We start from the raw sequence: 288,358 nt of genomic DNA on the forward strand, positions 1-288,358 counted from the left end.
AATCAAACTAATTTAATAAAGCTTGTTAATCAACAAGTCGCAAGAAACATGATCTAATCAAAGCTTGAATCAAAAGACATTCCAATGCATCAGCACAAATCATTAGTAAAACCCATTTCAACAAAGCTATGATATCCATAAATTCAGCAAAATAGTCTGTCAACCATCTGTCTCTGTAATTCATTAGTTGTCAGGTGAATAACCTCAACTAACCCAGATTAGCATCAGCATGTGGGGCTTCATGCAAAACAATTTAGAACAGAAATTTGGAAAACATCTACCTAAAGAAAGTATTAAGACAGCGCAGTTGGTACCTGTTAGACCCGACAGCCTTAGGGTGGTCACCCCTAACTTTTTGCCTGCCTCCCTCCACTTTTTGGACACTGTTTTTGCTGGCTTTTAGACTCTGCACACTTTATCACTGCTAACCAGTGCTAAAGTGCATATGCTCTCTCCCTTTAAACATGGTAACCTTGGATCATACCTGATTGGACTATTTAATTTACTTATAAGTCCCTAGTAATGTGCACTATATGTGCCTAGGGCCTGTAGATTAAATGGTACTAGTGGGCCTGCAGCACTGGTTGTGCCACCCACTTAAGTAGCCCCTTTACCTTGTCTCAGGCCTGCCATTGCAAGGCCTGTGTGTGCAGTTTCACTGTCACCTCGACTTGGCATTTAAAAGTACTTGCCAAGCCTAAACATCCCCTTTCTCCACATATAAGTCACCTCTAATGTGGGCCCTGGGTAACCCATAGAGCAGGGTGCTGTGTGGCTGAAAGGCAGGACATGTACCTGTGTAGTTTACATGTCCTGGTAGTGTAAAACTCCTAAATTTGTTTTTGCACTACTGTGAGGCCTGCTCCCTTCATAGGCTAACATTGGGGCTGCCCTCATACAGTATTGAAGTGGTAGCTGCTGATCTGAAAGGAGTAGGAAGGTCATATTTAGTATGGCCAGAATGGTAATACCAAATCCTGCTGACTGGTGAAGTTGGATTTAATATTACTATTCTAGAAATGTCACTTTTAGAAAGTGAGCATTTCTTTGCACTTAAATCTTTCTGTGCCTTACAATCCACGTCTGGCTGGGCTTGGTTGACAGCTCATTGTGCATTCACTCAGACACACCCCAAACACAGGGTACTCAGCCTCACTTGCATACATCTGCATTTTGAATGTGTCTTCCTGGGCTGGGAGGGTGGAGGGCCGACTCTCACACAAAGGACTGCCACACCCCCTACTGGGACCCTGGCAGACAGGATTGAACTGAAAGGGGACCTGGTGCACTTCTTAGCCACTCTTTGAAGTCTCCCCCACTTCAAAGGCACATTTGGGTATAAAACAGGGCCTCTGCCCTACCTCATCAGACACTTGCTGGAGAAGAAACCTGAACCAGAAACTACATCCTGCCAAGAAGAACTGCCTGGCTGCTCAAAGGACTCACCTGTCTGCTTTCTACAAAGGACTGCTGCCTTGCTGTTGGCCTGCTGCCTTGCTGAACTCTTGTCTGGCTGTGAAAGTGCTCTCCAAGGGCTTGGATAGAGCTTGCCTCCTGTTCCCTGAAGTCTCAGGACCAAAAAGACTTCTCTTTTCATTTGGACTTTTCGTGCGCTGAAAATTTTGATGCACAGCTTGCTCCACGGCGAGAAAATTGCCGCACACCGACGCTGATCGACACAACACCTTCGGGGCGACCGGAACTTCGACGCATGGCCTCGCAAGGACAACGCCGCCCGACTTCCAGAGGGGAAATCGACGCAACGCCTGCCGTGAGAACGAGAATTCCACGCACAGCCTCCCGGAATGACACGCAGCCGGAAAACAAGCCAAAGAATCCACGCACAGACCCCGGGACATCTGGTAATCCCGCGACCCACAGAAAGAGACTTCCCCGCGTGAAAAATAACGACGCAAGTCCGTGTGTGCATGGGAGAAATCGACGCACACACCATTTTTCCACGTATCTCTTCTTCTGCGGCCCTTTGCGGAGATTTTCCACTTTAAACCAGGTACTTTGTGCTTGAAAGAGACTTTGTTTGCTTTTTAAAGACGTAAGACACTTTATATCAATTTTCAGTGATATCTCTACAATTTCACATTGCATCTTTATTGGTTTTGACCTACAATTATCCTGATAAATATTATATATTTTTCTAAACACTGTGTGGTGTCTTTTTGTGGTGCTATATTGTGTTATTGTATGATTTATTGCACAAATACTTTACACATTGCCTTCTAAGTTAAGCCTGACTGCTCGTGCCAAGCTACCAGAGGGTGGGCACAGGATAATTTTGGATTGTGTGTGACTTACCCTGACTAGAGTGAGGGTTCTTGCTTGGACAGAGGGTAACCTGACTGCCAACCAAAAACCCTATTTCTAACAGTACCTAGAAAGGAAAGGCATAAAAATGCAATTCAATCATTGTCATATCTACCTATCCACGGGATGGGTCAGCAAGCAGAATCAGTCTTCATCCTCAGGTCACCAATCGATCAGCAAAACATCAGGCTCTCAGTCAGAGAGTATGAGCCCAATGATAGAATCTAAAATCTCCTCTTCTCCCAAATATCGCATCACAAATCAGAATAATGTCTGAAGTCTTTTTCCTCCTTCACATTGTTATATCAAAGTTCCCCCAAATTATCCCCCAATTTCCAAACTGGTCAATTAATCGTACATTATTACTCTGTCCAATAGTGTCCATATACCAAATGAATTCTAATATTTCACAGTTCACATGTCATTGATTGGTCCGCTATACGATGTTCTCATCATCTGGCTCGTCAGGTATCAAATTTGTTGCATCTTCGCCTCCAGTCAGGGTCTTCATTGTTCTTGTCCTAGGAAAGTACATCTCATGCACATTACACACATTTGGATACATTACTAGAGACCTTGTCTCCTGTCCGTCGGTTCCCATAGAAAGCTTCTGCTAAGCATTTTATAAAAACACTGAGCATTTCACAGTTAGTTCACTCTGTCAGCATTTTTCATTAAACGCTAAGAAATACAGCTTCTTCATGAGGCCTGGCACCTAGGGCAAGTCATTCGCTAAGTTAAGGCCTACAATTAATAAGAAAAACATAATTCATAACCCTTAATATGACACATTACTACATTAATCCAATACATCGTTCAATAGTTTAGATGGATCAATCATAAACTAGTACATTTCGTGAACACGGGTGACCATTCCTCGAGATCACATTTTCAAATGTGCACATTAATTTTTTTTGTTATTTATTTTTGTACATAAGTCATTATTCCAAATACATAAGCATTTCATCAAAAGTTTCTAATTAAGACATCTGCTTCAGCAATTTCTATTAACGATGTGATAGAGCGAACCGTAGTAACAATTTACCTGTGTTCGGACGCTCTTTAGGCCGATGAATCTTTTGACTAAGTGGGAACTCTCTGTACTCTTAACCGATCCGTCGCATCAAATCAATAATCAATAACGTACATAAGCAATACCTTGATCAACATAACACTTAATGATTAATCCAGAATACATTTCGGCGAACCCTGACCTTTCAGTCAGGAATAACTACACCAGTTTATTGCAAAGTTAGTGAATTTATTTCCCTATATTAACAAAGCTAGCACGATATAGATGTGTCTCAACACCAAATGATAAACATAAATGAACATTAATAGCTGTCCATAACGTCGAAACAAGTGTAATCTATGTAGCATTTGAATCACAAGGCATTCGATAATGGCAATGCAAAGCACTAATACGATAATCTGTAATGGGCTAATTGCGTACATTTAGTCAGCATAACAAGATCTCAAATTGCATCGTGCAACATGTGGAATCCTCATCTAACCTCAAATTAGAATCGGCATGTGGGACTTCATGCAAAAACAATTTAGCAACATAAGTTTAGAAAACTCCTATCTAGGGATCTTATCAAAAATCAGCAGTTGGTTACCTAAAAGAAACACAATGCAATTTTACAATTTCCTTTCATATTTACCAATTACGATCAGCAATCAAGGAAGTCTTCGTCTCACAGGTACCGTTGCTCGATCAGCATGGGACGGGACAAAGGGGCAGGGGTGGACGGGGCAATTGCCTCACGGCGGCAAGGTAAGACTACTACTTCATGCAAAGGGCATTTCAAAGTTAAAGTCTCTAGGGCAAGAATCATTAAAGTCTCTTTCTCTCGATTAGAGAAAGCATCAAAGTCTCTCAAATGGCGTCGCAGCAAAGTGGGCCATAATAGCTACGAAGTCTACAAAATGGCGTAGTGTCCGGGTAATGGCCTCAATGATCTAATTTCTTCTCGTGCACCTGGGTTTTATAGACAACAGTTCGAATCCAGTAGGGTCTCCATTGGAGGGTTCATAGGTTAGCTTCAAATTGTCCAATCAAAAACGACGATTCTCAAGCTTTTACTTAAGCATACATTATCCTTGGAGATGGGTACGCAAATCGCAACATTGTCTCCCAATTAGCTCACTTTCAGAGCCTCCATTGTCCGCACCTGCAAGTCGACCTTGAATTAAAGAGAAAATATGCCAGGCTGGCACGAAACTTTAAGATAAGCATGTGAACAGTTTCTGTGGAAAAATACAGCTTCAAGCGGAAATACACGTATAATAGCACATTGGAAAAATACGAACATCTAAACCGTGAGACCAGGCCACTAGGCCAAAGCCTCCGCTAAAGTAATGCTAAGCTAACGCATTTCAAACAAGCAAATCGTAGCACACGTTTATGATTATGTCAGATTAGTGCAATTCTAATACACCACGTTATATGAAGCACGCGTATAAATGTTGGCAAACTACTCTAAGGGCACATTTTGTCCCCGTACAATCTTTATTAGTTCGGTTAATGTCGCACATGATTATTTCACACTACGTTTATGCGTTAATAAATCAAAACCTTCATTTTCTGCTTCATCAGATGTAGCCTTAGAATGAGAACTCAGGGAGTATTGTTCAGACAAACCACTAATCTCAGGTATATCACTGTTTCCAGTTGAATACAGTTAACTGTGATATAAGTGCTACACTCAGAAAAGATGGAATAAATGTCTAGGGTGGTATCCGTGACTGCCAGTTTTCATACAGCTGTTCATGGTATAGTGATCGATCTTGAGTGCAATTGACAGGGTGACAATTATCAAACTCATTACTGCACACCTCGGCAGATTGGCCATATTACTTTCACCTCTTTAGGACACAGAGCCATCCAGTATTTATTGCTATCTCCAGCTCACAGTTGTGAACAGTGACTTAGTTCTTATGAAATGCATTAGGCTATGCTGTTCTAATGAGAAGAGGCTAATATGTTTGCCATTGGCATCTTTTTGGCATAAGGTCTATCTAAAACGGCAAAGAGGTTTATTGGCTGAAGGAGGATCCTGCTTGGAAATACCAGCCTACTTAGAATTGCAGTAAACTGCCTGTTGCTCCCTGCAGTTTGGAAACAGAAACTCAGTAGTTGATAGTAGATGATGGCCGCTGCACTTCTTGCTTGCTTGTGATGCACACCATACACAGTAGTAATCTTTGCTTACGGTAAATGTTACCCATTTTGTTGGTGCTTCGAGTTCACAAATTAAGTGCCCTAAATGTTGTTACTTACATTTTGAGGGTCGTGCTCAGTCTTGAGGGTTGATCTTCATCGGATACACAGGGGCCTTTTGGTCACATAAAGTGTTATCACAGTACTCTGACCATGGACCTGGTTGAATAATTAGCACATGACACCTTTCCCCTATACATATCACTGTAAAATAACATTTATGGTAGTTTTGTAAAAAGTCAAGGATCCAGTTTAGTAACAAAGGCGAAACCTAATGCATTTACCAATGCTTGTTACAGTCTTAAGGATCTGCTTTCCACATCCCGGACAAAACATTGGTACTTTGCGCAATCTTAGACGGGAAGTGTGTCAGAGTCCGACATGTTATGTTCACCATCTCCTAAACCAGATTTTTTTGGGGCGAGAGCGTTCACAGTAGCGTAACAAATATCACAGTGAAAGGTTACCTCAGCTGCTGACCAATATTACTTTTAAAAACACTATATTGGAGCGAAAACAGTAGTTCATTATTAGAAATTATTAAAATGTAAAGGAAATAATGAAAGCACACACGTTGATACAGCTATCGGTTATACATCACTTATTAACAAACAATGTAGGAGCTGGAAATATTTTAATGCAACAAATAAACGTTGAGATAAATCGAAAATATAATTCGGAAAACTGTAACGTTCTCAAGAAATTCACTTGAAAAATCAGTCTTGTCCTAGTGTTCGGAATCAGACGCATTTGCATCAGTGTGTTCAACATGGCGGCCCACAGGCATACTGTACGCCTTCTTTATGCACGCCTACTCTTATTTATAGTTTAGGTGCTGGGAATTCTTTGGCAACAGCCAGCTTGGACCTGTCACAGTAGGCAGCCTGTGCTGCTCATCGCCATAACGTACGCCCCGGGCTTCTGCGTTTGTTTATTGATTGCTAGCGGAAGATGGACACTACACTCTTTACCCCTCTGCTGCTGCTTCTGTGTATGGCTTTCAGCGCCTGTGCAACAACGGCCCCGCCGCTTCCGGATACTGACCTCAAGGTACCAGAGAGTGGGACAGAGCAGAGTCAGCGCAGGTGCTGTGAGTGGGGTATTGTGAAGTTGAATCACTGGATCCACCCGGGCGACGGGGGGGCTGCCCACAGCGGCGTAACGTAAAATGCCCCCCCCCCCCCCCCCAAAAAAAACATGATGAGGTCCCGAGTCTCCAGTGGCTCAGATATTCCTTTGGATTTAGGCTGAATGGGGCACCTCTGAAGAATTGGGGCCCATCTGCACCGCAGGGGCCTAAATTACACCCCTGGGGGCTTGTAATTTAGAGGGCGGGGTTTTGTAATTACGGAATAAAGCGCACAAGGAAAAAAAGTGCTTAGCCGATAGCTCCTTCCAAAATTGTAAACACTAAAATGTACTGATCAGGGTATGCTAATCCAAACCGAGGTTTCTGTATGTTGGAGGTTGGTTCACCAGACTGTTGGTAGGGCCCAGCCCACGGCCATTAAAAAGTTAATTGACAATACTAAACACGCCTATTGGGAGTCTATGGCTGGTCCTTTCCTTAATAGATTTTGTTCATGACTAGTGCTAGAACGTTTTTCTGTTCCTCGGCTCACGTGGTCAATACTCCTTTCAACATAGTGCAGGGCGCCAGGCCTAAGAACCATAGTTTATCCCACATTAATCTATTCTTTTTGTGTTATGTCAACCAGTCGGCTAATTACACCCACACTGCCCTCCCTTGAACCTGGAAAGCAACAAACAAGTCCTGAACAAACAAATTGTTTACTGATTGGCTTTGGCAAATATGTAATTTCATCATATCACAAATACATTATGTCATTTTCTGTACTAAAATGCACGAAAAACCATTTTGTTTCCACATTCATAATTCACGCCAGTCTGCAGTGTTTTGCCATTTCGCGTGTGGGTTGGGAACCAACAATTTATTTAGTGAACGTAGCAAAGTTTGTCCAAGCGAAACACATTTTGAAACATTCAGACAAAATTGTGCCGTAGAACGATTTCGTGTTGTGGAAAAATGTTCTGTCTAGCTCTAGTCAGAACCTTGTTTTGCCATGATTTGCAGCAACAATATCAGAGGTACACGCTTTGCAGTATTTAGTGTGTGTGTAAACTGTGATAACTGTATATTTTCATTTATAAATCACGTGCTTGTGCCAATCTACCTGTCACTGCAAAGCAGTGAATGTTTGAGGCAATCCAATAGTCTACATTAAAAAAAATACATGCATCTGTACTCATTTAATCACACCTGCAATGCAGTATGACTAAGTAATACAAATGTTGATTTAACCCCTTCGCTGCCAGGCCTTTTCCCCCTGAGGTGGCAAGCCTATTTTTTGACTCTTTGGGGCAGTTCGCGCTTAGGCCTTCATAACTTTTTGTCCACATAAGCTACCCACGCCACATTTGCATCCTTTTTTCCCAGCATCCTAGGGATTCTAGAGGTACCCAGACTTTGTGGGTTCCATTAAAGGAGACCAAGAAATTAACCAAAATACAGCGAAAATTTCATTTTTTTAAAAACAAAATGGGGAAAAATGGGCTGCAGAAGAAGGCTTGTGTTTTTTCCCCCTGAAAATGGCATCAACAAAGAGTTTGTGGTGCTAAAATCACCATCTTCCCAGCCTTCAGGAATGTTAGAGGGAAATCTGTTAATAAAATAAGACAGATCAATTTGACACAATAATATAGGTTTTCAGCCGGGAACAACAGGCAGTCTCAACATAGAGGCCATGACTGAAGTTCAAAGTTCTGGTTCAAACACCAGTAGCTTTTATACTGTAAAAACCACAAAAAACTGTGGTCAAAAGTTCAGCATTGATGTAAGCAACTACAAGCAGTACAGATAAGATAATGAGGTGCAGCTGGAAAGAAGCACTTGCACTTGTTGGCCTCATGGGTGGGTAAGTTACACTGACGTCATTCACCATATCTATCTTTCTGCACAACAAGAGATTATATGTTGCGTGCTGCTCATGGTTGCCCTGCCTTGCAAATACTTATCTGACCCTTACACAGTTCCCCTTACCACAATATGAATGACTTGTGGTTTTTAGGACCCTTGTGATAAGGCCGGATACACCCTTTTGTTCCACCCTGTTCGTGCTAAGTGAACACTTTGAAAGCAACAGTTGGTGCAGCTTTGAAGAAAAACTCTCATTCTTATGTGGCTTGGGCCTCTTGTGTGTTTCAGCACAGCTAATTTAACAATGCAGCACTTAAGTAATAAGTGTTAGTTTATCCTAAACATGACCTGCCTTTTCTATTGAACCCACAGTCTGTCTTTTTTTAACATGTCATGTATTAAGCCTTTCACTACTTACTTTGGTTTACAACTATCTCAGGCCTAAAATGTTTGTATTGGGATTTGGGAACTTATGTTTGTTTGTATGTGATGTATTCCTATTCTTCCTACATCAGGAACAGGCAGACTTGAATCAGAAAACCCAATTTTTCAACACAAATTGGGCCTTTTTACTGGGATATACCCCATTGTTACTATTTTTTGTGGTTTCAGCCTCCTTCCAGTTAGTGACAGAAATCGGTTTAAAACCAATGCTGGATCCCAGAAAGCTAAACACTTCTGAAAAAGAGACAAAATTGTGAATTCATCAAGGGGTAATTTGTGTAGATCCTACAAGTGTTTCCTACAGAAAATAGCAGCTGAAAAAAAACAAAAAATTTGAGGTAAAAAAACAGCAATTTTTCTCCATGTTTTACTCTGTAACTTGTTCCTGCGATGTCAGATTTTTGGAAGCAATATACCGTTACGTCTGCTGGACTCTTATGGTTGCAGGGATATATAAGGCTCATCAAGAACCCTAGGTACCCAGAGCCAATAAATGAGTTGCACCTTGCAATGGGTTTTCATTTTATACCGGGTATACAGCAATTCATTTGCTGAAATATAAAAAGTGAAAAATTGGTATCAAGAAAACCTTTGTATTTCCAAAATGGGCACAAGATAAGGTGATGAGAAGCAGTGGTTATTTGCACATCTCTGAATTCTGGGGTGCTCATACTAGCATGTGAATTACAGGGCATTTTTCAAATCTTTTTTTACACACTGTCTACCATTTGGAAGGACAAAATGTAGAGAAAGACAATGGGCAATAACACTTGTTTTGCTATTTTGTGTTCCCCCAAGTCTCCCGATAAAAATGGTACCCCACTTGCGTGGGTAGGCCTAATGCTCGCGACAGGAAACACAACATGGACACATCCCATTTTTATATTGAAATCTGAAATGTTTTTTTGCAAAGTGCCTAGCTGTGGAGTTTGGCCTCTAGCTCAGCCGGCACATAGGGAAACCTACCAAACCTGCACATTTTTGAAAACTAGACACCTAGGGGAATCCAAGATGGGGTGACTTGTGGGCCTCTGACCAGGTTCTGTTCCCCAGAATCCTTTGCAAACCTCAGAATTTGGCCCAAAAAACAATTTTTCCTCTCATTTCGGTGACAGAAAGCTCTGGAATCTGAGAGGAGCCACAAATTTCCTTCCACCCAGCATTCCCCCAAGTCTCCCAATAAAAATGGTACCTCACTTGTGTGGTTAGGCCTAGTGCTCGCGAAAGGAAATACCCCCAAAACACTATCTGGACACATCAAATTGATCAAATACAAAACTACCTGTTTTTGCAGGGGTACACCTGCGTTTTTGGTCCTGGGCTCAGCAGCCATCTGGGGAAACCTACCAAACCAAGACATTTCTGAACACTAGACACCCGAGGGAGTCCAGGGAGGTGTGACTTGCGTGGATCCCCCAATGTTTTCTTACACAGAATCCTCAGCAAACCTCAAATTTAGCTAGAAAAAATAATTTTTTCCCCACATTTCTGTGTGGGATCACAAATTTCCTACCACCTAGCGTTCCCCTCTTATTTTGAAAAAAAAATCTTCCCTGGTCTCTGGTGGCATTTCTGCCCCCCTTGGGGGCAGATGGGCCTTCCAAAAATAGGCTGATCTGCCCCCAAGTGGGTCAGATATGGCCAACATTAATGTGCCCCCATGGGGAGCGACCCTTGCCCAAGGGACTGCCCCTCCAAAAAAAAAAAACACACACATACACACCAATCTCTGGTGTCTAGTGGTTTCCTAAAAAAAAATAGGTTGATCTGCCCTCGGGGGGGCAGAAATGGCCTAAAAATAATTTGGCCCCCATGGGAGCGGCCCTTGCCCAGGGGGCTGCTCCCCTTATGTGTCAGTATAATAATTAAAAAAAAAAACCTCCCTGGTGTCTAGTGGTTTCTCCCCCCACCCCCTGGGGCAGATCAGCCTAATTATATTACTCCGATCTGCCCCCGAGGGGGGCAGAAATGGCCTAAAAACAATTTGCCCCCCCAGATAGCGAATCTTGCCTAAGCGGTCGCTCCCTACACATAAACATTTTTTTTTTTATTCCTGGTGTCTAGGGGTTTTTGATCGGCCTAATTATATCAGGCTGAGCTGCCCCCGGGGGCGGGCATAAATGGCCTAAAAATAATTTGGCCCGCCAGGGAGCAGCCCTTGCCCAAGGGGCCGCTCCCCTTATGTGTCATATAGTAAAAAAAAAAAAAAAACTGATGTCAAGTGGTTTCTGCTCCCCCCTGCGGGGCAGAAATGGCCTAAAAACAATTTGGCTCCCCAGGGAGCGACCCTTCTTGCCCAAGGGGTCGCTCCCCTCATGTCCATTTAAAAAAAAAAATAAAATAATCCCTGGTGTCTAGTGGGCATTTCTGCGGCCGGATCGCATCGCGATCGGGCAGCAGAAATGCTTGCAGAGACATGAAAGGAAAGGAAAGGCCTTTCCATTCCTTTCATGTCTCTGCTGGCCCTCTCCTCCCGAGCGGAAGAGAAATGCTTTTTGCATTTCTCTTCCGCATCGCACTGAAAGCATGCTTCCAGCACAATCGGAGGTGACCTCTGATGAGGTCAGCATACGATTGCGTGCTGACGTTATCAGATGTCACTGGGGGGGGGTCGGGTGGAATGGGAAGCCCTGACATGGGTGGGTGGTGAGGCGGCGTAATGGTTACGTCCGTGGCGCCTGAGAGGCGCAGCCATGGACGTAACCATTACGCCCATGGCCCTCAAAGGGTTAAGAACCAATGAACATTTGTGATCTCCTATATATCGAAGTCTTCAAGTTAAGATCAGTGATGGCATATTATGTCAATACACTATACATGATATGTCACAAAAAGTAGCCATTGGATACGAGTGTAGTTTTACCCGCAGGGATCTCAGAGGTTTGAGGTCATGTTATGTTTAGTGTCTGGCAACATACGTCTTTAGCTGTCTTTCCAAGCGAACATGTCATTCATCACCATTCCGGGCACTGTCGGATCGCTCAGGGTCACGCACTATGGCGTTGACTTAACATATGGCTTTCTTGGAGACATAAAGTAGTGCTTACAATTTATCATTCATGTAGTAATGCCGCACCATGTAGCCTTCTGAATGTATTATAAGCATGCACTTGTAATTAAATCCATGTGCATTTTATTTGTTAATTAATGCTTGATTTATTAGCGATCTGATGTGACCTCCATATTATATGAGCTCTATATGAAAAGAAAGATAGATATATAGGGAAACGTGCAAAGAACAGTTAAAAGTTACTTCACCTGTTATTAATCATGTGCACCATTTCCACTTAATATGGGGTAACAAAAGGAACGTTACTTTGTTTGATGCAATAAAAGGTTAGCTGTATAAGTATTAAATAATTATCCTGTATCTAAAAGGCAAAGGATCTCACAAAAGTAAGATGGTTTGCAGTTGCAGTTTCATGTTTGTCTGACTACACCCAGCAGCCTTTTTACAGATCGCCCCAACATCTGGTCTTTCGTATTCCCAGTCTTGTGGATTAATTTGGCAATCTGACACAATCGGTGAGTGGCAATCTTGATTTACTCTCATTGACACAGTTCAAGTGACACACATGATAACAATTTGCAACAGAAACAGCTCAGGATTGAAATTCTGGTTTATTGATGGCATGGTGGGAGGTGGCTACACTATATACATGTTTATGCAAGTATGTAGAGTATATACTATGTATGAAAGAAATAGAGAGGAATTATGTTATGTTTATTGGTAATGGAATGTACCCATGGTATGTGTGCATATATGTTTGAAGATGAGACCACCTACAGTGTGCACGGGAGAGGTTTTCATGGCTTGTGCAAGGGAGGATAGTGAGTTCCTGTGGTATGTATGACGAAAGGTGAGAATGGTGAATGTATGTAGGGAAACAGGGAAAAGTGTTCACAGTTTATTTGGCAAGTGGGGCAAGTACTCATGGTGTGTGTGAAGAAAGGAGCCATCGCCCATGGAGTTTGTACAGGAAGGGGAGAGTGTTCACTCTTTTGGGGAATAGTGAATTCTAACGGTATGACTATCTGGATTGTGGTCTGAGGGTGGTATTTAGAAGCAGCAAGTGCCCAAGCAAAGCATTCACTCACATTATAGCAGCCTCCACGCATCATTCGGGCTGTCAGAAATGATCATTCACCATCCCTTCTCTATTATACATTATAAACTGCAAGTCTAGCAGGTTTTTAATAGCTGCCTATTCATATGTTCACTCGTTAATTTGCAGTCAATCAATCAGTCCATTTGTTGAGGGCGCTCTGTCACCCCTGAGGGTCTATGGGTGATTTGGTGCCTTGTCTCTGTTGAAAAGCCAGGTCTTGAGTTTTTTCCGGAACACTGTAGGGGAGGGTGGTGTTTAGAGGTGTATCAGTAGGGAGTTCCAGGTCTTGCCGGCGGTGTGGGAGAACGAGTGGCCTCTGGTGCAGCTGCGGTGGATGAGGGTGTGTGTGCGAGGGAGAGGGAGGCGGAGTGCCGGTGTCTTCCGGCTGGTGGAAGTTCAGACATGGTTGACATAAGATGGCCATTGATTGTATAGTGCTTTGCAGGTGTGTGTGAGGATCTTGAACTGACATCTCTCCTCGACGGGGAGGCAGTAGAGATGTTTGAGGTGTGGGTTGATGTGAGTCAGTTTGGTTAGGCCCAGGATGAGTCTGGCTGCGTTGTTCTGTATGGTCTGGAGTCTTCCGAGTAGTTGGGTGGGCAGTCCGGTTTAAAGGGCACTGCAGTAGTCAAGGCGCTAAAGACAAGGGACTATGTGACGTTTTTTCTGGTGTTGATGGGGATCCATCTGAAGATCTTGAGGAGCATGCAGAACGTGTAGAAGCATGAAGAGGCAACTGTGTTGCTTTGTTGTTTCATTGTCAGTTGGCTGTCGAGGACGATGCAGAGGTTGGGTGCCTGGGTTGTTGGTGTGGGCGTGGGTCTGAGTTCTGCTGGCCACCAGTTGTGGTCCCATATGGAGGAGTTCTTACTGAAAATCAATTCTTATGTCTTCTGCAAACACATGCACATTCTCACAATTCACTTTGACCAAAGCACAGGCAATTAAAGGATACAGTACACTCCTCTCTTGTAGTAAATAATCAAAAATAAATTTAAAACCACTACACCATATTCAGCTAGCTACAGATGCTTGTCTGGAACCGGAGCTGAATGTTAATCAACTATACATTTTCTATATTTGGAAGCCTTTGTAAAGCAAGGTTTTTTTTTTGCTTTCCTGTTGTTCAAAAAATCATGTTCATGATGCAAGGCTTCTGGATCCATGTGCTGCCTTTAATTTGTGATGTAATGTTAGATCTGGCATCCTTGGTGTGGTTTCATCTGTCTTTTTGCCTCTGCTTCCTGTGTTTTTGACTGTGTGCTGGGCTCTGTTTTGCTGGTTTTTGGTACTCTGGGCACTTTACAACTGCTGACCAGTGCTGAAGTGTAAGTGCTCCCTGTGTAAATTGTGATTATGATTGGTTACCCCTTATTGGCATATTTGATTTACTAATAAGTCCCTAGTAAAGTCCATTAGTGGTGCCCAGGTCCTGTAAATCAAATGCTACCAGTGGGCCTGCAGCACTGATTGTGTTTTGATGTTTGCAGATGCATTTTTGAGACCGATAGTCCAGAACACGGACACCTACCTTAAGGATACAAAGGACGTATTATTTCTGATAAAAGACATGCCCTTTGACCCAAAGACAGAGATAATAGTAAGATTTGACGTTGAAAGCTTATACACCAGTCTCCCTCACACAGCTACATTCCGAATAATTGAGGGGGTCCTTTTTGAAGGAGACTGGGAGTATCAAACAACACAGAATGTGGTAATGGAATATTGCTATTGGGCCTTTGCAAGGAATTTCTTTGAATTTGAGGGAACTCTCTACCTTCAAAAACACTGGACCAGCATGGGAAGCACTTTCGCACCGAGCCTAACTGACCTTTATGTACACCATCTTGAAACACACAAGAGCCCGAGTCCTCTTAATCTGTAAAAACAGAGTATACAATTGTGGAAAAGATACATAGATGACATACTAGTCAAATGGAAAGCGGGTGCAGTTTTGATAGGTAGCTTCCTCGAATGGTTGAATAGACCGAATGAGTACCTGAGATTTACTCACTCATTGAGCAATGAAGAAATATCTTTCTTGGATTTGAATCTAATAGCCACACAATGGACTTTAAAGACAACCACACATGAACAACCCACAGCTAATAACTGTTTACTCCTATGTGACAGCTTTCACCCCCATCACTTTAGGGAGATCCTTACTTTTGGAAAGTTCCTAAGACTAAGAAGGAATTGCCCAGAGATAGATGATTACAAGGAACAAGCGAACAGGCTAGCATCCAAGCTGGAGGCAAGGAAATACCCACCCAGGATAATCAATCAAGCCATGAAACAAGCTTGCAACAACAATAGAGATGCTTTACAGGATATCCCTACTCAAAAAGAAAAGGAAGAGAGACCAATAGACATCCTGACATTCAGTATAGCTTCCAACCTAATGACCATGATTGTCAACAAACATTGGCGTATCATTAATAGTGATTCCCTGAACATTCCTAAGCCTCTATTTTCACATAGACAGGGAAAAAGTCTGAGGGACATGCTGGTGCACACCCGTTCCCGACAAACACTTAATAAAAAGACAGACAGGATTAACTATTTACTCCTGCCAACAGGACATTACCCATGTGGCAGATGCAGTCTATGCCATCTTACCAAAGTTCATAAGTTCATCACTTTTAATGACAACATGACAGGAGATATCAGGGATTTCACCAACTGTAACAATCAACAAGTAGTGTATCTGGTATCTTACCCCAGTAATTTACATTATGTTGGTATGACAACCCGCAAAGTGGGAACCAGAATTTGTGAATGTCTCAGCAACTTGAGATTTGGACGCGTCATTACAAAGATGTCCACCCACTATAAAGAAAAAGCCCACGCAATAGAGGACTACCAGTGGGTTATTCTGGAGCATCTAAAAGACACAAACAACTGTGAATCCAGACTTTTTGAAAGAGAGCAACGGCGAGTTTTCAAGTTGCACACGCATTTTGAATGGGTTAAATGAGTACATTACATGGAGCCAGCTGACAAAATTGTAAAATCATGATTGCACCCGTGTGGGGTATCACAAAATCATAATAATTTGAAGCTTAGCATCTTAAATCAATAAGATATGATCAATTGAGTGTGTCCACTCAATATTCAGTATTTTTCTTTTAAACATATGGACAATTTTGTGACTTGTATTATTATTTTGACAATATATGTTGTTCTGTTTTTTCCTCCCTATTTTTACCCATTTATGCAGCCTCTTTTCCCAAACCGCACCATAGTTTTCTTGCATCTAAGCCCTACTCAACAGATTCTTTTTTCAGGCAGCCTAATGGACACCTGTCTCACCCAAAGAGGTCCTCGCTTAAACCATGGAGGGCCGACGAGGACCATCATTTTGTTCAGGTTAGCAGTCTAGGCAAATTGTGCCACAACATATTCTACATCGGAGCACATTGCCTAAGCGTATAGAAGCCGACTCGCTTTAAGAGTTTAAGAACTCTGTCCTTTTAGAAACCGGTAACATTCAGACCCCGGAGAGGTGAGAAGGAGCTAAAGAAGCGGGAGTGTCGCTTTGAGGAAGTAAGAGCAAGCCTTGATTGCTCCTCATAACGTTTTTACACTGGCCAGCAGAGGAGTTTATTTTAATGCCTTATCACATTTTAACATCTTTAGAGTGTGACTATAAGCACCCCTGCCCATCAGGCGGATCCATGACATCAGAGCCAGTAAACTTACAATGTATGCTGTGCATGAACCTTGTTTATTATTCTGTATGTGCTTTACATGTTCCATGTTAACTTTGTCTTGTAGTGTCCACAGACATCGCAATACAATTCTGATAATTTATCAGCTCCCTTCACTTGAATGTTGAAATTCACAAGTGTTTTTATAGTTTTGGGTGTTGTTTGCTCAGTTTTGGCGCCTCACCCAGAAGCCGATTAAATTAATTTATGCCCAGCATTGCACTGAGGCAGGTTAATTGTGTCTCTTACTCCACCATAGGGAATATTCTGATGTCACCACGAGATAGGTGTAGTATTCTCTATCCTTAGCAAGCAAAGTATGTACTTGTATATTTAATCTCTCTGTGAGGAGTAGAACCAGGGAGTCATCCTTGGTCCTGATTATAAGCCTATGGGTAGGGTTTGAAACATGTAGACCAGTAAGGCAGGTACCTTACATACCCTACTTCCACGTACCCCCTGTTTTAATCACACCATCACTTAAGCATTCATTAAAGCATTTCAACCGCTAGGAGGCAGGTCTTTTTAACCTCGTTAAGACCCCCACTTTTATCTTTCCCTTCACCCGAGTCACATTGATGGAATAATCTGTAAAAGTGCTCTCACATATTTCGTAGGACTTAGCACCTCCCATTCCGCAGCGGAACGGGAGGAACCCAGCGAGGAAGCATGCCACCAGGGGTAACCCTGATGGGTGAGGGTTTTCAAAGGAAGATCTTCTTTTTTCCTTGTTTTTCTGGTGGAGACTCACGCCTGCTGGGTTTTGATGTGACTGTTGGGAGTAAGCAGGATAGTGGGTCAGGTTATTACATTATTGCCACTAGGTTATTTTTATAATCCAAATCGATTCCCTAGGCCTTCCCATGATCTGCCAAAACAGAGCAAATTTTTTCCACCGGTAGTAGCACCAGTGGTTGGCGATCAGTCCTGTAATCATGTAACTTTCACTGTCCCTGTTTATAACCGGTTTGGTGCCTTAGAAGAAGTTGACTGACTAAGTGACCACCCTTATAGTTAAGGTGTTTGGAGTGATGGGCGAAGACGTTCTCTTGGCTTTGCCACATGGCCAGCTATGAGATACGATTAGGAGCTCCTCTCATGCCACATGACCAACTAGGCATACCCATGGGGGAGACTTGGCAAACCTTTAATGCTAAACGCAGTGGAGATATTGATTTCTCCCTTATGGCTGATGACATATTAGGGTCCCTGGGGGGCTGTAGCACCTGACATAATGGAAATGGAAGGGAGAATCTGGAACAGGGGTTAATTCCAGAGCCTAACTAGCTTGTAGACGTGAGGGTGGGACCTTTGGAAAGGAAGCCTGAGCTTTCAGGTAACTGCAGACTCATCCTCCCATTAAAGTACTCTCCTGGAATGTTGCAGGGCTGAGCTCCAAACTGGATTGTGCTTATTGCGGCCTTTTCACTGACTCTCATAATATTTGTCTTTTTCAAGAAATAAGGCTAACCACAGATGTTCAGCATGTAGGGTTTGTAATCCATAGTAAGGAAGCAACAAAAAAGGCAAGGGCAGACCTCTAGGGGGCCTAATGACATGGGTTAGCTCTACACTTGGGTGGGCTGTTAAGGAAATAATGATTGCCTCTGATGACATTTAATGCGTAAGCCTAACCTTTTCCCCAAATTTAGTGATATACGTTTATAATGTTTGCTTTAGACCAGTTGTTAATAAACAGGAAGCCCCAGCAGTCAAAATCCTCTTCACACATCTGACATCCCTTCCGAAGAAGGTTTATAAACTTTAGGGAGGGGATTTTAGCTGTCAGTATGAGCCCCTTGATAGTCATGTTCTTGATCTCTCAGTGGAGAAAGAATATGTTGGTCCATTTCCAATCTAACAATTTTTCTTCTTAGGAAATGGTCCATTATGACATTACAATTAAATGCCTTAGCGTTATAGCAGTGCATCTGTGCCTGTAACAGCAGATCCCCTTTGGGTAGGAATGGGAAACACACTTTTAAATGCACAGTACAACTCTTATAGATCATATACTAATTGATCTGCGGGTCTGGTCATGCCTGATTGACATGGTAATTACACCCAGGCATGATGGTGATCCTAATGCCCTAGTACTTAACATGGATTTTCTAGACCATGAGGGGTCAGAAGCCGCCCTGATCAGCTTGATTGTAAGTTACATCTATCCACCAACAGGCGGCAAGTTAAATTGAGTGCCATGGCCTACTCGTTGGGACAGGTTGGGCCAATTTATAGGCATGTTGAGGGTATCTTGGGTCAACTGCATGGTCTGGACTTTGTCTTAGACCAGAGAACCACTCTCCAGAAAATTGGAGGCCTACATAAGTTAATGCTCGAGGGCCTTAAGAATTATTTTTAGGTAGACTCAAAGCCCACAGCAGCAAAGAGAGGCCCCTTCCCCTGGTTTAATCATACTTGTAGAAAAGCTAAATCAAGTCTAATTAATTCAATCAAACTACAGGATAGAAGAGTGATACAGCTAAGGAGGGTGACCTATAAATTGGCTATCTCTGAGGTCAAAATGGAGTGGAACCAAGGTAGGTGGGAAGGCCTGTTGGCTTCTGTGAGAGCCGGTGATCAACGTGACATTCAGAGCTTAATAGTCACTGGGAGTAAGGAGGTTGTCTGCCCCATAGACAATAACATTTCTGCTGCTACCTGGATCTCGCATTACTCTGGCTTGTATCCTGAGCTGGTTGAAGAGTGCGCTTCCACTTCCGTGGGACCAAGTCCATCTGAGGTTCGATTAATTGGCGAGATAGGGAGTGGAGAGCCCCTCCATTGAGATTCAGGAACTGTGCTATACTATTAGGAAAATAGTTCCTAACTAGGCTCCAGGGTTAGATAAGACCCCTAGGGATTTGTTCCATGCTCAGATGGACGTTTGTGGCCCGTACTTCACTTTACTGTTTAATGGTTTTACGTGTGGGACACCTATTCCACCCCATCCTAGGAAGGGGCAGAAATCATACTCTTATATAAAAAGGGTTCCTCTCTTCCCTTTCCAACTATATCCCATCAGCCTTATAGATAGTACTCAAAAACTTTTTTGTATAATTGTCCTGGACAGGCTACTTGATTGGATGGAGGTCAACAAGATACTCACCCCTCTGCAAGCTGGTTTTCGGGATTGTACCGCTCACTATCAATCAGGCGTTTAGGCTTTAGCTAACTTATTGGAAGACCGTGGCCTTAGTGGGAGGTTGGCTATATGTCACGTTTGTGGACCTACGGTCTGCCTTTGACCTGGTCCCACGGGTTACGCTGTGGCAAGTGCTAGCCAATCTGGGGATCCCTAATTACCTTCTTGGGGTTATTGTAAGATTGGAGGACTCTAACTTTGCTCAGGTTAGATGTGGACGGTTGGGAGAGTGACCGAGCCATTCCATGTTAACCAGGGGATGAGACAGGCTTGTGTCCTTGCCCCTACCCTCTTCACCTTGTACGTTAATGATCTGATTTCCCATCTTAACTTTCGTGAAGGTGCTATCCCAAGGTTAGCTAACAGGAAGGCCCCTGCATTAATGTTCGCAGATGAGACGCTCCTCATGTCTAAATCTCCAATGGGCCTTCAGAAAGTCGTAAATAATTTCAGTAGTTTCTGCAGACTGAGGGGCCTGCAAATCAATGTGGCAGAAAACAAATTCATGGTGTTCATCCCTTGCTTGGCATCAAGACCAAAACTCCGCTTTGTTAAGGACTTCGCTCGAATGGGTGCAAACCATTGATTACCTTGGGATCACCCTCACTGAACACATGGAGTGGGCCACCAACATTGCAAGGCTTGGACTTAAGCTGGAACATAATATAGGAGAACTATTAAAGGTAAACAGGGGTACTTACTCTAGACCTGTCTCCCCGGTTATTCAGATTTATAACCTGCAAGCCCTAGGCACAGCCCTTTGTGGTGCTGAGATTTGGGGGCATAATGGAGCAAACAACCTGTCAATCTCAGAAAACCGCCTCTTGTGACAACTGATTGGTCTCCCAGTTAGTACCCCTCTGCTTTCCCTTAGGCTGGACGTGGGGCTCAGACTCATTGCTGATAAGATTGGTGTTAAATTATTATTACACTGGAGACAAATTTGGGCTACACCAGAGTTACAGTCCTGTTGCCAAGGACTGGAATAAATACTGAGCATCTCAGGGTCAGATGAGCTTGCTTGGCTCCAGTACGTGAGGTAATCCCTGAGGGCAATGGGAAGCGAGAGATTGTAGGGGGACCCAAGAGGGGAGTTTCTTCTTGTTTCTAAAGCAGCACTGAAGTCGAATTATATGCAGCACATCACTACCTCCCAGTTATCTAGCCCTGGGCTCTTTGACTGACGGCCTTATTCTGTTAAAGAATTAATACTCAGCAGAGCAATATCTTGACAAGATTCAGCCCGCTTTCGCCAAGAAACTATTCATCCAATTTAGATTTGGGACCCTCTCTTTGAATTCTTTACTGACAATTGAATTCGCACACAAAGTTCAACAGGGTCGGCTTGCCCATCTTGCAGCTCAGTTCCTAATGGTGGCTCACGCCCTCTTCTTTTGCCTCGCATATAAAAATCTCAAGGTCAAATGGCTTATTCCAATTTGCCGCAACCTTGGAACCAGACAGCATAAGTAAGCTTATTGGATACTGGAAACTGATACCAGTCAACATATAGTTTTTGAAGTGTCTAGGTTCCTACACTCAATGTATTGCGTCAGGTCTTAATATAAAACATCTATTGTCAGCGCTAATGCCACTGAAGCTGATTGAATTATCTGTTTGTTTTTCCCTTTCCCCTGTTACCATTCTTGCACTTTATGATTAATGGGGAAATGTTGGCACTATATTAATTCTTGTACTATCTTTCAGCTAGGAGAACCATCTCCCCCAAACCCCACAGGGTTGGTGGTTTTATGATTATAGCTAATGACAATGTTTTATCCCTATCTGCTTTTAACATCTTTTATTCTCCATGTAATACACATTTGACTTATTAGTACTGCTTTTCCTGCACTATGTATTGCACAATGTATTGTATGTATTGGCATTGCAGTTTTAACTTATTAATGTATTTATTGTATTGTGTTTTTAATCTGTTCTTTTATGGCACAAGCTGAAATAATATTACTATGATATTAACAATTCCATCCTTCTTCACACAACCAAAGCTTCAGGTTCAGTGGATAACAACTCAGGTATCCCACTAACCCCCACTCAAATTAAGTGGCAGGGAGAATAAGATAAACTAAGGTGTGCACGGCTTGGGACAAGAGTGCCCGTTTCTACGAGAGGAGAATTAACCAACATTGTGGTTTTGATGTTTTATACAGTTGCTCATGCAGGGAATGTGGCCATTTTGTCAGTGAGAAATAGAACTCTGGAAGTAACTCATACCTGTAGTCTACTTGAACGGAAATTATAGGATAAGGTTGTGTGGCTGAGGGTTGTTGTATTGGGGAAAATGATGCCCTGTTCTGTTGAGGGGCTAAAAGTCAACTCTCCGATGTGATGGGTGGGAAGATAGGCTATTGCAGCATATTTTCCCCTTTGTAAAATTGTTTCTGGCAGTGGATTTCAACTACACACTATTGAGACAAATTAACTTGTAATATTCAGTAAAGAAAAGTGCCTGCTCCAAACCTTAGAACGCATATTGTGATGTCTCGCACACAGGAAATTACAATCCCTGTCAAAGACTTTCTATTAGGACAATCAAACAGAAGAGTAGCATCATGTGTGTTGTTACTTGTAAAACATCAATAGATCTGTATCTTTGCCAACCCGGCTGTCATGAAATCTTCCCGATCTGTGGGGTTGCCACAAATGCATTAGTTTTTTTAAAACAGATGTTTGTTGCCACTTTACCTATAAAATCTGATCACTTATAAAGAAGGACCCAGAGGTGTGGATCTCAACCTATTTTTTACACTTGACAAAGCCATCACTCTTCCCTTTTTTGCACTTTTTAAAAACAACTAAACCACTATGTGATCAAACAATTAGCAAATGTTTTTTTTATGGTATATCATTGCTTGGAGGGATCTGCCTATCATCAAGATCTTTTGCATTGCTGAGCATTCTTAAAATGAGATCAAGCAAAAGTTAAACCATCTTATAGTTTTGATATTTGAAGAACTGTTTTTCTTAAAATGTGAAGACAGCCCAGTGCTGTTTGGGGAAATGCAAAAAGATCTTGATGATAGGCAGCTCCCTTTACCTTGGACTTGGCACAGGCCCTACTGTTGCACAGGCATTCAAAAACATGTGGCTCTGGTGTGACTTGGATTTCTAATTTTCAAAGTAGATCATTTCAGTAAAGAAGAGTATCATCTTTTAGCTGATGCTGCTTTTGCCTTTTCCACAGACAAAAAACCTGTTCCTACTCAACAGGATCTTGGTCCTAGCACAGATGGACTACTTCCATGTAGTCTTTGCATTTGTACTAATGAAAGTGATCTAAAACATCCACATACTCGCTGCCAGAGTATACCTGAAAGTACATGGAACGACATCAACTTGATCTAGTGATCATATTCTAAAAATATGTGACAAGGAAAAGGACCGGATTTGTGGAAGGTGGTTCCCAAATACTTCGCTCGCCATAACATATTATTTGGCAATGCCAAAGCGATTGATCCAAATTCAACCACAAAACATGCACCTTTAGAAAACCTGACCAACTTAACAGCGTTCAAGAAGCCCTGAAACACATCTCTCCAAGGAGGCAATTGCGATCCCTCCACCCTTGCCACCCACGCTACTTCTTAATGGGGCCCCAAAACTGCAGTAGGAGCCCAGTGAAAACATATTTTCTAAGAACCTATATGCAATAGACCCCTAAGTTGGGTGACTATAAATGTTTCCACTTCAACTGTTGACAATCCATGTGTTGTATACAGAGACATTTAAAAGCTGCATAGTTTATGTGTCCAACAAAAGTACACAATGTATCATGAACAGGTACTCAGTGTAGTTAAATAACAAAATGTCAGTCCTTCAGAACCATGCTCATGATAAGCACCAGCAAAAAAGTGCCCCAATTTACAAGAAGCAGTAATTGCACAACTGGATGTAGAAAACATTTGAAACCCACAATATAACTGCAGAAATGCCATGCAGTCTACATAGAGCTGTGGCCAAGCCTATGATATATATTTTTTCCTACACTTGACAAATCCCAGGATTCCAGGGCTCCGCCGCAATTCTTTTGTTTTTTCGTACTTTTTTTTCTGTGACGTCCATGTTTTTTTTGTCATTATTTCCCAGATACATTTCTCTGAAGTCCTCAGGCCTTTGTTTTTTTTATTACAAATATAAATACACTGTTCCCCAGAGATCAAGAAGGGCACAGGGCAACCATTATGCTAGAAGCAAGTGTCCTTTCATCATCGGGCAAGCTCCTCATCAGACCGGCGCTGCAATGCCTGACGGGCACCCCTGTAAGGGGGCCCTTTGCCAGAGATCTTTTCTCAGTAGCTCTGTGCCATGGTGAAAAAGATACAGAGAGATCAATGCCCACCTACAGGCACTACAGAAAGTAGGAGAGCGAAAAAGGTTAAAATTGTCTCAAAGCCTGAACAGGACACCACAAATTTAATGATCAAGAAGGGGTAGTGGCCAAAGCAATAAAAACACAGAAAGGAGAGTGGGGAATGAGATAATGCTCAGACACTCTCACAATACAAGTGGAGACAGGGGGTAGGAAACTATCTTAAACCCCTGTAGACAGGGTCAACATGTTTTGTGTCTCAAAGGTCCATATGGATCCAGCGGCACTTCGTCAGGACCAAAAAATATATATATATATACATACTCAACACTTCTCCTATTGACTCAATCTCAAGACCTCAATGTGTCATAAACTGTCAATCTCATTAAACTCCAATCACTTACTAAAAATAAACTGCACGTCAGACTAGTCTATCTCAAGGGTCAACCTGTTGAAAGAAAACAAAAAGGCATACATCTAAATTCTACTTTATGTCATAACAATAGGTGCACACACGTAATGAAGGTGGCATTAGGTGAGTATATATATATATTTTTTGGTCTTGATGAAGTGTTGCTGGATCCATATGGACCTTTGAGACACGAAACAAAACATGTTGACCCTGTCTACAGGGGTTTAAGATAGTTTCCTACCCCCCTGTCTACACTTGTATTGTGAGAGTGTCTGTGACGAGGAGCTTGCCCGATTATGAAGCATGACATCCAATTGGATGTGTGAGGGCACTTGCTTCTAGCATAAGGGTTGCCCTGTGCCCTTCTTGTTCTCTGGGGGACAGTGTATTTGTATTTGTAATAAGTAGATTTGGGAGGCCATACACTGGACGATTAATCTCCCTGTCCCTCATTTATTTAAAATATACTTTGTTTTTTTTATCCTGGCCCTGCTCATGATCATTTCTGCTTACAAGAAGAAAACTGTTGAAGGCACTACTTCCTCCTTTCAAGCTGCAAAACTATGGAAATCCCTACCTGCAAAGGTCAGAGGCGCTGACAATCACTTAGTGTTCAGAAGGATGGTTAAGACATGGTTATCCTTAGTGTGATCCAACAAAGAATCTGCACATTTCTTTTTTTGTCCCTACAGACAAATACCCATAGGACCCTCTACGATCAAGGAAGTTTTAAGTTAGCAGAATCACTTTACAGGCCTCACCTAAAACCAGGGAGAACCATATCCCTTTCGAAACGTTTTACCCATCCGTCTATCTCAACAAACACAAAATTGAATTATTGTAGCAAACCTTAGGATTGTCCACTCATCAAAATCTCAGCAGTCAAACCTAAACAACCCACTGTACGCAAATGCCACAAAACTCAGTAGCACATATTAAAAAAACAAGTATGAAGTCGAATAGTTTCAGTAATGGTCAATATCCATGTAAAAAAGGAACAAACTATTAACACCAACAAGAGCCAAAGGCAGCAACATGTCACATGCCTACAAGTAATCAATTTCAATTCTTCTTCCTACTCTCTATATTTCCCAGATTCCATCATATCCCAATATTCCGAAACAAAACCCTGCATGCAAATAAAGCAGATTTGTAGCTATGGCTTATTCTCTCTCCCACCTCTGTGTTTGATTCCCCTTGCACTCCATCCTCTGCCTGCCTTAATGCCTTTGAGTGTAGTCTATTCTTATCACATGCCTGCTATCCTTCTCTCTCTCATAGTTTAGTAACGTAAACATACCTCCTCCTTACAAATCTTAAACTTCTGCGTAACCATTCCTGCAATATCTAATCTTTTCCAATGTATTTGTTCATCCCACTAACATAAATCACAATTTCTCCTTCTGTGTAACCAACCTCTCCTTGCAATCTCACAATATCTAACCTCATCCACCCTATTTATTTATCTCATTTGTTTCCACTTGCATGAACACAATATAATAATTACACCTAACTCCTATTAACTTATTCCACTGCTAAAAACGTGAGGAAAAGCTTCTGTTTCCTCAGAGTGCAAGACTATCCTCATAACTAACAAATTTACAACTAGCTTGCTACCCACCATAAAGTGCTTCAAAATCTCATCAGGGTTAGTAAGTGCTGTATACAATTACAATACAATACAATTGGAAGACATGTCTGAATCTGACACTTGTACATTATCCATGTATTGTCTAGATCTAAATCTTCAGCAGCCCTTCTCCAGATTAAGAACGTTTCTTACTTGTTTCATCATCACACCAGCTTTAGGAAGTGCAAGGGAACTATTCAACCATGACAGATACTTCTGCCCTTCCACACACCACGTGTCTAGCAGCAAATCAAGTTTCAGACTTCCAAAACACTCATGGGAGCCAGTATTGTGGCAAAGGCTTCATGAAAAGTACCACACCAGTCACAATAGGTCCAGTTTTGGGCCCTTCTCTTTTCTGTATGTTGTCTGGCTCCATGCTTGCAAAGTTTCATGCTATGCCACAGCAGTGGTCCTCAGCAACACTCTCTAAAGCAGAACACGCTGTATTGCAGAGGTTACAGCTTCACAAAATGCATTATCTGCCACCTCTTCTACAGACGTAATCATAAAAATGGCCAAAAAGAGGCTAACTAATACTTTGTTTCTGAATAAGAACACTTGATTAAAAGGGCTCCAGTTTCACTCCATATCAACACTGCATGGTGGGTTAGCTTCAGGTGCATTTGACTTTCTTAAACTTTGTACTCCCAGAGATGAAAATAATGGCAAGAAGCTGACCACTTCTGGTCTTCATGGACTCTGAATTGGCCCTTTTTGGCAGACCTGTAAAATACCAGTTGGGTGCTCACATTTCTGGAGGGTGGTTATTTATTCCTCTTAGCCTTGAACTGAATGTCTGGTCCATGAAAAGCAGGACTCTTTTTCATCCGTTGTTAAAAAACCACAAAGGTCTGAACAGGTGAAATCTAACCCCTTTTGGAGATACTATGGCCATAATGGCTTTCCTCCGAAGCTGATCTTCGTGGCTTCGACTATGACTTCTACACAGGTTTCACTAAGAAAGTCTACTCGAATGCACAAGCCTGCTTCTACATACCCTATGTTCTAGAGTACACTGTTGGGTTGGAACAGTGATGAAGAACGTTAGTCATGGTACCATGTGGGCGTTTGTAGGACCAGTGTTCAATGTGGAGCAGTTGCTGCATGGACTCTGGGACTGTCGGTTGTCGATGAATAAACGGCATCTACTACCTTACGTTGTGTCATCCCTTCAATGGGGACGATCTGCCACGGTTCGTGGTCATCCCTGTTGTGGGTGTTGCTGTCTGGGTGATCAAACGCTGCTTTCTGTGGTAGCACGAGTGTTTCAATATTGTATTTTGACCTCTGGTGTTGATACTTCCTTCTGCCCAACCTGCTGTAGGAAATCATCTGGTTACTATAAAACAAGCCCGACCACCTACCAAAAACATGCCATGAAGCAGTGTCGTTTTTGGTAGCCATTTTGGAGCTTTGGGAACAGTATTGCAACATACCCAATCGCCTAAAGACAGTTACGCCTTACCACACCATGTCTGTGTAAACAACAGTGGTTCCAGATAGGAAAAAACAACAAAAAATCAATCAATGAAAAGTGCATGAAAATCAGCACAATATACATTAAATAATAAAGTTTACCCAAAATAATTTACGAAAGCATGGAGAATTATTCTTGCAAACAAATAAAGGAAACGGCAAACTTCAAAGCATAAATATTTGCACACTTAGTGCTGTAATTTATTCCACAACAAAAACAAATGGAATGATATGTAAGGTGTTAAAAACAAGCAAACGAAGGTATTGGGATATTATTAAAAAATACTCTGTAAGTCCAAATCCAATTGAAAATGAGGGTCTAAATCCCTTTCCAAATGCGCCTTACCACACCATGTGACATTTGTGCCAGCCATAGTGCAAATTGTGGGAAAGTTTATTTCTTTCTACCTAATATATCTCTTATACAGTTTGGGCTTGCCAGTTTTGTCAAAACTATTGGTGACAGGCACAACAATCTCTGAGAATTGTGGTGGCATAATTTGGACAGTTGTTTATTGTGTTGTCATTTTAACTTTACCATTGATGAGAGGCACACTTACACTTAAGTGTGTGTGTGTATTTTTACAGAGGTTACGTGTAAGCTCACCATTGCTTTTTTGTGCTGAGTATATTATTGTGTACATAAACACAAGGATTGAACAATGAAGTGACATTGGCCGCAACTACCCACATAGTCACAATGCATTGTTTATTTTACTGTGGAGAACATTATAACACAACGCCCACTACTCGTCTCCACTGGTCACAGTAGCATGAAGCATTTGAATTGTACTTTCAAGCTATTCATGGCGATTTATTCACTTCAATAAAGAAACAAAAACGTTTTGGTTCACCGTTTGGGCTCGGAGGGTAGTAGTTTATTAAAAACTCTTCCTTTACAAGTTGTGAATATACACACTGGTATCGGTGAGGAAGGTGATACCTTAGTGGTTCAGGGTGAGTATGCATCCATTGTAATTACTCTAGATAACAGATTAGAGCCTAGGAATAACACGGTCTTGGAAAGGCACAAGTTTCTTCAGCTGGCACAATTGCCTGTGGAATCCATTGATGATTTTTAGCTGCAAAGAGAACACTCGCTTCTGCTTGAAAGTATTGAGAATTTAAGGATTAAATAATTTGCTATTGTTGGACCTGGCCCTTTTACAGGGTCATTCCCCAAACGTTTTGCCTTTTTCCTCCTTATTTTTCTGACCCTTGTTCGCTGATGTTTTGACTCTCAGCACTTTTTCACTGCTAATCAGTGCTAAAGTGCGTGTGCTTTCCCTTGTAAACTTGGTATGATTGGCTTATACCTAATTGCCATATTTAATTTACCTATAAGTCCCTTATAAAGTGGTATCCCTATACCCAGGGCCTGTAAATTAAATGCTACTAGTGGGCCTGCTGCGCTGATTGCACCACCCACTGAAGTTACCTTTCAAACCTGTCTCAGGCCTGCTAGCACAGGGCCTGTGTGCACAGTTTTCTGCCACATGGACCTGGCATCTAAATTTACTTGCCAGGCCCAGAACTCCCCTTTTACTACATGTAAATCACCCCTAAGGTACATCCTAGCTAGCCCTATGGGCAGGGGGCCATGTATGTAGAAGGCAGGACATGTGCCTAGTAATGTGGCCTGTCCTGGTAGTGACAAACAGCCTATTTGGTTTCTCACTGCTGTGAGTGCTGCCTTCTTATAGGATTGCATTGGAAATGCCCTGCGCTCTGTGTAAGGGTTATTGTCTAATTCATGAGGGGTAACATAGGCATGTTTGGTATGGTTGTAATGGTGGTAAGAAATCCTGCTTACTGGTGTAGGTGGATTTTTATTACTATTACAGAAATTCCACTTCTAGAAAGTGAGCATTTCTCTGTGCTTATGACGTAAGTGTTTTGCAGCTTGACTCCAATTCACGTCTGAGTGACATTTGGGCTTTGTGCATACTTTTCAGACAGCCTGTACACAGGGAGGGTGGAGGTGTCAGAGAGGTGCATCCACATACTGAATAGTCTTCCTGGGCTGAGAAAAGGGAGAGGCGGGTCACACCTGCATTTGTAAAGGCTCTGCCCTGGCCTCACACAATAGGGTTGTTTACCCCCAACTGAGGTTTGGAGCCTGTGCTGCAGGAGAGCAGGAGCACTCCCAGGACCAGTTGTAACTGGCTGGAACCTCCTCTCCCCTCCTGTTGAAAAACATATTGTAAACTGAGGAATGTTCCCCACAATTTAGACATGAACACTTGAGTAGACTTACCTGAAACTGGACACGGGATGCTGCTGAATAGACTCACCAGCTGCTGCTGTGCTGACCTGTGACCTGCCTGGTCACTAGGAGGAACTGCCACCATCTGCATCACTTGTGCTGGCCTGCAGCTGGGCCTGCCAGCCCTGTGCTTCCCCTCTCGCTTGTCTCCAGGGGCAGGGTTTCATGGCCCCTGACCCCTGCAACTATCTCCATCACGAGGAGTGCTTAATTTTCCACCTAAAGTGCCTTTCTAGCGCTTGTAGGGGGACGTTGCGCGCTTTAGAGGAGCATGTTGTGGTGAGGAAGGATCATCGCTGCAACCTGGGCGTAGCGCACTGAAGAGCGCTGCCTGTGTGGCCCCTGAGCGCTCCGTAAAGCGCTTTGCTGATACCACTGCCACGACCGGGGCTCTACAGACTTGTCTCCAGGCGCTGTGGGAAAACGCCTTGCTGTGATCCCTTCACCGTTGCGACCCGGGCTCGCAATTCACCACTGCGACCTGGGTGCTTAGCTATCAATGAGCGCGTTGACTGAGCGCTCTTGTGTGCCCCCAGGGCACCACAACAATGGAGATTGGAGCCGGCGTGCTCCTAGTTGTGCCCCTGGGGATCTGGTCGCCATAAGAAGCACCCCCAGGGCACACGCCGGCTCCTACTGGAAGGGAGCGTCACTGCCACAGCCCGCTGGATGTTCTCAGCTGTCTCCAGGAGGAGCTCTGCTCGTTTGGAGAGGTATCGGCCTCTCTCCCCTTTTTCCTTCCAGCAGCCGCACCATGGACAAGGGTGGCTGCCTTCGGCCTTGCAGGGCACGGGGCGGAAAGGGAGTTCCTTTACCCCCAGCCACTGGACCCAACACCATTTGCCAGTCTTCAGGCCCCCCCCCCCCACCCCAGGAAGGTCAGTCGCGACCCGGCGGAGGGGCCCCCAAAGTTGTCGGCGCCCATGTGGGTGCACCCCCCGACAGCAGGGTATTTCTGACATGTAATGTTTGGTCTAATTATGTTTTGTGCAATACAGTTTATTTTTACATAGCTCAGTGTTGTGGTGTACATATTGCGTCACATGTGTTGTGCGTGTTGTGCCGCATTGCCTCCGGGTTAGGCCTGACTGCTCGTGCCAAGCTACCAAGGGGGTGAGCAGGGGTTATCTGGGACGTGTAACTACCTTGCCCTGACTGGAGTGGGTGGGTTCTGCCTGGCTTAGGTGCATACCCTGGCCAACCAGAAACCCCATTTCTAACGGCGATCAATTGAGTTAGAGAACAAACTGGAAAATTCAAGAACGTTTATTATCAACAGAGGTTCCAGATCTTGAAGCTGCACTAACTTTGGCAAGGAGTCTTGAGCATTCTGAGTTGTGCATGAGGGGAATGAACGCTGGTTCAAGGCCAGGAAAAATAAAGATGAATCCAAAACCTCTGACCAACGTTGTGTGAAATCTGAGAGTGAAAAAATGCAACCTGGGGAGAGGATGCCTTAAGAAGGGAGTATGTTAAAAAAGGTGACTTGACATGTTTCCGTTGCGGGAGCAAGTTCCATTTAAGCAGTGGCAAGTTGTGTGCGGCCCACAACTAAGTATGTTTCAAATGTGGCAGGAAAGGGCATCTCATAAAAGTGTGCAGTTCCTCAGTGGGGCAGTGTGATAGGGCACAGGTAACGGGGCGGACCTAAAGTACCCCTGGGGCTCTCCGCTTAACGCTGGTTCTTATTTACATCCAGCATGGCCTGATAGTAGAGAGGCACTGGGAGGAGACACGCCCAGACCCTGAAGGAGCGAAGCTGGCGAAGGGAGAGCAAGGAGGGGGACGCACGTTCTGGAGGAACGGGACAAGACACAGCGTGGTGCAGTTGGGCCAGAGAAGACGGAAAGGGAGCAGAAGGAGGAAGCAACAGAAGGACGCCGCTACACAGAGCAGAGTGCGTTCGTTTGAGAGGAGGCCAAGAGGGAGAGTTGCAGACGAGGAAGCCAGCCACGTTCCTGGAGGAGCGTGGTTTATCCAGGTACGAGGACAAGCAGAGGAAGGAGGTATAATTATCGGAAGGGAGGGAGAAGGAGACCTGGGAGAGGGTGGGGAACACACTGGGCACTAATGAACTAATGAAAAGGATAAAAGCACAAGGGCACAAGGTGACGGAAGAAAGGTGATACACATGTAAAAAGAAAACAAAGAATAATAAACAATTCACCAAATATTACTAACATAGAGAATATCAAGAAAGTAAAGGAATTAACCAGTGCTCAACTCACCCAAATGCACAAAAAAAGGATAAAAGAAATCCTTTGGAGAAACGACAAGTATAAAGAAAGTAGCAAATAGCCCGGTACTTACCTACTAAAGGCCTCATATTTTCTTTCCTCTCATCCTCTCTTGGTCTGGATAATGTTCCAGAGCCTTGGAACAACAGTACCAGGAAGAAGAACCAAAGGAAGATACGTGGGAACTTACTAGAAGAAAATGAATACCCTAAGGACATATATAAAGACTGGAGAATGTTCTGACCTATAGGGATAAGGAAAGAACGATAAACAATACAGAGAAAGAAATAAAAACGAATACCAAAAGACCCTTAATTAGTATCCTGACTTATTACCTAACTGTCACAGGCAGCATACACAATTTACTTCAATTGTCAAAAGTCTTGTGGACTGTTTTTCCAAGGACAGCAGCAATATTGTGTTAATGTTTCCTCCATCATGTGTGTCAAGGACGGAATATTTGAAATTACTACTGGCAAAGAAAAGCAGGAATCATCCTTAACGCAGTATTTCCATTAATAAAACAAGCATTTGCAATGCAAAGGGCCCAGCATTAGAGCTATTAGCGTTGTAAACTCCTAACCGGACTTTTCTTGCCACACAAATTAAAATGAAAAAAATGAGCGCGATTGCGCAGAAATTGAAAATGAAAAAAACGAGCGCGATTGTGCTATGTAAAGCCCAGTGCGATCGCGTTGCGTGGAAAATAAAAAGATAAAGTAGTCCGGAAACCATGCTGGCCCTGTATGTTTTCAGTAGTTGGCCGGTGTGCCCCAAGAGGGCTAAACACTGCAAAAGGCATGACGTATGCATGCCTTTCACTAATGAAATCAAGCGGATTCTAAAAGACAAGCCCAGAAACCAATGAAATTGACAGGCGTGACATGGGTGTGGTTAAAAGCCCAAAAAGAGATTAAGGCCCTCATTCTGACCTTGGCGGTCTTTTCGCGAGACCGCCGAGTTACCGCCGCGGTGAAGACCGCCGACCGCGGCGGTATGCCGCTGTGCGCATTCCGACCGCTGGGAGCGTTCCGCCGGGAAACCGCCAGCAGCCACACTGGCGGCCGGCGGAAAAGTGGAGACTGGTCAACCTCCACCGCCACGCCAGCAGAACACCGCCCACAGAATTACGACCCACATATCTGTGTGGCGGTCTTCTGTTGGCGGTGTTCTGTTGGCGGTCACCTCCCCATGGCTCCCGTCGCCTCCCGGAGGACCAACGCACAAGGTAAGTTGACCGTCCGTGAGGGGAGGGGGAGGGGGGGTGTTGTGTGATGTGGGCGTGCATGGGGGTGTGCGTGTGAGTGTGTAGAGGGGGTGTGTGAGTGCGTGTATGCGGGCGGGGGGTGCTGCTGTGTCTATGGGTAATGTGTGCTGTTCGGCAGGTGCGCATGTCTGCATGTATGTGTGTGGGTATGTGTCCCCGTTGTGTATGTGTGTGTAGGGGGTGTGTATATGTGCATGTTGGGGGTGTGTGCATGTCGGGGTGCATGTATGTGCATGTCGGGGTGGGGGTGGGGAGGGGGTTCGTACCACCTCTGGGGGGTGGCAGGGGGGTGGAGGGTGTGGGGGGAGGACTCGGGTGGGTAGTGGGGGGTGGGGGAGACCCCTATCAGTGCCAGGGAAGGAATTCCCTGGCCCCGATAGTGCTTACCGCCATGGTTCGCATGGCGGTTCCCGACCGCCAGAAACCGCGGCGGTAGGCAGGGTCATGATACCGTTGGCGGTCTTGGGACGACCGCCGGGCCGGAGTGCGCAAACTCCAGCCCGGCGGTCATGACCGCCGTGGCGGGCGGAGTGGGGAAGCGGCGGTCGATTGCGGCGGTGACCGCCGCGGTCAGAATGCCATTTTTCTGACCGCCGGTCTGTTCGCGGTCCGACCGCCGCCTCTCCGCCGACCGCCAAGGTCAGAATGAGGGCCTATATCCGGGATGGGACGCTTGTGCTCTCGACCCTAACAAGATGTTAGGGTCATGGCTGATTTTGGATCTCTATGTACTTTGATCAATTAATGTGAACTTTCTGATCTGAATGGAGTGCACCTTCATGGCTCAAATATAAAAACCTTTGCATATGGTGGCACAAGAGTGGAAGTTGTGGGAAAAAATCGAAGCAACTTTATAATTTGAATGTAATTATACTACTACACATTAGTATATTGTAAGTAATGGCTCAAACCTATTGGGGTCGAGTGATTAAGGTGATATCAGTATTGTTTTAGATCCTAATCATCATGACAAGGTTTTGTCTAAACAGAGATTTATTTTTATTTTTTTTTCATTATTTTTATTATTTTTTAAAAACATAACACAAGTGAGCACATTACCCCGACAGCGACGTTATCCACATGAATCATTAAGTGTGACATATCTGAAGCATTAATACGTAAGGATGTATACAAATATGCTACATAGCGATGAACATTAGTAGGCTGTTTACTGCCCAACAGAGGGCGGCTTTAGTTAGTCACTCCTATAAGGTCAAGACGGAAGTATGTGTCGATGCGCTGGACACAAGGGAGTGCAAAGCACAAGCTGAAGGATGGCGGCATCCCCGAGTGCCCTGTGGTTCCAAACTCTTGAGTGTAAGCGTATAAGCAAGGAGTGGCTGCCAGCTGTCTCTCGGGCGTGATGTAGGAGGCTGTAGGGAGGCGTAAACCTCACTGGTTGTGTCACAAAATGCGACAAGTCTAAGCCATGCCCGTGTTGTGGGTGGAGCCTTACAGACGCAGAGTAGGGCAATTTTGCATTTATCCAGTAGGAAAGCCATGGCTACGTAGCGCCGCAAGGGTTTAGCAATGGACCCCACGTAGCCCAGTAGAGCCATCAGGGGGTCCGGGGCAACAGGGATCACCAACCAGGGGTGTGGAATTTATTAAAATATCTACTTGTCCAGTGGACAGGTTGCTTCTCAAATCTACTTGTCCTGTAAAAAGATCTACTTGTCCCTTTGGTGCCATGTAGTGTGGCGACAAATTATGGCAGCAATCTCATTATGTAAGTGCTCTGATAATAGCCTCTCTGATTATGCCAGGGCTACTACCATAGTAGGGCTTGAATACTTGCAGTTTCAATCCCTACTGTAGCAATTTCCTTATTTTGCCACCTTTCTGCAGATCTGCATACTGAGGCTGGAGGAAGCAGTAAGCAATAGTTCTAGGGCTGGAATGCCTTTGAGTCTGCAAACCTACTAACCTGCATGTTTTAAAGATTTTTACCAGCTTCTCTCTAATATTTTCCCATAATAAGAAAGGTTGGACATTTACTCCTGACAATGGCAGAATTAGAACTTCTTCCAGGGTTGGGAAGAAAGTGGCTGGAGGGAAAATGAACTTGCAAATGCTCAATAGATTTTTACATGAGCAAATCTACACATCGTATTTACCCATGCTAAAATACAGTTCACAAATATTTTATAGGGTACGACATATACCATGGGTGCACTTTTGTGACTTTCTTTAAGAATTTGGGGCCACATGTAGGTAGGTTCAGATTTGCGACCTGCAAATTGCGAGTCACAAATCCGAATGTAGGATGGTGTCCCTGACACCATCTGTGATTCGCAAGGGCTTCGCAAATGCCCACCTCATGAATAATCATGAGGTGGGTCGCAATTTGCGACCCCCTCGCGAATGGCGGCCCTCACAGGGATGGTGGCCTGCTGGAGACAGCAGACCACCATGTCTGTGACTGCTTTTCAATAAAGCAGTTTTTTTTTTGTAATGCAGCCCGTTTTCCTTAAAGGAAAACGAGATGCATAACAAAAATGAAAAATGAAACGTTTTTGTTTCATTTTTTCAGAGCAGGCAGTGGTCCTCAGGACCACTGCCTGCTCTGAAAAAATGTTTACAGTGACATTCACATTGGGGAAGGGGTCCCATGGGGATCCCTTCCCTTTTGCGAAAGTGTTAGCACCCATTTGAAATGGGTGCAAACTGCGATTGGTTTGCGCCCGCGTTCGCGGTCACAAAACAATCCTACATTGCACTGCGAGTCGCAATTAGGAAGGGAACACCCCTTACTAATTGCGAGTCGCAAACCCGTTTTGCGATTCGGTAACCAGGTTACCGAATCGCAAAACTGGGTTTGTGCATCGCAGTGTGCTTTTTGCATGTCGCAAACAGCGAAAGTCGCTGTTTGCGACATGCAAAAAGCTACCTACATGTGGGTCATGGTCCCTAATTAGGTCTGGTGTTAACAAAGACATTTTGTTTTTATTAAACTTCTATTTCTCTCTCTTTCGGCCGGCTTTACTGTGAGTGATCGCATTCTGCTCTTCCACAAGGAGCATATTGTCACACAAAGTAGTTTTGTTCAGTGTCAGGTACTACAGTGGCAATCAGTGACGTAACTAAACTGGAGGGTGCCCCTTTGTAAAGAACATGGAGGAGCCCCCTCTCCAGACTCACTCAGGGCAGGTGCTGTGCTGAAGGGGCCCCCTGGAGGGCGGCTGCGGGGCCTTTGTTATGCCGCTGGTGTGCTTTTAGAGAGTTCAAAAACTTTTTTTGGGGGGGGGTTTGCCAGTGTTTGTTACAATGTTGAGGGCCTGGTAGCTCCCACAACAATAAAGTGTTACAAAAGCCATGTCAAAACAAGACACGCATTGATGAAACTAAAAAACTTATAAAAATATGTCAGATCAGTTGGCTTTGTCAGTGTTTGTTTATTTTCATGCTTCCCATAATCGTGTTGAAAATGGTTACACTGATTTTCCATTAGAAATATTTTTGGGAAATACTAGCATGCATCAACACATTTTACTAAATGACACTTCATTTGCATATAATCAGAGAGCATTCTGGGAGCATTATACTTAGCCTCATAGCCTAAACTTTTCAAACATGTACATACACGTTTTTTTTTTGGGGGTACTGGAACCAACGTCAGTAGTGAAGTGTGACCTTAAAACATTTATTTACAGCACTCACCCTAATAATGAAGGCTTTCAAATAATGAACCATAAATACAAGTTTGAACAGCATTATCTTTTGGAAACACATTACCTCAACTGCAGAGAGTTCCACTCTCTGTAATCAGGCAGCCAAAGGGTTTGTGCTGCAGGGGGTTGGGCCTACTTGTCCCAAGGACAAAGTAAACATAAAAACTTGTTGCCCTTGACCCCAAACAAGATGTCCCGGGCGTCGGGCGATAGGAATTCCACATCCCTGCCAACATTCCCAAGAGGATAGTGAAAACCTCTCTCCAGTATGTAGACACCCAGTCACATGTCCATGTCTTGTGGATAAAGTTGGCGTTTTTAGCAGCACATTTCAAATAAGTGGAGGGTCACGTGGGATCAAATATAGCCAGGGCACTGGGTGTCATATCAATTCTACAAAGGAATTTATAATGAAGAAGCTTGTGCCTGTGGTTGGGGGAAACTGTACGAGCCTGGGAGCAGCAAGCATACCACACTTTGTTGGATAGTGGATGCGTCCTGAACTGGAAGAAGAGTTGTGTGTAAGTGGGAACCATGGGTTATCCTCCAAGGAGAGGGCTGATGAGTATAGCAAGGGGCACGCCAGCAGGTGTACCAAAACGACACCACGCACAGCAAGCTGTGGCTAGGGGCTGAATGTCCGTGGGGTTGAGGAGAACACCAGACGGGAGTAGAGACTGCAGATGGATGAGAAACACTTGATCTGTCTCTGGGATGGTATTTGGCAGTCACAGATCGGAGTAGTACCATTAGTATGCATAATGGCACTGTAAGGTTAGGTAGTATAATTGAAAATGTGGAACACCAAAACCTCCACGCTTATACAGAAGTGTCAGTATCTCCCAGCGAACGTGTGGGCGTCTACCTGCCCATATCATTCGGATCAAGGAGTTCCGAAGTGTTGTGAAGAAGCAGTTAGTGAGGGGTATCGGAATGTTAACAAACAAATACAGAAAGCGTGGGAGTACTACCATTTTGATCAACACTATGCGGCCTGCCGTAGACAAGGGGAGGCGGATCTAACGTTCTATCTGAGTGTTTAAGTTATCAAGCACAGGGCCATAATTGAGGCAAAATATTTGATCATGGTCTCTGTGGTTATAGATGCCCAAGTACTTGACCCAGTCTTCGCAGTTAAAGGGGGTAGTGAAGTTTGTGAGAGGAAACATTTCAGATTTGCTCCAGTTTATCTTTAGCCCTGAAAACCACCCAAATCGTGATATCTCCTGAAGCACTGGATCCATATTGGCCACATTGTGTCGGAAGAATAAAACAATGTTATCTGCATAGAAGGAGACCAGCAAAGGGCCTGTCTTGAATTGCAATCTCCTATGTGAATGTCTTTGTTGTAAATGGTGGACAAGATGGTCCATTGCAATTATGAAGGGGAGAAAGGGCAGCCCTGTCTCGTCCCCCTAGCAATAGGAAAGTGCGGCGTCAGTGCACCATTAAGGCGAAGCCGCGCAATCAGCGAGGACTATAGCAGCATTATCAGGGAGATGAAGCCGTGGGCATGCCCAGAATATGGATATGGCTTTCAAGAAAGGCCATTCCAGAGAATCTAAGGTGTTCTCTATGTCCGTAAGGGAAGTTGCCGCAGGGGTCTTAGGGGAGAGTTTGTGGAGAGTAGCAAAAACTGTATGAAGATTGATGGATGTAGATTTGTGGGGTACAAACCCCAATTGGGCTGGTGAGATAATCTCATCCGGGAACAGGGACAGTCGGGTAGGAAGGAGTTGTGCCAGGATTTTGTTGTCAACATTTTGAAAGGATAGGGGCCTATATGAGGTACAAAGTGTGGGGTCCTTATCTGTTTTTAGCAGCAGTATGATCATTGCTTCCCAGAGAGTGGGAGGTAGAATCCCAAGCCCCAAGGCTTCCTGGTATGTCGAGTAGGTGGGGGACCAAGAGGTCTTTGTAGGTTTTCTAGGAAATTCCGGTAAGTCCATCTGACCCGGTGTGCTGGAGCCATTCAGTGCGTCAGTGGCGAGCAGGACCTCCTCTACAGTAATCGGTTCACTAAGATATTGTTGCTGTGCAGAGCACAGCCACACCATAGCCACCTCATCGAGGTATTGTGAGGGCTTTGGAGTGCAATGTGGACTCCGGGCGGTATAGAGTTGAGTGTAGTAGTCAAGGAGCTGTGCCTGCACGTCAGAGGCCCCCAAGGCCATGGCACCATTCAGCAGCCACAGTTCTGGAATGTATGAGAGGGATCTAGGGGGGGAGGGTCAGAGGAGACAAGCCAGCGTGCGAACTGGTCTAGCGCCCTTATCATACCTACGTGTTCTGGCGTACTTGCCCAGGAATTTAGTTTCACGTTCTGCAGGTTCCCGGAACTCATCCATAAGGCGGGCTGTGCCTGTAAGGACGTGTGCGCAGCATCCCCCCGGTCCAAGTCTACAAGTGCTGTCTCCACCCACCCGGTGGCCCCACGAATAAAACACAAGATACCGGAGTGTTTAGATTTGACGATCCCTCTTGAGTAAGCTTTGAAGTCTTCCCACAGCACCACCTTAGAGGGCAATGTGGCCACATTAGTGGTGAACTATTCCATGATGGCTGTGCGGTGGTCTGAGCAGAAAGCATTGTTGTGTAGGGCAAAAGCGGGGAAGCTCCAGGGGCGCTCATGTAGTATATACATGGGATATAGAGCTCAAGACAGACAGAGAAATCGTCAGATAGAGTGCGTGGAAAGTGTGTGATGCAACCAATCCATAATAATACCGAGTGGGGCAATAGCCAGACCAGGTGTTGTGTGTGGCAGAATAGAAGGGGTAGGGTAGCGTTTTAGTGGTGAATAAGCACCAGGAGTCGCTCAGTGAGTGCACTTTGCTAATATGTTGGGAGTGTGGTTTGGTATTTGGGTGTGTGGACAGAGTGTCCAGTGTCGTGTCCTGAAGTAGATTAAAGTACCTCCAGTTATCAAGTGGTCAGCTGGTTCTCTGTCAAAGTGGGATTGAATTGTGCGACAGAAGTCAGGGTGTCAACATTAGGAGCATATATGTTAAATAGTGCAACCCAGGAGCCTGCCAAGATGGCCCTCACCAAAAGAGATTTGCCCTCCGGTCCGCAACAGTGTGCTGGTGATGGATGAGAGTACAAACCCCGTGGGAATAAGAGCTGTAGTTTGAGAAGTAGCAGTGGAGTCCCCATTGCTTAGCAAATGTACAATTGGAGATAGGTGGCATGTGGGTCTCTTGTAAGAAGTTGATCTTTGTGCTGTGTCGAGTCAAGTACTGCAGAACATGATTCCACTTACGTGGGTTATTGAGGGTATTGCAAAATAAGATTGCTACATCCAAGGTCGGTCGTGGTGTTGGTCGTGTGTCAAACATGTTGTTGATTAAGGGTAGCATGATAGCGTTGCATGTGTGTGCACATGTTGATATTAAAAAACAAACGAACAATACCAAAACTAGTGGTGTGGAAGCAATTGCACCCCCCCGCCCACACCTGGCAAAAAAGACAGGTGATGCCCAGAAGAAAACTAAACAACATAAACCCAATGTGTCGTATAACAAGGTGTCAACCACAGAGGGGTGACAATGCTACAGTGGATGGATACCATGTCCTATACATGTGTACAAAGCGTGGGTGCAGTAGAGGAGCCCCTGATAGGACAGTCTGATTGCGTGGAGCATCAGTCTCGCATAATGAGCGCCCCCAAATTGAGGAGTGATCTGACGTTGAGTGGTCCAGAGATGATCTGACGTATTTCTTGCAAAAGTCTACCACGTCAGCAGGCTTTATGAAAAAGTGTGCTTTGCCTTGGACATCAATGTGCAGCCTGGCGAGAGACAGCAGTATTTCTCAGATTCCTGAGAGCAGCCTTAGGATCTTGGAATTTCCTCCTCACTTCCTGCACCACCACGGTGTAATCAGGTTAGATGGAGATCGTGGTGTCTTGATATTGCAGGGGGGCCTTTTCAACGGTCAGGCGAAATGCTGTGTCACGGTCTCTGAAATTCAGAAGGCGGGCAATAATTAGACGTGCGGGGGCTGCAGGAACAGGACGCGCCATGGGCAACCAGTGGGCACGTTCAACGACAAATATGGATGTGAAGTTGGATCGGTTAAACAAGCCCGCAAGCAGATGCTCAATGAAAATATCCGAGCGCCCCGTATTCATTGATTCTGGAATCACAAGGATATGGCTATCGTTGCCACAACTTCGCAATTTGAGGTCCGCGTTTTTAATCGCAGCTGTGCACAAACGGGATTCTAAGACCTCCACTTTTCAGGTAATAGCCACAGTGACATCCTCTGTTTTAGATATCCGGTCCTCTGTGTGTTCCATCCGTGCATCTTTTTTGTCAAGGCGCCCGTCCATGCAATCAAGGCGAGCTGCTATGGTGTCAAGTCTAGCGTCTGTCGCTTTAAATCCAGTGCGTTGTTCCATCATGATCGTAGCAACATTATTTGCCGGATCAGTGTCTTCTCCTCCGCGAGCCTCCATCTCGGCCATCCTGGACTCCCCTTATTGCAGTTTTTGCTTTTGCATGTCAAAGGCGAATTTGCGCTGCTTGGGATCACCCTTTCCCATTATTTATTTGTCATTGGCATGGAGTGTACACTGGGTCTGTGTATAGTAGATATAATGAGCCAGGATGTAGGCCACAATTCAGACGCAGCGTGGCTGGGTGTCGAGAGGTGCGTTGCCGATTCCGCCACACCCGCCAGGCACCCAGAAGGCCAGTCAGGTCATTGGAGGAGCATAGTCATGCAGGTTCACGGGGCTCTGCCGAAAAAGAACTCCGATCTGGCAAGAGCTCTAACGCTAAGTGGCCATGGTGGTCTCTGGCATAGCCTTGCCCCCTAAACAGAAAATTATTAGTTCTGTTAGTGGAGGGTGGGAATCCAGGTAATGAGTGTGAATGGGTCAATGAGTTCCCACTTGTGTTCACAGATTAGTTGGGAAAATTAAAAGGATTCCAACTCCACAACATTCTAAAAGAGGGGACCTGATGTACAGTACACAGGGCATGTAAAGTCTTAATGAGTTTAAGAACAGAACGGAAGTCAGAGCTAGACCGCCGGGGCCAGGGTCGGCGGGAGCACCGCCAACAGGCTGGCGGTGCCCCGCAGGGCATTCTGACCGCGGCGGTTTGGCCGCGGTCAGAACAGGAAAACCGGCGGTCTCCCGCCGGTTTTCTGCTGCCCTATGGAATGGGGATTCTGACACCCCATACCGCCATCCTGTTCCTGGCGGTTCGCCCGCCAGGAACAGGATGGCGGTATGGGGTGTCGTGGGGCCCCTGGGGGCCCCTGCAGTGCCCATGCCAATGGCATGGGCACTGCAGGGGCCCCCGTAAGAGGGCCCCACAAAGAATTTCAGTGTCTGCCTAGCAGACACTGAAATTCGCGACGGGTGCAACTGCACCCGTCGCACCTTCCCACTCCGCCGGCTCCATTCGGAGCCGGCTTCCTCGTGGGAAGGGGTTTCCCGCTGGGCTGGCGGGCGGCCTTCTGGCGGTCGCCCGCCAGCCCAGCGGGAAACACAGAATCACCGCAGCGGTCTTTAGACCGCGGAGCGGTGTTCTGTCGGGGGAACTCTGGCGGGCGGCCTCCGCCGCCCGCCAGAGTTAGAATGACCCCCTATGTACTTTGGGTATTAATGAACCAATCAAAGGTTCAGAATAGTTTGTTCGGTAGTCCTGGCCTGAAAATCAGATAAGTCTCTGAGATTTTGTGTTGACTTGCTTGATTCGAATCTAAACATTTGTGTTGATCGCCAGATGTTAACCAACATCAATGAAATGTTGTTTACACTAAAAGAAGCTGAATTTTTCTTAACCAACGTTTCCAATAGTTTTTCTTCCATGTATGCATCAACAGAATGTTTGCGTGCACACCTTTCTAGCTTCTGTGCACAGCTGATTGATCAGATGTCCAACTGGGAAAATTTACTAGCTAGCACTCGAAGGTTGATACCAAGAATTGGCAATGTCTGTAGGTCTGGCTTATAAATGAAAGTGCCTCCTTAGTCTTTGATGGGTTAAGGCACAGAGTAAGCCACCAACACATGCATACTGTTTCGTATCCTTGCACTAATGCATCCATTCATCACTAACTCACTCTTAACTCAGCCATGTACACAGACACAATAAAATGCATGCACAAACCAAGCAGCATGTCCAAGATAAATAAAAAGCATAGAAGTAGAAAAAAAGAAAACATGCTAATGCCTAAGAATGACAGATATGTGCTTGCAAAGATAAAAATAAACAAGCAGCAGGTGGCGATATTGCAATGGTACTGTCTGGTGGCTTAGTGGACTAAGGGCCTGTGTTTGACCTCATAGTCACAGGTTCAAATCCTGGCGGGTCCACTCAGCCTTTCATCCAAAATTCTGAGGTCGATAAAATGAGTACTATTGAGTTGGGTAACAATAAACATCTGTTATTTAGCGCCAGGAGGCCTATGGTGAATGTGCGCTTTACAAATACACGTTATGTTATGTTAAGTTACTGTACATAATATATTGTTTTTTTATTGCTCCATCTGACTGCCACGTTTATAACCAACATGTTGCCATCCTGCAATGTTAAAAACAATTAAACCCTATGGACAGCATTATTCCATGGTGGTCAGGTGGGTGTAGATGCAGTGGCTGTACATGTTGCGGTACACTGCAGTTTCGAGCTGCAAGCAAGCAGTCAGTTAGCACTGTCTTTTGAGGTGTAGCATGCTTTATTCATGAAAATAAAAAGAGAAGAAAATAAATGAAAATGGAAAACTAAATGACTGGCCCACTAGCCTTGACAATGAAGTACACTCATTTTCTGGTAGCTGTGCACATGTGATCAGACAAGAGAGTTAATTGACGGAAGTGGTATATATACCACTGGTTGATATAGCAGTGTTGCAATCAAGCCTGTCAGACCTTCCAAAGAGATTACAGGAAGATGTATTACAGTGCATATCTTCTACCCCTAAGGTTTGTCAAAGGGATAAAAAACACAGAGGGGGTCATTACAACATTGGCGGTAAAAGCCGCTTACCGCCGTGCAGAAGACCGCCAACACACCACCGTGGAATACCGCCACTGCCATTATGACCCACAGCTCGGAATCCTCCAAAATCTAGACACCCACACAAGTCCGCCACACCAAAGGTCAGTGATAAACTGGTGATAACAAAACCGTCACGCCAACAGGAATACGCCCACACTATCACGATGCAAGAATCCACGCAGCGGTCTTTCAACCGCGGTATTCCATTGGCGGTACACACTGCCGCGCTCAAAATACACACACATCTACAAAACACAACCACATTGGACAATTCCAAATACACACACCTGATACACATACACACACCACACCCACACACCCAATACACTATAAAACACACACCCACATCACCCACAAACCCTTACGACAACATTTGCGACAGAAGGCCAGAGAGAGACACCACCAGAAAGAACAATAGCATCCACAGGCACTCAACATCATCACTCACACAACATCCATGCACCTCACACAACACACATCTAAATATCACCCCACACATCACAACACACACCACCCCACACATCACCCACACCACCCCATCTAACCGCAAAGACACCCCAGGTTTTAAGAGGAGAAGCTCAGGGTCATGGTGGAGGAAATCATTCGGGTAGAGCCACAGCTATTCAGATCACAGGTGCAGCACACCACCATAGCTAGGAAGATGGAGCTATGGCGAAGAGTCGTGGCCAGGGTCAACGCAGTGGAATAGCACCCAAGAACTAGTGATGACATCAGGAAGAGGTGGAACGACCTACGGGGGAAGGTGCGTTCTGTGGTCTCAAGACACCAGATTGCGGTTCAGAGGACTGGCGGCAGACCCCCACCTTCTCCCCCAGAACTCACTACATGGGAGGAGCAGGTCTTGGCTATACTGCATCCTGAGGGCCTCGCAGGAGTAGCTCGAGGAATGGACTCTGGTAAGTCAAACCTTTAACTACTTCATCCCCCACCCATCTGCATGCTATCACATACCCTCACCCTCACCCCCATCACTCCAACTCCTCACATATGTCCCAATATCACAAACCACACATCCCAAACCCAAGGCCCTGCATGTAACACCAAAGCATGGACACCCATCACCAAAGCATGTCCACTGCACATACCACTACACCCCCCCTAAACCATTATCACACAAGGTCCCACACAAGAATGGAAGCACTGGGGTACAGGGTCACCCACCTATTGCACACCATTGCACACACAGATGCAATAATCATGGTTTTACACCCCTGCAGGACCCCTACCCAACTTCACCAGACAGGAGGGTCCAGACATGTCCACTCCACCCACAGAAGAGGCCCACAGTGATGACTGCAGCTCTGTCTAACTGGATCTAGATGACCAGCCCGGCCCATCTGGGACCTCGGGACAGTCGGTTCCCCTCACACTGGCACAGGCCACTACAGAGCTTGCCCCCTCTGGAAACACCAGCACAGCACCCACCCAGCGGGCCCATACCTCTGTCCCCAGGACACGTCAAGCAGCAGTGTGTCCACCACTACAGGGAACCCAGGCTAACCCACCACCCCAACACCACCAGGGACCTGGGGGCAGTGGTAGTGGGCACACAGTTCAGGGGACAGAGGCCCAGGGAAACAGGGGAACTGGGAGGGATGCTGTGCGACAGGGGGAGGACAGGCCCAGGGAACCCACTCTCCACGAGGCCCTCTCCAACATCATGGGAGCCTACCACCATTCCCAGGAGACAATGGCAACGGTACTGGCCAAGTTTCAGTAGACCCAGCGGCTGCAGGAGGAACAGTATTTGGGGTTCAGGGAGGAACTCAAATCCATCAATTCCACCCTAGGCACCATTGTAGGGGTGCTGAAGGAATTCGTCAACACCATGAGGGACACTAGCCACTGCCCACCGCCGGCGCTAGTGGACAGGAGGCACCGCCACAGGACCCCGATACCAGCACCCCACCCCCTGCAGATGGAGAACCACCCTGCATGCGGTCCCTGAGATCCAGGACAAAGACAGAGAACAATGCCAAGACCCCCGCCAAGAAATGAGACCACCATGATTGTCATCCTTCTGTCCCACTTTGTCACCCTGTCCACCCATCAACTGCCCCAGCTCCACTTCCTATGCCCCTTTGGACACTGCACCTGTGAGACTAATAGACTGGACTCTGCCATGGACATTCCTCCACCATCTCCCCTGACCATTTTGCAACCCCCTCCACTATTTAGCACTTAAATAAACACCCTTAAATCACAAAACAATCTGGAGTCAGTCTGTGCTTTCGAAAATGTGTATTATCAATAACAGTGGCAAAATGCTATATCCAATGTAATGTCAACATACCTATGTCACACAGCTCTAGTCCATGCGGAAACAAAGCAGAGGTCACACAGTGGGACCCACATCTGTGAAATCGAAAGGGAAAGTGACAACTCAGTGTCCATACACTGGGTGAAAATGACAGACAGATGAGAGGTAGAAGAATTAAATCAGATGTAGCAGGCAGTGTTGTCTTCTTACTTGTGTCTCACTGGAAGTATTGCTGGATCACCGTGTTCCTGTTGTCTATGTCCTCTTCTTCTGCTTCCTCGTCTTCACTGTCCACAGGCTCCACAGCTGGCACAACACCTCCATCTGGACCATCCATCTGCAGAAAAGGCAGCTGTCGTCGCAAAGCAAAGTTGGGAAGCATACAGCAGGCCACGATGATCTGGCACACCTTCTTTAGTAGAATACGGAACCACCTGTCATATGGAGGCACCTGAACCTGGCCTTCAGGAGGCCGAAGGTCTTCTCTATAATCCTCCTAGTCCGGCCATGGTCCTCATTGTAGCGTTCCTCTGCCCTTGTCCTGGGATTCGTCACTGGGGTCAGTAGCCATGACAGGTTGGGGTAACCAGAGTCACCTGCAAATGGCGAGGGACAACTGTTAGACACACACTAACTCTTAGGGGCATCCCCAGACCCAGACACCTAGTCACACTGTATTGGGTCCATGTCCTCACCTAATAGCCACACACAGTACCTCTGGAGTTGCCCCATCACATAAGGGATGCTGCTATTCCGCAGAATGTAGGCGTCATGCACTGAGCCAGGAAATTTGGCATTCACATGGGAGATGTACTGGTCGGCCAAACACACCATCTGCACATTCATAGAATGGTAACTCTTCTGGTTTCGGTACACCTGTTAACTCCTGCGGTGGGGTACCAAGGCTACATGTGTCCCATCAATGGCACCTATGACGTTGGGGATATGTCCCAGGGCATAGAAGTCACCTTTCACTGTAGGCAAATCCTCCACCTGAGGGAAAACGATGTAGCTGCGCATGTGTTTCAGGAGGGCAGACAACATTCTGGACAACACGTTGGAGAGCATAGGCTGGGACATCCCTGATGCTATGGCCACTGTCGTCTTAAAAGACCCACTTGCCAGGAAATGGAGTACTGACAGCACCTGCACTAGAGGGGGGATTCCTGTGGGATGGCAGATAGCTGAAATCAGGTCTGGCTCCAACTGGGCACACAGTTCCAGGATTGTGGTACGAACAAGTCTGTAGGTGATAATTACATGTCGCTCCTCCATTGTCGACAGGTCCACCAGCGGTCTGTACACCGGAGGATGCCGCCATCTCCTCTCATGCCCCAGCGGACGGTGCCTATGGAGGAGAACAGCGAGCAGAGAGTCAACCAACTCTGAGGTACGTAAACACAACTTAATTGGAAAATGTTTTTAAATCGACATATGACTGTATTAGTGTTTAAGCAAGGCCTAGCTATGTGTGACGCAGTCAAAAATAATGCCATGTGGCCCCCTGAAATGGCGGCTGCCTGACCTGTAATGTGGGACAAGGGGATATGAGGTAACTGCGCTGGCATTGTACACCGTTGCGGTAGGCAATCGATGACCGCAGCGCAATCCTGCATTGGTTAACATTGGACCCTATGGGTCCCAGGAGCCAATGACGATGTACGCCGGCGGTGACGTTACTCACCGCCGTGGACGTCACTGCCATTTTCTCTCTGTTCACTCACTTGATACCTGATCTTCGACAGGAGAGGACCTACACTGCAAGTGCTGCTGTGACCTCAATCTGGAAGAGACAATGGCTCGTGTGTCTGGGGAAAGGGCCCCTGCCTTCAGCACAGAGAAGTTGGAGAAACTAGTGGATGGGTTCCTCCCCCAGTACACGCTACTCTACGGTCCTCCAGACAAACAGGTGAGTACACTGTGAGCATGCTGTATGGGCAATGCCTGTTTGGTGTGGTGTGGATGAAAGATAGGGGGGGAGAATGAGGGGTGCATGAAACGACGGTGAGTGCATGTGCGTCATGGCAAGGGTAGGGATGCTGGCCAATGACTGTGACAGTGCGGACGGTTATATCTTCTCCTTTTCCCCTGTACTATTCCTGTAGGTCAGCGCCCACCAGAAGAAGGATATTTGGCGTGCCATCGCCAAGGAAGTTCGGACCCTGAGGGTCTACCACAGTCGAAGCACCCACTGCCGGAAAAGATAGCAGGACATTCGCCACTGGAGCAAGAAGACGGCAGAGGCCCAGCAGGGGATGGCCTCCCAACGTGGGAGGGGTGCCTGTCGCACCATGACCCCCCTGATGTTCCGGATCCTGGCTGTGGCGTACCCGGAGTTGGATGGGCGCTTGAGGGCATCACAGCAGCCACAAGGGGGTGGTGAGTACACTCTCATTCAGCTGATTCAGCGCGCATTGTAGTTGTCTGGGTGGGGGAGGTGGGCTGTGGGTTCCCCTAGGCCAGGGCAAGTTTAGTAGGCAAGGTCCCTTCTTAAGGCAGGCCCTGTGGCACCCCACCCCACTTGTGTACAGAGCCAACTACACCTAGTCAGGCTTCTGTGACTTCCATGTGTGCAGCAAACGGGCATAGCCTTGTAACCCATGTCCCTGTGATTGATTAGGGAACTCCAAGTGCATGGCGTAGTGCAGGGGGCTTCTGTGTCTGTAGTGTCCGCAAACTATAGCGGTATTGGATGCACTCAACATGTCTTTCTTCTGTCTCCCCCCCCCCCCCCCTTTTTGTGGTCTCCCTGTGCTTGTGTGCATTAGTATCATCAGGCGGAGGAGCAGTGGCACCGTAGCAGGAGGGAGCTGCATCCCACATGGCCCTGGAGGGCGACACAAAGGAGTCAGAAGCCACCAGTGGGACGGAGGGCGAGGAGGGCTCCACAGCAGGGACAGGAGCTGAGACCAGCGACACGGACTCCTCCTCTGATGGGAGCTCCCTAGTGGTGGCAGGCCCCTCTGTGCCCCTCGCATCTACAGGTACAGCCGCCACCCCCCCTACCAGCACTGCCCTCCCAGCAGCCCCTCAGCGTTTGCCCTGTGGCCGCTCACACAGGAGGGTGGGCATCTCCTTCGCCCCAGGCACCTCAGGCTCTGCCCCAGTCAGCCCTGCTGCCCTCAGTGAGGAGGCCATTGACCTCCTCAGGTCCCTCACTGTTGGGCAGTCTACCATTTTGAATGCCATCCAGGGTGTAGAGAGGCAGTTGCAACAGACCAATGCATACCTGGAGGGCATTCGTTCTGGTCAGGCAGCCCATCAGCGAGCTTTTCAGACTCTGGCCTCAGCACTGATGGCAGCCATTGTCCCTGTCTCTAGCCTCCCCCCTCCAACTTCCTCTACCCAGACCCAAACCCCTGTACCTCAGCCTATCCCAAGCACCATCAGACCAGCATGCACACATGTCAACACACAAGGGAAGCTCAGCCAAACATAAGCACCACACATCCCACAGGCACTCACGCCGCCATCATCATACACATGCAGACATACCAACAGCCACTGCCTCCACTGTGTCCCCCTCCTCCCTCCCTGTCTCGTCTCCACTCACACCTGCATGCACTACATCGTCACCCACTACCTCCATCACCAGCACACCCACCACCACACCCCGCTCACATGCAGTCACCACCCCCACTACCATTCACACATCCCCTGTGTCCTCTCCCAGTGTGTCTGTGAGACCACAGCCATCCACCTCACGACAGCCTCCAGCCCATGCACCTTCACCCAAAGTCACCAAACGTACACCTCCTACAACTACTACCTCTTCCTCCACTCCCAAACCCCCTCCATCTACCCGTCCCAGTGTGTCCAAAAAACCTTTCCTGTCCAACCTTGACCTCTTCCTCCCACCTCCCCCACCCCTTCAGTCTCCTAGGGCCCGCCTCTCCAGGTCCCAACCCAGCGCCTCAGCCACAACATCTGCTGGAACAGTGGTGTCAGTAGTAACAGGCGTCTGGAGTGCACCAGGCAGCAGGGCAGTCAGTGTGCCAAGGAGCCAGAGCACGGACAGTCCTCCACCTCGAAAGCACAAAAAGTTGGCCAGTGCCCGGCGGGAGAGAGGAAAAAAATCTTCCACCAAAGCCTCTCCCAGGGGTACAGTTGGGAGTGTGGAGACAGCTGCGCCACCATCCAAGGTGGGGAAGGGGCACAGTAAAACAGGCAAGTCTGGGAAAACCTGCACAGTGGACAAGACCGCCACAAGCACCACTGCCAAGACACCGACGAAGCAAGCACCGCTGCCAAGGACACCGCCGCCACAAGCACCGCTGCTAAGGACACCGCCGCCGCCAGCACCGCTGCCAAGGACACTGCCGCCACCAACACTGCTGAACAGGACACCACCGCCACCAGCACAGATGAAGAGGGCACCGCCGCCACCAGCACTGCTGAACAGGACACCACCGCAACAAGCACCGCAGGCCAGTGAGCGTCGAAGATTCTGACCCTACTGAAGCCGCCACAAGCAGGATGAAGCACTCTGGGCACAAAGCCCCCTCCAGAACCAGTGGAGAAAGGCATCCACTACCTCAGTCCTTGGCCGGATGAAGCACTCTGGGCACAAAGCCCCCTCCAGAACCAGTGGAGATTCACATCCACTACCTCAGTCCTTGGCAGGATTAAGCACTCTGGGCACTAAGCCCCCTCCAGAACCAGTGGAGATTCACATCCACTACCTCAGTCCTTGGCAGGATGAAGCACTCTGGGCACAAAGCCCCCTTCAGAACCAGTGGAGATTCACATCCACTACCTCAGTCCTTGGCAGGATGAAGCACTCTGGGCACTAATCCCCCTCCAGAACCAGTGCAGATTCACATCCACTACCTCAATCAATCAAATTGTTTTATAAAGCGTGCTACTCACCCGTGAAGGTCTCAAGGCGCTTGGGAGGGGGTGGGGGGCAGGAGGATCACTGTTCAAACAGCCATGTCTTGAGGTTCTTTCTGAAGAGCAGGAGGTCTTTGGTTTTGCCGAGGTTGGTGGGCAGGGATTTCCAGGTTTTGGGGGCGAGGTAGGAGAAGGACCTGCCTCCTGTGGTGGTGTGTTGGATACGGGGGACTGTGGCTAGGGCGAGGTTGGCTGATCGGAGGTTGCGGGTGGAAGTGTGAAAGTTCACTCTTTCTTTGAGGTATGTAGGGCCGGTGTTGTGGAGGGATTTGTGTGCGTAGATGAGGATCTTGAATGTGATTCTCTTGTTTATGGGGAGCCAGTGAAGGGTTTTGAGGTGTGGTGAGATTCGTTCGTGGCGGGGGAGGCCAAGGACGAGGCGCGCAGCTATGTTATGGATTCTCTGGAGTTTGCGTGTGAGTTTGAGTGTGGTGCCCGCGTAGAGGGCGTTACCGTAGTCTAGTCTGCTGCTGATTAGTGCATGGGTGACTGTCTTCCTGGTCTCTGGGGGAATCCATTTGAAGGATTTTTTTAGAGCGCGGAGTGTGAGGAAGCAGGAGGAGGTAAGAGCATTGATTTGCTGTGTCATGGAGAGGGAGGGGTCCAGGATGATGCCGAGGTTGCGTGTGTGGTTTGCGGGGCTGGGTGCGGGTCCTAGGGCGGTGGGCCACCAGGATTCGTCCCATATGGTTTTGTTGGGGCCGAAGATGATGATCTCGGTTTTGTTGGAGTTAAGCTTGAGGTGGTTAGTTGTCATCCAGTTGGCGGTGTCGAGGAGAGCTGCGTGTAGGTTGGTCATGTAAATGTTGAAGAGTGTGGGGTTGAGAGAGGACCCTTGGGGAACTCCACAGATGATCTTGGTGGTGGTGGCGGGAAAGGTGGGAGGCGGACTATCTGGGTCCGGTCAGTGAGGAGGTGAGCCAGTCTAAGGCTTTGTGGTGAATTCCTATGTTGTGGAGGCGTGTGCGGAGTGTGTGGTGGCAGACAGTGTCAAAGGCTGCGGAGAGGTCCAGGAGGATGAGTGCGACGGTCTCGCCTTTGTCGACTTTGGTCCTAATGTCAGTGCATGAGAGGAGGGCGGTTTCCGTGCTGTGGTTCTTGCGGAACCCGGATTGAGAAGGGTCAAGAGTGTTGTTTTCTTCAAGGTAGTTGGATAGGTGGGTGTTGACTAGTTTCTCGGCGAACTTGGCGGGGAAGGAGAGGAGGGAGATGGGGCGATAGCTGGAGAGGATCTCTGGGTCGGCTTTGTTTTTTTTTAGGAGAGCAGTGATTTCCGCGTGCTTCCAGGGGTCTGGGTAGGTGTCGGAGTCAAAGGAGGAGTTGATTATGTTGCGGAATATGGGGGCGATGGTTGGGCTGGCTTTGTTGTAGATGCGATGTGGGCAGGGATCGGGGGGATCCGGAGCGGATGGAGTTCATGGTTTTTTCGGTTTCTTCGTGTGGGGTGGGGGCCCAGGTGGTGAGTGTGGTGGGGGGATTATGAGTGGGGGTTGAGTTGGGTGAGTGAGGGGTGGGTGTGGTATGAAGCTGTTGTGGATGTCCAGGATTTTGTGGTGGAAGTGGCTGGAGAGTGCGTCACATAGGGGCTGTGTGTGTGAAGGGTCTATGTTGCTGGCTTTGGGTTTGGCTAGTTCATTAATGATGGTGAAGAGTTCTTTGCTGTTTTGAGAGTTGTTGTCAAGGGGTGTCTTGTAGTGGTCTCTTTTGGCGGTGCGTATGAGTTGATGATGGTTGCGAATGGTGGCTTTAAGGGTGGAGAAGTTGGTTGTAGAGGGTTCTTGTCGCCATATTTTCTCCGCTTGGGGGCATTTGTGCTTGGAGTTCGGGTGAACCATGGGGCGTTCTTGATGTTGCGGGTGGCGATGTGTTTTCTGAGGGGGGCTAGTTTGTCTGCGCAGGTGGTGATCCATTTTGAGAGGTTGTGGGCTCCTGTGTTGGGGTCGTTGGTGTGGGGGGGGTTGTGAGTCAGTTGGGAGTTCAGGCATTCTATGGGGCTATTGTCCCACCTGCGGTAGGGTGTGGTGTGTTGATGGTGGTGTGCGGGGGGTTTTGCGAAGGAGAAGTGGATGCAGTGGTGGCCAGTCCAGAGGAGTTCGGTGGTGTGGGTGTAGACTATGTGTTGGCTTGAGGTAAAAATTGCGTCGAGCGTGTGTCCTGCTGAGTGGGTGGGTGCGGTGACCAGTTGTTTGAGTCCGAGGTTGGTGAGGTTGTCTATGAGGGATGAAGAGTTGTGGTCTTCTAGGTTCTCCAAGTGAAAGTTGAAATCACCGGGAAGGATGTAGTCTGTGGAGGTGAGGGTGTGCGAGCTGATGGTGTCAGCGATGGTGTCGCAGAAGGCGGTGCGTGGTCCTGGTGGTCTGTAGATTAGTGTACCTCTGAGGGTGGAGTTGTTGTTAATGTGGATTAGGAAGTGCATGTGTTCTGTGTTGTCAATAGTGTCTTGGGAGCTGGTGGTGACTTTGATGGTGTCCCTTTGTAGGATGGCTATGCCACCCCCTGGCCTGTTGAGGCAGTCTTTGCGTTGGAGTTTGTATCCCTTGGGGATGGCAATGGCTTTGTTGGGTTCTGAGGAGGGGTTGGCCCAGGTTTCCGTGAGGAAGGCAATGTCGGGTGATTGTGATGTGATGAGGTCCCAGAGTTCTATGGCATGTTTGTGAAGGGAGCGGGTTTTGAGGAGCAGGCAGTTGAGGCTGTTGTGGTGGGTGGTGTTGGTGTGGTGCATGAGGGTGTTGTTGCGGGGTGTGTTCTGGTTGTGGTGTTGAAGTAAGCCTCAGCAAAGCTTACTAGTGCAAGGGGTTCACCCTTCTCTGCACAAAGTACTCAGACCATATAGGAAGAAGTTGGCACAGAAACTGAAATAAAAGACAAAGTTTATTAACCTCATGAGGTGGTACTACAGTTCAAAAAGCACCCTTCGGTAATGTTTGAAGTAGCACACTGAACTGAGAGAGCATGGTCCTTTTATACCCTCAGGAATTGGTGGTACAATTATAGAAGCAAGACTTCTATACATATAAGGTCATGTGGAAATGCACAGTCGACAGGTAGGAGGGGCTAACAGTTTTCAAGCACTAACAGCTGCAGACCTTACTGGGCATGTGCGAAAGTGGGAGATGCTAAATATAACTTGTCACTAGGCAGATTTTCAAGAGTAGTTAACAGAAAGGTAGGACAGAGCACATGGTGAGCACATGGCAGCATGTGGCAGAGAAAATGGCTGCCATGAATACAAAATGGATTCCGCGAAATGTTCACAATAGTTACTAAATACAAGATGTCTTCTGCTAATGCTTAATCTAATCGCTGCTAAACTACAACAGTGGGGTGGTGTGCTGCCAGGCTGGTTGGTGGGCGTGGGGACAGAGCAGGTGTGTTTTGAGTTGGGGGTGTTGTGTGAGTTTTCTGTGGGGTCGCTGTGGTTGGTGTGTGGTGTGGGGGAGGAGGAGCAGGAAAAATGACAGGTGTGGCAAGTGAAGGGGGCCATGAGTGTGTGTGGGGCTGGAAAGGGTGCAGGTGGGGCGACGGCCTGGGTTGAGTGAGTGGAGGATGAGGGGGGAGTAGGCTTGTCTGCAAGGGCCAGGGGGACTGGCGCTGGGCGTGGTCTTGGCCCAGATGGGTGCAGATGGGCTTGCCTTTGGCGCGCCACCGGCTCGACTGCGCCATGGCTTCCATAAATGGGGGGGGAGGGAGTGGCAGCTGGGAGGAGGGAGAGTTGGACAAATGGGAAGGCTTGGGGGGGAGGGGCCGCAGGGGCTGGGGAAGCTGAGAGGAACAATGGGAGCGGAACAGTGAGGTGGAGGCGGGAGGGGCCGTAGGGGATGCAGCGTCTGGGGAAGCTGAGAGGAACAAAGGGAACGGAACGGTGAGGTGGAGGGGACGCAGCGGCTGGGGAAGCTGAGAGGAACAAAGGGAACGGAACGGTGAGGTGGAGGGGACGCAGTGGCTGGGGAAGCTAAGAGGAACAAAGGGAACAGAACGGTGAGGTGGAGGGGGGAGGTGGGAGGGGCCGCAGGGGTCGCAGCGGCTTTGGAAGCTGAGAGGAACAAAGGGAACGGAACGGTGAGGTGGAGGGGACGCAGGGGACGCAGCGGCTGGGGGAGCTGAGAGTAACAAAGGGAACGGAACGGTGAGGAGGTGGCGCTGGGTGGTGGAGCGGGGAGTGACCTGCCTGCCAAGGAACTACCTCAGTCCTTGGCAGGATGAAGCACTCTGGGCACTAAGCCCCCTCCAGAACCAGTGGAGAAAGGCATCCACTACCTCTGTCCTTGGCAGGATGAAGCACTCTGGGCACAAAGCCCCCTCCAGAACCAGTGGAGAAAGGCATCCACTACCTCTGTCCTTGGCAGGATGAAGCACTCTGGGCACTAAGCCCCCTCCAGAACCAGTGGAGAAAGGCATCCACTACCTCTGTCCTTGGCAGGATGAAGCACTCTGGGCACTAAGCCCCCTCCAGAACCAGTGGAGAAAGACATCCACTACCTCTGTCTTTGGCAGGATGAAGCACTCTGGGCACAAAGCCCCCTCCAGAACCAGTGGAGAAAGGCATCCACTACCTCTGTCCTTGGCAGGATGAAGCACTCTGGGCACAAAGCCCCCTCCAGAACCAGTGGAGAAAGACATCCACTTGAGAGACTGTGGCATTGCACTCCCCAGGATGCAGTAGTGGGAAAACCACCCACTGGAGAGACTTGAGAGACTGTGGCTTTGCACTCCCCAGGATGCAGCAGTGGGCAAACCACCCACTGGAGAGACTTGAGAGACTGTGGCTTTGCACTCCCCAAGATGCAGCAGTGGGCAAACCACCCACTGGAGAGACTTGAGAGACTGTGGCTTTGCACTCCCCAGGATGCAGCAGTGGGCAAAACACCCACTGGAGATACTTGAGAGACTGTGGCTTTGCACTCCCCAGGATACATCAATGGGCATGGAGCCCCCTCGTGGATCTGGTGTCGTGCACTCATCCGGCTGAGGTGCCCCTCCTTCCCTTCCACCTGAGGTGTTTGTTGTATTTCTATCTGATGCCCCAGCAGTGTTCTCTCCGTTTTGATCGGGTATTGAGTGTGGGCCTCGCCCATGCATTTTGGGCCCAGTGGTCCACGGACTATGATGGTGGAATACCTTGGACGTGTATTCTTGGTGTATATATTTGTTTCTAGTGTAAATATATGTATATGAATGTGTATATTTTTGATTACTGTTTTTAAATAGATTACAAACGTTCGACTCATTTCCTTTTGTCCTTGCATTCTTCCAGGGGGAGTTGGGGGTTGTTAATATAATGTATCAACATGTACTTGTGTGTGTGTTGTAGTGGGTGAGGGTGGGGGTGGGAGTGTTGCGTGTGTCACTCTTTCTTCCCTCCCCCCTCCCCTGTGTGTCGCAGGTGCAGTACTCACCGTGGTCTTTGTCGCCGTCTTTGTTGTTCCTGGTAGAGAAGCAGGAAGATAAAGGCTGGCAGTATCTGGAGCTCCGGTTCCATGGCGTCCTGATTCCTCGTGGGGTGTGTAGAGGTGAGCGTTTTCCCTTCCAAGTCCTGTTTCCGCCGTGTTTTTGTTCGTGGTGAATCTGTCCAGGAACAGGTGGCGGATTGGACTGTTGTAATACAGTGGGCGGAACCTTGTCTTCCGCCTGTCTGTTGGCGGTGACCGCCGCGGTGTTTGTTTGTACCTCCGTGGCAGTCGGAGTGTTAAAGTGGCTGTCTATGTTGGCGGTTTCCGCCACGGTCGTGATTCAATTCTTTTTTACCGCCGGCCTGTTGGCGGTTTTACTGCTGCTTTAACACCGACCGCCAAGGTTGTAATGACCACCAAAATGTCTTGCTTTAAAACATGGATGTAACAAAATACATCTAGAGGCTTTAACAGGGTGTAAAAACAATCCACCCATAAAGGTCTATTGGCTTTAGCAGGTGTATTTCATATAAAATAAAGCATGTCTACTGCCTGTGTCAGAACTTTTCATAAGAGATAGAACAAACCTGTGGCATATGAAATAGGTTTGCCAATGAACCAATCACATCTATAGCTTTTGTCAGTGGCTCAACACTGTAATAGAGGCAGTCCAACTGTATTAAGCATAAGCTTTCCTACAAGGCAACTATTAATTAAACTGCAAATATATACAAAATTACAGTAAACTAAAAAATAAATCCCCCCGCCCCCTCCAAGAAGGCCTAACAAGAATGATCACAGTGCAAATCTGTGTCCCAGTTTGGTCAAGCCAAAACCCTTGTCTACTACGTTAATTAAGGAAATTCTATGTAAGTAAATGCCTGCCTACAGGCTTTGGCACAGTATTATAACCATCCCCAGTTTTAGATCTATTTGTTTTAACAAATGCTTTTCACAATAATCAAGTCAGCCCTACTGCTTTTCTCATAACTTTTTATGTGAAACAGATCAGACGTATAGCATAGGACATAACTTTTCCCACTGAACGAATCAGGCCTATAGTCTTCTCCTTTGGCTTGCCACTAAAACCGGCACAGTGTGCAAAATCTGATAACCAGTGTGTATATAGTTCTAAAATGACAAATGTGATTAAAAACAAGCGTTGATTATCTCTCACAGTTGTCAGCTTCATTGAAAAATGGCAAACCAATGCAAAGGATTTTGGTACCTGCAGGTTTTCTAGGCATTTGCAGACTATTAGCAGGGTCATTGGAGTTACGCGATTTTGCAGTTGCAGCATTTTCTGCATATTCGTGGATTTTCTGCATTTGCCACATAATCCATCATCTGCAACATTATCTGCATACATTAACAAAAAAAATGATAAAGCCTCATTCCGGTTTGGCGGACAGACTGCCATGCTGCCATGTTGGCGGCCGTGAAAAGACCGCCATGCCGACAGTTTTCCAGACCACTCTCTTACGAGTAATACTCGCAGGACCGCTGACCGCCAAGCATAAAAGGCAGACCCCAGCGGCATGGATATAGGCGGTCTGACTTTCAGTGCCGCGGCCAGCTACAGAGCTTATTACAATCACACAGTTACCATGGCGGTTCCCTCGAGGCAGTCACCCAATGGCAGTCAGGACAACGGTGGTTCACTGTCAGCAAAGTAACAGACAAGTGCACATTGGATGAATTCAAAAACAACACAGCTGACACACACTGGCCAAGTAGACACACCTGCAAAGGACTCTCTAAAATACACCCCTTCACAGACCACAATCCTTTGCATTTCCACTGCAATACACAGAAGTCCGAGTGCCTTTTTCCACAGAGTACATAGATTAGGCACCCCTTTTTTTCACCATCCCATAAAACACCCTGTTTTTTCCATTCACACCCTATTGCACGTCCCCTGTCAAGTAAGTCCCTGTTGCCCATAATTATTTTTCCACCATGTCAGGTTAGAAAAAAACCAGTTTTCCTGAAGATGAATTAAGAGTCATGGTAGATGAAATCATAAGAGTAAAGCCACAGTTGTTTGGAGCACAAGACCAGCACACTCGTCTTAGTAGGAAAATGTAAATGTAGGACAGGATTGTCAACAGAGTGAATGCTGTAGGCACTACCCTGCACACAAAGGAGTACATTAGGAAGAGGTGGAATGACCTCAGGGGCACGGTCTGTTCCCTGGTTTCTAGCTGCAGGCCAAGAAGACTGGCAATGGCCCTCCCAGTGCCCCATTAATACTCTTTCCTTGGGGGGAGAAGATATCCTGCATCCTGAGGGCTTGACAGGAATATGTGGAGGAGTGGAGTCTGGTAAGTTACAACACAAAAATTGTCACAAAAATACAATGTCATGCATGCCCAGAGCTCAGCTCTTGCCACTATCCTGTTCATGTACCCCACCAATATTCAGTACCCAGAGTTTCTTAGTGTTAACACTGTCAATGTGTATTGTTGGACCCAACATCACAGCTACCGAGGCCCATCACATGCCATATGTCCAAATGGTGCATATAAGGCTTTCAGTATACTCATGTTATGTTTCAACATGTAAATGTATGCTAAAACCTAAATGCAGTCTGCATACAGATATGTAATACCCAAAATTTGTATAGTGCGTGCAGTAGGGAGAGTAACCTGACTGCAAATCCCAGGAGGGCACTGTTTCAGAAACACCAACCTCCAGCCCATTGTTCTCTAGTCCAAAGAGCCCTGCTTGTTAACTGTCAATGAAAGTGGACTCACCTGAGAGTATAACATTTGCATAGTGTGTACAGTACAGTGACTGACTTGACTGCAACTCCCAGGAGGCACTGTATCAGTAACTCCAACCACAAGCACAGTGTTTACGTGTCCAAAGCCCCCTATTTGTCAACTCACAAATGAAGTGTAGTCACCTGGGAGTCATCAAGCACAGATCAGGCTCAAATCAGAGACATGCCTGTCTATATAGTTCCATAATGACTTGCTAACCCGAGATGAAACTATTGAGGACCGGAACAACAAGTATTCCTAAATCCTCAAGCTGCATCAACAGATTGGTATTGGCAGCAGACACATTGACACAGCACTGTGCACCTGATTACTCCAGTCACATATACAACAAAGTCCTGTGTCGGCCAACATCACACTCAACCAGGTCTCAAAATGGGTAAAGCTGTATCTTGCCCAGCACGGTGTTGGCTACACTGGTGGCAAGATGTAGTTTTCAGGCCTTCCTCCCAAGTGCAACTGATCTCCACATCTCAGCAGCTTCTTTAGTCAAAGTAAGTTAGCATGCTTCACACATGTCATGTCAGTACACCCTGTACCATGGTTACTTGCCACAATTGGATCAACTGCACCTTAACTTTGTACAAGGTCTCTGCTTACTGTAACTCTAAACCGTTGGAGGTAGATGTCACAAATACAACCGGTAACATTGTACGTTTTACATCAACAGGTGATCTTCTGCTGGGCACACAAAGGCCACGGAACATACTGCCACTACCACCCTGGATGAAGCCATCGGTGATGACACTCCTGGATGTCTGGATATGGTGCACTGTTCTGACCTATCAGGGCAAGCTGGTGAGATGGCAACAGGGACACTCACTTATTCCCACAACGTCTCCTCCCAGCCCTGTTGCCTCAACATCCCAGGCAACCATTTGCCCCCAACCTGTATCCCTAGCACAGCGTCTATGATCTTGTGCCAACCAGTCCTAGATCCTGAGTTGCAGCGCAACACTTCGGACAGTGAGGGTCCAGAAACAAGTTGGAGAGGGCACCCTGTGGCAAGGGCACAGGCAAGTGGGGTGAGGCCAATGTAACAACTCTGAAATGCCCACAAGAAGATGGCATGGTGAAGGTACCTGTACAAAGAACAAAACAAGGGGTATAGGCTTGAAACCATACCTATGACACAAGACATATAGCAAGCATCTGGAAAACAAATTAGATTGCAAGAAACTGACACAAACAAAGCAACATCATCAAGGTGGGGATGTGTCAAAAGCTATCTTATCAAGCAGCCCTTGGCTGAATATTGCTGAGTATCAAGCTCCCTAGGTGTTTCGAAAACACTCAACTCCACGCATTCTCAGAACTTCAGCTCATTGAACAGTCACAGTCATGACATTACATGACATCCTTACCCTCATGAGAAGTAGCTGTGGGTGAGATCTTCTCACAAGTCAGCTCCTTCCTTTTCACCACTGTCATCCTCACTTGGCATTTCAGGATTCTCACCTGGTGGCACTGCAGGCTCAGCCCCCTCTGGGATGTACAGGATATTCCTTCGCAGGGCAATGTTGTGGAGCATGCAGCATGCCAGAGTGAGCGGATACACTTTCCCGGGTGAGTACAGGAGGGCTGCACCAGTCTTGTCCTGACAGCGGACTCTGGCTTTCAGGAGCCCAAAAGCCTGCTCCACTGGCCATTGTATGCCTCCATGGGCTTCATTGAAGCAGACTTTCCCTGGAATAGTTAGATTCCTCAGCAGGGTAAAAAAACATGGACGGTTTGGACATGCTGAGTCTCCTGTTAAGAAATGAGACATAAGTGCAACAAGTCGCTCACTAAATAATTGTAGCACCTGACATTGCTTACACACAATCAGGCCAGATGTGACTTACCAATCAGCCAGGCCCTCTCTGGGTGCAGTTGTGACACTAGCTGGGGTATGGAGCTTTTCCGCATTATGAAGGAATGACGGGCTCATCCAGAATAACAGGCACACACATTTGAGATGTGGAGATCCGCCAAACAGACAACTTACTCATTGATTGAATGGAAGTTCTTTCAGTTGTGAGAGACTTGTTCAGTGGCCTGCAGTGGGACCAAGCCAACATGTGTGCTATCAGTGGCCCCCACCTCATGTGGGAAGCGGGCAAAACCATAAGTCAGCCTTCACATTGGCTAAATCCTCACGTCAGGGGAACCTGGTATAGCTGTCAATGTGTTTCACCATTGCAGAGAGGAATATCCTTAAAACCCAGACTGAACATAGGTTGGGACATACCACCAGATAGGTCCACTGTATTATGGAAGGGTCCTATGCCCAGGAAATGCTATACTGGCATGACTTGTACAGTGGGTGGCATGCAGGTTAGATTACTGTTAGCCTATGTCAGATCTGGCACCAACTGACAGCATAGAACTACTATTGTTTGCCTATTCAGGCGGTATAACTGTATGATGTGGTGTTCTATTATCTGAAGGTCTGGCAGTGGACTGTAGACAGGAGGTTGTCCCATCCTCCCTCTCCCAGGGCACTTATGTGTGACAAGACATGATTTGTAACATTAGTCAATGTGTCCACAGCAACATACATGATGCATGTCAACAACATAATGTGACAAAGCTTTTCTGACTGGATAGACATGACACATAATACACATCCCAGTTGGCAAGTACACAAGGGTCACATGTGACCCCCAAGGTTGCCAACACGTGTCCACAACATGGATTCAGGTGATACCAAACTATCTACTACACAATTGCCCCTTGAAATGTGACTGCATTTTCCAACCACCAAAAACTACTGTCGGCAGTGGTGGTCTGTGCACCGCCATCATATGCCATCTGTGCCCTGCAACATGCTACACTGGTGGTTGTGTAGTAGGGCCTATCTAACAAGACAGAATGATGTTTGTGACGATCCTTCATATATGTTATATGTGTGACGCAGTTTACAGGAATATGTGACAGAACAACTAGGTCCTAAACAACTAAAGCCTAAACCACTACTGCTAAACAACTAAAAAGTCTCTACAACTAAGTACTGAACAACTACTGTCTAAACAACTATTGTGCCTGAATAACAATTGCCTGAACAACTAATATAAATATATACATTCTAAACAACTAATAAACCATAAAAACCAAAAAGAAAACCTTACCTTAAAAGTAGTTGTTCAGGCAATTGTTATTCAGACACAGTAGTTGTTCAGACAGTAGTTGTTCACTACTTAGTTGAAGAGACTTTTTAGTTGTTTCGCAGTAGTGGTTCAGGCAAGTAGTGGTTTAGACCTAGTTGTTCAGGATGTTTCCCAGTTTACAGTCATATAAAGTATTTCCAACTGCCTGACCTACTCCTCTGGACATTAGGAACTGCCTGCGACCCCCAATGGAAGTCATCTGTGCAGTAGGCGGTTCCAACCGCAGTGGTCATAGGCTAATGTTGTTGCTGTGGCGGTCGCGGCCCAATGGCTGTGTCCATCAGTAATAATGACTACGTACATGACGCCATGTTGTGCATATTCACTCACTTGACTCCTGGCACTGCTGCCAGCTAGTTGAGCTGCAATGTGCCGCCTCTGAGAGCAATTCTGCCACGTCCACGTACATGGCCCCTACCTTCTCTCCAGAGATGCAGGAGAGGCTTGTAAATGAGGCCATTCTCCTGCGTGGACAGCTCTATGGCTCATCAGAGGAGCCGACCAGTACCTCGTGCACAATTGACTCTGTTCAACCCCATTCTTTCCGTCCTCATAGGCTACAGTGTGCCCCTGTGTGCCAGTTGGACTTCTTGTGTGCCTGTTATTGCAGTCCGTGTGGCATCAATGGGACATTCATGGTGCAGTTATTGATGACCAGTTCTATATGTTGTATTCATTAACATTGTGTTGTGTGTTTTTTTTGGGGCCCTAGATCCTCCTAGTGTTGGATGCACATAACTAGGCAAGGAGACTTTACTGCCATCCAATGGCATTTCCTTCTTTATGATAGTTGTAAATGTTAGACAAAGGGTATATGCATGATAGCATGAGCTATATATGCATCTTGTCTGAGCCATTTGAGGATCTAGTAAGGTAGGTTATGTATGCTGAGCCTGCAGAGACAAGGGCCTGTAAAATCTATCTTCCAGTCTGGGACATAGTTTAGGCTGTGGGAGAGCCACTGTGGCTATGCAGCTGTAGCACTGTCCCCTCTCCCTGTACACCAGTAGATCCTTTCATGTGGCCTATATTTTGCTGTTGTGGCAAAACCTGCCCTGAATTCCTTAGTCCATTGGCTAGATTAGGAATGGGTACAGAGGTACATCCCTGAACTAGTCCATATGTGCATTTTGCATCATTGTCAATGTGTGTCTTTGAATCATGACAGGCCCCTTACTCCCACGGCTCTTTTGTCATCTTCACATAAGTCATAACTGTCCTATACAGGCTTATTGCACGCATGACAGACCCACAGTGCAAACAGTGTGTAGATTCCTGAGAGGCTATGACATGTGACTTAGCTTGGTCAAATAGCAGAAAGTGAACAATGCATACCTTTGTATGTTGGATGCCATCTCTATACTTTAGACACATATTTCCAAAGGAATGTTCTGTGGTACAGCTACATACTGCAGAACTCGCCCCCTTGAAGTGGCTTGAGTCTGCATTCGGTAGGCCACATGTCCACAGATGCACATGGAAGACACTTACCCTACCCACCATGCGAGCCCCTTCATTGTCACTGAAGTGTAAGAGTGAGGTCTGTACTATGGAAGTTGCCTGTAGGTACTGTATGCAGTGACTCAGTCTCGCGGACTGTGAATGTATTGGTCCATTCAGGCCTAAGGAGTTTACCCTTCAGGAGCCACATATGTATGTAGTATTTCATTGTGGCTCACGTCACAGTACGTGTTGCTGGAGCATGGGGTACCTGGTGTGAGAAGACTAGCTTAGTCATTGTAGCCCAGGAGCAGGGTAGTGGGTTAGTCTGCAGATAACTACAAAAGTCTGCAGTCATGTCCCTGTATTTATTGGCTTGTGTGCATTACACTTGTGGTGTGTTTACAAATTGACCATTTTTTGCCTGGTGTTTCTGACGTGTGTGACACAACCATTTGTGCAAAAACTTGTGATTGTAATTAGTTGATTTGTCTCTTGCATCCATACAGGTATACACCTATCAGAAGAAAGAGAAATGGAGAGCCATTGCCAGAAGATGCGGGCCCTGGGGGGTCCACAGCTGGTGCAGCGCCCAATTTCACAAGAGGTGGGAGGATCTGAGACACTGGGCTCAGAAGACCGCAGAGGTCCAGCTGGGGCTGTCCTCCCAAAGTAGGCGGGTCACACACCGGACCATGACCCCCCCCTAATGGCCCACATTCTGGCAGTGGCGTACCCACACCTTGATGGGTGTTATATGGGAGCACAGCAGTCACAAGGGGATGAGTACAGGACATATTCCTGCCTGTCACATTTCCAAGTTAATGTGTTATATTCTGACATCTCCCCCTGATGATTAGGGAGTAGTCATGTGTGACACAGTAGATGAGTAACTGTTTGTGAAAATATGTAATGTGGTGCATACTGATGTGCCTTGCCTATTGACCAAGGGACCTGAGGCACAACTGTGTACACTCAACAAACAATTTGCTCTCCAGGGACAACACATGGCTGTGTACATTGATCAGTCAAGTAATGTTTGCTGTTGTTGTGGGTGTTAATTCTACGCCACATGAATGAGTCACTTTGATGTAGTTTGTTTCTGGGGCTTACTTGTCGTCATGCTAATGTTTGCTAATCTTAGCTGTTGGTCAAGTATGATCAGGAACATGTGGTGACCCTTTTCCTCTTTGTATTTGCAGCATCAGCCCAGGCAAGCGAATGAGACAGGGCGCAACCAAGTGGGGAAGCATCCGGGCACGGTACCTCCAGTCATGACACTACTGACATGGAGCGACCCAGTGGCACAGCGGGTGAAGGGAGTTCCACAGAGGAAACAGGCTCAATGTCATCATCTTCAGATTCTACCTCCAGTGGCCACTCTCTAGTGGTAGCGGACCCATCAGGACCTAATCCTGTACCGCCACCCCCAGTTCTATTGCCACCCTCCCTGTTGCTCCTCACCCAATCGGCCGCGCCCATTCACCCAAGAGGGTGGGCATCTCCTTTGCCGTTGGACCCTCTGTCCCAGCTCCTGTTACCCCTGCTCCTCTGAGTGAGGAGGCTATTGAAATCCCAAAGAGGAGCTCTGTGGGGCAGACTGCCATTGTGAATGGCATCCAGTGGTTGGCCAGCGAACTTCAGCACACCAGTGTTTTCCTGGAAGGCATTCATAGTGCCATATCTTATCTGGCCTACAGAGATCTTTTCAGGCTCTGGCCTCCTCACTGACAATAGCCAGTTACCCCCCCCCCAACCTCCACCTCCCTTTTCCCAGCCCAAATCTCCTATTCCCCTACATGTCCCAAGCACACATGCACATCCGCACATACCCACCTCAACACACACAAACAGTACACATCGACACAAACACCACAAAACACACCCACACGCAAGTACTCAACATATACCCACAAACTCAACATCATCCACCACTTCACCAGACACCCCCGCTCACCCACACACCACATCAGGAATACCCACACATACCACAACAGTCAGTGACACATCCAGCACAACACACAGACACATCCACCATACCTGCAGACACCACCCCAACACCCACAGACACATTCACCACATTCACTATACCTACAGACACTACCCCAACAGACACAGAAACATCCACCATATCCAGCATACCCCAGACACCACCCCAATAGACACACACATCCACCACTCCCAGCACCTCAAGACATGCAAACACCCACATTCAGACACGCGACAGACACCACCCAAACAGAAGCATACTTCACACACACACACTTCCATGACATCTACACCCACACACCAGACAAACACTGCCTCAACCTCCAAATCCCCTACCCCTTCTGCAGACCATCCCCATGTTTTTATGGAGAGTTTCCTTTTTGAGCCTGGTCTTTCTCCTGCTCCCTCCACCCCTCCTCCCAAACACGAGAGGCCCTCATCCACATCGAAGTCCTCCCTTGTCACACATGCCCCCTGCAAGCACCCATACCCCTACCCCCCAGAAGAAGCCCACCCCTCTTAAGACAAAGACTCCCCCTCCCAAATCTAAACCACCCATCCCAAATCCGATCCCCACCCAAGGATGATCCATGAGGTGCTTGTCTGCCTACTTGGTGCCCCTTCCTTTGGAGGTTCCCTGGTAGTGATTAGAGTCAAGTGTGGGCACAGTACTGTGCAGAGACTTTCAAATTGACTGGCCAGTGGCCTTTGATTCTCATTATTCTGGCTTGAATAAACTCAAGTTATTGTCCTGCCATTACTTTTCTACCTTTTTGTTCTTCCTGAGCAATTTGTGTTGTATGCCTACAGTTGTGTGTGTTTCACCCTGACTGGTGATCATTTTGCTGTTGTTTGCAATATCTGGCTTTGTGGACAGTGCTCGTGTCACCCAAGGCAAGGGTAGATATTTCTGGTATGGATGTTTGTTAATCGAATTGGGGTGTCATTGTATTGTGTTCTGTTTGGTATGGTAAGTATTTCATCTTGTGTTATCCAATGTCAGCATGTACAGTGTTAGACTTGTCCCTCTGATATGGATTGTACATTCGCCTCATGTGTGGAAGCTTGAGTTGTGTTAGTCCAGACATGGAGGGTGTACAATTGTGCTAGCTGCCGTTACATTTGACTGTGCATGTGTCTATTTTGATGTGTGTACTTTGCATCTACTTCATCTAGATGTATAGCCCATGTTGTTGCTGTTTCATTTGCTTTCTTTACTTGTATTTCCAAATTGTGCAGATAGGCATGTCTCTTGGCTCTACTGTTGTTTGTTCCTGAGATACCTGAAGGGGCCAGAGTTCCTGTGCAAATGTTGTTTAGCGGTGTGTGCAAAGTGGAATGTGTCCAAGGGCAGCATCCTTCCCTGAGTGCTCCTGATGCTGCCATCCCTATTGTGCAGGTATTGTTCGCATAGTGAGCTTTGTATATTTGTCGCTCAAACTGTTGTGCATCACATTCACCTTCCATTATGTTGCACTGTGAGTCGTTTGCAGGGCTATTTCATGGGAGTGGTGTTTCTGTTCTATGACACATCCATACATATGAGTGTTCAATCTGAGGACAGTCCATGGGATGTGTGCAATGGGAGGGTGTCAGTTGTATTGGTAGATGTGATGTTGCTGTGTTGTTGCTGTTGTGTGACACAATGTTGTGTACACTCCGCTGTCCCTGTGCTTGAGATGGATAGATGTGTTTTTTTGTAGTATTCCGGTGCATTGTCAGTGACCTGCACAAAGCGGTGTTTAATGGCTGTGAAAGGTTCATTATTTGTGAATGACTCAGACTGTGGAGATAATGACACGTGTACTTGGTGCCCGTAGTGTGAACCCCATATCATGTGAATGACAGTGCCATAATCTGTTGTTGAGATTGATGACCCTGGTAGTTGTGTGTACTTACCATTTGTTGCGTCCATGGTGGCTTGGAGTTTGAGCACCTTTGATGAGCCGCAGTAGAGGCAGGACTTGTAACGCTGCTTGCAGGTGAGTTGCTCTCCTTATACTCTCCATTTCTGCCTGCTGGATCGTGGTGGTTGGACCGCCACGGTTGCATTGGCGGTGTGCAACTTCATAATGTGTCCAGTGTAAACACTGGCTCAGCCGGCCTGTTTGTCCTGCCTCGTCACCGTGGGCATCAGTGCTGCCTGGCGATGCTGGTGGGACTGCTGCGGGGAGCCAACATTGTAATAAAGTGGTCTGACCGCCAAGCCGATGGGGGTTGGACTGTTGCCATGGCGATGCACGGACCTCCAGACTTGTAATGAAGCCCTATGTTTCTAGGTTAAATTAATCATATGTTAATAAAAATGCAGCAACACATGTTGTTACACAGTGCAAAGCCTTTTGTAAAGCTTAACTGGCCCCTTCTCTGTTGCCTATTGCTACATTTGTGTATTAACCTGGTATTAATGAGGTGATTTCTATGTCAAGACAGTGTTAACGTGCAAAAATGCAAAATAAGGATGTAATACTGTCATAAAATGTGCATTGAGCAGCATAATTTGCCTTTTCTTGTTCCATAATTTAATCCTGCCTTCCACATACTTTGCTCCACCTGGACACATAATTCCAGTGTCCCGGACTATAAGGAGACAGGAATGTGGTACATCCTCTATGTAACCCATCCCTTACTTTGGATAGAAGATCCTAAAAAGAGACTTACTGAAGTAGTAGGACTGAGGATTAATTTAAATAATTATTTTTGACACTATGAAAATCTGCAACAGTGAAATACAGAGGAGTTTTAAATCACACTTAATCTTTGCGGCAACAGAAGGAAACCTGCAGATCTGGGCCCTGGCACCACTTTACCTGCTGCACAATATCCATGTCACAATTTAAAATAAGAGGACTTTTAGCAGCGCAAATACACAGCCGTCAGCTGGTGAGTTTTAAGGCTATCAGTGTCCGAATCTGATTACCTTAATTTATTTCCTTAGAAAGTTTCAGCCTCTGGAATGTTATTGATGGCTGACACCTGAATGATGAATGCGCGCCCCAGCTTCTTGTCTGGGAACTGTCACAATTCCTGAGGTAGTCCGCAGATTGGACTCTGGCCTGCAGGCAATGCTCTGGAGCTGCTCTCCTGCTTCTTCAGGACTGCTTTTTACTGCAGGTGTTTACCATTTTTAAAGACAAAAACGCATATTTAAAAATGCACTTAGTGTTGTAGCTTTATCACTGTGGCAGCATTGCGAAGGCTGCAATGAAGCACTTTATAAATGCAAAAAAATCCTTTGTGATGTGCGGTGTTTGTAGGTCTCTGTGCAGAGAGACACTTAAGTGTGCGCACCCACCCAAGCGTGCTTTTTAGAGGGCACTGTGCTCTTGATATGTCTGCTGCCTGCCATCATGTTGAACTGTGTGTAGATTCCAGGAACCCTACATCTTTTATTACACTTGAAGGAGCTTATCGTTATGTCTGCATGCCTTTTGGTTTTGCTTCTGTGTTTTCGGTGTTTCAAAGAATAATTTATTCAGAGATATAGCATGAGTTGTCTACTTTCATAATGATGTTTTTATTTATGGCAAGGATGTAAGGGAACATAAGACGAGAGTTAGGAAAGTGTTAGAAACCATTGGTGCCAGTGGCTTAACTTTCAGGAAAGATGAGTGCAAGTTTCTTTGTCAAAGGGTTGTCTATCCTGGTCATTTTGTGCCCAGTAACGGTATTGAGCCAAAAGTAAATATTTTGGATGCAATTGAAAAAGCACCCAAATCTGTAAATAAGGATCAATTAAGGTCCTTTTTTAGGGCTTTTAGTATATTATGCTACATTTGTTCAAAATTTTGCCTGCAAAATTACGTGTTTTTGCAAACTGTTAAAGAAAAATGCAAAGTACTTGTGGGATGATGAGTGTGAAAATGGTTTTCAATTCATAAAGTTAGAAATTGTTGCTGCCCGACCTCTTAAACTGTTTGACACAAAAGATTTAAGCATTATTATCACAAAAGCGAGTGACTGTGGTCTAGAGGCCGTGTTAATACAGAGAAGGAGCAATGGTTGTAAAGCTATGGTGGCGTTTCCTTCTAGAACGTTGTGTGTAGCAGAGTCTTCTTACTGTGCCCTAGAAAAACATTCTCTTGTCTTGTGGTGGGGCACACAGTACTTTAAAACTGATCAGAACTTATCACTTGTCCATCTGTTCAGCACCTCTGGAGGAAGTAGGGATACTCCTCGTAATGCCAAATGCCAGTTGAGTCTTTAGTAACATGCCTCGACAAATGAGAAAAATGTTACTCAACCTGCAGGTCTAGTAACATGGATACTCTACCTAACTATAATGTCCTGGACCCGAAAACTGGTCTCAAATTGTGTGATCCCAGTCATATATTTTGTTTTTAGGGAGCTGCCATTTTCTTCATTAACACAAACTAGAGCATGGGTACTCACAAACATTTTCCCAGGGGCTGCACACTTTGGTCTGTGTTGTGACCAAGGGCCGCATTGATGCTCGCAGGGCGGCAATCGGAGGGCTGGTGATGGGAAGGGGTAGTGGTAAAGTGGTTGTAGAGTAAGTGAAGCGTATATATCTAGTGTCTGAATTGCACAATGTGAAACCAGAAACTTGGGTATAAATCCTGGCTTCTCCACTTAACCAAATTGTGTGATCCTAGGCAAATATTTGACTTCACTTTTCCTCCTTTTTCTTCATCATCACATATAAGAACCTTGAAATACGTCTTCAGGATGTATGCTGCATAATAACTTCTGTGTCTGATTTAATCAAATATAATGTTAGTGTACAATAGAAACCCAGCCCTCCCAAAGAGTTCACATAACAGCTGGCTTGCCTCTTAGTTCACAGTTCACATTGTTGTCAGGGTGTGGGGGAAAGGGAGATGGAAGTTTTTTAATTTATGTTTGAAACGGATCACTCTAAAAATACTTCTCAGTGCAGTGATATAATTGTGTGTACTAAGGTGAAACGGTTCTACAGGTTAATGAGATGCACCTTTTGAATTTCAAACAGATCATACTTTTATATTTCTGCTGCACGATGTCTCTAATAATGAAGGTGTATCTAAAGTTGAGTTCCAGGACACCCTAGTTACTCCCTTTTCAATTAGCCTCCAACTAAATACTTGCCCGTTTAGTAAACAGTGTTTAGTGCTGGTGCCACGGCGAATAAAAAGCAGCACAGTGCTGCTGTTGACCTGGGGGCTGCATGTAAATGTCAGGAGGGCCGCATGCGGCCCCCGGGCCGTACTTTGAGTATTACTGTACTAGAGCATCTTCAAATATACGAGTTCACCCTTTCTGCTGTACAACATTTTTTATTTTTATTTACTAGACTAAACGTTTGCTCCATTTCGAATAAGATCGAGCCCACATATAAGGTACACATGACCCCTAGCTTGCCTCTTAGTTCAATAATAGCATTGTCATCAGGGCAGGGTAGGAATATTTCCCAGTTCATGTTTAAAAACTCAGGTTTAATAAATATATTACTAAAGCATAATGTGGTAGTGCACTGTCATGTACACACAGCAAATTTTCCATTTAAATGTCCAGAAATGTCCCCACTAACATGCAGTTTTACTAATAAAACTATGTAGTGAATAAACAATATTTGGAAATTGGGTTTCAGCAAAACTATTTAACATGTGCACATCACTAAGTAAAGTGTTCTGATTTGTTTTCACCCTCTAAAAATATTTTTTTAACCACACAGAATTACAAAAATGTGCCATCATAACCACTGATATATATTTTGACATGTTTTACAGCTCACTTATTATCTATTTCAATGTTGTGTTTGCACAACACAATTGTCACACAGTTCACGTTACAAAATACTTCACAGTAAGAGAAGGAACAGTAAAGGTAGGAAGACAAAACTGACTTTTGACCTCTGCCTTAATGCCGAGCAAATGTGACAAGATAAAAACAAGATTTAAAGACATCTTTATTGCTCATTCCTTTTTTGAGTGAGCAGAACACCTGGTATTTGTCAACTCGCCAGAAAGGGCAAGTAGGCCCTACAAATAGCTCATCCTGATTAAATCTGACTCACCATAGTGAGTGGGTGAATGGATTTTTTGAGGCCTGAGTAATTTAGTTACATTCTTGAAATTTTGGCTGGTGTAAAAAAGCTTGCTGCTGATTGTTTGTTATGATTACCTTTGTGTGAGAAAGATTCTCACCAAGAATATTTACATGATCTGGTATATGCAACTAGGTTAGTGGACGTTGCCATGAAAGGGGCATTGTCTGAAGTTCAGTAGAAGTGCATACTAGAGACTGATTATGAAATACCTGTCCTAAGGATGGTCCAATTCCAGGATGTTACATGACTACTTCATTCCTTACAAGAAGGTTGCTGATGAGCTATCAGTGGTCGATGGTCTTTTGTGAAGGTGTGAGTTACTAGTAGGTTTTAAGAGTTTGCAGAACAAACTCCCGAACTTAATTCATGAAGGACATATTGGTGTACATGCCTTGAAAAACAAATTGAGAGAGCATTTTTGGTTCCCTGAGGTTAAACATTTTTGTCAGGGATTGTTGTACATATGTTCTTAGCGACAAAACATGAGTGACTATGCCTAAGCCTATCACTCCTGCGACCCGCAGTAATTTGCCATGGCACAAACACTTGCTTCATACTTTGTGTTCTTTTAGATTTTTGGGGAGTCAATCCAAATTTGGTCTTGTTTTGATAGATTACTTTTCTAAGTGGCCCAAATTAAAATTTGTGGAAAGTATCAACTCGCGTGTCATCATTGAGTTTCATCAAGAGGTGTTTTTAAGAGAGAGGTGCTTTGAAGAGGTAAATACTAACAATGGTAGTCAACTTGTGCTCGGAGAAATGTGTGAATGTTTGCAATCTTTGGGGAGAAGGCATGCAAGGACTTCCTTTGATCAATCCCCTATGAATGGATTACTGGAGCTGTGAATTGCGTGATTAAAGATCAACTGTAGTTGCCACTGATTAATGGTTCAGAGTGGAAATCTGTAGTCAGGGACATGTTATGGGCCATGAGGATCCCACCGCACATCAGTACTGGAGTGTCACCTTTTACTCTATTAAGAGGAAGAGTAGCGGGCTCGAATTTGACCTGGGAGTAAATGGATAGGAAAAGAGTGAATGAAGCAAAGCTGGAGGGAGTTGTGATGTCAGGCATATGGTTCAGAATAAATACAGTACAGTAGGTAAGGAATATCGTATTCTTCCAGTGGGGCTGGGTCTGTGCCAGGATGAAGAAGCCAGGCCATGTGCTGAAAGGATATTATTGTTTCTCTGCACCTGCTCAAGTCAGAAAGGTGAGGGACCATGTGGTAGTGTTAGAAAACGCTAAAATGTGGAACCAATCTTTTGTATATATTGTCCCTGAAGCTTGTCCTTCATATGCTATGTTTTGTTAAACTATCTACTAATATATTATTCTGTGTTGTGGGAGAAGTGAAGATTACAAATGATATTTTAATATTGTTGGTTTTGTTGTCTAGGAAGGATTGGAACACCTGGGGTGAAACGCTAGGCATGGAACCCTGGGGGGATGCTGCTGGGACTCTGGTACAGTCAGTTGTTGGTGAATAAACTGCATCTCCTTCCTTATGCTGTGTCATCGTTTCATACACGCTCCACCCCATTCAGTGTGGTGTTGCTGGCTTTTTCTGCTGAGTTGCCTCTAGCATCTTTCCCATGGACATGGAACCTAAGCTAAGTGATGCCATGGAGAAGTTATTTACTTTGGGTAACTAGGTGCCAGATATGCCTAGTGCTCTTTGCTCAAAATTTCACATATTTTTAAGCCTGTTGGTAAGTGGCAACCATATCATGGCACAATTACCCAATCATGTGACACTACATGTTGTTCTGTTAGTCCTGGATGGACTGATTAAAAAAAGAGTGCAGTAGATGCTGATGCTTGATCTGGAGGCACATTTGTACTCATTTGGTGAGTGGGGTGGCTTACATTGGACTGGAGTGGGGCGGATTGGACTGTCGTGGGGTGGATTGGATTGGGGCAGGCTGGATGGATTGGAGTGGGGTGGCCTGGATGGATTGGAGTAAGGTGGACTGAGCTGGGGTGTGGTGGATTGGATTGAGATAGAGTGGGTGGATTGGAGTAGAGTGTGGTGGATTGAAATAGAGTGTGGTGGATTGGGGTGGGGTGGATTGGAGTGGCATGTATTGGATTAGTGTGGGGTAGATTGAAATGTGGTGGGGTGGATTGGATTGGGATGTGGTGGGCTGCGGTGGGATGGGTTGGATTGGGGTGGGGTTTTGTGTGTTGGATTGGATTGGAGTGGGGTGGATTGCATTGAGGTGGGGTGGATTGGAGTACTTGTGGGGTGGATGGATTGGAGTAGGGGGACTGGGTGGATTGGATTGGGGTGGGATGGATTTGAGTGGGGGTGGATTAGAGTAGGGTAGGCTTGATGGATTGGAGTGTAGTGGAACTGGGATTGGGTGGGGTGAATTGGGGTAGAGTGAGGTGGATTGGAGTGGGGTGGAGAGGATTGAAATGGGGTGGGGTGATTTGGAGGGGGTGGATTGAATTGGGGTGGATTAGATTGGGGTGGGTTGTGTTGGATTGGGGTAGGGTGGATTGCACTGAGGTGAGGTGGATTGACAGGGGAATTAGACTGGAGTGGTATATACTGGAGTAGGGTATAACTGATTGGGGTGTATCACATTGGGGTGGGGTGGAATTGGGTGGATTGGAGTGAGGTTGATTGAATTGAATGGGGTGGATTAGGGTTCAGTGGATTAGATTGTGGTGGACTGGATTGGATAGTAGGGGTTTGGTGGATTAGATTGAGTTGGGTGGATTAACGTGGGTGAGATGGATTGAGTGGGGTGGATTGTGGTGGATTGGACTTGAGTGGGGTAGACTGGAGTGGGGTGGACTGAATTGAAGTGGGGTGGATTGGATTGATGTGGGGTGGATTTTTGGGAGAAGGGTGTACTGGATTGAGCTGGGGTAGATTAAGGTGGTTTGGAGTGGGGTGGATTGGGCTGGAGTAGGGTGCCTTAATGTGGACTGGATTGGGCTGGAATGGGGTAGATTGGCTTGCAGTGAGGTGGATTGGATAGCGGTGGACTTGGTTGGAGTGAGGGAGATTGGATTGGAGTGGGGTGGGTTGGAATGGGGTGGATTAGACTGGAGTGGGGTTGATTAGACTGCAGGGGATTGCGGTGGGTTGAGGTGTATTGGATTGGGGTGAGGTGAGGTGTATTGGATTGGAGTGGCTTTTATTAGGGTGGATTGGATTGGTGTAGGGTGGACTGGATTGTAGATGGTGGATTGTGGTGGATTGGACTGGGGTGCATTGGGATGGAGTGGGTCAGGTTGCTTGGATTGAAGTGGGGCAGATTGAAGTAGGGCAGATTGCAGTGGGGTAGGATGTTCTTGATTGGAGTGGAGCTGATTGTTTTTGATTGGAATGAGGCAGATTGTGTTGGTATGGGGTGGGGCAGATTGGAGTAGGGCAGATTGTTTTAGGTTGGAGTGGGGCAGGTTGTTTTGGAGTGGAATGGGGCAGATTTTATTAGGGTGGATTGAAGTGGGATGGATTGTGTTGGTGTGGGGTGGACCGGGTTGTGGGTGGATTGGATGGGAGTGGGGTGAATTTGGAGTGGGACAGATTGTTTTAGATTGAAGAGGGGTAGATTTGAATTTGGCTGACTCGAGAGGGACAGATGGTTTTCGACTGAAATGGGGCAGATAGGAGTGGGGCGGATTGGAGAGGGGAGATTGCTTTTGATTAAAGTGGAGCAGATTGGAGTGTGGTGGATCGAGTGGGGCAGATTGTTTTGGGATTTAAGTGGGGCAGATTGTTTTGAAAATGCAGCAGATTGGAGTCAGGCAGATTGTTTTGGATTGGAGTGGGGTAGATGGGAGTGAGGCAGATTGTTTTGGAGTGGTGTAGATAGCTTTTGATTGGAGTGGGGTGAATTGGAGTAGGGCAGATTAGATTGGTGTGGGTTGGGAGGAATGGAATGGAGTGGGGTGGATTGTAGTGGATTGGATTGAGGTGAGTAGTTTGGATTGGAGTGGGGTGGATTAAAATGGCGGGGATTGTTAAAGGGTGACCTGGAGTGGATGGATTGGGGTGCACTGCACGATAATGTCTTAAAGCTTCATTTCAGAAATTACACATAATAAAGAAACAATGTTGCTTTGCAATAGCAATATTTTGAACAAGTTAATTGTCATCTTTTGAGAAGAGCGCCCACAGGTAAAAACAACAAGACACGAGTGGAAAGTGAGAAAAAAACGACTTGCCAAAATAAAAGAAAGCTTTAAAAAAAATAAAACTCTGCAATTTTGTTGTCCTGCTGGGCTCATTTTTGCCAGTCACAAGCCTTCTGTTTGGAGGGCACTAGAAGTTAAAAAGAACAGAATAGTACCTCGATCACGCCTGGCGCAGCAGACGGGCACTAATTAAGTTGAATCAATCAGTGCTTGGTCCCTGCTCAACACAGAGTAATGGAAATGATGCCAGGCCTACCTTGACGAATTATGAGACTGTAAAGAAGAGTGCCTCTCAACCCAGCAAATGGTGAGTGACAGGTAGGCTCCAAGCCCTTTACTGTACACAACAGAGTCTCGCAAGCAAGACGCATGCGCTAGTGCATTCACTTGCAGGCTTGACCCTAAAAAGAAGGTCCCACATCAAAGGTAATCTTTTGGCCAGATGGAGGGGTGAACCAGGGCTTGATGAGAGGAGCCTGATTCATTTAATTTACACTATTCTGCAGCAGTTTTCACCATTTTCTAGGAAAAATCTGGTTTGAGCATTTTGAGCAGAGTTCGGTCTTTTGTTGTACTCTTCAGAATCTTCTCCTTTTGGGGAAATTGCTTTGAGAGTCCTTCTATATGAATAATTTGTAGAACAACAAGTTTCTCATCTTTGACACTTTTTAGGTCGAGCGCGCAAGCGCTTTGACCTGTTGTAAATATTGTGGGCTTTTAACCATGCCCACCGCATGCCCATCACTCTGACTCGTTCCTGGACTTGCCTTCCAAAAATCCTTTGTTATGATTTGTAAAAGCTTTACATTTGTCCCTCCTTGGGGTAGTTTTGTTACCGCCTTGCAGACTGCCCCTGTTATAATTATGATTGCCGAAATATTTGACTTTGAGCAAACTTCTTATATGTGTCTCCTTCGCTCTCGTGCTCATGGCAGATATGGTGCTTTGAATAGGCGTGCCATTATGTCAACTAATGCCGTGCCCACCGCGAAGGGATCATGGGCACACATAATAGACCAGTCTTTACAAATAAGGCATTCTGGTAAAACAACTGTGACCGGAAGCCCCAACCTTTTCTAGAAGTATGTGCATTTTTGGCCTATTTGGAGCTGGGAAATTAGGCAGAGCCGATATCTGAAGTTCCCTTACTAAGCCAGTATGTCTCTTCTGGGAGTCACACCTAGCGTTGCTTAGGGCTGGATGACTGAATTGACTGAAAACATTTCAAGGTCACTTCTGATACCTTGGGACAGCTTAAGCTGAGGATGTTCGATAATATTGTCTATTAAGACAGTTTATATGAGGAATTATGATTGATCTGTAGATTTGCCTAACCAGAGGGACAACGACTCTGATATACTCCTGGATATTTTTATGACAGTAAAAGAAAACGTTTTTTTCCCAAGAATATTACGAACCGTCATTTCCTCTCTTATTTCCTGATTCAACTTTAACTCCTTTCAGAAAGCGTGCTTGATTTTTAACCGTATTTTTTCACAAAACATCCTGTAAATGTGCTGTGTATTTTGAGTGGCTATTTGATTGTGTGATGATCTTTTGCAGGAACTAATCGAAATAAATGTTACACTACCGACTCAGAGTGAACCCGCACAAGTACAGGTGAATCCATATTTATTTTTCTTTGTTAATGAATTTTTGTTCAGCTCTATCTCTGTTTGCTTAATTGGAAATCGGTTGCAAGATTGCATGTTCTGTAATTTAAGTTTTTGAAACCTCCTTTTTATCTCTTATAGGTAACTCTTATATTCAGGCTGTCTCAGGGACAAACATACATAAATGACCTTCCAGTGAAGAGTGGGGTCACCCGGCTGTTGTTTGACACTCTTATATGTGAGTACTCTTGTGGGCAAGCTAGATGAAGGACTATTAGCAACTGGCCATATTGGATCCTGGTTTCACAAAATATATGTTCAGTGCAGCGGCTACATACACATGCCCTGTATTCAGCAAATACACTGCCTTATGCAGTTTGCAGAATGTTCCTTCCTCATTCCCACAGTCCATGACCGGGTACTCCGGGATGCGCTGGCAAGAACATTTTACAAAATGGAGCTGCTGGCATTTTATCCTCCCTCTCCAGTAATCTTTAAATATTACATTTTTTTCTAACGTTACAGGCTTATTGTGCTAACAAATGCATCATTTGTCACTATACGTGTCGGCAGTCTGCTCTTCCTATGCCCATAGGTGGTTTCTTATCAATTCAAGAAGAACACTTTAAATGATTGTCTTGCCTCATCCAACTCCTTACTGACTACAATCCTGGCATGCTTATGTCTTACATTCGTGGGTCCCTTGCTCATCACTACAAATAAAACATCCCAAAAGAATATAGAAGGAAGAAAAAACATACTGATTACTCAGTCTCTTCGTAATAAACTGAGTAGTAAGTTAAATCTCCATATGTTGCAGACTGCAAGGTGCCTCTTCTGTATGCATTCTAGTAGATCCCTATATAATCATTTCTTGCAACCTGCATGAGTGCATCGTAGGTGGCTGGTATTGACTTTGTAAAATATTAGATAATGTATCTGTGGAAATAAGGAAAACAAAAAAAATATTACACCACTCTTTCCCTCCACCTCCTTCCGGCCAATTCCTGATGTACAGAAACTACATAGAGAAGCAGATTGTGAAATGAATACACGAAGATGCATCTGTATCTGCAAGACTTTGTACACTCCCAGCCTTTCTTTGGTAACCTGAATAATATTGGGTTTCAAGAAAACCAGTAAATAACCCTGACCAATTACGTGGTACACACCACACAAACTGAATTGATCTAGCACTAAATAGTAGGTGGTATTATTGCTCTGCTTCACTGTATTATTTATATTAAACTTGGAGGTTTGAAAGACTAAGAAGACTTGATCATGGATTTGTTCTACAGAACACTGTACTGGGTAGATGCCCGTGGTGTCACCAGCAATAAACATCAGACTGCTCCCACACACTTGAAGCCTGAATTTTTCAGAAAGGGCAGCAGCAAATGTCCTTTACCTAAAGGGAAAACGTATTTGTATCAAGCCTTTTCTTAAGTGCGGCACACATATATGCCAGCTAATTTATTGCTGGGATGTGATCTTTTCACAAGGGACATCTTTCTGCATTGGTAAAATATTGTGCCAGAATACCAGAAAAGAGCATACGCTTGTAAATTGCGGCCTGCCGAGCTAAACATGCCTCAGCAATCGGCAAACAGCCTGTCTTTCATGCAGGCGTGCATGCCTCATGTGCTACATGCCCAGTTTTCTTTCAGTCTACATACAGGGCACAACCTTCCAATAAAATAACAGTTTTTTGGCTATCCAAATGAATTCTGAAACACTGTAATTGAAGTGTTGACTTTTTATTAAGAAATGTAGAAGTTAATAATTGTTTTGTGCACTGAGTAACATGTAATAATGAATATGTTGACATTATCAATACGGTTATACAGTGTGCAACTGATAAGTTGTATGCTTTTCCTTATAGAGGGGTGTTGTTTCTATCTTTTCTCATTGTACCTCTTTCGTTTTTAGTGTTACCTCTTCACCTCTGAGGACAGCAGAGTAATAAGCTGTCACTGGTTTTTAACCTCTGGATGAAAGAAGGTGTTTGGCACATAACATTAATTTGTAAAATGTTTGCAGTGATCGAAACCAAAAAACAATTTTCTGTATTCAGAGGTCTGTCCTTGTCACTGTCCTGTTCCTATTTTATCTTGGAGGCGTTTATAATTTTCAAACAACCTGAATTCTGTCAGAATCACAAGTTAGAGGATATGGGATTAGTAATTCGTTTTGAGAGGTGGTAAACTTGTATTGTTTTTCTTTATGATTGCAGCAAGTATAGATTCAAATAATTCTGGAGGTGAGAGACATTGGGGATCTGTAAGCATTCGAATTCTGGTCAACGAGTGGCCCCTGGCATCGAGTTCAGGTTCCACACTGATCGTTGTTGAGGAAGAATTGACGAAGATCGACGGGAATGAGGTATGGTGGTTTGCACTAGTAACTCTAGTAGTGGTGTGTATCAACGGCTGAATTGATGCGCAGAGAGACCATTGTTGTCCTCTGTTAATTTCATAAACGAAGTGTGCATGACCAGGTGTCTCTACAGGGAGCAAGGACATTTCTGTTGTTGCCTTTATAGATTGTTGTGGTGGCTAAGAGAATATCATGCTGTAAAGCCATACCAATGTCAGAAGAGTGGCAAACATATTAAGAAAAAAGTTAATACTAATACATTTTTGTCACTTAAATTTGTTTGATTTCAGAAGCAAACAATAGTTTCCCCATTTCATGGACTTCACTGTGCTTTTCGTCCACGATCACTCCTGCTGCTTTCATTCCATTGATGCATTAGAACTTCACAAATTTGTGTAATAAATGGGAGGGAGCAGAACCCCATTTCTTAGGTTTGTACTTAACATATTAATGGTAAATTAACTAAGGTCTTTATCCTGAATTGATTTATGCAAGGTGGACAGTTGTTTCTGACTGTTGCTACGAGAACCAGTACTATTCTCATGCTTGCCAAAAAACATGCTTCTTCTTTTGCACTTCCCCAAGCTGCTGAAAACAATTCCCACACTGACATTTGCACGTGCATCCCCTGCTGACTAGGAAGCACTCTCCTCAGACCCTTAGTGCCCAACAGCTCAGAAGCTGCAGAGGAAAAAAAATGTCCAGCTTACGTGTCAAGCATTTTCAATTCTATTAAGCACACAGAGGCGAGGATTATGCTATCTCTCTCTTTACTGTCCAAATACAGCAGCCAATCAGTTAACAGTAAACAAAAAACTACACATCCCATGATGCTACAATATAGTATCACATGCCCCAATCACCAACCACGACCTCTGTCCATAAATAGCAGAAATAGCATGACCCCAAATGTCACTTCCTCTTTATTTGTCAAAGTCAGATAATCCTTAAGCTTCCAAAACAAAACTTCTTACGTAGGTGCTGATCCATCGAACCTCCAAACCAGATCTGGAAAACCAAAAGAGCTCAACGGGAGCCAGAAGTTGCGAAAACTTCCAAGGAACTGAACCATATATGAATGACTTCATCTACATACAAACGGATAGAACTTCAGGTAGTCTTCTGATCAGACCCTAAAACATAAAATAATAGAAGGTAATATCTCATAAGGTTAACTTAGTCAATAATACTTTGAATTATCTAATTAGTTCATAGGGGAGGGTAAAATCTAAACAATACAGTGTCAAAGTGCTATACATATTTTTTGAATATATGACATAACAATGTATTTTAAGGGAGGGATGATCCTCGCCTCCGTGTCCTTAATAGAATTGAAAATTCTTGACGCGTAAGCTAAAAATTGTTTTATTCTATTTCAGGACCGGAGGCTCCAATTATGCTTGTTTAAAGCTGTCCAATAACCACAGTAGCAACATCTACCACAGGTTTATGAAAAAATTACGGAACGTAGATTCAGATGACCAGTTCACTGCCTTCATAATGTCCTCCAATCAAGAACCCAGGGCAAATGTCTTGGAGGTCACCGCCCCTCTAACAGAATGAGCTCCAAATTGACTGGTATCTATACCTGTTTCACCCATTAACCATCTCATCCATCTTGATAGAGTGGCTGAGGAAACTGGCTTAAAAGGTTTCTGTAAAGAAATGAGTAACTGACCAATAGCAACCTGCCTAAATTCATCAGTAACCACCTCATAATCCTTTAAACATTGAACTACACACAGTTTTGAATTATCCGGATACATTGGATAAGTTACTGACCTGCAATTAGTTTTTGTTCTTCTGGTAATATTAAAAGTAACACCTTCAGGAGAATGCACCCTACCAGACAAGTCCAATGCCTTGACATCTAAGACTCTCTTACATGAAATCAGGCATAATAACATAGTCAGTTTTGCTGAAATCTGTTTACGAGATAAATATTTATTGGCAGGCCAAGCGTCTAAAAACTTTAAGACAATGTTCACATCCCACAAGACAGAATATCTGGTTTGAGGTGGGTTAGCTAAACGAATACCCTTCAATAATTTAAAGACCAGAGGATGTTCACCTACAGGTTTACCATCAATATGAACATGGCCAGCTGAAATGGCTGATCTAAAATTATTAATAATTCTATAAGCCAAACCTGAACCAGCCATTTCTGCTAGAAGGTTTACAATCAGTTCAATGTCTGACTCCATGGGATTAATACTCCTTCCATCGCACCAACCATGCCATGCTGTGCCATGCTGAGGAATATCTTTTATGAGTTCCAGAGGCCCAAGCTTGCTTGATAAAATTTGCAGCTTGCTGCGAAAGACCTGGGGAATTCCCTCTCGACCTGAAATCATCCAAGCCATCAATGTCAATTTCCCTGATATTATCAGTGGATATTGAAGGCCTTCCGGACTCAAGAGAAGATCCTGACGAGGAGGAATGAGCAGCGGGCGAGCACAAGCCAACTGCAGAGCAATTGGGAACCAAGGTTGAGATCTCCAAAATGGAGTCACCAGTATAATGTCTGCTTTCTGTCTCCGAACTTGAGACAGGACCCTGGGTATCAACAGAAATGGAGGAAAGGCATACCCCCGAAAGTGGGACCAATCCCGAAGAAAGGCATCTGTCGCCAGAGCCAGAGGGTCCGGGCGCCAGCTGAAGAATTTTGATAGAAAATCATTGGATCCAGTTTCCAGTTGCTGGAATCCATCAGAAATCTGGAATTCCAGTCCGCTATTGTATTCTGGACTCCCGGGAGATACTCTGCGAGGACAATAAGATGATGATTTAGACAGTAGTGGCAGAAGTCCTTGGCAATCTTTGCCAGGATTCTGGACTTCGTCCCCCCCTAGCTTGTTGACATACTGTACAGCTGAGATGTTGTCCATTCTCACCAGAATGCAACAGTCTGTCTTCTGAGGAGAAAAACTCTTCATGGCAAAAGAGCCCGCTAGGAGTTCTAGGCAATTGATATGAAGAGTCTGTTCCAACCTTGACCATCGTCTCCCGGTCACTAGGGAGCCGCAACGGGCTCCCCAACCCCACCGACTGGTGTCTGATTCGATCACCACCTTTGGGTGAGAGCCGAAAATGGCCCTGCCGTTCCAGGCTTCCATGTGTTGGAGCCACCAATGAATTTCCGACTTGACCTCTGTGGTTAAAGGAATCAATTCTGAATAACTGAGACCCTGCTGCAGATGTCTGATTTTGAGTCCCTGCAAAGCACGGTAGTGAAGGGGGGCTGGAAAGATTGCCTGAATAGATGAGGCCAGAAGACACACTATTCTGGCAACGTTCCTCAGAGAAATAGTCAGACTGGACAAGGCAGATGTCAGCTCTCTCTTGATATTGCAAATCTTTTGCGAGGGAATAATTCGTTGGGAGAAGACTGAGTCTATCTCGAAGCCCACAAACTCTTTCACTTGTGTTGGTTTCAATAACGACTTCTGCACATTGATAAGGAAGCCCAAGTCCTCTAAATGCGTCAGAAGAGAATGAAGGTCCTGAGCCATCAAAAATATATCGTCCTGATAAATGATCAATCGGACTCCCTTGGTTCTCAACCATTCCATTACTGGTCTTAATAGTTTTGTGAAGCACCAAGGGGCCGACAACAGGCCAAACGGAAATGCATTGAATTCCAGACATTGGCCCTTCCAAAGAAATTGCAGAAATCTCCTGTGAGGAGGGAGGATGTGAATCGAGAGACAAGCACCCTTTAGGTCCAGGCGGACCATCCAGTCTCCTTCGAATAGAATATCCCTCAACATGTGGACCCCTTCCATTTTGAAATGTCTGTACTAGATCCAATAGTTGAAATCCTTTAGATTCAATACTAGTCGATGACCCCCTCCTTTTTTGTCCACCACAAAAATGGGGCTGCAAAAACCGGAAGGGTGAAGAGCTGAAAAACGTACTGCTCCTTTGTCTAACAAAGCCTGCACCTCTACGTCTATAAACATCTGATCTGCGTGGCAAAAAAAATTTGTATAGGAGAGGATAGTTGTGTTGGAGTACCGATAAACTATAGATGAAAGCCCAAAACTGTCTGAAGAATCCAAGGATCCCCAGAGATTTTTCTCTAGTTGTCTAGAAGCAATCCCACTATGCCCCCAAGAAGTACCTGAGAATGGGGAATAATGCTCACCTGAGTAACAAGCTTCCTGGATTCCTCCTTGTTGCCCCCTACAGGGTCCCTTGTGAAATCTGGGCCGACCTCCTCTGGAGCGAGTGGGGTAGGAAAGCAGAATCGGATTGGTCTCCATACCAACCACCTCTTCCTCTGGGGTAATAGTTTTGAGGACTTGAGAAATTTCCTCGGCCGGGCATACGTCCTCCATAACGACCGGCCCTGACAAAAAGGCCCTGTTTAAAAACTTTTTTAAGGGACATTTGCGCCTTATCCAGGGAATAAAAAGTGTAACAAAACTCTTTGATAAAAGTGGATCCAAAAAGAAGTCTGTCTGTAGCTGGGCCTGCCTCCGAAGAGGCTAAATCCGCTAGTTTCGGGTCAATAGGCATGAGGATAGATTTTCGGCGTTCCGCAGATATTGTGCAGTTGGTATTGCCCAGTTGACAAATGGCTGTCTGAGCCCATCCAATCAGAACATCTGTGGCTACAGGAGTGACAGCAAGAAAAGCCATATCTAGGATTTTAGTTAATGGACCTATTAAATCGAGGAGCTTATCCTGGCAGAGGCGCCAAGACCTATCCAGTTCTTTCTTAGGATCTTTCACAATTTTTTTCATGAAAGTGACCATGGTGGGGTCAGTTTCAGGAGTGTCGGACACCTTATTGTCCAAATCTGGTCTAGGACATTCCTAGACCTCGAAGGTTGCGCTCGAAGGCGCGACCGAACCTCTTTGTCAAAACTCCATCTAATATTGGAGTGTACATATTGTGCCACTTCAGCGGACGGTAGCCAATTGGATGATCTGGGGTGTACAATCTCAGAGGGGTCAAAATCCAACACCTGAAGAGGAGACGTCTGTTTCTTTGATTTTTTTACTGGGACCCGGAGCCTCCAAGTCCTCGGAGTACCTAGAAGAAGAATCCTTATCTGAGGAGGATGGGGAGAAAGTAGAATCTTTTCTTGAACTATAGTTATGTTCGGCAACTCGCTTCTTGCACAGTTTTTCAAATAAGTCAGCATGTAAGTCACCAGAAGGAGCATCAGATCCTTCAAAATTTTTTGATTTAGACTTGGATTTAGGTTTAGTCCCTTCAGAAAGGGGTTGCTGTCTGTGAAGCCAACCTTGGGAGTGAGCGTAGTCAAAAAGTTGGCCCCAAAAGGGTCCTAACGCTCTCACTAGGGCATCATTAACTGACTATTGAACCCTGGTATCAAGGGCTTCCACCAGGTTAACTTCTAGCTGGTTGCCAATGTCATCAGGGAAGTACCCTGCTTCTTTTTCATCCCTTTGAGCTATGATGTTAATATAGTATCAAACAATAGTATAACTATTAATGGAAAGAACCAGTAAATACAGGGGGAGTGTAAAAACCACTTACAGGCAAAAAGACAAAATGTGGAGCCCAATAAGATGTGGAGGGAGCCGCCTGTGAAACACTCTAGGCCAAGCCTTCATTTATTTTACGACCCAGACACTAGTAGACGCTGGGCGTTAGGGAGCACAAGGGTAAAACAGAAAAAAGGAATCTCCGGTGTAGCGCGCGCTGCAATCCCAAGCCGATCTCCAGTAAAATGAAACCGAAAGAATCGGCTCGGAAAACAGCACGCACACACCATATATGAAAAAACTAAAAACAGAGTACACGCGTAGCACGCTCCACCAAAATAAGGGTACAAAAAATTGGCATGAAGCCGATAACTTAATAACGCATGAAGCGTTAAAGACCACAAACAAGCGAGCGAAATCGCGTCGCCGACAGTAACCGAAAAGACAAAATTACATGGCATTAAGATATAAGCATTTAATGAGAGGAAAAATGAATAGTACTTATCTGCTGCGGAGCAGCAAAGAAAGAGGGAGTGACATTTGGGGTCATGCTATTTATGGACAGAGCCCGTGGTTGGTGATTGGGGCATGTGATACTATATTGTAGCATCATGGGATGTGTAGTTTTTTGTTTACTGGTAACTGATTGGCTGCTGTATTTGGACAGTAGAGAGAGAGAGAGCATAATCGGAGCCCCCGGTCCAGAAATAGAATGACATTGTTAGTTGGGTGGGTTGGGGGGCTGAATGGTGCGAGAGGGGACGGAACACACAAGGGTTCAGTTTCCCGTCAATACTGATAGTGAAACATGTGCCAAGAGGCTGATGTCACTCCATCCCAGTCCATGTTGTGTGTTCCATAGCTTCATCAACGACCTGACTTGTGGTAATATCTGGTCATTGACGCCATGCACAAGGTCCTATTTTGCCTGGTTACAGTATGTGACTTTTTATTCTTGTTAATGTGTTTGGCCATTAACGCCCATTAGCTGTGTGGTGTGGTTGGGGCATGTGCGTGGCACAATTGAGACTTATAATTGTGGGCGTTAATTATATTGTACCTTTTTTGATCCTTCTTGAGTATCGTTTATTTTGTAGAAGTGTATTTTCAAGAGTCTGTGCTTTTATCAAAATTATTATGATGTCAACTGTTTAATATTAATCATTTTAACAGTTGGACAAATGAGGTAAGATTAAGGGCACAGATATGTTTTTGGTCAACCGAAGGTTCAACATTTGGGGAATGCTATCTTTCCTGAATGGAAAATATGTAAAAGGAGTCTGTAAGGAAATGCCTATTTGTAGGCACTCACGTGTATGGTCACCCCCATTGTTTTTGACTAGTACTGCTGTTTTTTTGCACTAATAGTGCACTGAGGCCTGCTAACCAGACCCCATTGCCAGTGCCCTGACCCTAAAAGTATATGTCGAATTGGCTATGCCCAATTAGAAATGGCTAATTTACCTGTAAGTCACTAGTAAATGGTACCATGGTACCCAGGGCATGTATCCGAGGGCTTGCACCACGATTATGCCACCCTAGAGGTCCCCCAGATAAAATTAGTTCCCCAGTCTGTGGCTGCAGACTGGTAGAGCAGTCCTGCACTGCTAGCCAGGCTTTGTCATTGAAAGCAATGGCAAAGCCACCACTCCCCTTCTACATATATGTTTAAGTCACCCCTTTGACAGGTCTACCGAAACCTAAAGGCAGGGTGCCATATGACACAGGCAGGACATGTACTGCACATGCCCAGGCAGTAAGATGTGCAAAACTACAGTTTTTACTGTGGAAAGACTTGGTTGTCTAGTTGGCAAGTACAGCGTTACATTCTGACCCCCTCAGCTGTGCTAACTCTTGAACAGTACGACCAAAAATGGGCACTCCTAGAAATCAAACAACTTGTTACATTAAGCCCGACTTATATCTCAAGTCTGAATTAATGTAACTTATAGCAGTGTGCAGCTTTGGCAATCTGCCACCTTGCTGCTCTTAAAACTCCTTTGCCTTGCCGGGCACACATGGAGCCTGCTCCACTAGACAGCTCTTTTCCCTCCTGGAGAGACGTGTTAACTACCCTCAAGAAGGAGAGCAATAAGGGACTGTAGGCGAAGAGAGGTGTCACCGTAGAACAACTACAAAATGGCTATCTATAGTCTAAAAAAACAATTAACAACCATACTACGATCAACAGGTAATATACTCATTGAAGCATAATGATTACAAAATAGGCAAACGTGTATAACACAAAATGATTTTACTTTTATTGATTGTACACAATAAATCAATATGCATTGTCCATTAAATGATACACTGTAGTAATCACATTTCAAAAATATCAAACACACAAAATTGTCGCACATAATTAGTTTGTTGAAGTATGACTCAATGTGCATAACTGAGTCACAAGCTCTGCATACTATTAAAAAACTTCATTCAAATACACAATCACAACTCACCACACACACTCTATCAATCCAGACACAGCTTCTGCTCAAGACACAACAGATGAAAAGAAAGGTCACTTCTATCACATTAAAACAAATATACAACTTTCCACAAGATGTCATGAAAGAGATGTATTCAAATTCTGATACATTGTTTGCCTGAAAACAATCCAACTTAGATGGTAACAAGGCAAACGTTACAAGATGTCTTCAAGTGACATTTATGCATCAACTAACATCCAATATTTCTGTTGTGATTCTTCTATCCCCTGGGTTGTGCCAACACACGTTTCGGTGGAAAAGCAGGAGCCACCTTCTTCGGGGCACACAGGTGGTATATAGAATACTGTCATAAAGACACCGTGACCCAGAAAGAATCAAGTAAGTAAAAATGTAAACATGTACACATAACTACAGGATAGAGAGAAAAATAAATAATCTTAACACAAATCCATCTAACACGTGCCTAAAGATGCTCCAAAGAAATGGTCAGCTGGATACAAGGAATAAAGTTACCAAAAAAATAGGTGAGTGTACTGTACCAAAAATAGGTAAAGAATTTCACCTCATGCATACATATCCACCTAAAAGTGCATAATTATGATCAACTGCATGCGTTACCGAGGGAATCACCTTGGAGTTAGCACCATAAAGCATACCTGCGACGAATGGAACTATTCCCAACCAGGGTTCCAAAAGAAAAAAAAATGTCATGAGTCAGCTCACAGTCTAGAGGGAAGACAACACAGTAAAAGACCTCATGAGGTTGGTACAGATGGAAAGACAAAAACTCCAAGCCCTTATAAGTGGGAGACCTACCCTAATGGAGAAGAAAAATAGCCTATGCCGTGGCTTAAAAATGGGACTCCAATGCTAATACAGATGGTGAACCGATTCTGCACACACCGTCTTGGCTCTCAGAGGGAGAAAGAAACAGTCTCATGATAAACCTACAAAAGATAAATAAAGATAAAATAAAATAACACACAAACAGCGGGTCCAACAAGAATAATTCATCTAACACCCAGAACAGAACAACTCAACCGATATTGACACAGGGCAAAGAGACCAATATACTGCACCAAACATAAAGATAAAAACAATACACAACAAGCATTTGCAGTGCAATAGGTCACACATTTGATTGAGTTAGAGCTATTGGCGCTGTAAATGCAAAACCAAACTTTTCTCGTCACATAAATTGGCTCGACCTAAAAATCATACTTGACCAAGCACCAGTGGATATAGGATGTGCAGACCCCTGCTGCCCTTACCAACACTCCACTACCCTTTGGTGCATGATTTACAGGCCCAGCCCGCAAGTATATGACACCGATCCACAAAAGAATCACAAAAAGTACACCTTTGACTACTCAGTTATGGAAATATGCTGTACAAGCCACTCATAGTAGTGCACAATTTATGGTCTGAATGTCACTTACTTGGTACCCTCCTACAAAATGAAATAAGAGCAAAGAACACACTCAGCAGATTCTGTGAGGATTGTGGAGCCAATCAAAAAGTACAACTTGAGGCCAGGATCAGACAAATACAGCACCCATAACTATGGCAAAACAGGAAACAGAAAAAATAAATGAATGAGCAACGGACCAAGCACAGCAAAGAGCACCAGTTCAGTATATATCACAATAAACATTCGTCAGGCTGATTACATACTGATACATCACCAATCATAAAACACAAAAAACCAATAGGCAGGTTCGTAACCCCCCACCATGTCGGGCCCAGGACCTCCCGCGCTCCGGTTACACATAATGCGGTAACTTTCACCATGTCACAATAATTTGGACTACCCTCACCGGAACATCGGGAGTGGCACATCTGTTCTCGTACTAGGGTTCATACGGTAATACCCTAAACTCTGAACACACGGAAATTAGAGAAATATATGGGTGTCTGCACACCGATCACAACTACCAGTGTTACGGTGATGAGTTGTGAGAGAGCTGGAATGAGCTCTCAAGATCAGGAGCTTTAAAGTTACAAAAATGTAATGCTCTTCAATTTAGAAACAGTGCTAAATACATAGGTGAAGTTTGTAGTGAGCTGGACAGTAGAAGTACCTGCTGTTTACAATGTTATGAAATCTATTGTGGTGGTTGGTGCTGCACAGAGACGTTATGAAATATTATTCCGGACTTTACATCAAAGGAATTCCACTTTTAATTATGTTGGTAAATTGTCAGAGGCTGGCAGGAAAATAAAGGCAGTTGATCCAGAGGAAGGCAACTGAATTGAAGTGGGTGTATTCTCCTCAGAGAGGTCACGCAGCTGAAATGCCCTCACTCATAGTTGCTCATGCTGCACTGCAGAGCATCGGGTAATGAAAGAAGAGCAAGGGCTCATGATGTGACAGAGGCAGCCTTGAGCGTTCTCCGTCCATGCGCAGCAGAACCTCACTGGACTTGGAGGTTACCGGGGCAAGGAATAGAACACAGCTCGGAGCTGAAGGAACAGGGCTAAGAAAGGAGGCATTATACCCTCACAATATATGTTGACCAGAAAACATGGAGCAAGCGGGCTTCAAAACTTAAGATTCTAAATACATCCTACTACACCCTTCTCAAAACCAGAGTTACCACCTTAAAAAAAAAAAAAAAAAAGTCACTGTGTGAGGAGGTGGCGGGCCTTGAGTTGTGTCCGGCTTCATGTCGAGAACAGCTTTACCAGCATTTTTTAATCGTCCTTAGCCAGTCCGTCAGTCTATGACAGGATGGGTGTGGCACAAGGGGATCCTTATCCTAGGGTCTGGCACAAGCCACTTGTCGCTCATTACCAAACCCCATTGTTCCAGATGTGTGTAAATATTTGATTCTAGTTGTTTTCTTTACATTCGGGCTCAGCCAGGACACATTTGTTTACAAGATGCCCATTATTTCACTAACACTTTCTCTGGAGCTAGTCCTTTCTCTGCGTCTATCAAATGTACCTGCTTTGCATGCAGCGAAGAACATCCAGCGCGAACGATGACATCACTGACTTGATTTGCATATCCAAGACCCTGTGATTTTCATAAACTGAGATGGCAATTTTATTCTACACCATTTTTTTATTTCTGGTACAAAGAAACTAGTTTGTGAAAAGAAGCAAATAAGGAGTGTATAAACTGCAATTTTTGATATTTCAAAAGCACTCTAACTTTAAAATCATGTGGTATTCATCCTTTATATACCAGCATCCTACCATTCTAAGTTGTGTGCGCTTCGGCAGCACATATACTAAGATTGGAATGATACAGACACATTTGTGAAGCTTTCCATGCTGGAATTCCAAAGGCAAAGGGAGCAACTGTGCAAATGAGAGCTTTCCCATGACAAGCCCAGGCAAAAAACACTTAAAAAAAAAAAGAGGTCCCGAAAACTACAGATAAACAATTCAAAGCGTAAGGAAACTGTACTTGGCCAGTGCTCCTGTGCCAAGAACGGAAGTGAGGTATCGGATTTGCAAACCTGTTAGGGGGCAGCAAAGAAAAGCAACACTTCAGTCAACCTCTGGTAGGCAGCAGGTGGGATCAAAGTCTTGCAGACAGCGTATGCGCGCTGCCTGTATGAGTTTTCTCTGTCCAGTGGAGAACCAATGGAGCTCCTTCTTTATGATTATGTATGGCTGATTTGTGTTCAGCATAGTGCTGTCTAAATTCCCTGACAGTTTCACCATTATACCCTAGCCCACAAGGGTATAGTAAACCCATGAGACATTATGGCATCATCACACGCATAGCAAGTGCCACATCTGTGGTTGCCTTTCATTGGATCGAGTTCTGTAATGGATCTATGGATAGCATTCATTGGTCCTGAAAAGCGGGAGCTCACCAACTTGTTCCTCAGGTTATGGTTTCTTCTGAACAAAATGTATCCTATAGAACTTGTAAAATGGCGGGCGGGATCTCCGTAGCATTTGTGACGGAGTATTCCATCCGCCAAGGTCATAGTCAGGCCCATTGGCCTGTCCAGGAGATCATCATCAGGATTAACATTGAGAATGTCCCAGTGTGAATTGATTATCTGTCTAATCTTGTTATTCAAATTGGAGTGACGTATAGTGCACAAATCAGTCATTCTTCTGTTTATTCCTGTGCTCAAACATACTCTCCCTGTTATAATATCTCGCTTTCTTCAGGCAGTCTTTAATCAGTCACTCCGAGAAACCCCGGTTTAGTAGCTTGAGTTTCAAGATTTCCGCATGTTGAAGAAATTCTCTTATGTTGGTACAATTGGGGAGTAATCTGAGAAATTGAGTGAATGGAATGCTTTGTTTTTGGCATCTGGGATGATAACTATTAAAGTGAAGAAGTGTTTTTGTGAGCTATTGGTTTGGTGTATAAAGAAACTATGAGACAATTGTCCTTATGTATTATCACAATGTCCAGAAATTCCACCTGATTGTGGCTACACTTACTTGTAAATCTAAGGTTCAAATCACACAAATTAAGCCAGGAGAGGAACTCCTCTTAGGGTGCTTCATCACATTGCCACGTGAAGAAAGAGGACAATTTAATTATAGATTTGTCTCTTTTCAAATTCATCTATATACAGGTTCGCCATGTTAGGAGCACAAGCAGCTCCCATACTCATCCCATTCATTTGGCGATAGATCTCACTATCATTTTTTAAAAAAAAGTTCTCATTGAGAACTACTTCCAGACATTGGAGGATAAATTCACGTTGTGGCTTTTCATTGCATTCTTTGAAGATCTCCCTGACCGTAGACAATGCTTGTTGCTGGTGGATGTTTGTATACAATGCTTCAATATCCAGGGTAACTAGGATTTCCCTTTGAGGGTTGAACTCTAACCCCTCGACCTTTGCAATCATGTGTCCAGTATCTATTCTGAAGTAAAGTAATTCATAAACCAAAGGCTCTAAGGAGACGTCAACATAGTTAGAAAACGGCTCAGTAGCTGCCCCAAAAGTGGGCACTATGGGGTGAAGGGGAGGATCTATAGCATCATTGTGAGTCTTTGGAACGTCATAAATCACAGGAAGGCGATGTAGGAGGCTGGACTGGCTTGTAGTCAGTACCAAGGGGTACTTACACCTTACACCTTGCACCAGGCATCCCTTATTAGTGTAGAGGGGTGTCTAGCAGCTTAGGCTGATAGAAAAGGTAGCTTAGCAGAGCAGCTTAGGCTGAACTAGGAGACGAGTGAAGCTCCTACAGTACCACTAGTGCCATATGCACAATATCATAAGAAAACACAATACACAGATATACTAAAAATAAAGGTACTTTATTTTTATGACAATATGCCAAAGTATCTCAGTGAGTACCCTCAGTATGAGGATAGCAAATATACACAAGATATATGTACACAATACCAAAATATGCAGTAATAGCAATAGAAAACAGTGCAAACAATGTATAGTCACAATAGAATGCAATGGGGGCACATAGGGATAGGGGCAACACAAACCATATACTCTAGAAGTGGAATGCGAACCACAAATGGACCCCAAACCTATGTGACCTTGTAGAGGGTCGCTGGGACTTTAAGAAAACAGTGAGGGTTAGAAAAATAGCCCACCCCAAGACCCTGAAAAGTGGGTGCAAAGTGCACCTAAGTTCCCCAAAGAGCACAGAAGTCGTGATAGGGGAATTCTGCAGGAAAGACCAACACCAGCAATGCAACAACAATGGATTTCCAGACGAGGGTACCTGTGGAACAAGGGGACCAAGTCCAAAAGTCACGATCAAGTCGGGAGTGGGCAGATGCCCAGGAAATGCCAGCTGTGGATGCAAAGAAGCTGCCAACGGATGGTAGAAGCTGAGGATTCTGCACGAACGACAAGGGCTAGAAACTTCCCCTTTGGAGGATGGATGTCCCACGTTGTGAAGAGTCGTGCAGAAGTGTTTTCCCGCAGAAAGACCGCAAACAAGCCTTGCTAGCTGCAAGGGTCGCGGTTAGGGTTTTTGGATGCTGCTGTGGCCCAGGAGGGACCAGGATGTCACCAATTGCGTCAGGGGACAGACGGGCGCCCAGCGAGACAAGGAGCCCTCTCAGAAGCAGGCAGCACCCGCAGAAGTGCCAGAACAGGCACTACGAAGTGGAGTGAAACGGTGCTCACCCAAAGTTGCACAAGAGAGTCCCATGCCGCCGGAGGACAACTCAGGAGGTCGTGCAATGCAGGTTAGAGTGCCGTGGACCCAGGCTTGGCTGTGCACAAAGGAAATCTTCGTGGAGTGCACAGGAGCCGGAGTAGCTGCAAAACACGCGGTTCCCAGCAATGCAGTCTGGCGTGGAGAGGCAAGGACTTACCTCCACCAAACTTGGACTGAAGAGTCACTGGACTGTGGGAGTCCCTTAGACAGAGTTGCTGAGTTGAAGGGACCTCGCTCGTCGTGCTGAGAGGAGACCCAGAGGACCGGTGATGCAGTTCTTTGGTGCCTGCGGTTGCAGGGGGAAGATTCCGTCGACCCACGGGAGATTTCTTCAGAGCTTCTAGTGCAGAGAGGAGGCAGACTACCCCCACAGCATGCACCACCAGGAAAACAGCTGAGAAGGCGGTTGGATCAGCGTTACAGTGTCGCAGTAGTCGTCGTTGCTACTTTGTTGCAGTTTTGCAGGCTTCCAGCGCGGTCAGCAGTTGATTCCTTGGCAGAAGGTGAAGAGAGAGATGCAGAGGAACTCTGATGAGTTCTTGCATTCGTTATCTAAAGAATTCCCCAAAGCAGAGACCCTAAATAGCCAAAAAAGGAGGTTTGGCTACCTAGGAGAGAGGATAGGCTAGCAACACCTGAAGGAGCCTATCAGAAGGAGTCTCTGACGTCACCTGCTGGCACTGGCCACTCAGAGCATTCCAGTGTGCCAGCAGCACCTCTGTTTCCAAGATGGCAGAGGTCTGGAGCACACTGGAGGAGCTCTGGGCACCTCCCAGGGGAGGTGCAGGTCAGGGGAGTGGTCACTCCCCTTTCCTTTGTCCAGTTTCGCGCCAGAGCAGGGCTGAGGGATCCCTGAACCGGTGCAGACTGGCTTATGCAGAGATGGGCACCATCTGTGCCCAACAAAGCATTTCCAGAGGCTGGGGGAGGCTACTCCTCCCCAGCCCTGACACCTTTTTCCAAAGGGAGAGGGTGTAACACCCTCTCTCTGAGGAAGTCCTTTGTTCTGCCTTCCTGGGCCAAGCCTGCCTGGACCCCAGGAGGGCAGAAACCTGTCTGAGGGGTTGGCAGCAGCTGCAGTGAAACCCCGGGAAAGGTAGTTTGGCAGTACCCGGGTCTGAGCTAGAGACTTGGGGGATCATGGAATTGTCTCCCCAATGCCAGAATGGCATTGGGGTGACAATTCCATGATCTTAGACATGTTACATGGCCATGTTCGGAGTTACCATTGTGACGCTATACATATGTCTTGACATATGTATAGTGCACGCGTGTAATGGTGTCCCCGAACTCATAAAGTCTGGGTAATTTGCCCTGAACAATATGGGAGCACCTTGGCTAGTGCCAGGGTGCCCACACACTAAGTAACTTAGCACCCAACCTTTACCAGGTAAAGGTTAGACATATAGGTGACTTATAAGTTACTTAAGTGCAGTGGTAAATGGCTGTGAAATAACGTGGACGTTATTTCACTCAGGCTGCACTGGCAGGCCTGTGTAAGAATTGTCAGATCTCCCTATGGGTGGCACAAGAAATGCTGCAGCCCATAGGGATCTCCTGGAACCCCAATACCCTGGGTACCTCAGTACCATATACTAGGGAATTATAAGGGTGTTCCAGTATGCCAATGTAAATTGGTGAGATTGGTCACTAGCCTGTTAGTGACAATTTGTACAGAGAGAGTATAACCACTGAGGTTCTGGTTAGCAGAGCCTCAGTGAGACAGTTAGGCATCACACAGGGAACACATACATATAGGTCACAAACTTATGAGCACTGGGGTCCTGGCTAGCAGGGTCCCAGTGACACATAACAAACATACTGAAAACATAGGGTTTTCACTATGAGCACTGGGCCCTGGCTAGCAGGATCCCAGTGAGACAGTGAAAACACCCTGACATAAACTCACAAACAGGCCAAAAGTGGGGGTAACAAGGCTAGAAAGAGGCTACTTTCTCACACAACCCCCCCCCCCCCAAACGAAGGACAATAAGGCTAACCTTGGCCAGTTGAGACTTTATTGTCTAAGTGGTGATAAGTAGAGAGTAGCTCTGCAATAGACTGGTTACTCTCTTTATCATCCACTATATGGTTACTTCCCTGTGGGGATGTAAACCACCCTGTTTGAAGTTTTTTAGCTAAGCAACAATGTGAAGATGTATTTTCAGAGTTTCTATCAGTAAGTTTTAGTTTAGAGCAGTGGGAATTGTCCACTGAACCTATTTGTAGTGATGGAAATGCCAGACAGGGATGCTGTCTCAGTAAAGCCATAGCTGGGCAAAATCTTTGTCCATATGGCTGGAAGAGAGAACAGGGATGCTGTTTCTCTTGAGTTTTAGCAGGGCAGGGATGCTGTCCTATGAGCTCCACACTAGGGCAGGGATGCTGTCCTAAGTGTTGTGAGGCAGTGCAGAGTTTCTGCACTAAAGTTTCTCAGGGAGGGTTGGAGGGATGCTCCATGTTAACTAAAATGGTGCTCTTTTTCTCACCAATGTTAGTTATCCCACAGAGAGGTACTTCTACCTCAGGGAGTACAGCTTTGCCAGCTGATGATTCCCTTGGAACAGGTGCCACCCCAGGAGAGGCTTCTCCCACCACAGGAATGATATCCTGATTGGCAGGGTGGTTAGGGGATACTGTGATACCCTTTTTACCTGTTGTTGGAGAGGGATCCTGAGTTTTCAGGCCTTCTCTCCTTTGCTTTTTCATTTCAGTAGAAATGAAAGGGAACAATTCCTCTGGGATGCCTAGCATGGCTGCATGGGCATAAAACTCTACATCAGCCCAACCTGAGGCCTCTAGGTCATTACCTAAGAGACAGTCAATAGGTAAGCTAGGTGATACTACCACCTGCTTAGGGCCAGTAACTCCACCCCAACTAAACTGAATTATAGCTAAGGGAAAAAACTTAGTGGAGGAATGGACATCAATAATCTTATACTGTTGTCCAATGATGTGTTGTTCAGGATGCACTAGGTTTTCAGTCACCAAAGTGATACTGGCACCTGTGTCCCTGTAGGCCAAGGCCTCAACACCATTTATTGAAACTGTCTGCCTGTAACTATCCATTGTAAGGGGACAAGCAGCCAGTGTGGCAAGGCCAATGCCACTAGGTGTGACAGAAACTGTCTTGGGACTAACTACCCCAGTTTCTATTATGGACCCATAAGTGAACCCAACTACACCCTTTGCCTGACTGTTGCCAGTAGTCCCACCACTAGTACCACTACTGCTAGGGGCACTAGAGCTTGATGTATTAGTGGTGGTAGGCTCAGGGGGTTTACCTGGACAGGACTTATCCCCTGGCCTATGGCCTCTGTTTTTACACTCAAAGCACCAAGGCTTTTTAAATTGTGTAGGTTGAGAAGAAGAGGAAGAATGTGTTTTATCCCCACCCACTGAAGAGTGTTTAAGATTTGAAGTGGGATCTTTGGTTTTACCCTTATCCCCATGCGTATCTTGAGATTTCTCACCATCTTTCTTCTTGCCATCCTTGTCACCACCTGTATGAACTTTTCTGTTCACTCTTGTTCTGACCCATTTGTCTGCCTTCTTTCCCAATTCTTGGGGAGAGGTCAGATCTGAGTGCACTAGATACTGGTGCAACAAATCAGACACACAATTATTAAGTATATGCTCTCTCAGGATTATGTTATATAGGCTTTCATAGTCAGAAACTTTACTGCCATGTAACCACCCCTCCAAGGCCTTCACTGAATGGTCAACAAAGTCTACCCAGTCTTGTGAAGACTCCTTTTTGGTTTCTCTGAACTTCATCCTGTACTGTTCAGTGGTTAAGCCATAACCATCTAGGAGTGCATTCTTAAGAACTTTAAAATTATTGGCATCACTTTCCTTAACAGTAAGGAGCCTATCCCTACCCTTTCCACTGAAAGATAGCCATAGGATAGCAGCCCACTGCCTTTGAGGGACATCCTGTACAACACAGGCCCTCTCAAGTGCAGCAAACCACTTGTTAATGTCATCCCCCTCCTTGTAAGGGGGAACTATCTTGTGCAGATTCCTAGAATCATGCTCTCTTGCAGTATGACTATTTGGAATACTGCTGCTGCCACCATGGGTTTCTAAACCCAATTTCTGTCTTTCTCTTTCTATTTCTAAAGACTGCCTATCTAAATCCAACTGTTGCTTCTTGAGCTTCAGCCTGGATTGTTCCACTCTCAATCTATTGAGTTCCCTTTCTAACACTCTGTCATCAGGGTGGGTGGGTAGGGCATGTCTTGAAACAGAAGAATGGTGAGAATGAACAGAAGGAGACCTGGCCCTAACAGATGTCACACTAACATTCTGGCCTACAAAGGTGATACTTCTACTGTGATGAGAAACAACACTATTACTGTGATGTGAATTCACATCAGAACCAGCTATGCTAGGTGGCTTGCTAGGGGGCAGGTTGGAAAGCTTTCCTCCCACCTCTTTTGCTAGGGGTGCCCCAGAATCAGAGTGGGAACCATCAGCTAATTTCTCACCAGAAGTGCCACCTAAGGTCTTATCTTGTTCAATGAGCATATTAACCAACAGTTGTCTTGAGGGATTCTTCCCTACCCCTAAACCTCTATCTACACAGAGACTCCTTGCTTCCTTCCAGCTAAGGTTGTCATAAGTTATGTTGGACAGATCAAGAGTTTGGCCTGTACCAGACATTTTAGACAGTGTTTAAGGGATAGAAAAAGTGAGAAAAAAGTTTTTCAGAACCTTTGGAAAGACAGAGAAAAAACTTTTTAAACTTTTAAAGAACTTTTTAGAAAGTTTAGAGGTACTTTTCAGCACTTAGAAAAGAAGTGAGAGAAGAAAAGCAAAACTTTTTGGTTAGGTGTACATACACTGAACTTGTTTTGTATATTTTTCTCTTATGAAAAGTACAATGACAAAAGTGGTAAGTAGTTGCAAAGTACTTATCCCACCGCTGCACAACCAATGTAGGAGGCTGGACTGGCTTGTAGTGAGTACCAAGGGGTACTTACACCTTGCACCAGGCCCAGGTATCCCTTATTAGTGTAGAGGGGTGTCTAGCAGCTTAGGCTGATAGAAAAGGTAGCTTAGCAGAGCAGCTTAGGCTGAACTAGGAGACGAGTGAAACTCCTACAGTACCACTAGTGTCATATGCACAATATCATAAGAAAACACAATACACAGATATACTAAAAATAAAGGTACTTTATTTTTATGACAATATGCCAAAGTATCTCAGTGAGTACCCTCAGTATGAGGATAGCAAATATACACAAGATATATGTACACAATACCAAAATATGCAGTAATAGCAATAGAAAACAGTGCAAACAATGTATAGTCACAATAGAATGCAATGGGGGCACATAGGGATAGGGGCAACACAAACCATATACTCTAGAAGTGGAATGCGAACCACGAATGGACCCCAAACCTATGTGACCTTGTAGAGGGTCGCTGGGACTGTAAGAAAACAGTGAGGGTTAGAAAAATAGCCCACCCCAAGACCCTGAAAAGTGGGTGCAAAGTGCACCTAAGTTCCCCAAAGAGTACAGAAGTCGTGATAGGGGAATTCTGCAGGAAAGACCAACACACGCAATGCAACAACAATGGATTTCCAGACGAGGGTACCTGTGGAACAAGGGGACCAAGTCCAAAAGTCACGATCAAGTCGGGAGTGGGCAGATGCCCAGGAAATGCCAGCTGTGGATGCAAAGAAGCTGCCACCGGATGGTAGAAGCTGAGGATTCTGCACGAACGACAAGGGCTAGAAACTTCCCCTTTGGAGGATGGATGTCCCACGTCGTGAAGAGTCGTGCAGAAGTGTTTTCCTGCAGAAAGACCGCAAACAAGCCTTGCTAGCTGCAAGGGTCGCGGTTAGGGTTTTTGGATGCTGCTGTGGCCCAGGAGGGACCAGGATGTCACCAATTGCGTCAGGGGATAGAGGGGGCGCCCAGCGAGACAAGGAGCCCTCTCAGAAGCAGGCAGCACCCACAGAAGTGCCGGAACAGGCACTATGAAGTGGAGTGAAACAGTGCTCACCCGAAGTTGCACAAGAGAGTCCCACGCCGCCGGAGGACAACTCAGGAGGTTGTGCAATGCAGGTTAGAGTGCCGTGGACCCAGGCTTGGCTGTGCACAAAGGAAATCTTCGTGGAGTGCACAGGAGCCGGAGTAGCTGCAAAACATGCGGTTCCCAGCAATGCAGTCTGGCGTGGAGAGGCAAGGACTTACCTCCACCAAACTTGGACTGAAGAGTCACTGGACTGTGGGAGTCACTTAGACAGAGTTGCTGAGTTGAAGGGACCTCGCTCGTCGTGCTGAGAGGAGACCCAGAGGACCGGTGATGCAGTCCTTTGGTGCCTGCGGTTGCAGGGGGAAGATTCCGTCAACCCACAGGAGATTTCTTCGGAGCTTCTAGTGCAGAGAGGAGGCAGACTACCCCCACAGCATGCACCACCAGGAAAACAGTCCAGAAGGCGGCTGGATCAGCGTTACAGTGTCGTAGTAGTCTTCGTTGCTACTTTGTTGCAGTTAAGCAGGCTTCCAGCGCGGTCAGCAGTCGATTCCTTGGCAGAAGGTGAAGAGAGAGATGCCAAGGAACTCTGATGAGCTCTTGCATTCGTTATCTAAAGAATTCCCCAAAGCAGAGACCCTAAATAGCCAGAAAAGGAGGTTTGGCTACCTAGGAGAGAGGATAGGCTAGCAACACCTGAAGGAGCATATCAGAAGGAGTCTCTGACGTCACCTGCTGGCACTGGCCACTCAGAGCAGTCCAGTGTGCCAGCAGCACCTCTGTTTCCAAGATGGCAGAGGTCTGGAGCACACTGGAGGAGCTCTGGGCCCCTCCCAGGGGAGGTGCAGGTCAGGGGAGTGGTCACTCCCCTTTCCTTTGTCCAGTTTCGCGCCAGAGCAGTGCTGAGGGATCCCTGAACCGGTGCAGACTGGCTTATGCAGAGATGGGCACCATCTGTGCCCATCAAAGCATTTCCAGAGGCTGGGGGAGGCTACTCCTCCCCAGCCCTGACACCTTTTTCCAAAGGGAGAGGGTGTAACACCCTCTCTCTGAGGAAGTCCTTTGTTCTGCCTTCCTGGGCCAAGCCTGGCTGGACCCCAGGAGGGCAGAAACCTGTCTGAGGAGTTGGCAGCAGCAGCAGCAGCTGCAGTGAAACCCCGGGAAAGGTAGTTTGGCAGTACCCGGGTCTGAGCTAGAGACTCGGGGGATCATGGAATTGTCTCCCCAATGCCAGAATGGATTTGTGGTGACAATTCCATGATCTTAGACATGTTACATGGCCATGTTCGGAGTTACCATTGTGACGCTATACATATGTCTTGACATATGTATAGTGCACGCGTGTAATGGTGTCCCCGCACTCACAAAGTCCGGGGAATTTGCCCTGAACAATGTGGGAGCACCTTGGCTAGTGCCAGGGTGCCCACACACTAAGTAACTTAGCACCCAACCTTTACCAGGTAAAGGTTAGACATATAGGTGACTTATAAGTTACTTAAGTGCAGTGGTAAATGGCTGTGAAATAACGTGGACGTTATTTCACTCAGGCTGCACTGGCAGGCCTGTGTAAGAATTGTCAGATCTCCCTATGGGTGGCACAATAAATGCTGCAGCCCATAGGGATCTCCTGGAACCCCAATACCCTGGGTACCTCAGTACCATATACTAGGGAATTATAAGGGTGTTCCAGTATGCCAATGTAAATTGGTGAGATTGGTCACTAGCCTGTTAGTGACAATTTGTACAGAGAGAGCATAACCACTGAGGTTCTGGTTAGCAGAGCCTCAGTGAGACAGTTAGGCATCACACAGGGAACACATACATATAGGTCACAAACTTATGAGCACTGGGGTCCTGGCTAGCAGGGTCCCAGTGACACATAACAAACATACTGAAAACATAGGGTTTTCACTATGAGCACTGGGCCCTGGCTAGCAGGATCCCAGTGAGACAGTGAAAACACCCTGACATACACTCACAAACAGGCCAAAAGTGGGGGTAACAAGGCTAGAAAGAGGCTACTTTCTCACAGGCGAGTAGGACTCTGGTTAAGAAAGTCAACTTTTTTTTGTGTGCATATAATGCCCTGCTGAAGGGCCTCATGGCTGATGTTTTGAATCAGTTGAATTATTTTACTCTCTGGGTCTCTCAAAACTTTCTGATAATGATCCTAGACTTGTAACATGGACTTCACTTTAGACTTATACCTTTGTGTATCCATGAGCACAATCCCTCCCCCTTTGTCACATGACTTTATGGTGATCTCAGAGTCTTCACAGAGTTTTTTGAGTTCCAAATTCTCCTCTTTTGACAAATTTATGGAGCTTTAGGTATATATCTAGTCATTTCTGGATTTTTTGGAGGACCACTTTCTCGAAAAAGTTCCACCTCAGGTCTGTCCAATGATGGTCCAAAGGGGATGGGCCTTTAGGCCCTTATACGTTCTCTTCAGTGTGTTATATAGAATGTTTTTAGTCTAATCCTGTGCAAAAAGGCAAATAAATCTTTAGTTAATTCATATTTATTACAACCTTTGCTGGGGATAAACGAAAGTCCTATGGTCAGCAGGTTCCTAGTGTGGGCTCCAAAGGCTTGCTGCTGAGGTTGAAAAGTGGGATAGAATTAAATTCTTCCAATATTGATTTCGTCTGGTTTGTAAAAAGTGAGGTGTCGGATTTGAACTGGGAAAACTGTTCCTTCTGTAGTTCTCGGCTCTGAGGTGATACCCACCCCTCCTGGATCCTAAAAAATGACCCCTAGATTTGTAATCTTCAGGTTGATTGTATAGATGCTCAAATTGTTAATTGTAATCTTATTTATAGAGCACTATTCCAGAGGAGGTGTCAAATCGCTTTTCGGCGAGTAGCACGCTACTCCGAAACCCAAAAGAATTAGTGGTGGATTAGTATAGGTATATAGACGTATCGTATTAGTTTTTGTATGCGTGGTGGACATGTGAGTCTGTTAGTTAGATTGAATAGAATAATGGAGGAATAGAAGAGGGAAGTATCTAGAAAGTGTTAATTGGGAGATCATAGAAGTAAGGCGAGGTTTGGGATGAGTAAAGGAGAGATGGATGAGTGAAGAGTCTGTAGAAAGGGATTAGGGGGATTATAGCAGTAAAATGAGGTTTGGGATGAGTCAAAGGAGAGATACACAAAGGAAAATTAACATTAAACTGAGGTTTGGGGTGAGCCAGGAGGGATAGAAGAGGGAAGAGTCTATGAATGGCTATTTTGAAGATAACAGAAGTAGAATGAGGGTTGGAATGAGTCAGAGAGTGGAGATAGAAGATAAATTGAGAGGCATTTAGGGTGAGACAGTAATGCATTGGAGAGAGTCTTTTTTTCTCTTTTACAGTAGGGCTAAAGTAATACATATATAGATACATAATTACATAGAAAGGGAATATATGTATAAGGAAGTTAATATATTGAGATTTAAGGATGTATTATATAAACAGACTTTCAAGTGCTCTGGTATTTGAAGGTAATTTGTGTACTTTTTATAACTTTTTTAATCTTTTCCTCAATATTTCAATAGTGAAATGCTTGTAGATAAATATTTATATATATATATATATATATATATATATATATATATATATATATATATATATATACAGGGAGTGCAGAATTATTAGGCAAGTTGTATTTTTGAGGATTAATTTTATTATTGAACAACAACCATGTTCTCAATGAACCCAAAAAACTCATTAATATCAAAGCTGAATATTTTTGGAAGTAGTTTTTAGTTTGTTTTTAGTTTTAGCTATGTTAGGGGGATATCTGTGTGTGCAGGTGACTATTACTGTGCATAATTATTAGGAAACTTAGCAAAAAACAAATATATACCCATTTCAATTATTTATTATTACCAGTGAAACCAATATAACATCTCAACATTCACAAATATACATTTCTGACATTCAAAAACAAAACAAAAACAAATCAGTGACCAATATAGCCACCTTTCTTTGCAAGGACACTCAAAAGCCTGCCATCCATGGATTCTGTCAGTGTTTTGATCTGTTCACCATCAACATTGCGTGCAGCAGCAACCACAGCCTCCCAGACACTGTTCAGAGAGGTGTACTGTTTTCCCTCCTTGTAAATCTCACATTTGATGATGGACCACAGGTTCTCAATGGGGTTCAGATCAGGTGAACAAGGAGGCCATGTCATTAGATTTCCTTCTTTTATACCCTTTCTTGCCAGCCACGCTGTGGAGTACTTGGACGCGTGTGATGGAGCATTGTCCTGCATGAAAATCATGTTTTTCTTGAAGGATGCAGACTTCTTCCTGTACCACTGCTTGAAGAAGGTGTCTTCCAGGAACTGGCAGTAGGACTGGGAGTTGAGCTTGACTCCATCCTCAACCCGAAAAGGCCCCACAAGCTCATCTTTGATGATACCAGCCCAAACCAGTACTCCACCTCCACCTTGCTGGCGTCTGAGTCGGACTGGAGCTCTCTGCCCTTTACCAATCCAGCCACGGGCCCATCCATCTGGCCCATCAAGACTCACTCTCATTTCATCAGTCCATAAAACCTTAGAAAATCAGTCTTGAGATATTTCTTGGCCCAGTCTTGACGTTTCAGCTTGTGTGTCTTGTTCAGTGGTGGTCGTCTTTCAGCCTTTCTTACCTTGGCCATGTCTCTGAGTATTGCACACCTTGTGCTTTTGGGCACTCCAGTGATGTTGCAGCTCTGAAATATGGCCAAACTGGTGGCAAGTGGCATCGTGGCAGCTGCACGCTTGACTTTTCTCAGTTCATGGGCAGTTATTTTGCGCCTTGGTTTTTCCACACGCTTCTTGCGACCCTGTTGACTATTTTGAATGAAACGCTTCATTGTTCGATGATCACGCTTCAGAAGCTTTGCAATTTTAAGAGTACTGCATCCCTCTGCAAGATATCTCACTATTTTTGACTTTTCTGAGCCTGTCAAGTCCTTCTTTTGACCCATTTTGCCAAAGGAAAGGAAGTTGCCTAATAATTATGCACACCTGATATAGGGTGTTGATGTCATTAGACCACACCCCTTCTCATTACAGAGATGCACATCAGCTAATATGCTTAATTGGTAGTAGGCTTTCGAGCCTATACAACTTGGAGTAAGACAACATGCATAAAGAGGATGATGTGGTCAAAATACTCATTTGCCTAATAATTCTGCACTCCCTGTATATATATATATACATACACTACCATATATAATATATACATTTGTTATGTATAAAGTATGTATATATTTTAGGAGAAAAATTTTATTATACACATTTGTTCAAAGAAATATGCATGTCTAGATATGTACACATAATCACATTATAAAGGTTTACATACATAGGGATATGCAGTCTATTGCTGTTTGAGTAGGGTGGTTATGTAGGAAAGAGCCAACTCTTGATTAGTCTTCTAAAGATAAGATAGTTATCCGTGGATCTTACATTTGAGGGTAAAGAATTACATAGTTTGGCCGCTTGAGCAAAGAAAGATGTACCACCTATTGTCTTTTTCTTGCATGGTAATGTTTTGAGGTGAGGTTATTTTATTCCTGATGAAAGGGGTCTTGTTCCATGTACTGCTTTGTGGGTGTTAAAAAGCAGCTTGAAGGTGGGTCTTCTGGCATCCGGTAACCAATGTAAGGCCCTCAAGGCAGGCAGATATGGGCTTGTGACTTTACTTGTAGGAGTAGTCTGGCAGCAGAGCTCTGAATCTGTTGTAGTCTTTTCAAAGTAGATAGAGATGATCTGTGGTAGAGGCCATTGGTGTAATCCCGTGGAGACAGTACTGGAGAGATAGAAGCCTAGACCGTGTGTGGAAATCCCAGGTGGGGGAAGATGTGTCGCAGAGTTTTCATGGTGATGAAGCTTGATCTTGCTAACTGGTCCACTTGGGCATTCATAGTTAACTTGGAGTCCATGGTAATTCTAAGGTTTCTTACTTCCTTTGATACTCTAGGAGTTGTTCCCAGATCATCAGGCCAGGCACAGAGTGGGTCACAATTTTTCCAATCGCCACACAAGTATTTCCATTTTGAAAGCATTCAGTTTGAGATGGCTCCCTGTCACCCACTGATCAACGGCTCTGAGGCAACTGAAGATTGGTGAGTTTTTAATGTGTTTGGGACATACCAGTTTAAGGAGTATTTGTGTGTCATCTGCATAGTTGTAGCATGTGAGCTGAAATTCATTGATTATTGCCGGTAATGACTTCATGTATATGTGGAAAACATGGGTGAGATGATTGAGCCTTGAGGGACCCCTGCTTTTGTGAAGTATGGTTTGAGTGAGAAGGGGGGAGTTTGGATGACATTTGTTCTGTTTTGAAGGTAGGATGTGATCCATTTGAGAGCAGTCTCATCTATACCGGCTTTGTAGAGTCTTTGTAGTAGGATGCCATGGTCAACTGTTTGAGAGGCAGCTGAGAGGTCCAAGAGAAGTAGTGCAGCAACTATATTGCAGTCTAATGTGTTTTTAAGGTCATCCCAGATGGCAATAAGGTCAGATTCTGTGCCTGTTCCTGGGCTGAACCCAGTTCGGTAGACTGAAAGTATGAAGTTATCTTCAATGAATTGTGACATATGGGTGAATACTGCTCTTTCTGTCTGTTTGCCCAGGAAGGGTCCATTTGTAATTGGTCTGTTGTTGTTGGGGGCCATGAGGGCCCAGGTTTGTTTTCTTTAATAATGGGCATATGTATGACATTTGTTTAGGTCTTCTGGAAAGACTCCTGTAGTTAAAGAAGTATTGATGATTCTTCTACCTTGTGTGGCAGCAGAGGTAGATAAAAGAATATTCTTGAAAACGTGTGGTGGACAAGGGTCTGAAGGGTAGCCGGAAGGTCTCTTTGCTCTGGCCAGATCCATAAATTCACTTTGTGATATTTGTTCGAAAGAATGCAAAGGCTGGGTTGGTCTACTGTTGGAGGGAATATTTGGAAATGGATTGGTGCTGATGGTTTTGTTTTAAATAGGAGTCCAGCGTGGCTGCTTTGGTTGCGTAATGATTTGCCAGTTTGACAGAATGCTTGAGTAATGGGATAAGTTACTTCCATGCATTTAGGTTCATGAAATTTGGTGAGAATTTGTAGATTTAGCATTTTGAATTGTGTCTGAATAGTCTTTTTTTTTTAGCTCTTTTGATTGTTGATTTGTATTTTCCGTTAAGTTTCTGTAGGAGAAGTTTGTCTTGATTGCTGTTTGCTTTCAGCCAGGTTCGCTGCAGCTTTCTGATTTGTTGTTTTATATTTTTAGTTCTGTATTTCTCCAAGGTGCTTGTTTTCTTTTGTTCTGTTGTTCCTAGTGGTATTTGGATATTGAAAGCTTCCTGTAGCCACTCAAAGTTTTGATAAACAGAATTTGTATCTTGTTCTTTGTTGGCTGTTAGTTGTATTTCTAAGTATTCAAAATTGGGTTTGTTCCAGGGTCGATAGGTGGATGCATGTAAGATGGTCTTGGGAGTGTTAATTGTGGTGTATTATGTTGCAAAACTACCAAAGGGTGGTCTGACCATGTGACTGGAGTAAGATGTGTCCAGCTATGTGTGTGGGACTGTGTACGATCTGATGTAGGTTAATTGTGACTAGGCCAGTGATGATAGTTTTTAGGTGGGGCATATTGGGTTTGCCAAACCAAATGTTTAGGTCACCAAAAATGCATAGATTGGAGTTTAGTGTTACTAGGTTTGAAACTGTGTCTGGGAATATTGCATTGCTAGGTGGTCAGTAAATTAGGAGGAAGTTTGGGTAGGGTTGCATCTGATGAAGAGGGCCTCACAGCCTAGTATGGAAATGTCTTTTACAGAGATTTATTGTTTGCTTGTACGTAACAGCTAGTCCACCTCCTCTTTTGCCTATACGATTTTGTGTGATTGTTTGATAGCCTGGAGGAACGACTTCATGCAACTCTGGAGGCATGGCATCTCCCAGCCATGATTCTGTTCTGGGTAGTAAGTCAGGTTGTGTGTCAGTGAGTAGGTCGCGGATGTGGTGCTTGTTTTTAGAGAGTGATTGAGCGTTTATTAGTAGGCAGTTTAGAGCTTGTGTTTTGGTGGTGGTGTTACTGTTTTGTAGAGGAGTGAGCAGTATATCTTGAACTTGTAGCAGGTTTGTCATTAGTGCTGGTATTTACTGTATGAGGCTAGCAATAGTGTTGTTTTTCTATATTGTGTTCCTCGCCCAGCAGGCTTAGGAGGCATTTTGTTGGGTCTGAGTGTGAGTGGTAAAGATGGTGGTTAAGATGGTGAGTTGTGTTTTTGTAGAGTAGCTTTGTTGTGTAATAGACAAAGGGATGCAAAGTTGTGAAGAGTAACATGTTTATTTTGTTTGCGTCTGTTTAGGGTGGAAAGAGCATGAGATAGGGTGGTAGTGGAGCATGTGGGTCATATTTTAAGGCTGTAAATTGTGCAAAGGATGAGCTCTGGTTAAAAGAGAGTTGTTGTCTTGGTGTTGGGATTAGGAAATGCGTTATTTGTGTAGTCATAAGGGAAGGGTGTATGTTTCTAATTTGTGATTTAAAGTATTGTGTGTGTGATTTTGATGTGCTGGTCTGTGCATTTTGTTTCATTTTTTGTGGAGTAGTGAGAGGAGATATTGATGTGGTTTTCTGTGAATGATTTGCATGTACAGTACTGCTGGTGAGAGTTATGTGAATTGTAAAGGGGTGGTGATGTGTTTTGGAGAAGAGTATGTGGTGATGGACAAGAGTTATGAGTGTTTATGTTAGATGTAATCACTGGAAGAGGTAATGTGTGCTGGAGTAGAATGTGTTTTTGAAAAAGAGGAGGATAGTTTTGGTGAATGATATGATGGAAGGCTAAGTATAGGTTTTGTCAAGAGGATAGAGCTGGTGTTTTGGTGTTTTGTATGAATAGGGAGTGCTATAGTGTAGTAGGCTGTGTCACCTCCAGCCTGCAGGAAGCCTCTTGGGTCTTAACCCCAAAAGGCAGGTTTCAGTGGTGAAGCCGCCTTTGAAGGGCACATATCTAATGCCAGGGAGCAGGTCTGCCCCATTGTGGAGGTAGACAGGGTGGCACGGGAGGCAGAGAGGGGAAGCCAGTTGCCAAACCGGTTTCCCCATGGAAGTGTAGCCCTAAGGTAGCCATTCCCGTGGGTGGGCTAGGAAGGTCTGAACACTGAGAGAGAGGGGTCTCCCCATCTTGGGAGTGGGCAGAATGGAGCATCCTGGAATAGCCAGATGTCACACTCCACAGGAGGTGGGCACCTGGTGGGAGGGAACCTGGTAGCCCATTGGCTACCAACTGCATCCTGACCTGAGGGCAATTTCCAAGCATAAAGAGGGTAACCTAGGCCTCAGATCTTGAGCGAGGACCAAAGTAGGACTGCCTTGCTGCACCAAGGGACCAGCAAACAGAGGCTGCACAAACAAGGACTTCACCTGTAGGACCTAGTGGCTAGCAAACAGAGGGACTGTGCCTGTAGTGTTTTGCCCAAGGGAAAGCTGTCTTCGGAGCCCAGTCAATCCAAGAGAATGCCAAAGGCCAGCTGAAAGGCCTACTGTTCACATCAAAGGGACACAACAGCTGAAGAACCCTGCTGGGGCAAGTTGGTAGTCCAAAGTCTTCAAACTGCTACGAGAGTCTACGTGAAGCATTGAGGACCAAGCCACCTTGCACAGAGTTGCACCCGAGGTCGCTGAGCCTGGAGTGCTGTCAGAGCGTTGCTGCGACCCTCAGAAGGAGAGTTATCGACCCTGGAAGGATTGGGTTGTGACTTTGACAAAAGTCCAATGGCAAGTGCACTTGGTCCAGATCCTAGAGGACTTTATGTGATGTCGACCCTGCAGCCAGAACCCCCTCACCCTCTTATTGGACCAGGGAATCCCTGCAGGAATACCCCTGTTGACCATACTGCATCCACAGTATCTTTGACCCTTGCGTCAGCACCACGCCATAGGGAACCACTGCAACGCAGATAAAGTGCCTAGAATTGCAGGAAGACTGCTCCTTTTGTGAAGGTATCTGTTTTTGTGGGTCTGACTGGACCTCCTGACTAGCTCCCTGTTGGAGGTGGTCACCCTAAATACTTCTAACCAACCACAGAAACACCTACGTTTTTGTTTTCCTTGAAAAAATATTTGTGTCCAGTTTGTTGACTTTACCAAGGCTTGTTCCCTGTTGAGGGAAATTGCTCTGATTTATTATTGCTTGTGAAATCTATATCTCCGGAACCCTCTGGTCAATCTTTTTCATTCTAGTGTCTACAATCTTATAAAAATATAGTCTATTTTTATAAATTGGTGTCAGATTTTTTGAGTGTTGTGTTGATTTCTTCTTTAATTGTTTTGGTTCTGTTTACATGCTTAGCACTTGTTTCCCTATGTAAGCCTTGCTGCGAAGTGCTGTAGCAATTGCGATGTATCTAACTTTTGATTAGATAAGACACCTCAAAGGGAGCAGTACATTTGCCAAAGGGAAGCTGTCCCCATGGGAAATCTTCCACTGTCAAAATCATGGCAAGACCGTTAGTAGGTGGAGAAGGCAGTGATTCTGAAGACCAATGCTAGTTTTCCCCTTGTCTTGCCAGATGAGTATCATTTCTCTTTTTTTTTTTTTAAAGCAGTGACAATCTATTTAATTAACTCAGTTTGCTTTAGAAAATGGTTTTGTTTCCCACTCCGAAATGCAAATTCAGGGACTGCTTCCTGTGAGAAAATGGATTATTAGGTGAAGTAGATAGTTCTCTTCTAGTGATAAGGGTATTATTCCTTTCTAGGTCCTGTTAGGGCTCGATAATTTAAATCCAAGCTCAAGAGCAGGCAGGATTAATTTAAGAGAAGTGTGTAAAGTATTTATCAACACCAAATAGCTAAAAAGTAGAGAATAAAACAAACAAAACCCCCACTCCAATTTAATAAAATAGAGAAAATTGTAATGAGCAAATAGACACCAAATTGTCAAAAATCAGATGTAGGGAACTGGCGATATATATATATATATATATATATATTTATATTTTTAGGTTTTAGAGGTTTCTAGTGCCAAAAAGCACAAAGCGCCAACTGTGGGTATCTGGTTGAGGTAGACCCAGGCAAAGTTAAAGATGACAGAGATGGAGTGCGGGTTGGGTACAGACACCAGGTTTGAACTGGTGGAAAGTTTACCTTCTGACTTTTTTTGGTTGGAGAAAATCCTCAGCAACAAAGCTGTCAGTGGGTTGGGGTGCCAGCTGGATCCGAAGAAAGGCTTGTTGTCCTTTGCCATTCGGAGTGCAGGGCCTTAGTGAGAGTCTGGGCTTTGGCAGAAAGTTGAGGCTTGCTGCGTTGACAGCAGGAAAGTTCAGAGCGGGTAAAGTCTGTGCCTGGGAAGGTGTTGTCAGCTGATCCTCGATGTCATCCTCTGTGGAATCCCTCCACATTTGGACTTGGAAACGTCTTTCAGTGGAACAAGTAAGCTGCAGCCTGTGGTTCTTTTTGGATAAAAATTAGAAAGGTTTGAAGGATCCAGCTTTGCAGTTATTGATGGGGATAGAAACCAGTCCTCACCAGCTAAAGGTCCAGGACCTTTGAGCACCACTTGGGGTAAGTACTCAATCTCGCTGAAGCCACCAGCATGGTCCAGGGCAAATCCAGTTGAAACTGATCAGCTCAGCCGAGCAGAACCTTGGGCTTACTACGGCTTTTGTGTTCTTTGAGATTCACAGGATGTTAGCTAACTAGCCCTGGGAGACCACAGTTTGGTGCAGGGTTCACGTGGCAGCAGGCCCACCCCTTGGTGTTTCTCTCCACAGGTTTCATAACATGTAGTACACTTTCTGAAGCCCAGGGTTCAGCAGGTGCAGTCCGACGTCTGTCTTCAGGAAGTCCAGAGGTGTTCTGAAGGAGGGTACCTAGTGGCGGCACATTTATACCTGGCACTAGCCTGCGGGTAGGGGAAACTGTCTGTCCAGTAGAGAAACATGTCCCAGGGAAACCCTACCCAATTTTTCATCCGTTCATGGGGGTATGGTGTTAAACAATCCCACAGTGCCATTTCCTGCCAAAAAACAATTCACAGCAGAATATTTTTTTGCCTAGTCAGAGCTCTGTGCTCACTCCTGATGTGTGACTAGGGAAATGTGGAAATCTCTTGTGTGTGTGTAGGTGGAGGGGCAGGTGGGGCGGGGTTAGGGGGCGACCACGCACAAATTAAATTTCCTGACACAGTCTCTTGCAGACCTCTATCCCTGCTTTTGCAGGCAATCATGGGGAGGGGGTGGGGCATTAACTGTAACCTCTTGAATTAATATTCATTTGACAGGTCTTTTTGAGACCCCCAAAATGTACAGTTTTTGAGCAAACTATTAGTATATAAATGGCATCATAAACTGCAATCAGAAACCGGATATTGTGCAAATTGCACATCCCTTGTTTTCAAATGGGAATAGTACGTTGGTCCCCAACTTTCCTCCTTTACAGGTTATGGTGGCCCCACCAAATTGTTTTGTAATTTGTGTATTTGCTTGAAGAAAATTTGCACCTCTGTTGAAGCTGCTTTGAGAGTGGCCAGTTAGTTCAAGAGGCCCACAACAAAGGCAAGCCATTGGAGGTGTTTAAACAACTCCAAAGGCAGACAGATTTTCCACAAAAGAGTTTCAATCCAAGTAGGGCAGTGCAGTGGTGTATGGGGAAAGGACTTTTGCCGGTTCCAAAATTGCTGCTTCTTTTGGATGGAAGCTCTTAGTTAGTCACCAGTTTGTTCAGTTATCTTATTTCCTGAAAAACCCCACCAGTTGTGTCATAATGTTGAACGATGATGTTTTGTTACTGTACTAGGATGGCCAAGTTCTAATATCAAACAGCATGGTTGATGAAATGCTGCATCAAGAACAAGGGGGAGGAGTTTTTTTCAGGTTTTCCTATTAGCCAAAGGCTCAGACCCGATTCAGACTACAATTGTTTCAACCAACAAATTTTAAAAAATGGTTACTTGATAAGTCATTGCTATTTTCTCCGCCAAGCGGACTTTATAGTAGATGTGGACTTTTCAAGATGAGTCAGTTCAAATACCTCCCTTCAGGTTGAGATCTGTGTGTTTTTATGAAGTGCCTGGCAGCCGTAGCGCCAAATTCGTGATGCCAAGGCTCCTTGCCCCAGATGGATAGTCTTTTTTTCTGAAGCATTGGCATTTTGCACTTCAACATCTGTTCAGCAAGAGCAGATCTTGGTGTTTCAAACGAACTGGGAAAAGTGGTTGGTGATTACACAGCATTGCGTCCAGTTTATAGGAGAGGTTATTGACATAAAGATAACCTGTTCCCATTGACAGAACGGTGTCAGGCATTTTTCAAGATCAAGGATGTATGGCAAGAGCTGACAGTCACTTTAGCCGGTAAAATCACTACTCAATTTTATGTCTTTCATCGTTCAGATACCTTAGCCCGACTTCTCTTGAGGTCCCTGAAAGAATGCTGAACTGTGATCTAACTCCATGTGTCACTGCCTCTATTTTAGGCTCCTTATTAGAAGATTATAGCCCTGGTTGCATACCCCACAAGATTCAGATATTATGTAAAAAATAAATCCTACCATTTGGAGCCATTAGTCTCTGTAGGAGTCTCTGAACCACATTAATCTCCTAGAATTGAGAGCCAGCATGTCAGCACACAAAGCCTTTGATGCTGGTGTTTGTGGCACAACTTGTATGTCCAGAAGTAGAAGGGAGACTGGGATTTGTTGGTACTCTCCAACTTTAACAATGTTCAAAGACACAGGCCCCAGTTGGGCAGACCCGTATTTCACCCAGAAACTTTACATCTGCCTGTTCCATCTACTATTAGTCTTTCTTCCAGAAGACCGGGCCAGCTTTCCAGTGGCACAGGCAAAATATACAGCATGACTTGACATTTATCGAATGAACAGTTTGTTGCAAGAGGACCTCCAGTGTATTAGACTAGCTCATAGTCATGCTCCTATGAAATAACAAGGATTTAGAGGCACACAGTAATCCAGTCCTCTACAGAAACCAGACTAATTTAAGATAGATATTTAGTGTAAATCATATCATCAGTTTTATCACCCATTTTTAATGTCTACAGACTGTACAGTTTACATTTAGGGCTATGTCAATATTATATGTGCCTTACTTCCAAATCCTTAAGTCCTCCATTGTTATTGTGTCTGTCTTTGATGAAACCGAGATGTCACTTGCAAAAAAAAACAAGATAGGACAACTCAGTATTTCTCAAAGGTCTTACATGGGCTTATAGAGAGGACACCCAACCCACATCACTGATTTCTATCCTAAGGACCACAGAGTGTCAACAGACTACCATATTTATCACTTAATAGAATGTTTTACTGGATTTATCTAACTCCTCACACTTTATTGGTGATATAGCATGAGTATGAACCAAAACGTGTTGGGGTTGTCTAATGATAGCGAGATGGATTGGAAGAGCGGAGTGTGTCCCTGTCTAAATCCCAGATAGGGTTTCTCGGTTGTCCTCTCCTATAGATATGTACCCCTTTACTTCAAAATAAAAATAAAATGTCAGATCGCTCATTTATTGCCTAACACATGCATCGTTAAAACATATTGGTGACACATATTGCTCGGTTTGTGTTATGACCTTTAAGTGTGTTGAGTAATATCAGCACTTATAAGCAACCCATGTCCATCACTTTCATCAGGACTCAACAAAAGCTCCTACATATACATTAGTGAACAAAAACCATACAAGCATTAAAAATAAATCAAGATAGCCATCACTGTTTAAAGTAATTGCTGTTCAGACCTCAGTATATGTGACTTTAATTGAAACATAGATTTGCTTCCACCTCCCAGGGTGTCATGTTTGGACATTTCTCGAAACACTTACCATGTCATCCAGTGAATCGGGTCAGGCTCAGTGGTCACATCTGTATTACGTAGAAAAGCTTCTTCTACACAGGGTGACCTTGATTAGCCTGGTCTTGAGGATACTCATATTTAGGAGATAGTCTTTCTTGGTAGATAGTCTTTCTTGTAGCACACAGGACATGCGCCGGTTCCAGACAGGACACTGTGGGTGCAGTCCGTTTTATTTACACAGTATGGTCGCTGTTAGCAGGGTGCTACATTACCCTTCTCACATAGTGATGTACATGCCCTGGCACATTAAGTTACCACCGCGAGGTCATTTCCAGAGGCTTTTGTAAACAGTTGCGGTTTTCTTGTGCATTAATATAGATAAAGTGAACAAAGTTGCTTATTATTTGGTGTGGTTGTTTAGTTGTGCATCCTCAGCGTGTGATAAACCCACAAACACCAAAACGAAAAAAATACACCGAAGCGTTCTGGAAGTATCGTGAATCACTGCTTTTCAGTCAGATTGCAAATGAGCACTGGCAACTACTGCAGTTAGCAGTTACTTAGGAAATCTTTGAAAATGTTTGTGAAAATGAGTATGGCTACCCCAGCTGGATCTTGACGATTAACTCTGGCAGGGAGTGAGTCACTGGGGCCAATGAGGCTTTGTAGGACAGTTACCGTGCAGCAAAGCAGTTTACAGTCCAAGTCGAGGCTCTATGGGTGAACCGCCATAGACATGAAGGGAACCAGGATGTTGAGGATGCTGATCTGGTGGTGGTGGGGTCTCACTGTGGCACCCCTGGGTCCACGAACACGGTGTGGCGACATTGGCCACAGGGGTCGGTGTCCTTTGAAGTCTGGTTGAAATCCAGCCAAAAAACAAATGCCACTGTTCTCTGGTTACAGCAAAACCCGTGGTTCCCTTTAACTAAGGCTAGTGTCAAATTTGGGCAACCAAACTGCTCTCCGATAACTCAGTATCAGTTTGAAAACCTTTATTCAATTTTAAGAAGAATCATAAATGTGTATTTCCAAAATACATTGTACATAAAACAATATAACAACGTTCCAGGGAGCATGATAAAATGCATATGCAAAGTACAGTTCTAAATTGCGGAATGCATCGTAATAGGTAGCAGCTACACAAAAGACTACAGAACCCACCAACATCCAATAGTTCTAATATCAAAATTCTCTAAGGGTCCTCTAAGAACAGAATTATTTAAAAAAAAACATGACTAAAGAGACATGAAACTTTAAAACACAAGACTGAAAACCAGTTGTCATTCCATAGATTTATGCGCTTTAACAGTTGCCCTCAAAAAGGTACTAACTCTAAAGTACACCTCAGCATTATCTAGAAGTTGCAAAAAAGCAACAAAATTCTGCACTGCCTGAATGCTAAACGCTTAAAAAACGTTTTTACAAATATATTAAAAAGCATCCTAAAAAACTTACAAAAAAATTATAAAATGTAGTGAAGACTGGGAAGACACATTTTGTACAGGAAAACTCACGGGCTGCTGCTAAGTATGTCAGGCCTAAGCAGCAAGTTTAGCAATCGCAAACTGTCCCAGCCCTGAAGCGAGCTAAAAGGGACCTTTCCCACCTAGTTAAAGGGCGATCAAAATATAGAATAGTAGTGCTAATACCCATGAGTCGGATATAATCCTGAACCGAGGGCTTCTCTAATTCATCCCTCAACCTCTCTGTCCTTCCAAACTCTGAGATAGTAAGCTTAACCATTGGGTTGTCATTCTTAGGTAGGCACTCTGGAATATCAAAAAATGTGAAAGGCCGACATTAGATAAGGAATCCTTCAGGTAAGCAAGCCACCGTAACCTAAGCCAGTTCTTACAAGCTAGACAGTCCTTAATAATCTCCCTGCTTGAGCCTGCTTCCTGTGAGGATCAGATAGACACCCAAAGCATCAGAGGTGCTAGATGCATTAAATCCAAGACATACTGTGATAACTCCATTTGTAAAATATAGTGTGAACTGGCTTTTGGGACCAAGAGAAGTCACCTACGGACTCGATTCACCTCATACAGGAGCGATGATGAATTAAAGTAGCCCCACACACCAGCCCAATATGAAGCAGCTGGAACACATTTAGCTTTATAAACAGAGAGTAAGGGCAGCATAGTAGTGTTGCCTTGGGGCTTCAGACAACTAAATATTGCTCCTGCAGATATAGATATCTTCAGACAAGCGTTCCGGAGCAGAGTGTGCCAAGTACCCGAAGAGTTGAAATGAATACCTAAGTATTTCATAATGTTAATTTTGCCTGGGCCCCAAGCTGTAATATGGGTCTTGTTGAAGTTAGTGACTAGCTTTCAGTTTCCCCATCAAAGATGCAAAGGACCCTACAAGTTTGCCAAGAACATTTGGTGTACAGCCAAAAGAACCATGTCATCCACAAATAATGGAATGCTGGTCTTCCCCATCATCAGCAGATCAACAGAGGCATTGACAAGACAGGCGATAAGGTTATTAATATGAAGACTAAATAACTGGGCCAGGATACAACCCTAGCGTACCCCCAGTGCCCTCAAGAAAGATCAAGTCAGTTCGCCTAATGAATTTACTTACAAGGGAGAACGTGCACCATTGAAGGATTCAGACAGTGACCGTCCGCGGCTGTACTGCCTCGCATTGAGGGACGCGTTCTCCTTCGGCATTTATGAAACGTTTCGGTCCACGTCGGCACCTTCATATAGGTTCTATGGGTGAACCACCTTAGGCTTTAATAGAGTGGTTCTGATTCAAGAAATACAGTATGATGAAAATCCTGAAGTATTCTGAAGGTTGCTAATCCAGCCTGGCTCTACTCCTCAGTCATGTTGGGGCTACTTTGGGTACAGGGGTTGTGTCCCTCGAAGTACATTTTAGCCAAAACCCAGTTGCCACTGGTCTACTGGTCTTTAGTTACAGCAAAATCAGTGGTTCCTTTTAACTGATGGTAACTCCCAATTAGGTCGACCTAACTATTCTCCAAGGCCCAGCAGACTCGGGTGCAACTTTTGAGGGTCGGGACATGACCTCCCAAGTTGCACTTCAGCAGGCAGCTGTGCTCAGGGAATATTGGCTTACAAGCTGCAAAGCAGGCTTCTTCAACTTTTGTGACCCTACTGCTTAATAGAAAGTCAGGCAACTGTCTCTTGGAGTTCCTCCTTTTGATTGAGGGCCAGGGACATTTTTCCTTGAGCAGAACACTACAGGCACACTCCTCTTGAGTGTAGTCCAGTCTTGGAGCAGCCTCTCTTTTCTGGGTCCAGAGAACAGCAGGACAGTCCTTCTTCAGTCCACTCTTAAGACGTGGGGTGCCACTTTCATGCACCACAACAGGATGATGGACAGATTGCTGAAACATTTCAAACGCTCACCCCAGTCACAGATCTGGGTTAAATCCATTGTTCTTTTACTCACCCTACCACCTCCAGCTTGGACCCAGCCATATGCAAGTCAGTCTTGGCCCTGCTCCCCATGGGAATAGTCCAGCCCGAATTGGCAGGCCAAGTCCTCGCTGAACCAGAAACAAGCATCTTGGGACCGGTTTCGTGGTATCACCCCTTATCAGCCAGGCTAGCTTGAATCCAGTAGCGCAGTGCTGCATGAATACTTAAATACGTAGCTCTAAGTTAAGCCTGACTGCTTTTGTGCAAAGCTACCAGAGGGTTAACTACAGGTTAATTTAGTAACATTTGTGGTTCACTGTGACAAAGATTGTGGTTGTTGCCTGAGTGGGGCTTCCACCACCCCATAACCTATATTCCAGTTTCTTGTATATAACTATTAAGTATAACGATTGATAAAAATCGTAGAATGATTCCCCGACTGCTTTATCTTCCGACACTGGCGTCCCACTGGGTGTAACTGTTGTCCTTACTCTCTTCATGGCAACCTTCACCTTCAATTTAGAATCCACAAGTTTACTGCCTTAATGCTGGATGTGTAAAATTTTTGTTAGGTCCACAACAAGGTGAATTTCTCCTTTGGCTAGGGAGTGCAACACTAAGATTTTATGCCAAAGTTTAGAGGAAGCGGTATGTTTGTGTTCCATCCCCATGGCCTTAAGCTGTGATTCCAATTTCTTCCATGATCTCACCACTCTTTTTTTCTGGCGAGAGCCTCGAGCATGAACAGCCTCAATAAACTTCTTCAAGGTAGTCATAACATGGTTAGCCATAGACCTGGGTTGTCATGGGAAACATCCTTTTCCATGCATTCCTTTACAACACATGCTTTTATCACACAGATACCTCCCAAGATTCACATTTAAAGCACAAAATTGATAGCTCTGAAAGTTTGCAGTGCATTCCTATATGTCCCTTTGAAGTGTACCCTGGCGTTCATTGTTCCATTACATATTCCATATCTAAATCCAAACAATAGATATGATAACTTTTATGTATTTCAGAAAATCACAGTTGAGGTCTTTGTCCGTTTAGCTAGTGAAAAAGTCTCTTAACTGCTCCTCTCCATCTCTCCAAATTATGGGCAGCATCTTTATATATCTCCGTGTCCTGCTGTTGTCCCTGTATATGGGTTTCTGATGCTAAGAATAGACCCCTGTTACAAAGTGTGTACAAGAATTTAGCCAGACTAAGAGCTCATGAGGAACCAGGAAAGATTTGACCCCCACCCGGGGTCTTCTTCCCAGCGGTGGAGGGACACCCTTTATGTCCTCAGGGTCAATTTAGCAGAGAGTTCACAAATCAGACGGAGTTACCAACTGGAGGAATAAAGAGAAGTTTATTACATGGATTATAGCTCGAGCTAATACAGAGTCCCAGGACAGTCAAGTGACTATCCTACGGAGGCTGCCCCTTCACTCTGGGGCACCCAACCTTATATATACACACAAAACTGCTTAGTCAGAGTACAACTCCACCCCTATCGTATTCAAGGTCCTCTGCGGTCTTCAGAATATTTCAGGGATACACGTGTGGTGGTAGAAGGTACAGATGCAGCTGGCAGGAGGTGGCAACGACCTGTACAAACTTGATCTGGCAGTTACTGATTAAGCACGACAATTCTCTGAACTGTAATTGGAAGAAGTAAAATGGCAGCCATAAGCAGATTGCAGCCCAAGGCTGCGAGCACAAGGTCAATCATCAAAGTTCAGGAGGTTTGTCAAGCACATGGCAACATAATAAAGATAAACAGATGCCTAGCAGCTATGGTGTATGATTAACTTTATGTACATTTTCTCAATCCCTCCTTTTGCCATTGTGAGGCAAGTTTGAACGTCATTCAGTGTCTATGTTAATGGACATAAGGTCTTTTATCTCCTGCTCAAGGGACAGCATAGCCGTGTGTTGAGGAGGGCGAACAGGCCAGGGGGCAAAGGATGCCATACAGCAACCGCACAAAGCAGGTAGGCACTGTACACAAAGACAACAGGTGAGGAATACAGCAGCAAGCACAAAAAGGAATATTAGTATCTTCCAGCCCCATTGGGAAATCAAGCCCCAAAACCAGTCGGTCAAGGACCATGTTCCTTCGTCTTGGTGTATTGTGGAAGCTATCATATGCAACCTTTGAATAGCTTTATACACTGAAGGGGCATTGTCTGGTATATAAATGCAGCAGCTCGATCCGATCAAAGTACACACTCCACCACGGTCTGCCAAGATAATGTCAAGAACCATTCTGTTTTGAAGAGTAACAAGGCGTTCAGCAGCGAGCTCTGCAGTGATGTTACTCAGAGCTCCTGCTGTTTCATTTATTGTTGCTTCCACGACTCGTGTGAGATGTCTGATATCCCTACTGTTCATCATAGGGCCCCAAAATGGAAGGACTCCTTTAAAGTAGTCCAATGCTTCTTGTGCTGAGGTATCTTCTGCAGATATTACTCCTCTCCGAGTCCTGTGGTGTTGAGGGCCAGCTGTGTAAGTTGGTGGTAGTAACCAAGCAATGTAACACGTGCCGGTCCAGGTGGGTACCAAGGAGGTGTAGGCATTATTACCACAAACAAAATACGAGTTTTGTGATGGTATCATGGTAGGCCAATTAGTTCCATTCAATATTACTGTAGCATTACAGTTACTGGCACCTACACCTCTATTACCACTTTTCTAAAAACAAAGTGGAGCCTTGACCCGTGTTACAAAAAATCTTCGGACAATCCGGGGTGTGGTATTAAAGGATAAAAAATATATGTCAGTAGACCTATTTCTTCGGTCAGCATATTCTGACTTTTCTTCCTTTGTTCCATAAACTCTCGTTCCAGTGGGCCAGCATAACTGGTATAGGTGGGTGACCAATACCCCGGAATTAGTAGCATCCATTGAGGTAGCCCAAATGGCTGCAGGCGCTGCAGGAGCCATCAAAAGAAAAAGGGAATGCAATATATGACAACCTTCTTTGCACGGAGCTCAGTAGCAAGCCACATATCCAACAATTTGTTCTATTTACAGCCAGCTGATGTTGATGTAACATAGATATGAAGGTATTGTTTTCATATTCCTTACGTCGTCCTTCCTCATGGGGTGGTAAGGAAACATGGCTGTGTTCTGGAGGCAGTGGCGTAGTTGGTGAGACCTCTGAGTCAGAATCATGTATAACCCACCCAATGCAGGACAGAAGTACCAAAAATAGTATTGTTATGGTGAGACAAGCGATACATGGGCCTAATAGTCTTTTTAAATTACTTATTTTCTTCTTTTTCCTCTTGTCTTCTTCTATAACACCCATTTCTCTTTATTGCTTGTCCCACTAGCAGTTCAGTCCAACCTAGGTGCTGCCCGTGACTGGTGGTTGCTTCACTGTGGGGTGATTCTAGCAGTCCCATTGACACACTCTGGTCCGCCCGACAGTCAAAATCACGGCCCTGCAGCTATCGTCAGACTTAATACAGGGGACAAGCAATCAGTTCATTGTTCATTTTCTTATTTTCGTGGGCGGAAATCGTATCTTGTGGACTGTGGTATGGTATGGTCAGGAAACAATTGTTCAGTGTGACCTAAATCTGAGGGAACCTCCTGCAGCACACTGTCGTTCTGTTTTTTTATCACTCCGCGTAGTGTTGCTGAACTGGTCCTCAGTCGTAGGGTGGTCACCACTTTTTATTTCATCAGAGGGTACGAGTAGGGGTACTTTCTTACAGTGGGATGCATGTATGCAATTCTTAGTTCCCTCGACTTTAACTGCTGTTCGAGTAGCAAGGAGGACCTGTCGCGGACCTTTCCATCGAGGTTCGAGACTCTTTTTCCGCTGGAAATTCTTTGGGAGGATCCAGTCTCCAGGTAGTATCTTGTGGCCTGGATCAGTGGATACAAATGGAAGTGCTTCACGCACCTGTTGGTGAATAGAACGCAAAGAATTAGTGAGTTCATTTAAATAGTCCATCAAAATAGGATGTTCTAGTTCTGAGTACTTGTGAGGTCGAGGGACCCCCCAGACATTTGCTGGCCAACCCATCACTATCTCATGGGGTGACAACCCTGATCTAGAGTGAGGCGTCATCCTGACAGACATTAAAGCCAGGGGCAACGCGTCTGGCCACCGTATACCGCGTTCTGCGCATATTTTTGACATCTTCAATTTAAGTGTGCCATTATATTTTTCAAATAGTCCTGCTGACTGGGGGTGGTTAGCTGCATGAAACTTCTGGTGGAGGCCCAACCCTTCACACACCCTTTTCATCACCTGCCCTACAAAATGACTCCCATTATCTGACCAGACACACCTTGGGACCCCAAACCGTGGGAAGAACTCCTTCAGAAGTACCTTTGTGGTGGTAAGGGCAGTATTATCTTTAGTAGGGTAAGCTTCTACCCACTTACTAAACATACAGACCACAACTAGGACATATTTCAAGTTATTACACCTTTCCATCTCAATATAATCCATTTGTAGTACTTCAAAGGGATACGTTGGTGGGGAAAAATGCCCAGCGGGGACTGAGGCACCCTTCGCTATGTTATGTTGTAAACAAATCATGCAGGATTGAACCAGTTGGTCAGCTACTCTTCTGATATTTTTATTAGACCAAACCGGATCAAGCAAATCACAGATGCTTTTCGCACTAACGTGTGCAGGACCATGGGAGATAGTCACTACTGGCAGCACTAATGCATCGGGTAACATCCATCTTTCTCTCTGTGACAGATCTGTCCAGCACAGCGTATTTTCATCTAACTTGGCCTTCCCTTCTTCCTATTCCTTTCTCTCCTGTTCAGTTGCTTCATCCTGTATCTTCCTGACACTCTCTACTGTGTTCCCAAATATTTCATGGGGACGAACCTTCTCTGTACTATCTACCACATACATGTGTCCTGTCTTTGCATACGCTGTATCTTTTGCTGTCTGATCGGCTAGGGCGTTGCCCCGTCCAGTTTCATCTGTCACCTTTTTGTGTGCAGTACACTTCATGATAGCCATTGTTTTAGGCAACGCCAGGGCAGAAAGTAAGTTAGTTATAAGGGTCCCATGTTGAATACGTGTCCCATGTGAAGTGAGGAATCCTCGTTCTGCCCACAAGCGACCAAAATTGTGTGCTACGCCAAATGCATACTGACTGTCTGTGTAAACATTCACATTAAGTCCTTTACTTAACTCACAGGCTCATGTTAGAGCTATTAATTCTGCGGCCTGAGCAGAGTTATGTGATATTCTAGCTGTTTCAACTACAGTGGTAGCTGTTGTAACTGCATAGGCTGCAGAGGTAGTGCCATCGGGTAGCTTGATGCATGAGCCATCTACGTATAATATGCCATCAGGGTCTCTCAGTGGAGTGTCCTGTAAGTCCAATCTCCCTTTTGTTTCATCCTCCTTCCGGAGAATGCAGTCATGTATGTCATCATAAGAATCTTCCGTTTTTTCAGTAATTGGCAATAAAGTGGCAGGATTGAGCGTATTGCACCTTTTTAATGTTATATGACTAGCTAAAAGTGTCAGTTCATAAGTAGTTAATCGTGCATTAGTAAGATGCTGTGTTTTTGTTTTGTTTAATAGTGCGTCAACAGTGTGTGGGACCAACAGGGTGAGGGGTGAATCCATGACTATCCCGGCCGACTGGCGCACTGCGACCGCTGCAGCGGCTACTGCCCGTAGACAGCTCGGGAGTGCACAGGCCACTGGATCCAGTAGGGCCGAAAAATAAGCACAGGGGCGTTGTTTTCCGCCATGCTCTTGGGTTAACACTGATAGTGAACATCCATTTCTCTTGCTCACATATAACTGAAAATCTTTACGATAATCAGGCGTACCCAGTACAGGTGCTGTGCAGAGTGTATTTTTCAATTCATCAAAACCAGACTGAAAATCATCATTCCATTCAATCTTTTCAGGACAATCTTTGTGGGTGAGATGCAAAAATGGTTTTATCAAAAGAGAATAATTAGGAATCCATTGACGACAGAAGGAGGTAAATACCTATAAAGGCCCTAACGTCTCTCTTTGTCCTTGGAACCGGTATGTCTCGTATAGCTTGTATTCTCTCAGCCGTCAACGTACATCCCTCCTTAGACAGGAGGTGTCCTAGGTATATAACCTCCTGTCTACAATATTGCAATTTGGAGAGGGAGACCTTATGGTGATGGTGTGCTAAATGTTTCAATAAGGCTACAGTATCTGTTTTACAATTTTGTTCTGAAGTGGATGCTATTGAAAGGTCATCCACATATTGAACCAGCGTCGAGGAGCAAGGAAAAACAAGGGCATCTAATTGACCCTTGAGGGCCTGGCTAAAAATGCTAGGCGATTCAGCATAGCCTTGTGGAGTGCGACAGAACCGGAATCTGCGACCACCCAGTGAAAACCCAAAGATGTGTCTACTATCTGGATAAATGGGAATGCTAAAGAATGCATTCTTAAGATCGATAACAGAGAACCAAGTAGCGGAGGCAGGTATCATTGTTAATAATGTCGTAATGTCAGGAACAACAGGGAACTGGGGTATTACAATCTTATTGACCGCCCGTAAATCAATAACAAATCGGAGTCCTGGAAACGCAGTGCCATCAGATAATTTTTTATGAACAGGAAGGACAGGACTGTTACAATCATTACCACGCGTTTCTTTAATGACACCCAAATCAATCAGCTGGGTCACAATATTTTTGAGTTGTTGTTCAATGTGTTGGGATAATTTGTATTGGGGAAGACGAGGCAATTTGGCATTGGCTTTCAAACGTATGACATACAGTGGTATGTCCAGACATCCAACATCGTCCTTATGTGTGGCCCATAAAATGTCTGGCAAATCTCGAAGTTCGGGTGGAAGTGGTTTTGACAAAAATTGTGACGGGGAAATATTTGGACCTAGAGTGACATGAACTCCATCCAGAGAGCAATAAATGGTGGCATACAATTTCTTTAATAAGTCTAAACCCAATAAATTCTCACTACAGGCCGAAGTAAGAATGAGAGGGGAGCTAATGGTGTAAGGACCTATAGCAACATGCAGCGGCTGGGAGACGGGGTTAGCCACCGAAACACCAGAAAAACCCATAGAGACGTTAATATTGCCAGACAGAGGGACCCCTTGGACCTCTTCCTGTTTAACAGAACTTTTGGTGGCCCCAGTATCTACCAAAAAATCATGTGGAGTACTGTCTAATTGTACCTCAACGTGAGGGCCATTCTGCCTCACAGGAATAGAAACTGGTCCACCCCCCTCTGTCGAAGGCTGTCCTAATCAAAGGAGGACCCCTGACCTTCATACGCATCATAGTCGTCATTAAAATATTGAAGCTGGGATGAAGCATCAAAATAATTCGGGCAGGGGGTACTGTGGGAACGTGAAGGGGCCTGCTGGCGGGGTCTGTCTGCAGGACCAGACCTACCGCGTGGTCTGTAGTCCTGTTTTGCGGTGGGGGCATGGGGCGGCCTGTGGAGTTGTCCTTATTGGGGCAGTCATTCTTCCAGTGGCCCTCCTGCTTGCAATAGGCGCACTGATTGTAGGAGAGGAAAGAACGGGGAGGGCATTGGGACTGCCTTCTGTCATTGGGAGGTCCTTGTGACCTTGATCTGGACTGCTGTTGACAGGGCTGAGGGTAGGCCTGCTGAAATAACACCTTTGTTTTCAGCTCCTTCGTTTTTTCTCGTTCTTTTCTTGTTCTTCTATCTCCCTGTTCTCATAATATTGGGCCATTGTCAGTATTCCAGTGGCAGTAGAGACTGGCCACGTACTTTCACACAATTTCAAATTTCCCTTTATGTCTGGTAATAAATTGTAATAAATTGTCCACGAATTTGTCAACAAAGAGTCTTATCCCCCCTTCAGTACTCATGTTTTGGCCGCTGTAATCAGAAAAGACACCCTCAAACCTTGTATAAAAGTCTGAAACACCCTCGTCCTTTTTCTGTTTACAGGCGGCCAATTTATCCCAATTTATCCTGTGTGGTGCAAGTATGGTCTTCATTAAATCCAAAATACGCAGTGGGAGAGCCAATATAAGTGGGTCTGGTCTCGCTCCCCCAACCCTGTCTCTTTCTGCTGCTTGCAATTGGTCCCACGTCCCCCCTAGTTCAGCATGGTCGTGCCTCCGTATTTCTGACCATACTTCCTGCGGGACTACTGCTGCCATTAACATGTTAATATCGGACAACGTCATAGTACATGATTCAAGAATTTGTTGCAATTCTTTATAATATCCTGCAGGGTTCTTACGGTGATCAGCTAAGGTGGCTTTTAGGGTATATGTTTCCGATCTTTTCCATGGGGTGTGTACCCACATTTGTTGAAAATGCCCTGCGGTAATAACTTGGCCAGCGTCACCCGTCACCGGTTCTCGCCAAACCGGCGGAACCTCTCTCATTGGAAACATGGATGCCCTTATAGAAGGGCTACATGTCCACAGGCGGTCCCTATATACAAGAAGAGTAACAACATAATCATGTAGACCAGAACCAAACGGCAGCCCAGTAGAGGCGCGTTTTCGGAGGTCCACCAGTCCCGGGGGAGCTGAGGAACCATCATCCTCATATTCTTGTATTATAATGTTGCACATAAGGGTGGCTGCATGTAACTGAACTAAACTATCCCATTGTTTCATAGTGTGGACAATGTCCCTGACCCCATAGTCATTCCAATTAGTCATCCACCTCCGTGTCATTTCTTCAATGACATCTTCCTCTTGTGAATTAGAGAACAAATGTCCGCGCAGGGTGCACTTTCGCGGGGTCATGGGGCCTGTGTGGTGTCTAAAGGAGTCAGGGGTGGGCCAAAAGGGGGCCAGTCGAGGGGTGGGTACAGTTGGGCGGGGTGTATCCTCTATAGGTCTGGTGACAGGAGGGGTGGTGGTGGGTGGCGGAGCACTCGCCAGAGATCCAACCGGGGTGGCACAATAGGGTCACCTGGTGCAGGTTGAGGATGTAGTGTAGGATATATTGGTGGAGTATATAACGGGGGCTTATCTAACATATCGTTTAAAAGGGGGTCTTCCTCTTGTGGCTTATCCACTACTGTCCTGGAAGGGTAACACTTATCAGTTTGTAAGTGAAGCCTTCGGTCATGTTCTAAAATTTTCTGTTGATGTTCAGCTACGTCAGAGTCAAATACCTTTTCAGTCACCGTCCTGGTCTTATGTCTCTGTAATTCTTTCTCTGCCTTCCTACGTCTTTGGTCTGCTTCTTTCTGCCAAGTCCGTAGTGAATCAAACATCCCTGGTCTACTTTTTGTCACAAACAAACGTTCCTGTAAATAGTCTAATTTATCTTTATCAAATGTCCCGTGAATAGGCCATTGTAAATCAGAACTACCTTTGGTTCTTTTTCTCCATATATCAGACCAAATAATCGGACCTATGCCATATTTAACATATATATCATAATTCGAAGACCCGGCCGGAGGAGCGGGGCATGTTTCCTCCAGGCGGGAGTCCCTACTGCAACACAATTTCCTGAAACAACTGAACGCTGGCATTCTTCCAGTATATTTAAAAAAAAAAAAATCTTACATCAGTGGTTTGAATGCACCAAATAAGTGGCAAATATGCCTTTTGCTTCCTATATACTTAAATGACAACTGAGGTCAGCCTTACCACTCACGTCGGTCTTTGCAAAGAGCGATAGAAACCATACAATACTCACAGACCTATTTTTAGACAGGAATCTTTCAACTCCCGTCCTTACCTGACACTTCTGTTATAGTCCAACAGTTGGGGACTCCAGTAGTTCACGGAAAACAGAGACCCGAATTCAGACAGCGCCAGGAGAAGTCGAGCCGGCTGGAAGACACACAGTGGAGACCCGCAGGTCCACGACAGAGAACGATGCTCAGATTCTGGTGTGGGGTGCCTCCCTTGGAAATCCAATCGTGAGTCCTCCGTCATCTGATCGGTATCCTGGATGCCTGACTCTGGTCCCTGTTCGGGCGCCAACTGAGGAACCAGAAAAGATTTGACCCCCACCCGGGGTCTCCTTCCCAGTGGTGGAGGGACACCCTTTATGTCCTCGGGGTCAATTTAGCAGAGAGTTCACAAATCAGACGGAGTCACCAACTGGAGGAATAAAGAGAAGTTTATTACATGGATTATAGCTCGAGCTAATACAGAGTCCCAGGACAGTCAAGTGACTATCCTACGGAGGCTGCCCCTTCACTCTGGGGCACCCAACCTTATATATACACAAAACTGCTTAGTCAGAGGACAACTCCACCCCTATCGTATTCAAGGTCCTCTGCGGTCTTATATTTCAGGGATACACATGTGGTGGGAGAAGGTACAGATGCAGCTGGCAGGAGGTGGCAACAACCTGTACAAACTTGTTCTGGCAGTTACTGACTAAGCACGACAATTCTCTGAACTGTAATTGGAAAAAGTAATATGGCAGCGATAAGCAGACTGCAGCCCAAGGCTGCGAGCACAAGGTCAATCATCAAAGTTCAGGAGGTTTGTCAAGCACGTGGCAACATAATAAAGATAAACAGATGCCTAGCAGCTATGGTGTATGATTAACTTTATGTACATTTTCTCACTCATTGAAGTACCCCCAGTTCGGATATACGAAGTACCTTCAAATTGCAAAAAAATCTTTTGATGACATCTGCAAGCATTCCAAGGCAAGCTGTTTTTGGAACTTTTAGGACCATTTAAGTATAGTTTGTCAGTTGTCCAAACTGTTGTTCTTGCAACAGACTTACTTAACCCTTCAATTCAAGAATTTTTACCTCACCCGGGACATTTGCAATGTAAGCTGCACTAACAATGTTTAGAATGTTCTTCTGCTCTCTAGTAACAGTTCCTTGCTGAAGGCCAACAATTTCTAATGGCAGTAATTTGCCAATTTAAAGCCTCTTCTTTGGGTATATAATTAAGAGAACAAGCCTTAAATAATGTAATAAAAGCAATAACTGACTCTCTTGAACTTCAATGACTCTCCTGGCTGAAAATACTTTATAAGGAGATGGAGGTTGACTAGCAGTGGGAAGGTGTTGGCCATGCACTGCGGGGGCACTGCTAGCAACCCCATGAAACCTGTAAAAATCCTCAAACTGTGAAAAACTTTGGAACCTTCCAAAACTACTTGTACAAAAGGGTCTATCTGGAGCTGGACAAAGGAGTCATCTAACAGCAGAGGATGTACAGTGCAGCCAGTCGTCAGCTACTCTGATTGGGCAGTCTGTGATGTAATCAATGATAATGCCATTTGTAGACTGCTTTCTCCGCACATTGAAAGAATACTTCTCTACATCTTGTTGCTTGCCCATTCTGGGAACCCGAGAAACTCTAAAGCTGTGTCATTGCTGTGTCATGTTTATGAGCTGAGGTCATGTGTAAAACTGGATATTGAAAGGAACATGTATTCTACTTCGTTAAATGTATACCCTCCCCCTAGTGTTCCGTGATTAATGATTAATGTTCATTACGGTCATCGCCTGTATGTTGAAATGCACAACATTTGTCCCCAAGTTGCCTCTTTAGAAATAGCATTTTTCTTAGAACATAGAAATGTGATGAAGACATGTTGTACATTTAATGTAAAGTATATATGTTGCATAAAACATATCTTGAAGAGTAGTAGTGGCTGTGTTTCACTGGCATGTTATTGTTTCTTACAGGTTGAACAAGAGGGGACTGTGGTGCTGGAAATCCTCGCCAATGAAGACTTAATTGTGCAAAGACATTCACGTTACGTGGTTCCTTTGAATGAAAGCATGCTGCATTCCATGCCAAGAGAGAATGACGTTTTATTTACAGTTCCCAACCACTCCGGAAAAGGTAGAGACTGAACGAAAACACTGACATATGGGTGCAAAGGAAAAGGATACTTTACCTGAAAACTGCTCCTTGCAGTGGTACTTCTGTATTCTTTCAATAATATGAGCACTTAATACATTTGTTTACAATAATTGGTGCAGGTGAGCAGAACTGTTTTAGTATAGGCTCTAATGATGACTTTGTTCATAAATGATAAGGTCCACATTTATTAGTTCCATATTTCATATTTTTGGGTTGCCTCTGTCTTTTTCTGATTTACTTATATGTTAAAGTATTGTATCCAAACATTTTGGATTACAGTATTACTAAATTTAAATATGCAGTTTTCTGTACTCTGCAATCTTTTCATTGCAGCTGATCAGCTTGCGAGGTTGTTATTAATGCAAGCTTAGCTAATGTAACAGTAGTACATTTCAAAGGGGACCACTTTGTTGATGCTTTCTTTGGGTTTTACCAGCCACTGTCATCTAATAGTTGCATTTATGGAGTTTGTTTTGAACTCTTTATTTTTATTGAGGACTGAAAAACACCCATGCCAATACAGCTCAATTATGACCAACTCTAATAAGTAGTAGCAAGGCACTTTCAGAGATCAAACAGCTGTTTGAAGATTTTTCAAGAAATCTACAGACAAGCACAGACTTACAAACGTATGTATGAACCAAGCTCAGCAGCAAATGTCTCTCTAGTGCGTTTATTTGTTTACAAAGAATGTGTTTTAAACTTTGGCATTCATCATTAAGCCTTTGCTCCAGATGCATCATTCAGCAGGAGGTTTCAGAAATTTGACTTTTTTTAACCACCATTAGTATAGAATTGTTGGGCGATGCATCACTCAGAGTTATTGTCTTCTGTCTTGCTTCATGGTAGAGCACCAAGCCTTAATATTCTGACACTCCTTCGTAACAGCTCTGCACATTTCATAACTCAATGAGATTTCACACCTGCTAATCATGCAGTGCTCTTTAGGTAGGTTGTGAGTAAACATTTCCCCAGGTAGCTTGTATACTTTCAATTTTGGTCATAATGGCGTCAGAGGAGCACTCAGAAAGAAACTAAGAGCTATTCGACTGCTCATGGGTGGAAGGAGGAGTTGCAAGGGCAAATTCTCTTCTCCCCTTTCTTTGTCTTTCTACGGTAGAGCAAATTATTTAATTATTTAATTTGTATAACTCTTTTGGTGAAGCACTGTACGGTACATGAATACAAACAATGCAAAATCAATGCAATATGAGGTACCAAGGCAAGGAAAGACAATGGTGAGTGAGGGGAGGTGGTTCTATATTAGAAGGAAGGACTGCTGTCTAGAGGCAGATTAGATGAGGAGCGGTTTGACATTCCACTGCTTAAGAGGCAGGAGGGGTGAAGGTTGAAAATGGGATTGCACACAACATTGCAAAAGGATTACTAGTAGGAACTGCTGAGCAGAAAAAACATTGTTGGAAGTATATAAAAAAATGAAGAAAGGTAAGTGAAGGCTACACCATTAGTACATTTGAAGACAGGTCTGAGGAATCAAAATCATAATGAACATAGAGGAAGGGAGCCAGGGCAGAAATGGAAGCTTTTGGTGTGCAGGACAGACAATTGAGCAGTAGCCAGAATTAGGAGATAAATATAAATTGAAGAGGAGCAAGGGAGTTAGTTAGAGGACCAACTAGAAAGGAAGGCCAGTATTCCTAGTGAAGTTCGTACAGAATCTTAATAGTGTGGATTTAAAGGATCTAGTTTACAGATATTGCGCATCTTAAAAAGGCAAGAGCAAGTCCTAGCAGCAATAGGCTCAGACAAAGAGAGAGAGTGATGGGAAAATAGCCCAAGACTAGGGTGGAAAAAGGCAAGATGCAGGATTAAAAAGGAATGGATGTTGGACAGGGGGAGGGAGCAGGAAAGAAAAAAGTTTCATTATTGAAAGTGTTCACGACTGAGGAATGAGATGGCATACTTGCCTCAACAGAAGTGACACAATCAAAGACAAACTAACTTAGGGCTGGATCGTAGGAATGGTAGGGGATGAAGGTTTGGGAGTCTTTGCCATAGAAGTGGCTGGTAAGCACAAACAAACGAAAGGGTAGAGAAAAGAGGATAGCGTAGCTAGAGAAAGAGAAATGTCAGGTTCAGGTATTGCACTCTGAGGTGCTCTTTTACAGGAGGAGGAAAGAGGGTGACTGTTGACCATCCCTGAAGCAGGTTAGTGACTGGTGAGCTAGGGTGAAAACCAAGAGCCAGCCAAACCAGACATAACAATAGGGGAGAGAGGGAGAGGGAGATTGAGTGAGAGAGAGAGAGATGAAAGACTTGCAGTGTACATTGCATTGAAAGTAGCAGGAATATTGAGGAGAATAAAGTGTTTGTCTTGGTGGGAAGAGGTAAGTAAATTTAGAAAAAGAAAGAAGAGCCGTTGCCTTACAGTAGGTGAGGTGAAATCCAGATTGGAGAGGAAAGAGAGAAGAGATTTGTGTTGTAGGTAAGAAGAGAGTTGATTGAGGATAGCTTATTCAACGACTTTAGAGAGAAACTGAAGAGGAAAGATAGTTTGCAAAGGCAAGTGTCGATTTATTTAGAAAAGGCAGACTGGAAGTGTACTTGAAAATAGAAAAAAGCCTGGGGAAGTTGAGGGATTAAAGAAAAGGGTCATGAAAGATGAAAATTTAGCTTTCAGTAGAATAGTCAAAGGTGATATCAGAAAATGGGCATGGCAGAGGCCAAGGGGAAATAGCAGAAGGAGAGGGTCCATAAGCTCATTACGGCCAGATTTTATTGAATGTCTACTCTTAATAGGGCTGTGAGGTTGAATAATGTAGATTTTCCTAGTCTATGACGGAAAGTCTTAATTTTATTAAAGACACGGAGGCGAGTATTATGCGTTCTTTTCTTGCTTTATTTAATGAGCAGCAGTCAAGAAACCACAAATCCCATAAGGCTTAACATCTGTAGCCAATGGGATTAAAAACGTAGTTCAAAACACCAGAACCAATAGACATCACGATATGCTATTATGACGTCACTTGACTGCAAGCAGCCCTCTTTTCTTGCAAATGTAGTCAGTTAACGGTGAACAAAGGAAGTAATAAACAGAGGATAAACAGTGCCATGAGGAAAGCGAAAACATCTGAGAAAAAATCTAGGAGCTTCTAACGGCAAGGATGGTCCGGCCAAATCGACAGAGATGATCCGAATCCTGAAGGAAGCGAAATGATTGGATGGTCTGACGAAATCCGATTAGGACGTTGTCTGAGTGGCTGAAGCCGAAACTAAAGAAAGGGAGGGATAAACAAAGTTATACAAGAGGTGGGATAATACTCGCCTCCGTGTCTTTAATAAAATTAAGACTTTCCGTCATAGACTAGGAAAATCTACATTTTATGACAAGACCGGAGGCTCCTATTATGCGAGTTTAAAGCATATTAATCACGTTCAATTAAGCATTATCAATTGGTTTACAATAGAATACTTTAAAAGTATTATCATTGGACCAATCCGCAGATTTGAGAATATCCTCTAAACGAGATCCAGCCCAGAAAGCTTTGGAAGCCATAGCCCCTCTAGAGGAGTGAGCCCCGAATTTGGAAATGTCTATACCAGCCAAGGACATGATTAGTCTTACCCAACAGGCTAAAGTAGCAGAAGAAACCGGGTTATGGGGTTTCCTGAAAGATATGAGAAGTTGGGAAGAGGATGTTCTCAAATCTGCGGTCCTGTGTTCGTAAACTTTGAGACACTGTCCCACACACAATTTTGGTTGAAGCGGAAAATATGGATAAAAGACTGACGACAAATTGGTCTTGGTACGTCGTACAACCGAAAACAGCTCTCCCGACGGAGTGAATTGACGGTTGGAGACGTCCAAAGCCTTAACATCTGATAAACGTTTGATAGAAACTAAGCATAGTAACATTGTTAATTTGGCAGATAAAAGCTTTAATGATAAACTGGAATTATCTGGTAATGCAATCAAATATTTCAAAACAATATTAACGTCCCACAATTGATTGTATTTTGGTAGCGGAGGCTTGGAAAATTTTACTCCCTTTAATAATCTGCATACCAAGGGGTGTTCGTCTACCGGTTTCCCATGAACATGAATATGGTTGGAAGAGATAGCAGATCTGTAAAGATTAATAGTGCAAAATGCTTTACCTTTACTGGCTTCTGAGGCTAAAAAAATTACGACAAAAATTACATCTGCTGAAAAGGGATTAATATGTCTTCCCACACACCAGCAGTCCCATAAAGACCAGGCTGCCTTGTAGGCTTTTTTGGTGCCTGGGGCCCAGGAGTTTGAGATATAATGGGAAGCTTCTGCCGAAATGACTGGGGAAGATTGGGGATCCCTGAGATTTTCCAAGCAGATAGGGTTAGAATATTGTTCAGGATAAGGGGATGAGAACGTTGAAGAGGGTCTAGTAGCAGATCCGGAAAGGATGGAATTAACAAGGGAAAATCTATTGCCAATTCTAAAAGAGTGGGAAACCAAATTTGGGATTGCCAAAACGGGACTATGAGAGAGAGAGATGCGTGTTGACGTCTGGCCTGGGCAAGAACCCTGTTGATCATTATGAAGGGGGGAAAAGCATAATTGAGGGAATGAGACCAGTCTTGTGAGAAAGCATCTGATGCTAAGGCTAAGGGATCTGGACGCCAGCTGTAAAATTGAGGGAGTTGTGTGTTGAGACGGGATGCAAAAAGGTCTATGGAGAACGGGCCCCATAAGGATTGGATGTTGTGAAACACGGAAGGATGAAGTCTCCAGTCGCTGGAGTCTCGAAGGTGCCGAGAATGCCAATCCGCCACGGTGTTGAGAGCTCCAGGGAGATACTCTGCATGTACCGAAAGATGGTTTGAGAGACAGAACTCCCAAAAGCTCTTGGCTAGGTCTGCCAAGTGTTTGGATCTTGTACCCCCAAGATGGTTTATATATCTGACCGCAGATATATTGTCCATCCTGAGCAGGATTGCACAATGTACTTTGTGCTTTGCCAGACTTCTGATTGCAAAGGAGCCTGCAAGCATCTCTAAACAATTGATGTGCAATTTCGACTCCTCGTTTGACCATGTATCCCCAGTTGAGATGGGTCCACACCGGGCTCCCCAGCCTTGATGGCTTGCATCGGATTCTAACACAAGATCTGGGGCTGATGGAAAGATACTTTTCCCGTTCCAAGCGTCCAAATGGTCTATCCACCATCGAAGCTCTGTGCGAGACTCTATGTCTAAAGGGACGAGATCGGAATACGAAAGCCCCTTTCTTAGGTGTTGAATCTTTAATCTTTGAAGAGAACGGTAGTGAAGGGGACCCGGAAAAATTACTTGGATAGAGGAGGAGAGAAGACCTACCACTCGGGCCAGATTTCTGAGGGAAATTAGGGAATTGCGGAGAATTTGCAAAATTTCCGATTTTATGGACTTTATTTTCGACGAGGGTAGAAGAAGAGAAGCTGTAAGAGAATTGATTTGAAATCCCAGGAATTCTACGATTTGGGAGGGTATAAGAAGGGATTTTTCTTTGTTTATTATAAAACCCAATTTCACCAACAGAGAGCAGGTTGTCTGTAAGTGGACTAGGAGAGTCTGTGAGGACTGACCTAGGATGAGGATATCGTCTAGATAAATTAATAATCTTATCCCCTGAGCTCTTAGAAAAGCTACTACGGGCTTCATGAGTTTGGTAAAGCACCATGGAGCTGACGATAGACCGAAGGGCAGAGAGGTAAAGTGATACATTTTGTCCAACCACTGGAATTGAAGGAATTTCCTGCATTCCGCATGAACCGGAACTACTAAGTAAGCGTCTTGAAGATCCAGCCTGACCATCCAGTCGTTCTGGAGGAGAATGTCTCTGAGATGGAGAATTGTTTCCATTTTGAAATGCCGGTATACTACGAACTGGTTGAAATGTTTTAGGTTGATGACTGGATGCATCTTTTTGTTTTTCTTTTGAACAAGAAATATTGGGCTGATAAATCCCGAAGAAAGGGGAAGAGTGGGTGCAATCGCTTGTTTCTGTAACAATGTGTCTACCTCTAGAGAAATTAGGTGAACCATTTCTGTGGAAAAGTGGGGAGGAGCTTGGAAAAAGGTTTGTACCGGAGTAGAATAAAGTTCTATTTTGTAGCCTGGAACCGTGTTTAACACCCAAGCATCTGTTGTTATTGCTTGCCAATTTGACAGAAAATGGGAAATACGACCCCCTGTCGGTAAAGAATCGACTAGGAGGCTTACCTGTTGGGTTGGCGGCTCTGGAATGTCTGGCGGACCTGGCACGGTATCCTCTGCCACGTTGGGGGTAAAATTGAGGTCTGAAGTCTTGTTGGTATGGACTGTAATAACCTCTGGAGCCTTGATAGGTGGATCCACGGCCGGTAAAGCGACCCCTTCCTCTACCGGCCCTGGCAAAAACCCAATGGTGAAACATTTTCCTCATTGACTGTTGGGCTTTGGTTAGAGAGGTGAACGTAGCAACATATTTGCTGAGGTCTTTTATAAAGGAGTCTCCAAAAAGTTGTCCATCTGATTGGAGCTGAGGTTGAACGGTTGCCAATTTTACGAGTTTGGGATCAAGTTTGATAAGGAGGCCTTTACGCCTCTCCTGTATAAAGGAAGAATTTGCATTTCCTAAAAGGCAGAAACAACGTTGTACCCATAAAGACAACTCCTCTGGGTCCAGGAAGGAACCGTCTAGTCTGGCTGCTTCGACAAGATCAAAAATCCTAGTAAGCGGCCCCGTAACGTCTAAGAGTTTGTCCTGACAAGAGGACCACGCTTTGTCCACACCCTTGCGAGGGTCTTTACCTTGTTTGGTGAAAAACGTCAACATTTGTTCATCAATAGTAGGTGTAATGGTGGCTTTGTTGGAAAGTACGGGACGAGGACATTCGGACTTTAATTTAGATCTAGTTTGTTTGTCCAAGGGAGAGAATAATTTTTGTGCCACATAACGATCCACATGGTCAGCTGGAAACCACTCCGTAGAATTGGGATGATGAATTTGAGAGGGATCAAACATAGGAAACCCTTCTGAGTCGAAAAGAGAAGGAATAGAAGAGGCTATTTTTGATTTTTTTGGAGGAGGAATAGAAAAGGAATCATCATCGTCTTTGTCAGATATGTATGAATCTGAATCTACATCAGGCATGTCTTCGTCTGAATCTTGAATAACTGGAGAAATAACAGGAAGAACATTACGTTCCTTAAATTTCCGTTTTAAAGAAGTTTTTGAGGCCATATTATTATTCTCCTTGGCAGGAGCCTTGTGAGGAACCGTGTCCTCTGGCGTGCGTGAGATGGTCTCACCTTCCATTTGCGTCCCCATACCTGGCTTTGTTGACGGACGCTTACTGCTTTCCCCCGCAGTCTGGGCCGATTTGGATATTAAATTAGAAAGGTTGTTCTCCAGATTTTTTGATAATTTTTGTAATGAAGAAGATACTGCCTGATGGACAGAACTTCTGATAAAATCACAGAGTTCATGTCTCATATCTTCCAATTCAGTGGAAACACCCTGTTCCATAGAGGCGCCAGGTTCCATTGTGTCTAATGCCCATAAAATATTTATATAATTTAAAATATTTGTTATCTTATTAATTAAAATAGAAATAAATTTGTATAATCTATTTTTTAAAAATTAAGAGGATTAAAATAGGAAAAAACGGGGTCCTTTAGGAAAAAAGGGAAGGGAAGGGGTTAATAGAAGGGTAATCGTCGAAAAATAGCAACTAAAGTTGCTCTGAATAAAGAATTTGAAATCTGCCGGAAGCGCTCTTCACCCGACGTCTTTGCCTCAGGAGCAATCTGAAAGACGGTTGCTGCCTGAGGCAAAAGAATGTTTGGAATGCGGAGCGCGCGGCGCGCGTTCAAGAAAGAAAATCGATGTGAGAGCTGAAACGCTCAGCTCTAAATAACCGGAGCGCTGTGCAGGGTCGGAACACTAATAAATATGCGGTAACTTGCCGCCGGTCAGAGAGGAATGCCAGGAATCCCCAAATGCGAGACGCGCATTAAATAAACAAAGTTGAAGTGAAAACTGACGCGCTCAGCTGAAATAACATGAGCGCTATGCATGAGGGACCGAATCAGAAAATAAACATGCGGCAACCTGCCGTCGTACATAATAAATTCAACAATGCTGAATGTTTATAAAACAGCGATATTCAAGCAATATACAGTGAAATTAATTTGGATAAACGAAAATGCGACTTATCTCGACTGCAGCAGTAAGAAAAGAGGGCTGCTTGCAGTCAAGTGACGTCATAATAGCATATCGTGATGTCTATTGGTTCTGGTGTTTTGAACTACGTTTTTAATCCCATTGGCTACAGATGTTAAGCCTTATGGGATTTGTGGTTTCTTGACTGCTGCTCATTAAATAAAGCAAGAAAAGAACGCATAATAGGAGCCTCCGGTCTTGTCATAAAATAAGGTTCACTAGACTCTTTTAGCATATGGGATGCCTCCCTTGCCCCTCTGAGTAGTAGCCTACAGTTCGCGCCTTATCTGTAGGAGGTAATTATTTGGATCAATCTCACAAAAGGTAATGGAGGGAATGCATGCAAGTAGTCTCCATTGTTTCTTTGCCTGTGGTACCGTTCTAGACAGAGACCCACCTTATCCAAATCAGTGCTGACTATGTTCCTCTTGGAAACAGTCAATCCATTTGTTTGGTTTTGGTAATTGCTTGGAAACCTAGATTTAAGAAAGCCCTGCTCTAGGCAGACACCTATGCCAATTCAACCACAGTCTCTGTGTCCGTAGGTAAGTCAACTTGCAGATATAAAAGGTTTATAGATCGTTTTGGTTTAGGTAAGCAGATATTAAAACATCAAAATTAATTAATAGTAGATTATATATCCTCTTGGGAGTAGTATGTGTTTTGTGAAGGCTAGTGTAATAGACTAGAAAAATAGGAAACATCCCTGATTGACTGAAATAGTCTGTGATGTAAAATAAGTGGCATTAACCATTACACGCCATGAGAAGAAAACACTACTACTAGTGAGGGTGGGAGTCCTTTCCTATAATATATTCTCTCCGGTCACCAGCTATGGGCTTAGAAAATGTATTCTGTGAAGCATTTATAGGTTCTTAGTGCTTCCAAGCCACCAGGAAAAACTAGGCCCTTTATAACAACTGATCAAACTTTTTTCCTGTATTTATTTTTAACTTCTTGTTTGAAAAGTATTATTCTTGCATACCTCATTTCCGCTAAAGGCCCACTAGGCATACAGGTGATATACACCTGGGTGAGGACAAGTGGGAGAAAGCTGAACTTGACAGTAGGTTTGCAGAGTAAACTTCAAACAGTGCCAAACCCAAAAGACATCCTTGCCTAAGACCATTTGCAACAATTATGTGCTGGGTCGATCTCCCACTGCAATTTACCTAGAGTTGTGCCCAGTCATTCGAGTGGAGCACCTGAAGATTAATTAATGGATACCCTTCCCTCTGTGCCCCTCTCCTTCCCCACACCATAGCAGTGACCGACCCCTAATTTGTGCAATACAATGTCCTAGTTAAATTGAAAGCTGCTCAGAATCGACAGAGCAGTAGCTTTACTGATTTTCTCTCTCAGTCAATCTCTGAGAAGTGCTCCAAGGAGAGAAAAGATGGTGGACGTTTGAGGGATGTTTTCAGATTCTCGATTGATTATAGAGGGGTAAATTTGGTCTGTTAGCTAGTTCAATCTGCCAGCACTAGCTAAAACGTAAATTTAAAATAAAACAAGCCTTCATGGCCTCCAAGGTAAACCACACTCAAAATCTTCTGAGATCACAGTAGGTATGAATGAAGATTATATGATGAAGGAGGCAGAATTTGTCAATTATGATTGTAGTTCTCCATCATAGATTTATGTTTACAACAACCGTTTTGTACCTTCCAGAACCCTTCCCTCACTGACAGATTTTTGTTGTCTATTATGTGTGGGTCTAGGGGTATTCATAGTAAATCCTCAATAGTGGAAACCAGGAACTACTGTATCAAGCAGGCTCTGGATCAATCCTTTCTTAGTACATCAGTCACAATATGAAACTGCACTTTTCCATCGCTAAGGTCTTCTCAAAGAATCATAGAACTTCCTTCTTCCTCAATACCTTCATGACTGATCATGCCCTTACTCTTTGTGTTGCTGATCTCTTTTGCCATTCCAGTGTTTTCCCTCTTGCGTTAGGCACATCGTAGGATTAATGTTAAAATGTTGTTTCTTGTTAAGTGCTTTGTTCCCTTTTGATCTGTGTGAGGACCTGTGAACTATTATATGGTGTAGTTGTGTGATTTCAACATGGAATAAATACATGCATGGTACCAATTTGGGTCCAGTCAGGCTTGATTGTTAAACCTTAGCTCAACCCTTGGTAGCTGGGGCTTCGAGCAATCAGGCTTAAACAAAGGAACAAAGTTAAAGCTTTTAGAAATACCAAACAGTAGAATAAGATAGTCAAGCAACCTGAAAGAAATCTGACACTAATTTCTAAAATAGATTATATTTCTATGAAATTGGTAAACACTAAAATCCACTGGAGGGTTCAGTGGTATGAGTTATTAAGTAAAATGTAAAACTTCAGTCTCAGCTTTTCACAAAAAAAAAGCTAACAGACACTGGTAATCGCAAAGTTTGGAACTTTGTAAAACTTTTATAGAGTTGGGTTTGACTACTCTGGCCTGGATGGAGCAATCAAATCCAACAATGGAATAGTCAGGAGAGCTGATGAGGAGTAGGAGCACAGTTATCCTGGCACCAAAGCAGTTTCAAGTTGAGTTCCAGGCTCTGTGTGCACACTGCTATAGACTTCAAATGAGTGATCCTGATGCAGGAGATACAGGATGCTGTGAGATGCTGAGGGTGCTGTACGTTTGACAGGGGATCTTCCTGGGGATAGTCCTTGCTGCACGGTCAACGTGGGGTGACATTGGCCACAGGGGTAGATGTCCTTTGAAGACTCCCTTGGTCCAGCAGAAGTCCAGTTGCCATAGGATCAATAGGCTCCGGGCACAGCAAAACCAGTGGTTCCCTTTGGTTAAGGCTAGTTTCCGTCCTGGGCAACCCAGCTGCACTCCAATGACTCTCCTAGGTCCTGCAGACTTGGGTGCAAATTTTGATCATCCAGACTTGGTTGGCTGGGCTGCATGTCAGCGGTCAGTGGTGATCAGGTATTTGTGGCTAATGACTGACTTGGATGGGCTTCTTCAGTTTTTGTGTCCATGCTGTAACAAGAAGCCAGCCAACTGACTGTTGAAGTTCACCTCTTCTCTCTGGGACTCAGGAATGACTTTTTCACAAACCAGGTACTACAGGCACAGTCCTCTCCTTGCTAGCCCAAGGATCAGCAGGTGCAGTACATCAGTTAGAGCAGACTCACTTGCGGTTCCAGGGAACAGCAGGGCAGTCCTTCTTTGGTCCTCTCTCTAGTGCAGATGTGAGCTGATCTGGGTTGCAAGCGGTGTCATATGTATGCCCAGAAAGCGCTCTTAGGAGAGGTAGAGGCTACTAGCCAGCTATAGGACCCTCCCTGCCTGACGACTACTTCCTGCGATGTGTAGCATCCAGGTATCCCAGAGTGCACTTTTCTGCCCACCCCAAAAATGGCAGAACCCCTTTCCTGATTTGTGGAGCTTGGTAGCCTGCCATAGAGGTGTGGCTACCTGAGGGCAACAAACCTACAGAAAAAACAATTTAGCAGCTGGTCTCCTCTCTCTGTCCTTGATGCGAACACGTCTACCTCAACAAAAGAGCATCTCCCTCTTGTGTGCTCACCATTTGCCTTTCAAAAGTGGCTTCACCTTTGAAGCTACTTTTTGGATTCACACCCCATGTGGCTTCCTGCCAGGGAGAGCTGACACCTCTTCCAATGGCAGGCCTCTATTGTTCATACTTCTGGGAGTCATCACACATTTTGTCAGGACAGCAGAAGGTTGTCTGTGCCAGCATCTGTGAGTGGCCACATAAAGACTTGGGCAACTTTCTCAAAGCTGCATTTTTAAATAAATTACAGTAAATTTGACTTGAGCATCAAGTCAGATTTAATGCAGCGATTCTTTTGATACCTTGGAGTATCAACTTTAGTAGTACCATTCAGAAGTTATCACAACTGAGGTGTCAGCATGTAACGCTGTACTCTCCACTGGGACTAATAACCCTTTCACAGTAAAAACAAGCATTTGCAATGCAATGGGTCTTGCGTTTGCTCGAGTTAGAGCTATTAGGTTTCAAACTACTAATTGGACTTTTCTTGCCACATAAACTGAAAAGATAAAGAGTTTCACATAAGCGAGCCAACAGCGCCATGAGCGCGAAGCAGACACACAAAAGGAAACAGAAGTTCACTCGTAGTGAAATGTATCGGCAAAAGTGCAATTATCCATGTAACAGGGTCGATGTCATGCAAAGCACTCGATTACTGCCCAGCGAAATCGTGCTGCCTACGAAATGAAAATAAAAAGTAGTCCAGAAACCATACGGAAAACATCGAGCCTCGTATGTTTTCAGTAGTTGGCCACTGCGCTCGACGAGGACTAAACATCGGAAAAGGCATGACGTATGCATGCCTTTCACTAATGAAATCAAGCAAATTTTAAAAGGAAAGCCCATGAACCAACCAAGCTGGGTTAGGCATGAGCATGGTTAAAAACCCACAGAGAGATTACACCAGGGACAGAGCGCTATGCACACTCAACCCTAAAATTGACAATTGTGAGTTTTTATAGTCAGGGCTTATCAAAATTCATGTCTTACGTTTTAATTTACAGCACCCTGCTTTAGGACTCCATTGGGCCTGCTGTAAGGCTGACTTGTATATATTAAAAAGAGGTGTTTAGGCTTTGCCATTAGTTTAAATGGCAAAGTTGAGTTAGCAGTTAAAAACTGCTCTACCATGCTGCAGCGGCAGACTGGGAGACATGCTTCCTGTTGTCACATTTAGGGTGCCAAAATCATTGCTGGAGCCCTGGAAGGACACTAACTCTCAGGACTTGGGTAGCTCTAGTACCATATACTAAGGGCTTATAAGTAGGTAAAGGTATGTCAGTTGAGTATAGCCACTTTACAATTACGCTTTTAAGAGTGAAACATGTCTGTTCATTGAACTTAGCTAATCCGCCAAGAGGGTATGCTTTACGCAGCCTAAAAGGTGATATACGTTTTGTACATGAGAAAAATCTTGCTGTCCCACTAGACATATATGCATATAGTATTATGCTATGGCATAATCCAAAAAATCAAGTGTGAATGTGTTCCTAGCTCCTCATGTGGGCTTCACCCTTTGAGAGACAAAGAGGAGCTGATTTTGAATCAGACTCTAAGACAGAAGAAGATGTCTACGACATCATTATAAATTACCTACATTGGGCAGGAGTTCTTCTTCCACGCCTTGCTACTGATAATCTTGTCATTGGCTTCAGGGCCTGTGATAGTGTGTTAGACTGGAATTTAATGCTGAACAGAGATAGATGCAAAGGAGTTCTTCCTCCACCCCTTGCTACTGATAATCTTGTCATTGGCATCAGGACCTGTGATAGTGTGACAGACTGGAATTTAATTCTGAACAGAGATAGATACTAAGCAGGACCTAAATTGGAAGGTGTGATTGTTATTTTTCGTCAGTGAAACTGCTGTATGATTGACTGGTTGATTGATGGCAATCCTTTCATCTCGGGGACCTTGATTGTTTACATTTCTTTTTAGTCCTAAAGTCTTCTGCCAGGATCAAAACAGTCCTGTTGGACAAGAGATTGAGGCTAGCTATGAGCGCTGCGAACCGCAGGGTGCTATCAATCTCTGATCACACCCTTGTGGACAATGTCATGGCAGCCTCCCTGCAACATGGAGACTCGGCAACAGCTTTTTAAGACATCCAGTAATCCAAACGGCTATTCAGGAGCAAATCAAATTAACCAGGCAAATAGCTCCACCAGCAAAGAACGGCCATGCACCAACACCCACAAAATCGAGAAAGAGTTATCAGTCTGTCAAACCTTTCTGTGTCCCGGCCAGGTGAGGTTTCCCGTGTTCTTAGTTGGTGGAGCCATTTGTCTGTTTAATTCTGATAATGAATGAGACTCCTCCTTGTTAACTAGCTATGCGACTCCCAGCAGAGCTCCTCCTAAAGCTGTATGTTGAAAAAGCAGACAATGGAATTGACTACCACAAAGGAAAAAACTAATAATACAAAAATAAACATAAAAACAAGACAACAACTTTTCTCTGTGTGTCTCTCTTTCTCTCCAACCCAGTGGGTAGATACACTCAGTTTTCTTTTCTCATTTGACTGCACAAAGGTTAAGTAGGTTTAAACCTTGGGAGTGGACTACCCCCCATAATTGTGTATTTCTCAACAGGAAGGGAGTGCTGGACCTTGACACACTTTTATCTTAAATATTTTGCCATGTTCACTGACTTTGGAAAAAGCAACCTGGAAATTATTTGGAATTCTCTGAATGTGGTAGGTAAGGGCAGCTTAAGTCTTTGTCCTGAGGGACCAGTTGTGCCTCTTGGAACTGAACAGAACAGAATAGTGTGAATTAATCTAAAATATGATAAAGAAGGCTACAAAGCTATCAGGCTCTTATTCTCAAAACTTAGGGAAAGCAGCAAGCACATTCTTAACTGTCGTAAATGATGAGAGGGAGGGGGGGTCAAGGATGACATGGAAAGGGAAATAGACTCCTTTTCCAGTGTTTTACCAACAGCTCTGCTTTGTGACCCCGCTCCGCCACCCAACCTTAGAGGCAGTAAAGGAATATCTAACATGGATCAACCTAACCTACCTGAGACCAATGAAGCAGCTCTTTCAAATAATCTCATTAAAAAAGAAGAGATAATAAGAGGATAGGAAAACAAAATGACAGGTGAAACGTTCAAACTAAACTTAGCCTCTGGTAATTACTCAGGGGTGCATCCCAGTCCTTCATTTTTATCATTATTCCACTTCAGATAGAGCACAGTCATATGCAGATCAGCAGTTGTCCATTTTCTGACTGGAGTGGCACAGTGGATGGGAAGCAATGGTCTGGAATGGAGCCCAGGTGATTGCCTGTGGGTGAGAATAAGTCAAGCCTTCATTTCATCACTTTACAGGCTTTTAGTGTGAAAGGTATGCCAAGGCATACGTTTCATGCTCTCTGTGCCATATACATCACTTACAGTTCTTTTGATGTAGCACTATTTGGAATCATTTATGTTTGCCCCAGATTCTGCTTGTTTCATGCATTCCTTATCATCCAAAAAGTACTGACAGTTTAGATTAGTGTCAGTGGGTCCATCGTTGTGTAGCGCCACTAAGAAATTTCTTTTAAGTTATACCCTTATACCCTTACTCAGTAACTATTTCCCACAGACAAGGCCTATGTCTACTCTGTCTAGAGCAGCGCAATGGGCAAAGAAATTATGGTTTGGAATGTGACCTGAGCTATTGCCAGTTATCCTTTCATCACAGTTTACTTATATTACTCAGCTACAATAAGGTTAATAGGAACTATACATTTACAATAGAGATAGGGAGGGGTAGGAGACAGAGCTGACCTTTTCCTCAACTGTTATTTGCCTCTACCTTGAGCCGCTGATGCAATGAATAAGAGACACCATCACTTGAGGCATAAAAATAGGAAGATATACCTTCTAACTGGTCCTGTATGCTGATGATATCCTAGTGTTTTTCTCAAACCTACCTGCATCTATCCTGACACTGCTTTGTGAAAAAGAAATATTCCATGACATCTCAGGTTACAAAATACATGCCAACACGTCCAAGGCACTTAATATAATAGTTCTGTGCAGCATTTGTATGGAACTTCAACAGCAATTTCCTCTGTTGTGGACCGGGTATTTGATTTTCTACTTACAGATTCAGCTAATAACTATAATAGGGTTTCAAATAGGGGACAATTATCATTCCCTCATTCAGGAGGTGGTAGTGTCTCTCCAGTGCTGGCAGCACTCCTCTGTATCTTGAGTGGGGAAGAACGCCTCTATCAAAATTATGATTCTTCAAAAGCTGTTTATTTTTCAGGCCCTCCTGATGCTCTTGCCCTGGGCAATAACAACCACATTCAGCATACATGCAATACTTTTATTGGAAGGGGGAGGAAACCAAGAGCCTTCTCTTAGGGGTGGCTTGGGAATTCTTTGGCTTTTCACAAAACAGGAATCCCAGGCTACCTGGCATGTAGGTATGAAGCTTGAGGGGTCAGGGCGGCGACTCATATTCACTGTTGCTTTGTAGTTTAGCTTGCAGTTCATTTACTCTCATAAAGTGTAAAGGTCACCAGAAAAGCTGCTCTGATAGTCAACAGATTTAAAACATCAGGTATGCATTGGCTTGAAAGGTGGATTCTATAGTAAGGCCACCACCACATTTTAATCTAGCTGAGAGCATAAATAACTCACTGACAAGACTTCTAATCCTGAGAAGATGACATCGCAAAATATGAAAGATGGAAAATGTTCCATCACAAGCATGCACATATTTAACAGCTGAAGTAGTTTTGTGGCTGAAGTGAGCAATTTTTAGAGTGTTCATGACTGTGCACAACAAATGCTGACTTCTACAAGTCAGACCAGTAACACAACCCTTAACAACAAGCAAACCAACAATTAGTATTTTGGATAGCTCCCAAAATTAATCATAGAGACTCTTCTTACGAGTCTTAGCCCTAAAATCTCAAATAACCAGGAGTCAGGTATGCCGTTTTAAACTGTTTTTATCTAGGTGAAACACCGCGCTGCTTCCAGAAACACTAGGTAACACTGAAACACTATGTAGGTTGAACGTGAACGAAGTATAAGATACAAACTCGTATTTAATAATATGTTTACATAAGCGAGTCATCAAACAAATCGAATTTACTGATTTCAAATACATAGGTAAAATTTCATTTCTCTGAACTACATCACAATGATAGTTACGTACATCTGACAAAGCATTTTCTGCTGCTGTTTTATAAAGAAACCCTGCCATTTTTCAAGCGAGAAGTACAGTTGTCATCCTTGCCGCATAATACAGTAGGCAGTGTGTCACAGTGTATTTTACAGTTTGACCAATCCAGCGTAATTATTCTTAGTAAGACAGTTTGTTCCCAATGATCACACACATCTAATAACTGCATTTGCCCCACTCTTAGCTGCAAGTAAGATTGTTGAGGTTTCTTGCAGTTTAACTTCATTAGTTAACATTCTGTGCTGTAGCTCAATTGCAGCTTTAAATAAACCATAAAAGAAGAACACCTCTGTTGCGAGCCATTATAAAAATGTACAAGTTGTTATTGGGTTCTTCTAGTTTTCATATTTGACTGCCTCCTAGACACATTGAGTACCCTTGCCAGTAACCTAAATGCTTTACTTTTAGGACCATTCGGGGACTCCAAACATAGCATGACGACTTACTTAATGGACAGCAACCCACCACTGCCATTTCAAAGTGTTCAAGAAGAACCTATGAACAGCTTCTCGATACAATTTCCGCCAAGGTCTTTAGGTAGTTGGAAAGCTGTAACGAAAAGATGAGTTCTGTGCTATTGTCTTGAGGCTGGCTCTGGAACCGTAACTCAGAGTGAAAAGCCTCCAAAACAGATGTTTTTGGAAAGACCCCCCCCCCCCCTGAAACTTTCACCAGAAGTTTCCATTCCGTCAGCTCATATTCTGGTTACCACTTAGCAAGAAAGGGGAAAACCATATCCCGAATGATTAGTTTGTTTCTTCAAGGATCATGGCTATCTTAATATTTTTTGTAGCAAAACAACGAGTTCTACTTGAAGAAATGGGTCACTGTGTCTTGGTTCGAGGATCATGGGTGGCATGTCAAGCACAGGCTACTCTTCACATCCACATTTGTGGTGCTGATCCTGCTAAATAGGCAGACTGATGCAAAACATTTTGTAGATTTATTAAAAACCACAAAGTTGTAGTTTCTCTGTTACTTAATCAGATCAATCCATAAATGGCTGGTCACATATTACAAAGCAAGTTGAAATGTCTGTTTAAACTGGAATCGGTAGCAGAAGCCCCACATACATACATTACCCTGACTTCAAACAGGTTTACGAGGAGCCATGCTTTTTGTTCACCTAAGTTCGCTCATCGTAAATTCTTTATGGTGAGCATCCTTTCCTGGCAGAGATGCATTCATGGCCTTCTGCTTTTGATGAGAGGGTAACCTGAAAGACTCCCTTTCATTAGACTGCTATTTTTGGTCTGCCACTGACAGTCTTAAAACACCTTGTGTGAAATTGTCACAATGTCTTTCTTTTGTGAAATGTTGAGACCACTAATATACAGAGCCAATAGAATTTTGGGATTTTGTAGTGTTTTCTATGTCAAAATGGATTACGGCACCTGACATATGGTTCTCTATCATCTGAATAATTTGCTGATTTCAGTGTGTTTGAATCGCAAGCAGATTTAAAGATAACTGGACTCCTTTGCCTCCATAGACTGAGGCACTTTTTGCAGATGGTATTTCTTTTGATGGGAATGCCTCCTCCATGATATACATGATTGTACACCTGCCCTGAGTGACCCACCTCTATGCAAAACTGGCATTGAGACGTTTTCTCCTTGCTTAGCTAACTTGCTAAGCTAGCCTGTGGACTGAGGCTTACGTTTGCCCATGGTAAAGGAAGGTCCAGAACCTGTTCAATGATCTGGAGTGGCATACCAGTCGTACCTTCTTTACTGACATGGGACTAGTGTCCATATTCAGGGTTGTTCACATAAAGCAGTGGTGGCAATGTTCTCATCTTTGTAAATTTAATCAGTAAGACTTTATTCGGTTATAAATCCATCAAAGTACAATAAAAATCAAAAACAGAATACAATAAATTAAAATAAGGGATTAGAGAAAACAAAAATCAGGAGTGCATATATATATATATATATATATATATATATATATATATATACATACTTTTTTGCCAAAAGTGTGTGTGTGTATATATATACAAATTTTTGGGCAAAACAGCACTCTGTAATATATAAAGCCGGCACCAAAATTATTATACTGTGAACAAGATATAAAAAACAGAATTAAAAGCAATAAGATTCATAAGTGATCAGTGTCAGTGAATATTCTGGTACACTTAAATAAATGAATACACTGCCTGTACTGAAACATCGAATCTCTAGAGAATGTATTTGACCCTGACCAAACAAGTACAAGAATACTCGTACAGCTCAGATCTTGTAATTTGGTTATTCGGGGACGAACCGACAATGGCTGTTAACTGCAAATCCATATTCAGCCTGAGTTGTTTTCTGATTGTGCTAAGTGCCATAGAAAGAAAGAGCAAATTGTAAGATACTGATCATAGTACAAGACACCTACCTTTGGTATGAAAGGATTGACTCAGACTGGTCTAATAGCTTGCCCCTCTTATACCAAACAACCCTCAGAAAACGACTCATAGCAAAAACTGTACAGCTGGAGGTATCAGATTTCAGTGTTCTGAGAGCAACATGGCAACTCCTAGTCCCTACATTCGAACATACCAGTGTACGGTCTAACATCAAATCGTACACTATGATACACTGTGCAACAAAGCAATATGCGTTCCTCAGTTTCAGGACCAATACCACACGCCGGGCAAGTACTGTGCATTCCCCGATTCCTTCACTTTGCCTGTAAAGCATTGAGTGGCAAACTCTCCATTCGGGAATTTATGTAAAAGCTTTTGGCAAAAGAGGGGTTATGTTGTTTAAACTTGTTCTTCAATTTGAAACGTTTTTAAAGACAAAGAATCGATGGCTTAGCTACCTATTTCCCAAGTTTAAAACATACTGCGTATTCACAGCAGTGGATAGCAATACGGGCCATAAGTGCAAGTCGACAAGAGCATAATTGATGTTGCCCTGATAGGCCCCTCTCATAAAAGTCAGTGCCATCTCTGGATCAGAACGAGTTCACACATTACAGGCTGTTAGACCCCCACCCACCACAACTGAGGCTAGCTGGAGAGGTATGTTTAAAAATTGCTAAGAGTAGTACCAGTTAGTGTGGAAATATTCCATTGCTCATCTTCCTACTCGATCAGAGTATTGATGCAGGTGGAGGGCTCAAAGGTGGCATTGAAATCACCAGCAACAATAATCTTGGCCTGCTTCTGCTGTAATTCAATAAGAATATCCAAAAGCACTGCAATTGGCGAATCTACACCAGCTGGTACCGATCTTATTTAAACATAATTACCATACTCAAACCCATAGGAAACTTAAGATGTACTCCCTTTAGATCATGTGTCAACCTTTAGCATAGAGTGTGTGCAACGCACAGAATTTTTGATCAAAACCACTAACCACCCAGAAGTACAGCCGGATTTCCAAGGTGGCATGGCCTCCATGATATAGGTGGTAAAACCATTAAGATACACTTTATCGGTAGACCACATCTGTTGGTATATACACAAGTCAAATGTTTCTAAATACGACCCCATTCAGCATCACAAAGTCTTGAATTTATACCGGGCAAGTCACAGGAGATGATGGAATAATCAGCTAGTGGAGAGCTAACCTCACTGTCTGGTTTATCCCAGGGCTGGTAATTAGCCTGGGTTCGTACTCCTTGTTCCTCTCCCTCCAACAGACCCTTTTGGAGGCTCAAGATCCAGGTACCCCACCTTCACCACTGTCACAGGGCAGCACATAAACTGATTTCATAAGGACCCAATATACTATTTGTAACTGAGTGTGCGTTGGTGGACGGATTCTCTATCAGGGGCTCAGTCAATCAATTGCACCAGTACTTGATCTAACCCATGCAGCATTTGATAGAGTACTAAAAGGACAGTTGCAAGGTCCTGATTGAATGGATGCTTTATTGCCTAAAGGAGAGTGTAACCTGAGACTAATAGCAGGAGAAAGGGCCCCAACTATATGACTGGTGCGTAGTTCTAAATTATATTAAGCCCATCAATTAATGCCTCATCATTGAGCGTCACAGAAATGTAGTCATACTGGGTCACGCCCAGTGGATAGCCTTTAACATGTATGATGTTGTATCTTATTATGGATAAGCATTTGTGCTTAGTCCCGATCTCGTGGGGGACATGGGCAGGGTTCCTCTAGAGGTGTTTACTTATTATGGCAGGGGATGTTAGGCACTAATAAATTTTTTAGGAGAAATTATGGCTTTTCCAGTCAGTGGTGGCACAACAGCGACCATGTGCTCCACAGTACCACTTGATCCAGTTGTAAGTGCAAATGTACAACCCTCAGTTGAAATCTCGCCACTTTCCGTTGCCCCTTTGCTTTTGAACATTGCAGGCACTGCCTTGTGGCCAGGCTTAGCTGCGTGTGTAGGATGTTGGATCTTGATTTTTTTTTAAATGGCCTCAACTCTTTCTATAAGTGAGTCTATGTCGTCCAAGGTACAGTTAAACCCAGCACTCTTCCGTATTTTCTTGGAGCTGGAGGGATCTTTGCTAGATTCCAGCACTTTGTGTTTCCCCATTTTAAGTTCACATAGCAGAAGTCACTTGTAGATAATATAAATGCTACCAACCTAAAACACTGGTCACAGAACAATGTTTGCCCACAAAAATAGCAATTTCAAAATCGTCAGAAGATGCACAAATTGGATACCTGACTTAATAATTAAGTAGTCCAAAGACTGAGGGCTGATGAAAGAGAGTGGGCCTTGCACTGTCACTGATAGGTGTAGGATAGGCCTGGCCTTGGCCCAAGCTTTGCCTGGTCACATCCCACGCAATGGAAATACCCATGGCACTATGTAGCGCAAGAGGGGGCTCCCTGGCTTCAGCTGCGGAACGCCTCCTAATGTGGAAATTCCTGGGAATAGGAGTCCCAGTATGCTGCACAACAGTCCATCGCAGCGGGAAGACTGATGGCGCTATGGAGCGTGAGAGAGGGCCCCTCCCTTTGACCTCAGCTGCAGGAAGCACCTCCTAGCACATTAATTCATGGGACTATAAGTCCATGTACGATGCACAGTAGTTTTTGTAAATTAATAGCCTTGAGCATGCTTTCTTCTGTTCCAGGGTGGAGTGCGACATACAGATCCTGCTTATGTAAAGTTTTAATGATCTTGGGCTGACAATCCGTGTGCATGTTGATTGTGTGGATGCATAGTGAAGGCATGGTACATGTATGGTAGCAATATTTCGTCTGTGGTGAGTATCTTGGTCTCGGTTCAGTGGTTTAGTATAGCACAAGATAGAGGGTGAAATATAGCTTGCCAGTATTTTTAAAGCTCGAGGTTGGAAATCCAGACACTGGAGTGAGAGTGGATGGAGACAGGGCAGCCCTTAGAAATTCTTTAAGGACCTTTTCGCTAGGGATTGATGATTAAATTTCTTGAGCACTGCCGTTTGGTGGATGGAAAGGAGAGCAGGTGAGTCCGCCGATTTCATTGTTCAGGGTGAAGAAGTTTCTATGAACGGCCTGTCCTTGTCGTGTTTCAGTGGTTGCTGCTTCTGGAAGACCGACGACATATTCAACCCAGGCACTGTCCTTGTGAAATGAGGACAAATCCCTGGAAAAGTAACCCAGTCAGATTCTGGGCCCTGACCTCCCCTTGTGGCAACAGGGCAGAATTTAGGTGGGAGCAACACAATCGTTTATACTATAAAATATTACTGTGGGCGTTGCTGCCTCCTCTCCTACATTTTGCATAACTAGATTTGGATGCTTTTTAATTAACCTTTTCCTGCCTACCTTCCAGAGATTTACCGGCATGGCAAGGTCCTTTTTCATTTTTCACAGAGACATTTCACACTTGTGGTGGATTGGGGAGATAATTTATGCAACTGGAGGAAAGATAACCTGGTAAAACTGGTTTAATGCCTATCTTAGCTCCTGACCGATTGCCACCATTTATTGTGATTTTCTCTGGACCTTATCATAAATTCAGTGAATTAGACTTTTGGACATTATTAAAACAATGTACAGATTCCATTTTCACAATGAGGAAAGGCTACTGAAGGCTATGTATTGAAGTATTATTTTCAGTCCTTTCAATGCAGGGAGATGCCAGCCTCGATACAGGGTAGGTCTCCCCCTTTATCACAGAGCTTCTATTTATGTACTTTAAGACAGTTTGTAGGAGTGGTGTAGCTAAACTACAAATTAGGCTTTTCCTCATTTAAAAAAAGGCTTACTTTGATATGTACTGACTATTTTTGGCTACGGCGATCCGCAACTGATTTTGTAGCTGTGAAGTCATGCTTTTAAAGTCGCACATGTGAGTGGTGACTTGTATGTCACTGGTGCACTTCTTGCACTATATTATTGCGGCTAGATATGTCACTTGGATTTAAGTGCGATGCTACCACATTTAGGAATGAGCGCACATGCACCGGGGGCTGTTGAGCAACCTCCCAGGATAAAGAGGCCTATATGCCAGCACGCCCAGTCGCAAAAATGATAAACATACACTTTCCTACACCACATTTATTTTTCTTTGTTGCATAATTAGCCTCTCCTTTGCCATAAAGCCCTGTCGAGGAACTTGGTCCTGCCTTTCCACTCACTTCCACTTGTTCTGCTTTTAGTTAATTGATTTAATTCCCCAAACCTGCTTCTGGAACCTAGAGGGCACAACTCCATCACTCCAAATAAAGTCAGGAACATTCATTTTTTTAAATCTCTTTATTGGCATTTTCAATGTAAAGACATAAAATTATTAAGCAGCAGTAGTTCGTACAGCCCTGAGCACAATTTCTGAGGTCAGGAACATTCATATTGAGAATGGATTACAGAGACCACACTTTTTAAACCCTCAACTCTTTGTTCAGGGGAAACAGTGTTCGCCTGAACTGCATGATTCAGTTTGGGTAAAATATTTGTGTCCAAAGAACTTTTTCCACTCATTGGTCTACACAATTATTTGGAAATTGAAGCTGCAATCAGAAGCAATATAAGCTACTCTAAAAGAAAACAGTCATTTTAAAGATTTGGTGGAGCACGCAGATTGAACATCGCATCTTGACCCGAATGCCCAGCCCATCAACCAGTGTTCATCCATCCTGGTTACTTATTTTTCAGCCTAATCGCATACTGCAGGGATCTGCTTCCTTTGGCCTTAACCCGTTTTGTGCAGCACTCTTTCTGAAATGGCTATGTTGTCAGTCATTCTAATTACATATTCAAAAGAAACCCTTGTATCCCGTTTCTTTGCAAGCCATGATAATGGGTTTATAGCATTCTGCTGTGGACAGTTCTTGGATTTAACCGCTTTAAGTTCTGTGTTTGGTATCTGGGGAACTGGAATGTGCTAGAGTTAGGTTTGAAATGACTAAATTATAGTCTCCTATCAATGACTAAGAAAGGATTGTGCTAAAGGTTACCCCTCACTGAATAGAAGTTGTCACAATTCGATATGGAGTTTGGGGCAGGGCCTGATTTTTTGATTTGCGAAGACCATCAGCCACCGACTCAGGAAGGACGTTTACTGTACTTTCTGATTAGCAAGTATGTATTAGGGAGACCTTAAGATTTGGGGTTCTCTGGTACCAAATGATCTTTTCAATACTGGTAAGATCTTAAAAGTACGACTGCTTTCACATTTGTTATACTATGAACTGGCTTGCGTGCTTTTGGGGTTAATTAATATCCTAAAGCTACATCTCTTAGGAAGGCAAACACACCATTGCCAAATCCCTCCTCTAAGTGTTTGTCAGTCTCCCTCTCATGTCCAATGACTACAACGTCGGTGTTGGGATTGCTGTTGCTGTACTGAGACGTCTAACAAATCAGCGTACTCTTCCGAAAACTGAAGAGGTGTACTATAAAGAAGTAGCAGGAAAGATTTTACAGGAAAGTTGGTTAACAAGCACATAAGGATATAAGAGAAAAAAAAACTCACCTGCACCCGACGCCTGGACCCATGAACTATTGAAATGGGCTGTAGCAGAAGGCGACACCCCTGATAATTTACAAACTCAGGTAGGGGTGAGATGAGCAATAAACAATATGGTATGCAGTGGTTATCACTCTGAAGGTCAAAACAGATGAAAGGCCCCCGCCGAGTTTAAAACTGAGTATGTGAGACACTGCCAATGATAACATGTTATTAGTATGTGGTTACTCCCTTGCAGTGTCCTTTACTTTAGCCATATGTAAGGCACACGGGTCTGATGATGAACTAATTCCAGGCCGTGGCTGTAACCTAAATATTCCACTGGCTAATTTTGTCTCGGCTTATTAAATGGTTCAAAATTGTTTAAGCTCTGTGCATTTGTTGATCCACTGCTTTGAGATCTTATAACCTGCTGTGTTATTTCAAAACATGCTATGTTTATATTATGTATCTGAGTTGTATACTTATTTTTTCCTACATCTCCCTTTCTCTTATTTCCTTTACTGTACATTGATTGCAGTGGCTGCCTTTTTCAATTATGGGAGCATTTTCCCATAGAAGAAAAGCGACATAGTGGCTGTCAATGTGGGCAGTGCCTTTTGGAATATAAGAGTAATCCTTTGAGGAATGATCTGAAAATAAACAAGATTTACAAAAAAGGATAAGTTTGACCAATCCATAAGTAACTCCTTACCAGACTCGGTTACATTGTCTCAAACCCATATTTTTCTGATGGATACTTTTAATGGCAGATTTCTCACATTGTGAACATTTCAAAGGTGTCTCACTAGATCCAGTTACTTTAAAGCAGTACTGCTGCACGACAGTAGGGGGCATTTCGCTGCTCTGCACTGGCTTCGTTCCGCTATGTAAGTGACGAGGAAAGCCACATAAACGTTGGTGTCAGTTCCTTTTTTTCCGTGCGTGGATCCAAAGCTAATCCTTCGTCTTTGATGAGACATTTTTCCACAAATTGCTATAATCTAGTGTGCAAGTGAAGATGCAGCCCCATGGATCCACAGGGTTCTCCAGTCTGACTCACAGAAAGGGGTCCACCTTTGATGCCTTCTTCCCTCCAAACCCATTTCTAGTTCAGCATTGACTCCAGTACGGATTTTGCATCCGGCTCCACTCCCTACATCAGCTCATTTTGCATCTATGACGGTGTTGATGCTGTTGGTGCTGAAGGAGAAGGCACAGTCCATTGTCCTCTCTGACTCTGAGCTGAACTCGTCCTGACCTAAGCTGCATTCTGATCTGTGGTGCAGCCATCTGCCAATCCCACTGATTCAGACGCATTGCCTTTACCTTGCAGCAGAGCCCAGACTATACAAAATATTTTTGGTACTGACTCAGACAGTGAAAATTTTGATGAAGGGAAGGAATTCATCCCCAAATATGATGGGGACAATTGGTTAGAGGATCTACAAGATGTAAGTGTCCAGATACTGGACTAGTTTCTCCTCTTACCCTGCAACAGAGGAGAGTGCCTCCTTTGCTGTTGTGATGCAGAGGGTGGCAGACCTATAATTACCCTATATGGAGATAAGGACTAATGTCCTCACAGGTGTACTCCACCCAGGCCAGACACCCACTGAACCTCTGTTGCCCTTCAACAAAGCCCTCACAAATACCCTTTTTGCCATTTGGGCAAAGCCATGCTCTGGACCTTCAGTAATTGGCCAGTCACCTCCACCCCCACCCCAGTCCAAATGCATGGAGACTCTTTAGCAAGTTTATATTTTTGTCTACAGTCCTTGCTTTGCAGTCTGTTGAAACCTCTTAGTTTGCTACACATATGACCTTAGGACACTGTGACCTGAGTTCTTCTAACAGTTCCAGGTGACCTTTGGGCACCCCTAACACAGGCTAACATGGATGGATGGGGCAGAGCAAAGTTTGTAATCCACTGTGGCCTCGACAGCACAAATCATAGGTCAGGCATTTGGCACAACTGTGGTACCAAGGGCCACACCTGGATAATGTCTGCGGGCTTCTCTTGGGATGTCCAAGTAACATTAATGGACATACCATTTGATGGCTCTTGCATTTTTGGCAAGAAGCAGACTCTGCACTGGGATGCTTTAAGGAAAGTAGAGCCACAACACGTTCTTTGGATCTGTCTGCCCCCACCAGGCAGTTCCACTTACAATTTTGCCTTCTCCATAGATATTGTAGGGTTTCCGGAACCACCAACTTTAGAGCATGCTGCCAGTTCAACAGGTCTCTGAGCCCTTTCAGGGCTGAGGCTGTGACTCACCCAGAACATCAGTAATAGCATGCAGCTCAGTGCCCCACCGCTTCAGCTGGCTCAGCTGCAATACGTCAGTGTGTCCTTCCCGACACACAGCCACCCCCTGTAGAAGGCAGGATCCTCCACTACTAGCAGTCTTCACTTCAGACAAGTGGGTCCTCCGGGTGGTTCATCGGAGCTAGGCCCTCACATTTCTTTCAGTCCTACCACACTTTCCACCATCATCAAGATGGCTGTCATGTTGCAGCCGGAAATGCAGGCTGTTTTGGCCAAAGGGTTCTTAGAGATGGCTCTGGCCTTAGTAGTAGGAGCTAGGTGTTACTTCTGCTACTTTCTGTTACAGATGAAGGATGGAGTCCTTTGTCCTATTTTAGATCTTCACCCTCTCAATGCCTTCCTGCAAAAGGGCAAATTCATGATACCCATTGTATTCCATGTCTTGTCTGCCCATGACCCTAGAGACTGGATGGTTACGTTGGACCAGCAGGTGGTTATTTCCACATCACCGACCTGCAGGTCTACTGGCACTTCCTGCAGTTCAGGGTGGACCGTGAGAAAACTCAGTATGCTGTGCTCCTTGTAGGATTTATCAGTGCCCATTGTGTGTTCACTAAGATGATGGCGTTGACCGCTGCACATTTTCAGATGTTATGGATCACAGTCTCTCCCTATCTCGATAACTGGCTGTTGAATGCAGCTTGCCATCGGTAGTCAACCACCTCCAGTTATTTGGAGTTCACTATCAACATGCTGAAGTCACACCTCACTCCTTTGCAGACAGTCCGGTTAATTGGAGCTAATCTGCATATGGTAGAGTTTCATGTCTTTCCCCAAGAGTGGAGAGGTCAGTATATTTGGGCTATGATCTTGATATTTCAGCCCCTGTTCCTGGATCTCGGTGCAGATGACTCAGGCTGCAGGGATTGCTGGCCTCCTGCATTCTGCTGGTGATGCATGCCAGGTGGCACATGCAGGCTGTGAAGTGCCAGGGGCACGGCACCAGGGCAATATGTCAGACAGTATCCAGATTTCAGAGGAGACTGCATAAGAACTGCGGGGGTGGCTGCTGGAATGCAATTCGGTCAGCGGCAGACTACTCATCTTACCCTACACAGGTTTGACACTGGTAACGGACGCATCACTTCTGGTTTGGAAGAAGCCATCTGGGAGAGGTGGAGATCAGAGCAATCTGGTCTCCGTTGGAGGCCCAACTTCACAGCAGTCTTTTGGAGCTGTGAGCAAATGGCTTGGCACTGAAGGCTTTCCTTCCCACCATCAAAGGGAGGCTCGTTCAGGTACTAGCGGACAACACCCCTGCCTTGTGATATTGGAACAGCAGAGCAGGTTTGTGTCTTGGGTGCTATGCCAAGAGGCTCTATGCCTCAAATAGGCTGGACCGCCAGGGGATATTCCTGATGGTGAACCTCCTGGTGAGGTCTCTAAAAGCTAGGGCAGATTAACTCAGCCAACTGCCCCTGGTGTACCACGCATGGCAGTTACTTCTAGAGGTGGTGTAGAATATCTTCGAAGAATGAGAAGAACCCTGGCTCAGTCTTTCTAAAACCACAGAGAACTCACAATGGCAGCATTTTTGCTAGCTAATGTTCCCTAGAAGGCTCTGTCTTGGAGACCCATTCTGTCTAGAGTGGAGCGCATGACTCCTGTATACCTTCCAGCTGCCAACTCTTTCTGCTCAAGTCATCATAATGAATTGGGCCAGGAGAACGTGGTTCCTAAAGCTCCTGAGAATAGCATCTGTCCTCCGATCAAGCTGCAGCTGCGGGAGGATCTTCTGTCTCAGCAGCAGAGCAGGGTCTTTCACCTCAGCCTGAGCTATCTACATCTCAGTGGAGGTAGATTGAGCTGCGGCAGTTAACTATATTTGATCTTCCTCCTGAGGTTTTGATTTTATCTTGGTGAGGAGGTATCCCTCTACAAAATTGGTGTACGATAGTCGTTAGGATAGATTTGTGGCTTGGTGCAGTGCCTGCCAAATTGGTCCACTGCAAGCCAAATTGTCTGAACTGTTGTTGTTTGTTTGTCCCTGTCACAGCAAGGACATCATTGGGAACTGTTAAAACTATTTTGTTGGCTCTTTTGTGATGAGATTTTTTGAAGATCTGCTACACTTATTCTCGCCCAAACCCTTTGTGATGCCACAGAGGACCTTAGATTTAGTTCTCTCTTTTTTGATGTGCCCCCCATTTGGACCGTTGCACAGTTGCCCATTAAGGCTTCCACACTGAAAATGGTCTTTCTCATTGCCATAACACAGGCTAGGCATGCAGAAGGCAGCAGGCTCTCTCCCTATACATTCATTCTAGATAAGTTAGTGTTGAAAACCAGAGATTATTTTCTACCAAAAGTGTTCACGCCATTCCATATCTGCCAGGATGTCAACTTTCCATCATCCTTTTGTTTCACCTCATCCCTCCAAGGAGGAAGGTAGACTTCACCGCTTGGACACCAAGATAACTCTAAGCTTTAACATAGATTGCACCAAAGATCTTCAGGTGGATTAGTTGAAGCTTTCTCTGGGAAAAAGGGCAAGGCAGTACACGAACAGACCACCTACCAGTGGATTGTTCTTGACATTAAATCTGCTGCACATTAGATAGGAAGCAGCTTCCAGAACACTTATGGGTTAATTCCTTTAGTGCCAAAGCTTCTACCAGTGTGCTGGCACTCTAACTGCCTGTCCTGGACATTTGTCAGGTGGCTATGTGAGTGTCGGTATTTACGTTGACAAAGCCATGCTGCCTCAATGTCAGGTGCTTTGAGAGTGCCATTTGGTCCAGCAAGACTTTTTAGTCTGAGCCAGTTCACACACCCACCATCTGGGGAGGTACTGCAATTGTATTTATTCACAAAGTGATGAATCTGTGGTTAGACATATCCAGCAGAAGAATACATTCTGATAGAGACTTTTAACTGCTGATTTCTTGCCTTATTAAACTTCCTAGGTGCAACACCTCATCTCGAAGATTTTCATAGCAACTCCCTTGCTCGCTTGTAGGTGCTACTGCCCGGTTCCACATTGGGTCCATTCCCGCTCCATATGTGATGTCGGGCTGCTATATCAAGGCCACCTCTGTGCATTGAAATCAGTTTCTTTCTGTGCTTATTGACATGGCTCCGGTGCTTGCTCCCTCGAGTCTGTCAGACTTGACAGTTTTTTCCTACCAAATTTTTTCCAGTGTGCAAGGGATATGTCCCCCATCATGAGGCCGCAGGATTCAAACCATTTGAAGATCGCATAAACAAATGTCAGTAACGGGCCACCACAAGGTTGGTCTCTGGGGTCAAGAAACGACTCTAAGTTGTGCGATAAGTGCACTCTAAGGTGAACCCAAAGGCCATCTGTGACCGGGAAGCCAAACTCTGTTGTGGAGTATCGAAGGATGCTGAAAAAGTCCATGTCAGGGGCTCAGTGCACGGCCCTGCTCCCAGGGCCGATCCTAGAACTGATCATTTTCCAAAGTGGATCCTCAAATAAGTCCAAGAATAGTAAAAAAACATAAAAATTTCAACCACAGCTCCTCTTCGTCTCACCCCTCCCCTACAAGGAGTTGCACGACGCTCAAGGTACTGCAAGACCACAAACTCTGTCTTTAACTCCGGAACCGGTTCCGACTCTCTTTGGCTGACTTTCCAGGCCCCAGGAGCATGCCTTAATTTATTGAGGCATCCAGGCAGGCACTGGACTGCCTTTTCGGTACCTCTTAGTATCCTTCTGGCGCGTCTTTGGGCCGCAAGGATTTGAGGTGACTTCCATTCAGGTTCCCGCCAGCAGGTCCACCCTTGATTGTGCCACTCGACCTCGTCCCAAAGCCATCCCAGCTTCGGACTCTGCACTGATTTCCTATACAGTGTAGCTTTCCGTGCTGCAACCCTGAGGGTCGACGACGGCACCGGTGATGCCGGAGGGGGAGCCAGTAGTCTTTTCAGACTCAGGAGATCCTGCAGCATCTTCCACAGACACTGCACCAACCTCAGACCTTTACCCCCATCCAACCGAGCCACTCCCACTATGCCAACATGCATTTCAGATGATGGCGATAGTTCTAGCCGCGTTTATGAGGAAAACTAATTTTTGTATTTGCAAGGCCCCTGTGGCTTAAATACATTCCCTGACTCTGGCATACACTCTCCTCTCCCTAATGTACACTGAGGAGTTTGCCTCCTTTGCCACCTTCATAAGAACAGCTGAGGCTTGGTCTTGCCTACTACAAAGGTCAAGACAGACTTACCTAAGGAATTTCTTCACTCCAGACAGACTAACCCTGATCCCTGGCTACTGTTTCATGAAGCCCTCACAGACATATTGTTCGGCAGTTCAGCAAAACCGGATCTTTCCCTCCAGTCATTAGGAAAATTACAAGGTGGCACAGACCACCTGCAGCAGGAGAATCCAGCCCTCTTACTGCAACACCCGTCACCAGAAAACTTGGTGGTGAATACTTACACCAGTCTTGAAAACCCAAATGCGTTTCCAATTACCCTGCCAGATCAAGAGTTCAAACACATCAAAGTTTTACTAAAAAAGATGTTCTCTTCTGCTGTCCTTGCCATCCGGTCCTTCAACACAAGCTTCCTCCTGGGAAAGCCTGGCTAAGGGGGACTGTAACTAGTTTAGCAGCCCACTGGGTATGGCAGGAGAGATTACAACAGACCCGACTGGATGGAAGGTTGCAAGACTGGAAGAGGTGCTAAAAACCAACACCTTAAATGGGACAGGAAGGGTGGAATTGCTAGAAGAGCTAGAAGACTCACAGTTAAAGTTCAGGGTCATGATGGAGGAAAAGGTGTCACAGCAGTGGGAGGCTAGTACACCATTTGATATAGTACATGGGAAAACTTGCGGTAAGCTGCTGGCATGGACATCCAGACTGGAAAAGCGTCAGAATAACTATATAATATGTGGTGACACAGGGGGGTGTGGTCGAAGATAATTCCCAGATAACAGTAGCTTTTAAATCCTTTTTTTGAGAGTTATATAGAGAAAACTTGGAGCCAGATATAGAGGCAGTAGGAGCGTGGCTTGAGCAGAAGCACCTCCCGAAGTTATCCACCAGCCAGAATCAATCACTGTGTCTAGAGATATCTGGGGGTGAGATTTTAGCGGCTATTAGAAATGCAAAGAAAGGGAAAGTGGCAGGGCTCGATGGGATTCCCTGTGACCTTTATAGTGCAATGGAGAAGGTTGTTATCCCAGCCTGGGCACAGTTGTTCAATGTCATATTGCTAGAGGGTGGCCTGTCCCAAGCTCCTGGAACGACGTAGTAATTTCACTCTTATTGAAGCCAGGCAAGAACCTCCAACAGTGTCACGCCTATCGTCCAATATCCTTACTTTATTGTGATTATAAAGTCTTCACTAGTATTCTAGCAGACCGTTTAAATAAAGTTGCGGCCACGTGGTACATCAAGATGAGAGGAGATTTCTGCCTGGTAGAAATATGAGAGATCTCAACCATACTTTAATTGGCTCTATAGATCTCGCCACAACTCTGGATATTCCATTAGCTATAGTGACGTGGACGCCGTTAAGGCGTTCAACCGTGTGAATTGGCTATATCTTATAATGGTGTCGGCCCACTTTGGAATAGGCAATTCCATAATTAATTTGCTGGCAAGGATCTGTAGTGCACCAACTGCAAAAATCCTGGTGAATGGTAGCTTGACTTCCACAGTGCAGATAGAAAGAGGAACTAGGCAAGGCTGCCCCCTCTCTCTGATCCTATTTGATTTTTACATAGAGCCTTTTGCTGAGAGTTTGAGGTTAAACGAGCAGATAAAGCCTTTTATAGTAGGAGATTTACATAGGAAAATCGCCCTTAATGCAGACAACCTGGTGGTATACACCTCTGATGTGACTTCTGCCTTTCCGAACCTTTTAAAGGAAGCTATGGTTTTTTCAAAGGTGGCTGGCTATGAAATGAATATGGAAAAAACAGAGATAATGATATGGAACCAAAATAGTGAGGATCCTAGAAGGGGCTCAGAGTTGAGGTACTTGGGTATTAGAATAACGCAGGACGTGGGAAAGTTAGCCTATAGAAATATGGAGAAGGTGGCCGATGAGGTTGGGGTTCTCTTGAAAAATGGGGGAATCTGCCATTTACTATATGTGGGCGGGGGTAATTTAGTAAAGATGTCCATCCTGCCAAAAATTACCTTTCTATTTGACTACATCCCCCTAAATTTTGAAAAAAAGATAATTTCAATTCTGCAAGGGAAGATAACCTTGTTTATCTGGGCCAGTAAAGGCATATGCCTACCTTGGAAAAAAAGGAGGAGGAGGATTGGTGTTGGTGGGCAGGCCCTCCCTGACCTGCAGCTTTACTGTTGAGCTTACCAGCTAAAGAATAACAGAATGTTGTTACGGACCTCGGACAAGTCGACACTGGGGACCATGTGCAGGGGAATGTTGACTGGTCTATCCGCTGACAGTTTTTCCTACAAATTTGGGGCAGCAAAGTTCTTTAAGAAAGTTAGATTTAAATACTTACGGGCAGCTGCCATGATTTGGTACGAAATAAGATCCCTCCTTGGCATTTGGTATTACAGCAAATTAGCTCCCATCTGGGACTCACCAGGAACCCTAGAGTGTTTATTGGACAGTTTAGCCTTGGCTCTGAAGCAAAACGGAGTTAATAGATGGAGTCAGCTAGCCAATGAGCATCAAAGGTTGACATGGGAGGGAAGGGACAGTATCCAGATTTCAGATTCTCCAGGTCAATGGATGGCTTAAGAGTCAAGGGGGTCTGGGCCCTGAATCTACTCAAATGGGAATAGATCTACAGACATTTGAGGCCTCAAAGAAGCAAATTGCACGTTGGTACCAGTACCTTCTAGCAGCAGGGGAGACCTCCACTCAGCTTTCAAGTGCTGGATTGAGCAGATTCCTACTGGATGAAGAGCTGAAGAGTATCCTTTGCTACATTATATTCAACTGTCAAATCTGATGCCCTAAGGGAAAATAATTATTTTACCCTTTATAGAGCATATTGGACACCCCTAAAATTGGCAAAGATAAGAGGAAGTGCAGCTCCAATTGTAAGCGGTGTGGCAGCTGCAAGGCGGTTGACGTTCATATGTTCGTTTCCTGCCCGAAATTAGAGGGACTCTGCTCTGCTGTGGTTAAGACAATCTCAGACTCCGTGGACTTTACAATCGAGGTGAGCCCTTGTTTAATCATGTTTGGGATTTTACCCCAGAAAATGGGTTGTCCCCCACCCAAGCCGCACCATAGAGACCTGGTGTTTTTCTTGATATTACTGGCAAGGAGAGAAATTTGTAAAGGCTGGGGCCAAGCTTCCACTCCACGTTGACATGCATGGAAGAGATCGGTACTGTTCTTCAGGGAAGTAGATAAAAGAGGAGTGAGAAACTGTTTGGGGACTTCCTAAAGTTTTTATGTGCTTGTGGTGTTTTAGGTCCAATGATTAGCTGCTCCGACTGGCAAGGCTGGCAATCCACCCCACCTTATGACCTAGTGGGACGTTCCCGGCATGAACCTACGAGTCTGTTGGAGCTTGTGAGGGGCAAAAAAAAAAGCTGCCTCCTGGGAAGATGTACCAACCCATTATGGCACATCTTGCCCTCAATCTGAAGCGATGTATGCCCAAACCTCCAACCTCTCATCCACAATGGCTGAGACAAGGCAAGATACTCCATCAGGTCGGGCCTAAATACAGCTGAATGCCTGAATAGAGCTGGCCGGACCAGTGTGGTGCTTGTGTGCCATGCCTGGATCTGATCCATCGGATTCTCGCGTGATGTCCAGTAGTCACTTATGGACATGCCCTTCAGTAGAACACTTCTTCAGAAACAAGGAGGACTTTACCCGTGAATGCTTCTAGTCAGTAAAGTCACTGCACGCTCTTTTGGGCTTGTTCTACCTCTGCAGCAGTTCACCAACAGTTTTGCCATTTCAAGATTTTAGGACCGGATGTCAACAGGGGCACCGACCGAACCTGCCTCAAAAACTACAATCATCCCAGTCTTTTCACGGCAGAGCTAGAAGCTTCCAGTATATAGGCCCTCAGGGGCCGCGATCTACCTAAACGCCCTCACCCTGTACAGATGCCACAAAACTACTGAGGTCACTCTTGGCAGCACACAAGCGCCTGTTGGGAAGTCTCAACACCTTTCCAGGTGGAGGAGCATCACCTCAGGCCAATGCCTTCTCCAAATATTTGAACACAGTTACCCTCTCCCCTTCTTGTTACAAATCCCCCCCCCCCGAAAGCCACCCTCTCCACGAGACCTTTTAAAGAACCACTTGTCCATAATCTGAGGAGAAATCCAAGCACTCCTGACAAAAGGAGCCTTAGCGAGGATGCTGCCATCAGAGATTGGGACTGACTGTTACTCCTTTTATATCCTGGTGCAGAAAGAGGAAAGAACCTCTGTCTCATCCTAGATTTTTGACATCTGAAATTCATCCTTCTGAAAGACAAGTTAAAAATGCTCACCATGGCCCAAGTTCAGTCCACTCTGGATCCAGGAGACTGGATGGCATCGTTGGATTAGCATGATACCTGTTTCCATATCCCTGTCCTGCAGGTGTTACCTGTGGTTTCAGGTATGCTAAGAGCACTTTCAGTTTGTTATGATCCCCTTTGGCTTTACCAGTGTGCCTCGGTGTTCACGAAGATGATGATGGTGGTTGCAGCTCATCTATGACTGGTTGCTGAAGACGAGCTCACCTCCAAATGACTGCAGGCCGATTAACCATGTGTTTTGCTTTCCTTATCTTATGACCGAGCTGACAAAACTTCTCTGGAATGCACTTTTTAGTTTAAAGAAGACATTTATTATTATTACTTCACCACGAGGTTCCTGAGAGACGAGATTAGTAGGTTGGAAGCCTACGTTTGAAAGTAGTCACAGCAATGAAAGCAAAATATATCAAAGTACTTCTCAATTGCAATGTACACAGCAAATACATGTGATTATATTATAGCATAACTTCAAAGCAAAGAATAAAAGTAAAAATTAATCACCGTAGGGCACTGCTCTTCATCTTTCTTATGGCTGCAAGTTGATGACTCCTGTTCAACTGCAAGAAAGAGATTTTCCACCCAAACAGGAGGTGAGGCAGCTGATGTCCGCTCCTGACTGAAGTCCTGGAAAATTCCACCTTGCTGCTGCCCAGGGACACCGTAAAAAGCCTGCTAACAGGCCCTTTCCTCCAATCACAGCCGGAAAAGAACAAGCTGGAGAGTGGCCTAGTCTCCAAGCTCACTCGTTCCCAGGCTAGATAGAGAGGTAAACACACTCTCTTATCACACTAGGGCTTGGTGAGAATTCAAAATACGAAAAATACAGATTGGTCTATCATGTGGAAAAACACAGCTCATCTGCAATGTCTCAACTGCAATGTCAAAGTCCACGTTAAAGCCAATAGGCAGCTAAACTGAATACAAAATGTAATGTCTAATGCCAGGTTAAAGCCAATAGGAAGCTAAACTGAATACAAAATGTAATGTGCTACTGAGGAACATTGAACAACTAATATGTGCAGTGGTGAAACACAAAGTCATTGGTCAAACACAATTAATGCATAACACCATGTTGGGCTTTTCCATCAACTTGCAGAAGTCACATTTGACTCCTTTGCAGCGGCTCATCTTCATAAGGGCCATCTGGGACACAGTGCTCTTCCAAGCCTTCCCTCTGCATCAGTGATTCCAGGACATTCAAGCTATGATCCCAGTCTTTCAACTCTTGATCATCAGTCTCAATGAGAGTGACACTGAGCCTTCTTGGTCTCATGGATCCTGCTTGTGAACTGTGCCAGGTGGCCCACACAGGCTCAGCAATGGGATGTGAAGTCTCAGTGGGCTCAGCACTAAGGGAACCTTTTTTATTCCATCCAGGTAGGTGTTGGAGGAGAAGCAAAAAAGATCTGCAGTGGTGGCTGCTCAATCACAGTTGAAGCAGTGGCAGACCCCTCTACCTGCCTCTCCCAGAAAGAACAGTTGTGATGGAAGTATAGTGGCTGGGATGGGGAGGTCATGTGGAAGAGTTGGAGATCAGAGGACTCTGGTCTCTGGTGGAGACCTGTCTTCACATTGACTAGTTGGAGTTAGGGGCAGTTCGCTTGGCACTGAAGGCATTGTTCCAGACCATCATAGGAGAATGGGTACTGGAGCTTACAGACAACCGCCATGTGGTTCTGCAGCAGGGCAGCATGGGGTCATGAGGACTGTGTCAGGATGCTCTGTTTCTCTTAAAATGCCTGAATGCTCACAACATTCCACTGTCTTACTCCGTATCTGGCAGGATCTTTGAATGCCAAGGTGGACAGCCGATGTTGCCTAAGGGGTTATGAATGGCAGTTACACTCTGAGGTGACACAGGGCATCTTCCAGCAACGAGAAGAACCCTGGCTTGATCTCCCTTAGAGACACCTTCTGACTGGGCTGGGGCTCAAAACTCTTTTTGCCTTTCTGGCACCACCTCTCCTGCCCAGAGTATTGAAAAAAATCATGAAAGACTTGGCCCAAACTATCCTAGTGGCTCAGAGAAGAGAGTATGTTACCTGAATCTTTTGGTTATGAGCATACGCCTTCCAATTCAACATCCCCATTGGGAGGACTGATTGTTGCAGGAGCAAGGCTGGATCATGCACCAAGGTTGCACAATCCAAAACTCCAAGCATGGAAATTGAATGGCAACAGTTGATAGCTTTCGATCTTCCTCCTGAAGTAGCAGTGGTAGCTGCCTTTTCTCTAGAGAAATGAGCGCATAAGCCCTCTGTGCCCTGCTTCTTAGCTAGGCCATATAAACCTTTATGCCTAAAACAATCCATCGGGAGCTGGTTCATTTTTTGCTCCTCTTTGTGGTTCCAGAGAGTCTCACAAAAGTTGATGGTCCAATCAATATTCTCTAGTGTGATTAATGTGAAAGCTGAGGGTTTTCTGAGGACCAAGATGGTGAAACTGCTCCTCTTCTTTGGAGGAATGTAGAAAGATGACAAGGTGATACACTGCCCTATGTGGAAAGGCGTGACCACCTTTGGCAAGAAAGACACCTTTGTTCGAAAGACCAGTTTTTCTGGGGAAAAAAGATGCGTATGGTTCTTTGAGCAGCTAGCGGCTAGCATGAGCAGAGGACAGCTGTGAGCTGGATCAAAAGAAGGGCACATCAAATATCTCAGGACCAAATTAAGGTCCCACTGCAGCATCACAATAAGAATTGAGGGGAACATGTGGATCAAAACTTTAAAAAATGTCATCACCACAGGAGATTAAAAAGGGATGGTTAATCGGGCAACCGCAGAAATGCTGAGAAAGCTGAAAGATGAGCATTAACCATCACCCCAGCAAAGCCTTGCCGGGCTGGAGAGATAGAACAATAAAATGTCAGACACCTTTGCCTATAAAGGCCAAACATTAGGGGAGGTACTCCAACCCACAAATGTCTCCCTGTGTCCTGCATACCCAGTTTTGGTGGATGGACGCCTGGCTGTTACGATGGCACCAACTACTCTCTGATCAGCCTAACTGCTTGCCCACACTACCACAAAAGAGAGCATTTGGGGTTTCATTTGTGCCTCTAATTCCTCTGTGATTTGCTTGGATTTTTTACACAGTGTACCTCATTTTGATCCACTATGTAAAAAGCCAGCTTCCTGCATCAATCTACCCACCTCCCTGTTCTGTGGAATGGACTCTTGTAGTCCACTGGTAAGATTCTATCTAGGGATCTGCACATTAGCATATTCTGATTTCTCTGGGTGCCGCGTCAGACTGTGCGAACAGAGATCAGAAAGAAACTGAGGTGACATAGATATGGATAAACCGACGTGTCATTTTGGGCGGGATGGACAAGACATGAGCCGTAGATGCCACTTTTTGGTATGGAATTGAGTTGCTATTCTGGATTCAGTCTGGCACCTCGGAAAATTCACAAACTGAAGAATCTGCGGTTAGATAGTCTCTACCAGAAAAGGCATTCTTGTGCTTACTTACCTTCGGTAACACACTTTCTGGTGGATACCTAACTGAAAGTTCTTCACTGGCCCTCCCACATCCCCATTCTTTGAAATTGACTCTTCTTCACCCGAAAAGGTCCCAATCAGGAGATCTGCGCACTGGTCATGCCAATCTGCTGATAATCAACTGATGTCAGACACATGGGTGCCACTTGTAAATGGCTCTGCTCATCACTTTTAGAGCAGAACAACATCAAGGCGGGCCGCAGGACGCCACTTACTGACTCACAGAAGTATTGCTTTAAAGTTTCATGATCCAGTCTCTGACACATCAGGAATATTTACAAGGTGAAGGATCTTCGGTTGTATAGAGTATCCACTAGAAAGACTGTTACCAAAAGTAAGTAACTTTTTCATTTCAATTTTGCCTTCTCTGTCAGAGATCAACCCACTGACTTCAGACATTTAGAAGTATTGTGGACTCATCAGAATTTCCCAAACTTTCCTCTAAAGTGTCTATTACTGGAGACACCCAGTTCATTGTTTTCACAAGATTTGTGATTTTGACGTCCACATTTTAACTTTTCTGAAGGCTTTCCAGTGTTCCTCTCAAACGTTAATTTACCCCAGGCCAGTAGTTAAATATGTACCATGAAACTGTAAAGTTACATCTGTCCTCAAAGACCTTGCTTGTAAACTTCCATGATGAGAAGTTTGTTTTACTAGCAAGGGACAGACCTCACTCAGTTCCCGCCTGCCATGATGGAAGGGTTTTGGATACAAAATACACAAATTGTTAAGAAAAGAAACTGTTGCAGCAATGGGAAATCTTCCAGCCCAGTTCTGGGTGCCAAGCAAAAACATGGGCAAAACCAAGGTAAAAAATCGCATTAAAATGCTTCTATTCATTTGACTCAAAATAACACAACTATTGGACTGTCCTGCTACACCATTTAGAATTAGCATAACCGGAGGGAAAATATTTGTCTTCCTGAAGGTTACAAATAACTATGACAACACTGATAGGGTTATGAGTGGCTGTCTGTGAACTTTGTTCCTCCACAAAATACAAGAACAAGTAATTTGAAATACCTTTTGTTAGTAAGACTTTTTTTCCATTCATATATAAGGTACTGAACAAAGGTAAAATTAGAACAGACATCGCAAAAGTGTCAAATGGTCGCTTGTCCATTTCTTTCTAAATAACATTCTCCGAGGACTTAAAGGATTGTAAAGTCAGAAATGGTTAAAAAAAAATTAGGAAGCTAGCCTGTCACCATAAACCCTGATGGATACTTCTATCTGTATATTCCTCTCTCATGAATTTCCATCACGTGCAGACTGGATCTGGAAAAGTTGAAATAGCTCTCCTATATCAGTAGGTGATGTCACAGCATTATCTTAAAGTTAGAAATGGGGCCTCTAGTTGGCAGTCAGTTTACACCCTGTCCAAGAAGGGACCCTCACTCTAGTCAGGGCAAGGGAGATACCCAGCTCAGATAACCCCTGCTCACCCCCCTGGTAGCTTGGCACGAGCAGTCAGGCTTATCTCAGAAGCAATGTGTAAAGCATTTTCACATAACACACATTAATACAGTGAAAACACTACAAAAGGACACCACACCAGTTTTAGAAAAATAGCCAATCTGTATCTATGTAAAACAAGACCAAAACAAGAAAAAATCCAAACATACAGTAATAAAGATATGAATTTTGCAAGAATTACTTTAAAATACAGTTCCTTGAAGTCCATAGCTCTATCAGGGGCTATCACGGCATAGTGAACAACAAATCCAACAGTTCAGGCTGACCGCTGCATCGCGGGCCAGCTGTGGTGTCATGAAGACCTGCAAACAGTACTTTGGAAATGTAGGGAGTGGTGATCCTCGTGATGAGATCCAGAGTGTGGCGTCGCAGGCTTCCGTTCCTGAGGTCGGTGCAGTGGTTGTTGGGCCCTTGAAGTCACACACATTGCGGGCTGATGAAGTTGGGAGTGGTGGCATTGATGGTGATGGGGCTGCTGTGCAAAGCGGGACCATGTGACTTGCAGTGCCCACAGGTCATGGTGCAGGCAGCGGCTCAGTGATGTTGTGCTAAGGCGTCGGTGAGGCCTGGGCTGCTGTTTGAAGCGAGGTGAGCGACGTGTGGTGTCTCCAGGTAGCGGTGCAGGCAACGGTTTCATTGTTGCTGAAGTGCTGTCGTAAGTAGGCCCAAGGCGGCGGTACGATGCGGGGCAGGCTCTGGGCGGCACTCACAGGTCGTGGTGTAGGCAGGGGTGTCTGTTGACGATGCTGGAGTCGATGGCTCTGGTGTTGGTGGACCAGGGCTGCGGTGCGAGGCCGTGCCTTGTGTACCTCACAAGCGGTGTCCTCAGGGCCACGTTGCAGGCAGCTGCATCAGCAAAGAGCGTCGTCGTCGGGGATACCAAGGCTGCGTTGTGAGCAAGGCGATGCAGAGTGCGGGCCCATAGGTCACAGTGCAAGCAGCGACTCAGTGAAGGCGTCAGGTGGCGGCGGCGGGGAGACCAGGGTTGCATTGCAAAGTGGGGCACGGGTCAGTGCGTCGTCTTCAGGTCACTGTAAAGGCAGCATGGTGTTGGTTTTTCTTCTGTTGCAGCACAAAACACACAGTTCCCAGTGCTGCAGGAAGATGAACCTAAAGTCTTTGATTTCCCTGAGACTTCTAACAGGAGGCAAACTTTACTTCAAGCCCTTGGAGAAACCTTGCAAGCGGGATACACAGCAAAGTACAGTCTTTGTCCTCTTTAAGGCAGAAGCAGCAACTACAGGCCAACCCAGCAAAGTGTACACAGCAAAGGGGCAGTACTCCTCCTCCAGCTCTTCTTCTTGTCAGAGGTTCCTCTTGACCCAGAAGTGTTCTAAAAGTCTGTGGTTTTGGGTCCACTACTTATACTCATTTCTGCCTTTGAAGTAGGCAAACTTAAAAGAAAAATTGCTGTTTAAGAACCTGCCTTGCCCAGGCCTGGCTCATGACATACTCCAGGGGGTCAGAGACTGCCTTGTGTGAGGGCAAGCCCTTTCAGGTGCAGGTGTCTGCTCATCCCTCCCACTCTAGCCCAGGAAGACTCATCGGGATATGCAGGACACACCTCAGCTCCCTTTGTGTTACTGTCTAGAGGGAATTCACAAACAGCCAAACTGTCAGTCTGACCCAGAAGTGGAATTCAGAGGCACGCAGAGGCATAGAATGGTTAAGCAAGAAGAAGCCCACCTTCTAAAAGTGGAATTTTCAAACAGACAATCTAAAAACCAACTCTACCAAAAGATGTATGCTTAAATTGTGAGTTCACAGATCCCAAATTCCATATCTCTATCTGCTCCATATCTCTATCTTCCTTAAAAGACATTTAAAGCCAGTCCCCATGTTAACCTATAGGAGAGATAGGCCTTGCAATAGTGAAAACCAAATTTGTCAGTATTTCACTATCAGGACATGTAAAACACACCAGTACATGTCCTACCTCTTAGGTAGGTAGGACATGTATGGTCCACTGCCTATTGGGCTAACTAGGGCCTGCTTTAGGGGTGACTTACATGTGGTAAAAGGGAAGGTTTGGACCTGGCAAATGGGTTCATTTGCTAGTTCGAATTGGCAGTGCAAAACTGCACACACAGACACTGCAGTGGCAGGTCTGAGACATGTTTACAGGGCTACTCATGTGGGTGGCACAATCAGTTCTGCAGGCCCACTAGTATCATTTGATTTACAGGCCCCGGGCCCACCTGGTGCACTTCATTAGGGACTTACTAGTAAATCAAATATACCAAACATGGTTAAACCAATACAATTTACACAGGGAGCACTTGCACACTGATCTGCAGTGGTAAAGTGTGCAGAAACAATAATCCGTCAAAATAGATCTGAAAAAATAGGAGGAAGAAGGCATAATGTTTGGGGGTAACTCTGCAAAAAGGGCCATTTCCAACACTCAACTTTTGTGCCCCCCTAAATGCAACTTCACAGAGCCGCATATTGTGCCATTCCAGCGCTTGAACCTCAGTTTGGTTTTTTTCCATGCCATCCAATCTCCTTTGGAATTTCGCGACAAAATTTATTTTGAGGTGCCTGCAGGGGAAATGTGACCGGCAAAAAGTCAGGATCACAGAAATTACATTCCTGTCACTCTAATGAACCCTGTGCATTGCTCCAGTATTGCTTACCGTGGCTTCATGTACAGAATGGCTATCAAAAACTCGGAGAGAACGAGCAACTGAGCTGTTGCATCTCTTTATCCTGCTATCAAGACAGCTACAGAAGGATGACTTTGTTCCAGGGGAAGTCCTCGTGCATCAAGTTTAAGTGTCAAACAGAAGGCTGTTCTTCCTCTCGACCTTGCTTCTGTTCGTGGGACAGGTCTAGTAGGTAAGTCTGTTCATTGTCTTCATATCGTCTCCTACTCTGGAAAAGTTGAGCCCGGCACCAGTGCCCAGCTCTCCATCGGTGCTGCAGGTCATAACTCTGGCTTTTCCTGCTCCTGCTGCTGACACCGATTGATATCCATTGCTGGCCCTGAATGATCTCATCTAGTTTGAGAGGGATATGTTTTTGATTCAAACCTTCATGCCTGTCTGTCTCATGATTGGGGCTAGTTGGAGAAAAACGGGATTAATGTGTCTAAAATGATGGCCGTCAGTTTTGTTGCATGTATTTTGTAGCATGTTGCCTCTTTTGGTACTGCATATGATGTATAGAATGCGTTTTGCTTAGTGCACCAAGAAAGAGATGGTTGTTCTCCAGTCAAGGCTACTAGTCCTGGTACACTTCTTATTGTCTTTGAACAAGCAAGGTTTGCTGGTGTTTCCTTTTTGTCTACTTAGTGATCTGTAACCTCACATTCTTTCTTTGAGATGTTTCTTTGGCCTCAGTGGTGCCTTTTTCTGATAAGTTCTTGTTTCTGGCCCATTAACCGTTCATGACTCTTCTACTTTATGGTTGTGCACGTGCACAACCATACTCACTCTCGCAATCCCCTCCCCCCGCCAATCTTGGTTTCCCTGTTCCAAATTCAGTAGTATTGGCTAGTAGGCCACATCTCCTCCCACACATACGTTTGACTTGGTTTTTGAGCTACAGGTGTTGACAATATATCACCATGCATTTCATTACAGCCAACCTGTTGCCGTTCTTAAAGCAGATTGCTGCTTCTTTCCATACTCCTTTGGTTTCCAAGGCCTACCAAACAAGGAAAATGAGGAGGAATGCACCACTTGCATCTTCCTGGATTTTTAGTTTCTCAGTGTTTGATTTTTGCAGTGTCTTGGCAGCCAAATCTAAGTAGATATATTAGTCCCTGGGAGACAAGGCAGCCCTGTTCTCCTGATGCAAAGTTTTCAAATAAAGGAAAATAAATAAATAAAATAATGATAAATAATAAGGCTGTAATGAGGGATAAGGTTCTGCTACTTGCCAGACACTATTGCCTCGGCCTTGGACTTGCTGGAATGGACACCTTTTGTGTATGTATGAGGTTAGGAATATGCTGGTAGGAGTATCCTTCAGAAGAATAAATTACTTATCTATAGTAATGGCATTTTTGGTGTATACTCTTTATACCTGCAGATTCTTCACCAACCTGCATAATCTCCCTACCCTAAGAAGTAATTTTATATGTTTAATATTGTTCCGAACGCACTACATTCCTTCCAGTTCAGTTACTTTTCTTGTCACCTCGCAAGGCATGGAAAAAAGGACGGGAACTGGTGTCAGAGTGCCAGGGTGGCACAATAGTTAGCTTTGTGCGGTAACATCCATGAAGGCACCAGAGCTGAGCAGGAGCTGAGCCACCACCTACCATTGTACGAGAGCTATCCATCATAAATTTCATTGCCAAAGGTTAGTACCTAATTCCTCACCCCGAGTCTAAACCTCCCACAGAAAAACATATTCGGATTCCACTGAGAAAGCAACCTGACACGCCGCTAGTCATCAAAAGCCACACATACCCAGTGAGGGGGTCAGATGGGTTATTTTTTCCACCACAAGTGTTAAGCATATAAAACTGGGTGAAACTTAATTTCTTCCAGAATATCAGTGAACAATGGATGCCATAACATTGGTTCCAGAGTGTTGCCTTTTACGCCCGAATGAAGGCACCAGGCTGGCTGTTGTTGGATCTCAACAACGTGAACCAGCTTCGGTTAGCGGAATTGTTTCATGTGGTGAGATATGACTTCAATTCTGAAAGCATTTTAGTTAGGAGCTTTGATGTTATTGGTTGATTTACAGAATGCTTACAAAAAGAACATACTATGTATTTTGTAAAGAAAGGACTTTGTATGAAATTAATCTGTGAGAAGCACATTAATTGGTTTGTCATTTTTCTCTTTTTAGTAGATGTCCTTGGGCCTCTGCAAACTACGAGCCAGTACCTTTCTAGGTTAGTGGAAACTACAGTTGATGAAGAGCCTTCTCCTGGGGAATTACCCGAAACGCCTCTGAGAGCCGAGCCCCCAGATTCTTACAAGGCAAGTGTATAGTAGTTCATTATGTGTTTACACTTCAGAATTTGGATTTCTGCAACCATCTTTTGTCAGACTAAAAACAGTCCATAAACCATGGAGTGTTCCAAAATATGTCCCATGTTGTTTTCCCACAAACTGACATTGTCACTATGCATACAGGGAGTGCAGAATTATTAGGCAAGTTGTATTTTTGAGGATTAATTTTATTATTGAACAACAACCATGTTCTCAATGAACCCAAAAAACTCATTAATATCAAAGCTGAATATTTTTGGAAGTAGTTTTTAGTTTGTTTTTAGTTTTAGCTATGTTAGGGGGATATCTGTGTGTGCAGGTGACTATTACTGTGCATAATTATTAGGCAACTTAACAAAAAAATATATATACCCATTTCAATTATTTATTATTACCAGTGAAACCAATATAACATCTCAACATTCACAAATATACATTTCTGACATTCAAAAACAAAACAAAAACAAATCAGTGACCAATATAGCCACCTTTCTTTGCAAGGACACTCAAAAGCCTGCCATCCATGGATTCTGTCAGTGTTTTGATCTGTTCACCATCAACATTGCGTGCAGCAGCAACCACAGCCTCCCAGACACTGTTCAGAGAGGTGTACTGTTTTCCCTCCTTGTAAATCTCACATTTGATGATGGACCACAGGTTCTCAATGGGGTTCAGATCAGGTGAACAAGGAGGCCATGTCATTAGATTTCCTTCTTTTATACCCTTTCTTGCCAGCCACGCTGTGGAGTACTTGGACGCGTGTGATGGAGCATTGTCCTGCATGAAAACCATGTTTTTCTTGAAGGATGCAGACTTCTTCCTGTACCACTGCTTGAAGAAGGTGTCTTCCAGGAACTGGCAGTAGGACTGGGAGTTGAGCTTGACTCCATCCTCAACCCGAAAAGGCCCCACAAGCTCATCTTTGATGATACCAGCCCAAACCAGTACTCCACCTCCACCTTGCTGGCGTCTGAGTCGGACTGGAGCTCTCTGCCCTTTACCAATCCAGCATCGGGCCCATCCATCTGGCCCATCAAGACTCACTCTCATTTCATCAGTCCATAAAACCTTAGAAAAATCAGTCTTGAGATATTTCTTGGCCCAGTCTTGACGTTTCAGCTTGTGTGTCTTGTTCAGTGGTGGTCGTCTTTCAGCCTTTCTTACCTTGGCCATGTCTCAGAGTATTGCACACCTTGTGCTTTTGGGCACTCCAGTGATGTTGCAGCTCTGAAATATGGCCAAACTGGTGGCAAGTGGCATCGTGGCAGCTGCACGCTTGACTTTTCTCAGTTCATGGGCAGTTATTTTGCGCCTTGGTTTTTCCACACGCTTCTTGCGACCCTGTTGACTATTTTGAATGAAACGCTTGATTGTTCGATGATCACGCTTCAGAAGCTTTGCAATTTTAAGAGTGCTGCATCCCTCTGCAAGATATCTCACTATTTTTGACTTTTCTGAGCCTGTCAAGTCCTTCTTTTGACCCATTTTGCCAAAGGAAAGGAAGTTGCCTAATAATTATGCACACCTGATATAGGGTGTTGATGTCATTAGACCACACCCCTTCTCATTACAGAGATGCACATCACCTAATATGCTTAATTGGTAGTAGGCTTTCGAGCCTATACAGCTTGGAGTAAGACAACATGCATAAAGAGGATGATGTGGTCAAAATACTCATTTGCCTAATAATTCTGCACTCCCTGTATTTAAGCGGTAGGAAAATAAACCTATACAGTCGGATCAGATCACAGATGCGAGAGAATAGGCAAGGAGTTGCCCCTATATTGGAATCGTAATAGCCCCTCGGTTGCTTTGTGGTAGGACACACTAACTGAAGTGTATTAACCAGAAGGGTACCAATAGGCATCGAGGGAGGGCGAAGGCGTTTCTCCTTGGGAAAAATGTTTTCCTTGGGAAGAAAAAAAAAGAAAATATGAATTTACCCATTGGACTGCTTTTACAGAATGCTGAATTATATACTCTGTACAATTCCGCATTGCTTAAGTAACAACTTGTACAAATAGTTAATTGCATTCTCAGTGGCGGGCTGAAAACCTGTGCTTGGCCAGCTCTCCAAGAGTACAACTGGGACTGTGTTGACATTTCAAAATGGTATAAAAAGTTCTTTCAAGCAGAGGTGTAAGTCTTCATATGTAATTTTGCATTTCTTTTGGGAGTCCTGCCCAGTGAATTCACTCACTTACACGTCTCAACACACTGCAGGCAAGTCCTAGCATTGGTGGAGCAATCTCAACATAACACCATATCAAGATAAATGAGTGAGATTCTGTATGTGGTGTCCAGCAAAAGGCTTGCACCCACTGTGTACCTCATCAAATATTACATTACCGCCTTCATGTGACCCAGTTGGGAGTCGAACAGGCTACAAGGTCCTGCCCCTTGGGGGAGCAGCCATCCATCTTTTACTGAATGCAGTTCTGCCTAGTTGAAAAATAACCCGTTTGATGCATATTAAAGTAAGTTTCTTGGAAGGTTGTTTTTTTCTAATACAAAACCTTTTTGAGAAGTCAGTGAGATGCAGACCATTACAACCAAAGGCCTCTTTCTCAGATTCCACAAAGCCAGTTTGCGGACCAGTTTGAAGTTTATTCCGAATCATTGTTTACCTTAATGATCCTGAAAGACATTTTTAAGAGACCCCTCCAGAGAAGCAGAAAGGGCGCTGCATTCTCTGCAAAGGTACAGCAGAAAGAGCACTGTATTCTGTGCATATTCACAATGATCTGCCAGCTGTTTGCTACTTTTAGCACAACCCCCTTCAACCAGAGGATTGTAAAATGGATAGTAGTGTCTCTCCCTTTCTGTCAGATAAATGCAGTATAGCACCAACAGCAGTTCTCTACAGAACAACTGACATGTAAAGTAGCTATCTGAAATAGCTGCCACAGTTAGACCAGACACTACTACTTGGATGCAGAGATGGTGAGAGTCAGCAATGGGGAAAGGTATGTAATCATCTTTTCCAGTAAAGTGAACCTTGTTTATCCTTGTCTGCTGTCGTACTTGTATATGATTTCTTCTGCTTCCTAAATTAGTTTAAGCATATGACTATAAAACAGTCAATGCTGGAAATTAGTCATCTCTTAGTACAGTTCTCCAGCGTTGTTGTCTTTCATAGATTCACATCCAGTCCTCAGTCCTTTCTCCCTTCTCAAGACACATTTACTGTGTACTCTGTCACTTGTATTGAATTATGGTGGCCCCTGGGGGCATCGAAAATCAGTGCACTCTGACTTCTTTGGCTTGGTTTTTGCGTTGTTCCAAAGACATGATTGTGCTTCTAGAAGACACTATTTAAAGCCTTACAGGCCTGTCAAATCTATGCACTGCTATTGTAAATGATGTTTCTTCTCCAGGAGTACCTCATCAATAGTCATAAGCACTGAATAGTGACTATTTTAATATATTTGGAGATATTTCTAAAAATGAAATGTAAATTACATTTGCCCATTTGTAACATTTTTAGGATGCACATTTAATGTATGTATATGCACTTTTTGTATACAAAAAGAGTTTGCAAATATTATTTAGAGCTTACGATTTTAATGAGGATTGTCCTGGAGAAGAAACAGGATTACAGGTAAGAAACATTTCCTTCTGTGTGAGTAGTAGTGTGATTTATGTGAAGCACGCAATATGTTTCTATTTATATGAGTTTGACTTAAGCTTTTAATATGTTATTTTTTCTTCAGGTGTTGTGCAAGTGGGTGGATGATTTCAGACATAAGCTCTCTGTCTTCTGGCTTGCAGTCCTGCCAGTGATGTTCAAGTTTATGCAGGTGGTGGCAGTAGGAAGCATAGTAGCTTCCATTATCCTTCATCTTCTGCAACTTTGTATACCATCCTTTGAACACAAGTAAGTATCTATCGCTTTTCAACAAATCTGTGCTGAATGTGTAAACTGAATTTACTCCAGTATTGGAACTTTCATAGATTCACATGCTTCAATCATTCCCCGTCGTCGAGATGGGAGTCCCCAGTGTAAAGTAGAAACTATGCCCAATTGCATATTAAAGCTCTAAATGCATTAGGCCTCTAACTTAGAAACATATCATAGTCATTTTGTAAAAAAGGACCAAACTTAAAAGACAACCAATCAGCTCACACCACCCTCTAGAACCCTCCTGTGAGGAGCTGTCTTGCCTCAGATTTTCCACCGCACATCGTGCTAAGGAGTCTCCCTTGAGCTCTGCTCAGTTTTTCTCTCAGAAATCCTTTCTGAGGAGATTTGGATTCTTTTTGTCTTCAGGAGTTATTCAAAGTGGGTCAACCTGGCTACCATGTCAGAGACACCTAGGAAAGGACTTTTTAGAGCCTGTGATACCTGCATGAAGAAAAGACTGCATGTGGATGAGCAGCATAAGGACTGCATATATTGTCTCTATCCTAGTCATAAAACTAGAGACTGCAAGGTATGTATGACCTTTTCTACTAAAACACTAAAAGACAGAGAAGGTCGTCTTCTACTTTGGCTACAAAAACTGATATCCAGAGACAATCCAGTTTCTGATGAGGACAGTGCATCTTCTTCTGTGTCTGTGGTAAAAACACCTGTGAAGAGACAAGCTGAAGCTCCTTCAGAAGAACCACCCAAAAAGGCTTTCAAAAAATCATCTGAGGTGTCCTCAAAAATATGTAGCCCATCAAAGAAGGTGAAATCAAAAGCTTCATATTTGAAATAAAAAAAGAAGCCTGTCTCTGAGCCTTCACCGCCACCATTCAAGGTAAAATATACCTTCAGAAAGCCAATTCCTGCACTATTGACAGGATCATCATCGACGGTAACGCCATCGGTGGCTCATGCCTTAATGAGAACATTCACCGTCGTCACACTATGTTAGTGGCAACGACTGACTCTTCGTTGACGGTCTGCTCGTTCTCGTTGAAAGCACGCCCTATCTCTTCACCGTCGCAGCAGTCTTCGTCAATGAGACTTACCTCGTCTGCGCTGATAACGTCGACATTTCAGTCGACTGAACACCTATCGACGACTACCTTGCTGACAATGGCCTCGTCGAGGATGCTTCTACCGTCTACGGCATCGTCGACGATACTCCAACCGTCGACAACGCCTCAACCGTCAATGCTTCCACCGTCACCGACGATTGATCCGTCGGCGCTCTCGTCGAGGACGAAGATTACAACAAAAGTACATAGACTATGTTCCTTACCACTGTTCTCGTCGACGGACCAGGCTGCGCAAAGAAAGGTAAAGAAGTACCATCTGACTTCCTCAGTAATGTCTCCTAGTAAGGTCTCGAGCCTTTTACCTTCGCACCTGTTAGATGAAGATGACTCAGAGGCAGATGGCATTTTTGGAGTGGCCAGCAGTCCTTCCCAGTTACGGGTTAAATGCCAGGAGTATTCAAATGACAATGGCTCATACTATGACCAAAACTATTATGAGCAGCAACAACCAGGGCTGGTAGGTCCTCCCCCCGGGTTGGTTTCGGACTTGCAAGCAATGTTGGCAGACTATAAGGAATGTTTTCCGTCAAAGCGTTCATCAGCCAATACTTCTGGCTATACCACCAACTCCCCTGCAGTTCCAACAACCACATCTTATAACTCTACCAAGGCCTCAACATTCTCCACTATCTAAACCAATGCAGGGACAAGCCTCTTCCGATGAGGCTGCTGAGGAAGGAGAAATCCAGACAATGAATGACAAGTGGGATGATTATATTATACCAGCGCCTGCATCTCCTGCAACACCTGTTGTAGAGTCTCCACCTGAAGACATCAGTGGCTTTCATAACCTGTTAGAGTGAGCAGCCACACGGTTTGATCTTCCGATGCGTGCAACTCAGCGGCATTGTTTCCTCTACGATTTTAAGGAGCCTCACAGAAAAACGGTCAGGGCTCTCCCAATAATTGATCATGTATGGAGCCAGGACTTGAAGGTAATGCGGAATCCTGCAACGGTCCCTGCAGTGCTGCCGAGATTGGACAAAAAATATAAGTCCACTGATGATGCTCCTGCTTGCCTCTCAGGCCACCCGAAACCGGTCTCTGATTTCACAAGCTGCCCAATGTCGCTCCAGAAACCCTTCCACACCGTTGACAACACCACCAGATAAAGAGGGGAGACGCTTAGATAACGTCGGCAAGCGTTTTCCTCAATGTCTGCTATTGTGGTAGGGGCTGCTAATTCTCTTGCTCTCCTTGGTAGATATGATCTGCAGCTCTGATCAGACATGTCTCCGTCCTTAAAAGAGCTCTCGGAGAGTTCCAAAATAGAAGCAAAAGAGGTGCTCATGGACGGCCAACGATCTTCGGCCGAAATCATTGATTGCGCGCTTGATATCGCCGCCATGGGCTTTAAACTGCTTGCTGGGTCAGCTGTCATTAGGCGTCAGGGTTGGCTCAAAGCCACTAACCTTTGCCCGAGGTGCAGGCAGAAATTTTGGATCTTCCCTATGACGGACAGGCACTGTTTGGGAAGCACGTCGACGACGCACTTCAGACTATAAAGTCAGATACTGAGACAGCAAGATCATTGGGCACCCTACAGTACAGGAAAGTGCCTTTCCGAGGAGCCAGGAGCAGAGGTCAACCTTCCTTTCGTGGAGGATACCAGCACTATAGGTATCCATCCTACTCTACCACATTCCAAGCTTCTAGGCCACAATATCAACAGAGGCAACTGCCTCCCGTGGCTTACACCAGGCCCTACCACAGTAGCAGGATATGGCGACAGTCTAAAGAGTCTGCACGTAGACAATGACTGCCTACAGCCAAGTTCCTCCTCTCCTACAGTCTTCCATGGAATCTCAAAACATCATATCCAACGCTAGCGACAAATAACGAAGGACAAGTGGGTGCTGGATGTAATTCGATTTGGGCACCTGTTGGAATTCATTCAGATTCCTCAATTAATGCCTCCATCCCAGACCCGACAAACACATCTTCGTCTGCTCAGCTTAGAAGTAGCAACCTTGCTAAAAAAGGGGCCATAGAGGTTGTTCCATATTCCCAGAGAGAGAAGGGTTTCTATACTCACTTCTTTCTCATTCGAAAAAAATCTCGCTTATGGAGGCTAATCCTAGACTTGTGGAAGCTGAACAAGTACCTCAAGAAACAGACATTTCAGATGGTCACCCTGCAAGACGTCCTCCAGCTTCTAAACAGAGCAGACTTTATGGCGTCTGTAGACCTTCAAGGCGCGTACTTCCATATTTCCATTCATCCGCTACACAGGAAGTACCTGAGGTTTGTGGTCAACGGCAAACACTTCCAGTTCAAGGTCCTCCACTTTGGGCTACGTTCAGCACCACGAATCTTCACCAAAAGTTTTGCCCCAGTTGCAGCATACCTAAGGAGAAATAGGCACCAGGTTTGTCCTTATCTACCTAGGCGACTGGCTGGTGGAAGCTCCAGATGTCCAGACAGCACGAAAGTCAGTCAGGGCGACTCTGCGCCTTTTCAAGGACTTAGGCCTTACTCTAAACAAGGAAAAATAATTCCTTCAACCTTCGACTCGGTTAGCCTTTCTAGGGGCTATATTAGACACGCAACAGGCCAAAGCCTATCCAATGCTGGACAGAAAAAACAAGTTAATCTCCCTAGCGAAGCGATTCCAAAGAAAAAGGTGTCTTTCAGTTCGTCAGTACAAGTCCTTACTAGGCATGATGTCGACATGCATAAGCCTCATTCTGTACTGTCAGCTGCGCATGCGTCCAATTCAAGAGGAGCTGGACAAACAATGGACGCAGGCACAAGAATCCTTCGAGGACACAGTCCTCATAACACCACACATGATCCACTCTCTCGATTGGTGGACAATCCCAGAAAACATCTCAAAAGGTCTCAACTTCTTGCCACAGATTCCTCCAATGATTGTAACGACAGACTCATCACTCACCGGATGGGGTGCATGCCTGCAAGACCTTCGGGTGAGAGGCAAATGGCTCCCTTCTCATCATCTTTTTCACATCAACCTTTTTGAGCTGAGAGCAGTGTATTATGCTTTGCAAGCCTTCCTTACGAGGATTCGAGGGTCAACAGTGCCTGTCAGAGCAGACAATAGCACCACAATGCACCGCCTCAACATGCAGGGAAGAACGCATTCCCAACGGCTATCTCGAGAATCGCAGACCATCTGGAAACAGTGAACATAACAGTGGAGCATGTCCCAGGCCTACAAAATACCATTGCGGATTCATTGAGCATGTTGGCAACATCCCCTCACGAGTGGGAATTAGGCCAGCGGACATTAGATGGAATATTCGACCAGTAGGGAAAACCGAATCTGGATCTGTTCGCATCCTCCCAGAACGCCAAATGCCAACATTACGCAAGTTGGCATCACCAACAGGGATCATGGGGGATGGATTTTCGATCGCATGGTCAGGGATTTATGCATACGCGTTTCCTCCGATCCCTCTCCTCACAAGGGTGTTCAGGAAGATGAAGATGAACCCTGCCAGATAATCCTGATAGCTCCAGCGTGGCCGCGTCAACCGTGGTACATGGAGTTACTTCTGCTTGTCCACCCATCAGGATCAGACCAGTTTCGGAGCTGCTTACCATCAACCGGGGACAAGTAAGGCACCTGGATCCCAAGTCTCTGAGTTTGTTCGCATGGCTCCTGAATTCAACAAATTCAGCCATGTCGACCTACCAGCTGATCGCAGGGAGTGCTGGCTAAAGCATGGGCAGCTTGCACCATTAAATCATACCGCCATAAGTGGAAGCGGTTTTGTTTGTGGTGTGAAACCCAGAATGTACACCCTCTCTCCTCCGCCCCGGAGGCAGTGTTGCCGTACTTCTTACAGCTGGCATGTTCTGGGCTTGCCCATTTGTCATTTAGAATCCATTTGGCAGCTGTTTCCCGGTACAGAATAATACCAGGTAAATCATCCTTATATTCTCTGAGATTAGTGAAGCAATTCTTGAAAGGTCTCTTCAGATCCTTTCCTCCAGTGAAACCTCCACCTCCAGCATGGCAACTTAACATCGTCCTTGGCCAGCTCATGAAGGAGCCCTTTGAGCCCATCCACAGGGCAGACATCCGGTACCTCAATTGAAAGGTGGCTCTCCTTCTTGCCCTTACTTCGGCATGAAGAATAGGTGAAATTCAAGCTTTCACTATACAAGAACCGTTTTTTTGCAATTCAAAAGCGATAAGAGTGATTCTATGCACCAATCCCAAATTCATTCCTAAGGTGCCTTTGAGATTTCTTATCAATGAACCAGTGGTGTTAAAACTTTTTTCCCGAACCCTCAAGCTACTGCAGAGAGGACCCTGCATTCACTCGATCTTAAGAGGTGCATAAAATTTTACCTGGACAGAACAAACTCATTCCGTAAATCCAATCAGACTATTTCCCGGTGGATTAAAGACGCAATCATTTTCTGCCATTAGAAGGCAAGTAGACCATTGCAAACAAGTGTAAGAGCACATTCTACCAGAGCTATATCTGCGTCCTGTGCACTGTTCGCAGGTGTGTCGATTCAGGACGTCTGTCATGCTGCGACATGGAGGACAACTCACACCTTCATGCAGCACTACTTCTTGGACACAGAGTCGCTTCGGGATGCAGCTGTCGGGCAAACAGTCCTCAGAAACCTGTTCCAATGAAGGTGAGCTAATTTTTTTCTTCCCTCCATCCGCTCATTGTGTATTATCTCACATTAATTCCTTTCTGCTCCCCAGGCTGTAGACCGTAAAGAAGGTTTATGTGGATATTGTCATGCTGGTTCACATTTAAGAGGGATGTGTTACTATAGACATGTCGAAAATGTGTTATTCCCTGCTTTCTATTCTGATTCAAGCATGTGAATCTATGAAAGTTCCAATACCGGAGTAAGGAACAAGTTACTTACCTGTAAATGTAGTTCTCCAGTATTGGACACTTTCATAGATTCACATTCGACCCACCCACCTCCCCTGAGGAGCTCACCTTCATTTCCTCAGTACTAACTGTATTGCAACACTTGTGCTTGGAAAATCTGAGGGAAGACAGCTCCTCAAAGGAGGGTTCCAGAGGGTGGTGTGAGCTGATTGGTTGTCTTTTAAGCTTAGTCATTTTTTACAAAACGACTGTGATATGTTTCTAAGTTAGAGGCCTAATGCGTTTAGAGCTTTAATATGCAATTGGACATAGTTTCTGTATTACACTGGGGACTCCCATCTTGACGACGGGGAATGATTCAAGCATGTGAATCTATGAAAGGGTCCAATACTGGAGAACTACAGTTACAGGTAAGTAACTTATTCCTTACTGTATTCAAGTGTAAGTGTAAGATAACACTGCGCTTCTATATCGTGGAGGGCTCAGTTATTACGTTCTGAAAAAACAAATCTTGACTGCTGATTGAATGTCACTGACAATCATTTTGTCAAATGTCTTCCAGAAACTGGCCCACATTTTATTATCTATACCACTGGGAAGTTATAGTGAGGATTGTGTTTCTAAAGGAAGTGCATATTTTTGTGTTGCTAATAACTTTGGCGCCATTTGACGAATCTCCATTAAACTTTTTTTTAAAGTGCTATTTTTCTATTATTTGGACATAGAAAGTTTCTAAGTGATCTATCAAGCAGGGCTGAGAAAACAAGGGGGTCACAAAACTTGTTTCATTTTTCCGTAGAAACTTTAGACACAGGCAGAAAGCCAGGTCTTGGTCCAGAACGTCATTTTTGTGATCAGGTGTAAATCCATTCAGTAGTTCTTGAGAAATAAATGCTCAAATAAATTGTATATCTATGGACGTGGAGCCTCTGAGGGTCAGACAGATTTTCAGTTGAGATCTGTTTGACTGCCACCACATCTATCTGGAAGTTGTGGCAGCCGTCTTGGGGCTCAGGACTCGGTTCCAAGCCCTAAAAAAGACAACATAAGGTCGCAAGTTAGGGATACTCTGTGGGGTTAGCTGCCTTTGGCCACCTATTCAACTCCTTTCTCCTTCCTTGCAACTGCAGTTTTGTGGAAATCTGCTTTCCATTGCATTTCTATTGCCTTTTCGGAAAGGCAGTGGAAGGGAGAGTATACAGTGGATATTCTCATCCACAATTCTCAAGTTGAACTTTTGAATATAAATATGGGTTTTAATTTAAATTTAAATACTTTGTCAGAGAAGGAGCACAATAACTTTTTCTAAGTTAGAACAGTGAGCGTCCACATTTGTTTTCTGAAATATTAGCAGTTTGAATGACATTTCTAGACTAGAATCATTCTAATGAGTTTTGGTGTAGTACGTTACTTAGTTGCATTATTGACATTTATAAAGTGGAGACCGCAGTACTTGATTTCACTATGACCTATATTTGTGGTACTAATAGCAACATCAGGTCAGATGTTGCATCGTAAATGCAATGGCAGAGAGTGGCCAAAGACTTTGGTGCATTCTGTTTAAAAGCTCCTACAATAACCTGGTCAGAAAGCAAACCAACCGGTTTGATGGTACAGTACTAAAGCTTTGTTTGGGACCTCTTCAGTGCGTGAGAGTGTGGGCAAAATAACTGATTTAGCAGGGGAAACGTCCGGAATAACGACTCCGGAACAATGATTACACGAGTAACCACGCTTGCTGGAAGAACGACTGCCTTTTTCTCTGCCTTAACCACGCATGTGTTGAACAACGCATATGCTTGGTAAAAGCAGCGAAAAAGGCAGAGTGGATCGGGAGAGGACGCGGCCAGATAAGTGGGGTTCGGGGTAGTTTTTAGGGGTGGGGGTGGATTAAGGGCTTGGGAAGGGAGGAGCGGGATAGTTTGTTTTTTTAGGGGTGGGGATTAGGGTAGTTCTGGTTTTAAGGCAGGGTGGGGGTTCGAGGTAGTTTTGTTTTGGGGGTCGGGGTACTTTTGTTTTTGGGGTGGGGGTGGGATAGTTTGGGTTTTGGGGGTGGGGGTACTTTAGTTTTTAGGGGCAGGGTGGGGGAATGGGGTAGTTTGGATTTTAGCGAAAGGGTGGGGGATCGGGCTAGTTTTGTTTTTGGGGCTAGGGTCGGTGTCGTTTTTTTTGGGGGGGGAAGGGGGATCAAAGTAGTTTTGTTTTTAGGGGCGGGGAGGAGGGGTCAGGGTAGTTTTGTTTTGGGGTGGGGTAGTTATGTTTTTGGGGGCAGGTAGTTTGTGTTTTGGGGTGGGGGATCAGGGTCGTTTGGTTTTTGGGGGGCAGGGGTGGGGTAGTTTAGTTTTTGGTGGTGGGGAATTGGGGTAGTTTGGTTTTTGGGGGTGGGGGATCAGTGTACTTTAGTTTTTGGGGTGGGGGAGTTGGATAGTTTGGTTTTTAGGGGGGATGGGGGAGTTGGTTGTTTTTAGGGCAGGTGGGGGAGGTCGGGAATGGTTTAGGGGTCAGGGTGGGTGGGAGGTATTCAGGCGGTAGTTTTGTTGTAGGGGTGGGGGGTCAGGTTCGTTTTAGTATTAGGGGGGCCTTAGGGCAGGTGGGGAGTGGCATGCTAGAATGACGCATGCCGTTCCCACGCATGCTTTTACAACGAAAAATCGTTGTAAAGGCATGCGTGATAAAGGCATTTCTGGTAACAACGTGGTCGTTGTTCTGACCGCATTGTTCAGGCAGGCGTGGTTCCAGCATTTGTTTTTCCATCATACATTCATTTAGCAGTCCTGTCACTGTCAAATAATAAAGAACATAAAGTTTCAAACCAGGGTTTGTTTAAAAATGTAATTGATAGATCACAGACAAATATGAAAAAGGTAAATAAAAGTCATAAGATAAAAATGAAGTCCAGGTGATCCTAATACTATTCATTGTGGCCAAAGTTGTCTTCTGGGAAAATGTTAACACACAAAAGAACACACAAAAGAGTGACTACGTGCTCCAATTAGACTTCCAGCTGATCTTAGAGTTCATTGAGGGTGACTTATGGGTAAATGAAGTTGGTTAGAGCTAGGAGACACATATCATCAGGGATTTGACCTTGGTTGCATCAGTGTCCATTTGTAAATAGCTTGGAAATCGGCTTGCACTTTCTGTAGGACTATTGTTTGGATTTGGTGCAAAATCTGATGTTGAACAAGAAAGGTTATTTACCTATGACAGTAATTATGAAGGATAAGTGTTCTGTCTCAGATAAAAATGTGTCCCTTCCAAACTACCTTGGTTTTGTGGTATACAAATTCAGTTAGTGCACTAAATGCTGAGATCCCCCTTCATGCGTTCCTCTCCAAGGGCTTTGTATCACAGAGAAGTTTAATTTCATTGATTCTGGAGAAGGCTTGTTATTCTGTCAAGGCCCTACAGTGGTGGCAAAGAAAGCTTGTAACATTGCCTCTTGGTAATGACTAGAAATCACTCAGCAGAATAAAGGATGCTAAATATTCAGTACAGTCCTATTCAATATTCATTATAATGGTATTCTTATTTAGTTTAGTTAGTGAATAAAAGCTTTTTTTGTGACTACGATTTCTGTTGATACTCCAGTGGGATTCCAGAGCATGTTGGTAATCACTCTGTTTCCTTTCCACTAAGAGCAGATTTTGTCATCAACATGATGAGAACCTAATTGAAATACCCTGTTCGGCTTTTTATCAGATATATTAGGCTAATGTTGTTGAAACCTCCTTTATGATTAATAAACATAATTTCAGAACCAGTATTCATGCATTATATTTTATGCTAAGCGTTCAAAATCTACTTATGACTGGCAAACTAGTCAAATTTGTGGAGATTGTTTTCAAACTGCTTTAATTATACTGGCTTTAATACATCTAAAACTACAGCAATTCCTAACTATAACGTCACTTTAACCTTTGTTTTTTGTTCAGTGTATTTCTAGGTTTTCTTTTAATGTAAAGTAAGCTGTAGATAGCTGTGTGTGGTGGGGAAATTCGATGCAAGCCCTGGCCTGAGGCCAGGCCCTATACCCAGCCCCCCATTGGCTCCCAAAGCCCCGTTGAGCATGGCCTTTGGCTATGCACGGCCTAGGCACCCTACTCCTTTGTGTGTACAGCCTTTGGCTATGCCCATGTTGTGGTTTGCCACAGGGTTTGGTCTATTTTTATTTATTATTATTATGCTATTTATTATTGTTTAAAAAAAAACATTTATGATGGTCCCTGTGCCCACCTCAGACACCAACATCTTTAATGTTTGTTGGTGGCTGGGGTGAGGGGAGGTGGGTGTTAGATGTGTGTGAGGGAAGAGGGGTGGGGGGGTGTCTCGGAGCCCTAGGGCGCCCACCGGTTCTTTGCAAGCGGCCTCACTCAGGAGCTGGAAATACTATATATGTGGTTGATGGCATGTGTAGCTGTAAATACACATGCTTTGCATAAGTCCGCCATCTAGTGTTGGGCTCAGTGTTACAAGTTGTTTTTCTTCAAAGAAGGTTTTCAAGTCACAGATCAAGTGACTTCTCTCATTAATACTGCGCATGGGCATTGAGTCCTTTGTTAGATTGTTTTCTTTCCGCCGTCAGGTTCGGATGTGTTTCCTCTCGCTCTGGTACATCTCAGTCAGTATCTTCTGAACTTTATCCTAACTTTCTATAAACGTTGGTATAGTTTCGATCCACTCTTATATTCGATTTGATTTTGATCGTCGGGGTCGATTTCTCGCCTTTAGAGGGGACTTCTCCCTTCTTGTAGTCAAACAATGTTAGGCTGATGGAACGGACTCTGTTTCAGTTCTGTCCTCTGTGTCACACCAAATTTCCCTACACCGATCAGCATTTGGTGTGCAATCTGTGCCTGTCTCCAGAACACAGAAAAGAGTCCTGCGTTGCTTGTAGATTGTTTTGATCCAAATAGAGTGTCAGGGACCGAAGAGCGTGTAAATGGAGATGTGGTCCAAGTCTTCATAACAAACACCTGACATCTTTGGAGAAGAACACACGCAAGAAGAGGTAGGACAGCGCATAGCCATCTCCACTGAAGATTCAGATTCGGATTGAGATTCTGAAGTCGACAGTCAATCGATCCCACCGGCGCAGTATATGAGTACATCGGCCTCATCACACCAAACAACAACAATTAAAAAGACTTCTGCATTGATCTTTGGTCCTACACTGCCTTCAGGCCATGGTCGTACTGAAAAATACCTTTGGATGACCAACCTTCGAGTTCAGCAGTGAAACAAAAGACCAAGGTGCATTCCGTATATACCAAACAGACTTTTACATCTGCATCGGTAGCAAGTCGAAAATTGGACTTTTCCACCTCAGAGCCCGAAAAAATAACAGCACATTCAGAGCCCACATTTTCGGTCCAAGTCAAGCATTCCGTATCGAAACCTTCAGAATCGAAAACTGCCAGTAGTAAACATTCTGCAACTATTGAGGAATCATCTGAAATACAACCTATATTAGAGGTTATGGACTCTAAACAGCGCAAACTCATATGAAAGGAAACAGGAAGGGTCATAGCCTCTCCTCCTCCACAATTAAAAGAAAACTTACATTTCAAGAGACATTGGATGGTGGGCCTCCACCTATCAACCTCTTGAAACAGAAGGAGAAACAAAAGGCTACGCAACAACCTCAGCCTTCTCCACCACATTCTCCTTCCCTTCCTTCTACCCCACAACCACCTTCACCTACACATTCAACACAGTTCTCTCCAAAGGCATCATTGGCATCACCACATAGGGATGATTTAAGTGATCCCTTTAAGGAAATGCCTCCTTGGCATGGTTACCCCCTGACTTTTTGCCTTTGCTGATGCTAAGTTATGATTTGAAAGTGTGCTGGGACCCTGCTAATCAGGCCCCAGCACCAGTGTTATTTCCCTAAACTGTACCTTTGTCTCCACAATTGGCTCAACCCTGGCACCCAGGTAAGTCCCTTGTAACTGGTACCCCTGGTACCAAGGGCCCTGATGCCAGGGAAGGTCTCTAAGGGCTGCAGCATGTCTTATGCCACCCTAGGGACCCCTCACTCAGCACATACACACTGCTTCACAGCTTGTGTGTGCTGGTGGAGAGAAAATGACTAAGTCGACATGGCACTCCCCTCACAGTGCCATGCCAACCTCACACTGCCTGTGGCATAGGTAAGTCACCCCTCTAGCAGGCCTTACAGCCCTATGGCAGGGTGCACTATACCACAGGTAGGGCCATAAGTGCATGAGCACTATGCCCCTACAGTATCTAAACAAAACCTTAGACATTGTAAGTGCAGGGTAGTCATAAGAGTATATGGTCTGGGAGTCTGTCAAACACGAACTCCACTGCACCATAATGGCTACACTGAAAACTGGGAAGTTTGGTATCAAACTTCTCAGCACAATAAATGCACACTGATGCCAGTGTGCAATTTATTGTAAAATACACCCAGAGGGCATCTTAGAGATGCCCCCTGAAAACATACTCGACTTCCAGTGTGGGCTGACTAGTTTTTGCCAGCCTGCCACACACCAGACATGTTGCTGGCCACATGGGGAGAGTGCCTTTGTCACTCTGTGGCCAGGAACAAAGCCTGTACTGGGTGGAGGTGCTTCTCCACCTCCCCCTGCAGGAACTGTAACACCTGGCGGTGAGCCTCAAAGGCTCACCCCCTTTGTTACAGCGCCACAGGGCATCCCAGCTAGGGGAGATGCCCACCCCTCTGGCCACTGCCCCCACCTTTGGCAGAAAGGCTGGAGGAGATAATTAGAAAAACAAGGAGGAGTCACCCCCCAGTCAGGACAGCCCCTAAGGTGTCCTGAGCTGAGCTGACTCTTACTTTTAGAAATCCTCCATCTTGTGGATGGAGGATTCCCCCAATAGGATTAGGATGTGCCCCCCTCCCCACAGGGAGGAGGAACAAAGAGGGAGTAGCCACCCTCAAGGACAGTAGCCATTGGCTACTGCCCTCCCAGACCTAAACACACCCCTACCCCGAGGAGCCACCCCTGTGCCTCACTGCATCGTTAAAGAGACCCCAGAGTCTCCCCATTGCTTTCAATACAAAACCCGACGCCTGTTTGCACTCTGCACCTGGCTGCCCCTGTGCCGCTGAGGGTGTACTTTCTGTGCATGCTTGTGTCCCCCCCGGTGCCCTACAAAACCCCCCTGGTCTGCCCCCCGAGGACGCGGGTACTTACCTGCTGGCAAACTGGAACCGGGGCACCCCCGTTTCCATTGAAGCCTATGTGTTTTGGGCACCTCTTTGACCTCTGCACCTAACCGGCCCTGAGCTGCTGGTGTTGTAACTTTGGGGTTGCCTTGAACCCCCAACGGTGGGCTACCTTGGACCCAACTTTGAACCCTGTTAGTATTTTACTTACCTGTGAACTTAACATTTACTTACCTCCCCCAGGAACTGTTGATTTTTGCACTGTGTCCACTTTTAAAGTAGCTTATTGCCATTTCTGTCACAACTGTACATGCTATTGTGATTATTCAAAGTTCCTAGAATACCTGAGTGAAATACCTTTCATTTGAAGTCTTACTTGTAAATCTTGAACCTCTTGTTCTTAAAATAAACTAAGAAAAGAGATTGTTCTATAAAAAAAAAAACTATTGGCCTGGAGTAATTCTTTGAGTGTGTGTTCCTCATTTATTGCCTGTGTGTGTACAACACATGCTTAACACTACTCTCTGATAAGCCTACTGCTCGACCACACTACCACAAAATAGAGCATTAGAATTATCTCTTTTTGCCACTATTTTACCTCTAAGGGGAACCCTTGGACACTGTGCACACTATTTCTTACTTTGAAATAGTATGTACAGAGCCAACTTCCTACAATCCCGAAGAAGAGGTAGACCCATGGGATATATGTGATCCCGATCGCATTCTCCATAATGACCCAGATTTATACCCAGCGAGGCCATCTACCCTTTAAGATAATACCCTAATATAGATCATAGATAATATATATCATATAGATAATTAAGTAATAGCCAGGGCAGCTGGGTATCATAAGGTACAATTACAGACAGATCCCATTGAGGACAATTTTCTATTTAATACTTTAACATCTACACATAAAGAGTACCAATGCCTCCCTATGCTTCCAAGCATGCTTAGACATGCCGAAGACATTTTTAACCCCTTCGCTGCCAGGCCTTTTCCCCCTCCTGTGCCGAGCCTTTTATTGGCTATTTGGGGCAGTTCGCGCTTAGGCCCTCATAACTTTTTGTTCACATAAGCTACCCACGCCAAATTTGCGTCCTTTTTTTCCAACATCCTAGGGATTCTAGAGGTACCCAGACTTTGTGGGTTCCCCAGAAGGAGGCCAAGAAATTAGCCAAAATACAGTGAAAATGTGGTTTTTTTAAAACAAATGGGAAAAAGGGGCTGCAGAAGAAGGCTTGTGGTTTTTTCCCTGAAAATGGCATCAAGAAAGGGTTTGCGGTGCTAAAAACACCAGCTTCCCAGCTTTCAGGAACAAGCAGACTTGAATCAGAAAAGCTAATTTTTCAACACAATTTTGCCATTTTACTGGGACATGCCCCATTTTTACGATTTTTTGTGCTTTCAGCCTCCTTCCAGCCAGTGACAGAAATGGGCATGAAACCAATGCTGGATCCCAGAAACCGAAACATTTCTGAAAACTAGACAAAATTCTGAATTCAGCAAGGGGTAATTTGTGTAGATTCTACAAGGGTTTCCCACAGAAAATAACAACTGAAAAACAATAATATTGAAGTTGAGGTGAAAAAATCTGCTATTTTTCTCTACGTTTTACTCTGTAACTTTTTCCTGCAATGTCAGATTGTTTAAAGCAATATACCGTTACGTCTGCTGGACTCTTCTGATTGCGGGGATATATAGGGCTTGTAGGTTCATCAAGAACTCTAGGTACCCAGAACCAATAAATGACCTGCACCCTGCATTGGGTTTTCATTCTATACCGGGTATACAGCAATTCATTTGCTGAAATAAAAATAGTAAAAAATAGCTATCAAGAAAACCTTTGTATTTCCAAAATGGGCACAAGATAAGGTGTTGAGGAGCAGTGGTTATTTGCACATCTCTGAATTCCGGGGTGCCCATACTAGCATGTGAATTACAGGGCATTTCTCAAATAGACGTCTTTTTTACACACTCTCTTATATTTGGAAGGAAAAAATGTAGAGAAAGACAAGGGGCAATAACACTTGTTTTGCTATTCTATGTTCCCCCAAGTCTCCCGATAAAAATGATACCTCACTTGTGTGGGTAGGCCTAGCGCCCGCGACAGGAAATGCCCCAAAACACAACGTGGACACATCCCATTTTTTGACAGAAAACAGAGGTGTTTTTTGCAAAGTGTCTACCTGTAGATTGTGGCCTCTAGCTCAGCCGGCACCTAGGGAAACCTACCAAACCTGTGCATTTTTTAAAACTAGAGACCTAGGGGAATCCAAGATGGGGTGACTTGTGGGGCTCTGACCAGGTTCTGTTACCCAGAATCCTTTGCAAACCTCAAACTTTGGCTAAAAAAACGAATTTTCCTCACATTTCGGTGACAGAAAGTTCTGGATTCTGAGAGGATCCACAAATTTCCGTCCACCCAGCGTTCCCCCAAGTCTCCTGATAAAAAAGGGACCTCACTTGTGTGGGTAGGCCTAGCGCCCACGAAAGTAAATGGCCCAAAACACAACGTAGACACATCCCATTTTTTTACAGAAAACAGAGGTGTTTTTTGCAAAGTGCCTACCTGTAGATTTTGGCCCCTAGCTCACCCGGCACCTGGGGAAACCTACCAAACCAGCACATTTTTTTAGACTAGAGACCTAGGGGAATCCAAGATGGGGTGACTTGTGGGGCTCTGACCAGGTTCTGTTACTGAGAATCCTTTGCAAACCTCAAAATTTGGCGAAAAAAAACACATTTTCCTCACATTTCGGTGACAGAAAGTTCTGGAATCTGAGAGGAGCCACAAATTTCCTTCCACCCAGTGTTCCCCCAAGTCTCCCGATAAAAATGATACCTCACTTGTGTGGGTAGGCCTAGCGCCCACAACAGGAAATGCCCCAAAACACAACGTGGACACATCCCAATTTGTTTTACAGAAAACAGAGGTGTTTTTTGCAAAGTGCCTACCTGTAGATTTTGGCCCCTTGCTCAGCCGGCACCTAGGGAAACCTACCAAACCTGTGCATTTTTTAAAACTAGAGACATAGGGGAATCCAGGATGGGGTGACTTGTGGGGCTCTGACTAGGTTCTGTTACCCAGAATCCTTTGCAAACCTCAAACTTTGGCTAAAAAAACACATTTTCCTCACATTTCGGTGACAGAAAGTTCTGGATTCTGAGAGGAGCCACAAATTTCCATCCACCCAGCGTTCCCCCAAGTCTCCCGATAAAAAAGGGACCTCACTTGTGTGGGTAGGCCTAGCGCCCACGAAAGGAAATGGCCCAAAACACAACGTGGACACATCCCATTTTTTTACAGAAAACAGAGGTGTTTTTTGCAAAGTGCATACCTGTAGATTTTGGCCCCTAGCTCACCCGGCACCTAGGGAAACCTACCAAACCAGCACATATTTTTAAACTAGAGACCTAGGGGAATCCAAGATGGGGTGACTTGTGGGGCTCTGACCAGGTTCTGCTACTGAGAATCCTTTGCAAACCTAAAAATTTGGCGGAAAAAAACACATTTTCATCACATTTCGGTGACAGAAAGTTCTGGAATCTGAGAGGAGCCACAAATCTCCTTCCACCCAGTGTTCCCCCAAGTCTCCCGATAAAAATGATACCTCACTTGTGTGGGTAGGCCTAGCGCCCACGACAGGAAATGCCCCAAAACACAACATGGACACATCCCAATTTGTTTTACAGAAAACAGAGGTGTTTTTTGCAAAGTGCCTACCTGTAGATTTTGGCCCCTAGCTCAGCCGGCACCTAGGGAAACCTACCAAACCTGTGCATTTTTGAAAACTAGAGACCTAGGGGAATCCAAGATGGGGTGACTTGTGGGGCTCTGACCAGGTTCTGTTACCCAGAATCCTTTGCAAACCTCAAAATTTGGCCAAAAAAACACTTTTTCCTCTCATTTCGGTGACAGAAAGTTCTGGAATCTGAGAGGAGCCACAAATGTCATTCCACCCAGCGTTCCCCCAAGTCTCCCGATAAAAATGGTACCTCACTTGTGTGGGTGGGCCTAGCGCCCACAAAAGGAAATGGCCCAAAACACAACGTGGATACATCACATTTTTTCACAGAAAACAGAGGTGTTTTTTGCAAAGTGCCTACCTGTGGATTTTGGCCTCTAGCTCAGCCGGCCCCAGGGGGGGCAGAAATGTCGTAAAATAAATTTGCCCCCCCCCTTGCCTACGGGGTCGCTCCCCTTGCGTGACGGCACAAAAAAGAAGATCCCTGGTGCCTAGTGGTTTCTGCCCCCCTTGGGGGCAGATTGACCTAAAATCGGCCGATCTGCCCCAAAGCGGGCAGAAATGGCCTAAATACAATTTGCCCCTCCAGGGGAGCGACCCTTGCCTAAGGGGTCGCTCCCCATCTCTAAAAAAACAAACAAACAACAAAAAAAAAAACACAACAAAAAATTAGCCCTGGCGCCTAGAGGTATAAAATATATGTGCTCCCCCCCCCCCAGGGAGCGACCCTTGCCTACGGGGTCGCTCCCCTTGCCTGATGGCGCAAAAAAAAATATCCCTGGTGCCTAGTGGTTTCCCAAAGCAGGCAGAAATGGCCTAAATACAATTTGCCCCTCCAGGGGAGCGACCCTTGCCTAAGGGGTCGCTCACCATCTGTAAAACAACACCAACAAAAAAAATCCCTGGTGCCTAGTGGTCTCTGCCCCCCTTGGGGGCAGATCGGCCTAATTAAAATAGGCTGAACTGCCCCCCTGGGGGGCAGAAATGGCCTAAAATAAATTTGCCCCCCAGGGGAACGACCCTTGCCTAAGGGGTCGCTCCCCTTACGTGAAATTCACGAACAAAAAAAAAAACTCCCTGGTGTCTAGTGGTTTCTGCCCCTTGGGGGCAGATTGGCCTCATAAAAATAGGCGAATCTGCCCCCAAGGGGGGCAGAAATGGCCTAAATATAACCCCCCCCCTCCCAATGGGAGCGACCCTTGCCTAAGGGGTCGCTCCCCACACCTAAAACAAAAAAATAAACAAAAAAACAATTTTTTTTATCCCTGGTGCCTAGAGGTTTCTGCCCCCCCTGGGGGCTCATCGGCCTATTAATAGGCCGATCTGCCCACAGGGGGGGCAGAAAAGGCCTTAAAAAAAATGCCCCCCCTGGGAGCGACCCTTGCCCAAGGGGTCGCTCCCTTATGTCAGTTTCCTTTTAAAAAAAGACATCCCTGGTGTCTAGTGGGCGTTTTGACAGCCGGATCGCTTTCAATATGGCTGCCAAAACGCAGAGAGAGACTTCAAAGGGAAGGAAATAAATTTCCTTCCCTTTGAAGCCTCTCTGTCTCCTCCACGTGATCGGAAGAGAAATGCTTTGCATTTCTCTTCCGATCATCGCGCTGGATGCTGAGCTTCCAGCGCGAAGGAGGAGGCATTGTGACAATCAGTGCGCTCCCTCTGGGCTGGGTGCCCAGGACGTAATGGTTACGTCCTGGGCACAGCAGCACTGTGCCGCAGGACGTAACCATTATGTCCGCGGCACAGAACTGGTTAAAGAACCTGTAAAAGCAAGGATCATTACACCCAGGGTTGATAAAAAAAAATGCAAACCTGCACCATCTGATCCAGTTTTTATTAGGGCACAAGTACCACCTGATTCAATAGTGGTAAGTGCAGCAAGAAAACAAGCCAATAGTCATTCTACAGGAAATGCTCCTCTTCCAGACAAAGTAGAACATTTGACGCAGCAGGTAAAAGAGTGGCTACTCAAGCTGCCAACCAATGGCGGATTGCAAATTCTCAGACTCTCCTAGCAAGGATTGATAGGGCCCATTGGGATCAGATGGAAGACTTGCTACAGTATCATCCAGCGGAACGTCAAAAAAAGGGGCAACAAATAGTAGCAGGACATGCTATTTGTAATAACGCAATTAGATGTGCTACTGATGCAGCTGATACAGCAGCAAGGGGGGGTCAACATCAGCATAATCATCAAGAGACATGCATGGCTAAGAGCTTCAGGATTTAATCCTGAGATACAGCAAGCTTTATTAAACATGCCCTTCGATAAGGAACATTTATTCGGACCATAGATCGATAACACCATAGACAAGCTTAAAAAGGACTCAGAGACAGCAAAAGCTATGGGTGCATTATATATGGTATACATACACCTACTAGGGGCACTTTTCATAGGCCACATTTTAGGGGTGGTTTCAAACCATCAACCACAGAGCCATCCACCTCACAACAAAAACAAAGGCCACACTCCTATAACAGAGGTTCATTCAGAGGCGCTAACAAAGGATCTAGTTACAGAGGAAGAGGTGAATCATCTGCTCCCTGAGGTTTCTCTACCTCAACAACATTTTTACCCACAATGGTGCAGCATCACCACAGATCAATGGGCTCTATCAATTATCCACCATAAAGCTCATCTCTACTCCACCAAACATTTCCCCTCGTTCACACAGACTTACTCAGGAGCATCTTACTCTATTAAAACAGGAGGTACAATCACTACTACTCAAAGGAGCCATGGAGATAGTGCCTATATCCCAACAGGGGTGCGGAGTATGTTCACTGTACTTTCTGTTACCAAAGAAAGACAGTACTCTAAGACCAATTGTTAAACCTCAGACCCCTCAATTTATACATCCTTTCAGAGCACTTTCATATGGTCACTCTACAAGACGTCATTCCCCTGCAACAAAAACAGGATTACATGACAGCATTAGACCTCAAAGATGCTTATTTCCAGTTCTCATACATCCATTACATTGAAAATATCTATGAATTGGCATAGCAGGAAAGCACTACCAATTCAAAGAGCTACCATTTGGAGTAACAATAGCACCAAAGGTGTTCGCCAAATGCTTAGCGGTGGTTGTTGCATTCCTCAGAAGACAACACATACATATCTTCCCATATCTAGACGACTGGCTCATAAAGGCCAGTACAATTCAAGCTTGTCAACAACATACTCAATATACCATAGATATCCTACACAGTTAGGATCCACAATCTATTACCACAAATCTCACCTGCAACCATCACAGATAGACCGTATCTGGGAGCAATTCTGAACACTCAGTCAGGATTAGTATATCCAAAAGTATTCAAGCATTTCACAATTTCATATCTCAACTACAATACAACCACACTTATACAGTAACGCTAATGATGAAACTATTGGGAATGATGGCTTCATATATAGCCATAGTCCCCAAAGCAAGACTGCACATGCGCCCACTACAGCAGTGCCTTTCCCAACAATGGTCTCAGTCACATGGTCAAATTCAGGATCTAGTGTTGTAGGACCACCAGACTTACTGCTCTCTGCAATGGTGGAATTACGCCAGCCTATCAAAGGGGTGGCCCTTTCAGGACCCTGTGCCTCAGATCACAATCACAACAGATGCATCACTGATAGGTTGAGGAGCTCATCTCAACAACCTCACTATACAAGGGAAATGGGACTCAATCCAACAGATTTATCATATAAACTACTTGGAATTACTAGCAGTATTCCTCGCACTCAAAGGCCCGTATTTATACTTTTTGACGCTAAACTGCGCTAACGCAGTTTAGCGTCAAAAAATTTTGCGCCGGCTAACGCCATTCTGAAGCACCATGCGGGCGCCGTATTTACTGAATGGCGTTAGCCGGCGCAAGCAGACCGGCGCTGCCTGGTGTGCGTGGAAAAAAACCACGTACACCAGGCAGCGCCGGCGTTGGGAAAAGTGGCGCTAGGGCGACTTAAAAATGGTGCAAGTCAGGTTGATGCAAAAAATCGCCTCCACCCGATTTGCGCCATTTTTAACGACGCCCAGACGCCATTTACATGACTCCTGTCTTAGTAAAGACAGGAGTCATGCCCCCTTGCCCAATGGCCATGCCCAGGGGACTTACGTCCCCTGGGCATGGTCATTGGGCATAGTGGCATGTAGGGGGGCACAAATAAGGCCCCCCTATGCCACCAAAAAAAAAAAAAAAAAATTATACTTACCTGAACTTACCTGAATGTCCCTGGGATGGGTCCCTCCATCCTTGGGTGTCCTCCTGGGGTGGGCAAGGGTGGCAGGGGGGGTCCCTGGGGGCAGGGGAGGGCACCTGTGGGCTCATTTTGAGCCCACAGGCCCCTTAACGCCTACCCTGACCCAGGCGTTAAAAAGTGGCGCAAATGCGGGGTTTTTTGACCCGACCACTCCCGGGCGTGATTTTTGCCCGGGAGTATAAATACGACGCATTTGCGTCGCCGTCATTTTTTTAGACGGGAACGCCTTCCTTGCATCTCATTAACGCAAGGAAGGCGTTCACGCAAAAAAATGACGCTATTTGCCCATACTTTGGCGCTAGACGCGTCTAACGCCAAAGTATAAATATGGCGTTAGTTTTGCGCCGAATTTGCGTCGAAAAAAACAACGCACATTCGGCGCAAACGGAGTATAAATATGCCCCAAAGTGTTTCAGACAAAAATCACAAACAGGATAGTGTTAATACGGACAGACAATATGACCACGTTGTATTATCTGCATCTAACAGGGAACACACTTCTTCTCAATTGTCCCTTTTAGCACAGACAGTTTGGAATCACATAATCACATTCAATTAGTGGCAGACTATCTTCCAGGGATACACAATCAACCAGCTGACCTCTTAAGCAGGACTCAGCAGCAAGACCACGAATGGGAAATTCACCCACAAGTGATTCAACAATGCTTCCAAATGTGGGGAACCCCAGACATATACCTTTTCGCCACAAAAGAAAACACAAAATGCCAAAGCTTTACATCCAGGTACCCACACCCTCAGTCCAAGGGCATTGCTCTATGCATGAATTGGTCAGGGATATTTGCTTATGCTTTTTCACCTCTCCCACTAATTTAATCTCTTATAATAAAGATGAAACAAACCTCACTCACTATGATACTCATAGCTCTCACATGGGCACGCAACATTGGTACACAACACTATTGGACCTGTCTGTAGTACCACATCACAAACTGCCAAACAGACCAGATTTGTTGACTCAAAGGAAAGGCCAAAACAAACATCCAAATCCCAGCACACCCTACCTGGCGATTTGGCTCCTGAAGTGATAGAGCTTTTCTATCTACAACTTCCATCTGAATGAATGGATATTTTAAATGAAGCACTCAAACCCACAACTAGACAATGTTATGCAGCTAAATAGAAACATTTGTCTACTATTGTCAACCCAAAAATATTGATCCACTTAAAGCTTCAGTACAGGATATCGTCTGTAATTTGCTACACTTACAAAAAGCAAATCTGGTATATTCATCCATTAGGATTCATTTAACAGCTATAGCTGCTTACCTTCAAAACAGACAACATATTTCCATGTTTAGGATTCCTGTTATAAAGGGCTTTATGGACGGTCTTAAAAGAGTTATTCCACCTAGAGTTTCTCCAGCCCCTGTATGGAATCTTAATATTGTACTCACAAGACTTATGGGGCCACCATTTTAACCCATGCATTCTTGTACTCTACAGTTTCTATCATGGAAGGTTGCTTACTTAGTAGCAATTACTTATTTAAGAAGAGTTAGTGAAATTCAAGCGTTCACTTTAGAAGAACCTTTCTTACAAATCCATGCAGACAAGGTGGTTCCTGGAACAAATCCAAAATTCCTACCAAAGAAAGTTTCACCTTTTCTTATCAGTCAGTCAGTGGAATTGCCAGTCTTCTTTCCATAGCCAGATTAAGTTGCTGAAAGAGCTCTTCACACCCTTGATGTTAAAAGACCTCTCATGTACTACATAGGCAGACAAAACATTTCAGAAAATCAGAACAACTCTTTGTGGCATTTTCAGAACCTCACAAGGGTAATCCTATTTCAGAAAATGGATTAGCCAGGTCGATAGTGAAGTGCAGTGGTTCCCAAACTTTTACGATCCCTGGCTCCTTTGACCTATTGGCCGTGTTGGCCACGGCTCCCCATTATGTTACTTTTGTTTGGCGGGTGGGGGAACGTAATCCCAGCCTGTACCTGTACCTACACTATTTACAGTTTGTCTTCTTTATTCTCTCGTTCAGGTTCCTGAAAACCATTTATTGGAAACTATTTTTGTTCTTTTGTCATAGGGATATTATTAATGGTACTTTGGCGCCCTCCGCTGGTCACAATAATTAATGCAGGGGGTGTAGTTTCCAATACCACGATGAAAAGCTACTGATTCAAAGCACCTCCGAGTGGTTTCCAGACTGTGTGCGGCGCCCCTGGCTAGTTTTGACGGCGCACCAGGGAGCCGCGGCGCACAGTTTGGGAACCACTGGTGAAGTGTATTCAAACTTGCTATCTTAAAGCTAAAAAACAGGTACCAGTAATTCCTAAAGCACATTCCACTAGGAAAAAAGGAGCTTCAATGGCATTGTTAAGGAATATACCAATGGCAGACATATGTAAAGCTGCCACATGGTCTACACCACACACATTTACTAAACACTACTGTGTAGATGTGTTATCTCGCCAACGAGCAAATGTTAGACAGGCAGTGCTTAGAACACTATTTCAAACTACTCCAACTCTTGCAGGTTAACCACCACTTATTTTTCTCAGTTACAGTGCGCATGGGCATCGACTCCATAGTTAAATTGTTTTCTTTCCGCTGTCGGGTTCGGATGTGTTTCTTCTCGGACCGAGATTTCGAATCGGAAAACCTAGGGCCAGATGTAGCAAAACGGCAATTTGCGACTTGCAAATTGCGAGTCCCTGCGACTCGCAATTTGCAAGTCGCAAATTGCTATGCAGTACGGTGTCTCAGACACCGACTGCGACTCGCTATGGGGTCGCAATGACCCACCTCATGAATATTCATGAGGTGGGTCGCAAATTGCGGCCCCATAGCGAGTATAGGCACTCGCTAACATGGAGGCCTGCTGTCGTCATCAGACCTCCATGTTCGTGACTGCTTGAACAATAAAGCAGTTTTTTTTTTTTTTAAGTGTAGCCCGTTTTCCTTACAGGAAAACGAGCTGCACTTAAAAAAAAAAAAAAACCTTTAGTTTCGGAATTTTTTCAGGGCAGGGAGTGGTCCGTTGGACCACTCCCTGCCCTGAAAAAATATTTGTGGGTCCAGTCACAAACTGGAAGGGGTCCCATGGGGACCCCTTCCAATTTGCGAGTGGGTTACCATCCACTTGAAGTGGATGGTAACTGCGATGCCATTTGCGACCGCGTACGCGGTCGCAAATGGTATTGCATCCCACTGCGAGTCGCAAATAGGAAGGGAACACCCCTTCCTATTTGCGAGTCGGAAATGCATTTTGCGAGTCGGTTCCGACTCGCAAAATGCATTTCTGCATAGGAAACTGCGTTTTGCGACTCGCAAACGGCAAATTTTGCCGTTTGCGAGTCGCAAACAGTTTCCTACATCTGGCCCCTAGTTATTAGTTGGTATTGTTTTAAAAGATCGCGTTCTCCATCTAGCATTGAACCGGTAGTACCGTCGGAATCTAAATTTCACCCTTCGGGCGCGTGTGCCTGACGTGGGCCTATTCTGGCCTACTGCATGGAAAGCCTGATGGATCGGACTCCATTTCGATTCGGCCTTCGGTGCCACGCAAAGTACCCATATACAGACCAACACCTGGTTTGTAATTTGTGCCTTTCTCCATACCATCAAGAGGAAGACTGCGAAGCCTGACGATTGTTTCGATTGAAGAAGACCTTAAGAGATCGCAGGGCCCAAAGACTAGAAATGGCGTCCAAGAGCACCAAACAACTCAACGTCAAGGAGGATGAGCAGGCGCAGACATCAGTCTCCATCCGAGACACCGACTCCAAACAAGAATCGGAAGATGATAGACCCATCACGGCTGGTCAGCATGTGAGTACGTGTGCCCCTATGCCCTCATATAAAAAACAACCAACGGCCTTGGGTACACCACTGCCGGAAGGCCATGGTTTAACCCGAAAAAAGACTGTCGGCGACCGACCTTCCGAATCAGGGCCGAAAAAGCCACTCCTCCGTCCACATAGGAGTCGAGCAAGTTGGTTAAAACTTTCACCTCGGACTCCAGCAAACGCCCTCGCTCTTCGGAGTTGAAAATCTGACACCCTGCTTCGGAGCCGAAACAGCCGACTTCTTTTTCGGGACCGAAAAATATCCAAACTACGAAGCCAAAAAATCCTCATACACAGAGGAACAAGGACTTTTGAGAAAACTAAAGCAAATCTCAAAGCCCATGCAAGAATCTCACAAGGCTTCCAAAGAAGAGACTGAGATCGAGCCAATATTGGAGGTTATGGATGAAAGACAATCGAGAATCCGTATACATAAGGAGACTGGTCGAATCCTCACTGCACCTCCTTTAAAGACTAAAAGAAAGCTGGCCTTTCAAGAGGAGGTAGATTCTGCTCAACCACCAGCAAAAGTGCAGAAACAAAAGGAGAAACCAGCACCTCTCCCTACTTCTTCTCCTCACTATCCACAACTTTCTTTTTCACCTCACAAAAGTCCACCACCACTGCCTTCTCCGACACACTCCTTCTACTCACATGGAGATACAGTGGACTCATGGGATCTCTATGACTCTGAGCCCATTCCAAATAATGATCTGACCTCTACCCCTCCAAACCTTCACCACCAGAAGACACTACTGCTTACACTCAGGCAGTCTCTAGGGCAGCGGCTTAACATGGGATGCTTATGCATTCTAAACCCCTGGAAGAAGATTTTCTGTTCAACACTCTGTCTTCCACTCACTCCAGATACCAGTGTCTCCTAATGTTGCCTGGAATGGTTAAACATGCTGAACACATTTTTAGTGAACCTGTCATTACCCCTGGAATTGACAAAAATATAAACCTGCCCCTACGGACCCAGACTATATAACACACCAGGTTCCTCCGGACTCAGTGGTAGTCAGCGCGGCCAGAAAAAGAGCTAACAGCCAGTCATCAGGAGACGCTCCTCCTCCTGGTAAGTAAAGTTGAAAATTTGATGCTGCTGGAAAGAGAAGCCACACAAGCGGATAACCAATGGAGAATTGCCAATTCTCAGGCACTGCTGGCTAGATATGATAGAGCCCATTGGGATGAGATGCAAGACATTATACAGCACCTCCCTAAAGAGCATCAGAAAAGGGCGCAACAGGTGGTAGAAGAGGGACAGGCTATAAGTAATAACCAAATAAGGTCAGCCCTCGATGCTGCTGCTACAGCTGCAAGAAGCATCAACACTGCCATTACAATTAGAAGGCATGCATGGCTGCGCTCCTCTGGTTTTAAAGCAGAAATACAACAGGCAGTACTTAACATGCCTTGTGATTAGAAACATCTATTTGGCCCTGAAGTAGACACCATTATAGAGAAACAGAGATAAGACACAGACACTGCTAATGCAATGGGGGCATTATATACCACACCACATAGAGGCTCCTTTCGCAGACCACAGTTTAGAGGAGGATTTAAGCCACAATCCTCTGACGCATCTACCTCCCAGACAAAGCAGAGACAACAAACTCAATTTCAAAGAGGGGGATTTAGATGGTCATACAGAGGGCAATCTTTCAGGAACAGCTGCAAGTTCCAAGCCTCAAAACAAACCACTACACCATCTCCTTTGGGGGGAAGACTACAGCAAATCCACTCTCATTGGCAAAATATCACCACAGACAATTGGGTTTTATCAATTATCCGCAATAGCTATTGCCTAGAATTAATCTCCACCCCTCCAAACATACCACCACGTCACCACAAATTGTCCCCAGAACACAACGTTCTGCTGCAAGAAGAGGTACAATCTCTACTATTAAAACAAGCAATAGAACTTGTTCCACATTCTCAACAGGGAACAGGAGTATATTCACTATACTTCCTCATTCCCAAAAAAGATGGCACCCTCAGGCCCATCTTGGACCTCAGGCCTCTCAATCTATACATCCTGTCAGAACATTTTCACATGGTAACTCTGCAGGATGTAATTCCACTACTACAAAAACAGGATTACATGACTGCTTTAGACCTCAAAGATGCGTATTTCCACATACCCATCCATCCAGCTTACAGAAAATACCTCAGGTTCGTCAAACAGGAAAACATTACCAATTCAACGTTTTGCCATTCGGCATAACAGCAGCTCCAAGAGTGTTCACAAAATGTCTAGCAGTAGTAGCAGCTTACTTAAGAAGACAACACATTCACGTCTTTCCATATCTAGACGAATGGCTAATAAAATCAAGCAATTTTACACAATGCCAAGAACACACTCAAAATGTGATACAAACCCTACATACACTAGGGTTCACTTTCAATTACCTAAAATCACACCTTCAACCAGCACAAGTACAACCTTACCTAGGTGCTATTCTAAATACTCAGAAAAGCCCTAGCATATCCAAATACACAAAGGATACAAGCTTTCCAAAATCACATACTACAAATACAGCCAAATCAACAATATACTGTAAGATTCATCATGAAAATTCTAGGGATGATGGCATCTTGCATATCTATAGTTCCACATGCAAGACTAAACATGAGGCCCTTACAACAGTGCCTCTCACAACAATGGTCTCAGGCCCACGGTCAACTTCAAGATCTAGTGTTGATGGACCGGCAAACACATATGTCCCTTCAATGGTGGAATCTCAGCAATCTAATAAAGGGGTGGTCATTTCAAGACCCTATGACTCAGACCATAATCACAACAGACGCATCCATGATAGGTTGGGGAGCTCATCTCAACAATCATACAATTCAAGGAGAATGGGATGCCAAACAGAAACTGTTTCACATAAACCACCTAGAATTATTATCTGTATTTCTTGCCCTAAAAACGTTTCAACCTCTTCTCAAACAGAGGACTGTTCTAATAAAAACAGACAACATGACAACCATGTATTACCTCAACAAACAGGGCAGAACACATTCATCTCAACTGCCCCCACTAGCCCAAACAATATGGAAATGGGCAATTCACAATCATATTCATCTGTTAGCACAATACATTCCAGGGATAGACAATCAGTTGGCCGATCTCCTAAGCAGGAATCACCAACAAACTCACAAATGGGAAATTCACCCCCAAGTACTTCAAAAGTACTTTCAAAAGTGGGGGACATCAGAAATACACCTATTCGCAACAAGCGAAAACGCGAAATGCCAAAACTTCGCATACAGACACCCACATCCCCTATCCAAGGGCAATGCTCTATGGATAAATTGGACAGGAATGTTTGCTTACGCTTTCCCCCCTCTCCCACTCCTTCCCTTTCTGGTTAACAAACTACGTCAAACATCACTCACCATGATACTGATTGCCCCAACGTGGGCACGTCAGCATTGGTACGCAACGCTCCTAGATCTGTCTGTAGTAGCTCATTCCAAACTCCCAAAAAGACGCAGAACAAAGGTCAAATAAGGTACCCAAACCCCAATGCTCTCAGTCTGGCGATTTGGCTCCTGAAGTCTTACAATTTGGTTACCTAAAGCTTCCATCAGAATGTATGGAAGTAATTAAACAAGCACGTAAACCTACTACTAGACAATGTTACACAAACAAGTTTAAAAGATTTGTCTACTACTGTCAATCTAAAAACATTGAACCACTTACAGCATCTATACAAGATATTCTATGCTATTTACTTAATTTGCAGAAATCAAATTTTGCTTTCTCATCCTTCAAAATCCACCATACTGCAATATCTGCTTATTTACAAACTATTCAACACACTTCTCTGTTCAGAGTTCCTGTTATTAAAGGCTTCATTGAAGGATTAAAACGCATTATTCCACCCAGAACACCACCTGTTCCTTCCTGGAATTTAAATATTGTACTTACCAGACTTATGGGATCACCTTTTGAACCCATGCACTCTTGTAAAATTCAATTATTAACATGGAAAGTTGCCTTCCTTGTAGCTATTACTTCTTTACGAAGAGTTAGTGAAATACAGGCATTCACTCTTGAAGAACCTTTCTTCCAAGTAAACAAACATAAAGTTGTACTTAGGACAAATCCAAAATTTCTACCAAAAGTAGTATCTCCTTTTCACATCAACCAAACAGTGGAATTGCCAGTCTCCTTTCCACAGCCAGACTCTGTGGCAGAAAGAGATCTTCATACGTTAGATCTCAAAAGTGCTCTTATGCACTACATTGACAGAACTAAAGATTTTAGAAAAATAAAACAACTTTTCATTGCCTTTCAACATCCACATAAAGGTAATCCTATATCTAAACAAGGCATAGCAAGATGGATTGTTAGATGCATCCAAAGCAAAGCGAAAACTTTTAATCACTCCTAGAGCACATTCTACAAGAAAGAAAGGTGCATCAATGGCATTTTTAGGAAACATACCAATGGCTGATATATGTAAAGCTGCCACGTGGTCAGCTCCTCATACATTTACAAAACACTATTGTGTTGATGTTTTCTCACAGCACCAGGCTACTGTAGGCCAGGCTGTATTAAGAAAACTATTTCAAACAACTTCAACTCCTACAGGCTAGCCACCGCTATTTTTTGGGAGGACTAATTGCTTTGTAGTCTATGCATAGCATGTGTATCTGTAGCTACACATGCCATCGAACGGAAAATGTCACTTACCCAGTGTACATCTGTTCGTGGCGTGTAGTGCTGCAGATTCACATGTACCCTCCCTCCTCCCCGGAAGCCTATAGTCATTCTAGTTTTACATTTGTACATATGTAATACATTTAAATTTGCATGGTTATCTCTTTATATTCTTATACTCTATCACTCCTTCCTTCACCTTTTGCGGGAAAACAATCTAACTATGGAGTAGATGCCCATGTGCACTGTAACCGAGAGGAGGAGTCACTCGATCCTGTGACTCCGAAAAGACTTCTTCGAAGAAAAACAACTTGTAACACTTCGAGCCCAACACTAGATGTCGGAAGAGATATGCATAGCATGTGAATCTGCAGCACTACAGATGTACACTTGGTAAGTGACATTTTCTATATACATTACATCGACATCTCATTTCTTTACTATATGTCTACATATACATTTATACAGTCTTTACTTCACTGTCCTGCGGGAAAACAATCTAGCAAAGGATTCGATGCCCAGTTGCAGAATTAACGTGAGGAGGAGTCACTCAATCCCGTGACTCGAAAACCTTCTTTGAAGAAAAACAACTTGTAACACTCCGAGTCCAACACTAGATTGCGGACTTATGCAAAGCATGTGAATGTACAACACTACATGCCATAAATAGATGTCTATGGGGTAAGTAACTTTATTTATTTTTTTACTTTGGGTGTCTCTTTGCCTACCTGGGCCACCCCACAAAATTATTTAGCTTTTTGGGGCTGGGGGGAGAGCCTCAGCACCCCAGCAGCCATGCTGGCTCTTTGCAAGCACTGTAGTCAGCCCCCCATATATTTTTATATTATTTTCTTATGTCTTTTAAAATAGTACTGTGCATACCTGTTGCATGCCACAACATTTGTGTGGTTGGGTGCTGCGGAGGGAGCCCCAAACCCTAACAGTTCCACTGCCAGCATCCATCCCGGGTGAAATGGGAGTCGCCGTTGCTCCCACCCGACAGGAGGATCTTTTCTTTTGCTCTCTTCTGGTGGGAACAATTATCCAGTATTGGATCTTTCATAGATTCACATGCTTGAGTCATCCCCGTCGTCGAAGTTGGAGTCCCACAGTATCTTAGAAAAACAGTAAGTGGCAATTAACTATAGGCTATAATGCTAGCAAACTTAAACAGATAGCCTATCCATGTTGTTGTTTTTTTTAAAAGAAACAAATTTGATCTATGACCAAGCAGGTGCCAGCACCCTCTAGAACACTCCCAAGATAGGCACCTTCCCTCAGATTTTCTACTGCATGTCCTGTGAAGGGAGTTTCCCTGAACTCTGCTCAATAGTTTACTGTCAGGACAAATTTCTGTCTCAGAAAATGTCTGATACTTCTAAAAAAAAAATGCCTTTTTCGCCCTTGTAAGACCTGTGGCAAGAAAAGGCTCAATGTGGATGATCCACATAACAGGGCTCGAAAAACCCACTCCACCACTCACACACAGAGCAGGTGTTCTGTTCAGTTGAAAAGTGGAGGGGCAATAAAAGATGCCTTTAAATCTTGTTCTTATGTCATATTTGCTCTGTGTTCACAGACTGAGGTCAAAAGTCAGTTTTTCTTACAATTAATTTTCCTTCTAACTGCAGAGTTCCAGGTCATTGTAAAGTGAACTATGTGACCTGCTGCTTAGAATGCAAAATAAAAGGATATAGGGTGTCAGGTTTTTTCTAACACACAACAGTTAAATGACTAAGTCAACTGTGCAAGCATTTCAAAATATATTTCAGTAGTTGTGAAAGCCCTTTTTTCTATATTTCTGTGCAATGAAAAAATATTTTAATATGATGAAAACAAATCAGAATACTTTACATGTTGATGTGCAAAGGGTATGTTTTTTCAAACCTAATTTTCATAGATTGTTAATACACTAAATAGTTTTATCAGTAAAGCTGCACGTTAGTGGAGAGGTCTTGGGAAGTTACTGTGTGTAGATGACAATATGTTACCACATCATGGTTTAGTTATATATTTATTAAAATTGAGTGTTCAAACAAACTGAGAAACACTTCTGCCCTGATGGCAATGTTGTTAGTTAGTAAACTAAAAGAAGTCCTAGGTTATGTGGGCTAGACCTCATGGGCATGTGGGCTACATTCTTGTGATGCATGCAGCAAACATTAGTCTACTTACTAAAACAAAATAGTTTTTTTTGTACTGCAGAAATGCTGAGCTCACATATTTGAAGGTGCAATCATATATGAAAATTAAGAAAAAGGCGACTCTGCAAACTATTTGCCTAGGATCACACAATTTGAGACCCGTTTACAGGTCAAGTACATTACAGTTAGGTTGAGCAGATTATTTAAGTTACTTGACCTGGAGGTCTAGTAACATTTTTATGATTTTTCGAACCTCCCCATAAGGATTGTTTGTACTGCCTGCATCCCAAGCATCAGGTTAAGGGCTGCAAAATATGCCACACCATCTCTGCTAAAACTCTGAGAGACAGAGAATGAAGACTTTTCATTTGGCTGCAGGCTAAATCCTGTATTTCAGGTGTGGAGAGCGACATAGACCCGAAGCCTCAAACAAGGTCTAGATCATCTCTCCCGGGGCGATCTGAGTAGTGCAGAAAACATCATAAGGCTCACCACAAAGGACCTTCAAAAACCTTTACAGGGTCAGCCTCCTCTCAGCCATCCTCTCCACGTCGAAAGAAGGAAGCCCGTCAAAGTTCCCCTTCTTCAGAACTGTCGACATCCAAAAAGGTTCCACTTACATTGAAGTCGACGACAGCATTACCGTTGATGATCGTGTTGACCAAGACTACTACAGCCACGGTCGCCACCGTCTCGTCGACGAGACCTTAGTCGACAATGACATAGTCGACGTCAGCTCTAAAAACTCCTATCTCATCGGTGTGGGTGAGTGAGACCATGTATTTGACTACACTTAAGAAGAAAAGACTTCCATCGATGGAACCGTCGGCGAGATCTCCTGTACCGTCAACTACCCAATCGTCGATAAAGACAACATCGGAGAAACCCTCATTGACCAGGACATTGTTGACGGATACAACGACGAAGACATCGTCAATGACACCACTGTTGACGGTAACTCCGTGGACAAGACTACTTTCAGTAACACCTCCAACGACCACTCCGTGGTCGACAATACCACCATTGACAATGGCAATAACAATGCCTTCAAGCAGTGTGGTTCCTACCTTGCATCCTAAAGATACATCCCCTAGGAAGGTAACTACATTATTACCTAATACCCACTTTGCTGGAGTGGGAGGAGTCTGAAGACGAAGGTCCATTCGGAGACGCAGAGAGTCCATCACAATTATACGTCAAATACCAGGATGACGACGATGAGTACAGACATCAGAATATGAGCTTTATTATGCACATCATAGGCATTACTACGAGCCAATGCACCATCAACAACCGCGGGATACAGTGCAAATGCCTTCCTCCCTAATTCAGTACTTACAGTTCATGCTTCAGGACTATATAAAGAGATTTCCTGTTCCAGGTACAGAGCAGCCGCTTCAGTCACAACAGCTCCTACCTTCCTCTCCGGCCACCCCGAGGTCCATGCCTCCACCTTCCGCAATGCCTAGGTTAACACCTACTTCTGCAATAGCAGTTTCCCCCCGACAAGACATCACCTCTGAAGAGGATGAGAGAAAAGAAGGAAAGATTATCACTCCTTAACACCCTTGTGATGAGTGGAATGATTATTTGGCCCCTACGTCATCACCACCACTTCCTCATCCATCTGATTTTCCTCCGGAGGATTTCATGATCTAATGGGCAGGGCCGCCACACGCTTCTACTTGTCAAAATCTGTCTCTCATTCTGCATGTTTCCTACATGATTTTAAAGAGCAGGCAAGAAAATCTGTGAGGGCAATCCCCATCATAGATTTGATCTGGAGTGAAAGTTTAAAGATTATGAAAAACCCAGCCACAGTACCACCAGTGCCACCTAAACTGGACAAAAGATATAAGGCTACAGACGACTCTCCAGCCTGTTTGACAGGGCACCCAAAACCAGACTGTGTCATATCTCAAGCTGCACAAACATGTTCTAAAAATTTGACTGCTCCCATTTCAGTCCCAACAGACAAGGAGGACAGAAGTTTGGATAACATAAGCAAGAGATTCTCATCGATGTCACCCATTACTGTACAGGCTGCCAACATCTTGGCTATTTTAGGGCACTATGACCATCAGATGTGGTCTGGCCTTAGTGCCTTCATCTACCTCATCCCTGAAAACAAGCAACCTTTGGCACGCAAGATCCTACAGAAAGGTGAGCGCACATCTGCAGAAGTGACTGATTGCACACTGGACATAGCCTCCACAGGCTTTCGCCAGTTAGCAGGAGCTGCAGTTTTGCGCCGCCAAGGTCGGGTAAAAGCAACCTCATACAGACCTGAGGTTCAATCCAGAATTCTAGATATGGTCTGCGACGGTGAAACACTTTTCGGGAAACACATTGACAACGCATTGCTAGCCATCGAGACGGACACAGAGACTGCTCGCTCTTTGGGTACTCAACAATATAAGAGGCAGCCCGTTCGGGGAGTCAGAGGCAGAGGTTTCTCTTCTTTTAAGGGTACCTACCATAGACAATATTAACAGTCCCAATACAGGCCAACCTAATACCAGTCTTACCAACAGCTGTATACAGCAGCTTACATTGAACAAGGCAGCAGAGGGAAGCAGCCCCACCGCTCAGACTCGAGAAGCAAGCCGTAAACAATGATCTTCATCCTTCATCGGGTGCCGGCTCCTCTCAAATCAGTCAAGTGGGCGCAAATATCTCAAATTATCATCAGGATTGGGAGCGGATAACATCAGACAAGTGGGTGTTGGATGTAGTGACTCAGGGTCATACATTAGAATTTGACCAGAAACCACCAAACCACCCTCCAGTAAGAACGCATTCACTTCATCTTCACTCACTTAAGAAGTATTTCAAAGGCTCTCCAAGAGCGCGATAGAAGAGGTTCACATTCTTCAAAGAGGTCTAGGCTTTTCCTCTCAGTTCTTCCTAATAACAAGGAAATCAGGAGAATGGAGACCCATAATAGATCTCAGACAGTTAAACAAATTTCTGCGCAAACAATCCTTCCATATGATCACCTTGTCCAATATCCTCCATCTTCTCAACAGTGGAGATTACATGACATTACTGGATCTCCAAGATGCCTATTTCCATATCCCCATACATCCCAGCCATCGCAAATACCTTTGCTTCACCATAGCTGGTACCCATTATCAATTCAAGGTTCTCCCTTTCGGGTTGAAGTCAGCACCAAGAATTTTCACAGAGTGTCTCGCACCTGTAGCGGCTACTCTCCGCAACAAGGGTTTTCAAATTTTCCCATACTTAGATGACTGGCTGATAAAGGCTCCAACTTCGTTGCAGGCCTCCAATGCCACCAGGACCTCCCTAGCATTTTTTCACAGTCTATGTCTGACTCTAAATCACCAGAAATCATCCACTATTCCAACACGCAAGATGGTCTTTCTTGGTGCAAAACTCGACACGGACAAAAATAAGGCTTATGTCTCAATAGCAAGACAACAGAAACTTTCCAACCTGGCACACACAATCTCAAAAAGAAAGTTTGTTTCTATAAGGACATTCAAGTCGCTTTTGGGAATGATTTCCTCTTCAATCCACCTGGTTCATCTAGCAAGACTAAAGATGAGACCATTATAAGAGGAACTGCAGCTTCAGTGGACACAGTATCAAGGGTCCTTCGAAGATTTGGTCAGGATCACACCAAGGATGATACAAACCCTCAAGTGATGGTCTCAAACCAGTCATATCTATCAGAGTTTAACTTTCCTGACTCAAATGCCAAATTTCATCATTACAACAGACACTTCTCTGGAAGGCTGGGGAGGTCATTTGCAAGACGTGCATTCAAGGCAAATGGTCTGATTCTCAAAAGAAGATGCACGTAAGTCTTTTGGAGCTGAAAGCGATTTCTCTTACTCTGAAAACTTTCCTCCCACGGATTTCAGGATCTTCAGTGTTCAGCCGTACGGACAACACAACAAGTATGTATTATGTCAACAAACAGGGAGGAACAAGATCTCTCTCCCTCTCAAGAGAAGCCCAACCTCTGTGGGAATGGCTCATTCTTCACAAAATATCTCTGAGAGCGGAACACCTCCCAGGTATCAGCAACGTCCTTGCAGACTCACTCAGCAGAACAGAAGAGAGTTGTCACAAATAGGAACTCAATCAGAAGGAAGTAGACAAGATCCTTTGGTGCTGGGGGCGACCAGCTCTGGATCTTTTTGCCACCAACAAGAATGCCAAATGCCACTTTTGTGCCAGTCGATTCCCAGGGTTGTGGGGGAATGCTCTTTCGATGCAGTGGTCCTGGATCTTTGCATATGCTTCCCCCCCTTCCCATTGATCCTTAGAGCTCTCAAGAAGATAAAAGCAGAGGGTTGCACCCTCATACTCATAGCACCCAGGTGGCCCAGGCAGCATTGGTACAGGGAACTCTTTCTCCTGTTGGTGGCCAATCCCATACGGCTTCCCAACAAGCAGAACCTACTAACGAAGAGCCTAGGGCAGATACTCCATCTGAGTTCCAGGACTTGAACATTGATCAAGAATGCAGAGTAATTCTTTCCAGAGCACAGGCAGACAGCCCAAACAAGACTTACAAACTGAAGAGGCAAAGATTTGGTATTTGGTGCAGACAAAACAATGTGGTACCGTTGGTGGCTGTACCAGAACAAATGATATCATACCTCCTTGCTCTAGCCAAGGCCGGACTTGCGCATGCCTCAGTTAAAGTTCACCTGGCAGCAATAGCCTTGTATAGACGTTCGATAAATGCACCTTTGCTAGGTTCATCCAGGCTCATAAGGCAGTTTAAGAAAGGACCGTTTCGCACTTTCCCTCCGGTGTGACCACCTCCTTCTCAATGGCATCTAAACATTGTCTTTCCTCAATTGATGAAAGTGCCGTTTGAGCCCATACACAGAGCAGATCTGAAGTTTCTCACATGGAAGGTGGCAACTCTCCTTGTACTTACTTTCACTAGGAGAGTCAGTGACATACCGGCATTTACCACCAAGGAGTTGTTTCTGACTTTCTCTAATGATTTTGTCCTTCTCAGAACAAAACCAATGTATATTCTCAAAGTGCCTTCATCGTTTCACTTAAACAAACCAGTTATATTGAAGACTTTCTTTCCAAATCCATTGACAGTAGCTGAAACAAAATTCCACCTCCTGGACATCAAACGATATTTGAAATTCTACCTCCAGCGTACCAAATATTTCCATAGGACAGACCAACTACTAGTCTCTTAGGGACAAGCTTGTCAGGGTACAGGAGTCACTAAAGCAGGAATAGCCCGATGGATTGCATCCACCATTCAGTTTTGCCATACAAAGGCTGGAAAAACACTAACCAACTGACCTAAAGCACACTCTAGAAGAGCAATCTCAACCTCTGCTGCCCTGTTTCAAGGCATCGCCTTAGACAAGATTTGCCAAGCTGCAATGAGGAAGACTACTTATTCTTTTGTGTAGCATTACTGCTTAGAATCGCCTCAAAGCAGTGATTCAGTTGTGGGACAGGCTGTTTTACGTCATCTATTTCATTAAGGTGAGCCTCAATTCACTTTAACCTACTTTGATTTATGCTTGTATGGTTCTTTATGCATATGTGTTTCCTGTGCTTTACAATTGTTTATAACCTCTGTGCACTTATATATATATATAAACGTTTACATATTTGTATAATTCTTGTATTAGTAGGGTTGTTTATATAAACTGATATGCCTGCTCCCACCATCCACTATAGGCATTCCAGCTATCTTGAGTACTGTTGGCTATTCAGATTCAAGTATGTGAATCTATGAAAGATACCGATACTGGAAAGTGTTTTCCTCTCTGTTTCAGAGAAACGTTTGTGCTCCTAACCGGCAGGAGGAGCTTTCTGCTCCCACTGGTTGGTAGCACAGAAGAAGTCCCTGCTCACACTTTCAAAGGCAGGGGAACTATGGTTTCCCAGGGGTTGAGTCCCTGGGAAACCTTTAAGGTGCTGTCTCCAGGAAACGGGGTCCCAAGGGCAAAAGCATGGATCCGGGAGAGGAGCCACGTGTCCCCACCCACCCCAATTAAGAAATTGGCATAGGAGGATGGGCACTCCTGATGGAAGCTTGGACGGGGATCACATGCCCTCATTAGGAAATAGGCCCCAGTGGATGGGGTTCATGTGGCCGCAAGGAGGCTCGTGGAGGGGGCCCCCACATGCCTTTTTCCCCCAATAAAAAAAAAATGAGCCCTGCGGGACGGGCCCTGGGAACCTCAGGCGGGTGGGGGGGGGGTGTAGACACCCCCCACCACTATAAAATACATTGCGCTGCCAAGGAAACCCCCCCGCCCCAGTCCAGCACAGGGATTTTCTATTTAATCGTTTGAGCTTATGGATGTGGAGCCCTCTGGACACCCGACTAGTCTTACGGGGAAGGGTATCTGTACCCTGCTTCTTATATGTTTTTTTACTCTTTTTTTCCTGACAAGGGACCTGATTCCCGTGTCCTAAAATGGCTGTATCACATCTTTGTTGGTGTAGTGGCAGCCGGTCAGATCTCATCTTGAGATCTTTTGGCTCTGCGAATTGTCCACGCCATGAAATAGGTATATTTTGTTAACATTACTTTCTCTGAAACTACTAACCTGAATTACACCAAATTACAAAAAGCCCAGCTGTGAACCAAGATGTTGCCAAATTTGGTTTAATTCTGTTCATTCGTTTTGGCTGTACCGTGTCCAATTCTTCTGTGGAAAAATAATGGGAAAAGTTTAGTGCTGCCGCCCCCCACCCTTTTTCTCAGCTACCACTTGACAGATCACCTCGAAACTTTCCAGAAAGGAGCTGAGATAAGTGAACTTTGTTTTGTCTAGATTGGTCAAACAGTGCCAAAGTTATTAGCAATCTAAAAATGCTTTTCCTATGAAAACATTATCCTAACTTTAACTACATATACCTTTTTTGTGATTTGCTGTGAAACTGTAGTAGTTTTGGTGCAATTAAGGTAAGGATTCAACAGATCAAAATATTTTATCTTATTTGCTGGCACCACCTCGGCAAGGATGTTTCAGCTTCATTTTACGACTCATGTACTCAGTCCTGCTGATTTCCAGCAAAATTATAAGCACACCCCCCACCCCACAAAAATAAAAATAAAAAGATTGGGCTCCTGTGCATATAAAAAAAACGAAAAAAAGCGTAAGATGGACTATAGGGAAGGGGGCGAGCGGTTCCCATCCACAAGCCTCTATGAGGCCCCCAGAACTCCATGGCGATGGGTCATTGCAGGGTGACGGTACAAGTCTTCAAACCCCCTTAGTATATACTGTGATTCATTCCGTACTTGAGATTTAGGATGCAATGGGTGGAGACCAGGTGCACATAAATAGAGCTTGAACTTGCATAAACGGAAGGGCTGGAATATGTGCAACAGTCATATTGAGTACCAAAAAGACAAATGAAACTGATGATGACGACCTTAATGTCTTATGTTTATCTTATTTTTATTGACATTTTAAATATTATCAAACCCAGAAATAACTTCTTGATGTCTTTTGTATGTACAAATTGCACCATCCTTTTATAGCTTAAGGACCCTAGGCTTTGCTATATATTACGGCTTTATCCTCCTCTTTGCTACATAGTGCTGAGAAATGGATAAATGCAGGCTTTCCAGTGGATAATTCTAACTACAGATTTATGCATTCGTTGACATTTATCTAGAGCTTCACTCCTGAACTTTGTTGGTTCTTCACCAGCTACCTAAACTGTTTTTCTGCGACAGTGTTCTGGGGATGTCTGCCCCAAAGACTAGCGATTTTAAACCATACTGCACCTGCAGTAAGCACAAGCTGGTTACAGCCCCCATTGATATCTGCTTTTAGTGTCTTGGATTCAAGCCTGATTTAAGGTCATGCAACTGATTCACCTGAAGACCATCAGGGAGTGGGAGGTGATGTTGTATATCGCCAAGCACGAAAAAAACTGTTGTGCTCCACGTCGTGGGTCCTTTCATGCACCAAGTCCCAGCCCTGGTCGAAGTCCCTGTCCTCAGGTAAAGGTAACACAAAATCCAAAAACAAATCACTGCAGAACACAAGAAGTGATGATGGGAGTCCTCCACTCCCACTCCTGGGAGAGATCACATAGTGGGCACTCGAAATGCTCAACTCTGTGCCATCCATCTCACTCAGATCTTATCCCATAGCTAGAGCCTAGCTTTCCGAATTTCCCAGGCCATCCTCTACTGTGCTGCAAATAGAGGCATTCGAGGAGGCAATGCTGCAGCTTCTCCAGATGATTCTGTGTCCCCAGATGCTGCTTCAGGCCCCATAGATCTGCTGTGGCCCACTGTCTGACTTCTGTTGGTAGGTTCTGACCCACTGCCAGCTGACCCTGTTATACTGCTACCTGGCTTCTCACCAGTGCTGGGTCAACCCTCCAATCATTTTCTGGATGCTGACCCGTTTCCCAGCTAGGCTAACTCTAAATGTGTCGTCTGTGGTTCTGACCCTAACACTGATATCAGAGCTGGAGCAGGGTAGATTTTGGCCATGGTCTCAAGTTGTTTAGGGGACAGGTATTTATTCCGTCAGGGCAATGGAGTAAAGTACTTTGTTGCCCTGAGGAAGTACCCGCCTGCCAGATGATGTGTCTCTTCAGCCCACCAACTTGCTCTAAGCTCCCATATTGGGTTAGATGACGGTATGTGATGTCCTGAGAGACAGCAATAGGAGAGCTTAGGGTTTTCAGCCTACTCAGTTGCTGATAGTTGAAGATATTGGATACACTTTTGAACTGCAGAGTCTGAATATCCGTCTCCTGCTCATTCTACCACTTCCAGGGAACCTGCTCTCTCAACACCCCAGACCTCCACAATCCAGACCTCCATGCGTGGAGCTGAACTAGCTGGGCGATTTTGGTCAGTCTGCTTCATACAAAGCTTTCTCATGTTCTTCTGTTGGCCCTGTTTATGGACTGGCAAAGCTTTGCCTTCAACACCATTAAGAGTTATTTTTCTACCCTCTGGCCTTTCTGAGTTTGCCTGATCAGTCCTCTCTAAGTCACCAGTTGTAATGTGTTTTTAAAGGGTTTGCATGTATGTTTCTTCTTGTGCTTGTGCAATGGAACCTTATTAACGTGCACACCTTTCGAGCCTATGCACAGTTGTCCTTTTATGCTCTTGAACCTTAAGACCACTTTCCTTTTTGCAATTAATTCTGCACACCATTTAAATTAACTGCAGGTGCTGTCAGTGCAATCACCATATATGATTTACTTAGTGCTCAAGCTGGTACTATGGACTTGGACATAATTTCTGTTAAGATAGTGCCACCTTTCCTTTTGAGGCAGTCCATTCGTATCCCTCTTGGGGGGAGGAGGAGAGCCTTCTCCTGTTGAACCCTAGAAGGGCCTTTAGAATTTTACATCAGTCAGGCTAAGGAAAAACACAGAGAATGACCAACTTTTTGTGGGGTTCTTTTGTGCTAAGAAAGCAAGCTCTTTACAGGAAGATTTTATCCAGATGAATCGTACGTTGCATAGACATGTGCTATGCCTTGGCCAAAAAAAGAGCCTCCTGAGGGACTTTGTGCTCATACTGCCAGAGCTAAGACTGCAGCTACAGCCTTGGCCATGAATGTTTCAGCTCTGCACACAACACCAGGTGGGTATATGGGTGTCTGTCCACACTTTCAGCAGGCATTACAGCCGTGATTTTCAGTTCTGCAGGGAGGGGCGTTTTGCCCATTCAATACTGCAGGATTTCCTAGAGTGAGTTGCACTCCTCTGAACCTCCATCTTTTTGGAGGTAATGCCTTTGTATCTATTTAAAAGATGGTGAATCTACGGTTAGAGGCATCCACCAGAAGAATAAGTTACTTAACCTTTGGTAATGCTCTTTCTGGTGGATACTCTGCCTAACCTCGAATTCTTCAACAAACTACCCTGCTCCCCCTTTTGTGGAGGGACATCTAGTTATTAGTAAGTTTCTGCATTAGATTTTGTACATAGTCATGGTTCCTAATCTGTTAGTGATGAGTGAATACTCTTGAAAACTGAGAGCAGCAAGCAAGGTGTCGTGCCTATTTATGGCTCTGTGCCGTCACTTCCAGAGGTGAGCTTGGTCTGCCAGGAAGTCCGATAACACCACCTACCGGTGCACTGGAGACATTGCTGAAAAAGGTTTCTGGATCCATTTTAGCAACTGGGATGAAGAACATGTGGATAGATAAAGCTATCCGCCAAAAAGAGTGTTATCAAAGGTAAGTAACTTGTTCATTCTGTAAAGATGTGTTGGGTTTGATAAATCTTTAGATCTGCTGTTAGCAGATATCGTCAGATCAGTCCTTGATACTAGGTGTCTTGGGAGTGGTCTGCTGAGCTCTGATACCAGCAGATCTAAAGCATAATTGGTGCTGTTATGGATGGAGAACACACTAAGACATCATGTTTACCTTGATCACATTTGATTGACATTCAGATTATCAAAATTGAGCCCATCCATTGGACTTCATTTTTAAATTGGGTTTCCTAAAGGCCAGGCTTAATCTCTAAAAATGTATTATTATTTAAAAGCGTTATTACAATGGATTAGTGCAGCATGGCTTCTCCTATAATCGGAATATAGATTTTCAAATTATGGTAGCTCTTAACCACGGGACTTCCTGCATCCAAAATCAGTGCCCAATCAATAACATTTAGAACCATGTGGGCACCTAGCCTGGATAAAAGTGTATACTGGCAGAAATTGGGCATTCAATATGTTTTTGGGGAGTGACGTCTTGTAAGCAAACCCAGGAATGTGAAATACGCCCTCAAACAATGTTATTGCTTTATTTTAGCACTGCATTAGAAAAGGGTTTGCGTTTATCTCCGTTTACCCTGTTTTTATGGACATTTAGCTGTTGTAGTATATAAGAAGTTTAGTAAGCTTGTGTGCATGGGGAATAAGACTTGGGGTTTGGGGATTTGTGATTATTTGTATTTTGGTTGTTTTCTTTTGTATTGAGGTTGTAGTTGATGTAATTTTATAACAATGCAAATTAAAAATGACTTACTTTGAAATAAAAATGTAAAAAAAAATTCTTCTGTTGACCCGAAAAACTAGAAGTCTGTGCACCTGATCATGTGATGGTTGAAGCAGTTTAAGACGCACATTTGAAGATTTTTCATAATCTTTTTTTTTTTTTTAGGGGGCTTCTTCTCCTTGATGACATCCATGTTCTGCCAATCGTTGCCGTGCCTTTACTTTTGGAAATTCCAGAGAAGAAGGTTGAAGGTTGGAAGGAACACAGCTTGTTTTGCTCTGAAAACTAACTTTTGTGTGCGACCTTCTCAGGAATCAATACTACAAACCCAAAATGGTGACATTTTGTCTTTTTAAATTCCAAATCTGTTCACCAAACATCAGAAGAAAATAATATTTCTGTAATAATGTTTCAAGTTGTTACAGAAAAATGACTTAACATAAAGTTCCTGTTGTGATGTTGAGAAGCTGAAACAAGTTGCCTTGCTTGCAAACGATTTTTCTCCTGCGACCTTCAAGCAATCTGGAACATAACTGTTCATCGTTTTAGCATCTGCGTTTCCACTGAAGTAAAAGAGTCCTTTCTTAATGTCTCCTTTTTCATAGACCTTTTTCCACTCATCAAATAGGAACAGAAGCAATTAGCGGATTTGCAAATGTTCTGAAATGTTTATTTTTTGGTAACTTGAAATTGAGATACACATTTTAATGCTGCACTATGGTTTGTCTGCTAAATGCCCCTTGACGTGTTTCTACATGAATACTTCCTTTCCAACAAGCACTGTCAAAAGTACATTTCATTAAGAGGAATATAAATGCTATCCACAAAGTACTCAATGTAAATTATTGCTAATTATGATTTATATTATACATTTTCTGACTTCTAGGATCAGTGAATACAGTTTGATTTAAGCAGGTTAAAGCATTGATTGCAGAAGGACTGCTGTACAGCAAATTGCGTATAAAACTGGAATTCAGAGCACTTTAAAAGCGTAGAAGAGTGCGTTACTTAGACAAACCTACAACCGGTACTCAGCACCTCTTATGTCTTTTGTAGATGAAAATGAATAACTGAACTAATATCTGTTAAAGTGGACATAGAGCTGTCTAATTTCCCCCTCATTCCTTTTTGTGAGTTAATAACGTACAAAGCTACAAGAAAATATTGTGAACATGAAGTAATTAGAATGTTTTAAAATGCCATGCATGCTGGTTGGTGGCATCTAGGTGTTGTCCACAGTGAATAACATTGGACACTATGCATATCAAAGTGCTCTAATGAAAACTGACAAAAGGAAAAGAAAATTGCCCACATAAAGCCTCAGAGGTTAGGCCTTGCACAATATTAAGAAGAGGAATTGTGCCACTTGGGCTTTAAAACATTTATTGCTATTTTTATTTTGCTAAACCAAAGTTATAGGAGTTGTGGGATACATTAAATAAAAAATCAAGACCTTGATGTAGCATTTGAATTAATGAAGTTCATTTGTTTGTGGTATACCAAAATCATACGGGCACTGACATGCATGTTGTGTAGCTCGTGTACTGTATTCATTGAATAGTGAAAATGAGATATTACAAAAATCAAACACCCAGATCTGTGTTTAGAGTGCAAAGTAAGATATTGAGGCATACAGTATTCTATATCATGGAAATGTATTAAATTGATCACAAAAAAAAGCCATTTTTGTTTGGGTGCGATATAATTCAGAATTCAAACAACCTATTGTGATGATCCCATCCATAGTTCTGCATAATTACTGCTAATGCAGAAAGTAGGCGTTTTGAAACATAAATCCTTTCACTTAGTCCTGCATTTTATGAAACCATTGTCGAGGTGTTTGAACTCATCAGGCATTTTAGGGTCTCATTGGTACTATTCTGGGCCCTTTATCAAAAAATGTAAAGGGGCGCCCACATTTTCTATTATAACCAAAAGGTTAATTGAATTGTGGAGAGGCACTCAGTAAGAAAGCAAAACATACATGGTCCACGCTTTTTCACAAATTAATGGCTTGTGAGATCTCTAAAGCGAAAGACGCAACATATCAAAACAAATACGGATTAATTAGTGTGGAATCAATTGTGTTTTTCCATGCTGAATGTACTTTGTTACTTACAAGTGTGGAAGAATTAGTTTCTGAGCACTGGTATTTTAGATCTCCCCTTTAGTTAGTCTGTTGACTTCCAACATGATTCAGGAGTGTGCCTTTTCTATGTGGAATTGAATTACAGATTTTCCTACACAGTTAGTATTATACAGTCTCTCTTCTTGTCTTGCTGTTTATTAAATATAGCACATTTAAAGTAAACAACGTATCACACAATCCTTCTCCTCTGGGCAGGGAGTAACAACACAAAGCACAACATATAGTATAAATTGATGTAGGCCTTAAATAACTTCCCCTTTTCTCGATGTCTACTGTTGAGTCTATTAACAAATGAAAGAATATAATCAGTAACAAAAATCCATGAAGTAACCACAGAACTTCCTTCTTCTTCAGGCTTTCTTTCATAATACAAATGTCCTGTATCAGAAATAAATTACTCCTTCCCAAAAGTCTTAGATCTGCTGCATCATGCTTCTCTATGGTTATTTGAAATCAGCACCAGAAAGAACCAAAGTAACTCACTGCCTTCCCATTAAAAGTGTTGGTTACCTGACAAGAGGCAGGGTAATATTCACATCTTGTCTCTTTAATGAAATAAGGACTCGCATTCCCAAATTGGCTAGGAGTTGCAATTTTATTACAAGGCAGGACAGGATTTTCTATTACTCAAGTTCAAAGCATATCTATACTGGCAGTGCTGCTTGTTGAACTGACTTGTAGTTAAATGTTTTAAAAGTAGACACCCATGACCAATCATTGGACTTGTAAAATATTTCTGGGGCATATACTCCTGACTGGATCAGCTCCAATATGCTCTGTAACCATGCCCTATAAGGACATCACATCTTTACTCTATTGATTTAGAGTAGCTGCAGTTACTAGAGTTTACGGTTTACCTAAAGATATCAGTGACAGCAAGGTAGATGTTCTCAAGTTCTCCATCTCCACTTGTATGTACTGCTTGAGGCATCTCCCTGCACAAAATGTCTGCTGTAAAGGAAACGTTAAAAACTCTGTGGCAGTAAAACCCTTTCTTAGTACACGTTGTGACAGTAAAATTAACCCCCACAAGGAAAATGCATTGTAGAAATGTTAAATGATCTAACATCGAATACTCTCCTAAAAGCAATTAAGCATGACAACATGGCTAGTGTGGGAGACAATACCTTCACTATACATACCAAAGTGTGTTCCTCAAATGATTTGCCTCAAATTTTCTAGTGCCTTAGTGATATTGTGTACCTATACCGATTGATACTCTTATATGACTTCTGTCCACCAGTCAGTGATGCTAACAAATTGAGAACCCTGTGACATCTGAGGAAATGGGATCATTATCCGATTCCATGCACCAGGCTAACTTGTAGGATTTAGTTATACTCCTCACTCAGGATGCTCTGGTATAACGAGAAGCTGATTCTGAAAAGCATGCATGTCTGCAGGTGTTCTGAAAGGTTCCACGCTGCTATGATGAGTTTACCCTCTTAAGACGAGGTTTTGATACTGCTCATCTGAGTTCATCAACAACTATGGTAACACAATTAGTAGAATTGAACAGCTTAATGATAAACCCAGAAGGGAAGGATACCATGGTGTGCCTTCCAAAGCGATCAAGACCACTGGCGCTGGCTGGGAATCTATGCTATGCACCTGGATATCATGACAAACAGTAGGAAAGCTTAGAGATTTCCTGCGGACCATCCCTGAAGAAAAGCATCCGAGCACATCTACTTTAGGGGTAGTGTCCCTACTGTTGTTCTGTTATCCTTTTTTCAATTTCCATTTTGTCATGGGCATTAACCAACTTCCAATTTCTTCTTTTCTTGGTGATATCTCACACTATGTAGGAATAATAGAGCAGAAAAGAAAAACCTGACTACTTTTACTGGTCTCAGAGTAGAGGCCACTGAATTATACGTGCACTTCTGCAATATTGGAGTGGGTGGCTTTGATCCAGGCCTCAGCTTTCTTGGCAGGTGTAATGCTTGCAGAAGTAGAGTTGGCAAAAGGGTATCTGCTCTATGTGGTAATTACCCAGAGGTAATGTATTTCACTTTCTAAATTTCGTGATTTCTGACATTATCTGGTTTTCAGGATAGTTAAATACACATTTGTAGCTAGTAGTGATCAAAAGAGATATGTTCTTTTGACATAGGTATTGCTGATGTAAAGGAATCAATAAGGGCAGTAGTGTGCTCTGGGATTTTCTTTAACATATGATACCGTTTCATGTGCTGTTTTTTTTTTTTATTGGATCATTGACTCTGATTATGTGCTGGTATTAATCTTACATGTTGCTAAACGGTAGTAAAACAAGTCGTTTAAAATTTAGAGATGAGATGACCATTGTTTAGGATCATCCTGATTTGCAAGCCCTTCTGTAAAATCTTGCAATTTGACTGTGACTTCGCAGAGTTGTCGTCTTCAGTGAAATATCATTATCAAGTTTCTCTGGGTTCTAGCTCAACGTGATTATTGCGTAAACTGAGAACTATTCCTCTGAAGTAAGTTATTTGTGTGGTGGTTTATTAAGATAATCAGTGGTTTCAAAAACCGCTTCCTTGCACACCAGAATAGACCAACACTACTAGTTATCCAGTAATCCAAGAGTTTTCTTTAATTCTATTCATGATTGTAACGGCATCTTTTCTACAAAACTTTTTAATGTACGTGTAGAAAGAAATGAATAAACACATTTTTGCAGATATTTGCTTGTGTAATTTTAAGTGTTAACATTGTAAGAAAGGCTAGGAAAATAGCAGGTCACAGACAAAAAGCAAGAGCTCTGTCAGGAAAGCCCTTACTTGATTAAACAAAATATAATCTCTTTGCAATGTTCCCCAAGAATATAGAACTCACTCACCCCTGAACTGCGACAAAAACCCACACGGTTGTCAAACCAAATTCAATTTCCTTGCACCAGGTAGGTCTAATATAGTTAAATATTCACAACTACGAGTCCCTCCACACGTCTTAAGAGGCACCTCACAATGTCTGCTTCCTGCCATGGCATTAAACAACAATTGACTATGTGTGTACACCGATTTGCTTCGTGGTCTGTGATGCTGTCACAAAGGTTTGCTGTAGCTTTTGTAGAAAGCCTGACAGGATCTCACCACAACAGCGTTCCCATTACACACCCATTAAGTGGCTAGCATGTGAAGCTGACCTTTTATCAATCATAGCCTATTTGGTGGTTAAGCTGTGAGACCTCCAATGCATGGTTTGGCTAAACCCTGACCAAAGTTCCTTCACGTCACTTAATAGCCTGCCGGCTACCCCTCACTCTTTCTAATACATGCATGTGAAAGAACTCTATTGTCCTTATTGTTTTTAAAGTCCCACTCCAACAGCCTGTCAATTGAATACCTTTTGCATACTCTGCTAAGGGCACCATAGTGTTGTTGTAGAGGATTAAAAAAATTCTGGCTATCACGCCAAGAATTTTCAATTCTATTAAGGACACGGAGGCGAGGATTATGCTTTCTCTCTCTTTACTGCAAAAACTCAGCAGCCAATTAACTTTTACAAAACAAAATAACTACATTCCCATGAAACCCAGTAGTTTAGGTCTACCAATCACAGGGAACCTGTCCATATATATGACTCTCTCAGCATAGTCCTTCCTCTTTCTTTGCAATGAAACATAAGAGTACTTGAAACCAAACTGGACACTTCAGAACCATCTTCCAATCGCACAGCCTAGAGCCGAGCTGCATCTCGAAGATCGTCCACGGACATATCAGGATTCCGAAATTTTCAACTGAACCGAACCTGGAAGATCCAAACACGATCAGACTCACTTGTTTTCCTAACCTAGGAACATAACAATATTCTCAGAACTCAAAAAAAGACCACATATTTCACAAGGGAGGGTATGTTAAGTTGTAAAATAATGTGTTAATATATATTATATCAAACAAAACATATATTACAGTCTTTCCAATGGGAGGGATAATCCTCACCTCCGTGTCCTTAATAGAATTGAAAATTCTTGACGCGTTAGCTAGAAAGTTTTTTATTCTATGTCAGGACCGGAGGCTTCGGATTATGCTAGTTCAAAGCTGATTTACAACAGTCGATACTACATCAACAATAGGCTTATGATAGAAAACTTTAAATGTAGAGTCTGATGACCAATCAGCTGCCCTCATAATGTCCTCCAAACGAGAACCATTCGAGAATGACTTAGACCTCATTGCTCCTCTAACAGAATGTGCTCCAAACCTAGAAATATCTATACCCGCTTCTTGAAGGATCCAGCGAACCCAGCGCGCTAAAGTAGCTTTTTTTTTTAAGATGAGGAAAAGCTGGATAAGAAACACATCTGGAAAACGTTTTTGTACAGTTGGAAATAGGAAATGAAACTCCAGAAGGAGTAAATACTCTACCTGCCAAATCCAGAGCCCGCACATCCGACACTCTGCGACAGGACAACAGACACAATAAAATGGTCAACTTCTCTGAAAGCTGTTTGCGAGAAAGATCCTTGTTGCATGGCCATCATTTCACTAACTTTAAAACAATATCTGCATCCCAGAGGTGAGACCATGCGAATTCCACAGAGTAGCTTCCAATCTAACAGGTGTTCCCCAGTCGGCTTCCCTTCTATATGGGGATGACCAGTTGTTAATGGTCCGATACGCTAGACCCTGAGATGCTAGCTCAGAAAGAAAATTGACAATCATAACAATGGAGGACCCCAAGGGATCAACACCTCGTTCATCGCACCAACACACCCATCTTTCCCAGGAAGATTGATAACGTTTGTGAGTGGAAGGAGCCCAGGATTGAGACAAGAAAAACATTGCTTTGTCCGAAACTGCAGGCACTTGCCAGCTACTCTGAAAATTCTCCACGCCATGAGGGATTACTGCCCCCTCCCTATCAGTGGATGAGGGGATCACACCGTATCTAACAACAGACGAGGGTCCTGCAGAATTGCCACAGGGGGAGTGCATGATATCAACATCGCCAATGGGAACCAAGGTTGAGCTTTCCATCTGGGCGTCACTAAAATTAATTCCGCCTTCTGTCTCCTCACCTGAGAGAGTACTTTCTGAATCATGATGAAAGGGGTAAACGCTTAAAGCATTCCCGACTCCCAAGACTGAAGAAACGCATCCGTCCCGGACGCCAAAGGGTCCGGTCTCCACCTGAAGAAACGTGTTAGTTGAGTGTTGAGTCACAAGGCAAACAGATCTACCCCACAAGGACCCTAATGGGTATTCAACTTGCTGAATATCAGAGGACTCAGCTTCCAGTCACTGCCGTCCCTGAGGAATCGTGAGTTCCAGTCTGCAATCAGATTGGCTCGGCCCGGAATATATTCTGCCATCACCGATATGTGATGGAGAAGACAAAACTGACAAAACTCCTTCGCAATCTCTACTAACACCGGGGACCTGGTCCCCCCTAGTCGGTTGATATACTGAACTGCTGAAATGTTGTCCATCCGAAGTAAAATACATCATTTTGCTTGTCGAGGAGACAGGTATCGAATAGCAAATGCCCCTGCTTATAGTTCCAGGCAATTGATGTGAAGAGACAGTTCGTCTTGGGACCACTGACCCCCCGTCTGAACCGAGCCGCAACAAGCTCCCCAGCCCCACCGGCTGGCATCCAATTCTATAATCATCTCTGGACTAGAGGCGAAAATGGCTCTGGTGTTCCAGGCATCCATGTGTGCTAACCACCAGTTGATCTCTGACCTGGCTTCGTCCGACAGAACAATCTGTTCCGCGTAAGACAAGCCCCTGCAAAGATGAAGAATCTTCAGGCGTTGTAAGGCCCGATAGTGAAGAGGCCCTGGAAAAATTGCTTGGATTGAAGAAGCTAACAGACCCACCAGACAGGCAAGGGTTTTCCATGATATAGTCTGAGAGGCAAGGGCTCTCCTCCATTCTTTCTTGATAGATTTCCTCTTCGCCAGAGGTAATAATAATTGCGCCTTGATGGAGTCTACCTGAAAACCTAAGAATTCTACAACCCTGGATGGAGTTATCACTGATTTGTCTGGGTTGATCAGGAATCCTAGATCCTGCAGGAGTTGAATCGTCCAAGACAGGTGAAGGAGGACTGACTCTTCTGACTGAACCATAATCAGGATGTCGTCTAAATAAATAATGAGACGAATGCCCCTCTCTCTGAGAAGTTGGACTACTGGTAAAACACCAAGGAGCGGATGACAGACCGAAAGGAAGGACGGGGAATTCGTACCAATTCTCCCGCCAACAGAATTGGAGGAACGGTTGATGAGGCTCGAAGATGAGCACCGTAAGATAAGCATCCTTTAGGTCTAACCACACTAAAAAATCTCCTTCTAACAGATGGTCTCTTAATAGATGGATGCCTTCCATCTTGAAATGACGGTAAACCACCCAGGAATTGAATTCCTTCAGATTGAGAACTAACCGAGACTCCGCCTCCTTTTTTCTGCACCAGAAAAATCAAGCTTACAAACCCATTAGGGTGCGGTTCGGGGCGGCAATTGGTGCGTTTCTGAAGTAGGCGAGCTACTTCGTCGTCTATGAAAGACCCTTCTGTCTGGGAAAGAAGGTGAGGACGAGGAAAGTTCGTTTGACGTGGGGGGGCATAAAACTCTATCCTGTACCCACGAACTGTCTGGAGGATCCATGGGTCTTGAGACACCAGCTCCCAAACTACCACATGATCCCTCAATCTCCCTCCTAGAAAAACTTCTGAAAACTGAATCATTCTCACCTGTGGAGGGACCTTTGGCGGAGTTGGAGCTGCCTCTATTACGGTATCCGTGGCCTCTACCTCGGCGGGCTTGGGAGGGATAGAATTCAGATCTGGAGTAATATCCTTGTCCTTGTTGATTGTAGTTACTAGAGGCCTGATTGAAACCACGGCCCGTTGCTTGGCCTCTAAAGCGTCCGGCCCTGGCAAAAAGGCCTCTATTAAACATCTTTCTCATAGAGGACTGAGCCTTATCCAAGGCAGAAAAGGTGGCAGCATACTTTCCCAAATCCTTAACAAATTTATCACCAAAAAGTAAACCATTAGTTGCCGGACCAGCGTCATTGGGAGCCAGTTCAGCTAACTTGGGGTCAATTCCCATGAGGAAGGAACGTCTACGTTCAGTAGACATGGTGCAGTTCGCATAGCCTAATAGGCATATTGCTCGTTGAGCCCACTCTAGAACTGTCTGAGGATCCAAAAAAGACTCAGACTCTTTCGCTTGGACGGCTAATTCTAGAATCTTCGTGATAGGGCCAGAAATATCAAGCAATCTGTCTTGACAGTTCTTCCAAGCGCGATCCAGTCCTTTTTTAGGATCCTTGGAAAACTTTCGTATGAAAGTCACCATATTCGGGTCTAAATCCGGGGTCTCTGCTACTTTCCCTAGCAGGGCGGGGCGTGGACATTCTGAATGCTGGGTGTTCCGAACCTCGCGGTCAAACCCTTTGCGAATGTGATCTTGAACGTACTGGGCAACCTCCTCACACGGGAACCACTCTGAGGACCTGGGGTGAATTATACTTTCAGGGTCAAAGGAAAGCTTGCGGTAAGAAGAGCTGCGTTTCTGCGTATTATGGGATTTGCGTTTACGCTTCCCCACTGGTTTGGGATCCTCATGATCCTGGTCCGAGCCGGAGGAATGAGAAGAGGATGAAAGACCCTCTGGTCTGGAAGAGGCTTCTTTGCTTACGTCAGACGTGTCCAACGATGAGTAAACATCATAGCCATGATCCTGCATCACTGATGCAGCCATATTTGCTAAAACATCAGTAGAGGACAAAGGTCTTTTTAAGGCTCCCTGGGTTATACCCAGATCAGGCAGCTGGTCGGGCTGCGAACCAGCATCAAGTAAGGGGCGACCCCTCAATTCACGCTGCCCAAAACGTCTCAAGGGCTGAGCAAAAGGTTTTAATGCATTAATAAGAGTCTGAGTCACGGAATCCTGGACATGGTAGCCCAGAACTTCCACTAGTCTTTCCTCCATATGGTTATCCATAGTGTCAGGGTGTTCCTGATAAAAATCATCCTCTCCAGCGTAGTACGCCATAGGAACAGAGGATTTATGGAGGAGATCACGGGGAGAATAATACTTCCCAGCAGGGAATATCTAAATCGATATATTTATTCTTTTTTGTTACACAGTCCAAATTCAAATGTGGAGGGAGCCCCTGCACAATTCCCTCAGTAAAGCCTTTAATCGTAAAATCGCACAACGGGCGTTCTAGGGCTCAAACAGCAAAGCGGAGGAGAGACGAACTAAAAATAGATTTTTCTCTGAGCTCTGATCGCGCTGTGAACACCTCGTTCTCCAGAGAAAAGAGAAAGACGAGGTGGACGCATGCGCGATGCTAAAAATAGAAAGAGGACTTGTCCTCTAACGCGGTCTAGGAGTCGGAAGGACTCCCAAGCTGGAATGCACCACGCCCACCGGCCGAATACCGGGCCCTTCGGAAGACGAAAAGGGGCAATAAAACACTCTAAACAAGGGCATGCTGCGCAAAACAGGCACCGCGACGTATGTAGAGCCCACTCCCGCCCCACGCTGTGTAATTTACATAACCGCTATACAATTGTAATAAAGACAGTGTAATCAAGAAAAAATTGACTTATCTCTGGCTGCAGCAGCAAAGAAAGAGGAAGGACTATGCTGAGAGAGTCATATATATGGACAGGTTCCCTATGATTGGTAGACCTAAACTACTGGGTTTCATGGGAAATGTAGTTCTTTTGTTTTGTAAAAGTTCATTGGCTGCTGAGTTTTTGCAGTAAAGAGAGAGAAAGCATAATCCGAAGCCTCCGGTCCTGACATAGAATTGTTATATTTGCCCTCCCCTGTCCAAAATGACAGATAAATTCTCACTCCTGCATCCTTCTGATTTCTGCATCTCCACAAATAGTAAATGATGTGTCTTTTTTGCTTGGGCACAAGAAATAACTAAAGGATTTGCAATAAATGTGCCCTCGTGCACCCGAAGGTGATTCAGGAGCAGGAGGTGAAACTGCCTCGCTTTACATGATGCTCAATGCCACTCCAGGACATGAGCTCACTGGCACTATTGTTCCTGCTCGACGTTTTCTGGTAATTCGAAGACGCTCCTTAAGCAGAAGAAAGCTAATAAGGACTCAGCCACACCTTGCTACTTGAAATCAGGTGATAAGGTGCAAGGGCGTCAATCAAAATATCATACTCCAAAAGCATTATTTGACTCTGCTCTGATCCTGCAGCCGGTCCTGTTATGCCCTGAATTCACCTGGCTATCATTGGATCCCTCCCTTCATACCCCCCAGCAAGTAGCAGCCTTTAAGAAGGGTATCTATCAGATGCTTCCAGCTCCCATTGGTGTGCATTCAGGCCTTATAGAGCCATGAGGGGCTCAAGCTGGACATCCGAGGGTTGAACCACCTACCTGGGTCAGTTGAGGCACCCCTTCGTCCATGCAAGTCCCTTTTGTGTCTGCAGTAATGCCAGCTCCGGACCGAGGCCAGCCTCTCAACACCAAGCTGTTGTCAGACAGCTCTAGGCCTGTGTAAAACCCCAAGATGACTAAAGCACAACCAGTCAGTTTTTAACCAGACTCTAATCCTCCACCTCTGTCTTAACACCAATGTATCAGAGGCTTGAGTCCTTTTTTGGATACGACTGTGACGCAGTTCAGGATATGTAAAATGCCCCTGATGATAATGAGGAGCATGATAGCATGCTTCCACCTCATGCAGATGGTGGGGTATACCTCAATTTACAAAATGCCATTGGACTAGATCAGTCTCCACAGACTGAGCTAGGCTCGAAACCTAGGCCAACAAAGAAGGAAATGCCTCTTTTGCAGTCATTGTGCAAAGGGCAGCAGGAGTGCTAGATTTACAGGTCCCTGAGGAAATTCGATTTTTAATACGATCGTATCGACCCGCCATTTTGTGGCCCGCCGCCATTTTATGTTGCCTTCACTCAGGCAGCACAGCGAACGAAGTCCATTCTGCCTTTTCTGCTTATTCTGCAACATGGTGTTCAAAACAGCCTTCTGCCTCTATCTTTACAAGGCTGGTATTAAGGTCTGACCGAGTACACTAATCCCTGTCTGGTTTTCTAATCCTTGTTTCAACTATCTGTAGGCTCACACTATTCTCCGCCGATCTTATCTTATCGTCTGGCCTTCGCTGTCCTTTGCTAGTAATCTCTCATTTCACAACTGTCCTCCAAACGCACACAAACTTATCGCACCACATGCAACTTCGTTGTGGATCGGTTAATGAATTAGTTCAAGGGAGGGGTGACAAACACAGCTGGAGGGGAGGCAACCTTAAGTCACTTGATACTTTGTTTTCCAATTCCTTCTATTGGTGCTGTCTTGTTTTCCGACATTTCTATTGGCTCTGTTCTATCTTTACATTATTCTTACTGGCTCCTTTCTATGTGTTCTGGGAGTGTATGTAGTTAATAAATGGTTTTTATACGGTATATAAGATTGTGCGCCACAAAGTAAAGTGGCAGTCTCCTGAGAACATACCTTGTGTACTTCTTGGACAACTGTACTAGCTGCAGCTAATAAAATCTGATCTTTTACGCCTGACAGAGTGTCCCGTGTCTCTGTTAGTTGAGGCAGGTGAATCCAAGGAGATTTCAGGCGTACCCTGCGCCGCCAGGCCCATAAGGTTCTGGTTCTTCAACTGGCGCCCAACGTGGGGCGGCTTCAGCGGTACCGGTTCTGCCTGAAGGTCGTGAGGAACCCCGCAAGAAAATTCTGGAGGAATCGCGAGCCACGTCAAGCGACCCCTGTATGTCGAAGTGGTCCGAAGGTCTTTTTCAGCGCGGTTACTCCTTCCTGACGGCTACTGACGACTGCTGCCCTGACTGCCGCCCTGCCTTGGCCCTTTCTTTGATGATGTATGGTAAAGCGAGACGATAGACGGGCCTCTGTTGGTGTAAGAAGACATCCTTAGTTAAGTATTTGGTGGGTCGCGCCCACAAATTTTGGTCTTTGTTTTGTCCTTAGGTCCTTAGATTTGGCCATTGCAGTGGCCAAAGCCGAGGGGTAAGTGCATTTGTGCTGTGTAAACTGAAAGTTTTACCCCCTTGATGTTTGTGAACAGCCAGTAAAAATCGTGAGATGTCTGGTCTGACTAAGTTTGGAAAACTTTGTTGCTTTGGTTGTAATAGGGACTCCCAGCTTGAGGACTCCTGTCCGATTCCTTCGGTTGGAACTCCCACATATGAGCTCTATTCTAAACATGGTGTTGGTCCTATTGCCTTTAATAAGACATGGACCCGATATACAAAGAAAGATGGTGTTTTAAAATGGCCAGAAAATGGTAGTTTCGAAACTGATGTGCTAGATAATTTAGAAGCAACGTTATTTAAAAGAAAAGCCCGGCCGGCAATGTTTGACTCTTTTCGCCTTTGGCGTAAGGAAGCCAAACAGAGAGAAATTAAACAAGCGAAACGAGATAGGAAAACACAGGGAATGACGATTATACAGGCTGCTCAGCAATTCAAAGATGATGAAATAGATAATGCAATGGAAAGTTCAGACAGACAGCATCGAATGGCAATAGATAAATGCTATCCGACGTTGCCTATCTCTTCCCTTGATAAGAGAAAAGATTTTGAGGAAGATTCCTTAATGTCCCACTTATTGAAATTGCCTCCGCCCTATGTACAAGGTGCTAATGCACCCCCGATGTTACAGCCTGTTCAGCCGCCAGTTGTGCTTCCGCCTGCTCCAGCTTTTCCACATTTGCCTCCTCAAGTATTGCCTATGCCAGCTTTGCCTTTTACTCCTTTGCCTTCTGCTCCTTTGGCAATTCCTAATGCTCCTTTAGTTAATTCACCTAATACCTTGTCCCCTATCCTTATGTCAAATTCTCCATCTATGCGTAAGCAATTTGCAGATACTGTCTCTGGTCTCTTATCACCTTTCTTTGAATCTTTAAATGTGTCTCCAGCTTTTTCTCGAAGACAGTCTCGTAGTCAATTCCCAGACTCCGAAGAGCGAGAAAAATTGGACTCACTTGCTTATAGATGGATCAAGAAGGGTCCTCAATATAGTACGTCTGATATTATGTCCACCTTTCTGCAATGGAATGCACCTACGCAGAGATATGTTTTTAAAGTTATGTGCGATACTCTCGCTAAAGAATGGGAGGAAATGAATTTGGGTTCGGTCCCACAGGATCTGTTAGATGTTCAGGCTGACTTTGACAAAGGACTTATTGTGGGTCCTAAGGTTGAAAACGCTGTCAGAACACTTATTTCTTTCAGATCCCTATTGTTCTAACAGACTTTTCCTGATTCTGATCCTTCAGTTAGGACAGCACTGAAAAACTATCCCATGAGAGAGGTTTCTCCAATATGGAAGGAAGAAGTTGCAGCAGCAGGTGCTAATCCAGCTATTCCTGCGCATTTTCAGCGCATATGGATACATGTCCCCTGGAAAAGGTCTGAAGTTTTAGCACTTAAACAGTCACTACCAGATTCACGCAAAAATCCTGCTGGTTACTATAAAGAGTTGTCGCAAACAGTTGATGCATGTACTATGAATCTAGCAGATATTGACATGTTGATGGGAAATGTAGTTCCACAGACAATATGGGCTAAAATTCGTAGAGAGGATCACGCTCAAGAATTAGGCGGCGATTGGAACGCTATTATTGCCGCAGATAGAGGTCAAGTAGGTGGTGCAAAGCCCGACGCTTTGATCTCAGAACTCCCTGGTAGGATTATTACATTAATGAAAACAATGATGCCTGCTTTGAGAGTTAATTGGGATAAGCTAGCAGCATGTAAACAAAAGAAAGATGAAAGTGTTTCCGATTTCTTTACCCGATTCGAGGAGACATTCATTGATCACAGCGGTCAAGATATGGCTACAGAAGGGGGACAGCGATTATTTGTGGATAAGTTCGTATATAACTTGCTTCCTGAACTATCACACAAGCTAAAAGACTCCGAGAGTTCATGGGCAGTTTCTTCTTCCGCCCAGATATTGGCTACTGCACAATATTATGAAAATAGAGACAAAGAAGAAAGGGAAAAACAAGAGAAAAAGACGAAAGAATTAAAAACTAAAGTTCTCTTGCAACAGGCTTATCCTCCTCGTTATGTTCAGCCTCAGTTTCAACAGCCTCCGCAGTTTCAGAGGTTGTATCAAAAGCCTGAACCATTCATTTCAAGACCTTTGCTAGGTCCCAATCAATGTGCTTATTGTAGGGAGGAAGGTCATTTTAAGAACAGTTGTCCGGCATTGTTGCAGCGTAATGGAGCAACATCTGCTTCACGAGGTCGTGGTGGTCCTCAGTCAGCAAATAGAGGTAGAGGTCGAGGTGTGTTAACCCAAGAGCAGCGTTCTTTTGTTCCTCCAAATTCCGGAAATTACTTTGACCAGCAAAATGTTAGGTCTACACAGTATTACAGTGAGGATCAGTATATTGAAGGAGGGAATGAAAGTCTTCATTTTGAATAGGACAGCCATGGACAAAGTAAGGGGGTTACGTCAATTCCAGTGGATCAGAATGGACCTTATGTTAATGTCACTACAATGGGTGTTTCAGAGCCATTTCTTTTAGATACTGGTGCCATGAGAAGCTCTATCATTCATTCTAAACTCCCTGGCGCACCTTTGTCTGGCTTAACGAATGTATCTGTAGGATTTTCTGGCGCCCCTGTTCGCAATCCAGTTTCTTGCCCTTTGCCTGTTTCAATAGGCCCTTATGATTTAGAAGCTCCGCTTCTTCTGACGAATGGTTGTGGTGAAAATCTGTTGGGTTTAGATCTATTAAAAAGAATGCATGCTACGATATATTGTTCACCTTCTGGTGTATACCTCACTCTAGGACAGAAAATGACTAGTCCAATGTACTTATCAAAAGATCAATTCCCATCTGAATTGCTTTCTCTTCCCGAAACGCTTTGGGCTACGGGTCCGAATGACGTTGGTTGTCTTGAGATCCCACCTTATGTTGTTACTCTTAAGCCCAATGCTGAAATGCCACGTATTCCGCAATACAGAATCTCTACTGAAGGTGAGAAAGCACTTCTGGAAATTGTCCATGATTTGATTCAGAAGGGTGTGGTTGAGGAAACGAGAGGAAATACATGTAACAGTCCTGTTCTTCCGGTTCTTAAACGCACTGATCCTTCTCAGCCTCCTGTTTATCGTTTTGTAATTGATCTTCGGGAGGTAAACAAGATTGTCGTACCGCAGTTTCCTGTAGTCCCAGATATCACTGCTCTGTTGACGATGATACCTTCTACAGCGACTTGGTTTTCAGTTATTGATTTAAAGAATGCTTTCTTTAGTATTCCCATCGCCGAAGAGAGTAGAGATATTTTTGGTTTTTCCCTCGGAGGCCGAAGCTTCCGGTTTAAACGCGCACCTCAAGGTTATTGTGAAAGTCCCTCTATTTACAGTCAAGCTCTAAAATGTCATCTTGATGCCTTTTCCTTACCGTCCGGTGCCGCTCTCATTCAGTACATGGATGACTTATTAGTTGCAGCTGATTCAGAGGAGATTTGCAAAAACGTGACCGTTGCACTGTTGCGTCATTTGTTTGATCTGAATCACAAGGTTTCTCCTTCTAAATTACAATATGTCTGTCGCGAGGTGACTTATTTGGGTCATCTCTTGTCAAAGGAGGGACGACGATTGACCCCCGAACGAATTCAGGCAATTGCACAAATGTCAGTGCCATCCACACAAAGAGAGGTACGTGCCTTTTTGGGCATTACTTCTTATTGTAGACAGTGGATTCCGAGTTTCTCTTTATTGGCTAAACCGCTGTTGGCGCTAACTTTAAAAGATACGCCTCAGCCTCTTCCGTGGACTGACGAGTGTCAGAAGAGTTTTACTGATTTGCGTATTGCTTTGTGTTCTGCTCCTGTATTGGGTACTCCTGATTACAGTAAGCCCTTTACGCTCTATGTCCACGAAAGAGAGGGTTGTGCATTGTCAGTCTTAACGCAGCGTTTTGGAGATCAACAGCGACCATGCGCATATTTCTCAGCTACGTTAGATCCAGTAGCTAAAGCATTGCCTAGTTGTCTTAAGGCGACAGCGGCAGCAGCAATTTCTATTCGACAGTCTGCTGGAGTAGTGCTAGATAATACTCTCATTGTTATGGTGCCACATGCAGTGGATACTTTACTAAATAGGACAAAAACGCAGCATCTTACGAGTGCTCGGTTGTCCGGATATGAGCTGACGCTTTTGGCTAGTCACATACACATCAAACGATGTAATACCCTGAATCCAGCTACTTTGTTGCCTCTTCCAGAAGAGAGAGATGTCTCTGAACAGCATGATTGTTTTCTCCGTACTGAAGAAGAGACTAAGGGTAGAATTGACCTAAAAGACACGCCATTAGTGAATCCAGATGGAACACTATGGGTAGATGGTTCTTGTTTCAAGCTCCCGAATGGAGATACAGTTTCAGCCTACGCTATTACTACTTTGCATACGATTGTGGAGACAGCACGCATTAGACATAATTCAGCTCAGGCAGCTGAATTGATAGCCTTAACTAGAGCGTGTGTGTTATCCAAAGGAAAAAGAGTAAACGTGTACACTGATAGCCAATATGCTTTTGGTGTAGCGTTTAACTTTGGGCGCTTATGGAAGGAAAGAGGATTCTTTACTTCCCATGGTACTAAGATACAACATGGTCAATTAGTGACTGAACTTCTTGAGTCACTTACAATGCCTACTCAGATAGCAATCGTGAAGTGTAGTGCACACAAAAAGATTGTGGACGATGTTGGTCGAGGAAATGCATTTGCAGATGAGGTAGCGAAAAAGACAGCCAGAGACAACACAAGTCGAATGTATGTTGCAGGTCCCGCAAACTGCGTAAGAGAAAAGGGAATGTGTGAAGATACAGTAGAGAGTGTGAAATCAATTCAAGGAGAGACTACGGAGAATGAGTTGAGAAAGTGGAAGGAAAGTACAGGAATGTTAGATGAGATGGGATGTTGGGTTGAATTATCAGAACATCAACGTTGGCTGTTACCAGATGCTTATGTACTACCTGTAGTTACTATGGCACATGGTCCAGCTCACCTAAGTGCAAAAGGAATATGTAAACTTCTGGCTCCAGTGTGGCAAAATGAGGGGATCCCAAAGTGTGCAAATAATGTAGTAAAACATTGTATTGTTTGCTTGATGTACAATCCGGGAAAGGGAACCCCAACTCCAGCAGGTCATTTTGCTCCTCCAACATATCCATTTGAGGTGTTGCAGATCGATTATATTCACATGGAACGATGCAACAACCTCAAATATGTTCTGGTGGTAGTATGTGCTTTTTCTAGATGGGTAGAAGCCTACCCTCTGAAGGACAATACTGCTTTATCAACTGCCAAAATACTTTTGAAAGAATTCTTCCCTAGGTTTGGTTTGCCGCGCATTGTCTGGAGTGACAATGGGAGCGAATTTGTGGGTCAAGTCATGCAAAAAGTTTGTGCAGGTCTTGGCATAAAACAGAAGTTCCACGCGGCGAATCACCCACAGTCGGCTGGTTTAGTAGAATGCTACAATGGAACCTTGAAGCTTAAAATTGCTAAGGTGCAAGCTAGCACAGGACTTAATTGGCCTGATGCTTTACCATTGGCTCTTCTGTCCACCAGAACAGCAGTACACTCTCGTTTGGGGCTTAGCCCTTACGAAGTGATATTTGGTCGCCCAGCTAATGTATGGGGAGTTCCTCGCCCTAAGAAATACTCAGACTTGCCATACCCGATGTTGATTGACTACTTGCATGACCTTACAACTAAATTGCGTGTTCTTCATCAACAGGTTCAGAGTGCTCTACCAGAGGCTTCCACAGACCCAGGTCATTCCATCCGACCAGGTGACTGGGTCTGCACAAAAAATTTCCAACGACAGAGAAATTTGGAGCCCAGATGGAGAGAGCCACGCCTGGTTCTTTTGACCACAAGAACAGCAGTTAAAGTCGAAGGAAAGAAAAACTGGGTGCATGCCGTGCACTGCAAGAAAGTGCCTTTGCCCTTGCCTTTCGATCAGTGGGTCCGTAGAGGCATCAGTGACTCTGAAAGTGAGAAAGTTCCGCAATTTGTACCATTCAGTGATGCGCGTCTAATTGGAACACTTTCTGAGAAAGAGGACGACGACATCCTTCAAGAAGCAATACCATCGCATCGTCGCTTGAACACGACAAATCCAGGAACATTGTTTCAAAACCAGACTGCCTCTGGACAGGAACGCTATAATTTGAGACCAAGACCAAAGAACTTGTAAATTTCTCTCCTATGTAGTACTCTATCCCGGTTGCAGGGTCACGGTAGGAGTCTTAGTTACGACCTGAGTAAGTGGCAATAGGCCTGCAGGACCTCACAGTGTCATAGGACGGTAGATAATCGTGACTACAGTGATTGAGGAAGATTGCCGTGAGCATCCACTTAGAAAGATGGAGGCTACATTAGATAAAAGAGAAAGTAAAAATGTAAAGAATAATTGTAAAGAAATATGTAGTCGTTGTAGTATTGCTCTATGCGTCATTATATTGTCGTGTATTCTTTTGGCATCTGTAAACTGGATCATTATTACTCTGCAGCAAAAAGTTGTCTCTTCTCCTACCTCTACATCTTCTTCTACTATCTCTCCGCACCTATTTCACACTCTTCCCCAGCATGAACTCATCAGAAGAACTGAATACTTTAACAATTCCTTCGTCCAGTTGTTACATCAACATCAGTTAGTGATCAATACAACTGACTGTTGGGTGTGTGGACTCATACCACATACGGTAGAAAAAGGAATGCCATATTTAGTTCTTCCATTCTCCTATGAAGGTTCCGCTTGGGCTTATTTTGTCATTTTCAATAATGCATATCAAAGTAAAATTAAACAACCTGTCAGTTCACATAGTGTTGGTTCAGATTTCAGTCATAATTTATTGATAAAGGGAATGGTAGCTATGGCTAAAATCATGGAAAAAAGTGAAGCTTCCATAGATGAAAGAAAAGCATATACCAATTGGAACATAACTAATTACATTTCCAGCCTCAATGATAAGGTTGAGCAAGGAAAATCTCCTCCGATACGGGTCATACCCCAACAAGGAAATTTCTGTCTGCAAATAAATGGTAGAACTCCAAACACCGGACAAAGAGAAAGTTTATGTTCCCATACATATGTTTATTCAGCCCTGAATTCACTGCCGTTAGTACCATCTCATGGTACATACTTCGTTTGCCACGATAGGGCTTATACATGGTTGCCAGCTGATTTCTCTGGTACTTGTTATATAGCCTTTCTTCTTCCCCCTACATACACCGCTCCTGCGAACCATCATAAAAATAGATATGGCAGAGGGATTGTGGATTCGAAAGACACAGCAGGACAAGAGGGAGGAGATTTCCTCAAAGGATTTCTTCCCTTCTGGGGTCCAATGGCCAACAGCAGAAATATAAGGCAATTGGTTCGTGTCGTAGAAACCACCATAGACATCACTGTAGGAGCTTTAAGTAACATTACAGCTGAACTACAGGCTGATCGTCTTATGACCTTGCAGAACCGTGTTGCCTTAGACTTTGTTCTTGCGGACCGTGGTGGAGTATGCAAATTGATCGGATCAAGTTGCTGTATTTTCATACCTAATGACGCTCCGACAGTATACCAAGCTATCTCTAAGTTACACATAATCTCCGAGTCGATTCATCAGGACGAAGGAGATTGGTCCTTTTCAGAGTGGTTTTGGGGATTACTGTCCAAATGGGGTTGGAAGGTATTGACATTCTTTGGAGTAATTTTAGCTTTTATATTCTCTTGTTGTCTTTGTATGCACTGCGGTCCTGCCATCTGCAACCTATGTGCTACTGCATGTATTCCCAAACCCAAGTCACAAAGAGCAGAGAATATCAAAATGATGGTACAGCAACAGCTTGATGACCTCATGGCCATAGACATCGACTCAGATTAACATGAGTTTGTGTATCTTGCCTGAGTTCTGGCAAAAGGAGGGTCTGAGGAAATTCGATTTTTAATACGATCGTATCGACCCGCCATTTTGTGGCCCGCCGCCATTTTATGTTGCCTTCACTCAGGCAGCACAGCGAACGAAGTCCATTCTGCCTTTTCTGCTTATTCTGCAACATGGTGTTCAAAACAGCCTTCTGCCTCTATCTTTACAAGGCTGGTATTAAGGTCTGACCGAGTACACTAATCCCTGTCTGGTTTTCTAATCCTTGTTTCAACTATCTGTAGGCTCACACTATTCTCCGCCGATCTTATCTTATCGTCTGGCCTTCGCTGTCCTTTGCTAGTAATCTCTCATTTCACAACTGTCCTCCAAACGCACACAAACTTATCGCACCACATGCAACTTCGTTGTGGATCGGTTAATGAATTAGTTCAAGGGAGGGGTGACAAACACAGCTGGAGGGGAGGCAACCTTAAGTCACTTGATACTTTGTTTTCCAATTCCTTCTATTGGTGCTGTCTTGTTTTCCGACATTTCTATTGGCTCTGTTCTATCTTTACATTATTCTTACTGGCTCCTTTCTATGTGTTCTGGGAGTGTATGTAGTTAATAAATGGTTTTTATACGGTATATAAGATTGTGCGCCACAAAGTAAAGTGGCAGTCTCCTGAGAACATACCTTGTGTACTTCTTGGACAACTGTACTAGCTGCAGCTAATAAAATCTGATCTTTTACGCCTGACAGAGTGTCCCGTGTCTCTGTTAGTTGAGGCAGGTGAATCCAAGGAGATTTCAGGCGTACCCTGCGCCGCCAGGCCCATAAGGTTCTGGTTCTTCAGTCCCTACTGTTGAAACCAGGCTTCTCCAGCAAGTAGCGCGTGAGCTAGTTGTAGCACTCCAGCTACCTTAAAGTAGCTCTCCTGTGTGCAGTCCAGCCTAATAAATCATAAGCTTTTGCTTGTCAGAAATAATATGATACCAAAATTGAATAGTGTGTACTAGAGATGTGTGAATTTTCAGAACTCATAGGCCAATGCTTGGAGAAAACAGGTGGACTTTCCAAAATATATTTAAAGCTTATACTTCAGTGATAAATCATGTAATGTTGATGAGCCTTATTACTAATATTACCTTGTGGCACTGCAGTCATGGCTGTTATTTATTACCCATGTCAAGGAATTCCACATTGATAATGGTTTTTTTTACGTTAGTGCTGGCAACCCTGCCTGATGACCTGAGGTGATCACTCATGGTAATTCTGCATGGGGTGGTCACTAACGTGATTTTATATGATTGGTCACATTTGCACCAGTAATAATGTTAGTAGAGCTGGATAATTTTGAATTAACACAAGTACCTCTTATTAAGGAAAAGGTAGGAGAGCCCTGGTTGAAACTAAGGCAAACTTGTTCACTGAGATCCCTCAACCTGGTCTCAACTTATCTGAGTTACTATTGCCATTCAAACTCATGGCCAGCTGGTCAGTCCGCCTGTGTCAGGCAACATAGATTAGCTCCTGAGGATCCCGATAAGCATTGCATGTCTGAAAGCCTGGAGTTACGTTTTGATCAGTCCTCTGGATACTGATTCGAAATGTATTGATATTTTTGGAGAGAATGTTTGCTTTGACTAGTTTAGCCTTACAGGCCTTGAATTTAGTGTGCATCTGGGCTGAAACATTCCTACTTTATAGGATATGGCCAGCTTGATCTTGCCAGATGTCCCGGAAGACCTCCGATCCTTTCTGGCTCATACAATACATGATTGCCAGGAAATGGCATAATATGTCTTACATGCTGGCTTGGACGCCACAGACTGTTTTCCCAGAACTGTTGGCAGCAGTGTACTTGGAAGGCATGTTTGCACGAGATCAACCTGGGTTTCAGGAGATATCCAAGCACCTTTGATGAAAATGCCCTTTGATGCCTCTATATTGGAGAGAAGGCTGATTCAGTGCTCAAAAGATTTTAGGCTATTCAAGCCACATCATGATCTTTGTGCCTCTTGTCTCTTGCAAAGCAGTTCCACCAACAGTTCAGGAAGTTTAGGGGTCATTCCAGTGGGCTAAGTTACAGACAATCCCAGCAATCTTAACATGTGCAGCAAAACTAGTTCTTTCAGAGCAGCAGGGTAGCTGGCCATGGCTATTTGCAGCAGCCGGGGCAGCTCTCTTATAATTCTTTTCCCCTTTTTGCAGCAACTGTTAAGCACCTAAACCGGTCTTCAAAGGCCCATACTCAACCGGAAGGAAGCAGGAAATAACATTACTCCCTCCCTTTTACCTGGATATTGCTCATGCCGGACAAATTGGATGTGCAGATCATTCAGATGGGCTACATCCTCCCTTTCATTTCTTTTTTGCCCCCTTTTACTCACATATCAGAGTGAATGACAGTGGTTATTTCTCAATCCTGCAGGAAGAAGTCAACCGTCTTCTAGCTGTGGGTGCTACAGAGCAGATGCCAACTTTGAAGAAATTCAAGAGGTTATGTTCGCACTACTTTCTGGTCTAGACCGAGAAGACTGGATGTTTTCCCTAGATTTGCAGGACGCATATTTTCATGTAGCTGCCTGAAGTCCCACATATGCTATCTGTGGGTCATGGTGTAATTGTTCACAAACATGATGGCGGTGCTTGATGCCCACCTTCAAAGGCCAGAGATTCATGTATTCCCATACTTTGACAACTGGCTGTTTAAGGGGGCTCACTGCAATCAGTGATAGACCCCCTGTGATACATGCATTCCTGATATCTATGGTGTTTCCCATCAATGAGCAAAAGTCCCACCTGTGCCCTACATAGAAGATTATTTTCATTGGGGCTTTCCTGGACATGGTGCAGTTCAAGGCTTTTCCACCGCTGAGGCGAATCTGGGACATTCAGGTTATCATGCCAATGTTTCAGTCATTACTGTGGGTTTTGGTGAACATGGCTATAAAGCTTCTTGGACTCATAACCTCACTCATCTTCCTTGTCGCAAAAGCCGGATGGCATAAATGGGCACTGCAGTAGAATCTCCAGCTTCAGTATGAGGGCTGCCTCTCTGACTCCATCCAACTCTCACAGGAGACAGTCTGGATATTCTGTGATGATAGGCAAGCGGCCAGCCTGATCAGGGGAAGACCACTCTCCTTTCTCCACCCAGACTTTACAGTTGTGACAGATACCTCACTCCTGGGTTGGGAGGAGGGCAACTAGGAGAAGTGGAGATCAGAGGCTTTGGGTTTCCAGTGGAGAGCTGGCTCCATATCAGTCTTTTGTAGCTTCCAATGATCTGGCCATGAAAGCCTTCCTTTCATCCATCAAGGAAAGGTTAGTGCTGATCTTCACGAACAAAAAGCTCACCGGGGGTACTTCAACAAGCAGCCCAGTGTGTGGTCCTAGATCCTGCACTAGTAGACCCTACTTCTGTGTAGATGGCTGGATAAGCAGAACATCTTTCTAGTAGCAAGCCATCTAGCAAGATTTCAAAATGCCAGAACAAACAAGCTTAGCATACATTAGCTAGCGAATCACAAATGTCATCTTCATCCCAAAGTGAAATGGCACAGTTTGATCAGTAGGGCATGCCCTTGTTAGATCGGTTTGTCACTGTTGAGAATTTGCAGTGTCAAAATTAATGTGCATTGTAGTTTTCTCCAGGGACATCACTGAGACACGCATTCCAATTATGATGGAAAAATCTGTGTCATGTAAGCATTCCCTCTGCCCGCTCTCAAGCCTACAGTACTGAGGAAAGTCAAGTCACACAGTGCCTAATTCATCTTAACACCTAGGGCTATGCCAGGAGAGTATGGCATGGCAGATTCTGAGCTTGAGCATTCGTCTTTCGATGTGTCTGCTATTTCAGAAGATCCTTGGTCTGAACAATGGAGAAGGGTTCAGTACCCACGGCTCTAAAACCTACACCTCCATGCATGGAGATTGAGTGGTGGAAATTAAATGCTTTCCATCTAACAGTCGCAGTAGTCTTCCTTGCAGCCTGATGGCCTTCGACAAAGTCCTTTGCTAGGAACTAAGAGATATTTGTTGCCTGGTGTAGTGCTTGACATACCAACCCTTTGTAGTCCAAACCTATAGATGTATTATTCCCTGTTCTTTTGTTGGGCCAGCAGGGCCTTTGGTGCGGGCACAGTCATGGGATATCTGTCAGCCTTTTTGGGTTTACCCAATCAACTCTACCTATGTAAATCACCTGTTGTGATGCCAACTTAGAGGCATATCTACAAGCCCCATGCTCTGCCAGAACGTCACTTTTTATGATGCTCCGGCGGCACAAACCCATATCTATGAGGCCACGCAAAGCCACTTGGTGTGGCTTTTCATAGCCTCGTAGATATGGTGTAAGGCAACACAACACAATTGGCTGCGTTGTCTTACTCTGTGTCAGGGAGGCATTGCGGTGTGTTTTCCCATGCAACACCCATGGGTTTTGACACATTCTCATATTTGCAAGGCTCTGGGAATGTGTCTGAATCATACGCCTCCCCAGGGGATGCGTAACAAGGAGAAATATCTTTATTTCTCCTTACTTTTTCCGCTTTGAATGTGTGCTGCATTCTGCAGCACAAATCGAGGAAAGCACCGCCATTGATTGCTTTTGTGCAGGAAGGTGCACCTTCCTGCACAAAAACAATCCTCATGCAACACAGGCACGCTTGCACCCTGGTGCAAGGCAGCCAAAAGAGCACCAGCACGGGGGGAGAAGACAAATGCACAGTATTTTGTAAATACAGTGCAGTTCTGCCCTTTACCTGTGGCACAGGGCAGCGCAACAAGGTCACTTGCTGCGCTATCCTGCACCACTTTATTATAAATATGCCCCATAGTGTTGACATTTATCTGTGCACCTCTTGAGCTGATACACAGCTGTTCACTATAACTACTGTCACTCAAGAGTTTTCCTCATTGTAATCACCTATGTGAGACATGTGAATGAACTGTAGGCAGTATTGGTGCAGCTGCCTTACACCACTTCTTTTACCAGAGATATTAGTGCTGATGACCTAGGTATCCTTCTTACCCAAATTTGTGACACATTTTCACATTGGCCAATCTGTCACTCTCCCAACATTTGTTTTCCATCACTGCAACCTTCAAAAGAGGAGATGCTTCATTGACTCCGTCATAAAAGGGCTCTGAGTTTGTACATCAACCACATGAAATGTGGGTTTCTCTGATACACAGAAAGGCAAGGGTACTCTGAAAATGGATAGTGGACTCATGAACATTGTAGTAAGGCTTCAGGATAGCCCAGTCTCCTTCAATATGTTTGAAGTGCTGTGCATGTATTGGTGAAGAACTGGTAAGATTCTAAAGGTGATGTCAGAGCACAGAGGTGGACCTTTATGCATCTCTGCTCCGTCACTTCTAGGTACAGTCACTGCGCGTCCCACAGCACCACCTATCAGCCTGCGAGAGCATTGCTGTAAAATTCTCTGTGGTGAGGAATCTGAGGATAGATAAAGTATTCCCCAGAAAGTGTGTTACCCAGAGGTAAGTAAAGTGTTTTCCAAGAGATGTAGGCTTGGTGGCTATATGGGCTGTCATCATTCTGGTAATCCCCATGAGGAACATGGTCAAGACTGATTTGCATATGACTGGGTCCAAACTGGAATGGCATGGCAAGCAAGCAAAACTGATGGATTAAGCCCAGATCTCTGACTAGGGGGGTGAATGTTTGATTTGCTCTGCATTCCGTCCATCATCTGTTGTTTTTACATTTGTCGCCCCATGTGGGAAGGGTATGCCCAGACGTGGGTCCCATGCCTGCTATGCCACCAGGGTTCAAACTAGCCTGACTAATGAAGGGCGATACCCTGAAATCGGTCCCAGAATGCTTTTTTCTGGTCCAAAGAGGACCTGGCCTGACAGTTTGGACTGGACTGTTCCCATGGGGAACAGGGTCAAGACTGATTTGCATATGGCTGGGTCCAAACTGGAATGGCATGGCAAGCATAAAAAACTGATGGATTAAACCCAGATCTGTGACTAGGGGGTGCATTCCATCCATCATCTGTTGTTTTTGCATATCTAATAAGATATGGCATAATTTTTGTCTCCCAGAACACTGGCACACTTTTGGCAGCCATGTGGCAATGCACATACCCTTGTGCCAGAGTGCAGTGTCTGTGCATTCTCTGAAGCATAGGTTTTGTACTGGAAGAGGTCCCTTCCATTATAGAAACTATGCTTTAAGGTGTTTCCTGCTTTGTAAGTGTGATGTACAATACAGCAAAGTTAGGAGAAGAAATTAAAATAATTCTCCTAATTATGCTTGCCTCAAGGAGGCATAAGATTTTGACACTGATTCTTGTCCACTAATGTTTGTGGAAAGTTTTGCGTAAAAACCCTTGGGTGGTTGCATGGGAAACCCCATGAACCACCCATTGTACACTCCCTGATACAACATAATGCAAAGCATTGTGTAGTGCACATGTGTTACTTTGTGATACTATCCGTTGCAAATCCTCAATTGTTGTGATATTAAGTCATGCAACATGCTTTCCTGGAGAAAAAACATGTCACTTCCGGTCATGTCATTGAGGTCAAAGGGTATATGATGCCACTTCTACTGTCCCTGGCAGTTTGGTGAATTGATGCTATAGGTTTTTTTTCCTAGAATGTCTCCTCCCATTTTCATTGTCAACTGCTGTGGAATCTACCAGGAGTTTGATAATGGGAAACAACTAGAACATAAGTTTAGAATACTTACTTTTATGGGGGTTTGTTATCCTTAGTACATAGTATTTTTGCCATTATCAAATACTGCACCCACCACACATTGAAGGGCTTCGTATATGATGCACGTGATAGCGAAACAAAAAGGGGCATTTTTTTACCAAATTTCCATTCAACGTAGCAAGCCACGTTGCTGTGTTGCTTGGAAGGGAGAGTATTTCAAGGGAGAAATGTGCTGTATTTCAATCATTCAATCAAACATTTATAGAGTGCAGCAAATCCCCTGTGAGGGTCTCAAGGTGCTGGAGCTGTATGCTGCTGCGTGGATGAATGATCATTCGAACATCCACGCCTTCAGTTCTCTTCTCAATCGCTGGAGTCATGGTGTGGTCCTGAGATGCAGTGAGGTTGTTCCAAGACTTAGGCCCTCATTAAAACCCTGGTGGTCGGTGATAAAGCGGTGGTAATACCGCCAACAGGCCGGCAGTAACAAAAATGGAATTAGGACCACGGCGGAAACCGCTCAGACAGACAGCCACTTTAACACACTGACCGCCACAGTGGAATCAACAAGCACCACGGCAGTAACCGCCAACAGCTAGGCGGTAGACAATGTGCCGCCCACACTATTATGACCAGTCTATCCGCCACCTTTTCCGGGGGTTACCAACGACATCAAAGGACTGGCAGAAACAGATCTCAGAAGTCAAAGGACTCAGGGAACAACCACAATGCCATGGAGCCCAAGCTGCACATATTCCCCATGCTTGTCTACCTTCTGCTGCATTATGAACATCAATGCCGGCGAAGACGACTACGGTGAGTATTACTGCCTAGCACACAAGGGAGGGGAGTGGAAAAAGAGCGTGACACACACGCAACACCCCCACCCCCAGCAGCATACATCCAACCAGATGCAGTAACAGTACAAATTCACCCCGTACCCCTCAGGAATAATGCAAGGACAAAATGATTTGAAGAAAGGGAGTGTAATATGACAAAATACTATGAATAAGTGCAGCAAAATCAAAACGTCTATACATATTTACAAATGTAGGGACACTGCCCAGTCCTCATTGTCCGTGGGCCACAGAGCCACATCACATAGGGCAAGGCCCCACCTCACTCCTGCAACAACACGGAGAGAATACTGCCGAGGCATCAGGTCGAAAATACACAGGCACCCCAGGGGGACTGGGAATGGAGGGGCACCTTAGCCGGAAGATGGAACAACGCTACTGGTCCTGGATGGGGCTATATGCCCACTGCTTGGTCCTGGGGAGTGCAAGGCCACAGTCTCTCAAGTGGGTGGCTTGCCCACTGCTTCGTACTGGGGAGTGCAAGGCCACAGTCTCTCAAGTGGGTGGTTTGCCCACTGCTTGGTCCTGGGGAGTGCACGGCCACAGTCTCTCTAGTGGATGGCTACTTCCACTGGTTCTGGAGGGGGCATTGTGCCCAGTGTGCTTCATCTTGGGAAGGATGGGGTGAGTGGATGGCTTCTTCCACTGGTTCTGGTGGGGGCATTGTGACCAGTGTGCTTCATCCTGGGAAGGATAGGGTGAGTGGATGGCTTCTTCCACTGGTTCTGGAGCAGGCATTGTGCCTAGTGTGTTCCATCCTGTGAACGATGGGGTGAGTGGATGTCTTCTTCCACTGGTTCTGGAGGGGGCATTGTGCCCAGTGTGCTTCATCTTGGGAAGGATGGGGTGAGTGGATGGCTTCTTCCACTGGTTCTGGTGGGGGCATTGTGACCAGTGTGCTTCATCCTGGGAAGGATGGGGTGAGTGGATGGCTTCTTCCACTGGTTCTGGAGCGGGCATTGTGCCTAGTGTGTTCCATCCTGTGAACGATGGGGTGAGTGGATGTCTTCTTCCACTGGTTCTGGAGGGGGCATTGTGCCCAGTGTGCTTCATCCTGGAAGGATGGGGTGAGTGGATGGCTTCTTCCACTGGTTCTGGAGGGGGCATTGTGCCCTGTGATGCAGATCTTGGGGCGTGCAAGGTCAGTCTCTCCCCTGGGTGTCAGACCCACAGGATTTGCAGGTCCCAGGCCGCACAACAGCCCATGGATGCAGGACTACACACTGCCCGCCGGCACCGACGGCTGCTCAGTGCTGGAAGTGGTGGTGCAGGTGTTGGTGTTGGCAGTGGTGGGGGAAGGCTCCAGCCCTCCCCCTGCAGCCTCGGACGGCTGGCCACTTGGGCTGCTGCTGCTGGTGGCGGTGCTGGTGGCAGTGCTGGCAGTGGTGGGGGGAGCCTCCAGCCCTTCCCCTGCAGCTTCGGATGGTTGCCCAATGGGGCTGCTGCTACTGGCAGCGGTGCTGGTGGCATTACTGCCAGTGGTTGGGGAGGCTCCAGCCCTTCCCTTGCAGCCTTGGATGGGTGAACCACCATGGTTGGTGATGGAGGCTCCGAATGAGTCCCAGCACCATGCCTCCTGTCCTTCCTGCCTGCTGGTGCAGACCCCTTGCCATTCCTGTCAGCAGCCGGGGATTGCCTCTTGCCCTTCCCTGTAGCAGCTGGTGGTGCCTCTGTGACCTTCCTAGACGCAGCTGGTGGTGCCTCCTTGCCCTTCCTAGACGCAGCTGGCTGGTGCGTCTTTCCTAGACGCAGCCGGTGGTGCCTCCCTGCCTTTCCTTGAAGCACCTGGTGCAGGCACCCTTTCAGTGTGGCTGCCTGGTGCCCGGGATCCTGTCCCACCTGGAGTAGCTGTCAACACTATTGTGGCCATGGACTGGGTGGCTGAGGTGCTCGCCTGGGTTCTGACCATCATGGCCTGACATGAAGGATGGGGAAGGGGAGTGGTAGGGAAGAGGTCAGCGGTGGAGAGGAAAAGCTTCTTAGGGACATTGGGGCGGGCAGAGGGTGAAGGTTTGGGAGTGGAGGAAGAGGAAGTGGTTGTAGGAGGTGTCTGCTGATTTTGTGTGCAGGTGCGTGGGCTGGATGCTGTTGTGAGGTGGTTGGCTGTTTGGTTGTCTGCTTGCGTGTGTTCTTTGGGAGAACGGGGCACAGACACAGTGGGAGAAGACAGGGGACGTGTGCATGGATGTTGGGGTGGTGACTGCCAGTGAGGGGCGTGTAGTGATAGGAGTGATGGTGGTAGTAGATGAGGATGTAGTGCATGCAGGTGTGAGTGTAGACACTACTGGGAGGGAGGTGGACGACAAGGAGGAGGGGGACACAGTGGAGGTTGGTATGTCTGCATCTGGATGGTGTTTGTGTGAGTGCCTGTGGGATGATGTGTGGTGCTTGTGTATGCCTGAACCCCTCCTGTGTGTTGTCCTGGGTGCATGCTGGTCTGCCTGTATGCTTGGGATAGGTTGGGGTTGAGGGGAATGGGATTGGGTAGAGGAAGTTGGAGGGAGGAGGCTAGAAAAAGGGACAATGGCTGCCATCAGAGAGGAGGCCAGAGCCTGGATTGATCTCTGTTGGGCCGCCTTGCCAGAGTGAATGCCCTCCAGGAATGCATTTGTCTGTTGCAAGTGGGCTGCCAGCACCTGGATGGCATTCACAATGGTTGACTGCCCAACCGAGATGGATCGTAGGAGGTCAATAGCCTTCTCACTCAGGGCAGCAGGGCTAACTGGGGCAGGGCCAGAGATGCCTGGGGCGAAGCAGATGCCCACCCTCCTGGGTGAGTGGGCACGGGAAACATGCTGAGGGGCTGCTAGGAGGGTGGTGCTGGTACGGGGTGGTGGCTGTACCTGTAGTTGGGGTGAGCACAGAGGTGTCTGCCACCACCAGGGAGCTTCGATCGGAGGCGGTATCACTGTCCCCTCCAGTCTCCGCCGTGGTGCTCCCCTCGCCCTTCGTGCCACTGGTGCCCTCACCGTCGGTGGATTCGGCCTCCTGGGCCCTGTGGGATGCAGCTCTCCCCATCACCGGTGCCTCTGCTCCTCCACCAGATTATGCTAATGCACATAAGGACAGGGTGACAAAACAAAAAGGGTGGGGGGACGAGACAAAGGATTCACTTGGTCAATGGAGGCAATAACACCACCGTTGGCGTACACGACACTCACAGGGAACAGCCCTACGCACTAGGCAATGTACTAAAAGTCACAATGCTAGTCACGAGCCCATGGACAGGGACACCTAACACCAATTGCAGCATACCTGAGACCCACAGACCCCTGCCCAGTAGTGGATGCCTACTACCTTGGTTGGAGGAAGTTTACATCAGACCCTGCCCAACATGGGACCTACCCTGCAATGTCCGACCTGGCCTAGGGGCACCCACAGGCCTGCATCCCCCACCCAGATGCCACCCCACCACACGCAAGTAGTATATTGGGGCACTGTACTCACCCCCTTGTTGCTGCTGTGATGCCCTCAAGCGCCCATCCAGCTCCGGATAGGCCACCTCCAGTATGCATGCCATCAGGAGGGTCAGGGTTCGACGGGCACCCTGTCCTCGTTGAGAGGCCATCCCCAGCTGGGCCTCCGCGGTCTTCTGTGCCCAGCGTCTCAGGTCCTCCCACCGTTTCTGACAGTGGGTGCTCTGCCTGCCGTATACCCCCAGGGTCCGCACGTCCTTGGCGATGGCATGCCATATACCCTTTTTCTGATGGGTGCTGACCTGCAGGGAAATATACACAGGGAAAAATATTAGTTAGACCGTCCTGCCTGTTACACTCCCGGCCCACCATAGCCCTCCCATCCCCTTATGCACAGACATGATCCAGCATATATGCAGCACGCTGCCCGGGGCCCTTCCACCAACCCCCCCTACACAAGGCCTTCACACACACCACTCCATGCATTTATGCCCCATCTATCGTGCTCACAGTGTACTCGCCTGTTGGTCTGGAGGCCCATACAGCATTCAGTACTGGGGTAGGACCCCATCTACCACTCTCTCCAACTCTGCCACGGAGAAGGCAGGGGCCCTTTCCCCAGTGACACAAGCCATGGTCGGTTCCAGACACAGGTCACAGCAGCACATGCAGTGTAGGTCCTGTCCTGTTGAAGGTCAGGTAGCAAGTGAGTGAACAGATAGAAAATGGCGGTCACGTCCGCAGTGGTGCGTACCGTCACCGCCGGTGTAGATCACCACTGGCCACTGTAACCCATAGGACCCAATGGTAACCAATGAGGAGTTGCACAGCGGTTCTCGACCGCCTTCCGCAATAGCGCACAACGTCTGCGGAATTACCTCATTTCCACATGTCCCTCCTAACAAGACAGGCGGACGCCATTTCGGGGCAGGGGCACCTAACTGCGTCACAGTACACATAAGCACCATTTGGGCCTATCCAACAATATACTGTTACAGTCACAACATGCAATGAAGTGTATTGTTTGGAAATATGGGATACTGACCAGCTGCTCACCATTTTGCCCCCTAGATTGAAACCGCTGCGAATAAATAGGAGATGAAGACATCCCCCCCGTGAACAGGCCCCTGGTGGACTTGGCAACAATGGAGGACAGGCATATTATCCTCACCTATAGACTGGACAGGGCCACAATCACAGAGCTGTGTGCCCAATTGGAGCCTGACCTGATATCTGCTATCCGTCACCCCACTGGGATCCCCCCTCTTGTGCAAGTCCTATCTTTGCTCCATTTCCTGGCAACTGGCTCCTTCCAAGTGACATTGGGCTTGGCAGCAGGAATGTCACAGCCAATGTTCTCAGTAATGCTGACCAGAGTGTTGTCTGCCCTGATTAAACACATGAGCAACTACATAATTTCCCCCCAGTTGGAGTATTTGGCCACAGTGAAAGCTGGCTTCTATGCAATGGGACATATCCCCAACATTACTGGGGCTATTGATGGTATACATATTGTATTTGCCCTCTCAGGAGGCAGAGAATGAGGATGAGGACAACAGAAGTGCAATAATTTGTCAATACTTCCAATGACACAAAGGTAAGACAGTGTAACTTAACTTTTAATTGACAGTTTTGTGTTTGACATCGTCACTGGCAGGCTGATTTTCCCACTTCTATGGCCACTTGCTGTACCCTTTGGCATCTCTATTTGCAGGTTTGTGTGCCCCACTATCGATCCTGGTGTGTTGACTGTAGCCAACTACAGGTCATTCATATGTATACATTACTGTACAGTTATATTGCAGTGTTTAAAGCTTGTTAAACGAATACATAGTTCAATCATTTGACAGACTTCATACTTGTATTTTTTCAAATGGTGTTTATTTAAGTGTTAATGAGTAGAGGGGGATGTGCAATGGACTGGGGTGATGGTGGAGGAAAGTCCAGGCTAGAGTCCAGTTTATGTGTATCACAGGTGCATTGTCCAAGGGGGCATAGGAATTGAGCAATGGCAGTTCAAGGTGGACAGGGTGGGACACAAGGGTGACAATCAGGAGAGTCTTATTTCCTGGCAGGGGTCTTGGAAATAGTCTCTGGCCTCTGCCTAGATCGCAGGGAACGTTTGTGGGGTGGTTCTCCTTCTGCCGGGGGAGGGGTGCTGGTGACATGTTGGTCCTGTGATGGGGACTCCTGTCTACTAGCGTCAGCGGAGGTGGAGGGCTGTTCATGGGTTTGACTAGTGGTAGGGGCACGGTGATGTACCACTGCCTCCCTCATACTGTTGGCCATGTCTGCCAGCACCCCTGCAATGGAGACCAGGGTGGTATTAATGGACTTCAAGTCCTCCCTGATCCCCAGGTACTGTCCCCCCCTGCAGCCGCTGGTTCTCCTGCATCTTGTCCAGTATCTGGCCCATCGTCTCCTGCGAATGGTAGTATGCCCCCAGGAACTTGGTGAGTGCCTCCTGGAGATTCGGTTCCCTGGGCCTGTCCTCCCCCTGTCGCATAGCAGTCCTCCAAGCTTCCCTGTTGTCCTGTGCCTCTGTCCCCTGAGCCGTGTGCCCACTGCCACTGACCCCAGGTCCCTGATTGGCCTGTGTTTGTGGGGTGGCCTGGGGTCCCTGTAGTGGAGGACACAATGCTGAATGACGTGTCCTGGGGACAGAGGTATGGGCCCGCTGGGTGGGCACTGTGTTTCCTGACGGGGAGGCTCTGTGGTGGTATGGGACTGTGCCTGGGTAACTGACTGTCCGGAGATCCCTGATGGGCCAGGTTGGTCATCCAGATCAAGGTGTCCAGAGCAGCTGTCATCACTGCGGCCCTCTTCTGGGAGGCGGGGCTGGATGTTGCTGGCACCTCCTCTCTGGTGACGTTGGCTGGGGGACCTGTGGGGATGTAAATGCAGTGTTATTTTTTCTGCGTGTGACATCTTGTGCATGGGTAAGTTGCTGTCTATGGTTGTTATTGCCATGGCAGCTTTGCCTTGTGTGAGTAGTTATTTGGTGGGCTTGCTGTTTCCCTCTAGTGTGCATGCTTTGGTGATGGGTGTCCATGCAGGTCTGTGATGGGGATCCATGCATTGGTAGAGCATGCAGGGCTTGGTATTGGGAGGGGTGGGTTGTGATGATGGGGTGTGTGGGAGGTGGTGGAGTGATGGCAGTGAGGGTAAGTGTGGGGGTATGTGATGGCATGCAGGTAGGAGGGGTGAGAGTAGTAAAGAGTTGGCTTACCAGATTCCAGTCCTCCTCCTACTTCTGCCAGGCCCTCAGGATGCATGATTGCCAAGACTTGCTCCTCCCATGTTGTTAGTTGTGGGGGAGGAGGTGGGGGCCCACCGCCAGTCCTCTGTACAGCTATTTGGTGTCTTACTGCCACGGAACACACCTTCCCCTGTAGGTCGTTCCACCTCTTCCTGATGTCATCCCTTGTTCTGGGGTGCTGTCCCACGACGTTGACCCTGTCCACTATTCTCTGCCATAACTCCATCTTCCTAGCAATGTATGTCTGCTGCACCTGTGATCTGAATAGCTGTATCTCTACCCGGATGATTTCCTCCACCATGACCCTCAGCTCCTCCTCAGAGAACCTGGGGTGTCGTCGTGGTGCCACGGGTGTAGTGTGAGTGGTGTGGGTGAGGGTATGTGGGGTGATGTGTTGGGGTGTGTGATGTAAGGTGCGTGGATGGTGTATAGGTGATGGTGGCGTGTGGCTGTGGTCTTGGCTGTGGTCTTGCTATCTCTCTTGTGGCACTTGTTTGTAGTCATAAAGGGTTGTGGGTAATGTGGGTGTGTGTTTTATAGTGGTGTGGGTGTGGTGTGTGTATGGGTGTCAGGTGTGTGTTATTTGAATTGTCCAATGTAGTGTTGTTTTGTATGTGTGTGTATTTTGAGTGATTCGTGGGTCATAATGTTGTGGGCGTAATTCTGTTGGCGTAACGGTGTGGGTTTTGCTAACGCCAGTTTATCACTGACCTTTGGGCTGGCAGACTTGTGTGTGTGGCTTTATAGTGACGGATTGCTATGTGTGTGTCATAATATGGGTAGCGGTAATCCGCTGTGGCGGCGGTATGTTGGCAGCAGTCAGCATGGCGGTAAGCAGTACTTACAGCCAATGTCATAATGAGGGACTTAGTTGCCAGGTCTGAGAAGGAGCGTCCTCCGCTGTTGGCTCAACGTTGTTGTGTCTGCGAGGAAGAGGTAAGCTCATTGGAGGTGTCTGGTCAGTTGGTGGAAGGTCAGGCTTTTGTTGAGGCATGTTGATCCTTCATTGGGTAGGGCCTTGTAGTTGTGGGTCAGCATCTTGAGCTGGCATCTCTACTGAATCAGGAGCCAGTGTAGTTTTTTGAGATGAGGTGTGAAGTGGGTCCTTCTGGGGAGGTAGAGTACGAGTCTTGCCACTGATGTAGAGTGTGTTTCCGTAGTCCAGTCCGCTGGTAATGAAGGCCTGCTTGGCAGTCCTTCTGGTTTCTGCTGAAGCCACCTGAAATCTTGCAAAGCATGCGAAGGGTGTGGAAGCAGGCGGATAAGACTGCATCAACTTGTTTCTTCATGGATAGCTTGCTATCCAGGATGATGCAGAGGTTGCGGGTGTGGTCTGTTGAGGAAGGGGGTGTGCCGAACTCTGTGGGCCACCATGTGTCACTCCATGGCGAGGTGTTGTTCCCAAAGATGAGAACTTCAGTTTTTTCGGAGTTGAATTTGAGACAGTTGTCCTTCATCCAGTCCGCTACCTTCATCTTGCATCTGTGGAATTAAGTTTTTGTAGTGGAGGGATCTTTAGACAGTGAGAGTGTAGGAAAGTTAATCTTTTAGGCATGGTTACTCCGACTTTTTGCCTACTATCCGTGTGCTTAGACTATTTTCCCTGGGATCCTGCTAACCAGGACCCCAGTGATTGTGCTCTCTCCCTATAAATTTGGTTGCCTAGAACTTTACATACCCCACAATTGGAATTCCCCACAATGGGTGCTCCCATATAAGTCCCTAGTACATGGTACTTAGGTACCCAGAGCATTGTGGCACCAGGGGTTCTACATGGGCTGCAACATGTATTGTGCCACCCATGGGAGCCCATGCAAAATGTGTCTGCAGGCCTGCCATTGTAGCCTGCGTGAAAAGGTGCATGTCAATGTAAGTCACCCCAGTGGTAGGCCCTCCTGTCCCAGAGGGCAAGGTGCAGGTCCCTGTGTGTGAGGGCACCTCAGCAGGGGCAGAAGTGGCCCTACGAACTCCAGTTCCCTTACACTGAACTTTGTATGTGCGGGGAAGCCATGTGTCCAGCTACACAATGGTAACTCTGAACCTGGGCATGTTTGGTATCAAACATGTAGGAATCATACCCCGACACTGTTGCCAGTGTTGGTTGTATGATTCATGCACTCTGGGGGATCCTTAAAGGACCCCCAGTATTTCTCCTACCAGTCTTCTGGGGTTTTCCAGGCAGTTTGCGCTGCTGCCATGCCTCATACAGGTTTCTGATCTCCTGCTGCTTGACCAGCTCAGGTAGGGGAAGGCAGAAAAAAGGATTTCCTGTGGGAGAGGGAGGCAACACCCTGTCCCTTGAAAATAGGTGTTACAAGAGTTGGGAGGGGTAGCCTCCCCAAGCTTCCAGTTTGCTTTGAAGGGCACATATGGTGCCCTGCTTGCATAAATCAGTTTGCACCAGCCCAGGGCCCCTGGGTCCCTGCACTGGTGCAAAATTGGACAAATGAAAGGGGAGTGACCACTCCACTGTCCATCACTACCCCAGGGGTGGTGCCAAGAGCTCCTCCAGGTCGCAACTTGATTCTGCCATCTTAAACCCAAGATCTGCAGAGGTCCCTGGGAGCATCTGAGTGGCCAGGTCAGCCAGGTGCGTCACAGCCCCCTCCTGATAGGTGGTCGCCTTACTAGGTGACCAAACCCCCTTATAGGGCTAATGAAGGACTCCCTTGAGGGTGGGTCCCCAGATTAGGCATGTAAGATTCGACGTGCAAGATTCCACCAGGACTCCTCTACATCATTTACTTCATCTTCTGGATACTGGAACCGCAACTCGACTCTTCAGGAACCGACAATCGGAAACTCCAGCGACAACTGCAACATTGTTTCTCCGGCTCCTTCCAACAACTGCAACGTTTCCCTTGCTGTGGATTCTCCGAGGTCGGCGAGAGTTCAGCCTGCACCAAGAAGCAAGAAGGAATCTCTCCTGGAATGAATGAGTCACTCCTTGTGCATCTGCAGGCACCAACTGCAACCACGGGGATCCTCCTGCATCACAGGTGATGGTCTGGAGTGGTCCCCTTAGTCCCCTCTGCCAGCTATCCAACTTGGGAGATGGTAAGCCCTTGCCTCTCTTGCAGGTCAGTACCCCTGTGTACCACAACTCTTGCAGCTACCAAGGCTTGTTTGCTCCTGCTCCAAGGGATCTTCAGGCTATCTGTAGCATAGGCCTGGGCATTTCTTCCTGCCAAGCAGTGTCTCTCCTCTGCTGCTCCAGCAGTGTGGGACTCCTCTTCAGGTGTTCTGACTGGGCCTCACTGCAACTTACTGTGCATGCTGCCAGTGGGTTGCCTGTGGTGGCTGCGACTGCTTCTGCTGGCTGTCCCGACTGCTAAGGGTCGAGTCCTCTGGGCCTTGCTGGTCCCCTTAAGCCTTGCAACTCTTCTTTTACTCCTCTTGCATTTGCCAAGGCTTGTTGGTGGTTCTTCTGCACCACTGCTGACCATCTGCGACCGACAACCCATGTGGGACACCATCTGCACTACTCCAAGGACTACTCTTCAGCTCCTGAGCTCCGCAGCTGGTCTTCTTTTCCCCTCGTCGACTTGGTTCTGCATCCACAGAAGGGTGAGTAGTGGCTTCTGCCCACACTGGACACTCCATCGTGGAATAGACTCTGTCTTCTTCTTTTGAGGGTCCTCTTCTACTGGAATCCACCATTGGATTATTCCTGTCTGGTCCCGTTCTTAGTCCATCCTTTTTCTAAGTCCTCCTGTTAGTCTGTCAGAGAACGAAGTACTTACCTCTGCTCTCCTGGTCGCTGGGGGTCACTCTGTTACTCACCTTTTGGTTTTCCTAATTACTCAAACTCCCCTATAACAACCCCACAGCCATGGATGGGGGACTGTATCTCACATTCCACTTTCTTAGTATATAGTTTGGCCATTCCCTGGGGCCCTTGCTTTTTTGTTTACTAAGTATTGCCAATGCTTGTTGTTTCTATGCTATTTACTGATTACTATTGTGTATATAATTTGTGTGTACTTACCTCCAGTTGGGGGGAACTGCCTATGTGTATTCTAGTGTTGTGTTACTATAATAAAGTACCTTTATTTTTGTAACACTGTGTGGTTCTTTCATGTGCCATAAGTTGCTGTGTGACTATAGTGTTATTGCATAAGCTTTGCATGTCTCCTAGATAAGTCTTGGCTGCTCATTCACAGCTACCTCTAGAGAGCCCTGGCTTCCTAAACACTGCCTACACTTCACTAATAGGGGCTACCTGGACCCGGTATAGGGAAGCAACAGCATAGGTGTCCACTACACACCAGGCCAGCTTCCTACAGAGAGGATTAGCTGTGTGTTGTCAACGATGGAGATGATGAGTCCCTGTGATCTGACGGTGACGACCAGGGGGAGCATGTCGATGTTGAAGAGGGTTGGGCTAAAGGACGATACTTGGGGGACTGCACAGAATAACTTCTTGGGCTCTGAGGTTAACGGTGGGAGACTGATCCTTTGGGTTCTGAGTTACGAGGCGATCCATTTGAGGGCATTTCCTTAAATCCTGATGTGGTGGAGTCTGTTGATCAGGATGTGGTGGGAGACGGTGTCAAAAGGTCCTGGAGGATCAGGGCTGCTCTTTTCCCCATGGTCCAGGAGGGCTCTGATCTCATCTGTGGCTGCAATCAGGGCTGTCTCGGTGCTGTGGTTAGATCGAAATCCAGATTGGGAGGGGTCCAGGAGGTTGTGGTCTTCTAAGTGTTCAGTCAGTTGCTGGTTGATCACTTTCTTGAGGATTTTTGCTGGATAGGGGAGCAAGGAGATGGGCCAGTAGTTCTTCAATTTGGCTGGGTCAGCGAATGGTTTTTTCAGGAGGGGCTTCATTTCATTGTGTTTCCAGACCTCCGGGAAGAAGGCTGGGGTGATGGAGGTTATAAGTGCCATATTATAGGTAATTAACATTATACGCAACATTAATAGTATTTAAAAATATACAGCACATTCCTGCTCTCCACCTGCACTGATGCATAAACAGCTGCTTAGCGCTAACGCAGGCACCCTTGCACCACAGTGCAAGGGTGCTAGCTTTGGAGGCAGGATTGTTTTTGTGCAGAAAGGGACACCTTCCTGCACAAAACAATCCTCAGAGGCATTTTTCTTTTTATATGTGTGCTTCAGAATGTAGCACATGTAGAACGGGGAAAGAACTCGGATAAATAAACCTATTCCTATTTCTCTTCTTTACACCTCCCCGGTGGAGGCATAGCATTTTGACGCATTCCCAGGTTTACCACTAATGGTAAATGTGTAAATGGGCCAAAACACATGGGTGGATGCGTGGGTACACCCACGTTCCACTCATGTAACTCCTCCCTGGGGCAGACTAATGCAAGGCAGCGATTTGCACTGCCTTGCATTACTCCACATTTACCAAGCCACCCAAGGTCATGTTTCACTCAAGACACAATAAGTCCCAAAACACCATATGCAATTTTAAGGGCATATTTATGAAGCTACGCAAGGCCTTAATGTTGCCTTGCATGGCTTTATAAAATGTATAGTAATGCAATAAAAATTGCTGCGTTGCATTACTCTGCCCTGGGAAGGCATTCCATGGGTGTTGTTGCATTGGTGTTCCAGAGCAACTTCCATGGATTTTGACTCACTCCCAGACTTACAAGAAGTTGTAAACCTCAGAATGTGCCAAAATGTTACACCTTCCCAGAGGAGGTGTGATGATGCGAAATATCTATTTCTGATGGATACAAACTACCTGTGGATTCCTCACCTTATGAATTCATCCTTGCGCCAGCATCCGACGGAAAGTTCTCTTCCTAGCTCTCCACGTTGACGAGGACGTCACAATTGCACAGCTCCACGCGACTCCGTCTGACATCACCGTGCCAATAAGAGGTCCTCGTCGGCGTGCTGACGTCAGTTTTCCTTTTTTCCGTGCCTTCGACGCCAACGTTTTTTCCTGGCTTGTTGGATAGTGTGTATCTTTGGTTGTTACATTGTCTCCCCCGAGAAAATCGGGTTTCAAGTCTTGTAGTGAATGTGGTGGTAGGATGTCGGTCACGGATCCGCATGAGAACTGCCTTTGGTGTCCTAGCTTTCAGCACGGTGTTGAAAGGTGTGGTTGGTGCCAGAGTATGAATCCTAAGGCACTTATGGAAAGAGAGGCCAAGCTTTTCTTAGCGAAGGCTAAGAAGAAGGTCCACAAGAGGGCTTCTTCTCACACCTCTTCCAGGAGGCATAAGAAGAGGCGTCGGCATGACTCTCGGCGCCATCATGGTTCTCGGCGCTGATCGACACGGAGCCGATCGAGGTCTCCATCAACTCGACGTTGAAGTAATTTGGAGGTGAGCCCTACTGTGATTCCGCAGCCCCAGAGCCCAGAAGTATCTCTGATGCCGTCAGTCTATGAGGTGGCTCCTCATAGCTCTCAGTTTTCTCCGGCGCCGCAAGAGCCTGATGTACAGCAGCAGGATCAAGAACAGCGTTATCCTGCATTCCCGGCTCCGGGAGCGGATCTGGCAGCATTTTTAAATGCTATGTATGCTGTGTTCCAGGCTATGGCCCATGCTTTTGCACTGGTGGGTTCCACAGGGCCATTAGCTTTTTCTTTGGGCTCCCCGGCTCCATATCAGACGAAGCTGTTTATGCTGTTCTGCCCGGTTGAGGCTGCCGGGTCGACGTCGATGATGTCTCCTCGATGTATGGCGTCCCCATCTAGATCCGTGCCGCCATTGCCATCTCCGCGTCAGCCGACGCAGATGCTCTCCCCTGGCCAGCCGGCTCCATTACCTGCATGCCAGCTGACTCCATAGGAGGTGCCGTTGGAGTCCAGGTTGGCGCCGGGTCCGAGTTATGCTCGGATCCACGCATCTTCTTCTGTGCCTGGACGGGATTCAGCGTCGATGGAGTCGATGTCAACGCTGAGGTTAGAATCCCGCTTGAGATCTCGGAGAAAGGCCTTGCGTCTTTTTTTTTTTTTTTAAATATATTTATTGGTTTTATATTTCGAAATATGATACAAATTGTTCAGTTTGCAACCACAGGATAGACCAAAACGATGGTTAATTATCTAAGTCTTGAAACAAATACACACAACCCCTCTATGCACTTCACGGAACGCTTCTGGTCTTGCAATATCATTCCTGGCTGCACCCTCCCTAGGTTTATCCTTCACTGTTTATTTTATATAGGCATTCGTTTGAGACCAGTGTGGACCTTGCTTTACGTGCATGGGTTCCCTGAGTGTCTGAGGGAAGGGGCATCAACTAGGTTAGTGTATGCGAGTGGCTCCCCTGGTTTTCTGCTCCCCGCGCCGCGCTACCACTGTGGTGACATAGTCTTAGTGGGCATTTATTACTAGAGAGATGGGCGGATGTGATGCATGTGCACTGTGTTGTCTGGGTATCTTATGGATTCTGTTCCCGTGATGAGGGGTGCAGGTGAATTTATGCTGTGGTTGTTGCGAATACGCGCGCCCCAATTTAAGGAGGCTTTTCATCGTTTTTGGCCTCCAGTTTTGTTACCATATCCTTCCATGTAGAGCAACCTGTGTGTTGCCGCCCTTCACGCACCATTCGTTTTAGTACCTGATATTCAGTGCGCGCCCAGCGTGTTATTAGAGAGTGCCAGGATTTCAGATCGGGAGCCATAGAGGCTTTCCAATGCATTGCTATTAACCTTTTATACATTAAAAAGGCCAGGTCTATAAATTTATGTAAATGTCTTTGTTTTTTTGGTCTCTTCCTAAGTCCCAACAGGCAGGACCCGGGGTCTGCTACCAGTGCCAGTCCCGTAAGCCCAGATACCTCCTCTACTACCTCCGCCCAGGCCGTTTGTATATTCGGGCAATCCCATACCATGTGGAAAAAGGATGCTGACGGCAATCTGCATCTGGGGCACATTGATGCTGCATCAGGGAACATGCGCTTTATTCTGGCTGGGGAAAGATATGTTTGATGCGTGTAATTGAATTGGGTATATCTAAATCTGGGATTCCTTGACACACCTCTGATGTGGGATAGGGCCTTGGGCCAGTCTTCCAGTGGGATCGGGGTGGGGAGTACTGCGTTCCATCTATCCCATGTTTTCCCTGTCTGTGTATCAGGGGTCTTGTTGAGGATTCTATATAGATTGGATATTGTTTTAGTTTGATCGCTGTGTTGTAGAAGCTGGTGAAGCACAGGGGAGATCTCTGGTTCCGAGGTGCCCATTCCCCAAATTTTCCTGATTTCGTGACATACGGCATGATATGTCAGGAACTGTCCCGGATTTATCTCCGTGAGGGCCTGAAGGGCCTCGAACGTCATTAGTTTACCGTCTTCGTAGCAATCCCCTACGGTCAGTATTCCTGCTTCGTTCCACTGCTTTGCAGCTTGCATTCTGGCTGCGTTCCCCACTAACAGATAATTCAGCGGTACGTGTGGAGAGTATGGGAGCTTATCTGCTCTTTTTTGCACGTATCTGGCCCAGCACGCGTACGCAGCTGCAAGCAGTGGGTTGACCAGTGCCACTTTGGGGGGCTTCGTCGACAGCCAATTTAAAAGGGGAGTCCCGTTCCGCCGAGGCTCTAGGCTCGTAGGTTCCGCTTGCTCTGGTCTGTGGATCCAATATTGGACCCATTGAAGTTGTGCAGCTGCATAGTATTTTTCAAAATTCGGGGTTCCTAGGCCACCATTGTCCAGCGGACATTGTAGTGTGGGTAGCGCCACTCGCGCTCTGCCACCTCCCCAAATGAGCTGCAGCAATGCTGTGTTTAGATTGCTGAAGAATCTTTTGGGAATAATTATCGGTAGGGCCGCAAAGTAATATAAAAGCCTAGGTAGAATCAACATATTAGCAATCGCCACCTTGCCGGGTGGCGAAAGAGGGAGCTTGTTCCAGAATTGTAGGGAGCCTTTTATAGATGTTAGCGCCTTCCCCAGGTTCCCATCTCTTAAGTCTTCCGTGGCATGATATATGTTTATCCCTAAGTATTTAAATGTTGTAGGGCACCACTTAAGATGTCCTGTCACTGGGGGATCATGATTATTAGGAGCCCTTTTTACCAGGGGAAAGACACACGACTTCTCCCAGTTTACCACAAGGCCAGATAGGCCTCCGAATTCAGCCAATAAAGATATTACAGATGGGATAGCTGCACAGCCGTTCCTGATATATATCAACGCATCATCTGCATATAGTGAAATCGTGTGATGTACCCCGTTCCTAATAATTCCCCATTCATGCTCCATGAGGCGAACTTTTGCCGCTAATGGTTCCATTGCTATGGCAAACAGTAGCGGGGATAAGGGGCATCCCTGCCGTGTCCCCCTAGAGATCGGGAAACTATCAGAAATCACCCCGCCTGATTTCACCCTCGCATTCGGGCTAGAGTACAATGTCCGAACCCAGCGGATATAGTTAGGGCCTATTCCCATACGGGCCATCGTGGCCAACAGAAAGTCCCACTCGAGCGTATCAAAGGCCTTTTCTATGTCTAATGAGAGCACCATTTCCTCCTGTGCATTCTTGGGGGTGTCTCCTATTATGCCCAACAATCTTCGAATATTCAGGAAGGTGTTACGCTTGGGAATGAAGCCACTCTGATCTGCATGTATCAGTAAGTGCATGAGGGGGGCCAACCTGTTGGCCAATATTTTGCCTAATATTTTGCAGTCTGTGTTCAGCAGCGATAGTGGTCTATAGGATTTCACATCTGTGTGGTCTCGACCCTGTTTAGGGAGTACTACTATCAGAGCCTCCCTTTGAGATGTGGGCAAGCTTTCTGTAGTCCACGCCTCTTGGAACACTCCTAGCAGATGAGATTTCAAACTGGGTAAATAGGCTTTGTAATACTCCGAAGGGAGACCGTCAGTGCCAGGCGCTTTGTTCCTGGGTAGCTGTGCAAGGGCTAGTTCTATTTCTGCTATTGTTATAGGGGATTCAATTCCATCTCTATCTGGCTGTGGTAGCTGGGGTAGGAAGGAGTCCGCCAGAAAGGCCTCTAGTTGTGTAGCCGTGCACGCAGTACGTTTAGTGTATAGGTTAGAGTAATAATTCCTAAACACCTCGTTTATTTCTGCTTGTGTAGTAGCCATTTCTTGCGCGCCCACCCGGATGGCCCCTATCGGGGCCTGCTGTCTATCCTCACGTAGTAGCCACGCTAGCATTCTGCTTGATCTATCTCCTTCCGTTTGCAACCTGGTTAAGTAATATTTATAGTCGTGGCAGCGGAGCCTGCTATCTGCCTCATTATATTTTAAGTGCTTTTCTTTCAGGGCAGTACTGGTAATTTCCCCCCGTGCTACCGCTTTTTCCACATCCCGCAGCTCCTTCTCAAGTTTGCTAATTTCCGCCTGTAAGGAGCGTCTCACTCCCCACGTAGTGGACATACATACTCCGCGGGCAACTACTTTGTGGGCATCCCATTCTTTCGCCCGGGTTGTTGCAGACATAGCGTTTATTTCCCAATATTGGCCTATAGTTTCCCCCAGTGATGTAGCGAATGCTTGGTCTTGTAGAGCTTCCGCCTGGAATCTCCAAGTGGGTATTACCTGACGTGCCCTGCCCCAATTCAGGGTTACCCGCAGAGGCGCATGGTCCGAGACCGTCTTTGCCAAGTATTCGGATTCAGTTATCAGCGCCCCTATTTCGCGAGTGCCCCATATTATGTCAATTCTAGTGTGGGTATTGTGTGGGACCGAATAAAATGAATATTCTTTTTCTCTGGATGGCCTAACCGCCATACATCATATAGGCCCATAACATTTGCCCATTCTTGCAGGGGACTTACGAGCTTCCTATTAGTTGATGCGCTCTGGTGGGCGCTAGTTCTATCTAATGCTGCCACTGGGGTGCTGTTAAAATCCCCACCCCAGATGGCAAGGGGCATGGGGTGGGTCAGCAACGTTGGGGGTGAGAGTGGTGAGAAAGCCTATGGTGCCACTGTTTGGGGCGTATACCCCGACCACAGTCATTTGTCTACCATCTAATCTGCCCTCCATTACTACGTACCTCCCTCCCTGGTCTATCTTGTGTGTTGACATGAGGAATGGAACTCCCGCTGCTATCCAGATCAGCACCCCTCTTGCGAAGGTCGAATATGTTGTGCCAATCAGCTGGCCCCCCCACTTCACTCGCATGTCTCGTAGATCCCCCTCCAGCATATGTGTCTCTTGCAAAATAGCAATATGCACTCCTAGTCTCTTAAGTCGAGCATGCACTCTAGCCCGTTTGTTCGGGGTCCCTAGGCCCCTGACATTCCATGTTAATATAATATACTGGTTCCCCATGTTGCTTCTAGAAGACATCTTATAGGGTGCAGGGGATATGTTGCTGTGACATGAGCCTGGGTTTTAATGTTGGCCCATCTGGTCTCTGCCTTTCTGCTGCTAACATTTAGATATAACGGGTGCAGGTCCATCTTTAGTGCATTAAGTGATTCCGATCGCTGCATTTCTACTAAACTACTAACCCCCACCCCCCTAGTTAAACCCCCTATGCTACGGCCTTGCGTCTTCTTGAAGAAGAAGAATACTGACAATTGGAAGAGGGTGAGCTTATGGAGCCTTCGGAGGAATTCCAAGGATTGGGGTCGGCCAGTGGATTGGATACTTCCCCGGAATGGGACATTTCATTCCCGGGGGAGTTTACGGAGCAGGCAGCGTCATTCCACTCGGTCACTAGAAAGGCAGCGGACTATTTAGACCGGTCTTTATCTGTAGCAGAGGTAAAGACAAATTTGCTGACTGAGGTGCTGCATCCTTCTACATCCTCAGCTGATCCTTTGCTGCCCTTCAACAAGGCATTGTTGGAGCCTATTATGGACTTGTGGAGGAAGCCAGTTTCGGCTCCAGCTGTTAATAGAGCAGTGGCAAGGAGACATAGGGGAGCACCCGAGGATCCTGGGTTACTCTCACGTCATCCAACCCCGGAGAGTTTAGTGGTTCAAGCGTCTTGCTTCACAAAGTCTGCTCCTGATTCGTTCCCTGTGGGCCCGTTTGATAGGGAGTCCAAACGAATGGAGCAGTCTTCAAAAAAGATCTTTTCGTCTTGCAGCATGGCACTTAAGGCTATGAACGCTACCTGTGTGCTGGGCAGGTATGTCCATGCCCTTATGGATTCTGCCAAGGCTATGGTCGGGGATCTGCCACAGGAGGCGGAGAAGCCTTTTGTAACACTCTTTTTGGATTTGGCCTTGATACCACAGACTCGGTTGCTATGGTGATGGGGACATCTGTTGCTACAAGGAGGCATGCGTGGCTGAGGTCCTCCGGATTCTCCTCGGACGTACAGACCACCTTACTTGACTTGCCCTTCAACGGAGAATGGCTGTTTGGAGAGACAGCTGACTCTGCCCTTGAACGTTTTAAGGAGAGCCGAGCGACTGCAAAGTCCCTAGGTTTACAAGCTACCCCTGATGCTCCGTATATGTCTTTTCGCAGATTCAGAGGGTTTGGTCATGGGGTGGTTTTTCGGAGGCCCCAGTACTTGGCCCAACAGCCTGCCAATCCATCTCATCGACACTTTAGAGGGCGTGGGAGGGCTAGAGCTAGAGTGGCAGTCCAGCAACACCCTTCTTCGTCATCCTCTTTCTCTGGTGAACAACAGCAGGGAAGGCAGCCCTAGTTTTCCCCACTTTATTGAACATGCCTCTCCTGTCGGGAGGAGGCTTCATCTTTTTCCCCGCAAGTGGGAGTTGATAACAGCAGACTCCTGGGTGTTGAATATTGTGGAAAAAGGATATGCTCTCCCCTTTCAGGAGTTCCCTCCTCCCTTCCCCCCATCCCTCGTTTTGTTCGGAGGACCATCTTCTGTTGTTGCAACAGGAGGTTCTGACCATGTTATCAAAGGGTGCAATAGAGTTGGTTCCGGAGCAGGAAAGGGGTCAGGGTTATATTTCCTGATCCCCAAGAAGGACGGTCGTCTGAGGCCGATCCTAGACCTGAGGATTTTGAATTGGTTCCTCAAGCAGGAGAAATTCAAAAATGCTCACTCTGGCACAGGTACTTCTGGCTTTGAACAAGGAGGATTGAATGGTGTCTGTCGACTTGCAGGATGCGTACTTTCACATCCCTATACTCAAGTCGCACAGGAAGTATCTCCGGTTTGTGGTGGGGTCGCAACACTGCCAGTTTGCGGTCCCTCCGTTTGGGCTTACTTCAGCACCTCGAGTCTTCACAAAGGTGATGTCGGTGGTTGCAGCACATCTCAGGCGGAAAGGAATAGCGGTATTCCCTTACCTGGACGATTGGTTGATTAAAGCCAAGTCTCCAGAGTTGGTGCTGCATCACCTGCAGTTGTGGTTCGACCTGGGGTTTTCGGTAAACGTGCCCGAGTCTCACCTGGAGCCCTCTCAACACCTCCTGTTCATAGGGGCAGTACTGGATACAACATTGTATCGGGCCTGCCCTCCGCCTGAGCGGATTCGGGACATTCAGGCGCTGATTCCAATGTTTCGAAATGGAGCGGTTGTTCCGGTCCTCAAGGTCTTACACCTGCTTGGTCTGTTTGCTTCTGCATTCTGTTGGTCACTCATGCGCCCTGGCATATGAGGGCTCTTCAGTGGTGCCTCCGCAGGCGGTGGTTTCAGCACAAATGGGATCTCGAGGATTCGATAAGGATCTCTAGGGACACTTCAGCGGATCTCCAATGGTGGGCAGTGGACGGCAACCTTTCCCAAGGAAGGCCGTTCTCACTACCACCCCCAGTGGCCACAATTGTTACGGATGCCTCCACTCTAGGGTGGGGTGCTCATCTGGGGGATCTGGAGATCAAGGGTCATTGGTCTCCGGTGGAACAGATGTTTCATATCAATCTGTTGGAACTGCGGGCGATACGTCTGGCTCTCAAGGCCTTCCTCCCTTCCCTTCGCGGTCGGTCGGTTCACGTCCTCATGGACAACACTACCGCAATGTGGTAAATAAACAAGCAGGGAGGAGTAGGGTTGTACCTTCTCTGCAGAGAGGCTCCACGGCTCTAGTCCTGGGTTCAGGACCCTCAGATTTGCTTGATAGCAAATCATTTGGCCGGGGTTCTGAACGTACGTGCAGACAGTCTGTCGGCGCTTCTTGGCTGATCACGAGTGGCGTCTCCATCCAGATCTAGTCCGGTACATCTTCGAGATGTGGGGGTCTCCGCAGGTAGATCTTTTTGCCACTCGGGAAAATGCGCACTGCCCGTCATTCTGCAGTCTCCAGTATCCGTTGCAAGAAGCGTTGGGGGATGCGTTTCAAATACCCTGGGGCGGCCAGTTGCTTTACGCGTTTCTCCCCATACCCTTGATTCGTCGGGTCCTAAGGAAGATTCGCCAAGACAGGTCCCAAGTCATCTTGGTGGCACTGGATTGGCCGAGAAGGGTGTGGTACACAGACCTTCTACAACTCTCAAAGTGCCCTCCGCTCCGTCTCCCGCTCAGGGCAGACCTCCTCTCGCAGTCGCAGGGGCAGGTTCTACACCCCGACCTCGAGAGATTACACCTACATGCCTGGAGATAGAACGGGGCAACCTGAGTTCTTTTTCTCTCCCACCGGATGTAGTGGATGTTATTCTATCGTCCAGGCGACACTCCACTAAATCCATTTATGCCAATAGGTGGGCTAAATTTGTTAGTTGGTGTGGAGAGAAGCAGAAAGATCCCTTGAAGGCCCACCTTTCTGATGTTTTGTTATTTGCCCTTAATTTAGCAAAGAAAGGCTGTTCAGTAGCTACAGTGAAAGGTTATTTGCCTGCTCTATCGGCTTTTCTTTGTCTCCCGGATCAGCCCTCTTTAATCAAATCTCCGATTGTAAATAGGTTTATTAAGGGCTTACTTAATAAGTTTCCCCCCACGCCTTTTCACACTCCTCAGTGGGACTTAAATCTTGTGTTAACATTTCTGATGGGTTCACCGTTCGAGCCCATGCATTCATGTCCTTTAAGGTATTTGGGGGCATATTTATACTCTGTTTGCGCCGGAATTGCGTCGTTTTTTTTAACGCAATTCCGACGCAAAACTAACTCCATATTTATACTTTGGCGTTAGACGCGTCTAGCGCCAAAGTCCATGGAGTTAGCGTCATTTTTTAGCGTGGACACCTACTTTGCGTTAATTATATGCAAGGTAGGCGTTCCCGTCTAAAAAATTGACTCCTCGGCATGTGTGCCGTATTTACACTCCCAGGCAAAATTCACGCCCGGCAGTGGGCGGGTCAAAAAAAATGACGTATGACCGCTTTTGCGCCGTTTTTTAGCGCCTGTAAAAGGCAGGCGTTAAGGGACCTGTGGGCTCGGAAGGAGCCCAGAGGTGCCCTCCCATGCCCCCAGGGAAACCCCCTGTCACCCTTGCCCACCCCAGGAGGACACCCAAGGCGGGAGGGACCCATCCCAGGGACATTAAGGTAAGTTCAGGTGAGTTTTTTTTTAAAAAAAAAATTGTGCCATAGGGGGGCCTGATTTTTGCCCCCCTACATGCCACTATGCCCAATGACCATGCCCAGGGGACAGAAGTCCCCTGGGCATGGCCATTGGGCAAGGGGGCATGACTCCTGTCTTTGCTAAGACAGGAGTCATTTCTATGGGGGTTGGGAGTCGAAAAAAATGGCGCAAATCGGGTTGAGGCAAAAAATTTGCCTCAGCCTGACTTGCCCCATTTTTTGGCGCCCAAGCTCCATATCCCCCTACGCCGGCGCTGCCTGGTGTGTCGTTTTTTTCAACGCACACCAGGCAGCGCCGGCGGCTAACGCCGGCTAACGTCATTGTTTAAATACGGCGCCCGCATGGTGCTTCAGAATGGCGTTAGCCGGCGCTAATTTTTTTTACGCAAAACTGCGTTAGCGCAGTTTTGTGTCAAAAAGTATAAATATGGGCCTTGGTTCTTAAGACAGTATTCCTTATTGCTATAACCTCTGCTAGGAGGATTGGGGAGCTTCAAGCCCTTTCCGTAAATTCCCCCTTTACCTTGTTTTTTCCTGATAAAGTGGTACTGAAAACCAGGGCGGCTTTCTTGCCAAAAGTTGTCACTCCTTTTCATATGGGACAGGTTATTACCCTTCCCTCTTTCTACCCTCCTCCCCACCCCTCTAAAGAGGAAGAGAGACTCCATCGATTGGACCCTAGAAGGGCTCTAAGTTTTTATATTGAGAGGACGAAAGACTTTTGCCTGGAGGATCATCTGTTCGGGGGTATGTTGGTCAGCGAAAGGGCAGAGCAGTCCATAAAAGAACGATCTCCAGGTGGGTCCTTCTTTGTATAAAAGTTTGATACTCACTGGCAAAGAAAGTTCCTCCTGAGGGAATCAGGGCTCACTCCACCAGGTCTAAGTCAGCCACTTCGGCCCTGGCAAGGGGAGTCCCGGTGGTGGATATTTGTAGGGCGGCAACTTGGGCGTCCTTCCACACTTTCACTAAGCATTACTGCTTGGATGGTGAGGTTCGGAGAAACGGCCATTTTGCGCTATCTGTTTAACAGGATTTCTTGGTGTAATCAGACGGGCACCCACCTCTGAGTGCGGTACTGCTTTGGGACTCTATTCATAAGGTGAGGAATCCACAAGTAGTTTGTATCCATCAGAAGAACAAGTTACTTACCTTCGGTAACGCTTTTTCTGGTGGATACAATAGCTACCTGTGGATTCCTCACAGTCCCGCCCGGCTCCCGGTTGCTTGTCTGATTGCACTAGAATATGTGGTTGTATAGATATATGTGTATATAGATAATTTTTCCTGTATATATATAAATGATTTTTTTTCATTATGTTGCATCATGAGGGTTTTATGTGTATATGTATTTATTGGATTTATTGTGGAAGTCGGTTCGCACCTGTTCGCCTCAAAGGAACGTGAAAAATGGGTGAAACTGACGTCAGCACGCCGACGAGGACCTCTTATTGGCACGGTGACGTTAGACGGAGTCACGTGGAGCCGTGCAATTGTGACGTCCTCGTCTACGTGGAGAGCTAGGAAGAGAACTTTCCGTTGGATGCTGGCGCAAGGATAAATTCATAAGGTGAGGAATCCACAGGTAGCTGTTGTATCCACCAGAAAAAGCGTGACCGATGGTAAGTAACTTGTTCTTCTCCTCGTTACTTCCTCTTTCTATGTGTGCTGTTTTCTGCATAGGATTCTTTTTTTGTTTTTGTTTTTTGTGCAGGAAGGTGTCCCCCCTCCTGCTTAGAAACAATCCTGTATGTAACGCAGGCTCCCTTGCACCATGGTGAGAGGGTGCCTGAGTTGGCGTTAGGCTGCTAAAAGGGCATCAGTGCAGGGGGAAAAGTCACAAATGTGAGGTATTCTTTTAAATACTGTGCATTCCTGCCCTTTCCTTGTGACAGTGCAGAACAGCAAGCTGACTTACTGGGCTGCACTCTGTCACTTTTCCTTAAATATGCCCCTAGGTTAGGTGAGTGTGATGGAGGAATATTAAGGTGAAACCTTGATTAGAGCTTTACAAGGAGGAATATTTGTTTACTGTTCTACCTTGTTTAGGATGCAGAGATTGAATGAAAAAGGGCTAGAGAGAAAAATGGAAGTGTAGCAGACAAAGAGAAGAGGAAAATAGAAAAACAGTGAATGAAAAAAAACAAGAGGTGGATATGGAGGAGGATGAAAGGTTCACACAAAGTAAGAGAAAAAGAGCAAGAGGATTGGCAGAGAGTGAGAGAAAGAGCTTGCAGACTAGCCATGTTCTTTATATCTGGTATCAGAGTTTTTAACCTCCACACTGCATAGAAGTAAATCACTCCATGCTCAATAATCTGTAGTATATGTAGCCCTTTCTTTTATAAGTGAAAGGAATGAAAGTTTTTGGTAAAGTAACAACTAGTTTTTTATGTAGTGCTTGATGCCACATTCTTGCTTTGTCATGCTGCAGTTAATACAATTAATATGAGTTGTAACTGGGGGTTTGGCTAGCAATATGTTGGACAGGCAGTGTTAAGCCTGGGCCTCCGGTCCCCTGTAGCAATCCTTTGACATCCTGCCACCTCTGGATGACTACTACCCTCTGACTGCCTGGTAAAATCCCTGCTCAAACAGTGGTGACGCAGGAGACCCCTTGTTGCGACATGCTGCGATTGGGATGCAGATATAATTGCTGCAGTCCCCAGTAAGTGAGGCACGGCCTAGAGGTGCCTGCGCGAAAGGGATGGACGGCCTTGGGGAAAGCTGAGTCCTGCAATGTCCACCTGATTGCCCGCTACTGAGCTGCGTGTTTTTCCCCTGGCCAGTGAACATCAGCACAGGCAGTGAGAGCCGGGAGGAGCTTCCTGCAACAACAGCAGTCTTTTCCTATTGGCGATACCGTTGTAGCTGAGTGTGCTGCGGTGGGACCATGAGGTGGCGAGACAGTGCACCAGGGGAGGGGCCCTCGACCTTCTCGGCTGCAAATGACCTACCTCCAGTTGGGCTGAACATGAGGAGACTAAAGAGAAGGTTTTGGCCTGGTGTCCCCACGGCTGTTCTGGTGACCCTGAGGTGGATGGAATAGTGGCTATGTAGAGAGGCATGGCGTCCCCACTAAGCCACATGTGCCTGGGAGATGCATCCTTTTGCAGCGCTCACAGGACTAGTTGTCTTAGACAGAAGCGCTGGTGCCTCATGTTGTGATAGCAGCCTGCGCCACCCTGCCCCTCTCCCCCTGGGCTTTATGGATTCTTACAGTGTTTTTCTGCGCAGCACATGCAAGTGATGACTGGGGCTGGAAGTGTGGCCCTAATTGTGGGTAACTGCTGACTCTGCCTGTCCTGGGACCCGTTACTGGAGGTGGGAACGGAGAGCGGTGGATCTGTCTCAGGACGCCTGGTGGCAGGCTGCGCTACCCTATATTGCTGGTTCCACCCTCGCGGCCTTGGTGTCCCCTAGGGAATAGATACACTATGCTGTGCTGCAGGTCTCAGTGCGGTGAAGCATGAAGGCCTGCAGAGGGCTTATCTGTCTGTCTTCACCCTGCAAAGGCCCCCCCACCTCACCTGCTTGAGAGACTAACTGTGGACCTGACTGTGGATTGGGGCCCTTGTGCAACCACGCCTGGAGAGCAACAATTGCCTTGGAGAGGTGGTTGGGGCTCACATGGTGGTGGTGGCCTATGGAGCTTTAAATTGGTGACTGAGTTGCTTGGATGTGTCTCCTACCCGCCCCCCCCTGTTTTCTCTCTCTCATCACGGGGCCTTGCCTGATATCAGCCTACAAGACTATGTAGCGCTGATGATGCTGCTCTTTTGCGGACTCCATGCGCCATTGTTGTCTGCCTCTCAAGGCCTCCTGCCTTGGGGCCTCCCGGCGGCGGGTTGCGCCTGCTATGCATTCAGGTTGTGAGCCAGCATGAGTAAAGACCGAGTGCGCCAAGGCTTACAGCAAACAAAAATAGATCAGTATGCAAGCTGCTGGATCCAGAGAGCTGGGGAAGGGTGAGACGGGTCTAGAGGAGCCATAGGTCCAGACAAGGGGTTCAGAGCCAGGTGGTCATCGAGGCATCAGGGACTGCAGTGCAGGTGAAGATTGAGGCTATAGGGCTAGATGTGAATTTACTACAGGCGGATGTTCCTACGGTGGCGGAAAGGTCTGTGGCCACAGAACCGCAGGTGTCAAAACTACAGGAGGAAATGTAGAAATTACAAGCCACGGTGGCGAAACTTGAGACCCGGTCATAGAGACTGAAGCCCTGAGCGGAGGATGCAAGAGCCCCTCTTGTAGGTGAAATTTGCACTTTGTGGGATTCCTAGAGAGACCAAAGAGCACTGCTCTAGAGTTGTTCTTGCAAACATGGATCAAATCACAGCTCCTTACTGCTGATCTGTCACAGTTCTTTGTAGTGGAACAGGCTCACAGAACGTTGGCCACTCTGCCCCCACCAGGTAATGCCTAGAGAACAACTATTGCGAAGCACCTTCATTACAGGGACTGTGACGCTATCCTGCAAGAGGTGCAACTGAAGGGTGATCCCTCCTATGACAATCAGGTTATCCGAATTTTCCCTGATTACACGTGAACAGTTCAGTTGCAGCAGCAAACGTTTGGAGGGGTGAAGCAAAAACTGAAATCTATGGGCCTCCAATACATGTGACTTTACCAGGTCAAACAAAGCGCTACATGAGGGCTTCTCACATGTCTTCATAAACCCGGATGATGTCTGGGACTGGTTGGAAATCAGAAGTGATGGCCGGATCCCTGCACCGGTCTACCTGTGCTCTCGGGAATAGAGTCCGAGGGGTTGACGGAATGGTTCAGAAGTGAGGAGGAGAAGCAGTTGAGAGCAACACTCCACATCCGGAACTAGGGTGTTGGTGAGCCGCAATGGTACCTTGGACCTGGAGCAGCATAGCCTGGAGTGTGAGGAAGCCAGCCCTCTGGTGGAATCTGCCACTATGGCTCCATTGGTTGAGACAAGTTTGAGCGGGATGGAGGACAAGGACACACAGTTGCCTGAGACACGAATTACTTTGAACTGACTGACTGCCCTGTGCGGACGTGACCCACTGGTAGGGAGGCCTGCCAGGGGCTTCTACCTGAGGTGGTGTCCTTCCACTTCACCAGACATTTGGCAGTTTTGGTATCGTATATACATGGTGCATGTTCTGAACTATTACATTAATTCTTAAGGTGTGGATGAGAACATCTGGGGCATCTGTGAATGGCAGACCTGGCTAGCTAAGCACACTTGCTTCTTCCCCCATTCTTTCTCTCTGCCTCCCTATTTCTTCTCTCCTTTACAATCTTTTCTTTTTTTCGTGCATGGCAGTGGTGAGTGGACGGTGTAGGAAAGTACCATCTTGCCTGGCATGTTACCCCCATTTTTCACTGTATATATGTTGTTTTAGTTGTATGTGTCACTGGGACCCTGCCAGCCAGGGCCCCAGTGCTCATAAGTGTGCCTGAATGTGTTACCTGTGTTATGACTAACTGTCTCACTGAGGCTCTGCTATCCAGAACCTCAGTGGTTATGCTCTCTCATTTCTTTCAAATTGTCACTAACAGGCTAGTGACCAATTTTACCAATTTACATTGGCTTACTGGAACACCCTTATAATTCCCTAGTATATGGTACTGAGGTACCCAGGGTATTGGGGTTCCAGGAGATCCCTATGGGCTGCAGCATTTCTTTTGCCACCCATAGGGAGCTCTGACAATTCTTACACAGGCCTGCCACTGCAGCCTGGATGAAATAACGTCCACGTTATTTCACAGCCATTTTACACTGCACTTAAGTAACTTATAAGTCACCTATATGTCTAACCTTTACCTGGTAAAGGTTGGGTGCTAAGTTACTTAGTGTGTGGGCACCCTGGCACTAGCCAAGGTGCCCCCACATTGTTCAGGGCCAATTCCCCGGACTTTGTGAGTGCGGGGACACCATTACACGCGTGCACTACATATAGGTCGCTACCTATGTGTAGCTTCACAATGGTAACTCCGAATATGGCCATGTAACATGTCTAAGATCATGGAATTGCCCCCTCTATGCCATCCTGGCATTGTTGGTGCAATCCCATGATCCCACGGGTCTCTAGCACAGACCCGGGCACTGCCAAACTGCCTTTCCCGGGGTTTCACTGCAGCTGCTGCTGCCAACCCCTCAGACAGGTTTCTGCCCTCCTGGGGTCCAGCCAGGCCTGGCCCAGGAAGGCAGAACAAAGGACTTCCTCAGAGAGAGGGTGTTACACCCTCTCCCTTTGGAAAATGGTGTTAGAGCTGGGGAGGAGTAGCCTCCCCCAGCCTCTGGAAATGCTTTCATGGGCACAGATGGTGCCCATTTCTGCATAAGCCAGTCTACACCGGTTCAGGGACCCCCTCAGCCCTGCTCTGGCGCGAAACTGGACAAAGGAAAGGGGAGTGACTACTCCCCTGACCTGCACCTCCCCTGGGAGGTGCCCAGAGCTCCTCCAGTGTGCTCCAGACCTCTGCCATCTTGGAAACAGAGGTGCTGCTGGCACACTGGACTGCTCTGAGTGGCCAGTGCCAGCAGGTGACGTCAGAGACTCCTTCTGATAGGCTCCTTCAGGTGTTGCTAGCCTATCCTCTCTCCTAGGTAGCCAAACCCTCTTTTCTGGCTATTTAGGGTCTCTGTCTTTGGGGATTCCTTAGATAACGAATGCAAGAGCTCATCAGAGTTCCTCTGCATCTCTCTCTTCACCTTCTGCCAAGGAATTGACTGCTGACCGCGCTGGAAGCCTGCAAAACTGCAACAAAGTATCAAAGACGACTACTGCAACTCTGTAACGCTGATCCTGCCGCCTTCTCGACTGCTTTCCTGGTGGTGCATGCTGTGGGGGTAGTCTGCCTCCTCTCTGCACTAGAAGCTCCGAAGAAATCTCCCGTGGGTCGACGGAATCGTCCCCCTGCAACCGCAGGCACCAAAGAACTGCATCACCGGTACCCTGGGTCTCCTCTCAGCATGACGAGCGAGGTCCCTTGAATCCAGCAACTCTGTCCAAGTGAATCCCACAGTCCAGTGACTCTTCAGTCCAAGTTTGGTGGAGGTAAGTCCTTGCCTCCCCACGCCAGACTGCATTGCTGGGAACCGCGACTTTTGCAGCTACTCCAGCCTCTGTGCACTTCCAGCGGAAATCCTTTGTGCACAGTCCAGCCTGGGTCCACGGCACTCTAACCTGCATTGCACGACCTCCTAAGTTGTCCTCTGGCAGCGTGGGACTCCTTTGTGCAACTTCGGGTGAGCACCATTTCACTCCACTTTGTAGTGCCTGTTCCGGCACTTCTGCGGGTGCTGCCTGCTTTTGAGAGAGCTCCTTTTTGTGCTCGACGCCCCCTCTGTCCCCAGACGCAATTGGCGACATCCTGGTCCCTCCTGGGCCACAGCAGCATCCAAAAACCCTAACTGCACGACTTACAGCTAGCAAGGCTTGTTTGTGGTCTTTCTTCAGGAAAACACTTCTGTACGAGTCTCCACGGCGTGAGGGATCCGTCCTCCAAAGGGGAAGTCTCTAGCCCTTGTCGTTCCTACAGAATCTTCAGCTTCTACAGTCCAGTAGCAGCTTCTTTGCACCCACAGCTGGCATTTCCTGGGCATCTGCCCATCTCCGACTTGCTTGTGACTTTTGGACTTGGTCCCCTTGTTCCACAGGTACCCTCGTTTGGAAATCCATCATTGTTGCATTGCTGATTTGTGTCTTTCCTGCAGAATTCCCCTATCGCGACTTCTATGTCCTTTGGGGAACTTTAGTGCACTTTGCACTCACTTTTCAGGGTCTTGGGGTGGGCTATTTTTCTAACCCTAACTGTTTTCTTACAGTCCCAGCGACCCTCTACAAGGTCACATAGGTTTGGGGTCCATTCGTGGTTCGCATTCCACTTTTGGAGTATATGGTTTGTGTTGCCCCTATCCCTATGTGTCCCCATTGCATCCTATTGTAACTATACATTGTTTGCACTGTTTTCTAATACTATTACTGCATATTTTGGTATAGTGTACATATATCTTGTGTATATTTGCTATCCTCATACTGAGGGTACTCACTGAGATACGTTTGGCATATTGTCATAAAAATAAAGGGGCATATTTATACTCTGTTTGCGCCGGAATTGCGTCGTTTTTTTTTACGCAATTCAGACGCAAAATTAACTCCATATTTATACTTTGGCGTTAGACGTGTCTAGCGCCAAAGTCCATGGAGTTTGCGTCATTTTTTTGCGTGGACACCTACTTTGCGTTAATGATATGCAAGGTAGGCGTTCCCGTCTAAAAAATTGACTCCGAGGCATGTGCGCCGTATTTACACTCCCGGGCAAAATTCACGCCCGGGAGTGGGCGGGTCAAAAAAAAATGACGTACGGCCGCTTTTGCGCCGTTTTTTAGCGCCTGGACAAGGCAGGCGTTAAGGGACCTGTGGGCTCGGAAGGAGCCCAGAGGTGCCCTCCCATGCCCCCAGGGACACCCCCTGTCACCCTTGCCCACCCCAGGAGGACACCCAAGGCTGGAGGGACCCATCCCAGGGACATTAAGGTAAGTTCCGGTAAGTATTTTTTTTTTTGTGGCATAGGGGGGCCTGATTTGTGCCCCCCTACATGCCACTATGCCCAATGACCATGGCCAGGGGACAGAAGTCCCCTGGGCATGGCCATTGGGCAAGGGGGCATGACTCCTGTCTTTGCTAAGACAGGAGTAATTTCTATGGGGGTTGGGAGTCGAAAAAAATGGCGCAAATCGGGTTGAGGTGAAAAATGTGCCTCAGCCTGACTTGCCCCATTTTTTGGCGCCCAAGCTCCATATCCCCCTACGCCGGCGCTGCCTGGTGTACGTCGTTTTTTTCCACGCACACCAGGCAGCGCCGGCAGCTAACGCCGGCTAACATCATTGATTAAATACGGCGCCCGCATGGTGCTTCAGAATGGCGTTAGCCGGCGCCAATTTTTTTGACGCAAAACTGCGTTAGCGCAGTTTTGCGTCAAAAAGTATAAATATGGCCCAAAGTACCTTTATTTTTAGTAAATCTGTGTATTGTGTTTTCTTATGATATTGTGCATATGACACTGGTGGTACTGTAGGAGCTTCACTCGTCTCCTAGTTCAGCCTAGGCTGCTCTGCTCAGCTACCATTATCTATCAGCCTAAGCTGCTAGACACCCCTATACACTAATAAGGGATACCTGGGCCTGGTGCAAGTACCCCTTGGTACTCACTACAAGCCAGTTCAGCCTCCTACAGACGGGAGTTAGGATACATGTGGCGGGAGTGCGGCTCGGGCGACCGTAGGTCTTGGACCGCACATCACCCTTAGGTTAATTTCATTTAACGAATAGGAACACAGGCCTACCTGTACCTCGGCACAGTCACGGAGTGTTCTTGTTGCCTGTGTCAGTGGGGTTCAGACAGGGAATGGGGAGACACGAGTTTAGTTCAGTTGTGTTTACCCGAGGAGGGAGTCTGAGTTATGATTGGTTATTAGAAGCAAGTTGTTTTATTGTTTCAATGTATAGCGAGTGGTGGGTCTTGCTCGGGCAGGGAGGGGTTGTTGGGCACAGCGGTGACACACTGGGTGACTACAAACGTTTCCTCATGTGGAATGCGAGGGGCCTGAACTCCTTTGTTAAGAGGTACAGAACGCACTCCTATTTAAGACTGGTGGGGGTGCACATCGCGTTATTACAGGAAACACACCTCCTAGAGGGAGAGGCCCAGAAACTGCAGAGAAAGTGGCGGGGCAGCTATACTCCTCCACATACTCCTCATATGCTAGGGGGGCATCCACTTGGATGGCTCCAGGAGTCCCTTCCTACTACAGGGCCAAATTGCGGATGTGGTGGGCCAGTACTTGCTCCTACACAGTATACTGGACGGCAGGAAGTTGTGTCTTCATAATGTGTATGCCCCTAATAATGATGACAGGGACTTTTGTGGGGCCTTGGAGGCTGAAATCCTGCCCTACGCAGGGATGCCAGTTGCGTGGGCAGAGGAGTTTAATTGCATATTAGACAGCAGCTGGACAGATATCCACCCAAGATGGGCACAAAGCCACGTATGGTGGCAAGCCTACACAAAACGATGTCCAGGTTGCAACTCGTGGACATCTGTTAGGGACTTACACCCCACAGCCAAGGGATTTTCCTGCTTCACACCAACCTAGGGGGCGTACAGTTGGGTTGATTATTTCCTGTTGATGAATGATGGTATGTTGGACATCCAGGTGGTGGGTTACCAAGTATGCTTCTTGTCGAACCATGCTCCTCTCCTGTTGTAATGTAGGCACGTAGGTCAGATATCCTTTTGGGGGGCTGAGACCAGAGTTGTTGGGGGACCCAGAATATAAGGTAGACATGCAATTAGTCCTACAGGGATTCTTTGATACCAATTGGAATTCCCCAGAGTCACGCTGGGCAGAGTGGGTCATGCTCAAGTTGGTCATTAGAGGTGAAAGCCTCAGCAAGAACTACAGAGCCAGAAAAAAGTTGGAGCATGTACTGCGGGAGGGGAAGGAACGTCTCAGCCTGCAGCATCAAACGGTAGTACGCGAGGCGGATGACGTGTCACTGGCCGAGGTGTGGAGACGGGTAGAGCCCCCATGGGACAAACTATATTGCCATGTGCTCTGAGATTATAGGCAACAACTGCATAGAGAGGGGGACAAAGTGAAGTGCATGCTGGCTTGGTACTAAAACATGAAAGACCTCCGCCCACAATACTCTCACTTAACTGCTCTGAGGGGAGGTGTGATTGTGGATCAGATGGCCATTAATTCCCTGCTGCGTGATCAATTGGTGGGTGTGTACACTGGTCCGACAGGCAATGTAAAACAGACAGTAGTGGACTTCTTAAACCAAGTCGAGCTCCCTGTCCTGATGAGGGGCCTGTCGGAGCGGTAGAATGATGCTATTCAATTAAAGGAGCTGCAGGAAGCCCTATGAGACATGGCCCTAGGTTGCTGCCTTGGACCCAAGGGTCTTCCCGTCCAGTATTTTCAGGTGTACTCCGCCTCCTTACTCCCTGCCATCCTAGAAACTCTTGATGAGGCCCGTAACAGTGGTGCCTGCCTACTCAGATGCATGAGGCCTTGATAATCATGGTCCCCAAGCCTGGGAAGGATCCCTCTTCATATAAACCACTGTCCATGCTTGACATAGAGGTTAACAAAAGCAAACAAACACAAATGATGGATGGAATGCGGAACCAATCAAACTTTCACCCCCAGTCACAGTCATTTTGCTTTTGTCGCCGTATGTGCACCGGGTATGCCCAAACAGGCAAAAAAAACGATGATTAAACCCAGATCTTTGCAACTTGGGGTGAGTTATTGCATTGTTCAGCACCACGTCCATCATTTGTTCTTTTTTGTTTTTGCCCAGACGTGGGTCCCGGGCTCACTATGCCACTGGAATCAAGCTTGCCTGACTGCTGATGGGTGATACCCTGAAACTGGTCCAATGATGCTTGTTTCTGGTCCAGGGAGGACCTGGCTTGGCAGTGTGGGCTGGACTGCTCCCATGAGGAACAGGGTCAAGAATGATTTGCATATGGCTGGGTCCAAACTGGGGTGGCATGGTGAGCAAAAAATACGATGGATTAAACCCAGATCTTTGCAACTGGGGGTGAGTGTTTGCATTGTTCAGCATTCCGTCCATCATTTGTTCTTTTTGCTTTTGATGTAGATGTTAAGCTCCTTTGGAAAGTTCTGGCACTACGATGGGGCCAAGCGGTCACATATCTAGTGCACAAAGATCAGTGCGATTTTGTACAAGAAGAGGGGCCCGCATGAATCTTAAGTCTCTCCCATGTGATGTATAAGACCCGGTGCAAGGTGTTTGAGGCTGCATTGGTTGCCCTAGATATAGAGAAGGCAGTCAACACCCTCTCTTGGGACTATTTGTGGGAGGTAGCGCATTGGATGTGTGTGTGCTCGGGATTTCTACAATGGGTCCACCTTTTGTATCAGGAGCCGAGGGTGAGCACCTGCCAGACAGTTTCTCCCACCTTCTGCATTGCGAGAGGAACCAGACAGGGGTGCCCACTGTCCCCGCTCCTGTTTGCCCTTTGAATAGAGCCACTGGACATACATTTGAGAGCAGGAATGACGGACTGTGGAATCCGGGTGGGTAACAAGACATGTAGTGTCCATGTATGCTGATGACACCCTGCTATGTGTGAAAGACTGAGTACTCTTGGTGGCCCCCCTCTACTGCAGCTAATGTTGCGCTTTGAAAGGTGTCGAGCCTCCATGTTAACGTCCCCAAGGCGGTGATTTTCCCCCTCGTGACCCGAGAGGAGGTTGACTTCCCTGAGGTGGGACTACATTGGGAGGTGTGTCACTTTCGCTACCTGGGGATGGAGATAACACATGACCCATACCAGCAATTCGAATTGAACATGGGGAGGGTACTGGCAGGCCTTACCAATTCCACATGATTCTGGAACACACTGCTGTTGTCGGTAATGGGCAGACTGACATTAACCAAAATGGTGTTCCTACCTTGTTATATTTACGTCATGCAGAACTCGCTGTGTCCTGCCAAACTCCTTGTTTAAGGAACTGGCCAAACTATTAGTGCCCCTGGTGTGGGCTGGAAAGCATAGCAGAGTTAGACTGTAGATCCTAATTCTGGATATGGCTGAGGGTGGCTTGCGGCTCCCGGACCTCAATTTCTATTATTTAGTGGGCTTGTTACAATATGCGGCATTATGGTGCAACGATGACCCCAATTGGGAAAATACATTATTAGGGGGTACAGTGGCTGCAGATAACCATCCCAGGATACTTATGCGAGGCCATAGATCACCAGCTGATACCCCCTTCATAGTGCAACCAGTGGCACGGGCCTGGGAACAAGTGGTCACCCAGGTCCTAAAGCAAGCGTCCTAAAGCAAGCGCCCTGCGCTCAGTTGCTTCCAATTTGGTGGTTGCAACAGTATGTGTACATACAAAACACCATGGATGTTACACATTGTTTGGAAGGTGGGAGTCATAGAGCGGGAGACCTATATTTGAACAGATCTTTCATGAGTATGGAGGAGAAGGGAGTGCAATATGGCATAGGACCGGGTCGGTTCCTTCAATATACTGGTATTTCCCGCACAACCATAGAGATATGGACGACCTTTCCAGATGAGTCAGGGGAATCACACACCCCGAGGGTAAAGCTGGACCCCAGCTCCACCAAAGCATCATTTCCAAACTATCTGCTGCTCTAAAAAGTGATAGGCAGGCATACCTAGTGTCCCACTCATGCTCTGTGAGACTGAGACTTAGAGAGCCCCCTCATTACGGATGGAGAGTGGAGCCACGCCCGAGCTTTGGTGCAGGAAGTGGCCAGTAATGCCCGTTTTAAACTGCCACAATTTTATTACCTGCACAGGGTATATCTCATGCCGCAATTACACAGGGTATACCCCATGCACACAGCCACATGTACTCTGTGTGGGGTGACCCCCGCCAGATTTGCACGTTACCTGTACATGCCACTGCACAGGGCATTTTGGGGGGAAGGATAGAGCGGGAACTGCATGGGCTGATGGGTACAAATGTGGACTTAACAGTGCGACACTGTCTCTTGGGGTTGTTGTCACCTCACAAAGGTGGTAGCAAGACGTGGTGCAGGCTTTGTTCACCTCGCTCTGCTGCTCGCCAGGGGACACACCTTGCTGCAGTGCACTGCATCACTGGGAAATGGCAAGAATGCGCCACATTTAAGACATATGCCACATTCCTGTCCTTTCTCTTGCGCTGGTGCCTACATTGCATGCATGATTACTTCTGTGCAGGAAGGGTCACCTTCCTGCACAAAAACAATCCTTAGAGGCATATTCTGATATCTATTTGTACTGCAGAATGCAGCAGACAGAAAAAAAGAAGAGGGAGAAATAGATATTTCTCCTTGTTATGCCTCTCCTGGGGGGGTGTATCATTTTGTCGCATTCCCAGGTTTTATAAGGTTTGATAAATCTGGAAGTGTGACAAAAACCATGGGAGTTGCATGGGACCACCCATGGCACGCCTCCCTTGTGCAGATTAATGCAACTCAGCTATTTGTGCTGTGTTGCATTACTCCAGATTTTTAAGCCATTTGCGTGGTGCAAGCATGATGCAAAGCTCTTATTAATGTGCCCCCCATTGCCTTTAATAAATGCATTTCACAGTAAGTCAGGCCTGCAATCTTTGTCATAACTTTTCAGCATAAACGGACCACACCTACGGCATCTGGAATAACTTCTCCCACTCAATAAAGCGTACAGCCTTCTTCATGGGCCTTTCACCATAACCAATGGGGCCTCCTGTTTTGCACGTAAGCTGGTAACCATCAGACAGTCATAAAAAATTCAAATATATACAAAATTACAGTTGGCAAAACAATTTACAGCGCCTCCGAAAAGGACCTAACGAGTTATTACATTGAAGATATTCAACGACAACCGTTTGTCACAGGGAGTAATCAAAACCCTTGCCTACTGCAGAAATCTGTGTGATTCTGTGTAACAAATTAATATTTTACCTTATAGCACAGTATAATGATAATCAACTCTTAAAAACATGTTGACTTTAACACATGGTAATAGTCACAGTGTTTGTCATAACTTTTCATAAGCATGTCAGACATATGGCATCTCACAAGGTAACCTTCAGGCATACAGTCAGAAATATATGAATACACATAAAATATACAGTATAAAGTCCTAAAATGGTTAATATAGATTAATGAAGTACAAATCTACCCTCAGTATGTCAAAAGGGGAAACCAAAACCCTTCCTATAACACTAATCAGTTAGAATCCATGCAATGCAATACTTTTTTTATAGGCTTTAGCACAGTGTAATACCAATACACTCTTACATGTGTACTGGCTTTAACATATGATTTTCACAATACAAAACACCTGCATACTGCGTTTGACTTAACTTTTTCATAATGCAAATATTAGATCTGTGGTCTCCAACATAACTCTTTCTAATGAACCAATCAGACCTATGACCTTTATCATTGGCTTATTACCATAACCAGGTCAGCTAATCTATTCTGCATAAGCTTTACCACAATGCAACCGTTGGTATACACTCATTACAGTGTTATAGCAACCCACTCTTAAAGGTCTAGTGCCATTAACATATGCTCTTTCAAAATAAATGTCAGGCGTACTCCCTTTCTTGTAGGTTTTCATAATAAATAGAACAAGTCTATAGACCTTAATGATGACTTTTAATCATAATCAACTTACTCATGCTGTGAAGAGCATAAGCTTTCTCCATAGGGCAAAAAGTGCAATACTAGCACTCTTTTCAGAAGGAGCAAACAACTGCTGCCCAATCAAAATCTGTACTCAAGAAAAATCAACATTTGGGTGGAGTCAAAGCTCCTGTCTGCGTAGGGCTCCCTAAAGCTCGTTTTCTCGTAAGATTTGCTAACTGCTGC

The 288,358-nt window shown here is 45.3% G+C and overlaps 1 protein-coding gene across 3 annotated transcripts; it reads left to right on the forward strand.

Annotated features, from left to right (window-relative positions):
- Positions 1-6,284: 6,284 nt before the first annotated feature.
- GINM1 (glycosylated integral membrane protein 1) lies at positions 6,285-227,173 on the forward strand. 3 transcript variants are annotated; one of them, XM_069235277.1, is made up of 8 exons: positions 6,303-6,595; positions 77,890-77,946; positions 78,081-78,177; positions 80,173-80,321; positions 130,127-130,286; positions 175,632-175,765; positions 179,491-179,654; positions 222,522-227,173. In XM_069235277.1, the coding sequence occupies exons 1-8, from the start codon at positions 6,497-6,499 to the stop codon at positions 222,643-222,645; spliced, it is 984 nt and encodes a 327-aa protein (XP_069091378.1). In that variant the 5' UTR covers positions 6,303-6,496; the 3' UTR covers positions 222,646-227,173. The 3 variants fall into 3 exon arrangements, with proteins under 3 accessions (XP_069091380.1, XP_069091378.1, XP_069091379.1); XM_069235278.1 differs by having other exon boundaries at positions 6,370-6,595; positions 175,635-175,765; XM_069235279.1 differs by lacking the exon at positions 77,890-77,946 and having other exon boundaries at positions 6,285-6,595.
- The last annotated feature ends 61,185 nt before the right edge of the window (positions 227,174-288,358 follow it).

The sequence above is a fragment of the Pleurodeles waltl genome, chromosome 5, assembly GCF_031143425.1.
Source record: "Pleurodeles waltl isolate 20211129_DDA chromosome 5, aPleWal1.hap1.20221129, whole genome shotgun sequence".
NCBI lineage: Eukaryota > Metazoa > Chordata > Amphibia > Caudata > Salamandridae > Pleurodeles > Pleurodeles waltl.

Bases quoted from the DNA above. Each gene is read 5' to 3' on its own strand.
- GINM1 (XM_069235277.1), top strand. From the start codon at position 6,497: ATGGACACTACACTCTTTACCCCTCTGCTGCTGCTTCTGTGTATGGCT. The intron at 80,322-130,126 runs GTATGGTGGTTT...TGTTTCTTACAG, and splicing joins CGAAGATCGACGGGAATGAG to GTTGAACAAGAGGGGACTGT. The intron at 175,766-179,490 runs GCAAGTGTATAG...TTTTTTCTTCAG, and splicing joins AGCCCCCAGATTCTTACAAG to GTGTTGTGCAAGTGGGTGGA.